General features: G+C 44.1%; 2 protein-coding genes, 1 long non-coding RNA gene and 1 pseudogene across 3 annotated transcripts; 2 read left to right on the top strand and 2 right to left on the bottom strand.

Annotated features, from left to right (window-relative positions):
* Positions 1 to 4,132: 4,132 nt before the first annotated feature.
* Positions 4,133 to 5,595, bottom strand: LOC147343866 (uncharacterized). The gene is made up of 2 exons (XR_015156235.1): positions 5,207 to 5,595; positions 4,133 to 4,589 (listed from the first exon to the last, which is right to left on the bottom strand). It is a non-coding gene; the product is annotated as an uncharacterized LOC147343866 (long non-coding RNA).
* A 54,617-nt stretch (positions 5,596 to 60,212) lies between these two features.
* On the top strand, positions 60,213 to 213,376 carry LOC147343865 (uncharacterized). The gene is made up of 7 exons (XM_086380430.1): positions 60,213 to 60,305; positions 71,577 to 71,643; positions 78,709 to 79,044; positions 80,555 to 80,613; positions 80,896 to 80,940; positions 117,389 to 118,107; positions 212,110 to 213,376. The coding sequence occupies exons 1-7, from the start codon at positions 60,213 to 60,215 to the stop codon at positions 212,150 to 212,152; spliced, it is 1,362 nt and encodes a 453-aa protein (XP_086236556.1). The 3' UTR covers positions 212,153 to 213,376.
* Positions 212,129 to 213,376, top strand: LRRC3B (leucine rich repeat containing 3B). Its single transcript, XM_086380188.1, has one exon. It carries the CDS (start codon positions 212,273 to 212,275, stop codon positions 213,050 to 213,052), a length of 780 nt encoding a protein of 259 aa, XP_086236314.1. The 5' UTR covers positions 212,129 to 212,272; the 3' UTR covers positions 213,053 to 213,376.
* A 44,282-nt stretch (positions 213,377 to 257,658) lies between these two features.
* Positions 257,659 to 258,168, bottom strand: LOC147343863 (large ribosomal subunit protein uL30 pseudogene; annotated as a pseudogene).
* Positions 258,169 to 288,358: the final 30,190 nt, after the last annotated feature.

The following is a 288,358-nucleotide window of genomic DNA, read 5'->3' as shown; positions in this document are numbered from 1 at the left end:
ATCCTTAAGTTTGTGGGAGGCATCAGGACCATTTCTGCATATGGTCACTAGAAACAACCCAAAGGCTTGGTAACAGGGTAATTAACACATTGCAGCTCATCTTTATAATGGACCGTTACTAAGGTGATGATACATACACTTCTGGGGCTTCCTAGGTGGTGCAATGGTAAAGAATCCGCCCACCAGTGGAGGAGAGTCAAGAGATGTGAGTTTGATCCCTGGGTCAGGAAGATCCCCTGGAGAAGGAACTGGCAACCCACTCCAGTATTCTTGCCTGGGAAATCTCATGGACAGAGGAGCCTGGTGGGCTACATTCCGTGGGGTTACAAATAGTCAGATGCAACAGAACACACACACATATATCCGGTTGTATAGAAGTATGTTACAGTAATTTTTAAAAAGATACTATGAAAGTGTTTCACATAAAATTTAGTTGTCATGGTCATAAGATAAAGATTTGGAAATAAACAAAGATATTAACAGTAGTTATTTGAGAACAGCAGAATTTGTATGTGTGTGACTTAATTACATTTCCTTTTGTTCAGCAGTATTGTCTAATTGGTCTACAATCAATACATATTGGTTGTGTGATAAACAAAATAATAAGAAAAAATAAATCAAATATCTATGGGGAATTCACCATAGTGTTGAGACCCAGAAAGTCTTTTCAGGAAGAACAGAAGTTTATTTACAGTGAATGAGTTAGATCAGCATCTTTCTGTTCCTGCCTTCTCTGAATTCTGGAACCGAGCAGAACCCTGCAGCTCCCCTCCACCCTCAAGTGCCAAGGCCCCTTCACATCCCCTGCCTCTTCCTTGTAGAAAAATCAAAGTCTCCTGAGCCTCCCTGAGTTACAAAAGGGCAGTCTTGAGTGGTTAATGATCAGGACAGTAGAGTCACAGACTTAGCAGCTGATGCCTGCTCCTGAGTTGTTTTACAGATACTGTAACTGTCACCGGAGGGAAAAAGCCAGAGTTTTTGAGGACCAGACTTTTTGCAGCCATGGTATCAGCTGCTCCACCTGATATACCTTCATTCAGCAACACTGACTCTAGGACCAGCACAAACCTAAGAAATGGCCTCGAGAGAAGGAGATTCACGTTACTGCTCAGAAGAATCTATGTCTTTGTGAGCATCAAAGGAATTGTAGCTTGTTCTGCCCATAAGTGGGCAACTAAAAACAAAGAGATACTACAGATGCATGTCAGCATCTTCCACTCTAAGACTATGGTGCCCTATGTCGCAGGAAGAAGTTATAGAAGATGACTCTTCGCCCCTAATCCCATAGAAATGGAATGATGTTCTGATAAGTAAGGATTTGTAAGGAGTTTGGGGGCAGAAAAGAACTCTTTTTAAGAAAGCGCTCTCTGCAGGAGGCCCCTTTTCTTGTCAATTTAGCAAAGCTTTATTGTATTAATAGATAACCTTAAATTAGGCACCCCTCATCTCTGGCCCAGATACACCTTTCAGCTCTTTTGACCACACTTTGCCCCACCTGTTGGTTCCTTCTGCAGATTAAAGAAAAAGAAATGAAGAATTAGTAGGTAACAGATGACCAGATCTCTTCCCCAGCTTCCCCTTCAGTAATCTTGTGAATAAACTGTGTGAACAAAAGGGAGTCTAAAGAAAGATCACAAACCTCTGGTGGTGATGACTCTGACCACCCCCACCCCATCTCAGCAATTAAATGAAATTACTTCCCTTTTTCCTTTAGAAACGTTCACGGCTGAACTGAATCTTCAGAGTTGGTTTTGGAGGACACTGAGTCTGCCTTCTTCCCAATGGCTGGTTTTCTACTTAAAAGCAGCATTTTCCTTTCTACCAACACTTGCCTCTTGGTGTTGATTTTTGAGTGGAGAGCAGCTAAACCTGAGTTTGGTTAACAATCCTTTCCTGGGAATCTGCCCAGGCAGGATCACGGTGGTCATGGGCTCTGTGGCTTGTCTACACTCTCACCATGATCTACCAAATAAACCAGACAACAACATCTGCTGAACTTTGAAGGTCTTGGGTAGCTTTCCGGCATCTGGTGTGAACTGGCTCTATGCTTATATGTTATTATTATTATTATTATTATTTGAGTCTTGAGGGAAAATCTTCAAGCTGGCTTTAGAAAGAGAAGCTGCTGTCATTTGTGAATGCAGTTAATTAGAATAACATTTGCTTTTAAGCATTCAATATTTGGCATGATTATCAGACCTAAAGGTTATGTTGTTCTATCAGATAAGCTGGGCTCTGAGTGTTGTCTGTTGTCTCCCCAGACTGGTGCTGGCTAAATATAGGAACCCGAGAGGCATAGGAATGACTGCCTTTGATATTAGATCTGCACATTATAGCAATGAAGCTCATCTAAGATTTTCATGGCACTATTGACAAGTGGATTTCCTCTGTGTGGACAAGTGCCTGGCTCATGGAAAGACTGTTCTTGGGAAGAGTTGGAGGGAAAGGTTGGTCCCATTGGGATCTTAACCAGTCAAGGTGGCTGCTTCAGCAGGGAAGCTGATATGGGCAAAAACTATTTGATGATTGACAGGGCTTGGCATGCGTTTCTAAGAAGCTGGCAATTAAAGTGCCCGATTAAGAGAAACATCCTCCAAAGAGAGCATAAACCCCACCCCACCCCTGATTTCAACAATCAGCTGCCACTGTCTAAGTGAAAAGTAAAAGCGAAAGTGAAAGTCGCGTAGTCATGTCCGACTCTTTGCAACCCCAAGGACTATACAGTCCATGGAACTCTCCAGGCCAGAAGACTGGAGTAGGTAGCCTTTCCCTTCTCCAGGGGATCCTCCCAACCCAGGGATCGAACCCAGGTCTCCTGCATTGCAGACGGATTCTTTACCAGCTGAGCCAGCAGGGAAGCCACTGTCTAAGGGATAAGACTACTCAAGGCATAAGACATTCCCATCCTGAGAAATAACTCCTTTTCTCTCGCCAGCGATTTGCTGATGAAAATACCTAATGGAACAGAGACCAAAGTTCTGTCCCAGGTCATGCCAGGCACCAAGTGGAAATGGGGATGTGCTGGTAGATCACTCTCTAATAGACTTACCTACTTTGCAGGGAAAAAAAGGAAGGTGTGTTTTTGGGCAGGGTGTTTTTTGCGGGGGTGGGTGGTGACAGAGGAAGCCCGCACTGCCTACTGCCTCCGGCTGTGTTTCTAAGTTATTTTTCCCCCAGAGGAACTAACACATATTGACAATTTAACTCTGAAACTGCAGTTCATTGTAAGAGATGAAAGATGCATGAATACCATTAACGATAATGCTCAGTGGGGCCCGGGCTCATGAATAGTTTAAAAAGGAAACCCTGGTTGCTTTGATGGCTTCATTCATCATATCTTGAAGGAAGACTTCTGGTGGTATGGGTACTTTTGTGCTTCAAATCTTTGGTTTAAATGCAATGTTTGCGTCTCATTAATTCAATTTCCTCTCCCCTTTCTTAAGTTTCTAGCTGGGTTAGGGCTGAGAGAAAACTTAAAAGCAGGCAAGTTACTGCCTGATAATTTGGTTTCTGTGCCTTTAAATAATGTCATACTTTTTTGAGGTCACTAGTGCCAGGTTTTGATACTCTTCAACCTGGTCAGTCACACACTTGTTAAGTTGGGCTTCTGGTCTCTTCCTATAGGTCCTTCCATCCAGTTGGAAGCTTAAACATGTTAAAATAGAAGGGAAGGAGGCAGGGCATAATCTTTAAAACAATGACATAGTTGTTGAGGATATGATAAAAACTAGTTAGAACCAATTAGGTCCAACATGTTGGAAGATTTGATTTCAAGTGGGCCTTGAGCCTCATTCTACACTCATTGTAACATAGTAGCTAAATGACACATCCTAGGCTCTGGTTGGGTTCAAGTCCCAACCCATTGGTTCAAGTCCCAATCTGAGTTGTGTGTTTCAGTTTGATATCTGTGTCTCTTCTGCAAAACTGTATTGCCCCATAAAATTTTGGTAAATGGTAGAAAGTTATCCCATGCATCTTACACGCTAGCAAAGTAATGCTCAAAATTCTCCAAGCCAGGCTTCAACAGTGCATGAACCGTGAACTTCCAGATGTTCAAGGCGGATTTAGAAAAGGCAGAGGAACCAGAGATCAAATTACCAACATCCGTTGGATCACTGAAAAAGCAAGAGAATTCCAGAAAAACATCTACCTCTGCTTTATTGAGAAAGTTATCCAAACTTTGGTCTCCCCACTTAAGAAAAGTGAAAGTGAAGTCACTCAGTCATGTCTGACTCTTTGTGACCCCATGGACTGTAGCCCACCAGGCGCCTCCATCCATGGAATTTTCTAGGCAAGAGTACTGGAGCAGGTTGCCATTTCCTTCTCCAGGGGATCTTCCCAACCCAGGGATCGAACCCAGGTCTCCCGCATTGCAGGCAGACGCTTTACCATCTGAACCACCAGGGAATCCCACTTAAGAAGTTAGTACAAAGTGATTAGAGAGTCAAAGTTTCCATTCTCACAAGGGTGGACAAACAGTGTCACTGGCCATTTCAGTGGACAAAGGATGCTGTGGCCATCAAGCTGGTGCAGGAAGCAGGAACCACAGAGCTCAGAACCTCAGGACTGGCTTCAGCTTCTGGTTAGCCCTGATGGAGAGAAGGAACGCTGCTGAGCACTGGGGTCCTTCCAAGATGTGTTTTCACCAATACGCCCTGCCACCTACAAACGGACACTTGCCATCTACCTCTACTAGGATTAAATTATGAGCCCCTGCAGTCACTGACCTCTAATACCCCTGAAAGGAGATCAAGAGAGAGAGCAGAAACGAGGCATCTGTGCTCTGGGAAGAACTGGCAGGAAAGGTCTTCAAATACATATTGTCAGAACATTTTATGAGCCTAAATTATTGCATCTTCTCATATCTGGAAAAGCACCAAGATCATTAATGGACATATCTGCTGCTTGTAACTATCAGTAACCTTCATGAGATTGGCCTCAATCTTCTCCCCAAAATATGTGCTTGATTGCATGTATTCCCCCTTCACCAAAATCACGTGTATACTGACCTTTCCCCTACATCTTTGGGAAAGCGTCTTAGAGCTCTCTGAAATGCTGTCTCCTGGGCTACAGTCCTCAATTGGCCCCCAATAAAACTGAACTCGCAACTCTCGCATTGTGCGTTTTTTTTCAGTGTGTCCATCTGTCTGCTACTGAAATCCCTTTATCTCCTCTCCTTTGTCTCTGTGGTTCGGGAAATACATACCTTCTTCTGACGTGTGGATTTTGCTGTCTGCCTTCTCTTGTCCCCATCGCAAGGGAGCCAATGGGTGGTTCTTTGGTTCTCTATGGCTGAGTATCATCCCACCTGTCAAACCGCAACTATTTCCTCTGCTCCTAATTGTTTGGGTCAGAGCAGCACACAGGCAAGCAGAGATGGCTCTCATGTCTCCCGGACAAGTGGGGCTTTTTCACCCACAAGTGGCCCTTACCCAGGACAGCTCCACACAGGGCCCTGGCGCAACCTGGCAGGGGTCGTGTGTACAGGAATCTCCCTCCCTTCCTGGCTTGCTTCCTCCTTTCTCTGCAAGCAGAATCTCTCAGGATCCCTCCCTTCCTGCAGGGTATCTGGACTTCTTCGGTGGGAGCTCAGTGCTACAAACAGAACAAAAGCAGATGCTGCTTTCACAGATGCCAAAGCCAGACATTAGTTACAATGGTAAGAATGGATTAATTCGGGAATAACTTCCAAGAGGGACGAGTCCTGCATGAATTGAATCGAACTTCACGGAAAGAAAAGGCAGGCTACCTTAAAGTCTGGGATGCTAGGAGCAAAGCACTGAGGGGTAACAAGTCTAAGTGACTGAGCCTCTGGGTTTGCAATTTGGCACTTACTCAGAAGAGAAACAGACTTCTCTTCTCATACCTTTATGACAAGAGGCAGTACTGGAACCTAACACAGTTCAGTTCAGTTCAGTGGCTCAGTCGTGTCCAACTCTGCAATTCCATGGACTGCAGCATGCCAGGCCTCCCTGTCCATCACCAACTCCCGGAGCTTGCTCAAACTCATGTCTATCGAGTTGGTGATGCCATCCAACCATCTCAGTCTCTGTCATCCCTTTCTCCTCCTGCCTTCAATCTTTCCTAGCATCAGGGTCTTTTCAAATGAGTCAGTTCTTTGCATCAGGTGGCCAAAGTATTGGAGCTTCAGCTTTAGCATCAGTCTTTCCAATGAATATTCAAGACTGATTTCCTTTAGGATTGACTGGTTTGATACTGCTGTCCAAGGGACTCTCAAGAGTCTTCTCTAAAATCACAGTTCACTGAAATTAGACCCTTATCTTACCCCAGAAACTAGCTAGAGCAACAGTTATCTCCCTGAACATTTGCATTCCAAAGAGAAGTTTCTCAAGTCCCTGGAGAAATAGTCTAGGTAGCAGATTTACATCTCAAAAGGATTTTATAATTGCAAGCTTTCTAACGTATCTGCTCTAGAGAGCATTGAGGTTTGGGGTGGTACTAACAATAAATTCTCCTGGTGGTGTTTGAGCTTCCACAGCCAGGTGTTTTAAGCAGAGGCTAGGATACGACTGAGCGACTGAACTGAACTGAACTGAGGATCATCTCAGAGACACAGCTCTTGCTGCTAAAAGCCTTGCTAGTGTTTGGGCTCATAGTGCAGGATGAAACCGAGCAGGACCTTGTGGCCTTCCTGGGCACGGAAGCCTTTCTGTGTCTCCTGTTTCTTATTTGTAGGGAATAGACTCCAGCCTCCTTGACCTTCCCTGAGTTCCAAAGGGCAGATTCAAACTGTTGCTAATCAGGGCAGGGAAGGGATAAGGAGATAAGGGAGGAGTAGCCAAGAAACAATACTGCAACCTTGGGGCAGGGTCCTGGTTCCACCTCAAGGGATACACATAACAATATCTTTGAGCTCTTCTGTAAAACTAAGACCCCCAACAAATTGATGAAGCACCCTTCATTCCAGAGAGATCAAAGTTTGATAACCTTGAGAACCACAGAAGCTCATCAGGAGACCACTGGAGACCAGATCAAAGAAATGCAGGCCCCGAACACACTCGGACCCTCATCAGCAACCTTGCCCTTGACCCATTGCTATAAAACTCCTCAGCAAATCGGCCTAAGGTTGGGACACAGTCTTGAGGGCAATAGTCCACTATGACCCCCTTTGCCTGGCAGAGCAATAAAGCTATTCTTTTCTACTTCACCTCAAAATTTGTTTCCAAGATTTAATTTGGCCCCAGAGCACAGAAGCCGAGTTTCGGCGTCACAAGGGGTTTGGAAGGAGCCGTTGTGTGCTGACAGTTTTGTAGCCCTCACTGGCAGGCATTCTTAAGTCCTAAGTCCCCAAGTCCAGAGCTTAAATTCTGCGGCAGTCCTTTGATTAAATCAAGTCAATAGGCCCAGCCTAGATTATTCAAAGGGAAGGGAGTGCCTAAGAGTGAATACTAAGAGACCTTGTTTATTGGATCCACAATTGTAATTAAGCCATGGTTGCTTTTGTCACTATGAAACATAGGCCATTTTTATGGGGCAGGATAGTCATGCTAAGGCCACCAGCCAACTCATAGGCAAATGCCACTCCAGCTCCACTCAACTGTGGCAAAGGTCATTGGAATCACCACCATTAAATATAAATCAAGCAAGAAAATCTACACTTAGGACAGTCCTCCTGGGAGCTTTTGTGATATCGGTGTTCCGACATGACAGGTTTTCAGTATTTCAGGAGACTCCTCAGTACTGACAACGAGCCTGGAAGTCAGCTCTGATTTAGACCTCTGAGAACACTTAGGTGTTGTATACTAGGTATTTAAACATAACAGACTGCTGCAAATTATTATAGTCTAAATATGGCCAGAATTTTTGCTGTGGATATAGTTACTGTTGATTTTTACTGCTTCACAAAGTCAGCAGGGAAGGACTACTACTGGAAAGACTCAGACCCTATTTTTCCAGCTTTCTTCTTACTCAGGTCAGTTTTACTGGCACATATGGCAGAAGAGATGTTTAATGCATAACCAATTAAAGTTGACACAATTTAATTTGGGTGTAACTTGAGTTCAGGTTTATATATACTCTGGAGCAATGAAGCCGAGCAGAACCCTTCCGGACTCCTGGGCACAGAAGTCTGTGTCCCCCGATTCTTGTAGGAAATAAGCTTCAGTCAGCCTCTTTGACCTTCCGTGAGTTCCAAGGGGCAGGTTCAAACAGCTGCTGATCGGGGGAGGGAGGGTGCCGGGAGCAGGAGCTCCGCCGTGGCAAAGGTCATGAGGAAGGAGGCTCGGCATACGCAAAGGCGGGATCGAGCCTCAGGAGTCCCCCTGGAAATGCTCGAGCATCTACCCCCAAAACCAGAGTCTGCCTACTTTCTGCTTTGTGCTCTCACCTACACCTCTGACTTTACGGGGGGCTGTCCCCCACTACCTCTCTCTGAAAAAAAAGAGTTAGCTTACAGTTCCAGTTAATAATTCCTGGGTGTGATAGTGTTTCAACCTACAAACTCCTTTGGAAGTCCTCTAGCCTGCCTGAATAGGTTTTTCTGGCCACACGTGATTGTTCAGAGCCTCCCAACTGTGAGAGGCATGAGATGTTCTAAACTGTCTAAATACAGATTCCTTTGAGCAGTTAAAAGATTGATTAGAAATTGTATCGGTGAAGGGATTTTCACTTGTTGGGCCAATGTTTGCTGCTAAGTCTCCATATCCCTTACCTGCTGTGTCCCTGGCAGTGTATTGATTACTATAATTGGTGTAAGTAGTAGCTTTAATGTTTGTAACCTGGGACCCTTGAGTTAATTCTTTTTCTTGTTATAGCCCACCACACCTTTGCTCTATAGGAATGCAACTTTATCTAATGCTTTTGGAGGGTGGCGCCTGACTAATCACCTTTAGAGAAAAATAAGTTTTCTGAAGAAAGGGTCTTAAAATGTTAACAGGCCTCCGGGCCAGAAGATGATGCAAATCACCTAAACTTTTGCATATGATAAGTTTGCAGGAAGAAAGCCTGGCTTACTGCATGACTCTACCCCTTCCCCCATTATCCTCTATGCATAACTTAAGGTATAAAAACTACTTTGGAAAATAAAGTGCGGGCCTTGTTCACCGAAGCTTGGTCTCCCCATGTCGTTCTTTCTCTCACCTTCTGGCTGAATTATTCAGCCTCTTTTCTCCACTGAATTTCCTCACTGAACTATCCTTATTTAACCACTCTTTATATCCTTAATTAACGTTTAATTAAGCAATTGTTTCCTGATCCTCGCTGATGCTGTCCCTGCTTCGAATTCCCTGGATCCCCCAGGGCTGGACCCTGGCAGGAGGGGATGTGGAAACGAGGGAGGAGCGGTCGAGAAGTAGCAGTGCAGCCGTGGGCCAGGCTCCCCGTTCCCCTCCGGTGTCACACGGGACAATAGCTTAGTTTTTCTGCAGAACTCAACTGCCACCCAGGCGGAGGATGGTAACTTCAGTCTGACGGCAGGATTCCAGGACTGTAACCCTGTTACCACCAACCAATCAGAAGAGAGTCACGTGCCCTGCAGCCCTCCCCCCACATTCTGTCTATAAAAACTTTTCTCCCAGAATCATTGAGGAGCTCAGGGTTTTTGAGTGTGAACCACCAGTTCTCCTTTCTTGGCCCTTGGATAAAACTTCCTCTGCTCCAAACTACAACCTCTTGGTTTGCTTGGCCTAACTATGTATTGGGCCAAAAGTAAAAATTTACCAAAAGTTTAGAGAAAAGATGTCCTACATAATCGACTTATTTGGGTTTATATCAACAGTAGCAACAAGGTAGAATGCCCTAAGAAAATTTAGACATTTTAATTTTCCTATTTATATTTTATTTGAAATATCCACAGGGTTCTAGCCTGTACTTTTCAAAATAAAGTTTTGGACAGAAAGCATACTGTATAATATATTTCACTGGTCAGATACTTTTTTGTTCTTTATTATTAATCCATGAGAAGAAAATTGTGGATATAATTGAAAAATATATCACTGACTTTCGTTCTTATCAATTGTTAATAACAGTGTGGCAGAGTGGTGGAAGAGACATAGGCAGGAATAGAGGCACAGATGTATTTTTGAGATAGTTCTAAACCTAATATAAATGTATATATATTTTGGCCATTTGTTTTCAAGGAGCCTTAAGAGTTAATAAGTTCTTCATTAAAGATGTGTTGATGGTGATCTGCAGACATTGACTCTAGAACACGTCTCTATCACCTCTATCCACCTGAGAACTCTGGGGGCAAGACCACTCTCACAAACATGACATATAGACCAGGAAATCCCACAGCAATTGCTGCCCATCTTGTCAATTTCTAGGACACTTGGAAGTATAATTATTTCTCTCTACCTGTTGTTCTGTTCTCCAGTTAACTGTTTCTTTCACCATTAAATTTTGTTCCTCTCAAATTCCCAGCAGAAAGCAGTTTAATAAACTCACTCACAGGAAGGTGCTTATAATTGAAACAAGAAGAGTAAATATCATCTATTGAGATTGAATGGTCCAAAACTTATCACAAAACATCACAGAAAAGGTAGTATTGCTTATCCTTAAGCTACAGATGAAGAGATGGAAGTTTAGAGAGACTCCACAACATCTTTAAAATTATAGTTAGGAAATGACAAAGTTAGCATTTGAACCAAGTCATGTCACTCTGAAGGCCATATTTCCGTGACTGCCATTCTAGGATTTTTCAAGAGGAAGAAAATATTTGAAGCATGAAGAGTTAAACTAATTGAGATTATCTCTAGTGATGGAATTTCAAAAAATTTTGGAAAGTGGTACTTTAGAGTATTTAAAAATGGCTGTGTCTCTAAATGTTGTTTTGGAAACACACAGTAGAAGGGAGAACCCAAGCTTCACACCTTCTGCTCTCCTTTTTCCACTTCATCCTAGCCTGTAATCATGATCCAACACAGAGGTTACATCTGGACACATCATCACATCATTTCTTTAGCTTAAATGATATTTCTCTTTTTTACAACTGAACCACTTGTCAAGATTTTCAAATATGTTCATTATGCCTTAAAAATTCTTATTTCCAGCTTCTTTAAGAAAAGAGAAAGTTGGGCTTTCGGTTCCTCACGGCAAAAAGAAGCCAGAGCTGAATGACGTCAGCTCCTGGGTGGGTCAATGTCTTCCCGGGTCCTCACAGTTCTTGCCTGACCCCCTGCCCGCAGGCACACTACCTGCCTTGGCTCTGAGTGGTGCTGGCACAGCTGCACACAGCTTCCCATCTGCTGGAGGCATCTGAGATGCCTGATCATTCCATCCCTGTTGTACATCCAGTGTGAGTTAGATCCATAACACATCAAGTCTTGGCAGGCAAGGACTGGTCTTGGATGACCATTTTCTCTTTTAGTGGTCATTGACTGAGTGGTTCTCAGACTATACTGTCCAGCAGAGTCACCTGGTGGGTGTTTTAACACAGGGGTTATTGGGACCCAGCCTCGGTGCTTGTGATTCACGAGGTCTGGAGTAGAAATCGGAAATTTGTGTTCCTAGCAAATCCCTGGGTGATGCTGAGGCTACTGATTTGGGAAACACATTCTACTGCTTTAGGAAGACATTTTTTATGCCTGTGGACTGGATCATGGTAAAACCAGTGTTCTTTCTTCTACCACTTTTTATTCTTTCTTACATAACTTCCCAATTTTTGAAAAATTGTGTGTTTTATTTGCCACTCAAATAAAACCTTTCTCTTTTATTCTCCTGGAATTTCTCTGAGGCCAAGGCTGACAGTCATTCACCTGACATGGCTTAGAGACAGGAGGCTGATATTGGTATGACACATAGCCTTCTTCTCTTGCCTTGACTTTATATTTTTTCTTTGTTTTTGGTATCTTTCCATGTTCTCTATCATGATGACAGCCAACCTGTGGCTACTGTCCAGATGCCCCCTGCACTGCCACAGTCTCAGCCAGATTTGAAAACTAGGGGCGTTTCCACCCCCAGCAGTTCACAGACCAAATCCTTATCTTCTTGCAAATCTATTTATACTACACAGATGGCTGGAATCCTCCAGCTGAGTCACACTTAAAAATTCAGAAAAGAAAAAACAATTTGGCAATGGGCAATGGTTTTTTTTCTCTTGGCTACTTTCCACTGTGTGTATTTTTCCCTAAATATTGTTTCTTATATTCTTAATGATCACATTCAAACTACTTTTTCCCAAATATGTGGTTCATTTCTCAAGCTTCCCTTTAAATACATTGCTACATGTATTCAGATCTTTCTCAACTCAGTCCAGATAAAGTCCTAAGAGATATCAGGAATGGGGGGAGGTGGCTAAGAGAAAGTGAGCCTGGTGTGCAATGGTTTCCAGCTTACACAGAGGACAGAAATCTGTGCAGCCGGAATCATTAGAGCTAAATTTCCTGTTTTCCTGCCTTGCACAGCAACTGTAAGCACTTGCTCCCCAACACTGACCTTTCAAGAAAAAGAAGACCACAGGGATGTATTTGTTCAAGGCTTCATTTAACAGGAATGCTTCATGAGAATATGTGCAATGACCAATATGAGGAAGCTGTGCCCACATTAGGGTTTTTTTTTAGGTAGCAGCTATTGTCAATTACCAGTCCCTCCAGCTGCAGCTGTGCACAAAGCCCCGCAGAGCACCCGGTCTAGAAAAGGGGGAAACAAAGTGCAGAAGCGCATGAAACCAACAGGGACATGGAAAGGAAGTGACGCTGTTTATTAAGCAGCTGTTTTGCAGCAGGTTCCTTATGAATCATAGACCATCACAATGACTTCACTTCCTATTTCATTAGAAAGGTGTTCTTGCAAGAAAACCTGTTCTGTAGCCTTTAAATTTTACGGAGCAGAGGATCTAGGTTTTAATTGTCAGTTCTGAAAAATAAGTCTGAGGCAAAGATAATCCAATAAATAGAGAGCCGGCCTAGTGCATTTAAATTTTTATTTACAGACCATCAGCTATTTAGAGGTGGGACTGGACAGACTTGAAATTAAATCATTAGGGTTTCAATTTGGAGGTGAACAATGTCTGAAATCACAGAGTAGGTTTTTGATAACTTATGATTTAGGTGACAATGGCTGATTAGTGCACAGCTTTTCAGACATACCTTATCATCAGGAAAGGACAAGTATAACTTGAATTGGAAAGAAATAAACAATTAATATTTAATGTAGCCAGAGATCAAGATGGTGGAGGAGGAGGATGCTGAGCTCACATCCCCCAGCAAACTCATCAAAAATATAGTACACGTGGAGCAGCGCTCATTGACAATAACCCAGAGTCTGGCAGAAGGGCTCTTCTACAACCAGGGCTATAGAGAAAGATCCACGTGGAGTTGGCTTCCCTGGTAGCTCATCTAGTAAAGAGTCTGCCTTCAATGTGGGAGATCTGGGTTGGATCCCTGGGTTGGGAAGATCCCCTGGAGAAGGGAAAGGCTACCCACTCCAGTATTCTTGCCTGGAGAATTCCATGGATAGAGGAGCCTGGCAGGCTACAGTCCATGGATGGGGTTGCAGAGTCAGACACGACCGAGCCACTTTCACATGGAGTTGGGTAGGAAGGGAGGAGAAGTGATCCTGCTACACCCCTAGCGGGGACCCAGGAAAGGAGAGGACCTCCCTGGGTTTCTGGAGGGGACACCACAGGCTTGGGGATCCTCCCTGGTGAGCTAGGGGTTTGAGCCACATGCTGAGCACCTCAACCCTGGGGTCTTCCAAAGAAGGCATACAGATGGCCAAGAGGCATAGGAAAAGATGCTCAACATTGTGAATTATAAGAGAAATGCTAATCGAGACCACAATGAGATATGACCTCATACCTATTAGAATGATTATCGTCAAAAAGTCTACAGATAACAAATGTTCGTGAGGATGTGAAGATCAGGAAACTGCCTGCACTACTGGTGGGATTGTAAATTGGTACAGTCACTATGGAGAATAGTATGAAGGTTCTTTTAAAACCGAAAATAGAACTGCCATATGATCCAGCAATCCCACTCCTAGAGCTGTACGTGAAGATGATGAAAACACTAATTTGAAAAGATACATGTGCCCCAGTGTTCATAGCAACACTATTTACAACAGCCAAGATATGGAAGCATCCTAAATGTCCATCAACAGACGAGTGGATAAAGAAGTGCCATGTGTATCTGGCTGTCTAAAAAGTTGGTTTGGGTTTTCCTTATGATGTTACAGAAGGACCTGTGTATGGAATACACACACATACACAATGGTATATTACCAGCCATAAAACAGAATAGAATTTTGCCATTTGGAAGAGCCATGGATGGACCTGCTTAGTAAAATAAGTCAGAGAAAGACAAATACTGTGTATTATCACTTTTATATGAAATATAAAAAAATAGAATGAATGATATAACAGAAACAGATTTGCAGATATACAGAAGGGAATGGCAACCCAGACCAGTATTCTTGCCTGGAGAATTCCATGGACAGAGGAACCTGGTGAGCTATAGTCCACAGGGTTGCAAAGAGTCAGACACGACTGAGCTACTAACACACACACATGTAACAAACTAGAGGGTAGATGGAAGGGGAAGGGGCAAGATTAGGGAGGGGGATTCAGAGACAGACTACTGTGTGTAACAGAAATAAGCGATAGGGTACTTTGTGCAGTGTAGTAGGGAGTATAGACAAAATTTAATAATAATCTAAAATGGGGTATAATCTGCAAAATTAGTGAATCCCTATGTAGTACACCTGAAACTAATATCATTTGTAAATCAACTCTATTTTATTTTATATTTACCTTTTTATTTTAGTTATTACTATTTATTTTCTGTGACGAGTCTTAGGCATGCAAATGCTTACTTGTGGCATACGGGATCTAGTTCCCTGACCAGGGATTGAAAGCAGGCCCCCAGCATCGGGAGCGTGGTGTCTTAGCCAGTGGGCCACCAGGGAAGTCCCTCAACTATGCTTTAATAGAAAAAAAAAATTTGTAAGAAGAAACTATTTAATGCAGTAATATTTTTCAGTGGGCCACAAACGAATGAAGCTTTTCTTCAAGTTTTCTCTTTATAATGTTGTTTTGCCACGTGTTAAGCGTAGGATTTACTTTCGGTCAAATGCACTTTAATCTCAGATATTCTTAGCTTAACTTTACTTATGTTAGAAAAAGGCCTGAAATGTCTGCTCCTTCTTTCTCACAGTTTGTATTTGAAAAAACAGCGAGGACACCTCAAAGTGTTAGTGTCCAGACAGGATATGTGTTCTAGTGTGAACTGAATGATCCTGGCTACATCGTAACAAGGTTCCAATAACGAGAGTTTACGACCAGGAGGAAGATGCAGGAGCAAATGGATTCTCCCCCAAAGCTTCTTTCTTCTATGGCATACAAGGAAGCAATTACTGAAGAAAATGCTAGAAGGTTTCTAAAGACCATCCAAGCCCTCAAACTTTTAAATCATCTCCTAGTGACTGTGGTTCTGCCGAGATGGAAACGTGGACATAAAAGTCTGGAAGAGAGGAAACTGACCTGGCGACCCACATCCTTCTGGCCCCGAGATAGCAGTGCTTCTTCAAAGTCACGTCTCTCCTCACTTGAAAATGTTTCATTTTCTTCTTTTTTCCCCCTCTCTTTTTTAAAATAAAACTCTGTGAAGAAATACAAAGGGCCCTTGAGAATCCAGCCTTCTTTCTGAGCTTTTGATCATGAGTACATTTGGTGCTGTGATGAACCAAACAAGGTTTTCTTATCACTCTTTCCACAAGGTAAGAAAAATGAATTTTCATCCAGGAGACCCTCTGTATGTGTGTGTGAAGCAATTTGTTAAAGGATATCCCAGAAGTCTTCATCTTCTGATAAGGGTGAGTGATTTGTTTAATTTAGGAATGTCTTATCAGGAGATATTAACTGCTACAGATCAAGAGTCCTTTGCTTTTTTGCAAAGATAGAGCAGTCAGAAGATTCTCATACCTTTTATTCTATAGTCTGAGGACTACCAACTATCCCTACATTATCAGCCCAAATCTGCCTGGATAAATGACATTTTATATTTCATTTTCTGACATTCTCCTGTGCACAAAAAAGTCGTTACTTTGAACTTGATTAACCTGCCTTTGAGGCAGCAAATAGAAGCTGTGCTTCCTTTAACGGGTGATGAACTTATACTGTCGTTATATTGAAGAGCTAATGAATGAATACATACATAGATTCAAAAAGCATTAAGAAAAAATAAAGGCTTAAAGCCTTCACAAAGATAGACCTCGAATCGATCATCTAGGGAGCTATTTTAGGCTTAAATAACTTAGAGAATGACAAATACCATGGCCCACGGGCCTGCTCCTTTGGTATTTGTGTCTTTGTCCTTTTTCACATGCTGAATATGACAGTGTGATATTTATTTGAGGCTGACGTTTTCATTGTTTCTGCAGGATTCGTCAACAGGACATAAAGCAATACTGGCTAGAGTAGAAGCGATAACAAAACTGAAGTGTACCTATCAGCGGGGTGGTGGTATTTATAGATGCAATGGGTTTCACGTACTGAATTCAGAACTCTTAGACGGAATTCAAGTGACCTGCTCTCCTTGACAGTGCACGAAAGTGTACCCTTCAACCTTCGAACTAGAGAAGGCGCCCCAGCTGTGACGCTAGGTTCGTTTAACAAGGATGGGTGAAGACTTTTTTCACAGTAAAAGCTTTCTGAGTGGTCTCTTGTAGTTATCATTACCAGAATCCAGCTGAATCACAGATGCAAATCTCATTACTGGAAATTTTACTAATTGATGACACAGACTCTGTCCTCCCCCTGCCTTTAGCCAGGCTCCTCTGAGCGCTCTTCTTGGCCAGAACTAGTTTCTAACAGCTCAAAAATCAACCCCATCTCTAACAGTTCAAAACATCAACCCCATCTCTACAGCTCAAAACATCAACCCCATCTCTAACAGTTCAAAACATCAACCCCGTCTCTAATAGCTCAAAACATCAACCCCATCTCTACAGCTCAAAACATCAACCCCATCTCTAACAGCTCAAAACATCAGTCCTATTTCTAACAGCTCAGAACACCAACTTAATTTCTAACAGCCCAAGTCTACACCCCTCTCCCCTCTAAAGTGCACGCCTAGAAAAGTCAAGTTTTCTGCCCTTAAATTTACTATTTATTTCAGCCAATCTCTGAGGATAGGGCTGGCAGTACCCAGTCAGTGGGAGGACAGAATCCTAACTTCGGTCTCTGCCAGCGGGCACAGCAGACCAGTGTCCCCTTTACACTGATTAACCCTTTGTCACTTTTCTCTTCTCTACCTCTACCGAGCCCCTCTGGGACCCCTCGTTATGCCCCATTTCCCTTTTAAAATGATGATTCTCTTCTGAACAACTGGAGAATGAGTTCCGTTCCTGCCAGACTCATTCCTGTTACCATGATTATTACTGTTGGAAATCTGTCCTTCCCACATCAGTGAGTGTGTGGTTTCATTTATCTTCAACGGGCATTTACTGCAAGTCGTGTCATCTCCCAAGACCTCCGTTCCTTTCATATCAAAATGGTTGTCAGATGAAGGCAAAGTAGCTGCTCCTTCCAATGAAAGATGTTTTTTCAGATTTTACTCCAAAAGACTGGAGCGCTTCTAGGCGCATACCAGATTTGCGTGTGTGTGTGTGTGTGTGTGTGTGTACAGGCATGTGTCTATTGCAGATTAACAAAGGAGCACCTTCAATCTCTACTATTCTCCATTTTCTCTTTTTCTCCTCTTTTACCTCGCCAAAAGAGCTTGATAGAAAGAGATGTATATGGACTGAGAGGTAGACACACAGAGACACACACACACACACACACACACGCCCACAAAGAAGGTTTCTGTTAGGAATAATAGCCAATAACTACTGAGCGTGCACGCAGGAGCAGGTGGCTGCATTGTCCTAAGTCCTTTGAACAACTTCACTTTCACTTTTCACTTTCATGCACTGGAGAAGGAAATGGCGACCCACTCCAGTGTTCTTGCCTGGAGAATCCCAGGGACGGGGGAGCCTGGTGGGCTGCTGTCTATGGGGTAGCACAGAGTTGGACACGACTGAAGTGACTTAGCAGCAGCAGCCCAGAGCTTAGTACATAAGTATTCAATAAATGTGCTGAAGAAATTTCAACCATTGGAAATTCATTAAAAAAAAAAAGTGTCCTCTTCCTTCAAACTTCCCAATGAATTGTCAGTTAGGGTTCTTTTTGTTGGCAGAAGTGCTTAAGTATACAAATATCTATTTGTGGTTAGTTTCTTTAATGTTCAGCTAAACAACTAACATAATTAATTTCAAATCTTAGTTTTTCCTTAGCCTCTAGTGTCACCTTAAAAGCCTCGATTAAAAATATCCAAGTGGTTTTATGTAAAGGTAAGAATATTTCTTGGAGAAGGCAATGGCACCCCACTCCAGTACTCCTGCCTGGAAAATCCCATGGACGGAGGAGCCTGGTAGGCTGTAGTCCATGGGGTCGCTGCGAGTCGGATACGACTGAGCAACTTCACTTTCACTTTTCACTTTCCTGCATCGGAGAAGGAAATGGCAACCCACTCTAGTGTTCTTGCCTGGAGAATCCCAGGGATGGGGGAGCCTGGTGGGCTGCCATCTATGGGGTTACACAGAGTTGGACACGACTGAAGTGACTTAGCAGTAGCAGCAAGAATATTTCTACTTACATTTTAATTAATGATCAACCTATCTACAAAATTTAAAGATACAGATTTTATAAGGCATCCTATTTAGGAACAATTAACCCTATTTATAGGTCTTCCCTGGTGGTTCAGACAGTAAAGAACCTGCCTGTAAGGCAGGAGACTTGGCTTTGATCCCTGGGTTGGGAAGATCCCCTAGAGGAGGAAATGGCAAACCACTCCAGTATTCTTGCCTGGGAAATCCCATGGACAGGGGAGCCTGGCAGGCTATAGTTAGTTCATGAGGTTGCAAAGAGTCAGACATGACTGAGCAACAAACTTCAACTAAACTTCACCCTCATTTATACATTGAATTAACAGAATCCCTTAAACATCTCAAACTACACTTACAGCCTAGTATAGCCTATTATTCTCTTAAACATTTCAAATATTAATATCCGAAAGGAAAAACATGACTTTAATGATCAAAATCTAAGCCTTTAAAAAATTAGAATAAGTTAATGCCAACTTCCTAATTTATTTATGTTAATATATACATTCTACTATACATAAAATAGAGAACAAACACGGACCTACTGTAGCACAGGGAACTCTATGCAGTACTCTGTAATAACCTATAAGGGAAGAGAATCTGAAAGAGAAAATATTTATCACTGAATTGAATCACTGCGCTGTACCCCTGAAACTAACACAACTTTGTAAGCCAACTGAAGATACATACATATACGTCTAGACCAAAAGAGCGTATACCTTTAGACTTATTTCAGTTGTTTCCTTTGACCTAGTAAATTGCCATCCACGTTCTTCTGGCCCTAATTGGAGTCACAAAATATAAGGTAACATTCACAGGATTTAGACCAGCCCCTTCGAAGTGCCTTTATTATTTCTGTTTGAGCCACTTTGCTTTCATGCTGGAGGAATGCTCTGGGAAGCGTGAAACGCTTTCATCCCTGTAATTTTGGCTCAGTGTGTCAGAGTACTGAATAAGATGCGTGAAGGTGAACACGCAGTTTTAAAATCGTGTCTCCTCTTTTTTTAAACATATAGTCTTTCTCTGCTTTCATGAGGGCAATTTTCATGCACTGGATAATAGCAGCTCATGTGAACTTTTGCTCTAGTCTGGCCGAGCATTTCTTTATTCTTTTTTTTTTTTTAGTTGTATATCCTAACTGCTCTTTTGCCTTTATTTTTCTTTTCCTTGATTGCAGTAAAATGTAAATGTCATCATTATCTTGTATTTGCTCAGTGCTTTTATGACTTTCAAGCCAGTTGGCCTGTTTTCTAATCCAGGAGTTTAGTGTGATGGTGGGTGAGATGATCTGGGGAAAGAACTAGACAATTATAATGAATAGCCCCTTTCTGCTTAAGAGTTCTGTAAAACTTTATCAGTTCTTTTTGTACCAAAACAGCAACTCTTGTGTTAACTCAGAAGTAATGTTATTATTCTTAATTTTATAAGACTTAAAAATTTGATGAAACAGTGGGAGTTTGGGGTTGCTGCTGCTGCTGCTAAGTCGCTTCAGTCGTGTCCGACTCTGTGCGACCCGATGGACGGCAGCCCACCAGGCTCCCCCGTCCCTGGGATTCTCCAGGCAAGAACACTGGAGTGGGTTGCCATTCCTTCTCCAATGCATGAAAGTGAAAAGTGAAAGTGAAGTCGCTCAGTTGTGTCCTACTCTCAGGGACCCCATGGACTGCAGCCCACCAGGCTCCTCCATCCATGGGATTTTCCAGGCAAGAATGCTGGAGTGGGGTGCCGTTGCCTTCTCCGAGTTTGGGGTTAGTAGATACAAATTATATACAGGATGGATAAACAACAAGGTCCTACTGTATAGCACAGGGAACTATATTTAATATCCTAAGATAAACCATACGGAAAAGGATATAAAAAAGTATGTGTATAACTGAGTCACGTTGGTGTACAGAAGAAATTAGCACAACATCGTAAATAAACTATGCCTCAATAAAATGTTTTAAATTTGATGAATCAAATGTGTTTGTGGTAGGAATATGAACTATATGTATTATAATAGCAGAGTGTCTATTAAGAAAAACATAAAGGGCATTTGGCTTTCCCTTTCTAAGGAAAAGCTGTCACTGGCCATTTAGGATCTAAACCTGATAGACATTAATATTACCATAGAAACTGCGGAATTCAGTTCAGGGATGGGAAACTATAAATGAGATATGAGGCACTCAAGAGTCTCTTTACAGCATCCCATGGAGACAGAGAACGAAATAGAGGGTTCCTTCTATAAGATCCACGATCTGCAATCTATGTAACTTTGTTTTAAAATATGTGTTCTCCAAATTGCTTCATGACTACTATGAACCAGGACAGAAAATAGGCGATGGGTAGATTTACACATTCTCTACAAATTAGAATTGCAAAAGTTGGCTTCAGAAGACAAGGTGTTGAAATTTAGGGAACTGGTCAAGGGGGGAAAGAAAACCTCTGCTGGTGAAGAAACAGAGAAAAACGATGCTGGCAAAACTCAGAGGGGGTTGCCATAATATATGTCTTCTTCCTGCCCTGGGCCATGGAAGGGAATTGATATAAGATGCTGAATACAGAAGAACATTCCCAAGGTTTTGTAAGGGATAGTTTACATATCATATCAAGTTATCATAAGGAATACTATCTAATGAGATATTATTGGCCCTTACTATGCTAAGGCATTTTGTTACATATCAAGGCCAGCTTGGGATTACTTTGTAGTTTACAGTCTATCATCACATACTTGATCTCACTGGAATCTTGCACTAGCCCTGAAATCAGAGGAAACGGCTGCCATGTGACAAATAAAAAAGTTGCAACCCATAGAGCTTGTGTGACTCCACTTAGTCATAGAGTAGATATGAGTCAGTGCTTTTATTAAAATCTTTGACTCTGATGCCTTATCCAGCTGGCTTTCTACCAGCGTCCCTTTCTTTTCTTTATTTCTTTTTCTTTTTTTGCCACACCAGGTTGTCATGTGAGATATTAGTTCCCTGAGCAGGGATCAAACCCTGCATTGGAAGCTCAGAGTCTTAACCATTGGACCATCAGGGAAGTCCTAGCGTCTCTTCCTTAAAGCAGTAGTACCAAGGAAAAACGTAAAACTCAAGGACGAAAACATGAAGAAACAGCCACACTTCATAATTATAAAGCTCCTAAATAAAGCCTATATTTGGCAAACAGACCCATGGACCAAATATACCCCACTACCTAGTTTTGTAAATAAAGTTTTATTAGAACACAGCTACTCTCATTTGTTTATGACTTGTCCGCGGTATTTTACCTACCATGGTAGAGATGAGTAGTTGTTGTAGAGACAATATGGCCTTGAAAAGTAGTATGTGAAGTATCTGCTATCTGGAGCAAGTATGTGAACCAACAGGGCTTCCCAGGTGGCTCAGTGGGTAGAGAATCCGCCTGCCAAAGCAGGAGATGCAAGAGACATGGGTTCAATCCCTGGGACGGGAAGATCCCCTAGAGGAGGAAATGTCAACCCACTCCAGTCCATGGACAGAGGAGCCTGGTGGGTCATGTTCTATGAGGTCACAAAAGAGTCAGACATGACTTAGTGACTGAGCATGAACGTGAAGGGTTAGTATTTGAAAGAATGACACAAGAGAGATGGACTTCTGTGGTGACCAGAAGGAAAAGCGTCCACCTCCTGTGGGAGACTGGAAGGTCTGGGCGCCTCTCCTTCCCTTTAACTGCTGCCCAAACAGTTACGCTGTGAGGCTGTAGAGGTTTGGACAGGCAGTGTGGGTGTGCTCCATCCCTCTTGGGCTCCGTTTCTTTATGAAACAAGTAATTCAGCTTTTCAGGAAGAAATATGTCAAAACACGAGAAAAGGAGAAAAGCAGATTGATTCTGAGGAAAATGAGTTTGATGCATTGCTTGACACTTCGCCATATTCTGAGACAAAAGTACATCTGTGTCGAAACAGTTCCTCAAACCACAAAGCAGATGAAGGTCAGAAGACTGGAAATGGCATCCCAGAAAGTGAAACATGCGCTCAGAAACGGGATTTTCAGAGGGCTCTAGACAAGGTCAAATGATGGCTGTATAAACAGTTATCTCCATGGGACGAGAGGAGAAACCTGCATGCCCTAAGCAGGTGCTATTGACCAGGCACTATATGCTTTTACATCCAACACTTCTTCCAATGTTGAAATGACTGTGTGAAGGCTGTATTTTTAAACCCTTTGAGAAGTAAATTGCATTTCAGAGAGGTTAAGCGACTTGTCCAAGCTCACACAGCTCGTTAAGTACAGAGCTCAGGGTTTGACCATCTGTCTGCCTCTAATTCATCCTGAGTCTCTTCTCCCCTCTGCCTCCCATGAAGAAGAAGAGCGAAGGCCTATTTCAGGGACATGTAGAGCTGAGACACGGGTTTGATCCCTGGGTGGGGAAGATCCCCTGGAGAAGGAAATGGCAACCCACTCCAGTATTCTTGTCTGGGAAGCCCCATGGACAGAGGAGCCCGGTGGGCTACAGTTCAGAGGATCACAAAGAGCTGTTCATGACCAAGCACACACACACAGCTGAGCACATCAGGGGCCACGCATCTGTGCAGGAAAGTTCAGGGTCTGTTTAGAGCTGAGGCTGCTTGTTGGTCTAAAATCTTAACTGATGATTCATTTAGATGGATGTGGGGGACCTTGGAGAATGCAAAGAGGAACGAGTCCAGGGGAGACCTCCCCAAATACACTGGAGTTGTGGGACTGGAGGAGAGAGGGTGTCAGAGGGTAAATAAGTATTTTTGTCTTGAGCCCTCTGGTGTCTAAGGAAGCTGCTTCTTTTGGGGCTCATCCCACCACTTCAGGTCATTTTCAAAGGACTCTAGGACTGAGGTGTGAGCCAGATCCTGGGATGCAAATCGCTTGGGAGCACCTTTATCACTAATGGCAGAAAGTGAAGAGGAACTAAAAAGCCTCTTGATGAAAGTGAAAGTGGAGAGTGAAAAAGTTGGCTTAAAGCTCAACATTCAGAAAATGAAGATCATGGCATCTGGTCCCATCACTTCATGGGAAATAGATGGGGGAACAGTGGAAACAGTGTCAGACTTTATTTTCTTGGGCTCCAAAATCACTACAGATGGTGACTGCAGCCATGAAATTAAAAGACGCTTACTCCTTGGAAGGAAAGTTATGACCAACCTAGATAGCATATTCAAAACCAGAGACATTACTTTGCCAACAAAGGTCCGTCTAGTCAAGGCTATGGTTTTTCCTATGGTCATGTATGGATGTGAGAGTTGGACTGTGAAGAAGGCTGAGCGCTGAAGAATTGATGCTTTTGAACTGTGGTGTTGGAGAAGACTCTTGAGAGTCCCTTGGACTGCAAGGAGACCCAACCAGTCCATTCTGAAGGAGATCAGCCCTGGGATTTCTTTGGAAGGAATGATGCTAAAGCTGAAACTCCAATACTTTGGCCACCTCATGCGAAGAGTTGACTCATTGGAAAAGACTCCGATGCTGGGAGGGATTAGGGGCAGGAGGAGAAGGGGACAACAGAGGATGAGATGGCTGGATGGCATCACTGACTCGATGGATGTGAGTCTGGGTGAACTCCGGGAGTTGGTGATGGACAGGGAGGCCTGGCGTGCTGCGATTCATGGGGTCGCAAAGAGTCAGACACGACTGAGCGACTGAACTGAACTGAACTGAACTGAACACCTTCATAAGGCTAGCTTGCATTCTCTCTCCCTCTCCTTCTTTCCGTATATATATGAGATTGTTACCATATATATTCTTCAGAAGAAGAATATATGTGATGTACATATATAAACCCATCAAGTTATGTACAGTCACATATGCATGTACAATTTTATGGATGGAATTGTACCCCTCCAAAATTTTTAGTTGAAGTTTTAAATCCCAGCACTCAGAAAATATGACCACCTTTGAAAATAAGATCATTGCAGATATAATTAGTTAAATTAAGATGAGGCAATTAGTGTGGACCCTAATCCAATATAACTAATATCCTTATAAAAAAAGAGAAATTTGGACACAAGAGATGAGCACAGAGGTAGGACTCCTTTTTGAGACAAAGGTAGACATGCTTCTGTAAGTCAAGGATGCCAAAGATTGCCAACAAACGTGTGTGTGTGTGTGTGTGTGTTTATCTATTCCCAACGCTGCTGCTGCTGCTAAGTCACTTCAGTCAAGTCTGACTCTGTGTGACCCCATAGACCGCAGCCCATCAGGCTCTGCCGTCCCTGGGATTCTCCAGGCAAGAACACTGGAGTGGATTGCCATTTCCTTCTCCAATGCATGAAAGTGAAAAATGATAGGGAAGTCACTCAGTCGTGTCCGACTCTTCTCGACCCATGGACTGCAGCCTACCAGGCTCCTCCGTCCATGGGATTTGCCAGGCAAGAGTATTGGAGTGGGGTGCCATCCCCTTCTCCGATCTATTCCCAATAAAGAGCCCAAATTGTTAGGGAAACCATCTCATCTTACACCCTGATTAATATGATGTTTTAAATTCTTGTTGGGTATTTAACCCAACAAGTCAAGTGTTTCTTAACTTTGTGCCAGCTTCCCCAGATCTCAATGAAAAGGTCAGCAAATACAATGTGAAATATAACAAATTAAGGTAAGCTGCCTGACTTCTATCTGAAGTCCACCTTTTATCTCGTGGCTGTCATCAAAGTATGTATGAGAGTTGAGTGATAAGAGTTAGAGAAGAGTGAAAGTGGGCAAGTGACAGAGAGAGAAAGAGAAAGTCGGGAAGGGGTTGTGTGTGGCCCAGGAAGAGGACACATCTGATTTCTCACTGTCTGGTCAACGCTTCACAAAGAGCACCAAGCAAGCTGTGTGTGAGAACACACTCACCACCTGCGTCTGCAGGAAGACTGGCTTTTCTCTGGTGATGGAAATAATAAATCACCTTAGACAGAGTAGACTGTTTAGTGTTATTACAATGGTGCGCCCACTGAGGGCTTGTCAGCTGTTCTGCAACAAAACGGACCAGCTGTCCATTCCGGTCTTTGGAAGTGTTTTGTTTTTTAAGAGGAAGGCATTCTATTGGCAAAGTCACGAGAGACATAGTTCATATCACTGTCTAACGTTTGGAACTAGACTGCGGGTCTCCTGGTGAATTGCGCTCATTTCCTGTTGCTTCTCGGACCCTCAGGTAAGTATAAGAAATCACATTTTGTAGAACAGAAAGGTCTAATCTCTTTAGGGACCTATAGATGGACTTCAAATGGAAGTCCGTAAGTCCACACGAAAGTGAAAGTGGCTCAGTTGTGTCTGACTCTTTGCAGCCCCATGGACAGGCCAGAACACTGGAGTGGGCAGCCTTTCCCTTCTCCAGGGGATCTTCCTAACCCAGGGATCGAACCCAGGTCCCCTGTATTGCAGGCGGATTCTTTACCATCTGAGCCACGAAGGAAGCCCGTACCTCCACGAATGATGTGCAAGATATTTCTTTATGCATATGCACATTTGAACAATGAGACCACATGGATACCCTAAAGGTTCTCTGATCACTTTTGCCCCCACAAAAATAAACATAGGCCAATATCAGTGTAACTCTCAGAGTATGTGTCCATTTGGCCTCATTTTTCTTTTCCCTAATGGTAATCGAGAGGAGGTGACTGGGGTATATTTTTGTGAACATCATGCTGAAGAGCAACAGAGACCCCAGGCATTGTGCACGCGATGTACTATCCTAGGAGAGAAAGTTGCTCTGTGTTACAGATGCACGTGCAGTCTCTGAGAGAGACTGGACCACACGGTGGGCTTCGCTCTCTCAGGGCTAAATGGCACTGCTTGCTGAATACATCAAGAATTCCAAGTCTGTTAGAAGACGCCACGCTTAAATTGCATCTTGTTCATACCTATACTCAAGAGCTTCTGTTTTTAACAGAAAGTAGACACGATTCTAAGCCATTGTCATTAGCCAGATGTCTGCAAATCAATGTCTTGTCAGAATTCTTCTTGCTTCTACATTGGAGGCTGGATTTAAAACTGCTACCATGAATCTCACATGTTGGCTAGATTCATCAATACTGCAAGTATCCTTTGAAGAAATCTGAGACAAAATACAATTTAGAGAAATCTTCTTGTCTTACTGATAACAGCTTGAATTACAGGGTCAAACACTATGATTGTTGCTATTCTTTTTTCAAGTTGTAAAGGAAAGGACCAGATATAAATCTTTCAGGGTGATGTTAGAGTTTTTCCACTTTAGGAGAAAAAGGTCAAGTTAGACTTTGGTATTATCCAGCTTAATACTTATAGGAATAACCTCATGTTAGCAATTTTTTGAGTTAGTTTGGTGTTTAAGAACTTTAAAAAGTGATATGTAAAAACACTAATAAGATTCAAAACAAATGAAAATTTGGAAAAGTAGTAGTTTTATTTATGGCAAGAAAGGTATTCATATCCTAAATATATATCAGCAATTGTTGTTGCTTAATTGCTAAGTTGTGTCCGACTCTTTTGCGATTCCATGGACTGTAATCCGCCAGGCTCCTTTGTCCATGGGGTTTTCCAGGCAAGAACACTGGAGTGTAGTGGGTTGATGTTTCCTTCTCCAGGGGATTTTGCTGACCCAGGGATCAAACCCTCATCTCCTGCAGTGGCAGGTGGATCCTTTACCACCAAGCCATCTGGTAAGCCCCAAATACAAAACCACTTCAAAATAAATATGAATCAAGTTGCCATAATTAAAAAATAACAGTAGGAAAGTCATTTGACAAAATAATACATACAATTTAATTACAAATAAATGAAAAATTTCAACTTCACTAATAAAGAAATTTAAAATACTTCATTGTTATTTTTATACTATGATATGTAAATGTTAAGAGTGATAATACTAAGTGTTGCAGAAGGTTTAAATAAATAGCTCTCAGAGTAAACAGTGTTGAGAAAAAAATAGTGTTATTCTTTTGAATGGTAACCTGGCAATAAATCACAAAAGTTTTAAAATGTGTACACCTTTTGAGCAAAAAATCATATTTATAAGCAGGTAACAGAAGGAAATGATTGGGAATTTAGTGAAAAGATATTCACCATTATTATGCATTATAATAATAATAAATAGTTGAAAGTATTCAGTCTCCAAAAAATAAGGGATTATTTAGTTTTGCTACTATCAAATAATGGAATGTTAAACAGACTTTAAGGATAAAAATGTAGGATTACATTTATAATATAGACGATTTTTCTGTGTTGCAGAGAAGGAAAAAACAGATTGTAGCATAAAATTATTTTTTCATAATCTAGCTACAAAATGGGGAAAAATCTAAAAGCGTATATACACCGGATGCTAACAGCGGTAAGTTCAACGTAGTGGAAATATGAGAAGCTTTTATGTCCAATTTTGCTTCTGTTTGTTCAGCTTTTTCTACAATGAACATCCATCATTTGTATAATGAAGTAAAAATGAATTTTAAAAATATTGTATATGTTTTCCTTCATTCTTTTAGCATTAACAAACTATTTGAAGAATCTTTAGATTCTACTATTTAGATGTATTTATGTTGAAGATACAAATACCAAGGCACTTTCTGCTCTTCAACTCCACTGAAAAGGAGAGTTTTGACCATTCATGATCAAGTAGAATAAGTAAGTAAAATTATAGGAATCTTGGTGGTGATGTAAAAATTAAATAAACCTTAATCAGAAGATGGGGAATAACAGAAGTTCCAATCTGATGAAGTCAGATTCACCAAGTATCTGTGGTTTAATTTAAGCATTACCTACCTGGCTAGTTTCACCAAATAGAAAATTGTTCTATGACAAATTGTTTCATCTTTCAGGTTATATTTCTACTGTAATTGTCATCTTATCCATTGTTAATTATGTGGACAGTTGAAATCTTTTATGAAGTAACTAAAATATTTCACTTTTTATGAAATCTTTTATGAAACTTCCCTCGTAACTCAGTCCGTAAAGAATCTGCCTGCAATACAAGAGACCCAGGTTTGATTCCTGGGCCAGGAAGATCTCCTGGAGAAGGGAATGGCAACCCACTCCAGTATTTTTGCCTGGAGAATCCCATGAACAGGGGAGCCTAGCGGGCTACAGTCCATGGGGTCAAAAAGAGTCAGACATGACTTAACCACTAAACCACCAACATGAGGTAACTAAACAAAGAGTTGCTACTGCAGCCATAAAGAAGAAAGAGTAAGTTTTACTTGACTATAGGAACAAGATAGAAAGCTCTTCTAATTTCTATGGATTCAAAACCTGCTTCAGAATTTGCTATTTTGGCATCAGCTGACCCTTAAATAGCTCTGCACAGACTTTAGCTGATTTCTGTTAGAAAAGTTTTCTTCATGGCAGCCACGTGGCTTTGAGGGGCAGGAAACTCTTTGATCAATAAGAACCCTGACAAGGATGGTTTTAAAGAATCCTGACTTCTCCAAATTGTTCAGAACAAGGTTATTTTGAGTAACTCCAATTCATGGAGCCAGAATTTTATAGTGTGCCTTAGAGTAAAGGTATTCAAGAAAGCTTCTTTTCTTGCTTTGGCCCTGGCCTGGTATCACTTAGCAAGATTCTATATGTGGATTGCCAAAGAGTTCTAATATTTCCAAACCTTAGTTTTGGAGGCAAGTTGCGGAATATATCTTTGTGAAAGACAGAAATGGGAGAATCCTTTCCAAAGGTTAAACTACCCACTTAGAAATTTTTTTGAAATACTTTTTGCTTGTCAGGTTTTTTCCTACTTATTCTGCTTGCTAGTCAATATTCAGCAAAAGTAATCGAACAAAACCATGATTATAAACAGGCTTCCCGGGCAGCTCAGTGGTAAAGCATCCTCCTCCTAATGCTGGAGACACAGAGATGAAGGTTCAATCCCTGGGTCAGGAAGATCCCCTGGAGAAGGGAACGGCAATCTGCTTCAATATTCTTGCCTGGAGAATTCCACAAAGGAGCCTGGTGGGCTGCAGTTCATGGGGCCTCAGAGAATCAGACACGACTGAGTGACTAAGCACGCATGTACAGAATTATATTCAAATCAAAAAGTCTTTTAACAGTTGACAATTATTATAGCCTTGTAACATTTTGTTTCAGAAAAATAGACAGGCAGAAAAGAGTATTAATCATCTTCCCTCCCAGAGATGATCCCTCTTAACGTGGTTATATATTCTGATCTATTTCTTCTTTATATGTATATGTATATACATATATTGGAGAAGGCGATGGCACCCCACTCCAGTACTCCTGCCTGGAAAATCCCATGGACGGAGGAGCCTTGTAGGCTGCAGTCCATGGGGTCACTAAGAGTTGGACACGACTGAGCAACTTCACTTTCACTTTTCACTTTCATGCATTGGAGAAGGAAATGGCAACCCACTCCAGTGTTCTTGCCTGGAGAATCCCAGGGACGGTGGAGCCTGATGGGCTGCTGTCTATGGGGTCACACAGAGTTGGACACAACTGAAGCAACTTAGCAGCAGCAGCAGCATATACATATACATATATATATATATATAAAACATTTTTACAAATTGGTATCAAAGTTACATCTTGTTTTATAAACAGAGATTCTGAATTTTCATCAAAAAGAATATTGAAAACTAATCCTGAAATAGTATTTGAGAGAAAAAAAATAGCTAACATAATATTTCCTCACTGGGGCTTCCATAGTGGCTCAGAAGGTAAAGAATCTGTCTGTAATTCAGAAGACCCAGGTTTGATCCCTGGGTAAGGAAGATACCCTGGAGAAGAGAATGACTACCCACTCCAGTATTCTTCCCTGGAAAATCCCATGGACAGAGGAGCTTGGCGGGCTACGGTCCATGAGGTCACAAAGAGTCAGACAGAGTTGAGTGACTAACACTCTCATGCCTTAAGTTACTCAGCTCCTATTCTACAAGTATGTGAAGGGGGAATCATCACAAGTGATCTAAGCAGTGCGATGAAGAAGGTCTCAGTCAGCCTGTGTTCTCCTACTGCGGGAGCCAGAGAAGCGTGAACCAAAGTGGATGCTTACACATGAGATGGTGTTACAAGAAGAGGGCCCGTGTCGTGTCCAGGGATGAGTGAACGCCTCTGATTTGGGGATCAGAAGGGAGTGTTATCATGGTCAGAATGATACCAGAATGCTTCTAACCACGTGATACAGAACTTGTGGTCAAGTTCAAATGAGTTAAAGCCTATGAACTACCTACAATAATGCTTGACATGTACTAGGTGTTCAGTAAGGCTCCACTAGTATTACTGCTGTTGCTGTTGTTAGCATGGTACTATAACCACACGGCAATTTCAGGGAAACATTGGCTCTGATGTCATCTCTTTGAACTTCAGCACGCCAGCCCCAAACTCAATAGGTCATGCATTTTCTATAGCAAATGGGTCCTGAGACTCAGAAGCTGTGTACACTGATGTCAAGAAGTCCAGTTGTTCGTCATGCATTAGACCCGCTCAACATTTCCCCTCCAATTTTCAATTGCCTAAAATGATCCAAGGTCCCCAAAACTTAATAAGAGTATTTAATTACTTCAATAAAATAGGCCCATGCTCCTCCACGCTGGTGTAATAACTGCATTTCCATGCATTTAGAATCACAATATGCATCCTAAACCAGGACAATTATTTGCTTTTATTATTCTTCCCACTCTGTTAATATGTGTTTATCTTAATTTCAGTCTCTGTGGCCTTGAAAGAAGTACTTACTAGTTGGAAGCCATTTAAATGCTGATACGACATACTCTAAGAAAACTAAAAGAACAGCAATCAGCCAAGCACACGTAGGTTCTTTTCCTCTTAATTAAAAGCTGGTTTGTACTTACAACTCTTCCCAGGCATATTATGCGGAAGTGTTCAAACTAGCTTCAATTAGGATGGGGTAAGTACAGGCATCACTTAGGAAGCTTTAGCTTCACAAGAACCTCGTTTTAGGGACTTTACTCAATTCTCCCTACAAGGTAGTATGCTGTGACTAGGTGTTCACGAATGGACTTCTGCAGATTTGTAGAGCGAAACCTCCACGTGTAGCAAAGCTATTCCCCTCACCTTGACTTAGAGTACAAGGATCCTAAAGACAGTCCCTGCCCCGCAGAGCATCTCCACGTCTGTGTCCTGATTGGCTTTCAGCCTTCCTATAGGCCCCATGTGTATCTTGGAGATGTCTTGTTCATGATTTAAATCGTAGTACATGAAGAAGTTAATAATTAGGGGGCAGGGGCTTCCTGAAGGGGCAGAGGACATCCCTATATGCACAGAAATGTAAGAAACAGAGCCAGATCTTGTAAATAGTCATGTGCATTTGCCTGAGTTTCTACATGCAGGATTTTTGGCAATAAAAATCTTGGTTATGAGAGGAGAAGGCGTCTAAACATTCTGTACCGTAAGACCCTCAAAGCCAAATACTTTTATTCTTGTAGGTTATTTATTTTATGGAGCAGCCCAAAAGATGTGGGGAGTATTTGGGGATACATATGTTGGGTGTTTAGCAAGGACTCTAGGAGATAGGAGATAGGCCCTATACGAGTCTAAGAAATAGCTTCTCTGAATGTGTGGTTTTGAATCCCCTCCCACCTTATACATACATACATACATACGTACACAGAGGCACACACACACACACAGCTCTCTGGGCATTTTGCTAGATTCTTTGCTGGGCTTGATAGGGACAGCGCAAAGGGACAAAGTAGGAGGTTAAATAGTTAATCCTGCTAGAGGATTTAAGTAGAGAAAAAAGCATGGGAGACCCTATAAGTTAATAATCACTCAAGCAAGCAGGTTTGCTTAACCACAAAGCCAAGCAAGCTTGCTTAGCAACAGAAGCATGGAGCATGTCCCCAAACAATGAAACGATGGCGGGACGAGACCCGCATCCTGCCAAGTGAGCTCAGCAAGTTAGTGATCCCTAGGATATGCTCTCTGCACACTAACAACAAAAATATAAGAAAAGAGTAATATTGTGCTGAAACTTGAGATGATTTACTGCCTTTTAGCACGTGAAAGTGAAAGTCACCCAGTCATGTCTGATGCTTTGTGACCCCATGGACTGTAGCCCACCAGGCTCCGCTGTCCGTGGGATCCTCCAGGCGAGAATACTGGAGTGGGTTGCCATTTCCTTCTCCAGGGGATCTTCCCAACCCAGGGAGTGAACCCAAGTCTCTGTATGTTACTGCCTTTTTGCTCATTTCCATTGCCCCATGACAGTCCTGTCTTGACCATTTAGGGACAAGAAAACTCCCCCTGACTTGGAGAAAGAGCTGGTGATGGAAGGGTGATGTCTACTTAAGAATGAGGACGAAGGTGGTCTTCTCCCCCTCCCCACTTTTCCACTGATTATAAAACTGCAGCTCACTAAGTTCTTGTGGTGGCACCATCTTGCCTGCCTGTAAACCTCACAAGCATCTGCAAGTGTCCTGTTCTAATAAATCATTTCTTAGTTATCACTTTGCCTCTCATTGGATTCTTTCTGTGCTGAGACATAAAGAACCGGAGCTCCTCGGAGCCCCCTGAGATACATTTCTAGTGGCTTCAGCTTGAAGCAGATTGCAGGGAGAGTGTGGCCAAGCCATATTTTTTCCTCCAAATTTGGAGAGTTGTGGTATGGTGGTAGCCATACCACCCTCTGAGATAGCACACCTCTCTAAACATTTCACCGGCAGAGATTTACGGTCATGAACATGAAAGCAGCAGAAAGTTGTTTTCTATGACATTCCTGAATCATAGCAACAGATAAATTCTCCTCTCTCGTCTTATCAAATCCCAGGCACCTGCTTCTGGAACTGGCAACAGAAAGATTTTCTGTGCTGCCAATGACAGGTTTCCCATCAGCTTGCCAATTTGCTTTGTCTTCACAGCCTGGCAAAATATAGCTATTGGCAGGAAAGTGAGTATTTGAAAATAATTACAGTATATGGGGATTTTGGTTCCATAATGTGTAATTAAGTAATTTAAATACTGTTTTAGCACTAGGGATAGATTTGCTTTCTGCTTTATAATAGGCAACATGTTCTGTAATTTGAGCTCTTTAGCCACCAGTCCTCAAAGAAAGAACTAGAATGAGGATCTCCATGAACACGATCCATTACAAGGGAAATTTAGCAAAAATATTCATGACCTCTGTACTTTGTAGTTCCATGACCATATCCTTTCCCGCCTGCTACTGTGGAGAAGTGGGCTCAGAAAGCAGAGAGGTGGGCTGTTATATCAGGAATGCAAACAGAAAGTTCATCTTGATCTTCTGAAAGACAGAGTTCATCTTTAGTTGGACCAAAATATGGTGCTTCAGAAAGACAATTATCTTTAAAACTAGGCTTTCATTAGAAAAACAGAATTTTCCAAACACCTTGAGCGTTTTTCCATCCAGATTTCCTATAATGTGTACACATGTGCGTACGTGTGTATGTGTGGCTGAGTCCTTTTACTGCTCACCTGAAGCTGTCACAACATTGTCAATTGGCTATACCCCAATACAAAATAAAAAGTTTAAAAAAATGGTATGTAAAGGAAATACCCTGCCTCCTTATGGCAGATGTGCTGTTTGGCTCGTTGCTGAGGGTAGGAGAATGTTACGTACAAGAGGAGATGAGTGAGAAATACAACATTGCCTGCCATATCAGTAAGCAAAGGACGCACAGTCATCCGCTGTTGTAGGCACTGCCAACAGTGGGGTGGTGAGCCCTGAGGGAACTCGGGAAGGGAAAAATACATGCCCTCTAGTAGCCATCAGGGGCTTTCCCGGTGGCTCAGTGGTAAAGAATCTGCCCACCAATGCAGGAGACAAGGTTTTGACCCCTGTGTCATGAAGATCCCATGGAGAAGGAAAGGGCAACCCTCTCCAGTATTTTTGCCTGGGAAGTCCCATGGACAGAAGAGCCTGGCGCGCTACAGTCCATGGGGTCACAAAAAGAGCCAGACATGACTTAGCAACTAAACAAAGCATCGATCAGACTGATAAAGAAGATGTGGTATAAATACAATGGAAGGTTACTCAGTCATTAAAAAAAGAAAGAAAGAAAGAATGCCATTTGCAGCAACATGAATGGTCCTAGAGATTATCATATTAAGTGAAGTAAGTGTAAGTGAGTGTGAAGTGGCTCAGTCGCATCCGACTCTTTGCGACTCCGTGGACTGTAGCCCACCAGGCTCCTCTGTCCATGGGGTTCTTCAGGCAAGAATACTGGAGTGGGTTGCCATTTCCTTCTCCAGGGGATCTTCCCGACCCAGGGATCGAACCCGGGTCTCCTGCACTGCAGGCAGACACCCTCTGAGACACCAGGGAAGCCTGGAGAAGTGAGTATTTGAAGAAAGCCAGGCAAAACAAATATCATGTGATATCACTTATGTGTGGAAACTAAAAAAAGATGACACAAATGAGCTTATTTACAAAACAGAAACAGACTCACAGACTTCAAAAGCAAACTTACGGTTCCAAAGGGGAAATGTTTGGGGGGGATAAATTAGGAACTTGGGATTAACATATACATACTGCTACATATAAAACAGATAACAAATAAGGATCTACTGTATAGCACAGGGAACTCAATATTCTGTAATAGTCTATATGGGAAGAAAATCTGAAAAAGAGAATGGACAATTGTATATGTATAACTGTTCTTTGGAAGGAATGATGTTAAAGCTGAAACTCCAGTACTTTGGCCACCTCATGCGAAGAGTTGACTCATTGGAAAAGACTCTGATGCTGGGAGGGATTGGGGGCAGGAGGAGAAGGGGACGGCAGAGGATGAGATGACTGGATGGCATCACCGACTCGATGGACGTGAGTTTGAGTGAACTCTGGAAGTTGGTGATGGACAGGGAGGCCTGGTGTGCTGCGATTCATGGGATTGCAAGGAGTGGGACACGACTGAGCGACTGAACTGAACTGAACTGAACCTCTATGCTGTACACAAGAAACGGATACCACATTGTGAGTCAGCTATCCGCGTGCATGCGTGCTTAGTCACTCAGTTGTGTCTGACTCTTTGGTGACCCTGTGGACTGTAGCCCGCCAGGCTCCTCTGTCCATGGGGATTCTCCAGGCAAGAATATTGGAGTGGGTTGCTATGCCCTCCTCCAGAGGATCTTCCTAACCCAGGGATCAAACCCAGATCTCCCACCTTGCAGGCAGATTCTTTACCAACTGAGCCAGCAGGGAAGCCTGTAAATCAACTATACTTAAATAAAATTTTTTAAAAAAGAACAGAAGAGAGGTTGAGACCACCAGGAAACACTGAGCTTTGACCCAGATGGGAGAGATCTACCGTCAACTTTAGGTGTAAATGGCACCTGAATATCCATCACACAAGCCACCAGCGAGGGGCTGTCTGCTCAGAAAGAGACCCGAGGAAGCAAAGATGCCCAGCACTTCAGGGACCACTCCCCTCTCCAGATGTTGTACCGGCGAGCCCTCTCAGCTCACGCCCCAGATACCAAATACCATCCTGGGAAAAAGGAGATGGAAGGGAGAGGAAAGATGAAAGCATAGCCATCTTATCTGAACAGTCATGGTCTCCCCCGCACCCTGCGAAACAAATAAGACCATTTTCAGGTCTCAGCGACCTGATAAAGGGTTCAACTTGGAATGACCTCAAGTTTATGCTGAGAGGAAGGTATTGAATCAGAAGACTCAGGCCCTTCATTAACGAGCAGGTCTGAGTTGTCCCCGTCCCTCAGGGGAGCAGGGCTCTTTCGGAAGCTCCTGGCAGTGTTAGATAAAAATAAACTATACGCATAAAAGCAGAATGCAGGACCTTGTAACTACGCTATGCACTTTGGCAACTTTATAGTCCAGAGCTTGCATTTTTTGCCACCCAGAAGACTCTCTGGAAAGCAAAATATTTCAGTAGAGAAATGATAGAATGAAATCATTTTAAAGGTTCTTAAAATTATGAGAACTGATCGTGACATTTTTTACAGTTCGCCCTTGACAAATTCTCCTCCTCCTCCTCTAACAGATAAAACATCAAGCCAATTTGTCAGCAGAGGCCTGACTCAGAGCCCTCGGGTGGAGAGAGTTTGGCAAGATCAGAGTGGCAGGCATATCGAAGAGTCAGGCAGGAATTCCATGTTCAGAGCTCGTTTGAGCGAAATGAATATGATGGGCCTAAAATAAAGGAATATCAAATAAGACAAAAGGCCAAAAGCAATGGATTTCTTTGTTACTAAGATTAGTTAACCTGCACTGAATGTTTCAGTTGCTTCAATGTCCAGAGCCTGAGCTCAGAGAAGCACAGCAGAGGACCTCTATTGGGAAGTTATTAAAAGCTCTCTAGAAATGTATCCAGACAGTATGTTTAAAAATTTATGAACAATTTCTATAAATGACTCCCGGTCAGTTGTAATCATTAGATGTGCTCAGACGATACGATAATCTTCCCACTGCCTGAAAATGTGCTGACTGTGTAAAACCCTGAAACAGGTTTCACTTAGTGTGCTGACCTGATACTTTTCTTCCTGGAAAGTTTACCTTTTTATTAATAGTTACTTTAAAAAAGAAAACTTTTTAATTGAGGGGTAATTTTATAGAAACCAACGCACAAGTATTTATCTATAGCTCAGTGTGGTGGTGCGTGCTCAGTCGTGTCCGACTCTTTGTGACCCCATGGACTGTAGCCCGCCAGGCTCCTCTGTCCTTGGGATTCTCCAGGCAATAACACTGGAGTGGGTTGCTGTTTCCTCCTCCAGGGGCTCTTCCCAACTCAAGGATCGAACCTGCATCTCCTGCATTTCCTGCATTGCAGGCAGATGCTTTACCACTGAGCCACCAAGTTTAAGGTAATGGCACCCCACTCCAGTACTCTTGCCTGGAAAATCCCATGGACGGAGGAGCCTGGTAGGCTGCAGTCCATGGGGTTGCTAAGAGTCAGACACGACTGAATGACTTCACTTTGACTTTTCACTTTCATGCATTGGAGAAGGAAATGGCAACCCACTCCAGTATTCTTGCCTGGAGAATCCCAGGGACGGGGGAGCCTGGTGGGCTGCTGTCTATGGGGTCACACAGAGTCGGACATGACTGAAGCGACTTAGCAACAGAAGTAGCATACCCACATGATCCCCACCCAGATCAAGATATTTCTAGAAAATAAGTTCATCAAAATATTATTTTGACTTCTATTACTGTTGATTGCTTTTTCCTGTTTTTGAACTGACGTAAATGGAGCTAAATATTAATGATGTTTCAAAGACTGGTTTCTTTCTCTCAGAATTACGGGAGATTCCTCTGCTTTGTTGCACTTGGCACTATTTTGTTCCTTTCCAGTGTTTAGTGTTCTGCTGTGTGAATATATCACTGTGTTTTTTTGATGGACTTTGTGGTTGCTTCCAGTTCTTCACTCTTACCGTGACGCAGCCATGACCACTTTTGTACTGGTCTTTGGATGAATATGTTAACATTTATTCCTATTGGGCATAAATCTAGGAGTGAAATCACTGAGTCAAAGGATATGTGTTTATTTAGCTTTAATAAGCACTGCCGGATTCCCCAAATGACCTTGCTAACTTATATTCTCACCCTGGCTTTTTAAACAAGGGAAGGTCTATTGTCTGCTTTTTGGATGGGCCAGCTTCACCCCAGCCGCCTAAGGTGCTTCCCGGATGGGCCAGCTTCACCCCAGCCGTCTAAGGATGTCTTGTGTACAGTGGTGCCGGCAGAGCACACATGCTCTAGAGAGAAAAGTTGGCATTGGGTTTATTCATTTTCAAATTCAACCACGTAAATGCTCATCAAGGATATATGACTTACCCAGAAAACAATTGTAACTGCTCTAGAACCATAGGTGTCCATTCCGTGGACAGCTTTCTCTCTGCAGTGAGCAATGCATGCAGTCATATCACCTTCTCAGCGCTTCCCTGACCCCCACATATAACACATTTCTTCTAAAGCCTTCATTCTTTTTCCATATTAAAAACATATATATATGGAAAATGGAATAGGCTTTGCATGTGTTGGAATAGGGAATACATGGGAAACCTCTGTACCTTTCCCTCAATTTTTCTGTGCACCTAAAGCTGCTCTAAAAATACAAGCTTAAAAATAGCATATATGCTCACTGTGGAAAATTCAGAAAACATAGGACGAGATACAGAAGAGGCTAAAGACCCAGCATCTGACTAAGAATATTCTGACTACATCCTTCCAGAACTTGCTTTTACATGAAAGTGTTTCAGTTATATAGAAATTGTTTCTTTACAAAGATTTTGTGACTTGTTTCCAGTTTTCTTTAGTCCTTTTGCTTCACCTCTATTCATAGACATCTTTTGATTTCAATAACTATAAATATGCATCACCATGTTTAATAGCAGCAGAGAATTTCATTGTACATAAATACTATAGCGGAGTCCTTTATTGATGGATATTTATGTTAAAATTTGGTTTCTCTTTTAAAAACAGTGACAGAAGCACAAAAGACCAAATGCTCTCCAAAGCCAAAGAAGTGCTGAGGAAAAAGAACAAAGCAGAGGCAGCACATTTCCTGAGTTTTGAGCTAACCTATGAAGCCATAGTAGTTAAAGCAGTGTGGTACTGGCGTAAAAACAAATAGATCAACGGAACAGAATCAAGAGCCCAGAAAAAATTTCAAGTATATATGATGAACTCATATTTGACAAGGAAAAGCCCAGAAAACTCAATGGAGAAAAGACAGTCTCTTCAACACACAGTGCGAGGAAAGCATGTAAAAGAATGAAGCGACCACTATCTTCCCTTACTCCCAAAAATTAGCTCCAAATGGAGTAAAGGCGTAAATGTAAGATTTGAAAACATGAAAATCCTAGAAAGCTTCTACACATGGGTCTTGGTAATTATATTTTTGGAAATCATCCCTAAAGCATAAGCAACAAAATATAAAATAAATAAGTAGGATGACATCACGCTAAAAAGCTTCTGCACAGCAAAAGAAATCGTCAACAAAGTGAAAAGACAACCTATGAATTGGGGAAAAAAAATTTCAAGCCATATATCTGAAAAGTAGTTAATACTTATAATATGTTAGGAACTCATAAAACTCAACAGCAAAAATACACTTAATTTAATTTTTTAAAAATGGGCAAAGGACCTGAATAGACATTTTTCAAGGAAGATATACAAATGACCAACAGGCACATAAAAGACGCTCAGCATTACTGATAATTAGGGAAATGGAAATTAAAACCACAAGGAAATGTCACCCCACACCTGTTAGAGTGGCCATCATCAGAAAGACACGAGGTAACAAATGCTCGAAGGACGCGGAGGAAACAGATCCTCATGCACTGTTGTGGAATTAGGGGAAACCGTATGGAGGCTTCTCAAAAAATTAAAAAATACAATTACCGTAATGCATGTGTGCTTAGTCATGTCTGATTCTTTGCGGCCCCATGGACTGCAGCCTGCCAATCTCCTGTGTCCACAGGATTTTTTCAGCAAGAATATTGGAGTGGGTTGCCATCTCCTCCTCCAGGGGATCTTCCCAACCCAGGGATCAAACCCGTGTCTCCTACATCTCCTGCATTGCAGGCAGATTCTTCACTGCTGAGCCACCGGGGAAGCAGTAGAATTACCATATGATCCAGCAATTCCACTTGTGGGGCTATAGTTAAAGGAAATGAAGTCACTGTCTTGAAGATGTCTGCGTCACAATGTTCATGGCAGCGTTATTCACAAAAGCCAAGAAATGAAAATATACTGTGTTCATCAACATATAAATGGATAAAGAAGATGTGGTTTATTTTCTTCAGGATATACTCCCAGATTTTAATTTCTAGGTTAAAGCTGACATATATATTCAGTTTTAAAGTGTGTTTAAAAAGTACCTTTCCAAAGGCTGTGCCAATATATATTCTCAGGTATATATGAAAATGCATAATCCCAAAACTCCCAAAAGATTAATTGCAGTATTATTTTTAATCATTAATAACTTCAGTTCAGTTCAGTCGCTCAGTTGTGTCCGACTCTTTGCGACCCCATGAATTACAGCACGCCAGGTCTCCCTGTCCATCAGCAACTCCCAGAGTTCACTCAAACTCATGTCCATCGAGTCGGTGATGCCATCCAGCCATCTCATCCTCTGTCGTCCCCTTCTCCTGCTGCCCTCAGTCCCTCCCAGCATCAGAGTCTTTTCCAATGAGTCAGCTCTTCACATGAGGTGGCCAAAGTATTAGAGTTTCAGCTTCAGCATCAGTCCTTCCAATGGACACCCAGGACTGATCTCCTTTAGAATGGACTGGTTGGATCTCCTTGCAGTCCAAGGGACTCTCAAGAGTCTTCTCCAACACCACAGTTCAAAAGCATCAATTCTTTGGCGCTCAGCCTTCTTCACAGTCCAACTCTCACATCCATACATGACCACTGGAAAAACTGTGGCCTTGACTAGACAGACCTTTGTTGGCAAAGTAATGTCTCTGCTTTTCAGTATGCTATCTAGGTTGGTCATAACTTTCCTTCCAAGGAGTAAGCATCTTTTAATTTCATGGTTGCATAGCTTATTGACCTGTAAAAATAATATCCATTTTATTAACATTTATTTAACTGCAAGTAAGACTAAATTTTTTTCAATAATTTTGTTGGCTATTTGCTATTATCACCTTATAAATTACTTTTTACTTGCCTCATTAGTCTCATTTCTTTTGCTGTGTGAAAATTATTACATGTAGAAAATCTATTAAAACATCTTTCCAGGCTTCCTCAGTGGTAAAGAATCCACCTACCCACACAGGAGACACTGGTTCGATCCCTGGTCCAGGAAGATCCCATATGACTCAGAGCAGCTAAGCCCTTGTGCCACAAGAGCTGAGTCTGTGCTCTAGATCCTGTGAGCCGCAACTACTGAATGCCTTGCACCCTGGAGCCGTGTTCCACAATCAGAAGCCACTGCAATGAGAAGACCGTGCTCCACGCCTAGAGAATAGCCCCTGCTCACTACAACCAGGAAAGGCCCACACAGCAGCAAAGCCCAGCACAGCCAAAACTAACACATACATAAATAAATGAAATTATTTTTAGAAATTAGAAAAATAAAATCTTTCCCACATTGGTTTTAAATATTTTACCTTTTTATTTTTAGCAAATTAGTATTTCCAGTATTCAAGTCATCGTCTATATTCTTCAGTGGAATGTTGTATTATTTTCATATGCATAGTTATTCTTCCCAAACCTTATGAAATTCAGTCCTGATGTATGTTGCACCATTGCTGGTAATTGAATTGAATTATTTTGGTGATGTTACTTTATTTATTATGATATATGCTAATGGTATGCATCAGAGAAGGCAATGGCACCCCACTCCAGTACTCTTGCCTGGAAAATCCATGGACAGAGGAGCCTGGTGCGCTGCCGTCCATGGGGTGGCAAAGAGTCAGACATGACTGAGTGACTGAACTGAACTGATATGCTAATTATTTATTAAAATAATTGGTCAAGGGACTTCCCTGGCGGTCCAGTGGTTAAGATCCACCTGCCAATGTGGGGACAAGGGTTCGATCCCTGGCTGGGGCACTAAGATCCCACTTGCTGCACCACCATGAAGCCCATGCTCCACAACAAAAGAAGCCTGTGTGCTGCAAATAGAAAAGGCCCACATGCTGCAATGAAGACCCACTGCAGCCTAAAAAGAAAACAAGCACATAAAGGTAACAAAAGAAGTGCATGACAAATTTTTAAAAAACGATTAGCTGATTTTTTTAGCTAGCTTTGTTAGCTTATTAGTTGAGTTGATTATTAATATATATATTAACCTATGGTATCAGTTTATTTCTGTGGTTAGCACTTTACCAAACACTTGTTTTTAATTTGCAAACATTTTCTATTGATTATCTTGTTTTTCCCAACTAAATAATCAAATCATAAGCAAATAATGATACTTTGCTCATTTTCAATATTTATAGTTTTCATTTTGTTTTGCCAGATCACAATGGGGGTTTCTAGAATAGTGTTAGATAATAAAAATTAAAAATACCCATCCTCATTCTAATTTATTTTAATTCACTATGTGGCTGCCCTAGTAGCTCAGCTGGTAAAGAATCTACCTGCAAGGCAGGAGACCCTGGTTTGATACCTGGGTCAGGAAGATCCCCTGGAGAAGGGATCGGCTATTAGTTTTCCTTATCTTTTGAAGAGTTTTTGCCAGATATGGATAACATTCATTATCAAAAACATTAACATGTTGAAATGATCACAGGAGGCTTAAGTCATTTGTAAGTTCATTTGTATAAATAAAGCTCCTAATACTGAACTAGTCTTTCACTGAAAATAGAAACTCTACTTTGTCATGGAACATTTTCCTTTTCATAGACCCTGGGATTGATTTGCTCATGTTTGATCAAAAACCTTAGGCTTTATATTGATAAGTAAGATAGTAAGTCAACAGTTTTCTTGCTTGCTAATCCTCTTAGCTTTTTCTATCAGAGTTATGCTAGCTTCTCTTTTTTCTGTGAAATATTTTCAATAGCAAATGCTGTTTCTAACTTCTTCTGATCACACCTGGATTAAACCTTAATATATGCCAGGTGCTGCGCTGGGGATTAGGTAAGAGACATTGTGTCTCTTTGAGGACCCAGTGCCAACCGTTCTTTGGATTTTTTTTTTTTTTTTACATTTCAAAAAACGGAAGTTTTATTAAATATTTATGGGGATTTGGGTCTAGCCCATAAAATTTTGGAAAAGAAATTTGCTTTCATCTGTAAAAGAATGTCTGAGCTAATTCAGTTAAAGTAACTGTATATACCAAACAAATTTCCAATATTCCAGGGATGCAGTCATTGAAAGTTACTTTTATTTTGACAAACTGAGACTTATTACAAGCACATTTCCATGATACTAAATGCCTTAGACCACGTTCTTTGGAATTTTGAGAGAATTGGCCGCATTCTGGAGGTGGAGGAAGAGTGGATGCAGTTTTGACAGCCTTCCTCACGTCTTCTACTTTGATGGGTGTATTTTAGTTTTCTCCTTTTGCCACTCATATTTTCTTAGAAAATTATCCCTCTCAGGGAGAGTTTGATGTTATCTTTCAATAGACAAATCTTCTTCATCTGTGGTTATTTCCCATCTCCTGATTTGTGTGTTTCAGCTGTTTCTCTTTTTCTGTGCTTTGTACTGATTGTTACAGTATTTTTTTCCTTCTCTAAAGCAAGGAAAAAATTACCCTCCTGTTACCACATCGTCTGTTTCTGTCACATTATTGAAAATATGTCAAGAAGATTTGCCAACTTTGAGAGATCCTCAGAAATACATTGAAGATGATGTTTTTTAAAGATCACTGTGCTGTTGACCTTGAGCACAGAACTAAATTGCCTGGGATTCTGTTCATAATCTACTACTCGAGAGGAATGTGAATTTCTCAAGACCGGGGGCCACGTTTTCTGAATCTGCCCCAGGATTTAGGACAGTTACTCTTACCGTGGCAGGATTTCAGTAAAGATTTGTTGAATTGGGCTTTTGCTGAAGGGCAAAGAACTGGTTAGACAATTTAGAACTTTCCTTTTTATGACTCATCCAGCAGCAGCATCACTCACTATTTAATCACTTACTCGCCACATTGTTGGAAAGACATTGAATTATTTTATTCTGAACCCAATAAGACTGATTCTTTTGCCATTTTTAAAGGGAAAATGAAATAGTTTAACCATATGATGGAAAAATGAATAATAAGTTGTTTCACACTCATGCTTAATCTCTCAATTTTCTGGTGTCAGTAATTTTTGTTAGTTGGTTTTCCCAAAGCCCAGTCTATAGTGTGTGTCAAGTGAGTAATTCACATGATTTTGAAAAAGAGATAAAGGAAAAAAAAATATCTCACACTTCAGTTCCCTATTAAGCATTAACTTGAGAGGGGATTTAACAAGTTATATGTTTTTTAAAAAAGGATATTTCTGTACTATTCTCTCCTACCAGCACGTTAATCCAAGGATATTATTGTGCTTTTTATTTGCTTTCCCTCATGGAACATTTTCTTCCACATTGAAGGTTATATTTCTGAAAGCAATGCCTAATGGCTTTATTTTAGAATTTCCATTTATTTTAGCTATCAGCAGATAAATGTCTTCTCTCAAACTCAGCTAAAGTAAATAATTGGAGATCATCAACCCTACATCTGGGGTAAGATGTGCCATATCAGACTTTCCTTCTAACTTACTGAAACTTCCTTGCAGATATAATCATATTGAAAAATTCAGTGCTGTTATAATCTTGTGAACACAATTGGTCACATTAATGTTTCTTTTTTAAAAATCGGGGTGTAGTTGCTTTATAATGTTGTATTAGTTTCTGCTGTACAAAGAAGTGAATCAGCCATATGCATGCATATGTCCCCTTCTTCTTGAGCGACCCTCCTCCCCCACGAGCCCGCCATCCCGCCCCTCCATTGAGCACCAGGCTGAGCTCCCTGTGCCGTACAGCAGCGTCCCACAGCTATCTAGTTTATAATGGGAAGGGGTACATGTCAACTCCAACCTCTGCAGTTCATCCCACCCCTCCCTTTCCGAATACCCCATGGAGTCCACAAGTCTCTTCTCGGTGTCTGCATCCCTATTCTTGCCCTGCAATAGGTTCATCTGTACCATTTTTCTAGGTTCCATATATGTGTTAATATGCAATATTTGTTTTCCTCCTTCTGACTTACTTCACTCTATATGACTTAGTAAGTAAGTAAGTGTTAGTCGCTCAGTCATGCCCGACTCTTTGCGACCCCATGGACTGCAGCCCATCAGGCTCCTCTGTCCATGAGGTTTTCCAGGCAAGGATACTGGAGGGGGTTGCCATTTCCTTCTCCAGGGGATCTTCCCAACCCGGGGATTGAATCTGTGTTTCCTCCACTGCAGGCAGATTCTTTACCAACTGAGCTACAAGGGAAGCCTAAGCCCTATGTGACTTAGAGATCGTGTTTACAAGTAAGTTAGAAAAACAAGATCATCTGACTGAGCTTATTGGAGAATCGTGTTTAATTTGTAAACCATTACTTTGACTAATTATATTAATGTTGTTGTTAGTCACTCAGTCATGTCAGACTCTTTGTGACCCCATGGACTGTAGCTTGCCAGGCTCTTCTGTCCATGGGATTCTCCAGGCCAGAATACTGGAGTGGGTTGCCATTTCCTTCTCCAAATTATATTAATAGAGGCTGTAACATTGAAAAGATTCTTACCTTGGACCCAGGCCCACTCTGCCTTTTAAGACGGCGGAGAAACCACAGAGCCACCTATTATTGTTGTCATTCAGTTGCCTCCCTCTCCAAAACTCAGTCTTCCCTTTGAAATAGAATAAATACATGTGATCCTCTATAAGTCTCATTTGACTAAACACAACAAGGACGTTCTATAGCACCTTTCCTAGAGTTCCTTCCAGCAAAACGATAAAGAAGGGCAGACACTGGCTTATCTCTGGGCAATAGTGACCACGGTGTTTTGGGAAGCAATGACTTGAGGTAAAGGACCTCTCTGAGGCACCAGTGTGGAGCTTACCTCTAATGGGACGGATCCACAACAGCATGATGGCAAAATCCACTTCAGTTCTCCATATCCCACACTGTAAAGTGAGGTGTAGGTAATTCCTGAGGTTTCTTCCAGTTTCCGATAGTTGGTGATCCATGAATTTGTTTCTATGAGCTCTCATAACTGACATTCTTAATTGGACCAATTATTGGGCCAAGAAAGATAAACTGTGACCTGAAGAGCTAGACCTGAAGTGCAGTGGGTGTATGTCCTTCCCTGAGGAACTCGACTCCTGGCTTTTGTTCAGAATTGGTGAGAAATATTTATGCGTGGTAGGAAACTGAGGGGCACAAATCAGAAGGTGCTGGTGGACTGTGAGTTTTTGATCTGCATGATGGAGAGAAGCATGAAGGGCATTTTAAAGCTGATTTCCTCCACTCACCTTCTGCGAATGACAAACGCTCGTTGATTGACGTTGGAGAGTTTACTGACTTCTGGGGCAAGCAGAAGTTTCAAGTGGAATGTTACCTGCAGAATCCCCCTCTGGAGCCCTGACACTTCCCTTCTCTTCTCAGAGTAATCCGCGCTATGATGGCACTGCAGCATGTTAGGGAGTTTTTCAATTCATTGCTTGCTAAATTGAAGCTATTTGATAAATGGGATACATATCACCCATTCATACAGCAGTGTCTGCTAAAGCTATGGAGTCTGACAGAAAGCAATTGTAAAGCTTTTGCTTTTGCATTTTATACACACACACACACACACGTAGTCCTGGTCCACGTTACCTTCAGAAGCAGCCAGGATATCAGATCGTATGCGTTCCAATAGGCTTCAAGACACATTTCAGATTGGAGGCAAGTATGCAGTGTGTTCTAGGTGGTGCAGTGGGAAAGAACCCATCTGCCAAAGCAGGAGATGCAGATCCCTGGTTGGGAAGATACCCTGGAGGAGGAAATGGCAGCCCAATCAATATTCTTGCCTGAAAAATGCCATGGACAGAGGAACCTGGTTGGCTATATAGTCCATGGGGTTGCAAAGAGTCAGACATGACTGAATACACAGATGAGGTTGTGTTTTAGTGGCAAATAAACAAGCAGATAAAACAATTATGTATTTATTCATTCACTATATGATATGAAACATCATATGCACTTTGGAGTTAAAATCATTTTATTAGAAATTAATCTTGTGTACTTTTTAGAAATAGAATGGGTTTTAAGCATAACGTGGTTACCTCTCATAAACTAATGGTGAAGTGAATGATGAGATAATTTATACTTTGCTGTTGCTTGGCTGCCATTCTTCAAAAATGTAGTTCTGAAGATCAGCAACTCAAAAAAAATTGTTGACAGTGTACAGGAGTTTTCATCTTCTATTATATTCTTTTCTTACATTTTTGGTGTTTTGTTGTGAAATTTAACCTCCTCTAGGGAGGGATTGGAGAAAGCAATGGCACCCACTCCAGTACTTTTGCCTGGAGAATTCCATGGACGGAGGAGCCTGGTAGGCTGCAGTCCATGGGGTCACTAGAGTCGGACACGACTGAGCAACTTTACTTTCACTTTTTACTTTCTTGCATTGGAGAAGGAAATGGCAACCCACTCCAGTGTTCTTGCCTGGAGAATCCCGGGGACGGGGAGGCCTGGTGGGCTGCCGTCTATGGGGTCGCACAGAGTCGGACACGACTGAAGTGACTTAGCAGCAGCAGCAGCAGCAGGGAGGGATTGGGGGCAGGAGGAAAAGGGGACGACAGAGGATGAGACGTCTGGATGTCATCACTGACTCGATGGACCTGAGTCTGAGTGAACTCCGGGAGTTGGTGATGGACAGGGAGGCCTGGCGTGCTGCGATTCATGGGGTAGTAAAGAGTCAAACACGACTGAGCGACTGAACTGAACTGAACTGAATACCTTAGTGGGGCTTCCCTAGTGGCTCAGACAATAAAGAATCTGCCTGTAATGTAGGAGACCCAGGTTCAATCCCTGATTCAGGAAGAGCCCCTGGAGAAGGGAATGGCTCCCTACTCCAGTATTCTTGCCTGGAGAATCCCATGGACAGAGGAGCCTGGTGGGCTACAGTCCATGGGGTGGCAAAGAGCTGGACACGACTGAGTGACTAACACTTTCACTTTCACTTTCAGTACCTTAGTAAGAGAAAAATGCTTAGTCACTCTTGAGACAAATTGATTAAATAAAAGACTGGTGATATCTGACTGACTTCACTTAGTACGATAATCTCTAGGTCCATTAATGTTGCTGCAAATGGCATTATTTCATTCATTTTCATGACTGAGTAATATTCCATCACGTATATGTACATCTTCTTTACATCTATAGCACACTTCTCTATATATGCACCATTCTTCTGTTAATGGACATTCAGGCTGCTTCCACGTCTTGGTTATTGTAAATAGCACTGCAGTGAACACTGAGGTGCATGCGTCTTTTCAAAGCATGGTTTCCTCCAGATATATGCCCAGGAGCAGGATTGCTGGATCAAATGGTAGGTCTGTTTTTAGTTTTTTAGAGAAAGACAAATGTCACTGGATGCTACTTACATGTGGTATCTTAAAAAAAAAAAATGTGATACAAGTGGACTTATTCACAACATAGGAACAGACTCAGAGATGAAGAAAACAAACTTATGGTTACCAAAGGGAAAAGGGTGGGGGAGAGGGATAAATTAGAAGGTTGGGATTAACATGTAGACATTACTATATGTAAAATAGAAGAACCAGCATAGCCAGGGAACTATACTCCATATTCTGTAATAACCCACATGGAAAAAGAATCTGAAAAAGAATAGCTATATGAATAACTGAATCACTAGCTGTACACCTGAAGCTACCATGGCATTGTAAATCAATTCTATGCCAAAGTAAGGTTTAAAAAGCAGTTTTAAAAAGATTGGTGATGGAAGTTCATAAATGACAGCTACTTGTCAGAATTGGTTGCGAGTCAGTTGCCGCACCCTGTCAATTAGAAGAATCCCCGTGAGCTGATCATGCCCTCTTCGAACCATCACTACCCCCTCCAGGTCAGCACATACAGCCTTGAGGGCATTGGCTCACTGTGTCCCCTTTGCCTTCAAAGCAAGGGAGCAATTCACCCAAAACTCTAGTTTCCGAGATTTAATTCAGCGTCAGGGTACAGAGGCCAGAGACAGCATGTCATGCTTCATTTAAGATTCCATTGTTTTGTTTTCTCTTCCTTTACATTTTCTTGGCAATTATTTTTCTCCTTTGGAAGGAGCTCCAAATCAAAATAAGATTATTTTCTTTGGCATACAGGACTTCAGCTAGAACAGATTTGGGGCTGGATAAAGAAGTGTAACCTTATTGTACTCTTTTGTGAGCCAAATACTTCTGTTTTCATGCTTACAGGAGACACAGAACTACTGAAAAGTTGAATTTCATCATTAACTTCGGTGCGGGCCCTTCCGATCATCGTGTATTAGCAGATAATCAAATTCCAGTGGTGAGGAAAGCTAGCGCTGTTATCAGTCAAGGACCCGTGAATCTTTACTTCTGTGTGGGCTTCCCTGGAGGTTCAGACAGAAGAGAATCTGCCTGCAATGCAGGAAACCAGGATTCAGTCCCTGGGTCAGGGATCCCTTGGAGAAGGGAACGGCAACGCAGTCCCGTGGGTTCTGGAGAATTCCATGGACGAAGGAGCTTGGTGGGCTATACAGTCCATGGGGTCCCAAAGAGTCAGACACAGCTGAGCGACTTTCACTTCCACACAGATTTTAGATGGTTTACAAGGTGATTGTGATGATTCATTAAACACCAAGCCAGGTTTTAGAACGAAGGTTTATAATTGTTAACACCATTAAGGATTAATTTTGAATTTGAATCATAATGGTTTATTTAGGCTGCTGCTGCTGCTAAGTCACTTCAGTCATGTCCGACTCTGTGCGACCCCATAGACGGCAGCCCACCAGGCTCCCCGGTCCCTGGGATTCTCCAGGCAAGAACACTGGAGTGGGTTGCCATTTCCTTCTCCAATGCATGAAAGTGAAGAGTGAAAGTGAAGTAGCTTAGTCGTGTCCGACGCTTAGCGACCCCATGGACTGCAGCCCACCAGGCTCCTCCATCCATGGGATTTTCCAGAAGGACTGGAGTGGGGTGCCATTGCCTTCTCCTTATTTAGGCTAACAGAGATTAAAAGTACATTCATTAAACACAAGTCTTTACATGGTGGTTTTGAGGGAAACTGTGATTCCAGATATAAATTACTTCCTGGACCTTCCCTATAGAACTAAAATAAAAGAGGAAATGATATTTATTATATCTTTGCCATTGTTTTGGTCCCCTTTACAGAATGGTTGCCTCCAGATCATTTTGAAAAACTGTCCTCTCTCAAAATGGATCATAGCATTTCTTGTTTCATATTTTTATTAATAATGTTTGAGTTTCATATGAAAATGTGATGTGTATAGACGGCTGACTTTCTCTGACAGAAAAGCAGTGCATGTTTGTAAAATACATAGGAAATACAGAAACTTATAAAGAGGAAAAGAAAAATCTCATCATGATGTAGAAGCTACTGTTATGTTAAAGCATTTTCAGCTTTTGATTGTTTATTTTTTTACACAGTCATGTTCACATTAATATACAACTTTATAATAAGATATTGTCACCTTGGTCTCTGACATACGTATTTCTCTAGCGACATAGAGAATGAGCGTATGGACGCCATGCTGGTGAGGGAGGGAGGAGCTGGGAGACTGGGACTGGCGTGTAGACACCGCTGGGTATGAAGTAGATGACCAGTGAGAACCTAGTGCGCAGCACGGGAGACCCTGCTCAGCGCTCTGCGGTGACCGAAATAAATGGGAAGGAAATCGAAAACAGAGGGCATACGTGCATACGTGCAACTGATTCACTCTGCTGTACAGCAGAAACTGCCACAACATCGTGAAGCAACTGTACTCAAATTTTAAAAAAAGAGATAAGCAAAAGGAAATATTGCACAGCACAGGGAACGATAGCCATTATAATAACTTTTAATGGAGTATAATCTGTAAAAATACTGAATCCCAGTGCTCTACATCTGAATCTAGTTCAATATTGTAAAGCAACTATACTTCAATAAAGAAAAGTCTGATGTAAAAAAAAACCCCAAGAAACATATATATTTCTCCATCTACTGGAAATGTCTTGAAAATATGACTTTAATTGATACATATCATTGCATACCTTTATTTCACCATTTTTTTTACTTTTTAAATATTAGACTACTTACTCCTCACTTTTTAAAAATATTGTAAGTAGTACAGCAATCAATGTCTATTAAATAAATCTTTTTTCTGAACTTTAAATTTTTTCTTTTCAGTGTATTTCTGAAAATATAGAAATGGGCATAATTCTTCTAAGGTAAATTGGATTTTCAAAGGACTATGCCCATTCCCTCTCCTGTGAGTCCTATGCAATCAACTTTTGCCGGCTGCTCAGCTAGCTTGGAGACCTGTGGCATTCATTTACTCCTTTCTAAGTTAACAGGCCCTTGATGGACTGAAAAATCTCCATGTCAGCTTTTCTTTGTTCTCAATATAGGGAAGTGAAGCCCCACATGAGGCAAATACTTCTTAACTAGTGTCCCCATTTCAATGCAAGTTTTTTTTTCTAAATTCTACTCTTCACAGAGCAACCATTAAAAGAATCAAGTCATGTTATTCATTTGCTCAAAATCTCAGAGTAAATTCCTGGGTTGTAACAGCGACTCCCAAGACCTTACCCAGTCTTGCCCAGAACAAGTTAATGAGCTGGGTGGTTTCCCACTCTGTGGGAACTTGCCTTAGACACTGAGAGAGAGTATAGCTGTGCTCACCAAATGCTGGCAGGTACAGAGAAAATTGACAAGTGTGTGATTAAAATGGTTAACATGAGAAGATAAATTGGATTGGGGGAAAGCACAGAGGGTAACGGACTGAAGTGATGTGGGAGTTTCCCAAAACGATGCTGTGAGTTGGCATGAGCTATCTCAGCTTTGATTCAACGGGGAGTCGTGGCGAATGGCGGTGATGAGGAGCTAGGTACGGTTGTGGCAGGAGGGTGCTGAGTTCCCGGAGCTGAGGTCTGTCCCGGGCATCATTAGTGCGGGTCTGGAAGCATCCCTGTGGACCACGGGCTGAATGGAGTCAGCCAACTCCAGCACCATTGGTCTGTGAGGTTGGGGAGGAGGCACAGAAAACTCAAGGCTCACACCTCATTCCCTTTAAATAAAGGCATTGGAGAGGCTGTTCTAGAAAGAGAGTGAAGAAACAGAGGATATTATTGTGGAGTAAGAATTGAAGCAAGTGAAATAAAAGGATTGTGGAGAGAAGGAAGAAATCTATTTTTAAAATTTATTTTTAATTGGAGGATAATTACTTTACAATTTTGTGTTGGTTTCTGCCATACATCAACATGAATCAGCCATAGGTATATATTCCCCCTTCCTCTTGAAGCGCCCATCCCTTCCCATCCACTGGATTTGCGTTTCAGGCTTCATACAGCAAATTCCCACTGGCCATGTTACATATGGTTCCCTCTGTGTCCAAAAGTCTGTTCTTCATGTTTGTGTCTCTGTTGCTGCCCTGCAAATAAGATCCTCATACCAGGAAGAGCTCTATGAAGTGAAAAAGCAAGTTTCAGAAAAGTGTGTATAATGCAATTTGATTTTAATTAAACATATATCAAACCTCTGATCTGTATGTAGAAGGATGTAAACACCAAGCCCTGACAATAGATTTCAGGAAGTTTAAACTGCCAGCGATGTGTTGATATTTCTGTCCTCAATTTAGTTTTCTATCATGTGTACTTCTGTGATCAGAGTAAATAAAATACAGTTTAAAAAATTACCTGAAGCAAATCGGAGTGAATGTGATCACACCTCTACAAGGATGGAGAATGTCATGGATTTGTCACAGCCTTTGAAGAGGCAAGTGATGAGAGCTTTGTACTTCAATGGGGAGGTTCATCTTTTGACTTAGAGGTTTATGGATAAAGTTATTCTGTTGGATGCAGCAGAGGCAAGTACAATGATCTTTTAAGAAATTTTATGTTCCTTTAAAGAAGGGTTAGGACAGCACTCAACTTTCTGGAATGTCAGCTTATTAGCTAAAATACAGGTTGTGTGATGTGGGGGATTTTGTGTGTGTGCTTTTTTTTTTTGTAATTAGAGTTCTATACTCAAATCTTGATTCCACCTGTGACTGGCTTTGTGACCATGGGTAAATGACTCAATTTTTCTGAACTATAGTCTTCTTATCTGTGAGATAGAGCTAGTAATACTCACCTATAGTTTGTTGTAAGAATTGAGACAAGAATATAAGACTTTTCAGTTATGATGCCTGGCTATGTAAGCCCTCAACAAATTAAGCACATTAGTAGCTATTGCCATATGAGTAAACTGAAAATATTGTCAATATGTCAGTTCTTCATTAATTGTATTATATTATCAAAAATTTGACAAAATATAAGCAGGATAAAGCTGTAACATTCAGACATCTATGCAATTTGTCAAAGAAAAACATTGATCTGTTAATACATCATTCATCACTATTACTTGGAATGAAAGAAATCTGGAATTTTGAAATTAACCCTTTTAATAGTCTTTATCACATACGAAGTGTCACGGGATTTCTTTCTAAAGAATTTAAAATAAAACCAGAGACATTTTCAAATGTCTCATTTGTGCTCAAGTGATTTTCTTCCAAACCAGAAGACACAATTTATAGTTTATCATCCAAGAGAAATTGTGAATATTTTAAAACTTTTCAGGGATACAACAGTGAAATGTTAAACTCCCAAGTCTTCAAATATTTTGAGGGCAAAAATGTGCTTTTCAGATGAGAAAAACAATTATTAAAAAAAGTCATGGCAGTTTCTCATTATATCTGGCATTTAAACAGTGTGTTTCAGTTTTCCCATGCTCTGTTTTCTTAATCCTTAAATTCTAATTTAAAGAAATTTTAAAATAGGATGCATTATATCAGAATTTGACAGCAGTGCCTTCTGGAAAAGTGTGATGTTTTAGGCTGATAGCCATTTTATCAAAACAAAGGCAACACTACCACGTATAAAATAGATAGAGGGAAGCCTCTTTAAAGCACAGGGAGCTCAGCTCAGTGCTCTGTGATGACCTAGAGGGGTGGGATGGAGGGGGAGGGAAAGTGAAGTCGCTCAGTCGTGTCTGACTCTTTGCAGCCCCATGGACTGCAGCCTACCAGGCTCCTCCGTCCATGGGATTCTCCAGGCAAGAATACTGGAGTGGGGTGCCATTTCCTTCTCCAGGGGATCTTCCCCACCCAGGGATTGAAACTGGGTCTCCCGCATTGTAGGCAGACGCTTTACTGTCTGAGCCGCCAGGGAAGTCAGGGACGCTCAGAAGGGAGGCGATATACGTATAAACATAGTTGCTTCACCTCGTTGTACAGCAGAAACTAACACAACGTTGTAAGCAACTATATCCCAATAAAACAAACCAAAACCAAGGATAGGACCGCAAAAAGTAGAAACGACAGAAATTACCTGGAGTCAGGGACTCCTCGGACAACCATCATATCCCATGGTTACCTATCATTGCATGATGAACAACCCCAAACTTAAATGCCTTGCACAGCAACCATTTTGCAAGCTCACAATTCTGTGGGGCAAAAATTGGGACCGACCACAGCAAAAGTGGTTTATCCTTGTTCTATGTGATGTCTGATGCGGCTGGAAGGTCCAACTTTGCTCCTATAGCTGCACCACCAGCCAAGGCGGCTTAAAGAGCTGGGACCTCTCCAAGGGAATGGATACATTTTATTATTATGGGTGTAGCAGTGTGTGTTGACGAAATCCAGCTTCTGTACTCAGGTGATGGATAAAATCTCGGAGACAGTTTTGGGTGAAGTCGACAGAAAGAGCTCTATTGTTTTGCCAACAAAAGGGGTCACAGCTTACCACCCTCAAGACTGTGTGTCCTGCCCTGGAGCCGGTAGTGAGTAGTCTTATCGTGTTTAAGGAGCAGGGTGTGATCAGCCTGTGGATGTTCTTCTGATTGACTGGTGGTGAGGTAATGGGGAGTCAGCATCATCAGCCTTCTGGTTCCAACCGGCCTGGGGTCCGCATGCTTGTGGGCAATGTGCAGTGCACTTCTCCACCTGGTGGGAGTTTGAATATTTGCAAAGCAGTTCAAAGGCCAGGGCTCAGAATATTATCTATAGCCCTCAAGGAAGAACTAAAGGTCCTTGACTTTTTTAATGACTAAAAGTACCTTTATTTTGTCCTGCTTGACTGTTTTCCTTTCTTTCTGTATTTCTTACTTCTCTGATTAAAGTTACTCTTTGACTAACGTTTTTCTGTGCCCAAAAGGCAGGTGGAGGGCATGGGTTGGGATCTGTTCTGTGAAGGTCCTTAGGGTCCGGCTCAGTTACAAGTGTGGGCCGGGTTACACAGGTGAAACAAATAACTCCCACATCCTACAAGCTGTCTCAGATGAGCTGAAGCTCTGCTCTAAGTTGTCATCCTTCTGGAACCCAGATGGAAGGAACAGGCACTCTTTGAGACACTGCTAGCTTTGCAGAAGAGGGAAAAGAGGAAATGACAGCAGCTCAGATGGCTCTTAAAATTTCACCTGGAAAATGCGCCTGTCACTTCTGCTCACGTTTCATGGGCCAAAGCATTTTTCTTTGGCTTCCTTCATTCCCTTGGCCAAAAAGTTAGCATATTCTGCAGCCTCTTCATTATTTTTCTTAGCACTCATTTTTGCAGAGCAATCCACTCACATTTGTGTTGCAGAACGTGGGGATTAGTAACAAGATGCTGTATCTTGGGTATTTGTGTCGTAGGTTTCTTGCCTTCTTTGTTGAGGGGCTTTCTCACTGGCACACATCATCTTTTATGAAAAATTGAAAAGTCTGAGGATTCTGCTAGATCTTTGGGGGCCCAGGTGATGAGACCCAGTAGTATCAGTGAATCCAGGAATATTGCAAACCTGCTAGCAACAAGGCAAGGATATATAATCCTCTACAGGGAAAAATACTGGATATATGGAATAATCACAGAACCCATGATATCAAGATACTGGTAACAGTACTTTACTCTTGGGTTTACTTTTTTCTGAACAAAGCAGATTGTAGAAACATTACCTTCTATAAGGATTGTTAGCGTATGATTTTCTCAGGGTATTGTTCCAGATGCTCTTTAAAAACAGTCACTGAGATGTGGCTCCTTCCTTGAAAGAAGACGCTCACACATGATCACAGCAGAACAAGTCTATTAAACTAGAGCCTTGATGGATAGTAACACATTGGCACATTGCAATTAAAGGTAATCTTTTCACTAAAGTTAATAGAAAATAGATGTTCATCCAATTCAATAACATAGTTTGCATGGGCAGCTGCTTCCTGAAATTGAGTTGTCATGAAGGGACAGGTCTGCAGCCAGGGTGGGCCAATTTGCACAAACAAGTTTGTTTAAAATTTGCTGTTCCTGCTTGTGCTCCTGTTCAGTCGTTTCAGTCGTGTCCGATGCTTTGCGACCCCAGGGACTGCAGCCCGCTAGGCTCCTCTGTCCATGGGATTTCCCAGGCAACAATACTGGAGTGGGTTGCCACTTCCTTCTCCAGGGGATCTTCCCGACACAGGCATTGACCCAGAGTCTCCTGCATTGGCAGGCAGAATTTTTATCTCAGAGCTACCTGGGAAGCTCAATTTTTCAGTTGCCTTCGTGCAGTTCTGGTTTCTATGAATTCCCCTTTAGTTCCACTGAAGGCCTGAATGTGCATGTCTGTTGGTAGCTTCCAGAAGAATGAGGACTTCTGAAAACCGTTACACGCAATTGACGGAACTCCGTGAGGCACCCTGCACTCTGTCTTTAAATACATGCAGTGGCCATAATGTTGGTATTTACCAACATAGGATATTTCTCTCCCACAGGTAAAAACTCAGACTGGCTTCAGAAAATATTTTCAAAGGATTAGCTGAAAAATGCTGCATGAGACTGGGATACATGGGAGATCATTAGTAGATTTCATCCCTTGCAAGGGCAGATCCCATTCCTTTTCACTTTCTGCCTTTGGACCAAAAGCCACAAGGCATGGAAAGTAAATGACCTCTTTTAATCATCGATGACTGTCTCATCACTTCCTTCCCTTTGTATTTTCAAAAACAAAGGGAACAACAGTTCTGCTGGCCAGAGTACCAGTTCTGCTCTGAAGCTGGTTGGCAGGTTAGTTTACAGATTAACAATTGGTAGACACATATTCATGGCTTGGAATCCCAAGTACTCACTTTATAATAGAAAGTGAGAGAGAGATGATAAGTGGCACAATCCAGCGTGGCATTCCCATGGCAACAGTGTCACAGTGAAAAGTTCCTGCTGGTGTAAAGGCAAGATGCTTTCCTCCTTGGTGCAAAAGTCTATGCTGATGGATGGGAGGTTGGTTCTGAGGAATGGCTCCAGGTCCCCAGAGCAGATAGATCTGTGTTCAAATCCCAGACTCAGCACTTGTGAGTTTGATGAATTAGGAAGATTATTTGGCCTGAGTGATTATAAGAGTATAAACCTAACTACTGTCTTGGGTTGAGATTCCCTGAGAGCAGAGTCCAAGATAAGGACCTGGGTGCGAGTGTTTTCTTCGGCAGATAATCCCAGGAAGCAACCATGAGGCAGTGAGGTGATCGAATAAGGAAGGAGGAGAAGACAGCAGCCCAGTGGTTCCATGGCCTCCTGAGAAGAGTGCAGATGCCTCCCAGAATCGCTCATCGGGAAGACGTGAGCCTGGAGCCCTTGTCCGTGGATGCTCAGTCCGCTTTGCTGAAGGTTGCCCTGGAGTGTTGTCTCCTCACTCCAGGCTGCTCCTGCAATGCTGAGTAGACGAGACTGTGACATCAGCGAGATGGGATGCAGAGTGTGCTGAGGTGGGAGGTGGCCAAAGAGGTGACTCCGAGCTGGGCAACCGTGAGTTAAATAGGAGCGAGCTCAGGGAGGGCTCCAATCTGCTATACCTATTTTCCAGATTGGGTTAAGATTGGATTCGACAACTCCAAAGCATGTCAGACTGTAGTGGAGAAGAGTAGTCTCCCATTCTTCAAGGAGACCAATGGTCACTGGCCTGAGGTTTCAATTGCTTATTCTTCTCCTGCCACTGTTCCATACTTTCCTTGTTACGGCGGAAAAATGAGCTTTGAGTCATAAATTGTACCACACTAAAAAAATTCAACATTCATCATATACCTAAACATAAAACCTAAAACTACAAAATGCTAGTAAAGAATATAGAAGAGAACCTTTGTGATCTAGGGTTAGGTATAACCAAAGTATGAATTCATTACAGAAAAAAATAGAACTTCATCAAATTTTAGAACTTTGCAGAAGTCACTACATTACAAATGAAAGGACAAAACATAGCTGGGGAGAAAATATTTGAAAATAAGATACTTATAAAGAACTTGTATCCAGAATATAAAAAGAACTCTCAAAACCCAATATAATAAGAAAAAAAAAAGGCTATAAAACAATAAGCAAAAGTTTTGAACAGACTCTTTACCAAAGAAGACATATAGAAAGCAATGAAAATACACTCAGCATTATTTGTCCTCAGGGAAAAGCAGATTAAAACTACAAAGAGATGTCACCACACACCCACTTACAGTAAAAACTCTGAGCACACCAAGTGTTGGCAATGCCATCAAGCATCTGGAATGCTCATACACTGCTGGTGAGAATGTAAAATGATACGACTTTGGAAAACAATCTGGCATTTTCTTAAGATGCATACCATGTGATCCAGCCATTTCTCTCTTACCCAAGAGAAATGAGATCATATGTTCACACAAAGTATTGAATATTAATGTTTAGAGCATCTTTACTTGCAATTGCCATAAACTGAAATTCCCATCAGTAGCTGAACCAATAACAAATTATACTGTATTGATACAATGGAAAATATTCAGCCCTAAAAATAAGAAAAATTATTGATACAAAAAAGGCAACATGAATTAATCTCAAAATAATTACAGCATGTTTTAAAAAGCCAGACGAGAGTACATACTGCATGAATCTATTTATATACATTTGTCTAAGATGCAAACTTATCTACAATGACAGAAAATGATAGATTAGTGGTTGCCTGGCAAGAAGGAGGGGTGGAAAAAGATCTACGAAAGAGTATAAGGATATTGGGGGCTGATCGATCTGTTCACTATTTTGATTATGGCGACAGTTTTCATGGGTGTCTTTATACGTTAAAATTGATCAAACTGTATAGCCTAAGCACATGAAGTTTATTGTGTATTAATTAAAGCCATTAAAATAAAATGATGAGGTTCCCCTGATTTAAGCATGGAGGAATTTCTAGTACAGCCTCTTGTACCCAGGTATGGCAGTTCTCAAAATGTAGGTTGTTAATGGCACCTGTTTTGTCTGCTCACAAGCTCATATTTAACACGGTCCCTCCAGATTTCTCATAAAAGGAATTTAGCCCCTGAATGTGTACACATGTTTATATTTTTGAATTTCCAATTACATTGGGATTAGTGCTTAAAGGTCTTATCTTTATGGTCATTAATCCCAAGTCCAGATGGCACTGTGTCCAGAGAGAGATGAAATTTCATCCTCATCTGTCTTTAGAAAAATGGAAAAATGCTTCTACTCAGAGATGCTCCATCTCACTGGAAAGAAACACACTCATCAGGAGGAAGCTCACTCTTAACGAGGAATCCTGCATTTAAAAAATAACGCAAACACTCAATTTACGGCAGCTGTTTCATATAGCCCGTGTCACAGCCACCACTGAGCTGAGTAGCCGTGGACTCACGCACTGGCCGCTGATACTGTCCCCCTGTTTTTCTGCCTCTGGGCTTTCTAGATGCAAGGACGCCCTCTTAGCTAGTGATCCAGGCCAGGATTAACAGGATTTACTGCCCTGTAGTCAACCCTCAATTAATGGAGCAAGAGAGTTGACAGAAAACGCTACCTACGCTTGGTAGTCCTTCAAACCGGAAAATCTAAGGCACACGCCACGGGAGGCTGAAACTGAGCAGGACCCTGTGGGGTTCCTGGGCATGTCCCCCATTTCTGGGGGGAAACGGACTTCTTCAGCCTCCACGGCCTTCCCTGAGCTCCAAGGAGCAGGCTCAAATCAGGGAAGGAAGGGGAGGCAGAGACAAGGAAGGAGCAGGTGAGAAGCCGAGTGGCCAGGCCCTGGTCCCCCTCAACGGATACTCAGCAATATCTTCGAGCTCTTTAGCAGAACGAAAACTGCCACCAGGAGGTGACGTTAACTGCGTGCTGCCCACAAGCAGGGAGCCCCCAGCCCGGTAGGAGCCAGAAGGTCGATGATACTGACGTCTGATCCCCTCACCACCTACCCGTCAGAAGACTGTCTGCGAGCTGACCACATCCTCTTTGAAGCCTTTCTGTACAACGCAGTGCGTCCTCCAGGGCGGGACAGTCTCGCGGGCATTAGCCTGCTGAGGCCCCCTGTGCTTGGCAAAGCAGTGAAGCTATTTCCTCCTACTTCACCCCAAAGTCTGTCTCTGAGATTGACCTCGGGGTTGGGGTACAGAGCCTGGACTTGGCTTCAATGCTTCAGAGGTACCCTGGCGAGACCGAACCCCAGGGCACAGATCTAGACAAGCACCTTACTCCGATGGCCTTTGGTAGCTTCTCTGTCTCCCTCTTCCCAGCTCCTCATTCTTCTTGCTTCCAGGAATCACCTCCCAGATGAACTTCGACCCACCTCAGTCCTCATCACAGGTTCCAGGTCTCATCTTCATCGCATCAGAGGGTGCACCTTCAAGCCATGAACAAGTTCAACACTGAGCTCATGGTTGGTCTGTAAGATAAGTTGTGCCCGGGCAGGAGGGGAGTGGAGGGCACTTTCAAAACCTAATGCCCGAGAGAAATTTTGACTTTTTTTTTTCTTTTAACTTAATCCTTAGTGACTAAAATTTTGACCTTCTAGTCACAGTAGGCTTCAGTCCATGGGGTCGCTAAGGGTCAGACATGACTGAAAAACTTCACTTTCAGTTTCATGCATTGGAGAAGGAAATGGCAACCCACTCCAGTGTTCTTGCCTGGAGAATCCCAGGGACGGTGGAGCCTGGTGGGTTGCCGTCTATGGGGTCTCACAGAGTCGGACACGACTGCAGCGACTTAGCAGCAGCAGCAGTCACAGTTAAATAAAAAACTACTTGAGCAAGGGGGATGGGGAATAAATATTTGTATTTAAAATCAGAATAAAAGAAACTCCAACCAGAGAGGGCCCTTTCGACTCATATTCATGTGACAATCAATGGCACAGATACACAGGAAAACATTATCTGCTTGGAAATTGCATGTCAGTGGTCCAGCCTGGCGTGTTGACATCAGGGTTCTCACTACAAACTACAAGTCTGTTTCTGCCTCATATACTGACTTTGTTTTGCTTAGAAGATGCTTGCTATCATTGGATACACCTGTGGATGGAATTAGCACACAGGAAGAGTAGATATTTATTACAAATATGCCCCAAAAGCTAAAGGAATTGTGATCATATTGAAAAGAGAAATAAAAATATGAAAAAAGAACCAAGTGAAGCTTCTAGAGCTGAATATTACAATTTCTGAAATGAAAGTTTCACTGTATGGGCTTAACTGCAGGCTGGATGCTGACCATAAACATCAATGGAACTTGAAGACAGAGCAGTAGAAATGATCCAAACTGAAGTTCAGAGGGAGAAATACTTGAAATAAATGAACAGGACCACATAGGTCTTTGTGACATTATCAAGTGGTTTACGTATAAGTAACTTAAGTCCCAGAAAGAAGAAAGAAACACCAAAAATATCTGAAGAGTGACCAAAGCTAACAAGTTTTCAAATGTGTTGAAAAGTAAACCCCACAGATCCATGACCTCAATAAACACCAACTAGAATAAATACACAGTAAATTATACCAAAGCACATCATAATCAAATTGCTGAAATAAAAGATAAAGAGAAAATCTTAAACACACACCTATGAGAGAAAGAGCACATTATATACAAAGGGAAAAAAAGATAAAAATAAATGCATACTTTTCATCATAAATAATGCAAGAGCCAAGATAATGAAACAACCTCTTTACTCTGTTTAAAGGAAGGGAAAAAAAGCTGTCAACCTAGGATTCTGTGTTAAGGGAAAATATACTTCAAAAATAAAGCCAAAATAAATATTTTTTTAGGTCAAAGTAAACCGAGTTAATTTATCAGTAAACCCTCACTAAAAGAAATACTAAAAGATGTTTGGCTGATGATAAAATGATAGTAGATAGAAACTCTAATCAATAAAAGGATATGATAAAATAGCAGATATGTGGTTAAATCCAAAGATGATGACCTAATTGTTACTATCTTCAAGATATTTGGTTACAAGTTATGAATGATCCTGATGATTTTTGTAGATCCTAGAAGTTTTTATCCACACAAATCTTCAATAAGTTGAAGTTCTCCTTAAAAAAAAAAAAAAAAAAATTGGTTAAATCAAAAATAGTAGCAATTAATAGCAACATGTTGTTGTTGAGTTGCTAAGTTCTTTTCCACTCTTTTTGACCCCATGAACTGTAGCCCTCCAGGCTCCTCTGTCCATGGAATTTCCCAACCAAGAATACTGGAGTAGATTGCCGTTTCCTTCTCCAGGGGATCTTCCCAATCCAGGGATTGAGCCTGCATCTCCTGCTTTGGCAGGTGGGTTCTTTACCACTGAGCAGCCACCAGGGAAGCCCAATAGCAGCATGCTGTGGGATTATAGTATGTATATGCGTAAAACTATGAGAACTATTAAACAAAGTACTGGAGGGGTGACAGGATTGGGTTCACTGAGGTATGGGTCTCATAAGTGAGATAACACACTATTATATATAGGGAGCTCTATTAGCAAAAGAAATGCATTCTACATTTTAAACTCTTAGCAACAATTAAATCATTTTTTAAAATGACATGTAGCTAATAAACCAACAGAAAGGGACTACTAAATATAAGCATTAATTCAAAAGAATGAAAGACTGGGAAGAAACAGATGGAACAAAGAGAAAATATAGTAAAATGCTGGGTGTAAACTCAACTTTTGACCCTTTAATCTACATTTTAATGTAGATAACAGTGTAGTCACCTAACAGTTCAGATAAAACCAGAGATTATCAGATTAAGCTAAGAAGCAAAACTCAGCTGTATATTTTCTATATAAAATGTATTTAAAATATACTCATTCACACAGGTAAAAATTGAGAATAGAAAGCATATATTGTACAAAACACAAATTATAAGAATGGCGATATTAGTGCCAGGGACAGTAGACTCCTCAACAAGGAAAATTATCAAAAAGTAAGAGAAACATTTTGCAATAATATCTAGTTTGGTTGATAGTACTGTGTTGAAGGTAACTTCTTATTTTTGATAAAGGCATCACAAATGTAAGATGTCAACTTTATAGGAACACCAAGTAAAATTTTGTGTAATCCTTGAAACTCTTCTGTAAATCTAAAATTACTATTTTTAAAATTTAAAGGCATCCTGATTGAAAAGGAAGATGAAAAACGGTCTTTATACACACATAAGGTGGCTTAGGTGGTAAAAATCTGCCTGCCATGCAGGAGACCCAGGTTCAATCCCTGGATTGGGAAGATCCCCTGGAGAAGGGAATGACAACCCACTCTAGTATTCTTGCCTGGAGACTTCCAAGCACAGAGGAGCCTGGTGAGTCCATGGGGAGTCGGACACGACTTAGTGACTAACACTTTCGTTTTCACTTTCAACATAATTAATTCTGAAGAAAATCTCAAAGAATATACAAAAATGTTCCTAGACCCAAGGGATAAATTTAGCAAATTGCAGGATCAAAGATCAGCATACTAAAACAAAGACCAGTATACCATATATTTAATATATACTGCTGATAAACTACCTGGAGCTGAAGTTTGATAATACAATTTGCAATGCCATCACTATATAAAATAGGGATAAGTGTGATATAAAATATGTAAGACCTGTACATAGAAAGCTACAAATATTGCTGCAAGAAAATAAAGAAGATGGATTAAGCAAATGGAGAGATGTACCTTTATTGAGGACTAGAAGACTTAATATGTGTAAGATGTCATTTCCCCTCAAATTTATCTATCCATTCAGTGTTACACCAAATAAAATCCAAATGTGTGTGCTCAGTCATTCAGTCACCCAGAAGACACTTAATAGGAATTGGCAAGCTGATTCAAATCGTTGCTTGAAAATGCAAAGGACCTAGATTAGCTAAAAACAACTTCGACAAAATATGACAAATTTAGATAGGTTGTAGTACATGATTTCAAGACAGTATGATGCTGGCATAAATTTAGACAAATAGATCAGTGGGGCGAAATATAGTGTCCTGAAGTAGACTTGCACATATAGGATATACTGATTTTTGATAAAGGTGCAAAGGCAGTACAGCGGGGAGAGGTTATGTTCTTCGATAAAAGGACCTGAAAATTTTAACATTCAAAAATGCAAACCAAAATTGATGTCCCCCCAAAAAAGCGCCTTGATTTCTATTTTAAACCATACACAAAAATAACTCAAGGAGGTGATAGACTAAAAGTTAGACTAAATGTAAAACCTAAAGCTATAGAACAAATAAAAGAAACGTTGAAAAAATTCTCTGTGACTTTAGGTTAGGCAAAGATTTCTTATATGCACCAACATCATAATCCGTAAAAGAAATGTATAAACTGGATTTCATTGAAAGTAAGGATTATCTCTCTGGATGTCATTCTTAAGAATAAAAAGATATGTTTCTACAAATCATGCATCTATTAAAGGACTTTCAAGCAGAATATATAATTGACTGTCTAAATAATAACAAAACAAGACAGTCCAAAAAATGGGTGAGAGATTTAAAGATATACAGATGGCAAAAAAGTCACACAGGATGGTTGACGATCACTAGTGATTAGCGTGTGTCAGTGCTCAGTTGCTCTGTTGTGTCTGATTCTTTGCAACCCCATGGACTGTAGCTCACCAGGCTTCTCTGTCCATGAGATTTTCCGGGCAAGAATACTGGAGTGGGTTTCCATTTCCTTCTCCAAGGAACCTTTCCTATCTAGGGATTGAATCCCTGTCTCCGGTCTTGTAGGCAGATTGTTTACCACTGAGCCACCTGGGAAGGCCCAAAGCAGGACATTTGAGCTCAGTTCTAGTACTACATTCCCTGAAGTGGGAAATAAAAGAAGTATATAAGTTGAAAAAATAAAAAAACTAGACAGATTAGGGTTTTTATGGCTTCACCACTAACACTGTTTTTGAAAAGAACAAATTCTTCTGGGAAAGAGAGCATCAGAGCTTCTGGATTCGCATATTGGACTGCACTCGTGAGTTTCCATAATATTGCAGCTGGATCCTCATCCAAATAAAAGGCACTAAGTGCCTGTTTGTGTGGAGTAGACTCTGAACAGAGAGCGTGTTGGTACTGCACACAATTACCTCCATCCACGAGGGAGTTACTGTTTCTGAAAACATGTACAAAGTCAAAACTGAACAGCCTTGTCAAAAAGGAAAAAAAAAAAAAAGTTTCCCGACACTGGATACACGGCAGTGACTTAGCTTTTCCCTGATGCCGTTAGGTCAGTGTGGGGGCATCATTTTTGAGACAGATTCACTGGTTTTTGACAGAATCATGTGTTTAAGTGTATTTGGTTAGAGAGCCTGCCTTCGTTTTAACATTTTTCATTTTTGCTCAGGCTTTTAGCTAGATGTGCAAATAGCTTTTCCAATCAGCTTTGTATTCTCCATGAATACTGAGAGCAGAAGCTGATAAACCCGAGGCAAGCCCAGGGATTTTCAGGAAATCTGTAGGCCTCAGATGAAGCCTCTAGAGAACTGGGACAATATACTCAGGTACCTGGCTCATTTCCTGGTCCACGATGAAGGAAAGAGAGGGAGGGAGGAAGGGAGAGAAGAAGGAAGGAAGGAAGAGATAAGGGAAGGTATTCATGCTTCAAAACAGTAGACTTCCCCTTGGGAGATATATATATGGAAAGGACAAATTCTTCTGGGAATTATATATATCTGTAGGTGGTTTACCACGTGTGTTAGTTATCTATTGCTCCTTAAAAACGGACCCCCTAATTTAGCAGCTTAAAACAACATTTCTTGTCTCATACAGTTTCTGTGGAACAGAACTTCCAAAGTGGCATAGCTGAGCTGTCTGGCTGTCCCGTGGTTGAAAACTAGCAGGACCCTGTGGGGCTACTGGGCAAGAAAGCCTTTCTATGTCCCCCATTCTTTCAGCAGTTATTTTATTTTATTGGCTGTGCCAGGTCTTAGTTGCAGCGTGTAGGATCTTTGCTCTTCACTGTGGCCTGTGGGGTCTTTAGTCGTGGCATGTGGTGCCTGGTTCCCTGACCAGAGATCAGACCCAGACCCCCTTCGTTGGGAGTGTGGGGTCTTAACCGCTGGACCACCAGGGAAGTCCCGCCCCATTTCTTGGTTTCATCCAGCCTCCATGCCTCCATGAGCTCCAAGGGGCAGGTTCAGACGCCTGCTAATCAGGGGAGGGCAGGAACGTAGAGACAAGGGAGGAACAGGGAAGAAAGAACGGTGCAGCCTTGGGGCAGGGCCTTGGCTCCCCCTCAAGGGACACACGCAACATTGTCTTCGAGCTGTTTTGCAGATACAGAAACCCCCATCAGGGGGAAAAGTTTTACCTGTTTGCTGCCCACAAACATGTAGACCCAAATCAGTTGGAATCAGAAGGTTGATGATGCTGACTCCCAATTACCTCATCACCAACCAATCAGATGAATATTCAGTACTGAATATTCATTGGAAGGACTGATGTTGAAGCTGAAACTCTAATACTTTGACCACGATGCAGAGAGCCGACTCATTTGAAAAGACCCTGATGCTGGGAAAGATTGAAGGCAGGAGGAGAAGGGGATGACAGAGGATGAGATGGTTGGATGACATCACCAACTTGATGGACATGAGTTTGAGAAAGCTCCTGGAGTTGGTGATGGACAGGGAGGCCTGGCGTGCTGCAGTTCTTGGGGTCGTGAAGAGTCAGACACGACTGAGCGACGGCACTGAATTGAACCAATCAGAAGAATGTGTGTGAGCTGATCGAGCCGTGCTCCTTGAACACTGTGACTCCTCACTGCACCCTCCAAGGCAGTTTTGAGGGAATTAGCCCACTGTGGCCCTCTTGGCCTGTCAAAGAGGTAAAGTATTTTCTATTTCACCCAAAACTTTGTCTCTGAGATTTACCTTGGTGTTGGGATACAGAGGCCTTATTTGGCTTCAGGGTCTCTTATCAAATATTATAGTCAAGATGTCAGCCAGAACTGCTCAGAAGAAAGCTCTGGCTGGTACTGGAAGATCCACTCCTCAAGTAGCTCCCTCCTCACCAATATGTGAATGCCTTTGGCTCTTGGTAAAGGCCACGGTTCCTTAGCAAACGGGTCACCGCTCAGCAGCTCAACTGCGTGTGTTCCTCCCATGACACCGTATCTGATCTCCTCAAGAGTGTGTTGTCTCCAAGAACAAGATGGAAGCGACAGTGATTTTTGTGACCTAATCTCATAAGCGATACCCCATCCTTTCTGCAGGATCTGCTTGGATTCACAGGTCAACTCTATTCAGCAGAACAGCCTAAGTAAGGGCGTAAAAGAGCAGAAGAGGGGGTCACTGGGGACCGTGTTGGAATCTGGCTACCACACCACGCTTTCAATTCTTTAGAGCATTTCTCATGTAGCATTACATGTGAATACTGCTTGAGCTTTGCAGAAAGCACCAAGCTCATGATCACCATCGTTTTATACCCTCAGTTTTCCTGTCTGCATCAACTACAGCTTCTTTTGGTAAGTGACTGACAAAGGAGCCTATACATGTTTATTTGAAGCGTAATGAGTCTGCATAGCTGACACTGGCTGTATTCCATCTAGACCTCCTCCAGTCCCTTTTTACCATTCATGCATTCCTTTTCCATTTTCAGGTTTTTGTTTTGGTTTTTAGGGTTTATTTTGCCTTTGGCTGCCTATGCCTGCTACTCTCTTTGAATTACTATTCTTGTGCTAGAAGCCTGTGAGAAGCCCTGTTAGCAGCCCTGAGCCAGGTTACCGAGCCTCCCCAGTCACCATGTATAGTTCAAATGAAAACAATTCTAACATGGAAGGAGGGTTGATAAAATTGTGCTATCTGCCGTGATCACAGTTTCAGTGCTTTTTCTCTTAAAATCTTTTTTAAAAAGTATTCTTACTACTCTAAGACCCCTCAGTGTTCTTGAGTGATTTAACATGGATCAATCTCATAAAGCTGAATGTGACAATCAGGATCAAAATCAATGAACGCAGTGAATAAATAGGGCAGCCGCAGAAGGCAGATGCATGGAAAGCAAGGGCGCAGTCTCCAGACTTCCCTGGTCATCCAGTGGTTAATCTGCCTTGCAATGCAGGGGACCCAGGTTCGATCCTTGATCACGGAACTAAGATTCCACATGCAGAGCAACTAAGCTTGTGCTTTGCAACTACTGAGCCTGAGCCACAACTAGAGAGTCTGTGCGCTGCAAGAAAGATCCCTCGTGCCACAGCTAAGACCCATAACAAATAATTTTTTTTTTTAAAGAATGCAGTTTCTACGCAGGCATCACTGAAGCTTTCTATAGCCAATGCCCACCCCCAGATCTTGTCGGAGGTCACTATTCCCATGCACCCCAAGAGCTTCTACAGCCAGCATCAGCAACTCTGTGCCTGAAAGCTTTCTTTGGCCAAAGAAATTTACTCAGCCTGAACCATGTCCTGTGCAGTTAATCCCCTGGGAGCAATCTTCAGCCACCTAGGAAAGTCATGAGAATAAGTACTGTCGGGGGGACAGCTCCGAGGCAACCCCACAAGGTCTTTGAGAGCCTTCCAAGGGGATTGAAGTTCAAGTGACCACAGAGGCCTCCTCCCTTCTTTGACTTACCCCTCTTCTTCCCTTCTGGTGCTCCTAAGGGTCAACTCCAAAATGAACTAATTACAGTCAGAACGTTGTCTCAGGATGCGTGGAAATCCAGCCAAAGACAGACCAAGGGAAGGCCATGGTCTGGCCATTGCAAAGCCTCCCAGGGTACATTTTCAAATGCATTGATAAACACAGACTGGGATTCAACCAAAGAGACAGAGAAACTAGACATCTTCAGCTCATTGGCAGGATCAGTGTTTGGTGTTAAACATCTTTTACCTAAGTGCCGTGATTATATTGAATCTATGCTGCTGCTGTTAAGTTGCTTCAGTCATGTCCGACTCTGTGCGACCCCATAGACGGCAGCCCACCAGGCTCCCCCGTCCCTGGGATTCTCCAGGCAAGAACACTGGAGTGGGTTGCCATTTCTTTCTCCAGTGCAGAAAAGTGAAAAGTGAAAGTGAAGTCGCTCAGTCGTGTCCGACTCTTAGCGACCCTACGCACTGCGGCCCACCAGCGTCCTCTGTCCATGGGATTTTCCAGGCAAAAGTACTGGAGTGGGGTGCCATTGCCTTCTCCATTGAATCTATATTCAATGCCAAAAATTCAGCGAATAACTATGATCCCAGTGAAAGTGAGATTCGTGTCTCGTTGCAAATTTTTACTCCTAGAGAACAACCTTCTTTCCAAATATTGAGTGGACCACTGCCCCCACCCCCACCCAACACACACACACACATATTGCCCACAAGCAATATTTTAAAATTTTAAAAATATCTCACTCTTTTCTAAAAATAACTTAAGATAACTCATAATAATGCGTAAAATGCCACAAGAGAATGTAAATCAGGAAAAGTGAGGGGAAAGGTAGGTAAACTTTAGGAAAGTACCCCAAAATGAAGCTAGGAATAATGTTAAAATCAATACAAGCAGGCCATTTTAACTCTCAGCTTTTTTAATACTGAAAAGGGATGAAAGCAACACATATAAAGCCACCAGTGGGAATTCCAGTATCCACAGTTTCTGGATCCTGACTGTGCTCTGTCTTAGACACAGGCCTTTTGCTGGCCCACAGAGGACCACTCAGGAGCCTCCATCAGATGAAACGGAGCACAGTTCAAAGAGCTTACAAGCCTTCCTGCCCCTTGGGGTCGGGGCAGCATTAGGAAAAGGCGGAGTTCTCTCTCCTCCTCCCGTCCTCTCCTGCCAGCAAGAACAGTCACAGGAGCGGCAGGAGAATAAACAGACTTAGTGCTGTCTGCAGACAGCTGCTGGAGCACTCCGTCATCTGAAAAGCAGCAAGCTGAAAATATGAATGGCTTTGCTGCCGTTCAAACTAACGCAGACGCTGCCCCCTCCTCCCTTCTCCACTCCTTTCCCCATTTATTTTCCTGGTGACAGTTTCCAGAGCTTTTCTCTTTGATTTTCTTATAATGAAATTCATGAAGGAGTGAACAGAGAGATTTTCGAGGAGAATTATAAGCTTGACAGACGATGGCTATTTAGGCTATTTTAATTAAGTCCTAAATGCTTCAAGAGAACACAGGACGTCAACGGCCACCACAAAGAAACACGGGAAGGGTGTCAGCTTTACTGCTAGTGAAACAGATAAAACGCAGTAACGCCATCCTGCCCAGCACGAATCTTTTGTCCTTTATTCCTCAGGCTGTGCTCATCTTGGGTCCATCCTGTTCCGTTGCTGTTGTTGTGTGGCTCGAGGCAGAGCTGTCTAAGAAGCAGCCTCCAATTCTGTTCTCATCCCTGGGATCTGAGGTCTTTGCAGGCCGATAGGCGTCTCTGGCTTTCCTTTGTTGGAACAGATAACTGCATTTCCGAGATGGAGGGAAATCTGACTTTGCAGGCCACACGGAAAGCTTCCTGGGCCCCTCTGATTTCCCTCACAGGGCCTGCTGACAGAGGCCTGCTCTTTGACATCAAATTTAACCATCGTTTCGCTGAAGAAGCCATTATTAAAACGATGTTCCCTTTCTGAAATTAAAAAGTAAAAGAAGGAACTGGATTTTATTCTCAGTGAACTTGCCACATCTCTACAATTATGGTACGGCCAGTACCTATCACAGAAGACTAGTATGAAAATTAAAAGAAAAAAAAAGTAAAGTGCTATGTGCCCTGTCTGAAATATAGTTAAGTACTCAGTAATGTTTAATAACAGTTTCTTCGTTTTTATTTATCTATTTTTAGGCCACTCCACGCAGCATGAAAGTGAAAGTTAGTCACTCAGTTGGGTCCCACTCTTTGTGACCCCATGGACTGTAGCCCACCAGGCTCCTCTGTCCATGGGATTCTCCAGGCAAGGATACTGGAGTAGGGAGCCACTCCCTTCTCCAGGGGATTTTGCTGACCCAGGGATTGAATTTGAATCTCCTGCATTGCAGGCAGATTGGTTACCATCTAAGCCACGCAGCATGTGGGATCTTAACTCCCCAACCAGGGATCAAAACCTTTCCCCTGTGCTTTGAAAGCACAGAGTCTTAACCACGGAACCGCCATGAAAGTCCCTAACGTTTTCTTGGTTTTTAAATGATCATATGGGCTTCTGACACGACTCAGCAACTAAGCCACATATTCTGTGTCATGCACTCTAACAGATACTTTCTTTTGGTACAATTATCGTTTACCCTCACAAGAGCCCTGAAAAATGGGCTTTATAAAACGTGTCTTTTTTCTGTTTATCGTGTCGTAGGAAAAGAGCAAATCAGCCAAGATGGCGGGGTCATGCTCTCTCCCCGCGGCCTGTCCCTTTTGCCCAGCGCTTTGTGAACGATGATTACGTAGCAGCTGAGCGCACATATAAGCACTGCGCATGCGCCTCACAAGGTACTCGCTTGGCCCCGGCTGCTTTTGCTCTGTAGGTATATACGGGCTTCACCCGGAAAACCCCGGAAGGCTGTGTGCCCTTATGTTGTGTTATGTTATGTCTGCTGCTACGTTGTGCCAGCCAGGAGAGAATAAACATGTCTGCAGTTCCTAGGGCTCCTCGCATCTTCCAGCCTCTCAGCTCCTGCCTTGCCTACCACGGGTTCAGGGAACAGTGCGCACGGTGAGACACAGCAAGACAAGAGGCGCTGTGAGCAGGCCCAGGGATACAAGTGTAATGCGAGCTCTTTGCAGAAAACTTTAAAAAAAGAAGAAATGATAGCACAATCTTTTAAGTATGATTTGTCCTGATGAGTGCCCTTGTGCATAAAATATTTGGTACTTTACAAAATTGGACTCATATTGCAGATAAACGTGGCTTCCTGTGTTCACTTAACTCTATAGCATGAGTCTTTCCTCAGGACCTTTCATATTTTTGACTAACATTGGTTATTGTATATGCCATCAGAAAGATGCATACTAATTTATACTTAATATTCTGCCAGGTAGCTATTGCTGTCCTACTTTTCAGCTAGGAAAATTGATGACAGGACAGCTGAGCCATGTGCAGACCCAGGCTAATTATTATTTTGTATAATTTCCTGTTGAATGCCATCACACATAGATCCTCTGTTAACCATTCCTGGATTGCTCCATTATTTTACAGCCTAAAATAAAAAGGAGCTCTGGAGAAAAAATATTAATTGGTTAATTAAAAATTAAATAAAATGCTTAAAATCCTTAGAACTACTAAGTGTCAAAGTCTTTCCTGTGAATTGAATGAATTAGTAATACAGTTTGAATAACAATGCATTTAACCTTCTCTGCTAAAAAAGATGAATAAAATATGAAAATTGAAAGGTCACAGTTTTCAAAGGTGTCTGTCCTTGTTATGTATACATTTTCTTTTCTGTCTGACAAAACGTCTGGTTAGAGCTAATTGGTCAACATCAGGAAAGTGTATAGATGGCATTTCATTCTGAATGGAAGATTTTGAACTGATCGCATGAAGCGGAGTTGCTCTGGGTGAAAGGCTGAGATTTCAATCTCAATAAAACCATGCAGGAAGCAGCTCACTGCTACGGCTCCCTCTGTTGAGGCTGCCCGAGAGCCTGAGGCTCTTGGCTCCGTTTTTCTTGGGTTTTCTGTCTTAGAGAATCCATCATCCCCATCACCATGCTCTTCTTTAGATGTTTTCTTAATCCAAATCTCAAGCTGTCTTTCATTCAGACTCCAATCTCTTTTCTTCAACTACCAACTGGGAGTTTTTATTTAGATAGCTTAGAATGGCTTCGAACTCAAGGCTTTAGAAGCAAACGTTGGTGTATCTTTCCAACATCGCTGTCATGTCTACACCTTCCTTGGCCTGGAAATGGTGCATCTTCTCTGACTCATTCTTCAATGTTCGCCATCCCCAAAGACTGATTTTTGTACTTTTCCCCGTCCAGCCTAGAGATTGTCATACTGAGTGAACCTAAGGCAGACAGAGAAAGACAAATATCATATGATATTGCTTATATACGAAATCTTAAGAAAATGGTAAAGATTAACTTATTTACAAAGCAGAAGCATATTAACAGATTTCTAAATCAAATTTATGGGATGTGGGGAAAAGTGATAAATTGGGAGATTGGGATTGACATATACACACTTCAGTTCAGTTCAGTTGCTCAGTCATGTCTGACTCTTTGCAACCCCATGAACCACAGCATGCCAGGCCTCCCTGTCCATCACCAACTCCTGGAGTCCACCCAAACCCATGTCCATTGAATCAGGGGTGCCATCCAACCATTTCATCCTCTATCGTCCCCTTCTCCTCCTGCCTTCAATCTTTCCCAGCATCAGGGTCTTTTCCAATGAGTCAGTTCTCCCATCAGGTGGCCAAAGTACTGGAGTTTCAGCTTCAACATCAGTCCTTCCAATGAACACCAGGATTTTTCTCCTTTAGGATGGACTGGTTGGATCTCCTTGAAGTCCAAGGGACTCTCAAGAGTCTTCTCCAACACCACACTTAAAAGGCATCAATTCTTCTGTGCTCAGCTTTCTTTATAGTCCAACTCTCACATCCATACATGACCACTGGAAAAACCATAGCCTTGACTAGACAGACCTTTGTTGGCAAAGTAATGTCTCTGTTTTTTAATATGCTGTCTAGGTTGGTCATAACTTTCCTTCCAAGGAGTAAGCGTCTTTTAATTTCCTGGCTGCAGTCACCATCTGCAGTGATTTGGGAGCCCAGAAAAATAAAGTCAGCCACTGTTTCCACTGTTTCCCCATCTATTTGCCATTAAGTGATGGGACCAGATGCCATGATCTTAGTTTTCTGAATGTTGAGCTTTAAGCCAACTTTTTACACACTACTATATATAAAATAGTTAAATAACAAGGACATGCTGTATAGCACAGGGAATTCTACTCAGTACTCTGTAATGACCTATATGGAAAAAAAATCTAGAAAAGAGTGGACATGTGTATATGTGTAGATGATTCACTTTGCTGTATGCCTGAAATGAACACAACATTTTGGATCAACTATAATAAAAAAATTTTAAGGAAATTTTCCCATCCAAAATGGGATCTCATTGCCCAAAGTCCTGTAATGATACCTGTTCCAATTATCTCTGCAGCCCTCTCAGCCCACTCAGCCTGCCTCTTGCTCCAGGTGCTATCAAGGCATCCTTCTGACCGAATTCCAACAGTGCCTCCCTCTACCAAGGGTAATTTCCTTTGTTGGATTCTCAAAACATTTCCTACTATGTCTCCATTTTGGCCCAACCCTACTCTTTTGTTTGTTCTGCTCTGTGTACTTTCTCTGTTCAGTGTCCAAGCCCCACAGGTTTCCCTGGTGGCTCAGATGGTAAAGAACCTGCCTGCAATGCAGGAGATGCAGGTTTGATCCCTGGGTTGGGAAAATCCCCTGGAGAAGGGAATGGCAACCCACTCCAATAATCCTTCCTTGGAGAATCCCCATGGACAGAGGAGCCTGGCAGGCTACAGTCCACAGAGTTGCAAAGAGTCAGACACAACTGAGCAGTTAAGCACTGTCCCCATGGTGCTATCTTGAAATGATGGTTTCCAACTCTGAATGCTCATCAAAATTCTCTGGGGATCTTTTCTAAAGAAATGCACATGCCTGAGCCCCACATGCCTGAGTAAACTCATTATCTGCGGTTGCGTGGGTGCAGACCTTAGTATCATCAAAAGCACCCCTCCACTTCCCGTGACCTTGATAAACAGCCAAGGGGTTTGAACCACGGACTTGGAAACAAAACTCACTACCATTGACACCCAGCTTCTAAGTGGTCAAATTCAAGCATCACTTGACTCAACTATAAGAGATTTAACTTGTAAAATGAGGCCTCATGCAGTATTTAAATTGCTTTCCTCTCTACCCATACAACATGAATTTTCCCTTTCTTCTATAGTCAGGAGAAGAGAGCTTGTCTAAGCAAGGATGAGGTTTAGGTTGAATGAGGAGAGGGGATTGGAGGCAAGATTGTCCTACCAGCCACTCTATGGAAAGAACAGCGAGCTTCCTGCTCTTCTTCAAGGTTTCTCCAGCCACAGTGGGATCAGGCCAGATGGGGTGTGAGCAGAGACTCGGGAGCTAGCCCCTTGGATCCTGCAGCAACCCAGGGCAGCCCACTGCTTTGTACTTGCTGGCTGCCACACCCTGGACCTAGACAACAATGTATTTTTCCCTGCGGTGTGGGCTGCAAGTGACCCTCTCAGCCTATGAGTTCTGAGGCAACGCATCAGCTATGATGCTTATAAGAACAAATGCAAGAACTCAGTGACTATAACTGGTATAAAGTGAAACTTATTCTGTGGCCTAGGATATTGGTGTGATACACCTGTTTTTTGGCATCTGTGGTGTGTACTCTTTTCTCTCAAAAATGAGGATTTAGCATTTAAACTTAATGGGTCAATGAATGATTGTGGAATTTCTACTGTGCTTCACACTGTACCAGGCACTTTAGTGAACAGAACATTGGACGTAAACCCCCTGCCTTCAGAGAACATCTGTTTTGTGCACCTGTGTAAGCTAATGAAAAAATTGTGAGTTGAAAGGGCAGTGCTCTCTGGATCTTTGAGAGTGTGTTAGTCGCTCAGTCGTATCCGACTCTTTGCGACTCAATGGACCATAGCCCGCCAGGCTCCTCTGTCCATGGAATTTTCCTGGCAAGAATACTGGAGTGAGTTGCCATTTCCTCCTCCAGGGGATCTTCCTGACCCAGGACTGAACCTGGGTCTCCTGCATTGCAGGTGGATTCTTTACCATCTGAGCCACCTGAGAAGCCCTGCCATGGGATAGATATATGTGTAAGCTCCTTTTTGTCTTAGGAGTCTATGATTTGACTGAAAAAAACAAGTTCTATGTCAAAGAAGGTAATTCTGAGCCAGAAAAACATAACTTGGTGGGGAAAAAAGTGTTCTTTAGCCCATATCATTAAATTATATTCTTCCATGTAGAGGACTATAACACAGCTATATGTTTAAGCTACTCTCCTTCCAAAAGTTAAAGGGAACAGGTCTACTCATTGACCTATTGGGTTCTGAATAGCTACAATTTTCAACATCTAATGGCCTTCCATTTCAGAACTAAGAAGTATTTTAAACCTAATTAGAAACACTCTGTGCAATATTTTCAAGTAGGAAAAGTTCAAAATTGAATCAACAAGTAGGAAATGTTCAAGCAGAAAATTTGTCAACAGGGACCGACTCAAAGGAAATTGACATATTTTAAACTGAGAGAAAGAAAAACCACTGTTTTCTCAAAATAATGAACTCCATAAGTCCCCTCTCATTCCTAAAAGGTTTGTCACTTTCTCCAGTTCCCTTCCATCTTCCAATTCAGTTAATATATTTGCATTTCCATATAAAATGTCAAATTACATCACTAGTCCACCACTAACAAAGTTACATAAAATATTTTGCTCTTTCACAAAGCTTCCATTTATTTTTGCCACTATCTGCAGTGTGCATTCAATGTAAAGCATCACCAAATGAGAAGTTTTCATTCTGATATGGATGTGATCATTCTCTGAAATAGGAGAGGGTTTTATCTCAGGACTTATTGGCCCTATGGTTGGTCTTGAAAATGCACTGCCTGTGATCCATTTGGGAGTATCTTGTATAGACCATCTCTTAGCCAATCAATGGAACTTGATGCCTTGGTTTCTGTTGATTTAGAGTAGCCTTACGGAAAGGAGGATTTCCCAGGTGGTGCTTCTGGTAAAGAACCCTCCTGCCAATACAGGAAACATAAGAGACACAGGTTCGATCCCTGAGTCTGGAAAATCCCGTGGAGGAGGGCATGGCAACCCACTTCAGTATTTTTACCTGGAAAATCCTATGGACAGAGGAACCTGGCAGGCCGAAGTCCATAGGGTCACACAGAGTCAGACACTACTGAAGTGATTTAGCACACACAAACAGAAAGGAAGGGCTTCCCCAGTGACTCGTGGTAAAGAATCCACCAGCAATGCGGTAGACTCAGAAGACATGGGTTTGATCCCTGGGCAGGAAAGATCTCCTGGGGGAAGACATGGCAACCACTCCTGTTCTTGCCTGGGAAATTTCATGGACAGAGGAGCTATAATCCATGGGGTCACAAAATTGAACACGACTGAAGCAACTGAGCACACACACACACAGAAAAGAAAAAGATGTATTTTCCATTTCAAACTAAAGTCCTGTGGATCTGAAACTCCACATAATATATTCATTTCTTTGGATTAATTTTTTTGCTTCATGTGAGACAGCTAAACCTATTCAAAGCCATTTACACCGTGGTGTGAGCTAGTTCATTAGCCACTTTCTGCTGTGGCTGCCAGCTGTGATGTTCATTTGGATCAGAGAGAGTAAGATGGATAGAGTCACTTCTGGGATAGCAAATTGCTGTGAAGACCACCAACCCCTTGGGACAAGGGCAGGGATCCCTCTGTAGCAATTAAAGACTTGGGTCTGAAGCAGCAGTGAAGTAGTACAGCCTAAGGTCAAGGAAAATGCTCCTCCCACAGCACTAAGAAATGACCTAAGGCCTTCCCTGATGGCTTTGTGGTAAAGAATCTGCATGCCAACGCAAGGGACACGGGTTTGATCCCTAGTCCAAGAAGATCCCACGTACCATGGAGCAACTAAGCCTATGGATGACAACTACTGAGCCTGCGCTCCAGAGCCTGGGAGCCTTAAGTACTGAAGCCCGTGCACCCTAGAGCCCATGCTCTGCAACAATGAGAACCCCGTGAGCCACAAGTAGAGAGTAGCGTCCGCTGGCCTCAGCTAGAGAAAGCGCGGGTGACGCAATGAAGCCCCAGCACAGCCAAAAATAAATAAATAATTTTAAAAAGAAATGATTTGAGATGGAAAGGCATGCCCTTAGCTTCTCTGTCTACACCCTTTAGCTACAAGCTAGAAAAACAGAATTGACGAGCTCCTAAAAGCCCTGCCTGGATTCCTGGGATTCTCTGGATGAATTGTGAAGGTGCTTTCCTCCCGGGTAGGTTTCCCTCTGGCCGGTTCTCAGCTGTTCAGTAGCCGTGAAGTGGGCAGAGAGCAGTCCAGTGGTGGTGTGGGACCTTCCAGGGCAGGGTGAGGGGTTTGGATCGTGAACTCTTCCCCGGCCTTGTGGGGCATCCTGAAGGTCAGAGAAACCTCAGTATCAGAGGAGGAGCCTAGGAGAGGAGGCCTAGACATGCTCAGAGGAGAGAAGTGGAAACATCACCTGGAGATTTCTGTCTCTGTGGTGCCATTGTTTTTCCTCTTACTCAAGCTGAACCTTTCTTTCTTAATGCTTTGTTTTTTGACCCTGATGTATGGCATGCAGAATCTTAGTTCCCCAACCAAGGATTGAACCCACACCGCCTGTGTTGGAAGTGTGAGTCTAACCACAGGACCACCAGGGAAATCCCCAAGTTGAACCTTTGGAAGGCATTTTAGATTCTTTTTTTGAAGTCAGTCTCAAGTATGATCTCTGTTCCCTGAATATTTCATCAGTGATGTCTCTCCTCCATGCCTCCACAGTGGGTCACAGTCAGACCTGCATCACCTGTCACCTGGGCAGTGTCACCTGTCACCTGGGCAGTGTCACCTGTTACTTCGGCTGCATCACCCATCACCTGGGCAGTGTCACCTGTCACCTGGACTGTGTTACCTGTCACCTGGGCAGTGTCACCTGTTACCTGGGCTGCATCACCCGTCACCTGGGCAGTGTCACTTGTTACCTGGGCTGCATCACCCGTCACCTGGGCAGTGTCACCTGTGACCTGGGCTGTGGCAGTTCTACCTGGTCTTCTGGCCAACAGTCCCAGTCCCATCAATTTGGCCCTCATCATATAGCCAGAAAGATGTCCTCCAAGGGTAACTTTTCTTCCCCCAAACCTTTAAAAGATCTTCCTCTCACTCCTAAAGGGTTCCCCTAATTGGGGCACCCTTACCACTGGTGGCTCTGAGGGCCCCTTTGGAGACCTGTGGTGACGGCCTCACTCACAAGATTCCGCATCACCAGGCCTGTTCCCTTTCCACCTTCACCTCCATCCTCCTAGGTGAGAAGTTTGCCAGATGTGCTCAAAGGCTTTCACACTCTTCAGAAACCTGCTGGTTTCCCTTTACAGCCCAGAGACAGTAGGCTCGGAGCCTTTGCAGACAAACGTGTATTGCCATTACGGTTCATTCATCCCTTTCCTTCACCATCGCATTTTCTTAGTTCCTGAGCCGGATTGTGTCCTCCATGTTATGAGAAAAACTGTACAAAATCTGATGGTGAGTCTGTGTCCAGGGAATCTGGAAAAGCAAGCTCTCTATTTCTTTCTGTCTCCGGTCAAAAATGGGTGAGTGATACAAATGAACTTATTTAAAAGAGAGAAACAGAGTCACAGATTTTAAAAATAAAATTAGGGTTACCAAAGGGGAAACATGGTAGGGAGAGGAATAAGTTAGGAGTTTGAGATTAACAGATACACACCTACTATATACAAGACAGATAATCAACAAGGACCTACTGTATAACACAGGGAATCCAACTCAATATTCTGTAATAAGCTATATGGGGAAAGAATCTAAAAAAGAGTGGATGTATGTTTCTGTATAACTGAATTGCTCTGCTGTATACCTGAAACTAAGACAACATTGTACACCAACTATACTCCAATAAAAATAAAGCAATATAGCTGGAAAGAGATTGAAAGTATTTAAGGGTCAAAAATACTATGCTGAGTAAAAAAAAGAGTCAGGTGGGAAAGAATATATGTTACATGACTCCATCTATTTGTATGTTGCATGTGTGTTAGTCACTCGGTCATGTCCAAATCTTTGTGACCCCATGGACTGTAGCCCACCAGGCTCCTCTGTCCATGGGGTTCTCCAGGCAAGAATACTGGAGTGGGTTGCCGTGCCCTCCTCCGGGGGATCTTCCTGACCCAGGGATCAAACCTGCGGCTCCTGCACTGCAGGTGGATTCTGAACCATCTGAGTTAGGAAAAGGCAACTCCAGCAACAGAAAGCAGATCACCCTGGGGTTGAGCACAGGAACAGCACTGACCACAAACGGGTACTTTTGGAGCTGGGGTGGGCATGGAATTTTCTAAAACTGAACTGTGGCGCCAGTGACAAAACTCCGTAAGTGTAATGAACTGCAAAAGAAACATTGAATTATGCATGTAAATGAGTGAGTTTTATGATATGTAAATTATAACTCATCAAGGATCTCAGTAAAAAAAAAAAAAGTGTGTGTGTCCTAAGAAGAGTTAGCTGCCGTCCACGTATCACATGTTACCTGAGGCACTCTGAATGATGTTAAAAGAGAGAATTTTAGATAGCACGCCTCCATTCCTGTTTCCTGGAATCACTGGGGCTGTCGGGTCCCTTTCAGGTGCTGACATCAAATGCTGGCGGGTGATGAAGTCCCACAGGCTTCCCCATGGCTCAATGGTAAAGAATCCACCTGCAATGCAGGCTACAAGGTGGGAGCCTTGGGTTTGATCTCTGGGTGGGGAAGATCCCTGGAGAAAGGAAATGGCAACCCACTCCAGTGTTTTTGCCTGGAAAATCCCATGGACAGAGGAGCCTGGTGGGCTCCTGTAGCCAGCCAGGCTCCTCTGTCCATGGGGTCGCAAAGAATCAGACACAACTCAGCCCAAGAAACAACAATGAAGTTCCACATCCGTGGCTTCCCATGAGCCCACAGCTGGCCCGTGTCCTCATGTTCCACAGGGGCTGATCTCCGAGACCAATCGCGTCTTAACAGAAGAAGTGCCTGTCAGTTCTGAGATTCACTCAGACACACCCTAGAGCTTTCGTCTTGGCCAACTTCTCCCTTGGACGGTTCACTCAGAGGAAGCCAGGTGTCACCTTGTCAGCGGCCCCGAGGGCAGGCCCACGTGGTGAGGGTGAAACTGCCACCGGCACCGGGTGAGTGGGCTGGGATCTTCTAATCCAGGGAAGGAGCGGGCGACCACAGCCCCAGGAAACCTCCTGACCGCAATGTCTAGGGAGACCCCGTCCACCAGAACCACCCAGCTGAGTCTCCCTGGCTCCTCGTCCTGAGAAGGTGAATGAGGTCATCAAGGTTTGTTATCTTAAGCTGCTGAGTTTGGGAGTAACGTTCATGCAGAAACAGTTAACTAGTATAGCTTTGCAGCTAGATCAGGGAGTCAAAAATCAGCACACTGGGGCTGGTGTGGCTCCTTTTTGGCTGTGTGACTCTGTGGGCTCTTTACCTCTCAGAGCCCCAGGTTCCTCATTTAAAATATCCACTTTCTCTCATAATTCTGACCTCACAGAGATATAATTAAGTGGGGAAAGAGGTAAGCGGCACACTTAATACTGGGCTTGCCTAGTGTCAATGACAGTTCAGTGCTCATTAATTCATAACTAACTTAAAGAAGCACCGGATATTAATCTACATATTTTTTTTTATTTTAAAAATTTAAAAACATCTCCTTAATCTACCTTTGACATGAAAATAGTTTCTAGATTGGAGAAAACAGATTGACTAGCAAGAATCCAATGAGCAGTACAGATGAGATGGACAGAAGGCTGGTAAAAATAGTGATTGTGTGGTGACCCAGAAGGGGCCCCCAGGGCCTGATTCATTTATGCATGAAATATAAATCCACATGGAGAGATTTTTAGCTTGCCAGCAGGACCTGGAAGGTTTCTGCTTGATGGCCCTGTCCTGGTGGGAGGTCTGGCTCAGGGAGATGTGAACAACGTCTTCTCCTTAAGGATGTTGTGTTGGAAATTGTTAAGGAGATTGCTCCTATTTTCCTGGCACTTCCACACCTCCTTAAGCAGGCTGTGAACACCTCTCCCAGGCGACTGGGTATGGAGGTGTTAGAAGGTGGGTCCCTGCCACGAGTTCGCCTTCTTGCCCTCCCCTGCTGTGACCTGGTGCTATTCAGATACACCAGGGACACCCACTCCTGTCCTTGTCTCCTGCTCTCCTCCCTGAGCTCCTGAACAGGCAGTTGCTCCAGGTCCTCACTCTCTCTCGGCTTCCCTTCTGTTTGGTGGAGTCGGCTCCCCAGTCCTGAGCCAGGCAGAGATGGGGGCCAGTGTAGACAGTTACAACCAGCCTCCTGGTTATACTCTGAAGTAGAAATAACAACAGCAACAGGAGTAAATCACTGGGCTTTGTCTCCTGTGGATGCTTTAAGATAACAGTAAGGGCTTCCCTGCTGGCACAGAGGTAAAGAACCCACTTGCCAATGCAGGAGACGTGAGACACAGGTTGGATCCCTGGGTCAGGAAGATCCCCTGGAGGACGGCGTGGCAACCCACTCCAGTATTCTTGCTTGGAGAATCCCAGGGACAGAGGAGCCTGGCGGGCTACAGTCCATGGAGTCACACCCAAGGAGTCAGGCACGACTTAGAGACTAAACAACATTAACAACAATGGCAAGGATGTAGAGGGGCTAACTCTGAGAGGGTAAAGCAGCACGAGGTCACATATTTCCCATCCTTGGGGGTGGGGAGACCTCCACTGCACCTGCACAGAAAGAAAGACTCCCTAGGGGTCAAAAAGGGAGCAGACTCCAGACCACAGTAAGTTTTGCCATTAATAACTTCCCAAAGGCCCTTGGGCAGAAATCTATCTTGCTAAAGGATGCATATGCACAGAGAGGAGGGCCCTGAGTCAAAGAAAAAGTAAGACGGTTGGCCAGAGGGAAACAAAGACTGCCTTGTATAAATGACTTAAACTTCCCCGAGGCACACCTGTCTGAGCTCAGCCACGCATCTGTCCACATTCTTTTCTGATAAACACCTTACTTTCCTGTGTACTTGCTGTCTCCTTGACAATTTTTTTTTTTCCAATGCAGACAAGAGCTGGGGCCAAGACTTTAGACTCTGGCCCTCGTGGTCTAGCGGTTGGGATATGGTGTTCTCACTGCTGTGACCAGGTTTGGTCCCTGGTCAAGGAACTAAGATTGTGCTTCAAGCTGCTGCTCACTGAAGTGAAGTGAAATGTACTCAGTCGTGTCCGACTCTGTGATCCCATAGACCGTAACCCACCAGGCTCCTCTGTCCATGGGGTTCTCTGGGCAAGAATACTGGAGAGGGTTGCCATGCCCTCCTCCAGGGGATCTTCTTGACCCGGGTCTCCTGCCTTGCAGGCGGATTCTTTACTGTCTGAGCCTCCAGGGAAGCTGCTCTCTGGTGCTGCCCCAAATCCGTCCTTCATCCCGTGTGGCCTCTGAGTGGTGAGCTGTGCACCCCTCTCTACGATCCGCAAGTGTAACAAATGTCTCTCTCTTTCTTACAGGTCTTGAGTTATTTTGTGTCTGCACTTAACTGATTAGGAAAAGAACCCATTTTAAGTAACATAATGATTACTTACAACACAAATGGTTTATCCTCAAGAAAAATTTTCATCAGAGATGAGGATATGAGTCCCCAGGATACAGAGAGAAACCCTGAAGCCTTCTGGCTGGAGGTTTCTGGAGAGACACGCGTGGGCGAGAAGCCTGGTCCTGCTCTCAGACTGTGAGTCTCTTATCTCATCTCTGAACCCCAAGGACGCACCCCAGAGCAGCTGAGGCCCTTCCAACCTCCTCTTCTTGCTTCAAAAGAAAGCTGAGCATAGAAATGTGTGCCCAACACTTAAAGTCAAACTCAGGCTGAAGGCTTCACCTAGGACTTCTGCTCAAGACTCTGCCGCCTTTTTTTTTTTTTAATTTACACTTTTTATTTTGTACTGGAGTATAACCGATTAACAATGTTGTGATAGTTTCAGGTGAACAGCAAAGGGACTCAGCCATACATATACACATATCCTTTCTCCCCCAAACTCCCCTCCCATACAGGCTGCCACATAACATTGCCAAGGCTCTGCTTCCTGATGTCCACGTGCAAAATGCAGGCCAGCAGAGCTCCTGCAGACGAAGGCTCTGCATCCAAGTGACCCTCCAGGGTCCCAGATGCGATCTGGACCAGCTTCACCATTTGGGGTCGCTTCTGACACCCTGATGCTCTGACATCCTGACATACTGACACGCGGCCCTCCTCGTGGCTCTGTGATGCCATGGGGGGCTGCAGGCTGGTCACAGTTCCAAAGCACTGGGGATGCTGCCCGCTTTCTCAGGTCAGGAGGAGCTTGCTGGAAAGCACACGGCTTCCCTGTGCAGACAGTACTGGGGAGATTCGCCAGCTCCACAAGCCCCTCTGCTCCATGTGGTGATCTCAGCCCTAACAGAAGTTCAAGAGTCTGCGATGGTGGCCAGTTTTGCAGAAGGGGTCTCTCGGGCTGCCAGTTTCATGCCAGATTTTTCGATCATTTTCTCAAGTTTCTCAAACGGGGGTTCCAGATATGCAAGTGGCTTATGTAAGGGAAGAGATCATTTTCCTCCCTTCTCTTAGGGTCCCTGGATGGGTGTGAAAACTAAGTTCACAAAGACAGATTAGGAGAAAAGCATACACATTTGCTTGAATGTCTACATGTACACAGGAGCCTTCACAGGCAAGGGAGACCTGGAGGAATAACTAGAGCGGGAAGACAAAGAAGTAATACATTTGTAAAGACCTGCAAGAAGGTTCGAGCTAGGAGTAGGAAGCGACAACGTAACTAGGAGGAAAAGGGTGAGTTGTACGAGGTTTGTGCAGCTGTCTCTGCCCCTGATCCCCTGTCTCAGGGGATGAGAATGCCGGCCTCCTTTCTGGTTAGGGGGGCACCTTCCACAGGGCAGATTTATCTCCTGCTTTCCCAGAAGAAGGGCGAGGGGTGGAGTCAGAGTGATATTTTGGCTTCTGCCGTTGAAAAAAAGTCCTTCAGCTGAAGATATTAATATGCTGGAGATATAATATTTGGGGGAGTGGGTCCTGGACTCCAGGCTTTCCTGGTGGCTCAGCAGTAAAAAGTCTGCCTGCGATGCAGGAGACCTGGGTCCAATCCCTGGGTTGGGAAGATCCCCTGGAGGACATGGAAACCCATTCCAGTAGTCTTGCCTGGAGAATTCCATGGACAGAGGAGCCTGGCAGGCTATATAGTCCATGGGGTCACACTGGATTGGACACCACTGAAGCGACTCAGCATGCACACACATCCTAGACCCCCGTAAGTTACAATAGCAAGTCTCAGAATCAGGGCCAGCTGAGGCCACTTTTCTTTCTGTTGACCCAGACTCTGCTTGTTGCCAAGGTGAGCTTGGCTGGTCACCAGTTAGCATTTACCAAAGTGTGTTTCTTGAAACCCCAGGCTGCCTGACCACTTTGAATTATTCCTTCAAGGTCTGAATTCTCAGCTCAAGTTTTTATCCAAATGACACCTTCTCAGGGAGGTCTTTACTAGCCACTCTATCTAAAATTGGAACTGGCCGTCCAATTCCCTTCTTTTCTTTCCCCTCAGGACTTATCACCTCTAACAAATTAAATTTTTGCTTCTTTTGTCCATACCAGGATGTGTGGTGAGGAATTGTTTTATTTACTCCCTGTCGTCAGAGCCTAGAACATTGTTTGGTACTTCATATGTACTCCCTGAATATTCGTTATATTAGTATTGGCAGAACCTTGGTCTCCCTCAGTGCAGGCAGATTCTCTGCCCTCTGGGCCACTAGGGAAACCAGAATTACAAGTAGATACATACAACATGCTTTGCAATGTTGCAATTCCCTAGCATCTTACAACATCTTTTGTAGGTCCTGCCCCGTCATGATCCCACCTTAGGCTGGCATAGCCAGCACTTTTGTGACACAACCCCATTTGGGTCTGCTCACCCACATGCAGGGAAGGCAACCTACTGACATGGGGGTGTGAAGAAGGAAAGTGTGGTGTTTACTACAGGAGTCAAGAAAGGAGTATGGGCGGCTTCTCAAGATCCCCTCTCGCCCACCCCATGCGTTTCAGGCAAGGTTTTTTAAAGGCTGGGGGAGGGAGGAAAGTCACAGGGTATGTGATCAATTCCCTGACTGGTTGACAGTGAGGTTGCAGGGCAGTGTCACAGGGGGTTAAATTATCATCAACTTCAGGCTCCAGTAGGTCTTCGGGCTGTGTGCTCATAGTCATCATGCAGTCAGCTTCTTTCATCTGGTGTGCATTTTCGTGTCTGTGAAACAACTCAGGAGTGTGTATCAGACACTGTTATCCATGTCCTTCAGGGAGGAACTAACGATTCTGTGACTGCTATATGTCTGATCTATAGTTTAAACTGTCCTCAATTCTATTGATGCCCAAGTGCTATTTTTTTATGACCAGCTGATCATTCATTAATTCTTGAGCCAGGCTTTTGTGACTCAGCAGAGGCCTAGGAGACTGCAGCTTTTCTACAAATAAGAGGCAGGCAGAGGATATGAGGGTCTATCCTGGGAAGGCCCCATAGGGTCTGCCTCCGTTTCACTATTATGACCCTCATTTTGTGAAAAGCCAGGCTCAGAGTGGTGAAGTGGTTTGCCTAAATTCACAGAGCTGAGAAGGGCCATAACACCCCGTGCCAGTGTGCTATGACTCTCAAGTGCTTTCTTCTTACAGATGTGGTCAGTGATTTAGAGGAGATACAGAGAAGGATGCTGAAGCCCTTTGATGTTCTTCAAAGAAGGCTTTGATGTTTTCTTAAAGCCCAAACCTTACTCTGTCTCCCCGCTCTTCTGAAGAACAATAAATTCATCAAACAGCATTTTTGCTGGTAGGATCAAGGATCAGAAACTTTAAAAGCAAAATCTTTCCTTTTTTTCTTGTTAAGGAATTTCACATTTTGAAAAACATCCAGATGGGAGCACAGACAGGGATGGGCTACACGGTGGCTCAGAGGTTCCTTCTGTTCTACGCTATAGGCTTGTTTCCCTCTCAGCATGGGATTGTGTGGTGGAGTGATGCTGACCACCTCTGAATGGGGCTCTAGATGACATGTCCAGCCTTGACCCTTCAGAGAACCAGGCTGAATGCATTCAGAGAGCTCCAGGGGAATTTTGTTAATTATAGCAGACAACGTGCAATAGCTGCAGACAGACGTGGGGTTCTGATCTCCGGCTTGTCACTTACCATCTGTGTGACCTTTGGCAAGTTAATTAACTTCTCTGAACCTTGATTCTTTGTATGAAAATGAGCACCGATTCTTGTGCCCAGGCCGTTTGCCTAGAATCCTGGTTCCTCTGTAACCAGGTGGCTGACCAAGGATAAGATAGTGTATGTCTTGCTTTCCTCATCTCTGATGTGATAGAGATAATAACACTCAGATCGTTATGGTAACCTGAGAACGAGGTGAGCTCACACACATAAAACCCTTGGAAGAGTAAGTGATCATGATCAGCACTCCATTACTGGACTCAGCGGTTCCCTGCTGGCATCCAGTGAGATGCATACGTGGTCCCGTGCCGGCCTCCCCCAGAAGCAGCTCCTGTGGCAAGAATTTGGATGTGGACCGTGTGTGGTCTCAGGAGGCGCTGGCAGGGGTCCAGAGGCTCCAGGGTGGGGAGGGAAGGCAGTGCCCAGGTGTGCCCTGAGGTCAGGCTACCACTGCGCGCACAGGAGACGCGGATCTGGGGGAGCCTTCGGGAAAGTGGGCCAGATGCGCCTGAAAGCTGTGTCTCTGAGGGGTGAAGGGTTCACTTGTCCACTGGCTGCCACCCATGCAGTTGGGAATTGCTTCAGGAGCATTCGGTCTGAGGAGGGCTGAAGCCGCCTCACCGCAGGGGTGAGCATTGCCATGCAGGCAGACAGGGCAAGTGGCAGGCAGAGAACCTGCCTCTTGTGAAGACACCAATAAATGTCTGAAACGCCCCCTCTGCCTCTGCTGGGACCTCCGTGGTGGTCCAGTGGTTAAGAATCTGCCTTCCAATGCAGGGGATGTGGGTTCCATCCCTGATCCGGGTACTAAGACCCCATATTCCATGGGGGCAATGAGGGATCCCAAGCGCCCTGGAGCCTGTGCTCCAGACAAGAGAAGTCTGAGCACCACAAAGGAGATGCAGCAAACCCAAAACTTAAAAAAAAAGTTTTGGGGGCCAGATTCTATCCTTCAGCTCTGTGGAGCGAGAGAGATGGAGTTCAGATGGTTTACTGGAAAGGTGATGGCTGGAAGCAAGGTTGGGGGGTTGGGGTGGAGAGGGGAGAGCCGCTCACAGAGGCTGTGTCATCATCTACCGGGGTCCTGGGCTGACTTCTGGGGCTCAGCCCCCCGCAGACTCTGGAGTACACAGCACAGAATCATCTCAGCCAGGACAGTGACGCTGGGTGGGTGTACCTACAAAGCCCCTGTCTGTCACGGGATGACAACCACATTCTGTCTCCAGCAGGAGGGGGAAATGTGGCCCAGGCCTCTCTTCCCGTCACACTTCAGGGCCTGGTTACTCATGGTCTAACTGGTTACTCATGGTCTAAGCACTGGTTTACCCTGGTTAGCAACTAGTTGTCGCTGTGTTGTTCCATGGCTTCGTCGTGTTCATGGGCTGCAGCACGCCAGGCTCCTCTGTCTTCCACCGTCTCTCAGAGTTTGCCCAAGTTCATGTCCACTGAGTCCAGTTCCTCTAGGAACCAGAGATTAGTGATTTTGCCAGCTCTCAGCCACACAGTTTCTGCTGTATTGGAAAGCAGTTGTGAGCAAGTTCTGGGCGAGGACATTGCCCCTGGACCCTGACCCCCCGTCCTTGGCCTCTGCATCCTTGCTAAGGCCACCCTGCCCTGGATCCATCCCTCCATGGTCTGGAGACAGGATAGCCTGACCCTGCCTGACCTACGTGACCCAGACAGAGCATCCCCCAAGTTCCTGGGATAAACAGCCTGTCTTGAGTTGGTCTCTCCTGAGTGCTGTTTGCAAGATACATCCGTGTGGCAGGCACATCCCAGAGACCGGAATTTCAGTTGCTGATGCCAAACACATTTTCAGAAACGTTTTGGGGTTGAGTCAGGCTGGGAGTGATTTCACTGAATGAAGCATGGTGCTGACGTTTCTGGTGGCTCAGCTGCTCCAGGCTGGGTTTCCTTTGCTTCACGATGGTGTAAGATGGGAGGACGCAGGACTGATGAGAGCCGGCTCTACCAGCTCCAGCTTGGGCTGCTCCCAGGCTGGAGGCTCACTAGGATGGGGGCAGGTGGCCCGCTAGGTCAATTTAACACCATTACCCCTGGGGATTCATTATCACAAGGCGGTCCTGGTTGCAATTGGTTTGGAAAACATGGGAACACCTCAAACCCACAAGAGACATGCTAAGAGCTACAGGACATGGATCGTACCTAGAGTTCTTCAAGGAGCTAGAAGTCTATCTGAGATGATAAACATCGACAGATGGACAGATACTCAGCAACTCTCTGCAACATGCAATGGTGCCAGAAAAGACGTAAATAATAAAAATGACCTCAGGATGCAGAGGAGAAAGAGGAGAGAGTCCATCAGCTGATGTGACCAAGGTTCATCACCATGATAAGGTGGGGTCCGAGCTGAGCCTTGAAATTTAGATCCGTGGGACTGAGGTAGGTTGAGAAGAAGCTGAGAAGGAAGATAAAACACGCCTACTCAGAAAGCCCCCACCGTCACAGGGCAAAGCCTGGACTTCTCAGTCAGTCATGTGGGGCCTCTCCTATCCGTCTGGCTAGCCTGTCCTGATCCTAGAACCTCTCAGCACGTAGTTTCCCCCCAGCATCCACAGGGGATTGGGTCCAGGCCCTCCACAGGGTCCAAAGTCCTTGGATGTCCAAGTCCCTTATACTAACCTACGCCCATCCTCCTGGCTACTTTAAATCATCTCTATGCTACTTATAGCAGCCAACAATACAGCGCTGCTGCTGCTGCTGCTAAGTCGCTTCAGTCATGTCTGACTCTGTGCGACCCCACAGATGGCAGCCCACCAGGCTCTCCCATCCCTGGGATTCTCCAGGCAAGAGCACTGGAGTGGGTTGCCATTTCTTTCTCCAATGCATGAAAGTGAAAAGTGAAAGTGAAGTTGCTCAGTCATGTCTGACTCCTAGCGACCCCATGGACTGTAGCCTACCAGGCTCCTCCATCCATGGGATTTTCCAGGCAAGAGTACTGGAGTGGGGTCCCATTGCCTTTTCTGACAATACAGCGCAAACTTCTGTAAATCATTTCCTGCATGTGGCAAATTCAAGTTATTCTTTTTTGGAACTTCCTGGAATTTTTTTTCTGAATGTTTTTAATGTGTGCTTGGTTGAATCCACGGATACAGAACTGGTGGATTTGAAGGGATGACTGTACTCTGCATGGGTGGTATCTTGGGCACCGCAGATACAACAGGCAACTGGATGGGGGGAGCTTGTGCCTGGACGGCATAGACGGTGATGGATCCGTGGACAGGTTAGCCAAGGTGACATTCGAGATTGTGGTTAAGGTGGTGTCTTTTGAATAGGTTTGTTGGGAAGAGTTTCTCTGAAAAAGAGTCATTGTGTTGAGTCTTTTTTATATATAATTTTATGTATGTCTTTATTGATTGGCATTCGGTTGTGCTGGGTTTTCCTTACTGTGTGGGCTTTTCTCTAGGTGCAGCGAGCTGGGGCTACTCTTTGCTGCCATGTGCGGGCTTCTCAGTGCACTGGCTTCTCTTGTGTGGAGCACATGCTCGAGGCACTCAGACTTCAGAAGTTGGGGCTCCCAGGCCCTAGGGCACAGGCTCAGGAGTTGTGGCGCACGGGCTTCGTTGCCCCTCGGCATGTGGGACCTTCCTGAATCAGGAATCGAACTTGTGCCTACTGAACCGACAGGTGGATTCTTTACCACTGAGCTATCTAGGAAGCGCTGTGTTGAGTTTTGAATGATGAGGAGGTAACCATACAAAGAAAGAGGGAAGAACTTCATTTGGCCAGAAGAAAAGCAAAGATAAAGCACAGAGGAAGTGACAACCTTCTCCTGTTCCAGGGACACGGTCATAGGGCCAGGACGGGAGGTGTGGTAAGGCAGGTGTGTTACAGTGAAGGCAAGATGGAGGGAAGTTGTGCAGGCCAGAGAAAAGGGTTTAAGTTTATTATAAGAGCAACGAGGGAGTCGATAGCACGATTTCTACTTTGACCAACACAGAAAAGCATGTGAGCTGGGCGCTAAGGGCAAAAGCAGAAGCAGGAAGGGTTCACAGGAAGCCTTTGCAGTGTTCCATGGGAGTGATGTGTCCTGGGCTGGATGGTGTACGTGGAGACAAATGAATGGATTATGAACTTTCTTTTAAAGTAGAATGGATAGGACTCTAGACTGCTCACCCCTCACCAACCCATCAGTAACTCAGGTCTTACCCAACTCCTCACCCACCTACACATGTTTCACTGCAACAGACAGAGCTCTCTTCCTCCAGCCACATCCAACCCCCACATGGCTCTAAAATAGACCTTATTCATCATTACTGCCTCTCAAGGCATCTCCCATTCTTCAGGGGCCAGTCAAATCTGATCTTCTCTCCAAAGACCTCCCAAATCCTCTGTTAGAATTTTCCTTTTTAAATACTCCTTTTGCACTTTATTCATAGCCATCCTGACAATCACTTTAAAGTGGAGGTACTAATATGACATTTTGTTAGCCTTGGAGGTACTACTCAGGTTTCACTGAGATTTCCCTTGATACAGCTTTGGGTGCCGTCGGCCGTCAAAGAGTGTTACGTTGCATTGAATTAAAGTGAATGACATCAAGAGTCCAAGTGCAGTGTTTCAGGGTGGGGAAACTCCCTAGCAATGCCGGTGTCCCGATGAGGGCCATGATGATGATGATGATGATGCTACTGACAACTGTAATGATGACCTTGATCAGGACAACCATGCTCTGAGCACCTGCAATATGGACACTTTGCAAGGTGGACACTTGGCAAAGCACTTTAGACATTTCCTTCTCATCACAATCCTATGACACAAGATGTATTCTCATTCTCGTTTTCTAGATGAGGAAGCTGAGGGCTAGACAGTTTAGGTAAATTACCCAAGTTCATACGCCTTCAATCTCAGAAATCCCTGCTCTAGGAAGATTGCTGTGACACAGAAGGTGAATTGTAGGGAGATGGGAACCGAGGCAGGAAAACCAGGTGGGAGACTCTCGTGAGAGTCCTGGCAAGAGGTGGTGGGCGTGCACGTGAGCTGTTCCCACAGTGAAGAGAGGGTGACTCTGAGGCCCAGTGCTGATGATTAATTCCATACAGCATGTGAGAGAGGAGTGGAGATCCTCTCAAGGCTTCTGTTGAGGCAGTTGAGTAGCTGTTGGTGGCAACAACAGACTCTATGGAGAAAGCAAGACTTTGCAAAGAAAAATAGTTGGACATTCTCTGGTGTGATGTGTTGACACTGTGACATCTGTGAGGCGTCAGTTCTGCTCTGACAGTTATTTTGAAACTTGAGTTGTTTCCAGTGCTATCAATACATTAAGAAACAGTTTGAGCATAGCAGGAATTTTGTGTCTGTGCACGTGTGATTTCATCCACAAGAAGTGTTAGGTGAATGCTGAAAACGGCGCCTGGCTGGACCAAGCCGTGCAGGAGTATCAGAACTCTCTTTCTCTCTCTCACACATGCGCACACACATGCTTCACACACGTAACAGCCGCCTCAGGTCACACGTGTTACGAGCCACCCCCATCACATTTAGTGCTGCACATTTCTTTCTTCTTTTTTTTCTGTTAAGCCTTTGACTATATGGAGGCTACTCTCCAACACTTTGAATTTTCACCAATGCAGTGATAATTATTATTAATAATCATACAATTTGGTGTAACTGCAAGTTCAGAAGTATTTCCCAAGTTATCAGTGACAAAATGATCTGATATTCATTAAAATTTCACTAGTAAATGTATTTATTGGTTTTTAAATCTTTTGAAAATGGGTATACATGAAATTAATTAATTAATTAGAATATAATTAAATACAATAAACTCATTCAGGACATGATTTTATCCAACCATATTATACAGTAAAGTGTTTGATATAAATAGAAGAAAGTACCAGGACTAATGTTTTGTATCTACAATTTGTACCTAGTTAACTGGAAATTGCAACATAATACTGTTTCATGCCCTATTAATGCAATAAATATCTGACTGTGATAGAGTCAGTTTCTCTGAATGTTCACAGGAAAATTATATCCAGCAAGTCTATTGTTTATGTATGGGTGAAACCATGAGGAGCGATAATGTTTTGCGTGCTATGTTGGTTGCTCAGTCGTGCCCGACCCTTTACGACCCCATGGATGGTAGCCCCCAGGCTCCTCTGTCCATGGGATTCTCCAGGCAGGATACTGGAGTGGGCAGCCATTCCCTTCTCTGGGGTTTGTGTTCTACACCTTTCTGAATGACCTCACAGAAACCCTCTTTCTACCACTTTACAATAACTCACAAAATATTATGATTCCAAAGCACATTTCTACAGGCAAACTTCAGGTTTTGTTCAAGGTAAAGTGCTATATTTATTGTAGTATTGTGAACTTCTTAACCATTTAGAATGTGTAAATCACTTCCCCGGTGGCTCACTGGTAAAGAATCTGCCTGCCAACACAACATGTGAGACATGGGTTTGATCCCTGGCTTGGGAAGATCCTCTGGAGAAGGAAATGGCACCCCACTCTAGTATTCTTGCCTGGGAAATCCCGTGGACAGAGGAGCCTGGTGGGCTATAGTCCGTGGTCACAAAGAGATGCAACTGAGCGACTGAGCATGCATAAGCTCTTAATTCAAGGAAGAATTGTGCCCTGAGGACTGGACTTTACAGGCAGGCCAACAAAAGGCTGTCAACTATTTGTGGCTGTTTCTCTTGGAGTATTTCTCTTCCCAAGCCACCAACTGTCTTTTCAGAAACTGACCTGACTCTCCTACTTTCCAATACCATAGACTACTTCAGTGAAAGTTCCAGCCCCATCATTTTCTGCTATTTGGGGGAAATTAGTTAACCACTCGCTGCTTCCGAATTGTCATCTATACATTGAGGATAGATGGTCAATAATCTGTATAAAGTTCTTAGAACAGTGTCTGCTGCATGTTTTAAGTGTTCAGAAACTGTTATTTTAAATGCCTATTTAACTTTCCAACATACTTTCCCCAGAGAATATTTAGTAAAAGCTGAAAGGGGAGAAGTAAGAGTGACATCTTTTCCAATTAGAAGCAACTAGTTTTTTTTCTATCTTTCTTAGATCTTTGAAGTTAAATTGTGCCTCCCGTCCTAATTGGCATTAAATGGCCCTTCAATCATTCCTTTACCCATAAGAATGCTTTCGGAAATACTTTAGTCCAGAAGAAAGACAAGAGTGGTGACCCATACGGATGGACGTGCCAGGTCAAGCCGCAGAGTTAGCCACTGGTCCTACCAGGACTCCAAAGCCCATCTGGGTTTCTTCAGCGTTATTGACAGTTCTCATCCAGGAGCAATTTTGCCGTCTAGGGGACATTCGGCCACGTGAGGGGATGGTGGTGGGGCAGGGATGCCACTAACCTCTAGTAGGCAGAGGGAAGGGATGCTGGGAAACATCCTACAATGCCCAGAACATTATCTGTCCCTCCAGTTATCCGTTCTCCAGTTTTCCATACCAAATGTAAACGGGGCTAAGGTTGAGAACCCTGGGCAAGATCGTGTTGCCTCAGAGATACTTTCATTTTGTTTAAAGAAAATAAGTGAAAAGAACATACATGCATGTGATGAGACAGACTCGGACCTGGGACCCTCTGCTTCAGTGCTAGTACCCTGGACAAACATCTCCTGGAGCAACAAAGTATTGATGCAAAGAAACTAGAAGGGATTAAAAATAACTGCATGCACGTGCAGCTGGGCCGAATTATGGACAAGAAGATACAAAAAGACTGAAGACCCAAATGCTGCTTGTCTAGAGCCGGGAGCAAAAGAAGGGGATGGAAGGCAAAAGTAGGATACTATCCATGTCCCCTGCACTCAACACCACCAAAGGGGTGAGCAGACCACCGAAGCCACCAGTCCAGCCCAACCCCTGGACATACCCTTACCCTCCTGCCATGTGAGGAACCAGCTCCCCGCCTCAGGGGAGCAAGCAAGGAAACCCGTTCCTTGTTCTCAATCCTATGTGTGTAGCAGGGGCCCCAATAAAGCTTTGCCTGAATTTCTTGTCTGGCCTCTGATCAATTTCTAGTGATCGGGCAAGGCCAAGGGCCCTTGTTGGTAGCAATAATATTTCTAAAGAACTTGCTGAAATGGTTTCAATTGATTATTATTCAAAGCTGCTGATGAAATGGGACTCTTTTAAAAAAGATCTTTAAGTTAGATGATTTAACATCTATTTTTATAACCTCTTCCACTGCTGTCTGAGACTTGTTAATATGGCTTTTCTGGAAGATGCGTGGAGCATTTCAAGGAGAGAAGGAGATGTTATTCAACATTGCAAATACCATTGGACATTGCCCTACATCAGCAGAATACCCTGAGAAGAAACTCAAGGGACCTGGCATGATTCTTAGGGCACTGTGAATAACGCTGTGGCCAGCAGGGATGCTTAGAGGAAGGGCTCTGGGGAATTCTCTTAAAAGCTCTGATTCATGTCCCTCTGGGACTCAGGCAGACAAGAAGCAAATGCTGCTGGTGCCTCATCCTAGTCCCCTCACAGGACAGAACATCCAGCTTCTGTGATCAGTGACTACTGGGGTCACGGCTGACCCCACGGAGGTCATGTTCCATCCTGCTGAGCAGAGGCCCAAGACAGACTGGTTACCAACCAGGGTCCTTGGTCTTCCCCAATGACTAGAAACTGATCAGAGGCAAGACGAGAAATGCAGACAAGGCTTTGCTGGGGTCTCTGCTGCAGCAGGAGAAAGGAGAACAAGTAACAGGGGCCCTTGCTCACTCCCTGAGAGGGAAGGTTTGGGAGGGTTCCTGTATGAGGCGTGGATAAGGGTGGGTGAGGGGTGGCTTAGGTGCCTGCCCACCCCTTTGATGTTATTGAGTACAGGGGGCGTGCCCAGTACTGTGCCTTCGCTCCTGGCTCTTCACAACTGACAGTTGTGGTTTTGTCTTTTGTATCTTATTTTTCATAATCTGGCCCAACTGCAGCACGCTGGCAGTTACTTTTAGTCCCTTAGGGTTTCTTAGAATTTTGTTGCTGGAGGCGATGTCTGTCCAGTTGCAGGCTCTGCACCAACGGGTCATGGGTCCCAGGTCCCAGCCTGGCTCCGACTGACAGAGGGATGAGAGGATGGCACCCTTGCCTAAAGGAACACCACCCAGGGTACTCCAGAGATCTTCCCCTGAGATCTGCTGGAGGCCGGACTCCAGCTCCGATTCCTGCCCCGTCTCCTGAGAGCAGCCCCCAATACACCACGTTCCTAAAAGGACCCGCTGGGGCTCTGGGTCAATAGTACCTGGCCCCAAAACACGTGGGGTCAGCAAATCCAAGGGATGAGGGGTGCGCCAGGGCGTCCTTCTTCGCAATACACTCGCCTCCCTCCCTGAGGCTCCTCGGCCCTGGCCGGAAGTAGATGCGGGGGCCAGAAGTAGATGCGGGGCCGGAAGCAGGTGTGGGGGCCGGAAACTGGTGTAGGCAGCCATCTGTAGCTCAGGCAGGTGCGGCGGGAGAAGATGCCAGGCTCTACCTGGGCAAAGCCCTGTTGGAAGGCTGTCTCTCCAAGCTCTAACTTTCCCCTGAGAGAGCCGTTTGTCTCTTTGGCCTGAAACTAGGCCCAAGGCAATCGGAGCTTTGCCAGACACCCAGGTCCTATACAAGTTAATGGGGAGGAATTTTTCTTACTTTTCCTATTCAGTTTACTCATTTAGGATTATCCACACAAAATAGTCCATGAGACTGCATCCCTTAACAATACTAGTAGTCATATCTTACGTGAATAGATCTAACTGAATGTTATTCTTTTCTTCCATGATTTCTGAAGTTCTAGAGAAATAGGATAGAGAAATTGAGAAACAGCTTTGACCTATTTATACTACTCTGTTCACAAAGACAGGTTATGGTCACCATACACAGCCATCAGGTCCAAAGGAAGTTTATGCTTTTTTTCCTCTTTATCCTTACCAACATCCTCTGGATCATTGAAAAAGTAAAATAGTTCCAGAAAAACATCTATTTCTGCTTTATTGACTATGCCAAAGCCTTTGACTGTGTGGATCACAACAAACTGTGGAAAATTCTGTAAGAGATGGGAATACCAGACCACCTGACCTGCCTCTTGAGAAACCTGTATGCAGGTCAGGAAGCAACAGTTAGAACTGGACATGGAACAACAGACTGGTTCCAAATAGGAAAAGGAGTACATCAAGGCTGTATATTGTCACCCTGCTTATTTAACTTATATATAGAGTACATCATGAGAAATGCTGGGCTGGAAGAAGCACAAGCTGGAATCAAGACTGCTGGGAGAAATATCAATAACCTCAAATATGGAGATGACACCACCCTTATGGCAGAAAGTGAAGAAGAACTAAAGAGCCTCTTGATGAAAGTGAAAGAGCAGACTGAAAAAGTTGGCCTAAAGCTCAACATTCAGAAAACGAAGATCATGGCATCTGGTCCCATCACTTCATGGGAAATAAATGGGGAAACAGTGGAAACAGTGTCAGACTTAATTTTTTTGGGTTCCAAAATCACTGCAGATGGTGATTGCAGCCACAAAATTAAAAGACACTTACTCCTTGGCAGGAAAGTTATGACCAACCTAGATAGCATATTGAAAAGCAGAGACATTACTTTGTCAATAAAGATCCATCTAGTCAAGGCTATGGTTTTTCCAGTAGTCATGTATGGATGTGAGAGTTGGTCTGTAAAGAAAGCTGAGTGCCGAGGAATTGATGCTTTTGAACTGTGGTGTTGGAGAAGACTCTTGAGAGTCCCATGGACTGCAAGAACATCCAACCAGTCCATCCTAAAAGAGGTCAGTCCTGGGTGTTCATTGGAAGGATTGATGTTGAAGCTGAAACTCCAATACTTTGGCCACCTGATGTGAAGAGCTGACTCATTGGAAAAGACCCTGATGCTGGAAAAGATTGAGGACAGGAGAAGGGGATGACAGAGGATGAGATTGTTGGATGGCGTCACGGACTCAATGGACGTGAGTTTGGGTAAGCTCTGGGAGTTGGTGACAGACAAGGAGGCCTGGCGTGCTGCAGTTCATGGGGTTGCAAAAAGTTGGACACAACTGAGTGACTGGACTGAACTGATCCTTACCATACTCACATTTCTGGATGTATTTTTTTCTAAGTAAACACATGCCACACATGTATTTATCTATTTCTCACCAGTCAGTGGGCCAGGCACTCTTCTATGTACTGAAGATACAGAGATGAGTAAAACAGACAAAACCCTGCCCTCTTGGAGCCCAGTTTCTAGTGGGGAGACAGGAGCCACAGTGCACTGATAAATATATATTTTACTATGGTATAGATGTCGATAAAGGAAAAGGAGAAACATTTAGCAAAATAGCATCTCACCTGAACAAAGGGGATGCTAATTTAGATAAGACTGTGACACTGTTTCTCATCAGACAACAAATTAGCTGAAACCTGGATGAAGTGAGAGAGGGAGGCTATGGGTTTTGGGGGAAGAGCCTTGAGGCCAGGAATGACTGGTGCCAAACCCTTGAGATGCCAATAAGATTGGCAGATCTAAGGAGGATCAGTGGTGCTGACTGCAGCACAGACAGCCAGATGGAGAATGGGGTTGACAGGGAGGCCGCTGTGTTTTACCAGGGATGATAAAGAGTACAAGCAAGTCAGTTCTTTTTAAAACTTATTTCTATTTTATTATTTTTATTGAAGTATAGTTGATTTACAATGTTGTCTTATTACTGTTGCACTGCAAAGTGATTCAGTTATACATACACATATATTCTTTTTTATATTCTTTTCCATTATAGTTTATCATAGGATATTGCACACAGTTCTCCATGTGGACCTTGTTTATCCATCCTATATCCATCCTTTATCTAACGTCTGCTGACCCCAACCTCCCACTCCAATCAATTCTTCATAATCCCTTCTAGTAGAGAACATTCGGCTTCCTCTGTTCCCCTTACTAAAGGCTAGCAGTGCCTCACTTGTCATGACTATCAAAAACATGCCCACTCATTTCCAAAGGCACACTGGGATGTGGGATTAGCCGCAGTGGAGACTCAGCTTTCCAGCAAGGAAGTGACATGATCAATTTCACACAATTAAGGTCACTGTGCATAGGACAGAGATTGAACTTCTGGAGAGTTGAAGAAGAGAAAACTTTAGGAGGTTATTGCAATGGTCCAGGTGGAAGACAGTGATGGCCAGGCTAGGAGGCGTCAGTGGAGCTGGTGAGAAGCAGCCTGTTTGGTAGCAGAAGGGGCAAGTGGAGCTAGGAGGATATGCTGATGTTGGGAGTGAAATGAGGGAGAGAGAAATGCCACGGAAAGCATCAGGGTGGGCTGTTGCTGTGACCATTCTTGTTTTGCTCATCATGTTAAAATTAATGCAGATGGCTATTTTATCCTCTTCTGAATGCTGTATGTGTGTGTCTGCAAGACTTTACACTTGAATGTCACTTCTATCCCTGGGTTCCTAACCTCAACCATACCAGGTTGGAGAGCTGTTCTGTGAACTGTAGGATGTTTGACAACATTCCCGGCCTTTACACACTAAATGCAAGAAGGCAGTATGTGCATGGAGTACCTTCCTCCTAGCTTGACAACCAAAAATGTCTTCAGACACTGTGGAATTTTTCTTAGCAAAACGGCCACCAGTAGAGCATCACTGCTCTAAGCAAGAATCTCACTGAGGCTGTGACCTGGTTCTGCCTCTAATGGGGTGACTTTGGGCAAGTCATCCAACCTCTTAGGGCTCTGTGTGTTCATCATAAGTGTGAGTTAGATGCTAGCCCAGGTTGGAAACCATATACTTTGGTGAACCAACTCTGTCTTTCTGAAAAATTAACTTCCACTGAATTTCAGATGCACAGTGCCTCAAAAATATCTTAGTAAAAACATAAAAGGTTTTCTTCTGGGAGTGAACAAAATGCCCCCACCAATTATAGCACTGATTTTCTCAATGTAGGCCAATATTTGAGCAGGCAAAATTTGCTAATAGACATTCCCAGCTTCTGAAAAATCATCTGCAATTTCCTTGTTTTGCAAAGGACAATTGAGGACTTGTAACCTCAGCTGTCCCTATGTGGTTTCTTGTGATTCTTACTGGGTAATTTGGTCCAATAAAGATTAGCTTTCAGCTGACAATATTGAATTATGGCAGGTGCTGTTGAGGGTTCTTTTGTTACATCACATCTATTTTTTTGCCCAATTAGAGCTCTAGGTAATAATTGTATATTTTCCCTTATCCACCCTGAAATTTGTGGCTGAGAGGTGTTCATCATCAAAAGGATGGTACTCTTTTGAGTAAATTGAGACTGAGATGGGCTTGTGTCTCCCTCTAAGCAGTAAGGAGTTGGAACCACAGACTGGATCTCTTCCTCCAAGGTCTGGGCCTTGCTCAGCACACCTGCAGGCTCTGCTCTTTTGCCAAATGTTGAGGAAGCAGGTCAGCACACAGATTCACCGCGGGTTCTGAAGGTGTATTTGCAAAACTGTGGCTCTAACAGGAAGTCAAATCACATTATTATATATTTGTGTATGTGTTGTAAGATGGCTGAAGGCTAGTCTCGTGTGTGTGTGTGTGTGTGTGTGTGTGTGTGTGTATTCTCTATTTGGATGACCTATATGCAGGGTTTCTACTTTATGAAATCTATGGATGCTTTTTATTAAATGAAAAAGAGAAATCAATTTTCTATATTTAATCCCTGCATTTGAGCTTCTCCCAGCTTGGCCACTGCCAGAAACTTTTAAGGAAAGCAGCGTCAGCTGAATGTGTCTGCCCTTTTTGGCTTTTCCTGAATTCTAGATGGCCAGGGATTTCCTTCCTGGCTGTAGTCGGTGGTCAAGGCTTGATGCTAAATGGTGGATTGATTTTTGGCATTGATTACTTTTAATTAAGCAGCATAGGTACAGAGTGGTCCCAAGAGGACTGAATCTGGTGACTTTGATGGGGGTAACCTTGAGATGACTTTCATTATTCCAACAACTAAGCTCTTCAGAGATGGCAGTGATGTGGTCCAACATGGGGAAGACCCAATATTATTTGAGCATCTGGAACCCTGAAGAGCTCTTTCAATCAGGGTTCTACCTGGAAAAGTGGTCGCATAAGAAAACAGAATACATTATAGCCCAAGGTAGCTCATCAGCATACCTGAGAAGCCACTAGGTCTGCTTGTTGGAAGTTCTAAAATTTTTGTTGGCTAGAGGAATTGCAAAGCAATGATTACTTCCTTTATTCTTTCATTCAACAAACACTTGAACATTCAGGGAGCGTAATACTAGGCAAAGACAAAGGTCAGTAGGACACAGGGCCTTCTGTTAAGGAGTTTGTGAAGTTGTATGGATCAGACTGTCATGGATAGTTCTAAATGGATGACATACACGTGACAAAATAAAATGCACCCTGTGACAGTGGGAGAGCACATATGTAGAATAACAGAAAAAAAGTGCAATTGATTATGATTATGAAAGCTGTATTTAGTATCTTAATTTAGATTCTTCAACCACAAGTAACAACACAGTTTGCAATTAAGAATGACTTACACTGGTGCTGGTCATCTTGTTAAGATGCAGATTCTGATTCAGCATTTCTGGGGTATTGCCCAAGATTCTCCTGTTTTAACACATTCTGGATTTTGTTGATATGGTTGGTCCACTTGCCACTCTTTGAGCTGAAAGAACTTTCAAAACAAGAGTTTCTATTATCTCATATAACAAAAGTTTAAAGGTAGTTAGGTGATGATAGGGCTGATTTAAAAGCTCAAACAACATCAGGATGGACCCAGGTGCTTTTCAACCTGTTCTCAGCCTTCTGGCTTTGTCCTCAGGCTTCTCCCTCAAGGTCTCAAAATGGCTGCTGGGATTCCAGGCATCACACACAGGCATGAAAAAGGGCATGAGAAGTAGAAGATAAATTTATCCCTCTTTTTATTCTTTTCATACAAAGAAAGGCTTTTACTAAAACAATTCTTGGCAACAAGCATCCACTTAGTTTCCATTGACTGAAATAATGTCTGATGTCATCCTTCACTGCAAAGCCTTCTGGGAAAGCAAGTATTCAGCCTCTACAGTGAGATATAGGCTCTGTTAGAAGAATGGTGGGAAGGAGAATGATCATTTTGTTGGACAGCCAACCACATTCGTCAGTGGGGTTAGAGTTCTTTTGGCTAAGGAAGTCTTGCAGGGCTAGGAACACCCTGCTGAGTTGGCGCAGGGCAGGGAAATTGTTAAGTGTCACTTAGATGATGCCAGAGCCATCTTCCTCTCTAGGTGCACACCTCACTACCTTCCATTGTCTGGACTCAGAGCCCAAACGTTTCTCACCTAGAGGATTTAATAGGGTCTTAAATGATCTCACCACCCCATCCCTCCATTTACACCTCTCATCTGCTCTGCATAGAGAGTCAGAGACTTCTAGCATGCAAATGTGACTGTGATATACCTTGTTCAAAAAATTGTAAAGGTTCCTCATATCATTCATGATAGATATTAATATTAAAATGTTAACTCCATAGTATCGTACAGTCTTCAAATCTCATTATAATTTCCTCTCTACCACTTATCCTGTCTCCCCTCCCAACACTCCCCATTAAAAATCCATGTCTTCAGGGAGTTCCCTGGTGTCCTAATGGTTAGGATTCTGGGCTTTTACTGCCATGGGCCAGGCTCAATCTCTGGTCAGGGAACTGAGATCCCAGGGGACAGAGATACCACAAGGCTGTACAGGGTGGCCAAAAAAAAAAAAAAAATTAAAACCTTTGATGTTATAGAGAATACTAATTTTGCTAGAACCAACTCTGGGTATAAAATCATCTACTTAAGAATTTCTTTCAATATCTCTGCAGATCATTAAGAGTGATTACTGGGATTCCTTTGATTTGGAACATTGGCATTTTTCTGATCTACTTTGTATGCTAGATGCCTAATTATCAAGGTCATCTTCAAATATGCCAGGAGGCTTTAAGGTCAGGACTCCAGGGCCTTTTCAGTTCCTGAGGGAGTCGAAGTCATTTGGAGTGCATGGAGTATGCAAGTGTGCTCAGGTGTGCCTTTGGACTGTAGCCCTCCAGGCTCCTCTGACCATGGGATTCTCCAGGCAAGAATACTGGAGTGGGTTGCCATTTCCTCCTCCAAGGAGGATCTTTCTGACTCAGGGATCGAACCCACATCTCCTGCATTGCAGGCAGATTCTTTACCTGCTGAGCCATCCTAAAAGTCTTGGAGCCAACGTTCTTACTTCTTTAACACTCCCCTTAATATGGTCTCCATTTCATGAGTAAGTGCTGCCCAAGACTGGAGGACTTTCCCACTTACTGACTTCTCACTAGGCATGTTTTTTCATTATTGATGTCTCTGCCCATCCTCTGATCACTCTTTTATTCCATCAGGTGTGGGTCATAGACTGCTTCCTCCCCATCCTGTCCCTCAGTGTCCTCCCCACTGCACCAAACCCAGCACGGAGCTGGTCGTGTCTTAGGTGCCTAGCAAACACCCTTTCCATTTTCTTTTTCTTTTTTTCCCAAGCTCAAAATTTAATTTAAAAACATACAATGGGAGTTTCTCTGTTTTCCTCTACATGTACATTTTACTGAATTTTGTGTGTGTGTGTGTGTGATTTTATACTGTTAAAATAAAAAACAAATACACACCATGGTCATACTTTATCAACAATGAAATAATGTACTTACTAGACAGAACAAGGGAGATCAGTCCTGAGTGTTCATTGGAAGGACTGATGTTGAAGCTGAAACTCCAATATTTTGGCCACCTGATACAAAGAGCTGACTCATTTGAAAAGATCCTGATGCTGGGAAAGATTGAAGGTGGGAGGAGAAGGGGACTACAGAGGATGAGATGGTTGGATGGCATCACCAACACAATGGACATGACTTTGGGTAAACTCTGGGAGTTGGTGATAGACCGGGAGGCCTGGCGTGCTGTAGTCCATGGGGTTGCAAAGAGTCGGACATGACTGAGGGACTGAACTGAACTGACTGAACTGAGACAGAACAAAGTTTACATAAAGAAAATAATACTGTAATTCAAGTCATAAAACTTTTGTTTAGTAAGCTAATTTCCTAATAAAAGAAGCAGAGAGCTTTTATTTACCTTTTTACTAATTCCTGCCTTGTTTGCATGGACACCTCTTATCTGTTTGATGCTAGGGACTTAAACATCTGACACACGGCTCCAGCCTTGAGATGATCACGTGTGTGCTCTCCATGACCATGCTAGTTTGTTGATCACCACCTTGAAAGAGTTTCCATGGAGCACTGACAATGGGGGAGCCAAAATAACCCTTAGGTCTTCCTGTGAGTTAGGAAAGACAATTTGGGGAGGGTGTTGGTGACAGAAACCTACAAGCAAGGAGACCCTGGCTACAGAGATGGAGATGCCCGGCAGGACCTCACTGAGGGCCACCAGTGGGTAAGGAATTTGACGGAACCCTGAGCAGCTAAGCGTGACCGAACCAGAAGAAGGGGGTGTGGCAGAGGGCGAGACTAATGACACAGGCAGGAGAAATGATAATGAACTTGGAGGCTGTACAGGGAAGTCAAGATTTTTAATCCTGAACCACTGAAGAATTCTGAGCACATATGTCTCACATTTGCAGGTTCTAGGGTCATTTCCAGCTGCTGTGCTGAGAAGAGAGGGATCAGAGAGTGAGCCTTTCAACAGAAGTCCAGGGTTCAGGTGAGAAATGACCGTGTTCCGAAATCAAGCCAGCAGTGGAGCGGGCCTGTTAGTGTGGTGGGGACTGTTAAGAGAGCCACAGGGAGGTACACGTGGTTCAATCAGGTGATTCACATGCAAGAGAAGAATATGCCTTTCAGGTTCTTTCATTTTGAAAAGATCTCCCTCGCTGGAATCGCTGCCCGGCTTCTCGTGTACAAAGGTGTGTGCCAGGCATACCCCGCAGCCCACAGCTTAACTCAGGCTTGATTGCTGGTCAAACTCCCTAGCAAATGCTTCTCCACGTTTGACTCTGAAGGAATTGAATACCATCGCTCACAGAAGCAGAACACTGGCCACGTGTGAATATTGCACTCTTCCTCCTGGGTACGATCTCTATTTTTATTGAACAACTGTCAGTAGACCATGCAGCATTGCCAACAACACGCTGAAAATAGAATGAAGGCAATTACCTCAGCAAAGATTAACGCAGAAAGTAAAATTGCACTTATGTAACGCTCATCTTCCAGGCACGGAGACCAGCCCGCCTCTGGTTTCTCCGTCTGTCTCCGCATGGGCATCGTAGTCCAACGGCACCACCCCGGACCACACCGGAAGAAACAACTGTCTCCGCCCTTCCCTCTTCCTGTGTTCGCTGAGCCTTTTCTCAGAGCGGCCCGCGGAACACGGTGGTGCTCTCGGGGATGGTCCCCTCAAGACGCCGCCAGCAGATGAGAGAGAATATTAGCCAAGAAGGCAATGGCACCCCACTCCAGTACTCTTGCCTGGAAAATCCCATGGATGGAGGAGCCTGGTAGGCTGCAGTCCATGGGGTCGCTAAGAGGCAGACACGACTGAGTGACTTCACTTTCAGCTTCTAACACCATTTCCGCACTCTTCTGCTGCTTGGCAATTACTCGTCAGTGAACTTCAGGAAAATACTTGTGTTTTGGAGAATGTCAGGTCTGAGAGGAACTTTGCGGATGACTTAAGCCAATCCTCTCAAGGTACAGAGGAAAACACTGAAGCCTGGGGGATTAAATGACTTGACTGTGACTTCCTTTGTGGCTTAAATTTAGAAGAGAGGCCTGAAACCCGAGCTGCACTCCAACAAGGGCATTTCCCCTATGCCCTTGGCTTCTTGCAAAGAAACAGGGATGGTAGGAAAAGCCTCCTTGTCAAATCCCCAACACCCCCCAGTGGGTGGAGGAGACTGGAATACAAAAGAAGAAAATCAACCCCATAATTAGATACAGCACTGACTCCAGACCAACTAGCGGAAATATTGTGTTGGCTTCCATAAAAGCTACAGAAGGAAGAAAACAAAGCCTGCATCAGCAACTTGAGACCCAAGTGTAGGTCTGACAGAATGATACCATTTTCATAAAAGCCAAATATGACAAAAATAGCTTTTATGGGATGCAAGAGAAACAAGAACAACTAATTCCTAAGGATGGCTACTTGGGTATCAATTGTCAATGTCACCCTGCTTTCCCCCCCGAATCTCTGGCATTGCAAACTGAGCTGGCTCATTGCATCTATTGAACTGCAATCATATTATAAAAATATTAACCTTGACTTCCCTGGTGGTCCAGCAGCTAAGACTCTGCGCTCTCAATGCAGGGGCCCTGGGTGTGATCTTGGATTAGGGAACTAGATCTCACACGCTGCAACTAAAAATCCTACGCGCTGCAACTCAGACCTGGCACAGACAAATAAATAAATAAAATACTAAAGAAATATTAACCTCACAGTTGGAACTCTGACCACATCTTGTCAGGCTAACTCTTATATCAGAAAATTAGCAAGCGGACATGGAGGATAATGGAAATCTTGGGAAGAGATGGGGTACCTGAGACACAATGGTGATTCTGTCCTATGCACCCAGGTCTCTATTTAATTTTGCTCAGAGAGAGGCTGTTTGCAAATACATTGATGTCATACACTCTATCTCAATTAACTCCTACAGCCACCTGATGAGATGACCATTAGAATAGTGTTGCTTCTTATAAGTAGAAAAGGCTCCCCTTGTGGCTCAGCTGGTAAAGAGTCCGCCTGCAATGAGGGAGACCTGTGTTCAATCTCTGGGTTGGGCAAGTCCCCTGGAGAAGGGAAAGGCTACCCACTCCAGTATTCTGGCCGTGGATGGGTAGTCCAGAATTCCATGGACTGGGTAGTCCATGGGGTCACAAAGAGTTGGACACGAGTGAGCGACTTTCACTTCACTTAACTTCATAAGCAGAAAAACTGAGTCAGGAGGGTTTTGAACCTTCTCAGGTTTGGACCTTCTCAAGTTCGTGTGTATGCATGCTCAGTTGCTCAGTTGTGTCCAACTCTCTGTGGCCTGATGGGCTGTTGCCTGCCAGGCTCCTCTGTTCATGGGATTCTCCAGTTAGGAATACTGGAATGGGTTGCCATTTCCTCCTCCACGGGATCTTCCCAATCCAGGGATCAAACCCACGTCTCCTGTGTCCCCTGTGTTGGCATGCAAATTTTTTACCACTGAGCCAACTGGGAAGCCCTCTTCTCAAATTTAGACCCACTTAAAAATTATTTTGCAATAGTTTCACCTTTATACAAGAGTTGCCAGTTTAGTACAGAGTATTCTCATAGACCTTTTACCAGCTTCCCCTAATCTTAGCATTTAGCATCACCAGGTAGTCCTAACTTTGACAGGTTTCTTGAGATGTGATTCATATACCATATAATTCACCTCTTTAAAGTGTACTTTCAATGGCATATTAGCACATATGGGCAACCAGGGCATCCCTGGTGGCTCAGGCAGTAAAGAATCCGCCTGCAATGCAGGAGACCTGGGTTCGATCACTGGGTTGGGAAGATCCCCCGAAGGAGGGCATGGCAACCCACTCCAGTATTCTTGCCTGGAGAATCCCCATGGACAGAGGACACTAGTGGGCTATATAGTCCATGGGGTCACAAAGAGTAGGACATGACTGAGCGACTAAGCACAGCACGAACATGTTCAACCAACACTCTAGTTAACTAGGACATTTTCAGGACCTCAAATAGAAACCTCATACTCTTTACCCATCACTTTCTCTTCCCTCCTCCATCCTAAAGAATCTGCCTGCAATTCAGGAGACCTGGGTTCAATCCCTGGGTTGGGAAGATCCCCTAGAGAAAGGAAAAGCTGCCCACTCCAGTATTCTGGCCTAGAGAATGCCATGGACTGTATAGTCCGTGGGGTCACAAAGAGTTGGACACAACTGAGCGGCTTTCACTTTTCTCCATCCTAACCTTCACCTGACCTGCCTCTTGAGAAATTTGTATGCAGGGCAGGAAGCAACAGTTAGAACTGGACATGGAACAACAGACTGGTTTCAAATAGGAAAAGGAGTACATCAAGGCTGTATATTGTCACCCTGCTTATTTAACTTATATGCAGAGTACATCATGAGAAACACTGGGCTGGAAGAAGCACAAGCTGGAATCAAGATTGCCAGGAGAAATATCAATAACCTCAGATATGCAGATGACACCACCCTTATGGCAGAAAGTGAAGAGGAACTAAAAAGCCTCTTGATGAAAGTGAAAGAGAGTGAAAAAGTTGGCTTAAAGCTCAACATTCAGAAAACGAAGATCATGGTATCTGGTCCCATCACTTCATGGCAAATAGGTGGGGAAACAGTGGAAACAGTGTCAGACTTTCTTTTTTTGGGTTCCAAAATCACTGCAGATGGTGATTGCAGCCATGAAATTAAAAGACACTTACTCTTTGGAAGGAAAGTTATGACCAACCTAGATAGCGTATTGAAAAGCAAAGACATTACTTTGCCAACAAAGGTCCGTCTAGTCAAGGCTATGGTTTTTCCAGTGGTCATGTATGGATGTGAGAGTTGGGACTGTGAAGAAAGCTGAGTGCCGAAGAATTGATGCTTTTGAACTGTGGTGTTGGAGAAGACTCTTGAGAGTCCCTTGGACTGCAAGGAGATCCAACCAGTCCATTCTGAAGGAGATCAGCCCTGGGATTTCTTTGGAAGGAATGATGCTAAAGCTGAAACTCCAATACTTTGGCCATGTCATGTGAAGAGTTGACTCACTGGAAAAGACTCTGATGGCTGGGAGGGATTGGGGGCAGGAGGAAGAGGGGATGACAGAGGATGAGATGGCTGGATGGCATCACTGACTCAATGGACGTGAGTTTGAGTGAACTCCGGGAGTTGGTGATGGACAGAAAGGCCTGGCATGCTGCGATTCATGGGGTCACAAAGAGTCAGACACGACTGAGCGACTGAACTGTTCGGTTCTGTTCAGTTCACTTCAGTCGCTCAGTCGTGTCCGACTCTTTGTGACCCCATGAATCGCAGCACGCCGTTCAGTTCAGTTCAGTTCAGTTACTCAGTTGTGTCTGACTCTTTATGACCCCATGAATCGCAGCACTCCAGGCCTCCCTGTCCATCACCATCTTCTAGAGTTCACTCAGACTCACATCCATCGAGCCAGTGATGCCATCCAGCCATCTCATCCTCTATTGTCCCCTCTTCCTCCTGCCCCCAATCCCTCCCAGCATCAGAGTCTTTTCCAATGAGTCAACTCTTCGAATGACATGGCCAAAGTACTGGAGTTTCAGCTTTAGCATCATTCCTTCCAAAGAACACCCAGGGCTGATCTCCTTCAGAACAGACTGGTTGGATCTGCTTGCAGTCCAAGGGACTCTCAAGAGTCTTCTCGAACACCACAGTCCTAACCTTAAGAAACCACTAATCTATTTTATGTCTCCATAGCTCTCCTGGACATTGCATATGAATGAGATCATTTAATATGCCATCTTCTGTGACTGGATCCTTTCACTTACCATATGTTTTTCAAGGTCCATGCATGTTGTAGCATGTACCACTGCTTCATCTCTTTTAATGGCCAAACAATATTTCATTGCATGGATACAATATATTTGCTATATTTTTCACTTGATGTATATTTGGGTTGCTTCCACCTTTTGGCTTTTATGAATCATGTGGCCCTATTCTAGACAGAATCTAAATGTCCACTATGTTGCTAGCAAAGCTGATTGGAGCACGTGATTTTAGATCCGTAAGGACCTAGAGGGTATCCTCATACACCACTCTTGAATTAAACTGATTTATCCATCCAGTTGTTAGTTAAAGACCTTCCCTTGGGGGCAAGACCTCACACATGGCAGGAGGCAGGATAAATATGCATGGCCTGTGGACTTGCCGTCACCAAAAGAGGGGCGGTAAAGGGTAGTGCCCAGTTTCTCCTTTAAATTCATCAGTCAGGTAATCTGACCCTCTCCTTTAGGGACTTACTGTCCCAGAAGCAGTCTTGACATAGAGATGAGAGTTCAGTTTCTCTGGAAAGTTTTATTAGAGGTCTGGGAAAGTGAAACAAAGAAGCCAGTAAAAGCTTCCCTTTTGAGTGAGTTAGTGTTGTCGGTAATTGGGGCACGGTGATGCTGAGGGCTTCCGGGAGACAGTGTGGAACATGCCTTAGCGTCATATCAGCAGAGGAGTCATGTAGACTTTCTACCCATCACCCGGCATGAGTCACTGGGGGAGGGGCAGTTGGTCCCCAGCGCTCCCAGGCTGCTCCCCATGGACCAGGCACGGAGTAGCAGGTGCTTGCAGTTGGGAGATGTGGGGTTGAGGATGCGGATGCCACCGGAAGGTGGTGGAGGGCCAGCAGTGACCAGGGACTGAGAATCTTCTGACAGCCCCTCATGGAAAAGCAGGGGGAGGAGGAGGGCTTCCGTCCCGATGATGATATTTCCATGGAGATGCTGATTAATGCCTATGGGAGGCAGGATCGCAGACCTGCATTAACAGGTCTGTAGAATGAGGACTCATTCTGTGCTCACTACCCCCTTGATAATTAGGGCTGAAGTCATATATGAAGCAATATTTCAATCCAATATTCCTACCCTCTTTCAGTCTACTGCAGATGTTTCTGCCTATAGATAAATAGGTTGGTACATGATTGTGGGATGGTAAAGACAGCATACATTTCAGAGACTGATGCTCCTGGGTTCAGATCTTGACCCCAACACATATCATCTGTGTGTAAACTGAGGGAACAATTTAATCTCTGAGCCTGAAAGAAGTTGTGAAGTTGCCCCCCACCCCCATGCCAAAGCCGGGTAACAAATTACATCAGACATCTGATGATACTTAGCCCCATGGCTGGTTTATAAAGTAAGTTCAATACATGGTCATTTTTCTTATTTCTTCCTGGGAGCCAGGAAGAAATACAACAAAGAAATACATTGTCACTCAACAAATATTTATTAAACCCCTACGTATGTGCAGAATTCTATTTTTATCACTGCAGAAAATGGCAAAGAATCCAAACCTCTGCCCTCATGAAGCCACCATTCTAATAAATCACAGACATTCGGATCCCGTTTGTACATGTCAGGTCCTCTCTTTATTGCCTACAAAAATAGGGTTCAATTTACGTTACTCACTGGGCTTTTAACTTCTCACAACAGCAGCTTCATATCAAAGTACCCCAACTGTTCTCTCTCCAACTTTAATCAAGTGTACTTTGGGAAGCATCTCAGATCTCTCTCTGATGCTGCATTGGTTGGAATCCTTTTTGGTCCCAAGTGACAGAAACCAAATTTGAGCTCGTTGAAGCCAAGAGGCACATTTACTGAAGAGAGGATGAACAAAAAGCTGTGGCTGGACCTCCAAACTGCTGGAACCAGGAACTCAATTGCTCTTCCTCTCAAAGCTGTCCCTGGGGGGCAGCTTTATGTCGCGTGGAAGTGTGGCTTTCTCCACGTGGCAGACAGCATTCCCGCCCGTGGCTTCTATGATTCACTAACCCTCTCCTAGCAATTTTCCTGTCCAACATTCTGATAATTCCAGCTTGGAACAGGGGTTCCCTCCTGGGTCATTGAGCTTTGAAGTCACATGACATTTCCTATGGTAATTGCATGGCTGGGGGACTACAAGGGCATATCACTCACACGTGGAATCTCATTGTAAAGTGTGATACAAATGAACTGATTTACAAAACAGAAACAGATTTACAGATGTTGAAACGTATGGTTACCTAAGGGAAAAGGGGAAAGATGGGGGCGGGAGGGATAAATCAGGAGCTTGGGATAATCAAACACACACTACTATACATAAGATACTGAATGCATAAACAGTAAGGGCCTACTGTATAGCACAGTGAACTCTGCCCAACCTTCTGGGATAATACAGATATGAGAAAAGAATCTGAAGAATAGATACATGTATAACTGAATCACTTCCTTGCACACCTGATACCCAACACTAGTTGGGTTTGTTGTAGTTGATCATAAACCACTAATTGTAGTTGATTGTAAATCAGCTACACTCCAAGACAACTTTTTTAAAAAGAGGGCACTCCTAGAACTCCATAGGTGCCCACACTACCTGTCAAGACATAGAATCCCCAGAAGGCTGGTTCTCACATCACAGTCACCTTCCTGGCAGGAAGTATGTATAAACAGCAACTCTGAAAGCTGGAGAAATGATCAAACAACAGAGCTAGAAGAAGCCACAACTTATTCAGTCCACAGAAGATGTCCATCAATAGGAGTGAACCAACAATGCATTACCACCTGTACATTTATCTAGTATGTTCAAAACAAACACATTAAAAAGGGATTACTCACTATTTATGTGTCAGGGAAGTAGTAATAATGTCTTTATTGCACATATTCGTGTTCTTGAGTGCTTCCAAAGTGTTGTGGAACTTGAAAACATTTTCCGGTTTCAGAGAATTAATTAGCTCCCCTGTGGAGCAACTCGCGAACAGTACTGCCACGCTGGAGACAAACTGATTGAGTCAGAAAGGGGAGCAATACTGGATTATTCATCTTTGCAATAAGTGTGCATCAAGCATCCACCCCATGTGTGGCTCTGGGCTGAGGGCTGTGAGCACATAAATGGATTGAAATAAAGTCCTTGCTCTCAAGGAGCTTGCAGCCCAGTTGGTGGGTGGGGCGAGTTGGGGGAGGGTAGTGAACTTGTCAACAGCTGGCTCTAATCAAAACAAACGGCCCAGGTAAGAAGGATAAACATTGAGACGCTGGAGGAGGCTATGAAATAGTGTGTAAGATAGGGCTGGGAAGAAAGTTAAAGCGCAGAGGCTGATGAAAACCGTGATTAGGAATTTGGTCTTTTACTAAATGGAGCCATTATTAATGATTATGTATATATACTTACATATATATTTGTTGTTTTTCAGTCACCGAGTCATGTCTGACTCTTTGCAACCCCATGGACTGCAGCACGCCAGGCTTCCCTATCCTTCACTATCTCCCAGAGTTTGCTCAAACTCAGGTCCATTGAGTTGATGATGCCATCCAAGCATCTCATCCTCTGTCATCCCCTTCTCCTCCTGCCTTCAATCTTTCCCAGCATCAGGGTCTTTTCCAGTGAGTCAGCTCTTTGCATCAGGTGGCCAAATTATCGGAGCTTTAGCTACAATCTCATCCTTCCAATAAAAAGTCAGGATTGATTTCCTTTAGGATTGACTGGTTTGATCTCCTTGCTGTCTAAGCGACTCTCAAGAGAGTGTGTGTGTGTGTATATTTAATTACTTTGAATTCATTTAAATGGATAATCTTAAAATTATTGTTGTTTTTTTGGTGCTAAACAATAAACTCATTTTTCCCACCCATCAACCCCTTCCTTTGGCAACTACCAATCTCTTCTCTGTATCCATGAGTCTTGTTTGGTTTGGTGGATTCCACAAACATTGAGCTCATACAGTGTTTGTCTTTCTCTGACTTATTTCACTTAGCATAATACTCTCAAGATACTCCATGTGGTCACAAGTGGCAGGATTTTTCTTTTTCATGGCTGAGTACCATTCCATTACATGTATATACTCTACATTTACTTTATCCTTCTATCTGTTGATAAACACAGGTCGTTTCCTTATCTTGGCTACTGCAAATAATGTTGCAATGAACATGGGGGTATAAATATCTTTGCAAGACAATGACTTTTGTTTCCTTCAAATAAACACCCAGAAGTGGGACTTCTGGGTCATATGGGAGTTCTCTTTTGAATTTTTTTGAGGAACCTCCATTCTGTTTTCCATAGTGGCTGCACCACTTTACATTCCTAGCTAGTTCTCCAATTCTTAATGAAAAATCTCCATACATGGAAGGAAAATCGACCCACCTGCCTAAATTATTCAAATGATTATCTTTTTAAATAGTTTGCCTGGTGAGTTTCAGATCAAAATGTATACTATTGTGTGAAGACTGGATTGTTTGTAGAATGGGCAATACTTAGTTTAGATTTTCCACATTCACAGAAGATCTGATTTCTGTTGACGTTCCTTTTTTTGTGAATCAGATTGCCATGAAATGAGGAAATCTGTGAGAAGCTGTGGAGAGAGACACATGGAGAGGTGAATGCGGAAGGACAGTGAGGACCCCACCCTCAGCTCCTGGTGACCCCTGAGAGCCTGTAGCCCGCCAGGCAGCGGGGTAAGCCATCTGGGAGGCAGAGAAGGTGTCCCTGAGTTCACACAGCACAGGCCAGAGCTCAGCCTTCCTCCCTGAGCCTCGTCCAGATTTCAGATTCAGCACAAGGAAGGATTGTTATTTTAAGCCAAGAAGTTCTAGGGTGGTTTGTTATCAAGAGCAGTTAACCGGCACACCTTCCACAAAGAATTCATGACAGTAACACCTTTTCGCCTTGATCCCATTCATTCCTTAGACGCCAGAGTTTTTGACACTCCAACTCTTCAGATTTCAGAAATTCAACTCAAGGGCTCAGAGAAATGCATTTCTCTTTCTGGTGAGAGTTTCAAAGGGAGACAATTCAAAGACTTTCCTTTACATGCAAAATTACTGGAATATATTCCTTTTAAAACAATTGATCCCTATTTTTTTTAAAAAGTTGCACTAAGGACACCAGTAAGTATTGTTGGCCTTTACATTTCTGTAACATTTGTAGTATGCTCAGACAAGTTTTACGAAAGCTTCACCTCCAACCACAGGGATTACCGCTGTACACGTGAAGGTCACAGACACTCATGGCCCTTCACTGCCGGGCTTTGTTTCCTAATTCACTAATCAAAAGTTACAAATATAACTTCTCTCTCCTCTTCTTTTATTTATGTGTTGGCTCTTAAGACAAGGCGGGAACAGCAACCAGTCAGCTCTTCATATTAAGCAGCATATTTTGCTGAGCTGGACTTGACTCCTGGTTGCTACAAAACAAATCCAAGTTTATATGGAAGGTGACAAACTCCATGCCCTGTCATTCATCCTTTTTATAGCCTGGGTGACACCAACAGTCAGCAAGTCTTGTTGATTATGTGAATCGACTACAGCACAAAGCGTCCTAGTCTAGAGATTTCCTGTGTCAATACTTAGAAATTGTTTGCTTTAATTAAGAGAAAACTAATTCCACTGCTTTTGGTTACTACATAAATTTTTAAAAAGAAACCCATAATCCCAGTATTAAGAGGGATAAACAATGCTTATCGTTTCAGCTGCATATTTATTGTCTAGAGTGCATATTACTCTACACAGGAGTCTAAATGCATATATATGCAACAAAACATGTATTCAACTCATCTTTAACAGTTAATAATGGCCAAAAGGAAAACATATTGAGATTTTACTATGCCTTAGGCATTGCACTGTTTTTCATAAATACTATTTAATTTAAAGCACAAAAACACTATGAGGTAAATAACGATCCGATCATACAACCAAGGTATTAGAGAGGAACAGCAGAGCTGGCAAGTAAAAATGTCTGACTCCAAACCGATATCTGTCAGTTTCAGATTTTAATTTTCACTATTTTCTCATCTTCTGCATCTGATTTTTTCAACTAAAATTGTATTATAACCATCATTCCCGACCATATTCACCTATCCACTTACAACAACAGTTCAATGTCTGACTAATATTGAAATATTTATTCAAACTATTTCACCATTTCTTTCTTGTGAGATATGAGTTTGGTTTTGATATTCTACTAGTAAAAGCAACACAGCAATAAACATCCTTGTAGATAAATCTTGTCGTACATCCTCAATTATTTACTGAGGATGAATTTCTAGAAATAGAGTCATGAGGACAATGACATGCGAATACTTTATGTTTTCAGTAGTAATGCCAAATTTCTCTTCAGAAAAAAACTATACCAAATTACACACCTGCCATCCATATTTACCTGTGACTTTATCTAAAAGACAAAACAAAATAAATAAAACTTCAAACTACAACCTTTCCAATCACATTATCATCTTAGAAAATATTTTAGGAGTCATTTTATTTTTTCCCCCTCAATTTCCTACACATTTGTGGACCCTTTTCATAGTGCAGCCCTGATCTGAGGTATCTGTCCTATAGTTGATAGAAAGTGAGGGCAGAAAATAAAGGATTATTTAATATATCCCTAAGCCACAGAGCACAGACTCTCTCGGCGATGAAATACTGCTCAGTTTGAAGATGCATCCAGAATAAGAGAGCCACACTGGAAATGAGGAAATCTTGGCAGGCTTCCAACAGACTTGACACGGGTCATGAAATGATAAAAATTGTCTGGTCCTTCTCACCTGGAATGGGTTTGCTCTAGGTGTTAGCGCTGGGAATGTACCTCTCACCCTATGCAGCTGTGCAACAGCTTGGTTTTCTTGGCCTTTGGAAATTCTGCAGACAGAGGTGGGGTGATCAGTGAGAGAAGATTATTTAGAAACAAGACTGAAGTACACGGTTGTACATTTCTAGCTCAGAGAGGTGTGAGTTTAACTGTCTGTGTCTTCTGTCCCATCCAAACTCTTACAGATTTCATCACTGAGTCCTTGTGATTCTACAGACACTGAGATTTAGCTGCTTGAAGGAGAAATCGACCTTCCACTGGTTAAGCTTTCCTTGAGAACCCTACCGGTTAGATACAACACATTGCTGGATGTTGCAGTGGAGAAAGAAAAATTAACAATACTCACAGGTGAATGAAGCCATAGAAATCTATAAACAAATCTATAAATATGCAGATCCTGCAAGTGACTGGCAAATGCAAAGGTGACAGCATAGAGAAGGGAAGATTAATTCTGCCTGGGGTGAGAGTGAGGATAGGCTATAAAAGAAGGTGCTGTCTGTAGACCCTGGGGAGGCCAGGTCCTCTGGCCCAATTTTTTATTTTTTCCTTTTGGTATAGACCTGATAAATAATTCACATCATGAAACAATACCGTTATGAAAATCAGTAAGTAATTCGCTTTAATCTTACACACACTTTCTTAAGGGACTTACAGACTCCATTTCGGCTGCACATACATGCACAGTCCTCCCCGGGAGAGGAAGGAAAAATTAATTTTCTAACACCTTCTGCTTTGGGAAACTGATTGGAATGGCTGGGGGGAAGGGCTCTGAGCCCAAAACTTTGGGCTTCCGGAACTGCAGGGGGCCTTTCCAGGGTCTTATCTTAGAGTCTTGAGTTGGGGGCGGGGTGGTATCCACTTAATCACCCTCCGGCAAAATAGCCGAGCGCGATACTCTGCACCAGTGGACCATCATCTGTCGAAAGGATTTCAAGCATCCTCCTTTCTTCCCATTTAGAGGTTTATCCACCCATATCCCCACGTTGTGTTGCTCCGGCCAGCTAAATTCGGTTCTGATCTCGAGAGTTAGAAAAAACAGAGGAGAAAGGATTGGGCCGTAGCAAGCTGGGAGTGGAGCTATGCCAGGAGGTGTGAGAGAGGGGGGCGAGGGCGGCGCGCCGAGCGAGCGCTCGCGCCCCAGCTCCGCGGCTCCTGCGGCGATCGCTCAGCCCCCGCCCCCTCGCTCCCTCGCGGACCCCCGCCCGGGAGGCGGGAGGGCAGCGCCCGCGCCGCCGAGGCTGGGCTCGGGCTGTCGCGCTCGTCCCCTGCTGCTCTTGCCGTCCCCAGCCGCCGCCTCCTCCTCCTACTCCCTCCTCCCCGGCCCGGCTTTGGAGGCGATTCCCCTCTAGCGACCGAGCCGATCGCTTCTGGGCGGGCGGCGCTTTGTCTGCTCCCTCCAGCGAGGCTCCGGGCCCGGCGCCGGGTCTGCAGCGACCGCCGCTGCAGCCGGAGCCCGGCGGCGCCTTCTCGCGCCCCTGGGGGCCGCGCCCTCTCCCCGCCGAGGCGCCGGGGGACGGCGGCCCAGCCACTCACCGCCCGCGTCCCGCGCACCAACGCCGCCGCCGCCGCCGCGGGAGAACCGGCCCAGCCGGCCGGCCAGGTTCGAGGCAGGCAGCCCGGCGGGCACTCGGGCGGGGACGGCGGCTGCTGCGGGTCTGGCAGCGCGCACGCCGCCCCGCAGACGCACCCAACGCCTCCTCCGTGCGCTGCGAGGATGGAGCAGCCGCCCCGGCCGCGGACTGGCGCAAGGTAAGGTGCAGCCGCCTGTTGCTTTTCGCCCAGCGCCGCGTTGGCCCCTCTGCCCGGGTACCTAGGCCGTCCCTCCCCGGAACCCGTAGAGAAGAACCATCATCACCCCATTTCTGAGCCGTGTCCAACCCCCAGGCTCCCTGGCGCAGATCCTTGGAGAGACCCCCTTCCTGGCGAGTGGCGGGAGAGGTGGGGGCGGGGGGTGTCGACCCTCTTTGCTCGCGTGCCGCTGGCTGCAGTGCCACAGTCTGCAAACTTTTGTGCCCCCTCGCTGCGCGGCGCTCAGCCAGTGCGTGCAAGTTGCACATCTAGTTCTCGCTTGCGCCCTTCCCCCCATCCCCCCCCCCCCGCCCCCCTCCCCGCCTCGCCGGAGGCATCTGTCTATTTCTCTGTGTGTTCTTGCCAGTCGACTTTTCGGTCCCTGCAGAGGGGCGAGGGTCTGGGACCCAGCGGTGCTCATCCTGCCTGTAGGGGTTGAGTAGGAGCCAAGAGGGTGAATAGAACTGGTGGGACGTGGCGGGGAGACTGCCCCCTCCCCTCGCCCCGGGGCTCCGTCCGGCGCGGCGGGAGTCGGTCGGTTCTCCCGTGTGCCACCCCCAACTCGGTCATGAAACCCTCGGAGTGGTTTGCGGCTGTGCGCCGTGGGAAGGCAAGTGCAGATCCGGGTGGGTGAAGTAAGTGGTTTGGGGGGGGGCAAAGGTGGCCGGCGGGGTGTTGTGGGGGGCGGTGGGAGGAAGCTGAAGGTGGAGACGGATCGGGTTGAGGGGAGACCCAAAAGCTCCGCTCAAGTGGGCGAGGGGCCGGCTCCCCAGCCGTCTTCTGGGAATCTGAGTGTGGAGGGCACCGACTGGGTGTGTAAATACGCCTGGGGGAGGGGGCGGGTACCCGGAGAAGCGCCGGGGGGCCGACCCCAGCCGCCGAATGCTGGGCCCGGGGTGGGGGGCGTGGGAAGGCCGGCTTCTGGATGCCTGGACTGGGGCGATCTCCGTCTCCGGGTGGAACAGACCGTGTCCGTTGGCGTCTTGGGCGGTGACTGAGTGGTCGGGGGATGCTTTCCCAGCTCCAGGAGGACCCCGCGTCCCCTCTTCCCCAGCACCCGCGGCTGCACCTTTCCCCTTCCGCAGCCTGGCGGGCCGGCCCACGCCCACCCTCCAGCCCGGCGCCCGGGAGTTCCGGGTGTTTCCGCAGCCGCGGGGTGGGAAGGGGATTCCGGGACTCAGGGGGGAGGCTTGTGTGCTGCTTGGGGAGTGTCCCCGGAGCCTGGGCTTGGAGACCCGGATCCCAGGCTGTGGAAGGACGGCGCAGGGGCCGCAGCTGCAGCGCCAGCCCCCTCCCCCGCCTCCCGCACCACCCCCCTGGGCGGAGCGAGCGACCCGGGGAGCCCCGAGCCCCCCGGGCGGCTCCGGAGCGCTGCTCCCGGAGGGGATGCGGCGAAAGGCGGGGCGCGGGGCGAGGGGGTGCGGGCCTCAGGGGAGGGGAGGCCTGGCTCCCAGACCCGGGGCCCCGGGCAGAGGGAACTCGGTCCACCTCTCTGCCCCCAGGTAGACCCTCTGGGCTGTTTCAGAGGTCTTGGCAGATGCGGGAAGGAGAGCCCCTCTCCTCCTTGGCACCCCAGCAATCTGGTGGGGAAGGCCATTGGGAGGGGGGTCCCTAGAGTGCTGTGAAGAAGAAAGGGGAGCCCCCCTCACCCCGCGGCCCCGCGGAGGCCGGCGGGGAACTCGCTAGGCTGTCAAAGGCCTGGCAGCTCCTGGTTTAACCCTTCCTCTCTGAGGAGTGCACGCCCCTCTCAAAGTGGCGCCTTTGGCTGAGACTCCGGTCCGGGTCGCTTCCTCCCGGCTGCAGAGAAGAGGGGTTTGAACGTTGCCTGGATCTAGAGCGCCTGAAACCCTCGGGTCGTCCCTGCGCAGCTCTCCACGTGCAGGCTCGGAGGGGGACCCCTGTCTCGTCCCTGCGGTTCCCCTGCAGACATCTCTGGATCCGAGCTGGGAGAAAGCAGAGCTCCGCGCAGACCCCTCTTTTGGGCCCCAGGCTTTGCAGACCCTTCTGGAAGAGACATCGACTGGCCCGGACTCAGGGAGGAGTCCTGAGTTGGGTCATTCCCCTCCATCCAGATTCCCCTGCGGCCGCGCGCTCCCTGCCTCCCGAAGGCAAGCTCCAGAGCCCCAGGCAGCTGTCGTGGGGCGGTGAGGGGGTGCCCTGGGACGAGGCTGGGGTGCAGCTTCTGAGCGCCAAGGCCACACCCCACAGTCCCGCTTTGGTCTCTTCAGAATTCCCCGGCTCTCCAGGTAGGATCCTAGAATTAAGTCCCTCGCTCAAGCTCACCATTGAGCTTTTGACTCCCAGGGCCTGCTTCTCTCTGGATGCTTATGGCCTGGTTTGGGTTCTGCTCACTTGCTTTGCTTGTAGAAAGAGACTGAACGTGTCCTTGGGCAACTCTTTTGAAATTGTTCCTTTGGTTGCTGTGGGTCTTGTGGCGGGCAGGCTTTTTCTAGGTGCAGGAGAGTGGGGCTACCCTCCCTAGGTGCCGGGTCGGTGGAGCCCTCAGACTTCAGTAGTTGCGGCGCCGGGCGCAGTTGTTCCCTGGCGTGTGGAATCCTCCCGGACCAGGGAGAGGACCTGTGTCCCCCATGTTGGCAGCCAGATTCTCAACCCCTGGACCGCCAGGAAAGTCCCCTTGGCAACTGCTGACGGAGGACTTAAAATTCGCACCAAGGTGCTTGTGCAGGTTGCTGGGGAGTTCTTCTGAGGGGCCAGGTAGCAGGGACGGTGGTTCACACTGGCCTTTACCCTGTGCCAGGCTCTGATGGTTTCCTGGGCACAACCCTGCTCACAACCCTGCAGGAGAGTTATTTTGAAAACTAAGTGGTGGAGAAAGTAATCGGTTTGCTCTTTGTCACCCAGCCAGTAAGTGGCGGGCGGGTTAGTCTTGGGTGGAGGACAGTTGGTGTGTCCCTGCTTTGAACCCCACTTGCCCCCAAAGACCCTTTGGCCACAGGACGTGGGTGAGGCCCTAGTTTTCTACTGCAACCCAGGGCTGTGTTGGCAGCTCCATGCTGGCCTGTGAGGCTCCTGGGGCTGTGACACTGATTGGTCCCTTGGGGCTCACCTCGGCAGGGTGGGATCCTGGCACTGGAAGCAGATTTAGGGAATTGGCCACCGGCACTGGACTTCTTTTCTGATTCTTTTGGAGAGTGTGCGTGGTAAGTCGCTCAGTCGTGTCTGCCTCTTCGCGACCCCATGGACTGTAGCCCGCCCGGCTCCTCTGCCCATGGCATTCTCCAGGCAGGAATACTGGAGTGGGTGGCCATGCCCTCCTCCATGGATCTTCCAGACCCAGGGATCGAACCCATGTCTCTTATGTCTCCTGCATGGACAGGCAGGTTCTTTACCACTAGCGCCACCTGGGAAGCCCCTTTGTAAAAGTGAGGAGATATGGGAGGGGGGATATGAGTGTGAGCAGGGTCTGCTCTAGAGACAGAAATTGTAGGCACTGGATTCTGCAAGAGTCTATTTCTCATGACTGAATCAGAATATCAGAGCGAGGGCCTTCTCAGATCTGTCCCTCCCAGCCCAGAGGTGGAAGGATATTCCCTGATGAAGGTCATTTTTGTGTGTTTCTAGCACTGCTAGTACTAGAACCACTGTCTTCTGACCCTTGGTTGAAATAGCCCATGTTGATGCACGCATGCATTGGGTTCACTGCGGTTGTTTCTCAGCATCTTAAAATTAATCTGTGAAAAATTGATTAGGGAAAAACTTTATTAAAAAAGTAGAGCTCTTTGCTAATTTGGCATAAATGCCTCCATCTGCACAACCAGAAAAAAGCTGCTATTGTAGAGTGGTTAAACCACCACAAACGTTATGTCTTTTGCCAAAAATTGCAGTAGACCGTTTATAAGTCTTCTGGTAAAAGACTAACTATGCAGCCTTTTCAATAATTCTAAAGAAAATTAAAGGCATTCTCAGCCATTTTAGCCAGGTCCTTCTGTCCAATGGAGTGGATCTGTCTTCCCCCACCCACAGATATTCGTGAAAATAAGAGAAAATGTCGGACTTCAGAGGGAAAGATCCTTTTGCATTCTATGATGCGATTTGGTATTATTTCTCCTGGATTTCTGATCATTGGTTTCTGATTTCTGATCCTAAACTTTAGGCTGCTGTCAACTTGAGGCAAAAACCACATCTTTCTGGCGGACATACGTGGGGCTCAGAAATAGATATACTTGGGGCTCAGAAAAGGGAAATTATTCTTTGCCACGTCTCACTCACTGAGCCCCTTTAACAAAGGGGACTTTCTTTAGCAGTTTGGGCATTCCTTATGCCCCTCAGTGTTCTTGTAGGACAGAATTCTGATTCCTAAGAACATCCCCTGTCTTCTCCCCTGCAGCTACAGTATCAAGATGCTCTTCCCCTGGAGCTGAATCAACAAAAAGTAAACAGAGAGGAAATTGGGAAAGCCTGTTTCTCAGACTCACACTGAGGCGGGGGAGGTAAGAGTTGCAGGCAGATGGTGGAGATTGGTGCCTTTTATGTCCCCTGGAACAAGCTTTTCACCCCTGTTGCTGTGACAAGCCAGGATGGAGGCCCTTAGGCAGCAAGGACACCCACGTGGGGGTGAGGCAGGGGTGGGGGAGGTGGAAAGAGGCTTGGGTGACAGAGGGCTTTGGTGGGCCCTGCCCGATGCTGTCCTTCCTGCCTCCCCTTCTGCCCACCTCCTCAGTCTGCCCTTACGGCAGGGCTGACTGATCTGAATCCCAGAGTCCGCGGTTATCTCAAGGGAAGCATTCACTTTCTAGAAAGTTCATTAGAAACGCATATTGTTTTTACTATAAGGAGGGAAAAATGTGTCCCGATGCCCCAGTCCGCAGGGAGTGCCCTGAACCTCAAATCATCCCAGAAGGGTGATCTTCTGAGGGAGGGGCCGCTGCTTTAGCTGGATTCCCGCAGCGTTGGAGCAGTGGCATTGAAATCAGGCGCGATAGCCTCCCAGAGAAGGGGTCTCTCTCAGGAACCACAGAAGGAAGACACTGCTTGCCCCTGGGCGGACATCCTGGTTTCCAGTTCCTAGCTTTTCAGGCGTGCCAGGGGAGTTCCTTGTCTCCTTGTCCCTCGTATGTGGTCCGTATCCCCTCTGCTGACTCACACACTCACTGCCCGAGGCCCACACAGCGCTTCTACGGGGACAATTCATTGGGGGTATATTTATCTTAAACCATATAAACACAAGTTTGTTGACAGAATAACTATTATTATTGAGCAACATGCTCTGGGAAGAGGTTATGAAACACATGAAACCTTTTTATTTGGAACACAATGAATAATATTGTTATACAATACATAGTAAGAATTAAAATTCTCAGTTTTGGTGAGATAGTTAAAAATAAGAGAATCAAGAACCACAGCATCTGAATTTGACCTGTTTTTATTAACAAGAGAATCCAAATAATAAGGATCTGTGGAATTTGAAGGTGATGACAGGGGGAAAATAAGGAAAAGAAAATATAGCCAAGTAGAACCTGAGAAGCTATTTCTTCATTGGCTTTATTTTAAATAAAAATATAATATCTTAATCTAGATTTAAATAATCCACAGGATTTATCTTCAGATTGTAGCTATGACGAGCTTTATTCTACAAGTGGTTGGGAACCATAATGACAGCTCTTAGATCTGACATACTGGTATATACCCATCTGTGCTTTGTAAAAACTTGGTGAATTAATGCATCACAACATGACATATGAAATGGCCATTTGAGGTAAGAATGAAGTCTGCAACCTTCTCCAGACCCGACAAGTTTGGACTATATTTTCCCAAAGTGAGTAAGTTAAGGGTAAGGACTGTATAATATTAAAAAAAATTTTTTTAAATATGAATTAAGTATTGAAAAGGGCTTTCCAGGTGTTGCCAGTGGTAAAGAACCTACCTGCCAATGCAGGAGACTTAAGAGATGCAGGTTCGATCCCTGGGTTGGGAAGATCCCCTGGAGGAGGGCATGGCAACCCACTCAGTATTCTTGCTTGGAGACTCCCATGGACAGAAGAGCCTGGTGGGCTACAGTCCATAGGGTTGCACAGAGTTGGACATGACTGAAGTGACTTAGCATGCATGCATGCATGTACAGAAAAAGAACCACTCTGATAAAGACTTTTTTCTTTTGGAGGATAAATTAACAGCTGTTATAAAATTTATGGTTTCAATTTCTCCTAAACTCTCTGAGCTGCTTTTTATGTTAATACTTGTCCAGGGACAGGTTTTGAAAAAAGGATTTGAGACAGTGTTTGAAAAAGGATTTGTGCCTTTTAGTAGAAGTAAAATGGAGACAAATATAAAAAATAAAAATATATAATATTGTGAGTCACTCTTAAGCATGGAGTGACAAAATTTAGATTGATTCCTTCTTTCTTTCTTTTTTCCTGCCTTCTTTCCCTCTTCTTCTTTTCTTTAGATCATTGATAGACTTTTCAGTCTGCATATAAGTCAGTCCCTTGCTGGGGGAGATGGCTGTTTCAGGACACAAATTTCCCCTAGTGGGAGGAGGGAGAAGGCACAGGGCCCTTGTATATTTGTCCAGAGCTAAAGCACAAAGATCTTAAGTCACACTGACTTCTCGAGTCTGCCCTCCGTCCTGATCGAGAAAAGCAGTGCTTGTATAGGCCTGCATACAGAGGGCTCACCCGGGTAGCAGTGACTAAGCAGGATCCTTTCTGTGGCTACACTGGGAATTTATGCTCTGAGAGGAATCCCGGTCCCAGCTTGCTGACCTTCCCTAGACATCTGGTCATGAGGGATTATCAAGCAGGAATGCTTGCCATCCTTTCTACAGAGTACATTTAAGCTTGGGTTGTCAGAGTAATAGCATCTCCTGCCGTGGACTGTTTCGGAGTCATTTATTTGGGTGGGCAGTCTGTTTTTTAGTTGCTTCTCAAAAGCACTTCCTATCAACAGAATGAATACCCTGCCCCAGTGAAAGATAGTATGAGACCCTTGGTGCACAAAGCACCTGCTACAAAACCTGTGGAAAAGGGAAGGCTGAGAGCCCGCCGGGTCAGGAGGCCCAGGAGACAGGTCCGGGAGGGGGTGGGGGAAAACGGGGGTGGGGGGGGCAAGCGTCAGCGGAAATGGGCCACCCAAAGGAAGAGGGCCCAGCGATCAGCAGCGGAAGATGAATAGATACTTGGTTTAAGCCAAACCCAACAGATAAAGAAAGGCATAAAAATAAGAGAAGATGAACAAAGCTAATGGGAATACTCAAGGCCTGCAGAAGAGGTGTGCAAGCTGTCGGGGTGCACCTGTGTAATTCCTCAAGGTCTGGATCAACTCAGTGGCAGGCTGAGACCTCACCTAAAGGGCAGGATTTCTTTCCCACGTCCTCTGTCCTTGGCGAAGGTGGCTTCTGCAACACCAGGCCAAAGCCTCTTAATCTTATCTATGCCATGGTGCCCTTTGGCGGTCTGACAAGTTTAGGGACCCTGGAACGATGCTTTTCAATGTACACATTGCAATGCGTAAGATTATAACACAAATCTTATTGAGACCATTTTACATTCTACATAAACCACTGTGGCCTACGAGTGTCAGTGTAACAAGATCGGACATAGACCAATAATTGGGTGAGCGTGATGCAGCCTTGGGTAACTGCAGGCCTGAACCACGATAGGAAAACATCCCATTTGTATGTTTGGGTGACAGCGTCGCTGGTACCCGTACTTCATCTAAAGTTTGTGGCCTGCATTTATAATAGAATGAAATGCTACATTGTAGCTTGTTGTTGGGAAGCACATTCATGACTGTTGTCATATTCAAGTTCATGGATTCTTGGAATTCTGTTGATAGACGCCTTGGAGAGGTCTGTGGCTAGAGTGACCACAGACGATCAGGTACTTTCAAGAATGAAAGGGAGCCTAGTTGTTGCTGTACAAAGTGGGTGTGAATTGGGATGGGCCTGGGCAAATGGTAACGGAAGGTCCCTCCTCTGCTATCCACCACTTCCCTGGTGGCTCAGATGGTAAAGCGTCTACCTGCAATGTGGGGAACCCAGGTTTGATCCCTGGGTCAGGAAGATCCCCTGGAGAAGGAAATGGCAACCTACTCCAGTATTCTTGCCTGGAAAATCACATGGACAGAGGAGCCTGGTGGGCTACAGTCCATGGGGTCACGAAGAGTTGGACACGACTGAGCGGCTTCACTTTCTTTTCTTTCTTTCAGCTGCCATCACCTCCCCGAGGTCTCTCTCCCCAGATCAGTTTTCCCTTCTCTGGCCCAAGGGATTGTCATTATCTGCCCTATTCCCAGGGGTCATGGTGGTGGCTACTGATGGGCTTTGGGAAGTGGAGAACAACTCTAGCTGAAAGAAGCCATGAGGCAGGCCGCAGCCAGGCTGGAGGAAGCCTTTGTAAGGACTGGACAATGGGCTTCCTTGGAATAGCTGCAGCCTCTGGGTCCTGGCTGGGTGAACGCTGGCCTGCATTTCGGTTCCCGATTGCTGCCTTGGCCAGATGTCCTGAAGCCTTGGCCAATTTCACCTGAAGCGAGGCTGAATTATTAGACTACGGTGCAATTCAGCAGAAGGTTTCACCTTCTCCAACAATCTTTTTTTTTTTTTTCCCAAAGCAGAGCTGGCACAATGGCTTTGCAAGGTTCACTTCCTGTCCCTGCCCATCCTACTTACCAGGAAATGGCCTCAGTGCAGGCAGGTGGAGGGAGGCCCCGTGGGAAGAGCCCAGGACCTGGAGAGTCCTTAGACTGGATCATAAGACCTCGAGTGAGGGAGGTGGACCGAGGTCACAGCGTGTTCCCTGAGCAGATGGCTCGGGTTGTCCTGTGCTGGGGGAAGTGGCAGCAGGTCCCTGCTTCTGGAGATTGCCTTGTGTCTGTCTGTTCCAGCTGGTGAAGTGGAACCAGCTAGGTAGAAAAAAAAAGACTCTTCTAAGAAAGCCTTTGACTCTGTAGGGGGTACGCAGCATCTCAGAAACATCGTCTTTATGTGCACGTAGAGTATTCGACCGGGAGCCAGGCAGCTTGGTTCTAGGTCCAGCTCTGGACCTTACCAGCTCGGGGTCTTTGGGCTGGCTAAGACAATTGCCTTCTGCTCTCCTTCCTTGGTGAGAGGGTGTTTGGAAGCCAGCTGGTTTCTAAAGCCCCTTCCAGCACTGTGGTCTGCAGTGGCATTGTTTCGTTTATACTCTCCAGACCAGGCTCCCTCTGTAAGATGGTTCAGGCTCACTGCTTTGCGCTGCCTTCCTTAGATAGCACAGATCCAGCAGTGACAGCTGGAGACTCCCCACCACCCCGAGGGGCTGCGACTCGAGTGAGGGGACGGAGGAGAGGAAGCCGGCAGGCACAGGGATGGAGTCGGGAAGGAGCGGGATGGTTGATAGCTTTCCTAGCAAGAGTCATCGCTCAGGAGAGACAGAGGAGGAGCTCCTGAAGTGTAGACGGTGTGCTCATCTGCGTCTGACCCTTCATAACGGTGGAGTCATGTCCCTCCCCGCTGAAAACGATTCAGGCGCTCCTGGTTGCCTCTAGAAGAAGTGGGTCCTTATGATGCTTTAGTGGGTCCTTCCTCACCTGCCTTGTCTTCAGCGGGCATTTTCCACTTCTGCACCCTGAGGCATTCAAGCTGGTGTGCTCGTACTATTTAGTACTAGCTAGTAAGTGTGTTAGGCTTCACACCTCTTCTCTCAAGCTCTGCACTGGGTGGGCTCATACGGCAGCTTGCCGTCAGCTGTGGTCAGCCGTCTACACCCCAGAAATTGACTGACGTTCTGAAGCAGGGCAGTCTGCCCAGAGAGTCTACTGTTAAAAATGACGCTCACACCACAGCCCCTGCCCCCACCCGAAGACTGCAGTTCCTGCCACGAAAACGCCTCCATCTGCTCTTACCAACTCCTGACAGCTCATCTGTCTTTCCTTCTCTCTTGCTTTCCCTTCTTCTTTCCCTCCCTTCCTCCTGCCTAAGGGTCCATTCAATCCACCTTCTCATCCAGACGTCGCCAGACTCCATTCTCTTGCCTCTTCTGCCACTTAACGGTTGGGCCAGAGAATCTGGGAGGCTGTCCTAACTTTTAACACACCTCAGTTTTCTCTACATCAAATGGGTATACCTGGCTGTCGTGGGGCTAAAGTGAGTTAGTGTGTATAAGGCGCTTTGAGTAGTCTCTGATGCGTGGTAAGTCTTCTGTTTTAGTATTGATCACCACACTGGGGATTGCTGACTCTGTACCCAGAACTGAACAGTGCATGTACGGTCCAGTAAAACAAGCACGAGGAAACGTCGAAGAGACTTAAACAAAGCCTGATTCGCTCTCCCAGGCATATCAGAATGATTAGCTCTCCCAGGCATATCAGAATGGTTAGCTCTTCCAGGCATATCAGAATGGCCTTTACGGAGCCAGGGGCATTTGCAGCGAATCCAAAAAAGACATGATAAAAGCCCGTGGAACTGGCAAGACAGCTGGTGGCCTCTCAGGAGAAGGAGGGTCCCGTGACCAGAGGCGCCGAAGAGAAGAGCAGCACAGTGTGTGAGGCTTTGTGCGGCTGAGCGTGAGCCAGTGGGAGGAGTGGGGCTTTGGTCACACCTGGCTTATGGGTGGAGTGCCCCGCGGCCTCCTCTTAGCCCTGCCGTCCTCCTGCCCACAGCAGCACAGGTCTAAGCTTTGGATTTTCCCCCAAAAGTCAGACATCTGGATTCACATGCAAAAGCTCCTGATGTTTAATGGTAGAACTAATTCAATTTAAAAAAATAAGCAAAATAAACAAAGCAAAGCATATCCAGAGGCTGTATCCAATCTCCTGTAAGAGACGGGGACTCCAGATCCCCAAACTGTGTCCCCATAAGGTTGCAGTCGAACACGGGACCCCATTTTGAATGTGGTTCTGACAGTCGCATCCCTGGTGGCTCAGCTGGTAAAGACTCTGCCATCAGTGCAGCTGGTAAAGTCTCTGCCATCAGTGCAGCTGGTAAAGACTCTGCCATCAGCACAGGAGACCTAGGTGCAATTCCTGGGTCAGGAAGATCCCCTGGAAAGGGAATGACGATTCGCTCCAGTATTCATGCCTGGAAAGTTCCACGACAGAGGAGCCTGGGGGGCTCCAGTCCATGGGGTTGCAAGGAGTCCGACACGACTGAGGGGCTAACACCGACAGTCGCTATGAGGCCACAGGTGAGAGACCCTCAAGGTCTCGTAGCTCTGGTTTTCTGCCACGTGGCTCTGCTGTTTCTTGTCCTACCGGCCTTGGGGTGAGGAACCTTTTGGACTACGGAGATAAAAGCCCTTGCAAAGTGCCAGACATGGGTTAGAATTGGGCCTGGGGCCCTGTGTGCTGTGGGCAGAGCCCCGCCCTCAGTGCCTCCCAAGCCTGATCCCATCTCATTCATCCAGAGCTTCCTGGGTATCCTCACCTGCCTTTTTAATTTTAACGATCGATGGGGGAAGAGAAATGGAGGGGTGTTTTTTCTCCTTCATTCTGTTAAAAACTTCGCAAGGAGCTTGACATGCCATTTGGAAAGGCTGGATGTCACAGATCCAGCTGAGAGCTATTCATTGCTTCTGCTTGGATTCAGGATTGTGGGGAAGAGGGGGCACGCAGCCTCCACGCCGTGTGTGGTGCCTGTCCCTTCGAGGTGCAGTCAGCCCTGTGAGGTGTTAGTTGGGGTCATGTCAGGATCTGCACTTCCATTTCTGCAGTTTCCTCTCTTTGGAGTCCTTTCCATTCCAGGTTGGCTTTGACCACGCAGGCTTTTACAGAAATGATCATACCTTAAGAGGAGAGTAGAATTATTTCTAGCTGAGGGAGCTTGGTGGATGCTGGCTTCTGTACAGTAGAGGGGTGGACAGGCCCCCAGCCTACCTCATCAGGCCTGGTGAAAAGCACTCTGTCACTTCAGCTTTGTGAAAACTGGCTTTCCTGGTGGTCCCAGATGGTAAAGGGTCTGCCTGCAATGCAGAAGCCCCAGGTTCTATCCCTGGGTCAGGAAGATCGCCTGGAGGAGGGCACAGCAGCCCACTCCAGTATTCTTGCCTGGAGAATTCCATGGACAGAGGAACCTGGTGGGCTACACTCCATGGAGTCACAAAGAGTCAGACATGACTGAGCAACTAACACTTTCTTTTCAGGCTGATTACAATGCCTTGAATCCTGTTGTTACTCTGATTTTGTGTTATCTATATTCATTTCGTGGCATTTCCTAATTGAACTTGATCAGGAGACACTTCAGAGTTACAGGCGGGCCTTGAAGTCAGGACAGCTGTCTCTGAAAATTGCATCAGAGCTAGATTCTGGCCCCACTGCAGAACACTGCCACCTCCGCTCCAGGATCTGACCTGAGCCTTGGTTTGCCTCAGTCTCCTCCAAGCGCTGAGCCACCTGGGCCCTCAGGACTGAGGTGTCTGATGTTACTGTGGCCCCCGCCCCCTATCGGTGCTTCTTCCTCACCAACCTCTGCAGGAGCCAAACTGCAGAGAAGCCAAGGGCTTACTCTTCTGAGGTGGATACGAAACACTTGCATGTGTGCGTGCATGCTAAGTTGCTTCAGTGTGTCTGACTCTTTGCGACCCCATGGACTGTAACCTGCCAGGCTCCTCTGTCCATGGGATTTTCCAGGTAGGAATATTGGAGTGGGTTGCCATTTCTTCCTCCAGGGGATCTTCCCCACCCAGGGGTCGAACCCGCATCTCTTACATCTCCTGCATTGGCAAGCAGGTTCTTTACCACTAGCGCCACCTGGGAAGCCCTATGAAACACTTCAGTTCAGTTCAGTCGCTCAGTCGTGTCCGACCCCATGAATCGCAGCACACCAGGCCTCCCTGTCCATCACCAACTCCCAGAGTTCACTCAGACTCACGTCCATCGAGTCGGTGATGCCATCCAGCCATCTCATCCTCTGTTGTCCCCTTCTCCACCCGCCCCCAATCCCTCCCAGCATCAGAGTCTTTTCCAACGAGTCAACTCTTTGCATGAGGTGGCCAAAGTACTGGAGTTTCAGCTTTCGCATCATTCCTTCCAAAGAAATCCCAGGGCTGATCTCCTTCACAATGGACTGGTTGGATCTCCTTGCAGTCCAAGGGACTCTCAAGAGTCTTCTCCAACACCACAGTTCAAAAGCATCAATTCTTCAGTGCTCAGCCTTCTTCACAGTCCAACTCCCACATCCATACATGACCACTGGAAAAACCATAGCCTTGACTAGACGGACCTGTGTTGGCAATGAAACACTTAGGTCTATAGAAATTAACATTATGGGTCAAATAGCATATTTACTGTGAAGGAGGTGTTGGAGCCGCAACCCCTAATGTGATGTTGTTTGGAGATGGGACCTCTGGGCAGTGATTAGGGTTGCAAGAGGTCAGGATGATGGGGCCAGACAGTGAGAGTTCCCTTCCTCTCTTTCCACGGACATACACCCAGGAAGGGCCACGCGAGCATACAGGAAGAACAGGGTCTTCTGTGACCCAAGGAGAGGGCCCTCACCAGACACTGCCCATGCTGGCACCTGATCTTGGACTTCCAGTCGCTAAAACTGAGAGAAACAAAATTCCCGTTGCACCTAGTCTATGGTATTCTGTTATGGCAGCCTGAGATGACTAATACAGGAGGTTGCTATAGATTAGCCTGGTACCTAGCCACCTTGTGAAACATCTCTGGGAAAAGATGTGCCTTTTTCATGGCATGATATCTCATGCTCACTGCCAGCTTGGCACTTAGTAGGCACTCAGTAACTTCTTGTCAAATGAAAGAATGAATGAACACTAATGAACGGAGTGGGAAACGTTCAGTTGATAAACGAACATTTGGAAAACAGTTCATTTGAGTGTTGGAAATTTCCTGCAATCGTGGTTTTGGAGATGAAGGAAAAATAATTCTTGTAGAGAAGAAGCTGTGAGTAGTCTGAGTTTTTTCCTCGTTCACCCCACATAAGGTCTCCTGGACCGATTCTCCATAAGAAAATGCTGAGTTAAGCTGCTGACCTAGAGTACATCATGAGAAACGCTGGACTGGAAGAAACACAAGCTGGAATCAAGATTGCTGGGAGAAATATCACTAACCTCAGATATGCAGATGACACCACCCTTATGGCAGAAAGTGAAGAGGAACTCAAAAGCCTCTTGATGAAAGTGAAAGTAGAGAGTGAAAAAGTTGGCTCAACATTCAGAAAATGAAGATCATGGCATCTGGTCCCACCACTTCATGGGAAATAGATGGGGAAACAGTGTCAGACTTTATTTTTCTGGGCTCCAAAATCACTACAGATGGTGACTGCAGCCATGAAATTAAAAGACGCTTACTCCTTGGAAGGAAAGTTATAACCAACCTAGATAGCATATTCAAAAGCTGAGACATTACTTTGCCAACAGAGGTTCGTCTAGTCAAGGCTACGGTTTTTCCAGTGGTCATGTATGGATGTGAGAGTTGGACTGTGAAGAAGGCTGAGCACTGAAGAATTGATGCTTTTGAACTGTGGTGTTGGAGAAGACTCTTGAGAGTCCCTTGGACTGCAAGGAGATCCAACCAGTCCATTTTGAAGGAGATCAGCCCTGGGATTTCTTTGGAAGGAATGATGCTGAAGCTGAAACTCCAGCTGAAGCTGAAACTCCAGTACTTTGGCCACCTCACTTGAAGAGTTGACTCGTTGGAAAAGACTCTGATGCTGGGAGGGACTGGGGGCAGGAGGAGAAGGGGACGACAGAGGATGAGATGGCTGGATGGCATCACTGACTCGATGGACGTGAGTCTGAGTGAACTCTGGGAGTTGGTGATGGACAGGGAGGCCTGGCGTGCTGCAATTCATGGGGTCACAAAGAGTCGGACACGACTGAGCGACTGATCTGATCTGATCTGATCTGAAGCTGCTGACCTACCAACACATTATTACCTTTAGTTTAGTCAAGTAACAAAGAAAAATCATTTCTTTATAAGAAAATCTTAGGATCTCAAAATTGGAAAGGACTTCCAAGGTCCTTTTTCACTTTAAATACCCAGTGGGCAGGTTGTCATGGAAGGATGTGATTTTTTTCTGAGAACACGGTGGCTCTTGGGGTCTTTCTTGTTCCTCCAAGAGATTCCCTCAGGCGCTAGGAGGACTTTGCTCCACGGCTTTTGCCATTTGAGCATGGAGATGCTATTTCCTCAAGATGCTCTTCATCTTTATTCATATCTGGGTGCAGATGAGTTCACGATGTGTGGGTGTGGGATTTGAAGAGTCTGACGTGCTTAGGTAATAGTTGGTGTGTCATTGTGTAATGAAGAGTGTGTATTGACAATGTTAAATTGTGGGCTGAATCTTGTTTTTGGTGCTTAAAAAAAAAAGAAGAATAAAATTTCTAAAAGCAACAATGTTGTTTTTAAGCCAGGGGTGTTTCTGAATGTTGGGACAACAGCGCTGAGAAATGTGGGCTTCCAGCAGGCATCACTTTCTTCTGCCCAGCCTGGTTTTACTGTGGAAGCCTCACTCCACTTTCTTTTTAATTGGAAGGTGCTGTACTGCTTCTAAATATACATTCATGTTGTACTCAACCCATGAAGGGAAGTAGCTTCAGAAATAACAGGTAAAATTTTAATGCGCTTTTCATATTGAGGGTGGAAGAGCCAGCTGGTTTCTAAGAACAATTAATGGTGTTTTACTGAATTACTAGGAGGTTACTGTTTGCTCCACAGGCTCCAAAATCTCTCAGTCATCGTCAGCTTCCAGGGCTTTCTCAGGTGAAGCTGTGCACCATGGCTTCTGTAAACAGCCACGTGCCTTTCTCTACCTTTGCTGTGTGCTGGCAAGAATAGAGACTGAAACACAAAGAGACTTTCTGCTACTCATTTGTGGGCCGAGAAGGCAGTGTGAGGGTGATCCTGATGGGCGCTGGGTAACCCTGTGGATTCTACCAGAAGCAGGTGCCCTGAGTTAAAAACACGTGGGTATTTGGAGTCCTGTAAGGCTTGGGTGAACTCTGGGAGATGGTGATGGACAGGGAGGCCTGGTGTACTGCGATTCATGGGGTCGCAAAGAGTCGGACACGACTGAGAGACTGAACTGAACTGAAGGCTTGGGTAAGGGGATTTTAACTTTTTTTCCTGCTATGTATTCTTTTGGCAGTCTAGTGAAATCTATGTACACTTCCTATTTTTTTTTTACATTTTATTTTGTTTAAATAAAATTTAAAATATTAATGTTAAAATTAATACTTTTATTTGTTTAAATAAAATATAAAAAAGTCAAAACATAAAAGGTATGTAGAATTACTAAGAACAAAAAAAATACAGAAACACACTGATTTTCACAGAACTTACAACCTTATGCATGGTGCTCAATCTGTCACCATATTTTAAAAATGACTTTAAATAACACACTTTAGTTAGCTTAACCATCAGATGTGTTTGAATGTGCCTGGTAAAGACTTGTAGCTGACTCACCTATCATATTTCAAAAAACAATGCTAACTTACAAAGAGTTACAAATTCTCATTTTTGCAAAACTCTGACAAATAATTTAAATAGCTGATTTCTTCCCATGTGTCCATGAAGGACAAGCAAGTGTAGACAGGTAAGACCATAAAGCATGTTCCATGTCTGGATCACCAGGTGGAGAAAGCACCTCATCCACAATGACCAGATTAGAGATGGACCAGGAGATGCCTCTGTGTTATGAGGTGCTGCTGTGCATGTGTGCGTGCTGAGTTGCTTCAGTCGTGTCCGACTCTTTGTAGCCTTGTGGAGTGTTGCCTGCTAGGCTCCTCTGTCCATGGCATTCTCCAGGCGAGAAAACTGGAATGTGTCTAGCGGTTGGGGGCCCGGGGCGGTCCAGGAGGCGGGTGATGCATGGCCCGGCCCAGCAAAAAAAAAAAAAACTAGAATGTGTCATCATGCTCTTCTCCAGGGGATCTTTCCGACCCAGGGATCTAACCCGCATCTCGTAAGTCTCCTGCACTGGCAAGAGGGTTCTTTACCACTAGCGCCACCCGGGAAGCCCATGAGGTGCTATAGTCAGGAAGAATTAACTACCATAAAGTTATGACGTGCATAAATCATATTTCAGGATTTCTGAAATAATTGTGTTGTTATGAGAAAAAAAAAAGCTGTGATTTTTATTGCTGATATCATAGGTCCTGATAATAGTAATGTAGTTTGTTGCTTGCCTTGAAATTTGAAGTGAGGTGAAGTGAAAGTCACTCAGTCGTGTCCGACTTTTTATGACCCATGGACTGTACACTCTATGGAATTCTCCAGGCCAGAATACTGGAGTGGGTAGCTGTTCCCTTCTCCAGGGGATCTTCCCAACCTAGGGATCGAACCCAGGTCTCCCACACTGCAGGCAGATTCTTTACCAGGTGAGCTATTAGGGAAGCCCTGAAATTTGAAGGACATGCTAAATTTCAGCTGCTAATCAGTGGAGGAAAAAAAAAATCAGAAAAGACCTTCCACCATTGTGGATCCCTTTTATTCTAGCCACGGCTGTAATGTTGAGGAGTGGTGGATGGACCCTGAGTGAGAACCCTCTGCTCAAGGTGTGAGTAAGCACCTGGTAACAAACAAAGCAGTTTTCGGGGGGATGAGACCTGTTAGAAGGAATTTTTAAAAGAATGTCATTTTCTGTTGGTAGTTTATTTAGCAAACATGCCAGGATTTAACCTGAGGAGCGGTTGGTTTTGTACCTGGCCCCTTGGGAGAGAGACGCCATTGATTTTATTTAAAATACTGTTGGGTCTTCTTTGACAGCTAGCAGTATAATATTTGGAAAATTCTTATCAATGCTAGTTCTTGAACTATTTGGGCTGGTTTGAAATAAGCCAAAGTCGCTTGAAAGGAATGCTGCTGGAGGCAGAGGGTGCTCGCGGTGTGTGGACTCCAGACTGGGGGTTGAAAATCCCAAGGCTTCTTTTCAGAAGGGACTTGTCAGCTACCCTGGAGGCTGCTCCGTCATGGGTGGAGGTGGGGTAGAGGCGAGATCCAGAAAAGATTGAGTTTCCAAAATGGTAGCATCTTTGGATTCAGTCTGTGGTCCTCTGGAATGACAACTTTATACACGCATTTCTGTCTATAGAGTAACGTTCCAAGATGGTTTAAAAATATTCAGTGACAACATTCGGGGTCAAGGTTTACATAATCTTGACTGCACTGAACTGTCCAATATGAACATAATGCTAGCTACTTACTTAATTTCAGCTTCCCAGTAGCTACACTCCACATCTAAAAAGAAAACGGTGAAATTAGTTTTAATAACTTATTTTACTTAAACCCAATATCTCCAAAATTACCATTTAAACATAAAACCAAATTAAAACGTATTAAATATTTTTCACACCGAGTCTTTGAAATTTCATGTGTATTTTATACCCCGCAGCCCATTGCATTTTGGACACTGAATTTTCATCAGACTTATTTGACCTACATTTACATTTCATAAAATGTACTGTTGAAAATCGGATTTGCGTATCCAAGTTGTTTCAAATATACCTAAACATCTTCCAATAACTGAATGAGTGTTAGTTTTTGCGTTTTGAATAAATCACAATTAAAATTCAGCCTTTGGCTTCTTGGTCTTGCCATTTTGAGCGCTGGAAGCTGGTTACCATATTAAATGGTGCAGGTCCAGATTATATGGAGCGCCGTTGGAGAGGGGTCCCTAGACACAGAGCCCACAGGGAAAACTCGGTGGGAAAATTACAGAGAGAGCTTTGTCCTTCCGATTCTTTGTTCTTTCTGTGAATCCGTTCTATTTGTCTTTTTCTTAATCCAGTATTTTTCCAAAAGCTCCTGATCATTTTTCTAGGATCTCTCTTGTAACCAAAAGAGACTACTGGTCACCTACATCTGGGGACAACCCACACCTGTACCCTCGGCTTCCTAGGAGGAATGTTCGGGGTGGGGCAGGTGCCAGGAAGCTCACACCTCTGCCTCAGGGTCTCAAGACTGAGAGTCTAGTTCCTGACTCTCCACCCCGATGCCTATGTCTGTCAAGGTACCTCTGATTCTGATTCTGAGAAATTGGGCAGAGCCCAGGAAACTGCATTTTTATCAAGTCTTCCTCGTTCTCCCTACCTTCGCCCACCAAGTGATTCAGAACAGCTTTGTCTGAGAACTGCTGACCTTAGCATCCTTCCCACTACTGTGTTCTTTTTGCTGGTGGTTTGGAGCTGTGCTCTGAGGACCCTCTTCCTCAGGAGCCCTTGTGTCTCCTTAAACTGGAGAGTTGTAGGCCCTGCTCCAAACCAGCTAAATCAGAATATTTGAAAGTGTGGCACTAGGAGTCTGCATTCTGAACAAGCTCCCCAAGTCATCCTTATGCCTACAAAAGCTTGTACAGACCCTCCTGCCTAGAAATATGGAATTCTTCAATTCCAGCTCTTCTCACTCAGCCTTTCCCCTCATGTCTGACCTTTAGAAACACATATCCCATTTTTATTCCACCTCCCCTGTCTTAGGGTTATTTCACAAATATGCGTTTGTTCCAGGCACTGAGGAAAGAAAAATACAAACCATGAGATCCTGTCTTTGACAGTAGAGAGCCTGCAGAACATGGAGGGGAGAGACAGATCTGTGGAAAACTGAGGTCACAGAGGAAGGTAGGTGGAATGCTGTATAAATGTGCTGGACTCCAGGGAGAAGAGTCATGCGTGTGCACCTGGGCTTTGAGTTGATGAGGATGGCTTCAAAAGGGCTTCAGGACCTGTTACCAACCAGGGTTCTTGGCCTCCTCGATCAATAAAAATTGATCAGAAGCCAGACAAGAAAATCAGGCAAGGCTTTATGGGGATCCCCGCTGCATAGAGGGGATGAAAACAAGTAACAGGATTCGTTTGCTCACTCCCTGACGAGGATGAGCAGTTCCTTCTACAGGGTGAGAGCAGGGGTGGATCCAAGGATCGGGCTGGAGGGGTGACTTAGGTGGTTTGACCATCCTTGGGTGGTATTGAGTACAGGGGGCAATGCACAGCACCCTGCTTTCGTTCCTGTCCCCAGCTCTTCACAAGTGGCACTTGGGTTCTTGGTCTCTGTGTATCTTGTTGTCCATAATTTGCCCCAACTGCTCATGCAAGCAATTGTTTTTAATCCCTGATAGTTCCTTTGTATTTTGTTGCTGGAGGAGACGTTTGTCCAGGTGCGAGCACTGCAGCAAAGGGTCCCAGGTCCCGGGTCCCAGCCTGCCTCAGACTCAGAGTTAATTGAGGAAAGCTACCATTGGGGGGTTTTCCATCAGATGGAGGAGGGGGGCACCCTGATGACTTAGTATGAATTAGAAAGTGGGAAGGGGAGCCGGGCCATCGCAAATGACACAGCCTAATGCATTCATCTCAGAAATCAGGCCTCATGGAGTCCTGGGAGAAGCTCAGCATGCAGATGTCCACAAGGGCACAGGAGGGAGCAGAGGAAAGCCACTGCACAGGGCCCAGGGAGGGAGCCAGTGAGACCTCCAGAAAGCACAGCGTCTCCTGGTGATGGGCCCGAAGTTGCTCTAGGTCAGCAGGGCTCGGAGGGGGAATTGGGAGGTGAGGGAAGCAAGGGCCATCGGAGCCTGGGAGGATGAACTGGAGCCCCTGCCCATGCGAGAAGCTGGAGGAGCTGAACACGCACACTCAGAACCATGGGCCACCTCCACGCTCAGCACTGGGGGAGCCACTGCCTGGGAGCGGCCATGGGGCCATCCAGTCTGATGCCATGGCTTCACTTCTGCTGCCAGGGTTCACATGGATTTCTGCCGAGGCCAGTCTTCACTTGCACCCCCAGGCTAGGGAACTCCGGAGAACACGGGCAAACGAAGCAAAGTCAACACAACACAAAACCAGTGCAGCTGGCTTAGGACACCTGTGTGGGGTGGCTCCATGGAGGAAGGGGTGGGTGGTGAGTGGGATGTCCAGCCTCAGTCAATCAGTTCAGTTGCTCAGTCGTGTCTGACTCTTTGCGACCCCGTGGACTGCAACACGCCAGGCCTCCCTGTCCATCACCAACTCCCAGAGCTTACTCAAACTCATGTCCATTGAGTCGGTGATGCCATCCAACCATCTCATCCTCTGTCGTCCCCTTCTCCTCCTGCCTTCAATCTTTCCCAGCATCAGAGTCTTTTCAAATGAGTTAGTTCTTTGCATCAGGTGGCCAAAGTATTGGAGTTTCAGCTTCAGCATCAGTCCTTCCAATGAATATTCAGGACTGATTTCATTTAGGATGGATTGCTTCAATCTCCTTGCAGTCCAGGGGACTCTCAAGAGTCTTCTCCAACACCACAGTTCAAAAGCACCAGCTTTGTTTATAGTCCAGCTCTCACATCCATACATACTGGAAAAACCATAGCTTTGACTAGATGGACCTTTGTTGGCAAAGTAATGTCTCTGCTTTTTAATATACTGTTTAGGTTGGTCATAACTTTTCTTCCAAGAAGCAAATGTCTTTTCATGGCTGCAGTCACCATCTGCAGTGATTTTGGAGCCCCCCAAAAATAAAGTCTCTCACTGTTTCCATTGTTTCCCCATCTATTTGCCATGAAGCAATGGGACTGGATACCATGATCTTAGTTTTCAAGGCCCTGCTAAATTCATGAGGACTTTACCTCTGGGTAGCAACGGCTCATACATTGCAGGAGTAGCATGATAAATGAATGTTCTTTAAGAAAATAACTCAGGCAGTGGTTCTCAAACTTTCTGGCATCAGAAACCTTTTGGACTCTCAACTCTGATGGAGGATCTCAAAGAAGTTTTGTTTACATGGATTATGTTGCCCATATTTACTGAATACTGTAAATTAGAAATTAAAACCAAGAAATTTTAGAAATGGTTACTAATGCATTAAAACTAACAACAATAAGCACATTATATATTAGTGTTAAAAACAATTTTTTATGAAAAAGAATTTATTTTCTAAAACAAAAATTCAGTGAGGAGAGTGGTTTCATTTTAGGTTTCTGCACACCATGTGAATATCTGGTTCTTCCACTTGCTCCCGGTTCACTGCTATGAGAGCCCATGGCAGAGAGCCTTGGGAAAACCCCACAATCCACTTGTGACAGATGAAGAGCAGAAAAGATGGATCATGTCTGTAGTGTCCTGTCTATAGTATTATGGAAACAGTCTCTGTCATATCTACAGTCAGGTCACGTCTACAGTAGTATGGAGAGTCTCAGCCCCCTTCATCCCTGGGAAGGGTCCTGAGGGGGCCCATGGACCACACACCCACTGGTGAGCAGGCAGTGTGACCAGGATACTCCGAAAGAGACCTTGTAACAGTGTGTAGGGAGGTGAGGGCCTGCCTCAAGGGGTATCAGTGGGGATGAGAAGAGGGGTACTGGGGAGAGAGGCTAAGGAGACAGATGCCACAGAATGAACCAGCTTATGTGGGGATGAAGGAGGGGAGAGGCCCTGAGGGTGTCCTGGATCAGTGGAGATCCACTAGCTGCTGGTACCTAGCCCTGAGCCAGCCAGGGCTAGTTCACAGGGTCATAGAAGACAGGAGAAAGGAAGTGGCTGACCCAGCCCTGTTGTCTGCAGGTCTAAAGCTGCCTTCTGTAGTCTGATCAAGACTTCCCTGGGGCTTAGTGGTAAAGAATCCACCTACCTATGAGGAGATGTGGTTTCAACCCCTGGGGCAGGAAGATCCCCTGGAGAAGGGAATGGCAACCCACTCCAGTATTCTTCCCTGGGAAATCCCATGGACAGAGGAGCCTGGCGGGCTACGGTCTATGGGGTCACAAGAGTCGGACATGACTTAACGAGTAAACAGCAACAAATATTAATAGTATAATTATACACTAAGGGGAACTCCCCGGGTCTGTAGGTGCCTAAGAGGAACTAAAAAGCCTCTTGATGAAAGTGAAAGAGGAGAGTGAAAAAGTTGGCTTAAAGCTCAACATTCAGAAAACTAAGATCATGGCATCCGGTCCCATCACTTCATGGTAAATAGATGGGAAAAGAGTGGAAACAGTGTCAGACTTTATTTTTGGGGGCTCCAAAATCACTACCAACAAAGGTTCGTCTAGTCAAGGCTATAGTTTTTCCAGTGGTCATGTATGGATGTGAGAGTTGGACTGTGAAGAAAGCTGAGTGCTGAAGAATTGATGCTTTTGAACTGTGGTGTTGGAGAAGACTCTTGAGAGTGCCTTGGACTGCATGGAGATCCAACCAGTCCATCCTAAAGGAGATCAGTCCTGGGTGTTCATTGGAAGGACTGATGTTGAAGCTGAAACTCCAATACTTTGGCCACCTCATGTGAAGAGTTGACTCATTGGAAAAGACTCTGATGCTGGGAGGGATTGGGGGCAGGAGGAGAAGGGGACGACAGAGGATGAGATGGCTGGATGGCATCACCGACTCGATGGACATGAGTTTGAGTGAACTCCAGGAGTTGGGGATGGACAGGGAGGCCTGGCATGCTGCGATTCATGGGGTCGCAGAGTCGGACATGACTGAGCGACTGAACTGAACTGAACTGAATTATACACTGGGAAGGATATTAGATGGGCAGAGATCCTGAAAGTGTTCCAGGTTGGTTGTGTGGTTCATGGAAACAGGGTTACAGGGAGAGATGGTTGTTTGGTGAATAACAAACACACTGGGGAGGAGGGGAGGTTTGGCGAATGCCCTTCTCTCTGGGGCACGGTGGTGGTGAAAGGTGTTCAGGAGGCATGCAGGAAGCAGGGACATGATTTTACATAACATAAGTATGCATGTGTATACGTGTGTTGTATACATATATATAAATATGGTTTTATGTGTGTATATGGTGTGTGTGTAGGTGGTTTTACATGTAAATAGCTATGTAGACTTGGCATGGGGATTTCCAGAAGGGTAGAAGGAACTGGCCTGGGCATCTGAATTTGTGGATGAAGGTCCTGATTCACCAGCAACTCCCAGTGTGGCGCTGGACAGCCCACAAGCATGTGTGGATCTCAGTCTCCTTGTCTGGGAAAAGCAGAGTGAAACAGCGGAAGGTCGTGTGATCCAGTCCACTGTTTTACACAGAAGAGTCATCTTCCGGAGGACACAGTGGTTCTGTCAGTGTCAGCGTTTGTGCGAGCAGCATTGTCCCAGCCCCGGTTTCAGCCTTTCCTGCTGAGGGGTTGGGAAATGAATGGAGAGGCCATCCATCCGGTATCGAGGGACAGCATCTGTCTCTCAGGAGCGGCAGGTCTTGTCGTGTTTGAATGTGGCCCCCGGCTTGGCCTGGCAACCTTGGCATCTTCTTATTTCCTTGGTACTTGAAAGAGCTTTTTGTGCTGTGTCCACACCTGCCCACGAGTGCTCACACATGCCCACGAGTGCACACAGAGCTGTTTGACCCCACTCTGGTCAGTATTCCCCAGTGTACAATGGAAGTTGTAGATGTGCTTTAGATGTGCACAATTTTTTTTTTTTTTGTATTTATCTATGCTTCGATAGTATAGAAAAATAGAGCAAGAATGGCAAAACTATTTATATTGGTATCATTTCTTAGGATAAGAAAGAGTTTAAATAAACTGAATTTTTAAAAAGATAGCATAAATGCTGGTACAGGTAAAACTGGGTGTGTTAGTTGCAAAACTCTTGATGGTACAATGTGAGTGACTGGTGTGTGGGGAACACTAAATCGCCTTAATGAGCCTTTTAACAAACTCAGACAAGGAGACAGTCTTATCAGGGGATCCTTGACTCTGATACTTAAGTTGGAAGTGTTATTCATCACAGGTCTGGTATTTCAGCCTAAAAATTCCTTTTGGGGAACCTTTTTTTTTTTTTTGGCCATCCTACGAATCTTGTGGGATCTTAGCTTCCTGACTGGGGGTTGAACCCAGGCACTCGGTAGTAAAAGCATGGCGTCCTAACCACTGAACAGCCAGGGAATTCCTCTGGGGACCTGAGTTTTTATATCTACTTTATACTTGTCATGTTAGGTACTTAAAACATTAGACTTTAACCTGGATTTAACTAGAGGAGAAAAATCAAGCAACTTAAAATGAAGGGAAACTTTATAAAACAACTGGCCCTGTAGTATACAAAAATGTCTTGTCATAAAACACCAGCACCCCCCGCCCTCCCAAAAAACACACACACCCCCAAAAAAGCATAGCTGGTAGCCATTCTAGAGTAAGGAGACTAGAGAGGAATGACAACTAAACACAACGTGTGATTCTTGGTTGGACCCTGAATCAGAAATGAGACGTTATAAAGAACGTTAGGACACTTGGGGAAATTTGGAAACCAATTGCTTATTAGATAAGAATAGAGTTATCAATTTTAAATCTCCTGAATGTGATAATCATCATATAGGGGACTATGCTTGGTTTTAGGAGATTCATGCCAAAGTATTGAGGGATGAAGCACATTAATAATTAACTCCCAAATAGCTCAAGCCAAAATATGTGTACATTCACATATACTCATTTGCGCACATAATGGCCATACACACACACACACACATGCACAGATACATACACACACAAAACACACAGGGGCACACGTAGATATAGACACACACACACACATGCCCATATATACACACAGATGCAGAAACACAAAAACACACATGCACACACATGCACATAGACATGTACACATGCATGCCCAGATGCACACAGATACACATGCATATAGACACTGACATGTACACATGCTTGCCCATACATAAGCACACGTGTATACCTTCATACATACACACTCACATACAAGGAGAGGGAAAGCAAACGTGACAGAAAATTGCCAGTTCATCCAGAAGGCCCAGGGTAGCAATTCTTGTACTCTTTGGTAGATTTAGACTTAAATATTTTTCGAAATACAAAGTTGGAGAAAATATTAGACTTTGTGAAGTAGGGAAATCTCAGTGATAAGCTCAGTCTTTCACGAAGCAGATCAAACAGTAAGTGTTGAGAATTTGGATAACATTTTCCCAGTCTTATTAATGTTACCAAACCAGACTTGCATGCACTCTCCACATAGTAAAGCTGGTCCACTGACACTGGGTTGTGGGGAAGGAAAGTGCAGCTTTTACTACAGGGCACTCGCAAGGAGGATGGGCAGCTCACACTCAGAAGCCCTGAACTCCCTGATGACTTTCAGGGAAGGGGTTTTAAAGGCAGCGTGGGAGAGGGTCTGCAGGGTGGGCCGTCAGCTCAAGCATGGTTCTCAGACTAGTTGGCTTTAAGGTGAAGTTTCAAGCATCATCAACCTTCTGGTTTCAACTGAGTCTAGGGTCTATGTTCTTGTGGTCAGCAGTTTTTGTCTGGAGGGAGTCTGCTTCCTGTAAAAATAACTTAGGGACCTGTGTCAGACTTTTTTCTGTATCTTTCAGGGAACTGGGAGTGGTGAATCCCCCATCTGCCATGTGGCAGATTTATAGTCCAAATTGTAGCCAGTTCCCTAGCCCAACTGGTATTCTTGGTTTCTACCTATTTGCATTTCCCAATCATTAACTCTTGAGTCAGCTTTTTACTTGAAAAGACAGGGACACAGTGGCTTATACACAGTTTCAGTAAGGAGTAGTCTTACATTGTGCAGAAATTTTTTGCAGCTGCTCCCCAGCTAAGATTCCTTCCTCCAAGTAATGTTGGTCATAGTCCGTCTCTGGTCAGCAGAGCCAAGGATGGTTCATGGGGACAGCCTAGGTTCTTGTTTGCACAGGCTTTGCTACGACAGCTGATCAAACAATGGTGTTAATACAGAATAGCCTCTGGTATAATAAGAATTTTGTGGATTCAAAAGTCCTTCAGTAAACATTCATTGAGGGCGTACAGGCTCTGGGCATCATTCCTAGGGGCTCATGGAAGACTGTGGAATCCTGTTCCTCGTGGAGATTGTGCTTCTTGGTGGGGAAACAGAAGTATCTAGGTAAGGAATGAGATGAACTGAGTAATTTTAAAAAATCGCTAAGTCTTAGGAGGAAAAAGAAAATCACGAGGGAACATGACAGAGAGAGATAAGGCACGTGAGAGGATGGTGGTGACCTGAAGGCTTCTCTGAGGAGGTGACCCACTGTGAAGATCACTGGGAAGAATATTCCATTTTACACGTCTCCGTGATGGATTCCTCGATTCCTCATTCTCCCAGCCTTCAAGTCTGCCCCTGATGTCAAGGTCAAGGATCTTCTGAAACCTGCGTGTCTGCTGGGCTGCGTGGGGTCTGTCCCCCGGTTCATCCACACCCAGTGACTGCAGGGTGGGGCCGACCCTGGGTGTGCCCATGTCCTCATTCTTGGGTGGATGAAGGCAGATGTTCTCTGTGCACTTTTCATCTTTATGATGGACTTTTAAGAAAGTTAGATCTAAAAACCACAGAAAGCCCATCATTTGCTCACCCTGACACTCGGTGATCAAAGTGAGTTATTGTCCCCGAATAACGCTGCAGGAAGCCTTCCAACCAGCAATGCTCAGTAACGCCACACTGGCACCCCTCTGAATTACTATCTCCTTTTGCTAATTCACTGTGACAGGTTTCTAAAGCAATTTGAGTTCATGTAAAAGCGGTGACAGGGAGATTATTCAAACTTGCGTAAAGGAGGGTGGGGGACAGAATTGATATCATCTTCCTTGTAGCACTGAGCAGGATCCATTTGGTTTCATTTCCTGGAGGCATTAAATCTGTTTTCTTTATTTTTTTCTTTTTCAGTCATCTTTTCAGTTTCATCTGATAATTATATTCTATCTGCAGTGCTTGAATTTATCCCAGAGCATAGAACCAGTCAGCTGATTCTCCAGCCCAGAGGCCGCCAAAGACAGGAAGTGAAGACGATATTCCTTAGCATTAAAGAAATTCCGATGTTTAAAATCCAGGCCCAAATGATGTCCTTCATGTGAAATCACTCCGGGGATAGGTCAGCAGGTAGAAGGGATTCAAAATGTCCATGTTCCTTAATGTGCCCTGTTTCCACCTGGGTGAACTGAAGCTGGTGCCCCAGATGGCAGAGTGTGGGCTGGGCAGGATGGCATGGTCTGGAGCCCTGGGCCGAGGCACAGCCTCCCTACTCACAACCCTGAACTTGGCTCAAGGCCTGGCTCAGAGTGAACACCCAGCAGACACGAGCCGGTCTCACCCCGTCTCGCTTCCTTAAGCCTGGCAGCTCACACTCCAGCCCACCTCTCACCATCCTCTCGCTCAGCCCCGCCAGTCTGCTGGCTTTCGTTCTGTTTGCAGAAGATGCCGTCCGGTGTGTTCCTGCTTGGAAGCCGCCGAGCCTGCACTTGCTGCAGCCCCATGTCCCTCCCTCGGGTCCCCAGTGGCTCCTCCTCACGCTCAGTTCTGAGCTCAAGCATCACCACTCAGAGTAGCTCCCATCCTTGGTCGCTGCAACATGGTACCCTGATGTGTTTTCTTCACATCTTCTCTCCCTCTCCTAAGTCACCTTGATGCTTTCTTTGCTGGTTTTGATGCTCTGTCCTGTGCACCCTTGAACTTGGTGGGAACGGCGGCCTTGACTACTTTGATTGACCAGTGCATGGTTATGTACAGTTCAGTTCAGTTGCTCAGTCCTGTCCAACTCTTTGCGACCCCATGGACTGCAGCACACCAGGCTTCCCTGTCCCTCACCAATTCCTGGAGTTTACTCAAACTCATGTCCATTGAGTCGGTCATGCCATCCAACCATCTCATCCTCTGTCATCCCCTTCTCCTCCCGCCTTCAATCTCAACAAGTGGCTCGCTAAATATTAATTGCACAGGAGTTACGGGGGACTCCGCTAGAGATGGAAGAGCCTTGCGGAGCTGGTCTGCAGGTCAGATGGTATGAGGTTTCCTTTTTTGACATTTTTATTTATTGATTCGTTTTTGGCTGTACTGTGTCTGATTCTCTGCGGGTTTTTCCCTAGTTGCAGCAAATGGGGGCTACTCTCTACTTGTGGTACTCAGGCTTCTCCACGCTGTGGCTTCTCTTGTTGCAGAGAATGGGCTCCAGAGCACGGGCTTCAGTAGTTGGGGTTCCCGGGCTCTAGAGCGCAACCTCAGTGGTTGTGACTCACGTTGGCTTAGTTGCTCCGTGGCACATGGGATCTCTCCGGACCAGGGATCAAACCTGTGTCTCCTGCATTAGCAGGCAGATTCTTAACCACTGAGCCACCTGGGAAGCCTGGGTGAAAGATTTCTGAGAAGACTTTAGAAGTTGTAAAACTCCATGCAACTAACGCGTCGGTCAGTCTCCCCTCCCGTGGGAGCACCCCTTCCCCGGTGGGGAGCACCCAGACCCAGGCACCGTCTTCGCATTCTTGCAGAACTTTCTGTAAAGATCCCGGCAGTTCTGACATCAGCCTTAACCCCTGATACATTTCATTAGCACCAGTTTCCAATGAAACTCGGAAGAATTTGAAGCAAGAGGAAAAAAATCCTCCGGCTTGGAAATTGGTCGTCAGCAGGCCAGCAGGTGTAGCCGGAGTGCAGAGGACCACGCAGAGCCTGCGCCGTTTCGATTGTGGCCAGCACAGCTTCCTGTGCCATGGTTCGCTTCAAAAACCGTCCTGTCCCTGGTCTGGGACGTGGAGACAAACACAGAGGGGTCAGCTCGGAGGCGAGCGCAGCCCTCGTTCCCTGCATTTCTTCAGGACGGCAGTGCGGTGGTCCTCAAGGGCAGTGCTGATCAGGAACCTCTGGGTACCTCCCCCTCGGTTCAGTGTAAACATTTTTTCTTTTTTTCCCCCATCTACCTACCATTGTGGAAAACTTTCAGCCTTTACTATTGATAACCTTTTCAGGCTTCCATTAAGATGTAGTATGCTGACTTTGAAAGAGCTTGGTTTAAATTGCAGAGGGAGAAGAGGGGCTTTCAGGAATCTCAATCCATGATTCCTGGCTAGAAAGATGTGTTTTTTTATTTTTGGAAGTGTGGCGATCATCCCCAGAGAGGCTGATTGGCCAGATTTCAGACGGCCAGAGCCCTGCGTGGTGGCCCCCTGGCTGTAGACACAGCATGTAGACACAGGAAAGGGTCCTGTGCCCTTTCCCCTCCCCAGGCTCAGTTTTCGCAGGAAATGAACAAGGGCTCAGGTTTCCGAGGAAATTGAAATATCCAGTTTAGGAAAATGAAAACAAATCTTGAATTTGGGGGAAAAAAATTACTTTATCTGTGGCTCTCAAAATGGATGGTTTCCCTCTGTATTGAAATGTGATTTTGGTAAACTGAGTCAGAAAAGGAAATTGCACATTGCATCTGTTTCTCTCCCCTCTCCAGAAAACTGGGTCCTGCCCTCTTCCTGGAATGTACGGTTTCTTTGTCAAACTCGAAAGAGAAACCCTTATATAAAGGCACCTGCCTACCAATAAAAGAAGTATATAGCACAAGGATTTTGAAGCTTGATGCAAAACTATTATCATTATATTCTTTTTAATTTTTAATTTGAATGACTTGAAGAATGAACAGTTGCAACACCCAGGTTTTTTTAAGCAAAAATTTCCCCAGCTTTTTTTAGAGATATAAAGCTGTAACTGACATATAACACTGTGTAAGTTTAAGGTATACAATGTAATGATTCAGTATATGTACATATTGTGAAATGATTATCTCAGTAAGATTAGTTAACCCATTTACACACAGTTAAAAATTTTTTTTGAGAACTTTTAAGACCTGCTCTCTTAATGACTTTTAAATAGACAATACAGTATTAACCATCATCACCAGCTGTACATTGCCTCCCCAAAATATTTTCCTCTTACAACTGGACGTGTGTACCCTTTGAATACATTCACTGATTTCCCCATACAATGAGTAGACTTGAAGAACTCACCGTATCTGTTCTTATAAAGTTCTTATGATTGAACTTTGCTTCAGCTACAGCATCCTGATTCTAAGCTATCCTACTAAATAACTGAGCACAGGAGAAGTGATTACATTTATTATCAGTATCCTATTAGGTGGAGACTTAGATATTACAGCTTACAGATTTTCTCTTATGAACATTATACCATTAGACTGTTGGTGTTCATAAGAAGCCAAGAGAATCCAGGGGTATTGCAGGTCATGCCAGTGGAAACACCAAATTTCTAACATGGACTCTGACTTAAATCAGCAAACTATCCATAACAAATATATTGACTCTACAGACTCTTAAGGGCTTTGCTGGTGGCTCAGTGGTAAAGAATCTGCTGCAATGGAGGAGACCAGGGTTTGATCCTTGGATCAGGAAGATTCCCTGGAGAAGGGATAGGCTACCCACTCCAGTATTCTTGCATGGGAAATCCTGTTGGGCTATAGTCCGTGGAGTCACAAAAGAGTCAGACACGACTTAGCTATTAAGCAACAACAAAATTCTCTTAAACTTTCATTCCTCCCTTAAGCCAACTCATAAAGAAGAACAGGGCACTTTCCTCTTCTGGAGAGTTTTAAGGGTTCCTGAAGGGAGCTTTAAAGAGGAGAGGTGATTCATTCCCCATTATTTCCACCAAAAGAAAAGAAAGAGGAGAGGTGAATTAATTAGCATGGGAGAAATCACAAATTAATCACAGCTCTGAAATACCACTCATTCAGACCAAGGATTAAAGCATACCTCTTTTTTCGATTGAAGTTACTTATGTTTTCAGGGACGCTTCCCAGGAGGTGCAGTGGTAAAGAATCTGCCTGCCAGAGCAGGAGATGCAAGAGACGAGACTTCGATCCCTGGGTGGGGAAGATCCCCTGAAGGAGGAAATGGCCACCGGCTCCAGTATTCCTGCCTGGAAAATTCCATGGAGAGAGGAGCCTGGCAGACTACAGTCCATGGGGTCCCAAAGAGTTGGACAGGACCGAGGGACTGAGCACACACACATTTTTCAAGGAAAGAAATAGAAATAGAAGGTAGATGCTAAACTCCTAAAGGGCCCAGCATTTCCTATGACATCATCTGAGCCAAGGAGGGTTGTCTCAGGTGGGGCCAACCACCAGACAAAATATTCTTGAACACCATGCGAGTGATTCTTCTGGGGGTTTTCTTCTTTTGGAGGATGGAAAGCTTTTAGGGGCTTTTGTGGAAAAACTGAACATTTGAGCTGTAACTTTCAAAGGGAATCCTTTGTTCCTCTGGCCTGTCTGGGCTGCTTCTTTAGGAACATTCACGTCAGAAACATTTCATCTTCAGTTCAGAATCCAACATCCATGAACTGAAGAGAAATTTCCTAGATGACGCTTGCGAGACTGTTTTCCCCACACCCTTGTCTTCATATTCTCCAAATTAAAAATAAGTGCAAACCCTCTGAGTTTTAATTTTGTGGTGTTTGATCCCTGCTCTAATATCACATGTGTGTGCATGTGTGTGAGTCACTACAGTTGTGTCCGACTCTTTGTGACCCCATGGACCAAAACCCACCAGGCTCCTCTGTCCATGGGATTCTCCAGGCAAGAATACTGGAGTGGGTAGCCATGTCCCACTCCAGGGAATCTTCTGGATCCAGGATGGAACCCTTGTCTCAAGCATCTCCTGCATTGGCAGGTTCCTCCACCACTAACGCCACCTGGGAAGCCCCTAAAGTCATACATTTCCATTCACTTTGGAGGAGACTCACCTCAGTTCAGGCCTTGATCGCTTTTCACCTTAGGCATCCAAATTTGCACCTACTTCAGCCTCTTCCTCCAGCTCAATTCTTACTTTATAATTCCACCAGATTCATGTCTCAAAAACACCACTTTGAGTTGGACTTATTTGCTTAAAACAGTTGACGACCCTTGGTTGTCTAACTCAGGGATCAGGGAGATCCCCCGGAGGAGGGCATGGCAACCCACTCCAGTATTCTTGGGCTTCCCTGGTGGCTCAGCTGGTAAAGAATCCACCTGCAATGTGGGAGACCTGGGTTTGATCCCTAGATTGGGAAGATCCCCTGGAGAAGGGAATGGCAACCCACTGCAATAGTCTTGCCACGGGGTTGCAGAGAGTCAGACACGACTGAGCGACTAAGCACAGCACAGCACAGCACAGTTGTCTATAAAGTCAGATTCCTGAACCTGGTGTGCGAGGCCCCCCATGGCCCCACCTGCTACCCCGGATGTATTTCGGGGTGCATCTCAGATTTCATGCTGGACCATTATCCACACTGCTTGACTCTGACCCGCTCTGCATTTTCTGTCTCCTCTTCCTCTTTTCTTACGCCCATCAGTGCCGTGTCTGCAGGGTGGGGGGTGCAGGCAGTGGGAGTAGCAGGCAGGGAGAGTTTAAAACTGTTGTGAATGGGCTTAGAGTGGTTCTATTTCTCATCATGACCAACACTAGCATTTCTAAATAATGTCAGTGATAAAATACTTTTTCCTCCCCAAAATACGCGTTGCTGTGGCTACCGTTCAACTTTAATAATACATGTGAGCTCCAGATTAGCAGACTCTTTTTTTAAAAAAAACTATTTATTTTGGGCTGTGCTGGGTCTTCGTTGTTACCTGCGGGCCACCCTCTAGTTGCGGTGTGTGGGCTTCTCGTGGTGGTGGCTTCTCTCATTGTGGAGCACGGGCTCGGGAGCACGTGGGCTTCAGTAATTGTAGCTCCTGGGCGCTAAGGTACAGGCTCTGTGGTTGTACAGGCTTAGGTGCTCCCCTGAATGTGAAATCTTCCCAGGGTTGGGATCAAGTGTCCCTGTGTCCCCTGCATTGGCAGGCAGATTCTTTACCACTGGATCGCCAGGGAAGTCTCAGCACATTCTTCTTATTATGTAATAAAGGCTGTATTCTACATGAAAGTTGATTCCAAGGGAGAAGTCCCAGTTATGCAGACTGCTCACATGATTTCAGCCATCCAGTCAACAAGGGCACAGTTGTTCTGGGATCCTTTTCCTGCTTCACACACAGCTCGGGTCTCCAGCACCTCTGATATTCTTGCACTTATTTATTAAATTTTTTGGCCACCTCACGGCATGCAGGGATCTGAGTTCTCTGACCAGGGACTGAGCCCACGCCCCCTGTAGTGGGAGCATGGAGTCAATCACCGGACCACCAGGGAAGTCCCTGTTCTCGCACTGAAGCTGTAGCTTTGGAATAAACCACAACAACACAGCGACTGTAAGAAGGAACAGACTTCGAGTTGCGTGAATTCTGTCATTCCCTGAGACCATTTGTGGCTTTTATTTGTGTTTAACATTTGGCTCCTTCAAGTGCATGATTTCATCTGGTGAGGGCACACTTCATGATTATCACTGAAAATCACTTTTTCAGATAGAGGAGGGGTATGTTAAAAACGAATTACTCTGCGAGTCATGTAGACTAAGAATTTCTGTGCATCAGTTGGGTCCATCTTACTGAAGAATGGTTTCCAAGGAGGTGTCCAGAGAAGACTCCACACAGATGTCAGAGGGTCTTGTTCTGCCCATCCCCTATGAGACGTGATCACTCCGTACCCTCTCACACCCCGCTCTAGTATCCTTACCCCGTGAGTTTTCTCCATACACTCATCACCTGCTGATACATCATACGTGGGCATGTGTGTGTGTTGCCTTACTAGTCAGTATTTGTCATTTTTTCTAGTCTTGAGTTCCGTGGGGTCTATAAATATGTTTTATCAAACTGTATCCCAGGCACCTATCAGATAGTCCAGCCTATGGTTGATGCTCAGTAAGTATTTGCTGAGTGAATGAATCAATGAATGAATGGGAGAATTGTCAGAACAAATCCCACACAGACCTTTTGTTCATTTTCTTCTCTCTGGAGCCCCTCTGAAGTGGGGAGAATGAACAGGCCTTCAAATGAGTTACAAAAGTACCTTTTGCCCATCTTAAAGAATATAGTTTGTTTGTTTGTTTTCTATAAGTGAAAGTGAAAGTTTCTCAGTTCTGTCAGACTCTCTATGACTATACAGTCCATGCAATTCTCCAGGCCAGAATACTGGAGTGGGTAGCCTTTCCCTTCTCCAAGGGATCTTCCCGACCCAGGGGTCAAACCCAGGTCTCCCACACTGCAGGAAGATCCTTTACCAGATGAAACACCAGGGAAGCCCAAGAATACTGGAGTGGGTAGCCTATCCCTTCTCCAACGGATCTTCCTGACCCAGGAATCCAACTGGGATCTCCTGTGTGGCAGGCGGATTCTTTACCAACTGAGCTATCAGGGAAGCCCTTTCTATAAATACTTCAAACAAACTTTAAAATTAATTTTTATAGTTGCTTTACAATGTTAAGAACGTGGTTGTCCTGAAGTAGATGGAAAATTACTCCAGCTTGCCCTCCTCATCCATGGAACCTGTGCATCTAACTCAGAAGGTGCTGGTGTAACAAAAATGACCACATACTGAGAATTTACTCTAGTTAGGCCCTTGACTTTGTCTCCTCTCCTCAACGGGTTCTCAGAAAGCCATGGTATAGGTGAGAACAGGACACCACCCTTGTGATCCCCTGGACTGGCTGGGTCCCTGGGCCCGGGCGGGAAGAGCGGCCAGCCTGCAGGGCAGAGCCGACCCTTGGTGGCCCCAGCGTCCCTCTCGGTCTCGTCTGCTCGCCCAGCATTGTCGCCACCACATGTTAGGTGTCACCACACAGCTGGCCGGTGGGGCCGAAGAGGGAACCTAAGGGAAGAGCATGGTGGAGCCCGGGAGACTAACACAAGGCTGCAGAGAAGCTGAGCCGGGTCAGCTCCAGGTCCACAAGAAAATGAGCACCGCCTCGGGGAAGGATGCGCGGGAAGCCTTCAGTCCAGAGAGTGTGCTGTGCTCCGGGAGGACTGGCCGTTTCAAACACCCACGCACTAAGCCCTCCTCTGCCAAGGTGCTCATTACTGTCTGCCTCACTCTTTGAATTACTCACTCTGTGAGCCCACTTTTTAAAAGGCAATCCGCAGGTATTTTAGAGATAAGTCACTTTTTTCATGGGCTCCAAAATCAATGCAGAAGGTGAAATGAAAAGATCCTTCTCCTTGGACGGAAAGCTATGACAAACCTAGACCGCATATTAAAAGCAGAGACATCACTCTGCCAGCAAAGGGCCATCCATATAGTCACAGCTATGGTTTTTCCAGTCGTCTTGCACTGATGTGAGAGCTGGACCATACGGAAGGCTGAGCGCCAAAGAACTGACGCTTTTGAATTGTGTTGGAGAAGACTCTTGAGCGTCCCTTGGACTGCAAGGAGGTCCAACCAGTCCACCCTAAAGGAAATCAGTTCTGAATAGTCATTGGAAGGACAGTCGCTGAAGCTGAAGCTCCAATACTTTGGCTACCTGATGCAAAAAGCCAACTCATTGGAAAAGCCCCTGATGCCAGGAAAGATTGAAGGCAAGAGGAGAAGGGGACAAGATGGTTAGCATCACTGACTCAATGGACATGAATCTGAGCAAACTCCGGGAGATAGTGGAGGACAGAGGAGCCGGGCGTGCTGCAGTCCATGGGGTCACAAAGAGTCAGACATGAGTTAGTGACTAAACAACAACACTTTTTAAAAAATCATGCTTTTTTATTCAAAAGTTTAAAATTCGATTAACAAAGGAATAACAACACTAGCGAAAGTAAAACAAAGCATCTCCCTAAATTTCATGACCCTACAAAATATTTTCAATTTTTTCTGCATTCTCCCCTTTTCAGTCCTGGTCCTTATGCGTGCCCATTTTTATTACGGTGTACACCTGTATCTTTAATGTGCTTCCAGATGGAGTTGTTTCCACTACCACCAGTGCGGGCAGGGCACTGCCAGGGCCAGGAGGAGGTGAGGGGGTGACTGCATCCCCAGTAGGCTCACATTTAGGGAGGAGTCACCCCAAAACCAAAGGCTGAGCTTGTGAGATAAGAGAATGGAGGAGATAGCAGAGAAAATCCCGAGAAAGAGAGAACAAAAAGTGCCTAAAACACTAGATAAAAAGCATACACCATAGTGAGGGGCAGAGAATAATGAGGGGAAGAGAAAACATTAGTGGGGCTTAATGAAAGGAAAATGAGGTGCATCTCCCTGACATGTAGCTCAGCTGCCAGCCCCTGTCTGGACAGCTTCTCCAGGAAATCTGGAATGCCTGTCATTTTTCTACAGGCAGACTAACAAGATGGCAAAAGGACTGATGGAAAATATCCTCTGAGATGGGCTTGGATACACATGTGGGTTCAGATGTGGCGGACACTGCTCTGCCATTAATCATGTTTTAGGAGAAGCTGACATGTCATTTCTCACTGATTTCAGAGCCTGGGGGGCTGAGAGGGATGGTGAGTAACACAAAACATGTCAGAAAAACTCAGAGAGTAGAAAGCTCACAGTGTCTTTTAAACAACGGTAAGATAACCTGGAGATGGACAGAGGAGCCTGGTGGGCTACAGTCCAAGGGGTCAAAAAGAGTCAGACACGACTTAGTCACCGAACAGCAAGATACCCTAAAACCTAGCAGGGATTCTGAGAGCTCTTGTTTGTGGTGAGTGTTCTAGGCTCTTGAATCATACCTCCAATTACAGCTCATGGCCAAGTGTTAAATTTTGCTTTCTGCCTGCAATGTGGGAGACCTGGATTCGATCCCTGAGTCAGAAAGATCCTCTGGAGAAGGGAATGGCAACCCACTCCAGTATTCCTGCCTGGAGAATTCCATGGACAGAGGAGCCTGGCGGGCTGCAGTCCATGGGGTTGCAGGGACTCGGCCGTGAGTAAGCGACTAATGCTTTCACTTTTTTCTTTCATAATGATAACATGCGTGCTCAGTTGCTTAGTTGTGTTTGTGACCCCATGGACTGTAGCCGGCCAGGCTCCTCTGTCCATGGGGTTCTCCAGCAAGAATACTGGAGTAGGTTGCCATTTCCTCCTCTAGGGGATCTTCCTGACTCGGATCGAACCCATGTCTCCTGCATTGCAGGTGGATCTTTATACTTGAGCCACCCGGGAAGTAATGGCAGGCGTTTAAACTCACTCGGAACTGTGTCTTTTGGAGCACAGCCTCTCCCACGTGTGTGCCATAGTGTCTCCAGGCACAGCCATGCTGAAAGACACCAGATTGAAAACAACGGCTCCTCTAATCGATAGGATTTAGTTTACAGAGTTGAATTATATCACGTGGACATTGGAGGAAAAGTTTTTCGTGTCCTTACTCAGTGGCACCAGATAGATATTTCTTTCCAAGTTTAGTTAGCATCCTAAAGTGGCCTGCGTGATACTTTTCCTAGATGTGGAAGCAGTCCAGTGCCTGGCTGAATCATTATCATGCCTTCCTGTTCCTGGTGGTCTATTTCTAATAACCTGTGCAATTATGTAATAGAGTCATGACTGAAAAGCCATCAGAGATTTGGGTGTCTTAGCCAGCCTAGGCCTAGATGGATTCAGACACTGAAATGGATGCTTGAGGCTTTCTAGGCCATTCCATCTATGCCAAGATGAGCAGACGTAGAGACTGATCTTTCAGTAGCAGGGGCCTGGAGGAGATCCCAAGGCTCTACAGCAGTGGTTCTCAGACTTTGCTGCAGACTGGAGTCTGCTGCACAGCTTCAATGATTCTCTGAGACCTGGGTTGTCTCCTTCGCACAGCAAACCAGGATTTCTAAGGCTGGGGCTAAGGCATTGGTCTTCCCAGGTGGCGGAGTGGTAAAGAATCTGTGCCAATGCAGAAGACTCAAGAGACACGAGTTCGAACCCTGGGTCTGGAATATCCTCTGGGGTAGGATATGCAACCCACTCCAGTGTTCTTGCCTGGAAAATCCCATGGACAAAGGAGCCTAGCAGGCTGTAGTCCATCGGGTGACAAAATGAGCTGGACACAACTGAGCATGCCCGCACGTATGCAAGGCGTCAGTAATTTGAAAAATCTCCCAGGTGGCTCTGATACATGGCTGTAACATAAGGTAAGGTAGAATCATGCTCATGAGACGTGCAGATTGCTCTCGGAGTCCTTCACAGAAAAGAGAAATAGCAAAGACTTCTTTGGCAGGGAGTATGGAGGGTGCTAGGCGGACGGAACTACTTAGACAAAAAAGCAGAAATAAGAAAGCGGGTAGTGGCCCAGTGTGGAGTTCTTTTTGGCTAGAATGAATGTGGCAGCATAAAGGAAAAGCAGAAGAGAAAGCCAGGGAGTGTTAGAATGTGCTAGAAAGAAGGGGCTCAGTTGCCAGGCTTAGTGGAAAACTGGTATCAATTTTCATAAATAGAAGTTTAACCTTAGGAACTAGTGCCATAAAAATAACACAGAGTGTTTCCTGTTAGATGCCCTCCCCTGCTGGTGATTTTTCTTTAACACCTTTAACTCTTTGCACAAGCGAAGATTTGCAAGGGGTGTTACAGACAGAGTAGCGCTGAGCGCCGAGTGGAGGGGAGCGGCAAAGATGGAGGGGAGGGATGGGGTGAGGCAGCTCGGGGACAGACACACGCAGCCTGGCCAGTGGCCCTTGTGGCCTCTGCATAGGATGAAGGGGATTTTGTCAGCGGCGTCCCAGAGGATGCGGTCAGAGTCTGCCGTGTGTCAGCTTGGATGCTACAATACCTACACGGGGTTGGCTGAGAAACACAGTTCAGATCATGCCAGCAAATCTCTGAAAGCGCTTCTAGATCTGATCCTCCCTCATATTCTGCCTACAGAAAAGGCAGCTCCTGGTGGTTTGATAATCCTAGGAAGAATCTGTTTGTTCTCACTGTCAATGAACTGAACTGGTAACATATAATTTCACTAAACATACCTGGATTTGGAGAATGTCATTTTTAAAATGAAATATTGAATAACAGGAGAATTTGAAATGTCATGGAATTTGAAAATAATGTACCGCATGGCTAGAGTTTATAGGGTGCCTTTTATGTTGGTGATCATTGAATGAGGTTTGAAGCAATGCAAAAACTGTGCTGTCCCTGTGTGTGTGAGTTTCCCTTGTAGCTCAGTTGGTTAAGAATCTGCCTGCAATACAGGAGACCCCAGTTTGATTCCTGGATTGGGAAGATCCGCTGGAGAAGGGAAAGGCTACCCACCCCAGTGTTCTTGGACTTCCCTTGTGGCTCAGTTCGTAAAGAATCCGCCTGCAATGTGGGAGACCTGGGTTCAATCCATGGATTGGGAAGATCCCCTGGAGAAAGGAAAGGCTACCCACTCCAGTATTCTGGCCTATAGAATTCCATGGACTATATAGTCCATGGGGTCACAAAGAGTCGGACACAACTGAGTGACTTTCACTTCATGTGTGTGTGTGTGTGTGTGTGTGTGTGTGTGATGTTCACGAAGCACTAGGGTAAATGGGAACTTTCCAAAGTAAAGTTCTGAAATTACTAGGCAAGGAAAGCAATGAAAGAAGTAAGCCCGAAGTTATAGAACAAATATTATGACCCTATCTTTAAAGTCTGTGGCCAACGGATAAAGAAATGTAATTTTCTCTAACACTCTGATGTTCTCTTAAGGACTATGAGAGGCGTAATAATGTCTGTATTTGGGTTACATGCTGCTTTGATTATGTAGCCTATTAGTGAAATCCAATCCACAGCCTCCTACGAGATCGAGTGACTAAGGCATTTTGCTGATGAGTAGATCTTACTTGACAGGTTGACCTAGGATTATTAGTGAAGCCAGAAGTACTGCAGAGAAATACACTTCTGCTCTAGTCACTGACTCATCAGCCCATAAACAGCGCTTAAACCTTTATCTTTTCAATTGTCTTAACTGCCTTTCCCAGCAGTGTCCGCTTTCGAATAACAGATGGAGAGCTGCAGTCGCTGCTTCTCCATTACTAAGCACCCATATCGCCCTCAACTACAGCAGAGTTCGTTGTGGTGACAAAGCTCAGCAGGGCATCACCTGAAGATGGAATATGCCTGCTGGAGACCAAATATCCTTCACCCCCTGGTCTGTGCCAAGCATGTCACCTAAGTGGTGATATAGCTTAAAATTGACCGTAACATTATTGCTGTTTATTATCACCATGATCATGCATGTATTATGCAGAGTACATCATGAGAAATGCACAAGCTGGAATCAAGATTGCCGGGAGAAATATCAATAACCTCATATATGCAGATGACACCACCCTTATGGCAGAAAGCGAAGAAGAACTAAAGAGCCTCTTGATGAAAGTGAAAGAGGAGAGTGAAAAAGTTGGCTTAAAGCTCAACATTCAGAAAACTAACAGCATGGCATCTGGTCCCATCACTTCATCACAAATAGATGGGGAAACAGTGTCAGACTTTATTTTTTGGGCTCCAAAATCACTGCAGATGGTGATTGCAGCCATGAAATTAAAAGACACTGGCTCCTTGGAAGGAAAGTTATGACCAACCTAGAGAGAATATTAAAAAGCTGAGACATTACTTTGCCAACAAAGATCCGTCTAGTTAAGGCTATGGTTTTTCCTGTGGTCATGTATGGATGTGACAGTTGGACTCTAAAGAAAGCTGAGCACCAAAGAATTGATGCTTTTGAACTGTGGTGTTGGAAAAGACTCTTGAGAGTCCTTTGGACTGTAAGGAGATCCAACCAGTCCATCCTAAAGGAAATCAGCCCTGAATATTCATTGGAGGGACTGATCCTGAAGCTGAAGCTCCAATACTTTGGCCACCTGATGCGAAGAGCTGACTCATTGGAAAAGACCCTGATGTTGGGAGGGACTGGGGGCAGGAGGAGAAGGGGATGACAGAGGATGAGATGGTTGGATGGCATCACAGACTCAATGGACATGAGTTTGAGTGAACTCTGGGAGTTGGTGATGGACAGGGAGGCCTGGCGTGCTGCACTCCATGGGGTTGCAAAGAGTCAGACACGACTGAGGGACTGAGCTGAACTGATCACCATTTTACACATGGGGAAACCAAGACTCAGAGATGCTCAGCGACCAGCCAGAGTTTGCATAGCTCATAAATGATAGAGCGGGATTTCAGACTGAGGCGTGTTCACACAGCCTGGTCGCATCTGCCTCTCTGCCCTGCCTCCAATGGCTCCGTCTGCAGGCCTGGCTCCCCTAGTGCCCTGGGAACCACTGCAGAGATGGATTTGATAGTCTGTATGAAGTAGAGCCAGAGACAGGGTGCTGCCCCAGACAAGCTGGCCTGCAGGACAGCTTGTTTATCACAGCCAAGAAAAATCCACCAACTGACCCACCCAAATGTGACATGACTCAGTATAACAAAAGTTTACTCCTTAACCACGTGATTGTCCAGTCTGAGGGCGGTTGAGGTCAGTGGTGGTGAGGTGGGAAGCAGACTTTGCTCCACACAGTCATTCAGGGACCCAGGCTCACTGTGGCTCTGTTATCATCAATACGTAGTTTCCAAGTTTGTCACTGTCATCTCCACTGCAGCCCAGCCAGGAGCAGAGCAGGCTTAGAGGTGTGTGCCTGGGAGACTTTGTGGTCCAAGTCTTAGAAGAGGCACGCACGTCTTGCATTCCCGTTTCATTGGCTAGAATTCATAGTGTGACTATGGCTAATTGCAAGGAACGCTGTGGAAGGTAGTCAAGCTGGGTGTCCAAGAAGAAGAGGGGATAGATGTTAGAGAGTATTCATACAGGAAAACAGGGGAAAGGTCCCTAGGCTTAAAATCCAAAGATTGAGGTTTGGGTCTGATGACCCATTGTAGGGCCACTTGACAAGTTTTTTGTTTGAAAATCAGAATCACCACCACCTGCTGATTTCTGCTCTGTGTGTGCATGCATGTACACTCAGTCGTGTCCAGCTTTTTGTGACCCCATGGACTGTAGCCCACCAGGATCCTCTGCCCGTGGAATTTTCCAGGCAAGAATACTGGAATGAGCTGCAATTTCCTACTCCAGGGAATCTTCCCAACCCAGGGATTGAACCGTGTCTCTTATGGTTCCTGCACTGACAGGTGGGTTCTTTACCGCTGTGGCACCTGGGAAGCCCTTTCTACTCCATAGGATAATTGAAGATCAAAATTAGGATTAAATAAGATATCTGGGCATGCAATTTAGGACTAGCATGGGAGAGTAGGAAAAGCTCTATATTAAGACATGGAGTTCAAATTCTTTACTCTAGTTCTTTGTGGCTGTGCAAACATGTCTCCCTCATGCTTTCTGAGCTGGGAAGCTTTTCTGTTAATTTAGGAGGAAAAGCACTTGCCTTGTCTTCTTTATAGGGATCCAGAGCGTGTACAAATCAGTAACCTAAGTAAAAGTATCTGAAAGCCATGAATGTCAAATTTCTGTTTTGGGTATCACTGGAAACTATTTTACCCGGAGACTTCTTTCTTTTAAACAATTAATTAATTAATTGCTATGTATTGTTATTATCATTTGGCCCTGCCAGGTCTTTGTTGCTGTGAGGGATTTTCTCCAGCTGTGGCTCCCAGGCTCCAGAGCTTGGGCTCAATGGTTGTGGTGCATAGGCTTAGCTGCTTCCTGGCATGTGGGATTTTCCAGGACCGGAGATCAAACCTGTGTTGCCTGCATTGAAAGGCAGGTTCTTTACCACTGAGCCACCAGGGAAGTTTTAGAGATTCCTTTCTGAGCCCAAACTCCCTGCTTTGTCCTTTCATCCTGGCTAAATGAAGTAGAGTATTTATGTACAAAATAATATTTTTTTCAAAAAATTGAGATAGATGTCTCAGCACACATCATGAGTGACTATAAACTCCTGAGGGAACAGCCTGAGTCATCTCCATGTTTGAAATTCATACTCACTGAATTACGTTCAAGTTTCTTTCTGTTTTCTTTTTTTTTTTTTAATGTAAACAAGTCAAATGGAAATAGTGGGTTTTTTTTTTTGGAATATAGTTGATTTGTAATGTTGTGTAAGTTTCAGATGTACGGCAAAATGATTCCTTTATATATACATGCATATCTGTTCTCTTTCAAATTCTTTTCCCATTTAGGTTATTACAGAATATTGAGTAGAATTCCCTGTGCTATACAGTAGCTCCTTATTGGTTGTCCATTTTATACATAGCAGTGAGAATCTAAATAACAAAATACTGAGTTGGCCAAAAAGGTTCACTTGGGTTTTTTCCATCTTATGGGATATGAATGAATTTTTTGGCTAGCCCAATCTTAAAAATGATACAAACGAACTTATTTACAAAACAGACCCACAGACTTAGAAAACAAACCTATGCTTACCAAAGGGGAGAGTTGGGGGGAGAAGAGTGGATAGACAGGGAGTTATCAATATATCAATTGATTTATTTATCAATTGATTTATTTATCAGTTTATCAATTTGGGATTGATGAATTGAGTTTTCAAAGAGACTGTCTGGCTAAAGACAAGGGAACCATGTGGCTGGCACAGCAGTGGTTAGTGGCTCCAGCCCACAGCGTGGAGCTCTCCTCACTATTTGTTCTGTCTTTGAACCAAGGGTTTATCCTAACTGATCACATTCCCACTTTCTGATTTGCAAAGTCACTTCTCTGAATTGTTGGTGTTAGTCACTCAAGCAGACTCACCGTTTCTTTCTTCATTCAGTTCCACAATTAGAGTGATTCATTAGGCTGTCTTCCTTTCTCTCCTATTTTTCCTGTTATCTCCTGAAACTTCTTAATTCCAGCCAAGACGCTGATTACCTTCCAGGTTGCCTTTGGGGCCGAGTTGTGCAGAAGGGGATCGTCTGTCTGACCTGGCTCTTCATTGTTTCTGGGCTCAGTCAGCTATGAAGTGCCGGGCTTGCTCTGCTAATCGCGGTGTGCGATGAGTCACTCTTCTGTTTTTCTGGCTCGTTGCAGGTGAGGTTGCATCTGCTTTTTCAAACTTTAATAAGTAACAAGAGACAGTAGAGAAAATCCGGGAGGGGCTGGCTTGCTTTTCCTTCTAGAATGGTTGCCAGAGTGTAGCACCAGCTATCCAATTTAGGCTAATCTCCACTTTATCCACCCACTCAACAGCTAGCAGCATGTCCTTCTTTAAACGGCCCCTCCAGGAAAAGAGACACTGTAAGTGACGCCCTTGCAGAGCGGCCCCTCTGCTTCTCAAACCTTCACCTGCCCAGGGACCACCTGGGATCTTCTTGTCACAAAGATTCTGACACATTCGATCGGAAGTGAGACCCAGGATTTGGCATTTCAAAGAAGTTCCCCAGGGACGCTGCTGATCCAGCAACCAAACTTGAGGAAGTGGAGTTGTTGAGGTGGGCCCGTTCTTACTGAGGTCTCATTCTTCACATACATTTTCAGATGATGGGCTTTCTGGAATAAGGAGAAATAGCTGGGATGCACTTGTCAAAATAGATAAGAAATTGTAACCAGGAGGAAAGTGGGATCCCTGATGTCTTTTCAGTTGTGAATTTCCATAAGTTGAACAGCTCCAATTCTATTTGCATTTACATTGACAATAAGCAGGAGGGCGGCAGATCCCATTCCATTTGAGGGATGGCATGGGTGTCACTACCACCAATTAATTACCCTTGCTCTATTAATTAAGAGCAAGGGTGTATCAGGGTCACAGGAAACTGAGGATCTGGGCTGTAATCAGAGGCTAACTTGCTAATGATTTTGTACAGAACATTGGGAGTTTGGGGATATCCAAATATAAATATTGGGAACATGACTTGACAAATATATTTGTATGTTTTAAAGGGGAGGTAGAATCAGCTAGCTGTACTTATGTTAATAACAGACACATGTATGGTGCCTACTAGGTGCTGAGCACTTTACAAATATCAACTCATTTTATCCTGACAGCAACCTTAGGAAGTAGGTATTATTATTGTCTCTACTTTTATAGATTAATTGAGTTACAGAAAGGTGACGTTCTCCAAAGCAGCAGTGTTCAGGTTTTGAATCTGGGTAGGCTGGCCATTGGGCTTCTCTGGTGGCTTAGCTGTAAAGATTCATCTGCCAACTCAGAAGACCCAGGGTTTGATCCCTGGGTTGGGAAACTCCCCTGGAGGAGGGCAACCCACTCCAGTATTCTTGCCTGGAGAATCCCCATGGACAGAGGGGCTTGGTGGGCTCCAGTCCATGGGGTCACAAAAGATTCAGACATGACTTAGTGATTGAGCACATGCATGAGGCTGGCTATTACTGGGGCTTTCCTGGACTCGTGTATAGCAAGAACATACTAGTTCAAGGTCAGATTCTGCCATTTGCACTTGCCCTTGATTAAATCTTCTGGTCTCTGTCCTCATGATGCCCTGGGAACCTCTCAAAATTGTTGGGAAATTGAAATAAGATAATGCACATGAAACTTAATAAATTATATGCCACTGTACAGACAGATTCAAAGATTAGATGGATACATTTGATTGCTATTGTTGTATTTTGAATAGTACTGTGTAAAGAGCCAAATTCTGTTTCTTTCGTGTCTATGTTTATATTTCTGCTGCTTCCTCAGGAAGAACTCGTTTTGCCCGAAATCTTGAAATGAAAAACAAGAACATCTTTTTGGATTTGTTTTCTTAGGTTTTCTGAAAATAGGATATTTTGTAGAGGCTAAACACCAGTAGATGGCCAATCTGCTGATTTCATCCGTTCTTATTTTGTGATATCGTGCCCTGGAGGTTCTTCTCAGCAGTGTTACCCCATCTGAATTGAAATGATTTTCCAATGCCTCTTGCATTTTGCTATTCATTTGGTAAAGTGTCTTATGATGAAATCAATTTTGTCTTAGAACTTTGTGCTTGGATGTAAACCATGATTTTTCTTGTTACCTTGCCTCATCGTGGCATAGTTATCTTTCTTTAAAAGCCCTCACTTTTCTTAGAGTTTTAATATTGCAGCTGCACACATTTTCCCTCCTCTGAATTTTAGCAGGAGTTAATGTAAGATTCCCCCACCCCCATCATTACATTACTACATTCTTCCTCAGGGGACTCGAGATTATGGAATTATGATAAAGGAGGATTATAGGGGTTCAGCTTGTGTTGCTGGGGCCAGGACATCTATGTCTCTGGTTCCTGGATGCAGGTGATGAAAGTGCCTCCTAATTATTTAATTATGAAAATTATGATTAGAGATTAATTTCCTTTTCTTTTTGTCAGAAATCCATGGAAGTAAAGCAAGGAAACTTTATTTATTTAAAATTTTCATTTTATGCTGGAGTAGAGTTGATTTCCAGCGTTGTGTTGGTTTCGGGTATACAGCAAAGTCATTCATCTTCAAATTCTTTTCCCATGTATTTTATTACAGAATACCGAGCAGAGTTCCCTGTGCCATATAGTACATCCTCGTTGGTTATCTATCTTATATATAGTAGCGTGTGTATGTCAGTCCCAAACTCCCAGTTAATCCCTCCTCTGGAAAGCAAGTCAGTTTTAAACCAGAACTTAATTCTTTTTCATTTAATTTAGCCAGATCAGAATCTGTTTCCTTTTCAGCAATAGAGCATGGTAAGTCTTTCAGAGTAAATGTTAGAGCTGGATACAGTTATTAGCTTTCTCCTAAGTCAAGTAGCAAACTCAAACCAGACCAAAGATGCAGTGAACTTTATGTTTGTAAACAGGTGACATTTTTAAGCTGATTTAATCAAAGGCAAACCACAGATAATGGCATCACCATTTTCTTTTAACTGGCTTCTAAGACAGGGTTCATTTAGGTTTCTGGAGTGGCGGGTATAAGCAACTTTATAGTTGCTACGTGTGTGTCTTCCAGAACATTGCTTGCCTTCTCTAGTATTGTTCTAGAGCAAATGTGGATAAGAGAAGGATGGTCAGTGAGGACCAATTAATTCCAAGATATCTGGGTGTGTATTTCTGGTGTCAAAATAGGCAGATAATACAGAGTAGCAGTCTCAGAGGCAGACCTGAGGTCAGAGAATCTGCAGCTCCATGTCTTAGCTGTGTGACCCGGAGTGAGTCACTGTCTTGCCTAAGCACTTCTTTCTTCATCTGTACAACTGGAATGGTACTAGTGCTGACCTTAGGCCTTTGTGCTGTGTGGCATATCACACACAGGCGTCTCTTGAAAGTACATATAATTCTTAAGAAGAGTTAATCTTGGAAAAAATCTAAATAAGAATGAGTGATATATGAATACGTATAACTGTGTTTGAGCAAACTCCGGGAGATGGTGAAGGACAGGGAAGCCTGGCGTGCTGCAGTTCATGGGATTGCAAAGAGTCTGACACGACTAAGTGACTTAACAACAAATATATATCTGAACCACTGTGCTGTACACCTGAAAGCAATGCAACGTTGTAAATCAACTAAAATCAAATTTTAAGAAATGCTTCCTACCCCAGGGAGCCTGTTCTCCCACACAAAAAAGTTAATTTTGATATAATTTTATCCTTGACCTACTATTAATCCAAGTGAAATCCTAACAGCTCCAATAAATCTTTGTAGACCTTTGAACAATTTCAAAAGCACCCTGAAAGGATGATTGAGTATCTTATGGTGGTGGTGGTGGTAGTCATTTACTTGCCAAGTCATGTCCAACTCTTGTGACCCCATAGACTGTAGCCCACCAGGCTCCTCTGTCCATAGGATTTTCCAGGCAAGAGTATGGAGTGGGTTGCCATTTCCTTCTCCAGAGGATCTTCCTGACCCAGCGATTGAACCTGCAGGCAGGTTCTTTACCGACTGAGCTACCAGGGAAGCCCAAGTGTCTTATGAGTGTCTTTCAAATTATCCCATAGAAATGCTGACCCCAGAGCTTCGTGCATCTTTTAACTGAAATCCCCTGACTACTACAACACACACACACACAGAGACAGACACACACACACACACACACACATGCGTTCATTGGCCTTTGCTTGTGGGAATGTCTTGTGCAAAGAACATGGAAAGATGTAAAGTGTCATAGCTTTGAATGTGGAGCCAAAAGGGTAATTCCTCTCTGAAGACCACACTTACTAACCACAGAACAAGTGGAAGTGCCTACACTTCATCCAAAGCAGACTCCTGCTTTCAATTCATTATTGCATGGTTATTTAAAGTAAACTGAGAAAATACTAATAGATAAAAGGAGGAAGAAAGGACCCTCAAAATCCCAATCCTCACCCCTAAATGCTGTTGTTATAACATTTTGGTGATTTTTGTGACTTCAGGTGGTTTTTGTTGTTAGTTGTGATCATACTATACCAGCAATTTTATCTCCTGCCTTTGACATATATACATATGTATATATGTTTTTATGGCTATGTGATATCACACCAAAAGGATGTATTGTTGACTATCTGCTCACATTTGTAGAGTAAACATTGATGCTTTCCTTATTCCTGGCTGTCACACACACTGCAGCCTTGAACCTCTGCTCGTACGATGCTGATGCTGCAGCATTTACGGCAGCGACCTGCCCCTGCCCCGGAGCCCTGCATGCGCCAGACCTGTGAAAGTCAGTAGAGTTGGAACTCATGAAGCCGAACCCAGTTCAGTTCAGTTCAGTTGCTCAGTCGTGTCCGACTCTTTGCGACCCCATGGACTGCAGCACACCAGGCTTCCCTGTCCATCACCAACTCCTGGAGCTTACTCAAACTCATGTCCATTGAGTCTGTGATGCCATCCAACCATCTCATCCTCTGTCGTCCCCTTCTCCCACCCTCAATCTTTCCCAGCATCAGGGTCTTTTCTAATGAGTCAGTTCTTCGAATCAGGTGGCCAAAGTATTGGAGCTTCAGCTCCAGCATCAGTCCTTCCAATGAGTATTCAGGACTGATTTCCTTTAGGATGGACTGGTTGGATCTCCTTGCAGTCCAAGGGACTCTCAAGAGTCTTCTCCAACACCACAGTTCAAAAGCATCAATTCTTCGGTGCTCAGCTTTCTTTATAGTCCAACTCTCACATCCATACATGACTACTGGAAAAACCATAGCCTTGACTAGATGGACCTTTGTCGGCAAAGTAATGTCTCTGCACCCCAACACTGAATTAAATCTGAGACAGAGTTTTGGATGGAGAATTGGTTTACCAGGCAAAGAAGGCCACACCAGATTCATGCCCTCAAACCTGTGTCCCCAGGATGGGAGGATTTGATGAGATGTTTCATAGTAGTGGTTCAAAGAGGGTGTGATAAGCTCATGGACATTCTTCTGATTGGTTGATGGTGCCTTATTCGGGAGTCAGCATCATCAACCTTCTTGTTCCAACTAGTTTAGAGTCTACATGCTTGTGGGCAGCAAACAGTTAACTTCTCATACCTGGTAGAGATTTCAGTTTGTGCAAAACAGCTCAAAGATGTAGCTGTGTGTATCCTTGATGGGGAGGCAGGATCCTGCCCCAGGGCTGCACTATTGCTTCTTGCTGTGCTCATTTGCTCAGTCGTGTCCGACTCTTTGCTACACTACCTACTGTAACCCGCCAGGCTCCTCTGTCCATGGGATTCTGGAGTGGGTTGCCATTTCTTCCTGACCCAGGGATTGAATCCGTGTCTCTTGTGTCTCCTGCATTGGTAGACAGATTCTTTACCACTGTGTCATCTTGGAAGACTGCTTATCTCTCTATGCACTCCCTTTCTCGAGCAGGAACTGTGTGAACCTGCCCTTTGGAGCTCAGGGAGGGTTGTGGAGGCTGAATGAAGCCCGTTTCCCATAAGCGAGACATGGGAGGCTCAGAGAGGCTTTTGTGCCCCGGAGCCCACGGGTCCTGCTCCACATCCCTTGGTTGATGAGCCGCCATCGGGCTCACAGTCACACTGCGTTTCCTGAGGTTCTTAGATTCCTCAGGCTTAAGATCAAAGTCCAGAGTTGCTCTCTGACATTTTGCTGGTTCTGAAAGGCTGGAAGGCCAGGAAAGTGCAGAAAGGTTGAGAATGGAGAGGGGATCCCCATCCTGCTGATCACTGTGATCCTGGATGGGGTTACACGTTGCATCTCTGGGACCCCACAGGAACTTCTAGTAATTATCCGAGGATCTGGAGTCTCCTTTGAGAAATGCTATTGTCCTTAACATATCTCCTGAGAATCCTTATCTGTCCCAGAAAACCAGTCACATTCACCTTGCCGTGAAAGAAAGAAACATCTCAGGATTTTGTGAAATCCTTCCTTTATCCATCTCTTGAGTTAGATAATTAAGTCCTTTCTTCTAGTTATTAAAGCTAGCCTGTTCTAACTTTTTGGAAACATCATTATTGTCAGTTTAATTCATTACTCTTAGACTCTCTACCATGCCCTACTCATGCTTGATATTCTGTGATTTGTGGAGTGTAACACGAGAAAAATATTCTTGTTTTCTAGGACTGATAGCCGTCTGATAGGTGTGGCACCAGCTATATCATATATGGAACTCCATTAGTACTTATTAATAGTTTCTGCCCCTGAGTCCCTTTGAAGGGCCCGCATTGACCCTTTAACTTCTCCCTGGTAGTCCAGCCTGTGCTCTGAAGTTTTCTACCGTCCAGTTCTTCAACTCTGTGGTCGCTATGGCATTGTCAGGCTGATTGGCTTCTGTTTGTGTCTAAAGATAAGCAGGCGTGTGTGTGTTTGTTAACACCACACTTTGCTTTATTCTAATTGTAGTTAGAGTCTATAACTGCAAAGTTATTGGAGAGAATGTACCTACTTTGGTGGTAGTGCCATCGCTTGATTCCTACCACTGCCCGATGCTCTTAATGGATCTGTTAGTGGAAGCCTTAGGTTGATGATAGGATAATGAAGCCAGTTGGCATCTCCATTACTTTTAGGAAAGCCTGAAACTGGTCGTTTCTGTTGCCATTTCCTTCATTTTGGATCCTAAGTAGTTGAAGTCAGATAAAGCAGAAAGGAGGAAAGGTGTGCATCCTCGTTACTCAATGAGTCTTTCTAAGAATAGAGAGATGGAACCCTTGGGCAGAGGGGAACTGAGTTCTCATGCTGAGTCTGCCCGTCTGTCCCCTTTGTGCCCAGTGCATGAGGTACAAGAGGAGGGGGCTGGATTGGATTGGACCGTAGGCCCCCCAGACACAGCGACACCAGTGAACGACCTCTTCCAAGCCATTTCCCCAAGCTTCTCCCTTTTGGCAGGCAGCTTCTGGCTTGATCAGGTTCTGTCTTTGGCAAAGGGGCATGTTTAATGGTTAGTCTTTATGAACTACAGGTTGGGTTAGGGTTGGGGCTGTGCTTTGCTTCTGTCCAAATAGTAATCTGTGGGTCTCATTTTGCAGTTTGCCTGTTGACAGATTATACTGATTATGTTTTTGCTCCCTGAACACCACTGTTCATTTTACCATTTCTTCTCCTAGTAAACGTCTGCATGTCTCTCCGTCTACTTTTATCAAAACTTTGAATTTTATTAATTACTTAAATACTGGAGCCTTTCACAAACTTTCCATTTAAAGTAATCATGCCTAAATTGTGTTGAATGAAAGGACTTGCATATTAATTGTGCCTGGTGTTTCTGTTGATTAGGCAATTCTGTACCAGCGCCAATCAGAGCTGCCTGTGTCTTTCAGCACTGATGAAGTTTTAAATTGACTGCGTTAATTTAAAATGTTAGTCATATTTAACTTTCCCAAGGTTGGGAGCAGGCTTCCCTGGTGGCTCAGATGGTAAAGAATGTGCCTGCAATACAGAAGACCCAGGGTCAGTCATTGGGTCAGGAAGATGCCCTGGAGAAGGGAAGGGCAACCCACTCCAGTATTCTTGCCTGGAGAATCCCATGGACAGAGGCGCCTGGGGGACTACAGTCCCTGGGGTCACAAAGAGTTGGACACGACTGCGAGAGTAACACACACACACAAGGTTAGGCGCAGCTCTCAGCATGATTCTTTTCATCCTGACTCTGGAGTGGCAAGATGGAAATGACTATGGCTCTATGGCTTTGTCCTCGCCACACCCTCCCTCCCACTCACAACTGCATCTGTTCAGTGGAAGTCTTACCAATTTCACCTGCTAAATCCTTCCTGGGTTCCACATTATCCTCAAGTTCAGGCCTTTATTATATCTTGCGCAGACTGTCACTGTAGTCATTGACTCGGTCCCCTTGCTGATAGAATTGCCTACGTAATTCAGCCAGGAGAATCCTCATGCTGAAAATCCATCATCCCGCGCCCATCACCCACAGAATGAAGGCCACACTACTTAGCGGGACTGAGAAGTCTTGCTGTGCTTTAGAACGTCTCCATTTTTTCAACTTCATCCCTTACCCCTCTTCAGTCTGAATTTAATGCCAGAGAGATGCCAAGTGATGCAGCATTTTCTGTGTTCCTCACCTCCATATTTTGGTCCATGACTTTGGCTGGAATATTTTGTTTGCTTTCCATATCCTGGCACACCAAACCCCAACCACACTTCAGCAGTTAGCTTGGCCAATTGCCTCATATGTGAATTTTAGGGGAAATGTTTTCCCAGCACTGTTGAGAATTTCAGCTTTGTTATATCGTCGAGATCCACTCACAGGTCTGCTCCCCATCACGACTCCACTAGCCCCCAGTACCCGAGGTCACAGGGAGTCCTGACCTTGTTATCCTCAGACTCTAGTTAGTACCTGTTTCTAGAATTAGACTCTAGAAACAATTGACAATGTGACGCCAGGCTGCCGGCCTATCACCAGTGAAGCTGAAGTTTTCACAGAAGGAGATAGTTTGGGTTTGGTTCTCTAGGAGCAGACTCTGAGCAGAGGATTCGGTGAGACTGATTAATCAGGAAGTGGTCCTAGGAAAAACTGGAGGGGAGGGTGGGAAGGTGAGACAGGGAGGTGAAAGGAACGAGGCTGAGTTAGGCTGTGTTTTCAGGAGAGTCCCGCAGAGGGCAAGTGTCGCTGAATTCTATAGGGGGTTCTGAAAACAGTGAGGGTCCCACCTGCAGTGAGGCAGGGGGTGTTGAAACACCCACTGCATCAGCATTGGCTCAGGGTTGCCTCTTCCCAAAATACAAACTCCAAGTCATTCAACTGTCTACATGGAGAGGTGAGTGGGTCAGCATTGAGCGTGTGTCAGAACAGCCTAAGGGGCCTATTAAAATATGGATGGCAGAACCCTGCTCCTAGAGTTTCTGATTCAGCAGGTTAGGGTGGGACCCAAGTTTGCATTTCTAACAAGTTCCCATGAGGTGTTGCTGCCACTGTCTTAACCCTAACTGTCTGTGGCTACTGGTCTGTGGCTCACACCTTGAGGAGCACTGATTTAAGCAAAAGCATTTACAGCAGCCCAGGGGTCATCCTACGATAAAGGCACGGCCCTGACTAGTGTCCAAGAAGACTGGAGCCCCACTGCCGGCCCCATTTCTAATCCAAGGCAGGTTGCAGTTTGCAGGACTGACTCAGCTGAGTATCCAACTTCAAACCAAGCTTCACTTTGCTGTGATTGAAAACCATACTGAACTATTTCCTCTTTTTTTTTTCTTTTTATATAAATTTATTTATTTTAATTGCAGGTTAATTACTTTACAATTTTGTATTGGTTTTGCCATACATCAACATGAATCCACCATAGGCATACACATGTTCCCCATCCTGAACCCCCCCTTCCACCTCCCTCCCCATACCATCCCTCTGTGTCGTCCCAGTGCACCAGCCCCAAGCATCCTGTATCCTGCATCGAAGCTGGACTGGTGATTCATTTCATATATGATATTATACAAACTATTTCCTCTTAACATCTTTGGCTGTCTTCTGCTCTTCCTCATTCAGTTAGGCTCAAAGTATTTCCTGGAAGCACCACTGCTTTGTCTTGTTGGCATGTTTCTCTTCCCAGCTGATCCTTTGTGATTTCTGTTATTAGAATCAACCAAAATTTCAAGAAGTTGTTATTAGTCAAGGGTAGAAGTCAGTCCCAATAGTTTAGAAAAGAGAGCTGAGGCAGTAAATCATAAAAGTATGTACAGTGAAAGAGATAAATAACCAGATACCAAAATGGCTAGATGAGCAAGAAAGAACCTAGAGGGGGGGAAAAATGTTGATTTGCCAGACATTCTTTGGAAATAGGGAGAATGTTTTGGCAGCTGTGGGACTTATAGGCAAACCTTAAGGTATGGTTTTATTTTGCTAAGACTTTCCTTCCTTGGTTGATTGAAGGAGTTCACACAACTCCCAGAGGCACGTAATGTTCACAAGAGGAACTTGTGTACTGGAAAGCCTGTCTAACCGGGTGCTTTGAAATACATATGAAAGAGCTAAAAGCTTAGTGTCATAATGAAACCTGGCATCAGGCTGGAAGGCTTGCGAAGTTAATAAATTATTCAGAAATCAGAAATGGGCCTTTCACTGTACACGGTGTCCGGTAATTTACATCATGCTCACAGACAACTGCTGAGGAGCTCCTCTGTGTGAAAACGATTCGGTCATTCCTGGAATGCGGCCACAACCTCATGGTCCAGAAGGAGGGAGACCCGAGACGAGTGGGACGGAGCCCCGTGGAGAAAAGGGGCGCTGTGTCCCGAGGGTTCCTGTGGGATGCACCTCTTATGACATGGCTCCTAAATCTAGTCGTAGCTGTGGATGTTTGAAAGTCTACAGAGAGAAGCCTTCAAGAAAGTGTGTGAGGAAAAGCTGACGACACATACCTTAGTCACGGTGGAGAAGGAAAGGGCAGGAAAATATACCGCCATCTTCATTCACGAAAGTTTATGACAAGAGGGTAAGTTACTCAGCCAAGACAGAAGTGCGTGTCAAAGAATACCTTTTGATTCCACCTATAGGAGGTAACGTGGAGAAGGGAATGGCAACGCACTCCAGTATGCTTGCCTGGAGAATCCCATGGACAGAGGAGCCTTGCGGGCCACAGTCCACAGGGTCGCAAAATGTCAGGCATGACTGAAGCGAGTTAGCACACAGCACGCATACAAGATACCTGGAATAGTCAAATTCATCAGGTCAGAAAGTACATTGGTAGATGCTGGGGCCAAGCATCAGGGGGTGGGGAATGGAGTGGGGAGTTAGTATTTAATAGGGACAGAGTTTCCATTGAGGAAGATGAAAAATTCAGGAGATAGATGATAGAGATATGCAACCATGTGAGTGTCCTTAGCGCCCCTGAACTGTAGAGCTCAGTGTGATGAAAATAGTATGTTTTATATTATGTGACTTTTACCACAATAAAAAACATTAAAAAAATTTTTTTAAAACAAGTACAAGTGAAAGAACCTGTCTGATCAGTTCAGCTCAGTAATGAAATAAGTTGTTCATCTTGCATCAGTTAGATTCACTTACTTTACAACTGACCCAATATTCTCCCCCTGAGGGAAGCAAATGAAGTTCCCTCTGTGGGATCGGAGGGCGGGGGCTGTGAGGACCGACTGGCTTTGTCTCAGGGAGGTTGTTGGGTGATTGTCCCTGGGCTGGGAGGAAGTTAGCCAGTTCTGAGTCTTACCACGAGCCAGGAGTGGAGCTAAGAAAAATGTTCAAGTAAGTACGCATGTATGCATAATGTCATGTACTGCTGGACAGATAATGGACTATTAATCCCATTTAGTCACTCCTGTGTGTGTGTGTGTGTGTGTGTATGTGGGCTCAGTTGTGTCTGACTTTTTTCGACCCCGTAGACTATAGCCCCCCAGGCTCCTCTGTCCATGCAATTTCCCGGGCAAGACTACTGGAGTGGGTTGCCGTTTCCTCCTCCAGGGGATCTTCCCGACCCAGGGACTAAACCCTTGTCTCCTGCACCGGTAGGTGGATTCTTTACCACTGAGCCTCCTGGGAATCCTCATTTCATCATAGTAAACCGTATTCTTGAATGGCACATGAGGAAGATAACTACTTCCTTTTTGGAAATAACATCTCAAACTAACTTATTGTAACACAAAAAGTTTGGTTTGAGGGAGCACAAGTCTATCTTGGGGGAGCATATGCTCTTTTACTAAAACACACCCAGTTTAAAAAAAAAAAATACCTGAAAAGGACTTATAACAAAAGCAATGGTGGGATTTTAAGGGTTTACTTGAGAAGAAGCACATGAGCACTTACGGGACTCCTTCTGCAAGCTTTTACACCAATTATCTCAACCGACCCTTCTGACTCCTTAGCAATACATAATGACATTTTTTAATCACACAAAGTTGTAAAGGCAGAATGCAGAGTTTCTGCGTAGCATCGCCCAGCTTCCCCGCTTGCTCACATCTGACGTCACTTTCTTTGTCGCAGTTACAACTACAGGTGCGTTGCTGTCACCATATTCCAGACTTCATCTGGGTGCTGCCTGGTTCCCACTCCCGTGCTTTTCTTTTTCAGAGTCCAGTCCGGGGTCCAGCTTACCTTTCGCCATCCTGCCTTCTCTTCTCCAACCTGGGGCAATATCTCAGTTCTTCCTTGCTTTTCATGACCTTGACAGTTTTGAGGATTACAATGAGCTATATCATCGGGTGAAAATTATACAGAGTGAAGTCAGTCAGAGAGAGAACAGTATCAAATATTAGTGCGTATATGTGGAATCTAGAAAAATAATACAGATGAACCTATTTGCAGGGCAGGAATAAAGACACAGACATAGAGAACTGACTTGTGGGCACGTGGGGGGACCTGGAAGGGAGACGAATTGAGAGAGTAGCACTGATATATATACACTGCCGTGTGTGGAACAGCTAGTGGGCACGTGCTGTGGAGCACGGAGCTCTGCTCGGTGCTCCGTGATGGCCTAGAGGGGTGGGATGGGCCGTGGGAGGCTCTAGAGACAGGGGATATATGTGCATTCGTGGCTGATTCACCTTGTTGTACAGCAGAAGCCAATACAACATTGTAAAGCAATTACCGCCAATTAAAAAAAATTTTTAAATACAAGTACTGTAACATTTTCATCAAAGATAGGAATTTCAGCTGAAAAGAGGCATCATTATGGTGGAGAGGAAATGACAAGGTAGTTGTTCCTGCCTGAAACTGTTTTTGTGGAATATGTTGTCATGGGAGAATGAATGTTTAGTTTTCCGTAATTTCCTATGACACTTTGCGGGAATGGGTCCCCAGGACAGACTGGGAGCGGATATTAGGGACATTTTCCAAGAATCTGAGGTTGTTTTTCTTTTAATTGGAGTACAGTTGACTTACAATGTTGTGTTAGTTTCAGGTGTGCAGCAGAGTGAATCAGTTATACATGACGCGAAAGTTGCCCAGTCATGTCTGACTCTTTGCAACCCCATGGACTGTAGCCCGGCAGGCTCCTCTGTCCATGGAATTCTCCAGGCCAGAATACTAGAGTGGGTAGCCTTTCCCTTCTCCAGGGGATCTTCCCAACCCAGGCATCGAACCCAGGTCTCCCGCATTGTGGGTGGATTCTTTCCCGTCTGAGCCACCAGTTATACATATTCATGCATTAGTATCTATTCTTTTTTACAGCCTTTCCCTCGCACATCATTGCAGAGCACTCGCTGGAGTTCCCTGTGCTGCGCAGTAGGTCCTTACTGTTATCTGCTTTGCGCACAGCAGTGTGTGCCTCTCAATCCCAGTCTCCCAGTTGTCCTCTCCCCACTTTCCCCTTGGTTAACCATAACTTTGTTTTCTGCATCTGTGTCTCTATCTCTGTTTTAAGTTTGCAGACAAATGCTGGGGCCTTCCTGATGAAGTGGCATGGAGACCTTTTGTTAGGTTTTTTTTGTTAGTTTGTTTTTACTACAACAGGGATGAATAATTTTTGCTGAGAATTTGAAAAATACAGAAAAGCAAACAAACCTCCCCAAGCTCTTCTAGTCGGCAGTGAATACTGTTCATTTCAGTGTGTGATACGCTGCTTCTTTATCAATGCATATAGGCTGCAAACTTTTGCAGGATAACATGCTGAAATGCCTTCCAAAGTCTAATTTTAGACCATGGAGTCTTTAGCAGAAGAGAAAGGGTTCAGTAGTTCCCATCTGGCAGCTGAAGAATCCCAGGGAGCCACGGATTACTTATAAGGGTCTTCAAATCCACATGTTTATCAAACGTTGTCTGTAGACGGAACAACTTGCTATGTCACACACACACACATTCAACCTTTGGGTAAACATACAAGTATGCTCTTCATTGAGATTAATACATGCAAATGCATTCAAAAGCCCTACCGAATTTAGAGGAGCTTGCTGCCATTAGTTACTTTTTTCAGTCAATGAATATTAAATAAGTTCAGCTCTTTAATGGAAGGTCCACAGATGTGCTGATATTCCAGAGGGCTCTCGTGCTTGTAAAGGTGAAAACAAAAATGTGATGAGGAGATGAGTGACTGGCAGAATGTTTGCTGTTTCTACCACATCACGATTCAGCCCACGTCGGTCACACGTGTCCAGAACACCTCTTTTGCTTTTGGTTTTACAGTTTAGCTCCTTTCAGAAAAAGTGAGCATATCACATTGTTGGGTGGTCCTTCTTCCAACTCTGGGTTAACAACCTTCAACTGGTGTAGCTAAATCCAGAAAATGAAAGACTTGATTATCAAAGCAAAAATATTACATCAATATGCTAGTATTTGTGAAGTATGGAGAAGGTGAATTTTACCTTTTTACCCCATGGTGACCCCAAGAGTCCTATTGCTGAACCCCAACCTTTTCTACTTGCTTGAAACTTTTTCTTTAAAATTTAGTCTCTTAGTAAAATCTGTCCTATTGGAAGAGAACAAACCAGTAACTTGGAAAATATTTTTAAAAGGTTTCTTATTTGCCATTCTAAAGAAAAAAACTATTTCACACTTTATTACTTTTCTTGCCCCAAAGTTGAATCTTACTTAAAGTCATATGGTTGCTGATGAAAGATGATTTCTTGGCTTTTCCATAAGCAGGATGTGTTCAAAGATACCCCTTTCCAGCCAGTTATTTTAGCTTGTTTTAGTTTGCTTTGGTTCAGTCTGTTACTTTGGGGTGGAAACTGGCTCCCAAGTGAAAGATCAAACCCTTCTCTTCCATGCCAGGAAATTCCAATTTAAAGCCCATTTTTTGAGCTTGGTAAAATTCTTCTCTTTCCCTCCTACACACCCTGATTAGCTTTCTCTTTGTAAGTGACTTGACTTACTATTCCCATCCCTCCCTGTGCCTGATGGAGCTTGCTAAGAGTTTAGTACCTCATTCTGATCATTTCTCTCCATCCCATCTACTTTTATCTGTGTGCTGTTCACTATTTTCATCACAGGAGCAGTGAGGCTGGTTTAGGGAAGGATGGACGTTTCCTATTAGGATGCCCAACTCCGAGGAGAAGACATTCCATCACTTGCCCTTTCAGTGATGAGACTCAGGGAGGCAGTCTCCCAGAATGTGGAGAAACAGGAGTGTTTCCCAAAATAACTAACAAGACTTAGTTTTGATGTCCATCCCCTCCTTCCTGTTTGCTAGAAGCACATGGTGGGCCGTAGAAGGCAATGTTCTTTGAGTGATGATTCTGAAGGTGTGAATTCTTGTTCACTCTGCCACTAGATCCTTGGGCCAATTGTTTTTAGTTTCTCAACTTCTTAACCTATAAGATGGAGCTGAGGCTATTCCTAGGTTGTTAGGGTCATGGAGCATCACATATGCTATGAAAATATCAGGAATTATTACTGCATCAAAGACTTTATGAACAAGCTGAAGGCAAAAGCCATTTATTTCTTTTATTTTTGGAGTGGTTTTTGAATTTTTTATTTTACATTGGACTATAGTTGATTAACAATGCTGTGCTAGTTTCAGGCATGCCACAGAATGGTTCAGTTATACACAAACATGTATAACTGAATTTTCAAATTCTTTTGAAAATTCTAATTTTCAAGTTCTTTTCCCACTTAGGTTATTATACACTATTGAACAGAGTTCTCTGTGTTATACAGTAGGTCCTGGTGGTTATCTACAGTAGTGCGTATATGTCCATCCCAAACTTCCAGTTTATCCCTCACCTCCATGTTTCCCCTTTGGTAACCATAAGACTGTTTTCTAAAGCTGTGAGTCTGTTTCTGTTTGGTAAATAAGGTCATTCATATTTTTTTTTAGATTCACATATAAGCGTATCATATGCTTATCATGTGATGTAAGCGTCACATCACATGATATTGTCTTTCTCTGTCCACTTAGCGTGATCATCTCCAGGTCCATCCATGTGCTGCACATGGTATTATCTCATCCCTTTTTATGGGTGAGTAACACTCCAGTGTTCTTGCCTGGAGAATCTCAGGGATGGGGGAGCCTGGTGGGCTGCCGTCTATGGGGTCGCACAGAGTGGGACACTGAAGCGACTTAGCAGCAGCAGCAATACTCCGTTGTATACGTGAACCACATCTTCTTTACCCAGTTCATCGTGGACATTTAGGTTGCTGCCATGTCTTGGCTATTGTAAAGAGTGCTGCAGTGAACACTGAGGTGCGTGTAGCCTTTCGCACTGTAGTTTTCTCTGGATATACCCCTAGGAATGGGATTGATGAATCGTTTGGTAGCCCTGTTCTTAGTTTTTTATTTGCTTCTTTATTGTAGAAGGAGATCATGAGTCCAGGTATGGATTCCCAGTCCTGCTGGCTAACTCTGCTACCTCGGTCAAGTTACCTCTTTGCATCTCAGTTTCTCCAAGCATAAAACAGAGATTATCCTAGTAACTGTTTCATTAGGGGAGTGGAGAGCAACAGTCTCCATAAAGAGTTCAGTGTGGTGTTGGGAGAGCAGCGAGCTGCCCATGAGGTGAAGTGAGGTGAGGGTGCTCAGTGGGAGGTGGGCTGGCGTCACTCGCTGCTCGGAAGTTCCGCTCGCCCCGGGTCACAGCACTTGGGAGCCCACTTCTAGCCTCAGCATCTGTCGATGTTTCCATGTGAAATAAACCTTAGCGACCACTCCTGAATGGTCCAGACAAAGGTCTGTTGTAGTGCTGAGCCATCTTTTTGTACAAATGTCATGTCAAAAAAAAAAAAAAAATCAGTGTTCGTAGGTTGCCTTCATTTCTTCCTAGAAATCATAACTTAAAAAAAAAAAACCAGAACACGAAGTGTCTGAAGCCGAGCCTATCCCTTCTTTCGTTTCTCGTAGGCTGAGGGTTTCATTTCAAGCAGTGCCTGCAGCGCTGTGTCTTTAGATGTGCCCTGTGTGAGACGAAAGACCACCTACGTGGAAGCGGGTATTGGTGGAATTTGTAGGTGGGGAGAGAAACTTGGCCCTGGAGTTGAGCCACAAGGCAATGAAAATGCCCTTCTGTTAAGGTTTGCTCAGCTTCCAGGGGTGGTTTTGAGGGGCAGGCTTAGGAAACAGGGCAACCCCATGAGGTGGGGTGGATGCCCAGACCTACTTGTGAGTGTGTGCCTGTTTTGTACCCACTGCCGGGCTGGATGTAACTCAGCAGAGAAGAACTCGGGGGTCCCAGCGCCCTGGTGATGGGGGAGATGCCGGAAGCAGTGCCCTCTCTCTCCTTCCTGGCTTGCGTCGCTCTGGCTGCTTTCCCTTCTGTGGGGTCGCAGGCCCTGTGAGGTCCCGATCGCCGTCTCCCTAAGAATGTCCCCGTCCCTGCTTCAGTCCTGGGACAACGTCCTTCTCAACCTTCCCAGTGAAGAGTCACCGGCCTGGTCCTACCCATGATCCCTCCTGACTATTTGTTAGAGAGGATACACGCCAGTACAATCCAAGATGGGTTCAGAGTAGTTCATATTGGCTCCAGTGTTGATGTCCCATGACCTGCCTTGAGATCCTTGGAAACACCCTGGGATTTCCCAGCGGAAAGAACAAGAATCCTCCTCTCATCATTCTCTAGATTGGGTGTGTGTTTTCTGTGTCCTGCGTGGGATGCCTTCCTTACGGACTGCTTACCCACCTGATTTCAGACGTGGAGTCCGGATGAGATCTGCTAGCTCTAAGTGCGTTTTCTAAATGCAGCCGCTTGACTTGGTGAGTGACACTTACCCCTCTCCACTTTGCTGTTTTGAATTCCTTGTTTGTGGGTGGTACACTGCATTAGAAAGCTAGACAGGCTGCAGGAGACACCGTCTCATCTCCTGGCCTAGTGTAGATGGGGTGTGTGTGTGTGTGTGTGTGTGTGTGTGTGTATGCACGCTCAGTCACTTCAGTCGTACCCAACTCTTTGTGACCCTATGGATGTAGCCCGCTTAGGCTCCTCTGTCCATAACAAGTAATAATAAATAACAAACCAAAAGATCTGCTGATGAGAAGGTTTTGAACTAAGTTTATTTACTCCGTGATTTGAGAGAGAGTCATTTAATCCACTTGAATTTTTTAGAGCAAGCATACTCTGCATTTTACAGGAGAAGCTATGTTGAGTTAGACTTTGGATTAATGGTGCAACATCATCAGAAATGTGGCTGCGAGGTTTACCATCTCCCAAGGTTAATAGGGATTTCTCTGAGCCTGTGGGAAAACTATCTCCAATTCAGCAGGTTAATTACTCACATTTGGTCAATATATTTTGTCATGCTGTCATAGGACAAGCGCAAACAAACCAACAGATGAATGAAAACTATTAAGATGAAATTAAACGGACTAAAATAAAATGTAAGCTCTTGACTAATGTAGCCAGATGAACAGAAGAAAAGTAAAATATGGGATTATGCAAATCCCAGCACTTGGCTTCTATTTCTGTTTTCTCATAAGAAAGAATGAAGGATGCTCTTTAAAATTTCCAAATGAATCATATATTTTAAAACAAGCTTTCTCAGAGAATAAAAGCACTCTATCAGTTACCTCAGAAATTATTGCTGTGAAAGTCCAGGTTCACTGTGGAAGCAATGCCATTTTCTTTCTTACCCATAACACCTCCCACAGAGTTTGACATTCAGATGATGTATGTAAATAAATATTTTTAGATAAGTAAGTGGATTTATAAATACATACCAGACCTCACAACCTGCAAGTCCCACGAGTACTTCAAACTGAGCATTTATAAAAATGAGCTCAAATCTGCCCCTTTCTTATCTGCTCCTTGCATATTTTCTTTCTCACCGAAGAGTCATCAGGTTTGACCTGAGTGTCAGCATGGACTAAGGCCTCTTCATTGGCCCTCCTGACTGCTTCTCCAATCAGATCAGATCAGATCAGTCGCTCAGTTGTGTCTGACTCTTTGCGACCCCATGAATCGCAGCACTCCAGGCCTCCCTGTCCATCACCAACTCCCAGAGTTCACTCAGACTCACGTCCATCGAGTTAGTGATGCCATCCAGCCACCTCATCCTCTGTCGTCCCCTTCTTCTCCTGCCCCCAATCCCTCCCAGCATCAGGGTCTTTTCCAATGAATCAACTCTTCCCATGAGGTGGCCAAAGTACTGGAGTTTCAGCTTTCGCATCATTCCTTCCAAAGAAATCCTAGGGCTGATCTCCTTCAGAATGGACTGGTTGGATCTCCTTGCAGTCCAAGGGACTCTCAAGAGCCTTCTCCAACACCACAGTTCAAAAGCATCAATTCTTCGGCGCTCAGCCTTCTTCACAGTCCAACTCTCACACTCATACATGACCACAGGGAAAACCATAGCCTTGACTAGACAGACCTTTGTTGGCAAAGTAATGTCTCTGCTTTTGAATATGCTATCTAGGTTGGTCATAACTTTCCTCCCAAGAAGTAAGCATCTTTTAATTTCATGGCTGCAGTCACCTCTAGCATGTGCTTAAATATAATATTGAATGTATTCAAAGTAGTTTATATCAACTGTTTTGTTGATGTTCCATGACTTGACTAGAAATAGCTGGAAATACCCTCAGGTACCTACCATAAGCAGAAAGGACAGGAATTGTTCTCTTTACTGGCGTTTCATGGGTATTTTCCAGGCACTGTAGGAGAATGTCTTCTCTCCAGGGCTCTTCTCTGACTTTTATTGCAGATAAGTAGATGTCTGTATATGTTGGTAGTTATTGTTTGGGTAATTTTTTTTTAATAAATGAAGACTTGCAGATATAGTGTGGGGACAAAGCCAACGATGCTCACTGCAGTGTGATGCTGTGCTCCAGAACTTGCAGCTGAACTACCCACCACCTCCCCAGCACTCCAGAGAGAGATGGCTAGGGGCATGGAAGCAATTAATCCTCCACTTTTTTGCTTGCCCAGAATACTCCGAGCCAGGTGAAGAAGTGAGTGTTGCTTCCATATTTGCCAAGCAGAAATAAAACTGGAGGTTTTATTATTTATTATTATTATTATTATTTATTAACAATGTGGATAAAAGTGAGGTTAATTGGAATGACTGTGTTTTTCTTACATTGTTGAATGAATATGTATATGTGTTTGTGTGTATATATATATATATTTGTACACAAACACGTGTACCAGGATTGACAAACTTGTGTCAATGAATAAAAATGTACAAAGCATGCAGAAAAGTTATTTTCATTTTTCTGCATGTAAATTCAAAATATAATTTAAAAGAGTGATGTAAAATGTTTTCACGGTTGTTTCCTAGAGAAGACTTAACTCTTAATCACAGATGTTTCCCACCCTATTTGTATGGTGAACATGTCACTTCTGTTACGATACAGCAGTGGTGGCTGGCGGAAGCAGACGTGACAACCCTGTGTCAGTTCTCTGTCTGTTTCATTTTGAAATTGTGCACGGCCGTGAACATGGGGCTGGCAGCCCAGTTTTGGAGGGTGGGGTTCTAGACTTCATGGCAGGCACTGCCCTCGATAGACATGGTTGCCGTTCAGAATCACAGAATAAAGTCAGAGCCCTGTGAGGTGTTAGAGCTAGACTAGGAACGCCACCGGTTTGGGAGTCAGAGAACAGGGCTGCTCACCTCATTCCACCACTGATTAGTCATAGAGCTGAGTCGTCAGTCTCCCTGCCTGCAACATGGAGACACGGACCACGTCCCCTTTGCTCACAGGGAGGTTGAACAATCCAAGTAACGTGCGGGAAGCACTTTGAAAGCCGCATGGAGCTGTACAAAAATAAAGCATTAATCATACAAGGAGGCCATGTTTTCCTCCAGGGAAGTGGGAACGTGTGTGGTTGTTACGGAAAATATTTACCCACCCGGGCCATGTGCTGCAGAGACTGCGTTCCCTTGTCGTCCATGTGGGGGTGAAGCTGAGGGAGGCCCTGCCAGGCCAGGGGGCACCTGGCTGTCTTGGAGGTCGCCCTGCCCGGGGCAAGTTCCTCCACCTCCTCTGGAGGGACTGGTAGTCTTGTGTGTGCAGAGGGGTAGCTTGTGTGAGTCAAAGTAGATTGGCCAGTTGGTCGAGGGGCCCTGGGAGAACGCTTGGGCCAATGCCATGGATCTTTGATGGCTATTCAGGGTGCTATCAAGACCATAATTCTATAAATTCAGAGAAACACACTGTACACATGAAATACATTCTCGTTGTTAGCCAACACTGAGCTGCCAATTAGTGTTTTAAAATTGGTTTAGGTATATATGAAAGCTCCAGAGAGGCCTTCCTGATGAAACTCAGACCATCCGGAGAAGCAGTGGGGTTGCTGGCTGGTGCTGGCAGCTGAGGATTCAGACTTTGCCCCTGGGATCCTGGGGACCCTCGTGCTAATGACAAGCGTGACGACACTGGTTCCTGACTCTTCCTTTGGAAGAAGGGCTCGGAAAGCACCACAGTTGGAGGACATAAAATTATAGATTCCTAGAACCAAAGATCAAAGGGACTAGGAGGTCATCTCATACCCAGATTACGTTCTGCTGAAGCTCGGCATGAAAGCCTCTGAGAGTTAAGAGGAAAGAAGAACTTTCTGGGAGGAAGGATGTTTAATTTCTTAAATTCTAACTATGAGAAGAAAAAATGTATATTTTTCTGATCTCCCATTAGAAACTAAGTAAAAACTAGAATTCCTCTTCCATAAATATTTGGGTGGACCCTCTGTTGACAACATGCCTGCTGGCTTATAACAAGTCCAGGTAGATTCGATGAGAAAGGACTGTAGCGAGTATGGAATAGCATAGGATTCTTTGCCTTGGGCAGCCAGAGCATGGACAACCAGAACCTTTCACTGACATATTCATTCAGTTATTCATTCAGGCGTCAAAGATTTGAACACGAAGCCACAAAGCCCTCAAGGGTGGACATTCTGTGATATTGTAGGTGTTTGTAGGAGAGCGGACAGCAGGTGATGGCCTTCTTGCAATCACAACAGCCAGAGTGATTTTTCTAGTGTATAAACCAGATCATCTCGCTTCTCTGCTTACAATCCTCCAGTGGCTTACATGCTTAAATAAACTCCAGCCCCCACCATGTTCTTTGAGGACCTCCCTAAACATTTCTCCACCATTCCACCCTGCCCATGTGTCTTCAGCCACACTGGGCTTCTCACTGTTCCTCAAAGAAGCTGAGGGTGTCTCAGGGTTTTGGCACATGCTGTTCCTTCTGCCTGGAACATTGTTCCCCCCACTAGCTTTATAAATCATTTCTCTGCTCAAAACATGCCTCCTTGGGTAGGCTTCTGCCAACTAAGCACCATCACACCCCAGGACACTTCTTTTATTCTGCTTTATCATATTATGGAAGAAAGGTCAAATATGCTTAAATAGCCCATTTTTTTTTTCATGGAAAGGGATTTTATTTCAAATATAGCAGTGTGTATGTGTCAGTCACAAACTCTTAATCCCTCCTTTTCCACACTCTTCACCACTGGTAACCATGACTTTGTTCTCTAAGTCTGTGTGTCTGTTTCTGTTTTGTAAGCAAGTTCATTTGTATCATTTTAAAAGATTCTTCCTGTAAGTGATATCGTATGATGTTTATTTTTCTCTGTCTGACTAAGAGACAGAGGTGCTTATTCACTTAGAATAAGCATCATCTCCAGGCCCATCCTTGTTGCTGTAAATGGCAGTATCTCATTCTTTTTAATGACTGAATCGTATTCCGCCGTATGCGTGTCCCACATCTCCCGTACCCACTCCTCTGTCGATGAGCGCTTATGTTTCTTCCTTGTCTTGGCTATTGTAAACAGTGCTGCAGTGAGCACTGGGGTCCATGTATTCTTTCAGACCATGTTTTTCTCTGAATTTACACCCAGGAGTGGGATTGCTGGATCATATGGTAGTTCTACTTTTAGCTTTTCATGAAACCTCCGTACTGTCCCCCATAGTGGCTGCAGCAGTTTAGATTCCCACCAGCAGTGGAGGAGGGTTCCCTTTTCTCCACACCCTCCACAGCATTTACTGTTTGTAGATTTTTTTATGATAGCCATTCTGACTGATGTAAAGTGATAACTCATTGTAGCTTTTATTTTAAATGGTCCATTTCTTTTTAATTAAGAAAGGAATGCACAGAGCTTTAGTGTTAACTGAAATTTGTGGGAGAATTTCAGGACATTTCCATAAGAATGTGAATCTCCTGGTTCTTGCCATGTCAAGTTTTTTTCTTCTTATACATATCCAAAGGTATCAATAAATTGTGATTATTGTCCCAGAGTTTCAAGAGTGTTCTCAGTAAAGATATTCACAGAGGGAGAAAAAAATGGCATGCACACACGCTCTTTTTATTAAAGTTTCTGTCTTTAGGAGTCCTACTGAATTGCGTTTTGACATATGTGTCTCCTTAATCTATTTAGGGATTGACTATTTATTTATTTTACAAATGAAGTTCTGATGGTATTTCTTCTGGACGATGTCTAATGCCAGTGGCAGAGACTGTAAATTTCCCAATGATCTTGAGATCTAGGACTCTACATTTTATCCATTTGCTGGAAGGTTATCCCAGAAATGTCACACATAGGGTACTTCTGTAGTTTCCCGAAGCTTCTCTGTCACCCCAACTCACAAACGTGCAGTTTCTACTCTGCAAGCCGGAGTTGTTGAAGCAATTGAAGTTTTACACCTTCAAAAAGAATCCCACCGAAAGCCCGTGGGCAATATGCAAACATTGTTTGGACTCTGCATCTGGCAGAGGAAACAACAGCCGGCTTCTCCCTCTTGGTCTCGAAGACTTTTCATTTCATTGTGATCAAAAGAATCAAACGATCCTCCAGCCCACAGAGAGAACCTGTTTTGGCATCTCTTAAAACACAGATTTCCAAATATTTCAGACAGTATCCTAATCCAGAAAGAGGACTTTATCTTTCCTATTTCATTATTAATCATAGAGTTTTCTTTTGGAAACTAAAACCCAAAGGTAACGTTAGACAGAGAAGAAAGAGCCTGTTGTTTTGTTCTCTCCAAAATGTGTTTTTGTGACTTACATGCTACACCAGATAATTTAAATACTGTGGTCTGGATCAGTCATGTCTGACTCTGCGACCCCATGGACAGCAGCATGCCACGCCTCCCTGTCCATCACCATCTCCCGGAGCTTGCTCAAACTCATGTCCATCGAGTCAGTGATGCCATCCAACCATCTTATCCTCTGTTGTCCCTTCCCTTCCTGCTTAAAAAAAACATAGCTTTTAAGGGAGTGAGCAAGAAGTAGGCAACGATTGGAGAGTGAGATATTATTATAAAGTTTCTGTTCTCATTGGCATTTACTTGTTCTTTTGTGTTTATGGAAGTTCTTTTTCACAGGTAACCTGAGATGACGGCAAATTGTGTAAATGAACATAATTATAGGTGTTGATTTTATGGTTAAAAAAAGTAATATTAAATATGTAGTTGTAACAGGGAAAGCGTTTTGAAAACAAAGGCTGAATTAAACATATTTCGGGAACACACAGGGCTTCCCAGGTGGGCTAGTGGTAAAGAATCCACCTGCCAATGTGGGAGATGCAAGAGACTCTGGTTTGATCCCTGCGTTGGGAAGATCCCCTGGAGGAGGGCATGGCAACCAACTCCAGTGTTCTTGCCTGGAGAATCCCATGGACAGAGGAGCCTGGTGGGCTACAGTCCATGGGGTTGCAAAGAGTCTGACACGACTGAAGTGACTCAGCATGCACTCACACACGATAGGAGCATCGGGGTAGCACGTGAAACCTCCCTTCCTCACTGTCTAATAGGCGAGAATAAAGCTAAGCCCCATTAGTTCTACCCAGCAAGAGATGGTATTCCGTAATGTTGATGGACCCAAGATTGTGAATTGGCAGACTCAGGTCAGTCTGTGGCACGGACTGAAGTGAGTTTTTCTGAGTACTCGGACTTTCATCTGTGAAAGGGAAGACCGTGGTTTGCACCTCTCTGGGTAGCTCTGAGGGTGGGATAGGATGATGCGATGTATACAGAGCATCTGGTCCAAAGGAAGGGCCGTATAGCTCTCAGCCACCACAATTACAGTCATCCTTCTCATCGCCTGACTATCATGAATGTCAATCACTGCCTGGTGCGAGAGTAACAACCAGATGGCTGATGAACCTGCTATAAGCAAAAGCATTTCTGAAGTGGCCGAGGCTCTTGAATTGAAAATGTAAACAAAATGATTCATTTAATAACCCAGCCGATGCAAGGTGCTTACCAGACTGAGCAGGGTTTAACCAGACCCACTTCACGCCATGGCCAAGTTACACCATTAACCTGCGGTGACCCTGCAGTGACCAAGTCTCACTCGGGACTTGGCAAGAGCTGGGTTTTGTTTTTTGTTATTTTGCCCTGCTGGGTCTTCACTGCTGCGCATGTGCTTTTTCCGTCGTTGCAGACAGCGGGAGCTACGCCTTGTTGCATTGCCCAGGCTTCCCATTGCGGTGGCTCCTCTGTGGAGCACCAGCTCAGGGCGGAGGCTTCAGTGGTTGCAACACACAGGCTCCCACGCGGGATCTTAGTTCTCCGACCGGGGACTGAACCCGAGTCCCCTGCACTGGCAGGCGGATTCCCAGCCCCTGGACTACCAGGGAAGCCCATTGGCAAGAGTTTTGTAGTCATTCCTCCTCCTTTATCCAACACATATATCTCATGCTCCTTTTGTTTCTCACGTGCTGCCAGAATTCAGACCCCTCTGGACACTCACTGTGTCTGGTCATCGCCCCCTTTCCCTCGCAGACTCTCCTTCTCCTTCGCTTTCCCCTCCCCAGGTACACGCGTGTCACCTGCAGGAGAGGACGTCTTTGGTTGCTGTCTCATCACCCGGTTTACTGCGTGACTACATTGCGTTTTGCTTCTGTTCCTGGTGGAAAGAGCTATTTACTTTCCCCCAGGAAGTCCTGTCGTTGAAATGGGAAAATACGCTGCTTGGCCGAGTGCTTCCAGAAAGACCGTCCCCAGCCTGGAGAAAAGCCAGACGCTGCTTCGGTGGGGCGTTGTCTGCTCCCTGGGCCCCTGCCACACCCCCGCTCAGGGTGCTCATCCAGGAGCGTCACTGTCCCCCTTGGGCAGGTCCATTCCTTTCCGTTGCAGTTGCACGTGGCGTCTACCCACAAACATCAGCGTCAAAAGATTACTATTTTTCCTCCTTCTATATCGGTTATTTCCTGTTTCCTCTTCCTTTGTGTTTATCCCAAACGATGCAAGATCTCAGGTTACCTAATTGGTACTCTGTGTTTCCCTACACGAGCATTCTGCCGCATGCATTAAAAATGGCAGACCAAAACAATTCCGGCCACATATATATATATATATATATTTATATATATCAGGTAAGCCTGGGCAGGCAATTCTGAGATCTTTTATATTCTAGTCGTGCTGAGTTCCAAGGCGTGCTGAGGAGTCAGCTGCCCCTTTGGAGAATAGGAGGAGGTTCAGAAAGATCAAGATCTGGGAGAGGGAAATTCATGAGGTTATGAGGCTTCCCTTGACCCATCCACGAAAGGGACAGCAGGTCAGTTCACACCTATAACAGAGGCGTGGCAAACACTGGCTTTTCACATCAGGTGGCCAAAGTTTTGGAGCTTCAGCATCAGGCCCTCCAATGAATATTCAGGATTGATTTCCTTTAGAATTGACTGGTTAGATCTCCTCTCAGTCCAAGGGACTCATTGGAAAGATTCCTGGTCGCTTTACCACCCTGTCCAGCCCAGTGGCCATCAGTTCTTCTGGGCCAAGAGAGGAATCACTCAGGATTCCTTTGGTGCTTCTGCTGCTGTTTAGCCACTAAGTCGTGTCCGACTCTTTTGCGACCCCATGGACTGTAGCCCAGACTACAGTCTGTCCATGGGACAGATCAGGCTCCTCTGTCCATGGGATTTCCCAGGCAAGAATACTGGAGTGGGTTGCCATTTCCTTCTCCAGGGGATCTTCCCGACCCAGGGATGGAACCCACATCTCCTGTTTGGCAGGCAGTTTCTTTTCTACTTTTTTTGCTTATTTTACAGAGCTGGGATGCTCACTTTTCCTGAAATACATGCCAACAGAATTCCTGAGGAATAAACCTCTGTTCTTACCTTCAGGACAGCTTGCCAGACGTGTCTCGGCACTGGCTCTTTGGGCTCTCAGTCATGGTGAAGTCTGACGGAGCCTGACCCTCCGGCTACACGGCTTCCACCTCTTGTTTTCTCAGGCTCCTTCTAGCTGGAGCATCTCATCCCATTTCTGCTGGTGAATCAGCCAGTGTAGACAGTTTGCCTAAGTTATTCAGTAGGATCATGGATGAACAATTCCTTTGGAAGCCTCCCTCTTCCCACCCTTTAAAAAATAAAGTTTTGATACATGTATACCTATGGCTGATTCATGAGGTTTAACAGAAAACAACAAATTTCTGTAAAGCAATTATCCTTCAGTTAAAAAATAAAAAATAAAGTTCCAGCCCTCTCTGTGAAGCTTTGCATTTTGTGATAGTGGCCAAGGAGCCAAAGGTGAAAGCAGATTGCGTGGAACTGGTCAGTAGAGCTGGTTGCCATGGCATCAAGTCAGAGAGTCAATCTACACGGCATTTAAAGGACCAGCCAAGGTCAGAAATTGGGCCTTGGTGGTGGAAAATCTTGCTGCTGCCTTGGCCTTGAGCATGACATGAGCTGTGTCTCTGTTTACACTTCTGTGTCTCTTTTCTGACAATTTCCAGTCCTTTGCTCCAGCTTTCTTACTGACCTTCTGTAAACATATTTAATAGTTCAGAGTCAACTTGATATTCCTGTGGAATTCAGAACCCAGATTTTGCCCTGTCGGCATCAATCCATTCCCCCCTACACACTGGAATATTTGCAGTGGCTCCAATGTTCTCTCCGGCCTTCTTGACTTTGCTGGGGTTCGTGTGTGTGTGTGTGTGTGCGCGCGCGCGCGTGTGTGTGTGTGCCTCCTAAAACGATCTCTCTCCTCAATCTCTGCTTGTCAAAGGGTTTCCCATCTTACTACTGTGTGTCCATGGACAAATGGTTAAACCTGTCTGAACCTTAGTTTCTTTATCTGTAGAAGGAGGATAAGCACTTCAGAATGGTGAAGATGGGCTTGGTAATAATGCCGCAGTAATAAATGATCCCCAGATCTCAGTGGCTTCAAAGTACAAACGTTGGGGAGTTGCCTAACAGTCCAGTTAGTTAGGACTCCAAGCTTGCACTGCCGAGAGTGTGGGTTCAACCCCTGGTTAATTCTTATTCCTGCTGTGTGTCCAGTGTGTTAGTGACGGGATCTGCCTTTTATGAGTTACTTACAGACCCAGGAAGACAGAGGAGGAGATTCAAAGGGTCCTTAAAACTCACCTAAGTTCTGCTGAGAATGCATCAGCCAAAGTGATCACACAGAGACAGCTAACTTCAAAGAGGGTGGGGAAGTACAGCCCTCCACCTCCACCAAGGAGCCCTGAAGATGTTCTGAAGCACCGTAGTGACAACCACACCTCTGTCAAGGCACCTGGTAATCCGAGGGTCTCATACAGACGTAGGTGCTGTCACTATACTTCCTCTTTGCAGGGCCAGCTGCAGTGTGGTGGTGAGGGAGACAGAGCACACGCACACACGCGTGCACACACACCCACATATTAAGAGAGAGGGAAGGAGGGAGAGAAAGAAGTGACCTGCAGGGATTCTACACCAGTTCAAATCCTGCCTTAGCTAGTTACTAACTCTGTGACCTTGGGCAGATTATTTAACATCTCTGGGTCTTGATTTCTTCACCTGGAAAATGGGGGTACAATTGGCAACTGTAAATTCCTCCAGAGGTGTTTATGCATTTTAAACATGAGTGATTATAAGATTATCAGATGTAGTAAATGATGCCACAGATGTATTTGCTTATTGCATTAATTAGACAACTGCCTTTTTTCTTCTAATATTAAGATGTGGTAGACTTTATATATCTGTGTGTGTGTGTATGTGTGTGTGTGTATTGTTTGTTTGTTTGTGAAAGTCACTCAGTCGTGTCGACTCTTTGTGACCCCATGGACTGTATAGTCCATGGAATTCTCCAGGCCGGAATACTGGAATGGGTAGCATTTCCCTTCTCCAGGGGATCTTCCCAACCCAGGGATCTAACCCAAGTCTTCTGCATTGCAGGCGGATTCTTTACCAGCTGAGTCACAAGGGAAGCCCATGTGTATATATATATATTTCTGTGTGTATATTGGTGCTTTTTTTGTGTGTATATTCTTCTTGTTTTTTAAAACAGCTACATACTATCCTATTTTTTGCCATATCTTAATTGAAGTTCAATTGTTATAGTAGAATTCAAGGAGACCTTGGTTTCATGAATCCCCATTCACTGAGCTGTTTCCTGCTTTATTCCCCTCAAACATAGGGTCTAAAGGCTGTGTCTGGTGCCATTCAGTGGCAATGATAATTTAGTCCAGTCTCTATGTTAGGACACTTTTATCTGGTGGCAAACATTCTCTTCAGATTGTATTGCCAAAAGTTCCCCCAAGTAGAAAGCATCCTGCTCTTAGATTTAGCCCCAGTGGTCACTTGCCCACTAGTGGACTCAGCTGTGGTGTAGGAGTCATCGGAGCTCCACCCCTTATCTCACCAGCTGAGCACCACTCTGGACCCCTTCGCTGCCCTCCTCCCATAAGCTTGGACCTGATCTGGGTGCCGTAATGTTTGCTGAGTGATGGACCTGATCTGGGTGCTGTAACATTTGCTGAGTGATGTGCCTGTGACTTCTTGGTGTTCCCTATTCCTTAGGGTCCCTTCCACTGTTTTTTTTAAAGTTCAATTTGAAGCCCAGTCTGGTTATCCTAGTCCCACTCGGCTCACGCACAGCCTTTCTGTCTCTTGCATCTCCCACGTCCTCAGCTTACATGTCTTCTTGGGTGTGTTCCATAGCTTCTCTCGTACATACCAATATCATAACCAAGAGTGAATCTTTAGCTCAGAAAGAAAAAAAAATGATCAACTGTACATCCCAGGCAGGATGATCACTTGTCAAGCTTTCAGGGGAGAAGACTGGGAATGGGACTCTGCAAACAAGAAGTTTATTAAGAAGTAGTGCACTTGGGATCAGCATTTGTGGATGGGATGGGATGGACTGGCGAGAGGAAGAAGTTACCCTGTGATGCAGAGCCTTGAGATGACCTCAGCCCACCCCGAGGCAGCTCAGAGCTGTCCCAGAATGGTCCAGTGTGGCCAGGACTTTCTCCCTTTCCCTGGTCAGTCATTGCGTGTGGGTTCTTCCTGGGAGGCAAAGTGATTCTGCTTTAGAGACGGTCCCTGAAAAAGGTTTTCCCCGTCAGCTTCCCAGTATCTGGAACAAGCCCTTCCTATTACATAAGCTCTTCCTTGCAGGGCCATGTGGGTGGCACTTTGCAGGGTCGGCTCCAGAGCAGGACAGGACACTGGGAACCAGGGTCCAGTCCCTTCCCATCACATGAGCTCAGAGTGAAGAGGACACGCCCGGCCATTCCAGCTTCCTTCCCTCTCCTGCAGCCTACCTGTGTGAATGACGGTGGGTTAAAGATACTCCTGTGTTTTGTTTTCCTTTCATTCTTCTTTCGGGTTTTCATACAGTTCTTCCTTGCGTCTGTTGTTGCTGTCCTCGGCATACTCTTTGCAGAATACTTTCTTTTTGTTGCTATGAAAGTGGGTGCATCTTCTGCATTATAACTGCTCTCAGTGTGGTCTTCGCATCCCTTTCCCTCTACTTCTAAGGGAATAAGATGAGTCCAAACGTAACCTTGTTTTATAAAACTTGGGCTACTCTGTGTGACATCCTTTCCCTTTCCTTTGAAGAAGTTGCTGCCGGAGTGAGCTTCCCCACCGCCTCTCTGCTTCTATCCCAACAGCTCATTTGCATCCAGCCCCCTCAATATTGCCTGGCAGCAAGGGGCACAGGAATAGCTCAGAGACTCGGAACCCACAGAAGAGCAGCCGCCACCTCGCCCCTGTACGCTCGCAAGCTGAGCTGCAAACAAGTGGCAGGATTGATTCATTTGAATTTCATCTCCCTTCATTTCCTCCACTTTCCTTCTGGTGCTGGCGATAATGAGTGGTGAAAATGACCCAGGACCCAGGAGGCGGATGAAAGAGAGAGAGAGAGCCCCAGGGGTTGGAAGAATCCAGAGTCTGACTCATCAGACATTAGCCCGAGGCTTCTCCACCTCCTGCAGCAGCAGCAGCAGCAGCAGCAGCAGCAGCATTGCCTGTGGCCATGGGGCAAAGCCTCCAAACAAGGAGATGTCCCCACGGTGGCCTCTGGGAACACTGTCTGCGAGCACTTCCTTTATTGACATTATAAACACGCCTCTCTGAAGCTTCCACCTTGGTCATCTCAGAAAAAGGCTCAGGAACCTCACATGTATCTGGGAAGACTTACATGGAAGTTTTATGATAAATTAAGAGAAAAGAGACCTTTATAAATATGTCCATAGCCAGACACCCAGGCAACTACCCTTCTCAGGTCAGCAGATAACAGATGTGCTGCCCTGTGGAGGATAACAGACATACATTTAATGTATTTTTTTGAAGCATAGTAGATTTACAATGTGTTAACTTCTGCCATACAGCAAAGTGATTCAGTCATTCTTTTCCATTATGGTTTATCGTAAGATATTGCACATAGTTCTCTGTGCTGTATGGTAGGACCGTGTTGTTTATCCATTCTCTACATATAACAGCTAACATGTGCTAACCCCAACCTCCCACACCATGCCTCCTCCAGCTCCCTTCCCCCTTGGCAACCACCAGTCTGTTCTGTGTCCATAATTCTGTTTCTGGGCCACAGATAGGTTCCTTTGTGTCCTATTTTAGAGTCTACCTGTAAGTGATATGATATGATATTGTCTTTCTCTGACTTATTTCACTTAATGTGATCATCTCTAGGTTCGTCCATGCTGCTACAAATGGCATTCTTTCATTCTTTTCTTTTTATTTTGTTCTTTTTGATGGCTGATTAGTATTCCACTGTGTACACACCACATATCCTATATCCGTTCTTCTGCCGATGGACATTTAGGTCATTTCCACAGACATATCTTGCAAATAAAGGGCCACAGAGGTAAGAGAGCTTGCTGTTTCTTTGTTGAAATGGAAAGTCCAGCCTCATCAGGGCATATTTGCCTGTACCAAAAGACAATAATGACCTTTTCCAAACCACCCCCATCATCCCTGCTTAGAGCAGACTTTCAACCACTCTGTCCTAGTTCTGCCTACAGAAAGGCAAGCACGGTCCCAATCTTAGATAGTTGTTAATCAATTGGAACAGACCTCCCTGGATGCCCAAAGAGATAAGAGTCTACTACCTGGATAATAGAAGAGTCAGCTCTTCATGTGGTCAAGGCCTCGGCTTCCCCATCATGAGATGAGTGCCATCTGTTTCCTCCACTGAAGAGAACTCGGTGTTGGAGTCCTTCCAGGACAGCCTCACCTCCGGAGAGCTCCCTGCAGCTAAGCACCAGGAGGCCTTATAGACTCATAGACGCTCCCTCTCCCTAAGGGTCGATGGTGAGCTGAGACAGAGGACAGGCAAAGAGAGAAATGCTGCACAACTAAAGTCAAAAGTCCACTTGGTACAGATTCAGTCTGTCTCTGCCACTTATAGCGTTGTTTAGTCCCTAAGTCGTGTCTGACTCTTCTGGGACCTCTTGGACTGTAGCCTGCCAGGCTCCTCTGCCTGTGGGATTTTTGAGGCGAGAATATACTGGAGTGGGTTGCGCTTTCCTTCTCCAAGGGATCTGCCTGACCCAGGGGTCAAACCCAAATCTCCTGCATTGGCAGATGGATTCTTTACCACCAAGCCACCAGAGAGGCCCCCTCTGCCTCTAAAAGTGAAGTGAAGTTTCTCAGTCATGTCCGACTCTTTTCAACCTCATGGACTGTAGCCTGCCAGGCTCCATCCATGGAATTTTCCAGGCAAGGATACTGGAGTGGGTTCCCCATAAATATTTTACCTTCATGTTTTGACTATGTGTTTCTGAAACTCACAGGCCAGGCTAATGTCACTGGCTTGATGAGACAGCATCTGAGAGGCCGAGACCCATCTCGGCATGTTAAACACGGTGAGCCCACCTGGCATGCCGGGGCATCAGCCTACTGATTCTGCTGGATGCTGGTGTTCTTGAGCGGGACGCTGCCTTCTTCACTTTCTCAATGTGGAAGGCTACCCGCGTCGATTTGGGTCCTGACTGCGTGAGAAGCAGGTCGCCATTAGTGGTGCTCTCTCTTCCTTGGTTTCTCGGCTACCATCTAGATGAAAGACAGGGGGCACGTCTGCACCCTGTCAGGCTCTTTGGTTCTTGAGAAACGTCTGCTTTGTTTTCAGCCATTCAGCCCTTCATTGAGCAAGCAGGTCCTGAGCACCTCCTGGGTCCCTGACCCTGAGTCAGCCCTGAGGCTGCTCACGACCACCCTGTCCACCCTGCCTACCTGTCACTTTAGGAACTGCTGAGGTGCAAAGAAGTGTGTGGGATGCAGGGTCCTGGGGTAGGGGCAGCGGGGAGAATGATGTCCTCATGCTTAAGTTCAGTGTCACTACGTCAGGGAGTCGGGAGGCCAGCCCAGACCCAACATTTCCCCTGTTCTCACATCCTGAGACAAAGCAAAATGCCAAGGTGGCGTAAAAACCACCCACCTTCTCCTGACCAGTCGTTACTGGAGCTGACTGTGTGCGGACTTGCTTTAATACATAGGCAACTTGGTCACAGGTGCAAGGGTCAGCAGAGGATGAGATGGTTAGATAGCATCATCGACTCAACGGACATGAGTTTGAGCAAACTCTGGGAGATGGTGAAGGACAGAGGGGTCTGGTGTGCTGCAGTCCATGGAGTCACAAAGAGTAGCACACAACTGAGTGACTGAACAAGAACAATTTGGTCACAGCTTCTGAAACTGTCCAATGGGCAATCAAGCTGGTGACTGCTTCTTAATATTCTGATGATTTACATTTTAAAAACTGTGCAAGCCTTCAGAGGAGACAGAAATGGGAATTTGTTATCTTTTTCTGGGAGTGGCTCTCTCCTCTGCCTGACTTTCTTATCTTCACCTGGACCGATTCTTACCTTTCTTACTTATCTTACCTGGCTGGTTTCTTCCCCAAGATAGAGTACATGCTGGGATGGAGAACACACATTCGGTTTTATTTCAATTGGCCTTTTACCTCTGAGTGAGGTGTTGAGGAAGTCTTACTGCATCCTGCAGACAATTAAGTGAGTTTGGAAAGTTTTATTTGGTTGGTTGTTGACAAAAGCTAAGTCCCTGGATAGCTGTTAATTTTTCCGGGTGATTCCCAGAGGCAAGTCAAACCAACACAGGGCCCCACAGTTCCCCATGGACGTGCCATGAACTACGTAGTATGGAAACTCAGTTCTGGTTTCCTTTTTTTGTTTTGTTGAGTTTTCTTACGTAAAAGGAAGTTTGGGGGGAAGAAGCCTATGTTTCACTGAGAAGATAAAGGACTCGGGTGGAGAACAGGAAGAGGTGAGAACAGCTCTAGGCTAGACCCAAGCCATTAATCTGAAAGCACGGCCTCGTTCACCCAAGGGCATAATTTCATGAACAGGAGACTGCCTGTCTGAGGATCCTTTGGCTTGAATTAAATTGTCATCAGTAGTATCCAAGCAAGCCTTCTGTGTGACTCTATAATTCTGCAGATACTGTTTTTCCACCTTATCTTCTTCTCTAAGGAAGACTTAAGTCTGGTTTGTTTTTTTTTAATGTATATTAATATATTTGTTTATTAGCATACTTAATTAGTGCATATTAGCATGCTAGCATATTTATTTATTTTTTTAAAAAATGGGAGTGTAGTGTCACTTACAATGCTGTGTCAGTTTCTGATGCACAGCAAAGTGATTCAGCTATTCATACACATGTATTCATTCTTTTTCAGGTACCTTTCCCATATAGGTTATTACAGCGTATTGAGCAGTGTTCCCTGTGCTATACAGTAGAGGACATAGCTTTTTGAAAAGCATGTATCACAGGATAAAATCAGTGAGGAAAAGTTTGATCTTACCTGATCCCCCATGAGGTCACCAAGAAGATGGAATTTGACAGTGTACCTTAGGATCCTTAGTGGAATGAAGACTCAGCCTGAAATTGAAGGCAAATCACATGAGGGTTCAGGATAATTTATCTACTGCTTGTTTTCTCCTAGCATGTTGGAGGGGTGGCAATTCTACTTGGTTTTTCACACAGGCATTCTGGGAAGGAAAAATTGTCAGGTTCTAGAAGGAAGGATAATTTGAATGCAAGGGAAATCAGGGTCCAGATGTCAGCCTCAGGTTATCAGCCTGGATTACTCGGTGACACTTTCTGTGAAGTCACAGGTCTGGGCAGGCGTGCTGGTGGGTGAGTGGCCAAAATGAAATTGGAGAAAGACTTCCCTGGGGGGTCTACCTTTAGGTGTCTGCAATGGAGAGCAGGTTTCATTTGATGGACACCTTTTGCAGACAAAACAACAGGTGAGCACCTCAGAGTAACTGCATGCTGGCCATAGCGCCTGAATTAACAAAATATTGTTTATTTCCGTTCTGTTTCATCACAGTTGCTAAGGCATGACCTTGAAATTCTTCATGGAGATTGGGATTGACATATATACACTCCTGTGTATAAAATAGATAACCAATGAGAACCTGCTGCATGGCACTGGAGGAAAAAAGAAGGCACAGTCTGTTTGCAGGACGTAGATTACGTTAACTTAGAAATGCATTCCAGTGTACATTAGATGCAGACAAATACTGTGTGATTCCACTTATACGAGGTGACTAGAACACCCACATTCAGAATCAGAAAGTACGTTGGTCGATTCCAGGGACTGGGTGGGGCGCTGCTGTTTAACGAGGACAGTTTCAGTTTAGGAAGGTGAGAAATTCAGGAGACGGATAATGATGAGAATTGCAATGTGAACGTACCTACTGCCACTGAATGGTACGGTTAAATACAGTTAAATTAGTATGTTTTATATTGTGTGACTTTTACCACAATAAAAATATTTTAAAAAATAAACATGATAGATTAAAAGGTTATGTGATAACATGGGAAACTATTGATAAAGTGAAAAATTCAGCCAATGGTATGCATACAGTATGAGTTTCATATCAGTATGTGACACTCTTTATATATATTTTTTAAGTTTTTCAAAACTTATTTGGAAATAATTTCAAATTTTTAAAAAGTTACAAAAATAAAAGTAGTACAAGGAAGACTCAAAAAAACATTCTCCACTGAATCTCTAGAAACTTGGTTTTCCCTGTAGTTGTCCCTCTGATATTTGTCTCTGTTTGCGTGATGGCTTCTGAAGCCCTGTCTCCAAGAGTATGTGTCAAGCAGAAATCGCTCAACAAATAGGAATAACTAACATTTACTGACTTAGTGCCACATCTTGTTTCAAGTGCACCTAAATGATCTCCTTTAATCCTCACTACAAATAGAAGAGGGTTTCCCAGGTGGCCTGGTCGTAAAAAAAAAAAAAAAAAATCTGCCTGCCAACGCAGGACACCCAGGTTTGACCCCTGGGTTGGGAAGATCCCCTGGAGAAGGGCCTGATAACCCACTCCAGTATTCTTGCCTGCAGAATCCTATGGACAGAGGATCCTGGTGGACTACAGTCCTTGGGGTCATAAAGAGTCAGATATGACGGAAGTGACTTAGCACACACCCACAAATAGAAGAAGTATAGCTACTGCTGTGATCATTGTTTATACAGGAGGAGACTGAGGCAAGGCAAGGTCATGGATGGAGCTGGGACTCAGTGTCAGACACAGTCTGACCCCCGAGGCCCTGGTCCTAGCTACACAGATGGAGCTCTGACCCCACTCTGGGCGCTGAGCCATAGGCACCAGGGGTATGGGAGCAACCAGTATTTAAAACGTATTATCCAGATTTGATCTTGGTCTTGAATGAATGTCTTTCATCTATGTATTGGCTTTCCTGAGCTGCTTGGGGGATGCCGTAGCAGTTTGGAACATTATTGACGCTCATGGTCAGTAGACAGAGTTCTACTGATAATGTAACTGCTAATGCCCTTCAGCATTGAGCCATTACACCCTTCTTGAATGAGTTTTCTATTAAACTTTAAGAAGCATTTTTTTCTAATAGCTGTTGGTATGAATCTGTTAAATGTCAATCGGGCCTTGTGATAATTAACATAAATATGTTAACTTTTTAAACCGTTAAATGTCCATGTGTATCAGCTAGCTTTTTTGAGATAACAGTGTGCCCAAACCTGGTGGCATTTGCGTACAAGTTCATGAGTACCTGAATGGTCCTCTGGTCTAAGGTGGGCTCACTCATGAGTCCATGAGTCCATGATTCCAAAACCCGCAGATCCGATAGTTGACTCATGCTCTGGTTTGGGTTTCCCACATGTCAGTGTGTGGCTGGGTCTAGGCTGGGACAGTGGTGAGATTCATGGGATCACGCACTGCCCAGCGTGCTGGCCGTGGTGGCTGGGCAGATGCCAAGAGCAAAGGCAAGGGCACGTGCTCTTGAAAAGGCCGAGGCTTAGAACAGGCAAAATACAACTTCTGCTCCATCTGCGATCAAAGCAAATCCTAAGGCCACTTCTTTTTTTTTCTAGGAGTTCAGATTTATTCATTTTAAATAATAAAAATACAACTTTCCAAGAATTTGATGCAATTATAAGAAATTACTCTGAAAATTCAGTTTCCCTAATTTAAAAAGTTCCAATTTAATTACAGCTTACAGTGGAAATATGCATAAAGTTGTCAGTTTGTGTCAGTAAGTTGCATGAGAAAGAGGATATAATTTTGAGAAGGCAAATGTAATGTACCATTTATAACAACTTTTCTGAAAACCATAGTCTAAATATTCTATTTCTCATATTCACATTTCTTAAAATCTAATCCTGTTCAGATATGAGTTAATAAGAGTTGTAACTGTATATGTTTAATAACTATTTGCCACTCCAGTATCCTTACCTGGAGAATCCCATGGACAGAGGAGCCTGGCAGGCTACAGCCAATAGGGTCACACAGAGTCAGACACGACTAAAGTGACTTACCACACACACAAGTGATTGAATGTCAAAGTTAGAGGCTTCAGTTCAGTTCAGTCGCTCAGTCATGTCCGACTCTTTGCGACCCCATGAATCGCAGCATGCCAGGCCTCCCTGTCCATCACCAACTCCCAGAGTTCACTCAGACTCACATCCATCGAGTCAGTGATGCCATCCAGCCATCTCATCTTCTGTCATCCCCTTCTCCTCCTGCCCCCAATCCCTCCCAGCATCAGAGTCTTTTCCAATGAGTCAACTCTTCACATGAGGTGGCCAAAGTATTGGAGTTTCAGCTTTAGCATCATTCCTTCCAAAGAAATCCCAGGGCTGATCTCCTTCAGAATGGACTGGTTGGATCTCCTTGCAGTCCAAGAGTCCAAGACTCTCAAGAGTCTTCTCCAACACCACAGTTCAAAAGCATCAGTTCTTTGGCGCTCAGCTTTCTTCACAGTCCAACTCTCACATCCATACATGACCACAGGAAAAACCATAGCCTTGACTAGACAGACCTTTGTTGTTAGAGGCTTAGATATGGCTAACTCCAAAGCCTTCTCTTTGAGTTACCACTCTCTAAGGTTTTCAGGGGGCTTCCCAGCTGACAGTAGTGGTATATAACCTGCTTGCCGACGCGGGAGATGCAGGTTCCATCCTTGTGTTGGGAAGCTCTCCTGGAGAAGGAAATGTCAACCCACTCCAGTATTCTTACCTCTTAAATCTCATGGACAGAGGAGCCAGACAGGCTATGGTCCATGAGGTCAGAGTCGGACACAGCTGAGCACACATGTGCAAGGTTTCAAAGCCCTTAAGGATCATGTTATTAATGATTTTCCAAAAATAAAAGTGGTGCCTGAGGCAGGATGAGGAAATCGAAGAGCCTGAAATTGAAACACAGTTTCAATCCCATTTGTTGCAATTTATTTATGGACATGTAAGTTTTAATCGAGATATTTCTTTCATTAAACAAAATGATCCTTTGTGCTAGCTATAGATTAGTCATTTTCATCTCTACCTGCAATGAATCTTATTAATAGTTGGTGGTGATTATTTCTGTATGGTAATATTATTTGGCCTGAGAAGGATCAAGTGGCAAATTGAATTCTCATTTGCAAAACATGTCACCTCGTATTCCTTCAGAATATTTGGATGAAGTAAGAGGAGAAATAGTAGCGATAATATTAAATGTTCTTTAGTTAGATCTGAATTTACCAGTTATCATATTCCGTGGATGGTTATGCTATAAAAATTACAGGACACCAGAGGCCTTTGGCAGGGGGACCAAGTATGTTTGGATAATTCTGAGTTAATAGGTTCCTTTGCTGTAACTTCTCAGAACCTTAAATAGGCTGATGACCATTGTAACTCTCAAAAAGTGTGTTTCTCAGACTTACAAGACTGCAACTCACAGATGGTATTCCACAGAACCCTTGGGAAATCTGAACTTGACTGTGATGCCTTTGAAAGCGTGTTCAGAGTCTGTAATATTTTGTCAGGCATCTGCTATGAGAGTGGCACAGTTACAACCATACATGAAACCTGTGAAATCAGTGTTATTCTTATTTATAGCTGAGAAACCCTGGACTCCAAACAGTCGCTTTGTTTTCCCAAGCTCCCCCAGCTGGTACCCAAACTGAGGGTTGACCCTGGTTTTATCTAACCTCAGGCTTATGGTGTGCTGTACTCTTATCTAAGACTCAGACAGTTTAAACGACTTTTTAGGGTGACTCAGCTGGTCAGAAGAGACATTATGTCTTGCCTACTTTTGTACTTTCTGTAACTCCTAACAGAAAATAGCTTATCAGTCGGTAGCTTCAGACCAACCCCTTTTTTCCTTACCTAGTTAATACTATGACTGTGCTCATGGCAAAGATTGAAATAGTAGAGAAGATTATAAGATAAAAAGTCAAAATTCTCTACACCATCTGCTCTAGAACCATACTCTGAATATAAGACTATTATCTATTTTTTTATATAAGGTTTTTATATAGGCATTTTATATAAACATTCTTCCATAATGTTTTAATTATACGTGTGTGTGTGTGTGTGTGTGTGTGTGTGTGTGTGTAGATTGATCTCTTTTGTTTTACATCAGTTCAGTTCAGTCGCTCAGTCGTGTCCGACTCTTTGCAGCCCCATGAACCGCAGCACGCCAGGCCTCCCTGTCCATCACCAACTCCCGGAGTCAACCCAAACCCATGTCCATTGTGTCAGTGACGCCACCCAACCATCTCATCCACTGTCATCCCCTTCTCCTCCTGCCCTCAATCTTTCCCAGCATCAGGGTCTTTTCAAATGAGTCAGCTCTCTGCATCAGGTGGCCAAAGTATTGGAGTCTCAGCCTCAACATCAGTCCCTTCAATGAATACCCAGGATGGACTGGTTGGATCTCCTTGCAGTCCAAGGGACTCTCAAGAGTCTTCTCCAACACCACAGTTCAAAAGCATCAATTCTTCTGTGCTCAGCTTTCTTTATAGTCCAACTCTCACATCCATACATGACTACTGGAAAAACCATAGCCTTGACTAGATGGACCTTTGTTGGCAAAGTAATGTCTCTGCTTTTTAATATGCTATCTAGGTTGGTCATAACTTTCCTTCCAAGGAGCAAGTGTCTTTTAATTTAATTGCTGCAATCACCATCTGCAGTGATTTTGGAGCCCAGAAAAATAAAGACAGCCCCTGTTTCCCCATCTACTTGCCATGAAGTGATGGGACCGGATGCCATGATCTTAGTTTTCTGAATGTTGAGCTTTAAGTCAATTTTTTCACTCTCCTCTTTCACTTTCATCAAGAGGTTCTTTAGTTCTTCTTCACTTTGTGCCATAAAGGTGGTGTTATCTGCATATCTGAGGTTATTGATATTTCTGCCAGCAATCTTGATTCCAGCTTGTGCTTCTTCCAGCCCAGCGTTTCTCATGATGTACTCTGCATAGAAGTTAAATAAGCAGGGTGACAATATACAGCCTTGACGAACTCCTTTTCCTATTTGGAACCAGTCTGTTGTTCCATGTCCAGTTCTAACTGTTGCTTCCTGACCTGCATACAGATTTCTCAAGAGGCAGATCAGGTGGTCTGGTATTCCCATCTCTTTCAGAATTTTCCACAGTTTATTGTGATCCACACAGTCAAAGGCTTTGGCATAGTCAATAAAGCAGAAATAGATGTTTTTCTGGAACTCTCTTGCTTTTTCCACGGGCCAGCAGATGTTGGCAATTTGATCTCTGATTCCTCTGCCTTTTCTAAAACCAGCTTGAACATCTGAAAGTTCATGGTTCACGTACTGCTGAAGCCTGGCTTGGAGAATTTTGAGCATTACTTTACTAGAGTGCGAGATGAGTGCAATTGTGTCGTAGCTTGAGCATTCTTTGGCATTTCTTTGAGATTGGACTGAAAACTGGCCTTTTCCAGTCCTGTGGCCACTGCTGAGTTTCCCAAATTTGCTGGCATATTGAGTGCAGCACTTTCATAGCATCATCTTTCAGGATTTGAAATAGCTCAACTGGAATTCCGTCACCTCCACTAGCTTTGTTCATAGTCATGCTTCCTAAGGCCCACCTCACTTCACATTCCAGGATGTCTGGCTCTAGTTGAGTGTGAGTGATCACACCCTCATGATTATCCACATTGTGAAGATCTTTTTTGTACAATTCTTCTGTGTATTCTTGCCACCCCTTCTTAATATCTTCTGCTTCTGTTAGATCCATACCATTTCTGTCCTTTATTGAGCCAATCTTTGCATGAAATGTTCCCTGGGTATCTCTAATTTTCTTGAAGAGATCTCTAGTCTTTCACATTCTATTGTTTTCCTCTATTTCATTGCATTGATCCCTGGGGGGATCATATATGTACATCTTCACTTAATATTTACTTGACATCTCTTATTAAGAGTAATTATATATAATGGTGTATTAGTTTCAAGTATACAACATTGATTCAGTATTTGTATATATTGCAAAAAATTTTACTACAATAAGTCTAGTTAACTTCCATCATCACTCATAGTTACATTTAGTTGATTTGCAGTATTATGTTAGTTTCAGGTATACATTATAATACTGCTATACTTTTATAGATTATATTCCATTTAAAGTTATAAAACATTGGCTGTATTCCTTGTGCTGAACATCTCATCCTTGTATCTTGTTTTTTAATACTTAGTCGTTTGTTACCTCTTAATCCTCTTTCCCTATTTTCCTCTTTTCCCGCCCCTCTCCTCACTGTTAACCAGCAGTTGGTCTTCTGTATCTTGACACTGTTTCTGTTTTATTTGCTTGTTTCTACATATTTTGAATTCCACATATAGTGAAAATATACAGTATTTGTCTTTCTCTGACTTACTTCACTAAGGATAATATCTTCCAGGTACATCTATGTTGTTGGAAAAGGCAAGATTTCATTTTTTTTTAATGGCCGATAGTATTTCATTGTCTATGCATATGGCACATTTTCTTTATCCATTCTTTATCCAAGTGTTAATGGACGTTTAGGCTGTTTCCATATCTTGGCTATTGTGAATAACGTGGCTGTGAACATTGAGGTACGTGTGTCTATTTAAATTAGTGTTTTCATTTCCTTGATTTTAGATCTGAATCCTGTACTTTCCCCACCAAGTCATTGATTATGATAAGTTGGTTTTTTGTGGGGGTTTTTTTTGTGTGTGTGTGGTAAGAGTCATCCATCCCAGTCAGAAATGCAGCTGAATTCAGCAAGGATAATGCTTTCTAAAAGCAGTGTTCAAGTTGCCTCTGCACCTTGGAGCATCTTTGGGAGCCTACACTTAAACGTAGATTGTGTGTTAAGAGTTTGCAAAGCTCTCACTCTTGCGAATACCTTAGGCACTTGGTGGGAAGTAATAATAACAGAGAAGCTGAAAGAAACTGAGACAGATGGGTTCCCACTCGGCCTTCCTATAACCTTGCAGCATGATGAATAATAAATACAGATGTCAGGGAAGACATAATCTTATCTTTATTCTTTATTTAGTACCCAGTGAGAGAGAGATAGAGAGTTCAAAAAAAAAAGTGTTGTTTATTTGTTAGTGCTGACTCAAAAAAAAAAAAAAAAATCTGAAAGTTTCCCGATAAGTTTTGTTCTAGGACCTTAGTGAGGACTATAGCCTGAGAGAGACAACCTCTTATTAGCTCCAAGGAAGTACTCTGGAGAGGAAACGGAGGGGCCAGGATATACAGTAAGTCCCTTGCAAATGAACGAATTCCTTTCCAAGAGTATGTTCATAAGTCCATCAAAGTTAGCCTAGATACCCAGCTAACGCAATCAACTGTATAGTACTATTCTGTAATGGTCTTATAATCCTTTTTGCACAAATAATACACTAAAAAATACAAAAAAATAAAGAAACATTTCCAATCTTACAGGACAGGACCTTGTAAAGTGCACAAGTACCAGCTGCATCAGCCTGCTTTTTCACTTGCTTCCTCACATTATAGGCTTGAAATAAAAATACTACACTAATGTACTCTATACAGTAAAGTACACAAAAGCCCAACCACTTACAGAGGATCCACATATATAATAATGTACACCAGACTTGTGATTGGATGTTAGACTGAGCAACAACTTAGTTGACAGAAAACTTGAGCAAATAAAGAAATCAGTATGTAATTTCCTAACCACTGGCCCACCAGAGAATTCCCCTATTATGCCAGCTTTTTAGACAAAGAATTTAAATGCACAGAAAGGTTTGACCAAGGTCACAAATAAGTGACAGCCTGTATTTAAACTTAGATAATTAAGTTACACCAAAGCAGAGCTATATATTTTTCTAAGTTGGGGCGCTTCAGAGAGTTAAAAGCAAAAGTAAACTGCTAATGTCTAGGTTATACAGTCCCCTGGTTTTTTTTTTAGATTTTTATTTTATATTGGGGTTTAGCCGATTAACAATATTGTGGTGGCTCCAGATGAACAGTGAAGGGACTCAGCCATACATATCCATGTATCCATTCTCCCCCAAACTCCCCTGGCATCCAGGCTGCCACATGACATTGAGCAGAGTTCCCTGTGCTATACAGTAGGTCCTTGTTGGTTATCCATCTTAAACACAGCAGTGTGTATTTTCCATCCCAAACTCCGTAATTATCCCTTTTCCCAGGAACCGTTTGTTCTCTGTGAGTCTGTTTCTGTTTGGTAAATAAGTTCATTTGTATCATTTTTTTTCAGATTCCACACATAAGGGATGTCTCCTTCTCTGCCTGACTTAACTTCACTCAGTATGTCAATCTTTAAGTCCATCATATGCTGCAAGAGGCCGTATTTCATTCTTTTCAATGGCTGGGTAATATTCCATTATAGGGGCTTCCCTGGTAGCTCAGTCAGTGAAGAATCCACCTGCAATGCAGAAGCCCCAGGTTCAATCCCTGGGTCGGGAAGATCCCCTGGAGAAGGAAATGGTAAACCACTCCAGTATCCTTGCCTGGAAAATCCCATGGACAGAGGAGCCTGGTGGGCTGCAGTCCACGGGTTCAAAGAGCTGGACATGACTGAGCAGCTAACATTCCATTTTATGTATGTACCACATCTTTATCTATTCCTCTGTCGATGGACATTTAGGTTGCTTCCATGCAAGAGAGAGTTTAATGAGCCATGGAAAGAACTGCCTTCTCACTTAGTAGGCTGCTAAGTACATTTTTTTTTTCTTTCTGGAAACAGTATTTGAGGATTGCCACCCGATCCCAGCATTAATTACTGAAGCTCAGAAACTTGTGTGACAGGGGACCTCCCTGACTGTCCAGTGGTTCAGGCTGCACTTCCACTGCGGGGGGCACAAGTTCGATCCCTGGTCAGGGGAGTTCTGCATGCCGAGGGGTGCGACCAAAGGGGGAAAAAGGAAACTTGTGTGACAGGGACACGGGAGCAAGGCTCGGGTCTGGGGGTCAAACGGTCCTCTGTGGGGGCGCAGCTCAGCCCTGACAGCACAGCCAGAAACCCTGCAGCTTCCTCGTGGCCCCGGACTTATTGGAAGGGAATGAGGGCGTGAGGATGGGGCAGAAGTAATGAGTTGAGGGATGCGAAGGGGAATTTAGGAGGCAGAAGAGGTGCTGTTTCATTTGGGCTGTCCCCTTGCTGGGTCATCTTCCTCCTCAAGAGGGCAGGCGGAGAGCTGCTGTGCCTGTCACCTCACCAAGGTGACCCCAGGGCTCCTTTATGTCCCACTCACTCATTCTGAAGTTAGCAAGGGGGCTTCCCCACACCCCAGCCCCCCGCCCCGCAGAAGGATGGCTTGTTTGTTACTCTGGGTTTGTGGTTAGACCTGACGGGGTCAGAACAAGAGGGCATTTAGGCGCCTCCTTAGCTCTGCCCTCTGCCGGAGAAGCACTGGTGTCTGCAGAATGCCTGGTTTTCACTCTGAGAGTCACATCTCCCCACAGCTTCCCTTCCTGGGAATAGCTGTTCATCTAACCAGTACTTGCAGGCAATGCCAAGCTGATAATCCCTTTGGAAAACAGTCAATCAGCGCGACAGAGCAGAGAGACAGTTCTTCTGTCCTCCCTGCTGGAGGTAACCTTGATGCGATGTCTTTGGACGTCTCCACATGCTGCGTCTTTCTGTCACTTCAAAGTCCTGGGTGAGGATGAAGGCTCTGGAGGCTGTTGCAGCAATAGCGATGTAGCAAACCCCAGAAGATTCCATTCCCTTTTTGTGAATCACAGAGAGAAAATGAAATAGTTTTGAGTCCAGCCTCTTTGAGTGCAAGGAATATGCAGGATTTATACTCCCAACAGGCATTTCATCCTGTGTATGGGTGGACCATATAGGGCATGAAGGATTTCATCTCAAGACAGATTGCACTCTGATGTTGAGAAGATACGTCCTAACCATCTCTTGTCTGTGACCATGAGCATTGGACTGACCATTCTGGAGAAACAAAGCCTAGAGATGTGTGCTGAGAAAAAGTTCTATTCTTCAAGTGGGAATCTACACTTGTGATTTTGCCGGAGGCTACTACTGTTTTGACATGTAAAACCAACAGATGTTTGATGAGCCGACGTTTATGTGCCAAAATAATGAAAATAATTACCGTAGGGAAGAAAAAGCACAGCTAGATTGCTGAATATTTCATTGATTCATTCATACGATGATAGATATTCATGTAGCACTACGCTACGAGTTGGAAATGGTTCTGGAATAATAATAATAACTATAGCTAACAAGTGTTGACCACTTGGTACCTACTATGCATTGTACTAAATGCTTGGAATGGATTATCTGATACAATTTTCATGTCAACATTGTCATCAGATGCTTTTATAATCTCTATATGAGGAGGAGCAGAGTGAGGTGTAGAGAGGTTAATAACTTGCCCACGGGCACAATGATCATAAGGATGAAAGCTGAAAAACAAACTCAGTGCACTGTTTACCTTGTAATTATTTGCTATTATTTCTACACGAGGCAGAAACCAGTCCCTGCCCTCACAGGGCTTAGAGTCGAAACTGTTGTTGTTATTTAGTCACCAAAGTCATGTCTGACTCTTTTGCAGCCACATGGACTGTAGCCCAGGCAAGAATATTGGAGCAGGTTGCGTTTCCTTCTCCAGGAGATCTTCCCAACCTGGAGATCAAACCTGAGTCTCCTGCCTTGATGGGTGGGTTCTTTACCACTGAGCCACCTGGGAAGCTCATAGTCTAAATTAGAGGATACTTTTCTCCAGATGGATTCGGTCTCTGGAGAGATGTGAGTGTGCTCCAGAGGAGGGTTTGCACCGATTCACAGGATTTAGGAGGGTGGAGGTGGCACATACTCAATTGGTGGAAGTTGCTTGATGACAGGAAACTCTAGTTTCTCTATTCACATTCATTTGTCCATCTCCTGTCCTCCACCCAGGAACCTGTGCCTGTCCTCTGCCACCCTCCTTCTTCTCTGAAGTAGCCTCCAGTACCTTCCTTTTATGTCTTTTCTCCCCCATCTAGGCAATGACTACAGTCCCCAAATGCCCTGCAATGAAGGTTTGCAGGAGGGAAAACACGGGAGGGAGGTGAGCCTACACTGCAGATGAAACGAGCTGTTGACGGATGGCTTAGTCAGCCTCGGGGTTCAGCTGCAGCCTCTCTGGCATTTGAGGGACTCGAGATTCCAAAAGCACGTTCATTTCATTCTGCTGTTGCTAATCTGATTTTTTTCCGTGATGAACAACCCAGTTCGTTATGTTTTCAGCTCACATTAATCTTCTTTTCTGTGAGTTTGGTAACATTTGGAGTCATTTCCCTCTCTATTTATCCATCTGGGATCTTTAGAAAAGACAAGTTTGCAAAGTCTTTTGTTGCTCACGGCTGTAAGAGGGATGAACCTTTTCCTAGTTCCTTAGATCCTGAGAGAGAATCCTCTGAAGTCAGGCACAGGTTCCCAGGGCAGGGAGCCCCCTCCCTGGGGCTCATGGGATCCTCCATGTGGCACTGAGTCGCAGCATAACAGCATCGGAAGCCACAGCAGTCGCTGGACTTTGTTTGTCCCCATGGAGCAGATGGAATCGAGAAAGAGCTGTAGGGGTAGCGAGAAGAATTGAGATTCACCAGTCAGAACAAAGGCTTTGGCTTGATTGCCATCTGTACCACTTATGAGCTCTGTGATCGTGGACAAGGCCCAGAGTCTGTCTGAGAGCCACTTCCCCAGTCTGCGAGAATGCCTGTCCTCTTTACACAAGCGAGCGGTTTCAAGTGTAAACTTATATTCACATCTCTATTTTGGGGCAAGTTCATAATCTTGCTCATATCACTAAAGCTTTGCAATTTCTTAGGCCTTTTCCCAACAACAGCTCAACAGGAAATATATATATATATAGATGGATATATGTAAAAGATATATGTATATATATATAAAGATATATACATATATTTTACATAAGTATATATAAAAGATATATATATATATATATATGTGAAAGGTGAAAGGCACTCAGTCGTGTCTGACTCTTTGCAACCCCATTATTCCCTAGGCCAGAATTCTGGAGTGAGTAGCCTTTCCCTTCTCCAGGGGATATGTACATATATTATGTACATAATATATATTATATATATAATGCTTCCCCGGTAGCTCAGCAGTGAAGAATCTGTCTGCTAGTGCAGGAGACACAGGAGACATGGGTTCAATCCCTGGGTCAGGAAGATCCCCTGGAGAAGGAAATGGCAACCCATTCCAGTATTCTTGCCAGAAAAATCCCACAGACAGAGCAGCCTGGTTAGCTATATAGTCCATAGGGTCGCAAAGAGTCGGACATGACTGAGGGACAAAGCAAATAAATATGATTTTATATATATAAATGATTTATATATATATATATATATATATATATATACACACACACACACACACATAATGGAAAGAAAAGAATAGGGTATTGAGGAAGACTTAGAGGCTAGTATTTCCTTTTTGGGGGAATGTTACATTTTTATTTTAGAACATTTCCCTAGAATAGATTACTTGAAAGAAAGTTACAATGTCAAAAGATATATGTATATATATACATATATATATGTAAAATTTAATGTTCTCAGTAGATATTGCCAAATTTCTTTCCAAAACATATTCTCAAAATATGTGTTTATGAGGATGCCATATTATTCTGTTCTTATAAGCATACAGATGGTATTTTTAAAAATTATATTGATAGAAGAAAAACATTCATAGCTCATTTTACAGTTGCATTTCTTTGGCTGCTGATTATGTCATTCCCCACCCCCCACCCCCAGCTTCACTGACATAACTTCATACAGCACTCTATAAGCTTAATGATTTGGCTTACATATAAGAGGCTAGTATTTCTTAAAACTCTTTTTATACTAAAAAAAAAAAAAGAGCTGTGTGTCATATTCGAAGATCTATTGGAGAGGGACTACACTGTTTAGCAAACAAAGAGAATCCTTTGGAAATTCAGGTAAGGACATCTTTCCGGGTGTGGTGTAGTCCCCAGAGGCCCCAAGGGAGGCAGCTCCTTTGGAGAATCCAGGCTGGAGGTCCCTGGAAACACTGTGCTGGGAAGGTTGGGATGTACCCATTCGTCTCATTCATAATTCAAGTAAGGGGTTTCTTTAGGGAAAATACTCCAAATTGGACAGCCGTTCAAAAGCCATGAAAGTCGTTGTTATCTACAGTCATCAACTGTAAAATATCAGGGTGATTTCTCATTGCCACTCATGTGAAAGGCTCATTCGCATTGATGCCTCTTGCAAGAGGAGGGAGAGGGGTGACTCCGTCTGGTTGCCGTCAACTTTAGGAAGGGCACAGGATGTGGCGCAGGCCAGTGGAGAGGAGAGGAATCTGGACTGTTTGCTCAGATTCCGCACCAGGAACAACAAGGCGACGTCACTTGGAAATGTCGTCGTTTGTTGACCTTCCGCTCCCCCAGCACCTGGGATTTGAGCAGAGACGCCATTACACAGATAACGCCCAATGGTGCTGATGGAAATTACCTGCATAAACAGCTCGCCTGCCCACATAAAATGCCAGATGCCTGTTTCGTTGCAATGCACCCCCCCTCCCCATCTGCAAAAGAGCTCATTACGTCTGCTTTCTTCCCTTTAGGTGCCCACGCAAGGACCAGCACGATGATGAGATGCGTGCGTGAGTAGCAGCCCTTTGGACCACGCCGGAAGGAGACCAACCGTGTGGACAGGGCTGGACCGTGAGCACACGTGCTTGCCGGAGTAGATGAGGCTTGGGCCTGTGATTATGCTGACATTCCAGCATGAATCTGGTGGACCTGTGGCTAACTCGCTCCCTCTCCATGTGTCTCCTCCTCCAAAGTTTCGTTCTCATGATACTGTGCTTTCATTCCGCCAGTATGTGTCCCAAGGGCTGTCTCTGTTCTTCCTCTGGGGGTTTAAATGTCACCTGTAGCAATGCGAATCTCAAGGAAATACCTAGAGATCTTCCGCCTGAAACGGTCCTCTTGTACCTGGACTCCAATCAGATCACATCCATCCCCAATGAGATTTTTAAGGACCTCCATCAACTAAGAGTTCTCAACCTGTCCAAAAACGGCATTGAGTTTATCGATGAGCACGCCTTCAAGGGAGTCGCCGAGACTCTGCAGACTCTGGACTTGTCTGACAACCGGATTCAGAGCGTGCACAAAAATGCCTTCAATAACCTGAAGGCCAGAGCCAGAATTGCCAACAACCCCTGGCACTGTGACTGTACGCTCCAGCAAGTCCTGCGGAGCATGGTGTCCAATCACGAGACAGCCCACAATGTGATCTGCAAGACCTCCGTGCTGGATGAACATGCTGGGAGGCCGTTCCTCAACGCTGCCAATGACGCCGACCTTTGTAACCTCCCTAAAAAAACGACTGACTATGCCATGCTGGTCACCATGTTTGGCTGGTTCACCATGGTGATCTCTTACGTGGTGTACTACGTGAGGCAGAATCAGGAGGACGCGCGGAGACACCTCGAATACTTGAAGTCCCTGCCGAGCAGGCAAAAGAAAGCTGACGAGCCCGACGACATTAGCACCGTGGTGTAGCGTCCGAGCTGCCTGGCGTCGAAAAAGAAATCCGTTTGGGATTGCGGTAGAATAAGCTGGTTTACTTCTCTCATCCATTGTAAACATTTGAAACTTTGTATCGCAGTTTCCTTTGAATTATGCCACTGTCGAACTTTGAACAAACGTGACAACCTAACAACTCATTTTCGTTTAGGCAATCCACCCCTGAATTGTACCCCTGGCGGTATATTCCCGAGTCAGCTACTTCTCTGAACCTCAGTTAGATCCATCTCACTATTTAATAATGAAATTTATTTTTTTAATTTGAAACCAAATAAAAGCCTAACTTTGAATCATGAAAAACAGAGTGACTTATTGGTCCAGAAAACTCTACAGTCATTCCATTGCTTTAGAGAGAAAAATAGACAACCCATGTGAACCCAAAGAGCGATCCCAATGAGAGATGTGTTATTAAGTTCTCCTGTACACTGGGGAGCCATAGCTGAGTTTTCAGCCAAGTAAAGTGTCTGTCGGACTTCAAAAGAGTAAGGCTTAGCAAACCCGGGTGATAAGATGTTGCGTGACATCCTGCAGAGCCTTAAGTTCTGATGCTTCTAAATGTTTGGTACCTAAAAGTCAGTGTGTTTAGCTAAACACACCATGTCTACTCTCTGCTAGACACATGGGGAAAAAAAAGGCCACACATATTTTGTCCTCAAGATTACCTTGCGGTAAACAGAGGCCTCTGACCAACACAGAAATGCCTATGCCAAAAACGAAGGTCCTGGTAATCATGCAAACATCAGCTTGCAAGCCCGGTACAAGGCCTTTGCCTACTATTACTATGGCTCTAGGGCTTCCCTGGTGGCTTAGTGGTAAAGAATCTGCCTGTAATATAAGAGATGCGGGATCGATCCCTGGGTAGAGAAGATCCCCTGGAGGAGGGCATGACGACCCACTCCAGTATGCTTACCTGGAGAATCCCATGGACAGAGGAGCCTGGCGGGCTACAGTCCATGGGGTTGCAAAGAGTTGGACACGACTGAAGCAGATGAGCAGGTATGAACACTCTACCTCTAAACCCTCACTCCTAGAGGAGAAAGTGACAGCCACCCCATCTACAGAGGAGGAAGCTGAGTGTGAAAGAGGCCCAGTGTCCTGCCAAGGAGAAAGTTTCAGAACTTGAACCAAGTCTCCCTGTCCCCAGAGACTGAGGTCTTCTCATCAGGTTCTGACTGGGTTGGTTGATAGAGGTACAACTTAACGTGGTAAAAAAAAAAAAAATGCACCCATGTTAAGCGTCCAGTTCCATACATTTGACAGACACATACACCTCTGCATCAAGACACTGTGTCCCTGATACTGTTCAGAGGTAGGAGAAACCTCGTCTGGTTCTTGGAGGAGGAAATTGTGTCTCTTCGGTTTCAACTGTAGTTAAACATCAGAGACCTGGGTGAGACCTCATCAGATGGTGAGGCTGGTGAGGAAGCAGAGGGAACATGGGGATAAGCGTGTAGGGGGGGTGGGTGGGATGAAGGGGTCTTCATAGCTGGAGGAGAAAGACCAGCTGAGGCCACATCATGAGGACTGGACCCAGACTCTGGAATAAAAGCAACTAATTGTGTTTATGGGACACTTCCTGCACACCAGACACTTCCTCTGGGTTGTCTTGGTTAATCCTCCCATAGTCCTATGATGTAGTCTCTTGTGAATGAGGAATCAGAGATGTCGGAGCTTCAGTAATTAGTTCAGGATCCTAGAGCTTCTCAGTATTGCAGATGTTGACACCTGGTCACCTGTGGACCTCACAGCCGTCCTGCTGTATGCTTCGCAGTCATGGACTTGACTACTTCAAGTTGCTGGCTCCTGAGGCCTAGAGGTTTGCAGACTCCCAGGTGATGGTTTAATTAAGAAAGAACAGCAAAAATAGCCCTTTGCGGGTTTAATTAGGAAGGAGGGATCCTTTGCCGTTTTGACTTACATGGCCTCTTCCAACTCATATGAGAGTATTTAGGGGCCTTCAAGACTCACATCTTTGCCCATGGAAAGCCCTATCGGGCCTGTCCTGTCCATACAGTTCCTGAGATGTGAAATTCAGGGTATGGGCCCTAGAATGCCTGCATCCCAGAGAGAAGGAAGCCTGATTGTCTGCCTGTCTGTGCTAACTGGCTTCAAATGCCTTTCAGCAACACTGTAGCATTGCTGAAGACTTAACACCCCCTGGAGGACAACCTTATAATATATCTGTAAGTATTACCATAGAAAGATGCCTAACTGGATACACTTTCTTCCCCTGAAGAATAAGATCATTGCTAAGGTCACCTTTTAAAATATTCAATTAATTTGTTGTATTTATTTGTGTGTGTGAGTTACATTCGTTTTAGAGAAGCTTTCACAAGTCATGTAATCCATTTCAGGTTGCTCCAGATAATATTTTGTTCCTGTTGATGATGTTCAGTCGCTAAGCTGTGTCCGACTCTTTGCAACCCCACAGAATGCAGCATGCCAGGTTCCTCTGTCCTCTATTGTCCCTCAGGGTTTACTCAAATTCATGCCTATTGAGTTAGTGATGCTATCTAACAATCTCATCTTCTGTCGCCCCCTTCTCCTTTTGCCTTCAATCTTTCCAGCACCAGGGTCTTTTCCAATGAGTTGGCTCTGTGCCTCAAGTAGCCAAAGTATTGGAGCTTCAGCATCAGTTCTTCCAATGAATATTCAAGGTTGATTTCCTTTAGGATGGACTGGTTTGATCTCCTTGAAGTCCAAGGGACTCTCAAGAGTCTCCTCCAGCACCACAGTTTGAAAGCATCAATTATAAAAGAATATAAAGAACTAACATAAGTAGTGTAAAGAATTTATATAATTTAATCATTAGGTTCTTACAAATAGGAGCCTGTTTTCCTTCTGATCAATTACATTAGTCTAGTAAAAGCACCTGTCCAGACAAAATGTCTTCAGATTCTTGACGTGTAGTCCTTGTCTCGTCCAGATGTGGCCAAGTTTGATCCCCACATTTTAGTGTGTAATTCTCCACGTACATGCAATTAAGAGAGCATCCTAGGTTAATCCTGTTCATTTCCAGTGAACATTGTAAGTGCAAGTCCTTAAAAAAAAAAAAAGTCACCTTTTAAAATTGTCATGGATTGGAGAATATAAGCCATTGGAGGAGAAAATTAATTCTCTTTTTTCAAATAATAACAGGCTACTGGGCTCCTCTGGGGCCAGAATGGAAAAGAAATTATAGGGATGTTTGACCCACCAGCCCGACAGGGCTTGATGCCAGGGAGTGGAAAGCGCTGCCCGAAGCTCACAGCTGGCTCCTCAGGGTTGAGCCCAGCAAGCTCCGTACTTTCTGAACCCTCACACACATTTACATGTATGGAGAGCAACCTATTTTAGGGCTGTACGGTTTGGGAAATGAACTATTATCTGAGGCACATACCACCTTCCCTTCTGAATGTTCTATCTAAAGAGCTTCTTTGCTCAGCATCAGTCTTCTAACCTCCACGTTTATTTATTTAATTTTTAAATTCTTATTTCATACTGGAGTACAGCTGATTGACTGTGCTGTGTTAGTTTCAGGTGTACAGCAGAGTGACGCAGTTATACATATATAAGCATCCATTATGTTTCAAATTCTGTACCCATGTGGGTCATTCAAGAATACTGAGTAGAGTTCCCTACACAGTAGGTTCTCGTTAGTTATCTGTTTTATACCTAGTAGTGTTATATAGGTCAACCCCAGTCTCCTAATTTACCCCTCCCTAACCACAACCTTTTCAATGAGAAAAACACCTGAGAACTTTCATCGTTTGCAAAGTGCTTATCTCTGAAGCAAGGCAAATCATAAAACATGCCAATGCGACTGGAGCATTTTCAAGAAAGGGATAGAAAGTTATGTAATGGGAGATTTAACTTCCGGGCACACGTCGGCAAATTGTAAGGCTCTGATACTGATATACACAGTGTGCTATGCACACTTTGTTCCTTTTTATGTCCTTCTCTGATTGCCCACAGTAATTCTTGCTCTGACATCCTCTAGCGGAAGGCAGTCTGGGGTAGATTTTCTTATTGACTCACACAGTGAGTCCTCTCATTTGTCTGGCACAGCTGGCAAGTGGAAAATTCTGCTTAATTAAATGTTCGGGTTACTAGAGATACATGAACTCATAGAATGGCAGAAATGAAAATGTCCCAGAGCTGAGCTCACCCATTGATTCTCAGGTGTTGAAATCTTTGCAGGCTTGGGGACTCACACTCGCCCTTCCTCATAACCATCTGTGTCCCTAATAGAACACCAATGAACTGTCCTCATAAACTGGCCCCCGTTTTCAAAGAAACAGAGCAACATAAACATTACCCGCTGTGAGAGCATCCATGGCTCTCGGTAAGTTTATCTCGGGATTCAGAAGGCGCTTTCCTGCATTGCCACAGAGTTGTCATCAAGAATACCTATGGTTCAAAAAAGCTTCTTGTCCGCTCAACTTGTGACAGGGGGGCTCATTTCCCTTTCACGAATGGGCTCTGTGCCGCGTGTGACCTGGCTTCCCGGTGGAGAGATGGAGACACTGATGTCAATGCACCTTCCTGGGTCGGGAGAGGTGATCGATGCTTGTTCCTTTGAGGGGCAGCATAAAAACAGCGTGGTCAAGGACCACCCTGTAGGCAAGAGGTGGGTGAGCACCTTTAGAGGATCTTCTGCTCTGGGAACCCACTTCAGTGTTCTTGCCTTCAGAGTTCCATGGACAGAGGAGACTGGCCGGCTCTAGTCCACAGGGTTGCAAAGAGTTGGACACGACTAAGCAGCTAACACACAGCCACAAGAGCTCTGTTTTCAGAGTTCTTGTCAGCCTGGCATCCCAAAGTGGCACCACTGACGGATCAAGCTGGCTAGGCCAGACCCAAAGTGACCTAGAGGCAAACTCGTTTACTGCACGTTTGCAAAGGCCTTCCCCGACCCTTTGCTGAATTCAAGCAAATGAATCAGAGTTTAGGGAAAAGGGAGACTTGAGTTCTATATCTCACATTGGCCCAAATTCATTATATAGATGGTCCCAAATGCACCAAATGAATTATGGGTCACAGAGGCCCAGAAGGGGGCACTCCTCAAGGTCCAAGACCTTCTCCTTGCAACCCAGGGCAGTTATGGTCTTGAGGACAGTAGACCTCACAGGGTCCTCATGAAGCCACATAGAGCCCTGTGTTTCATAGGTTTCATGGGTGAGTGACAGTGAAAGGAAGTCTATCTTCACGACTCTAACTTCTCCAGCTTGAGAAGGACCAGAAGCTAGTGTGACTCACTTAAGAAGTGTGTGTGTGTCTACATGCACACTGGGGTAACGTGGGGACCGGGGTCCCAAAAGCACCAGGAGACAAGATCATGGGAATAATGAAAACAAAACCTGTCAGTCATCTGGTCTAGAGAGAGCGCAGCTTTGGGTTTTCCAGGGAAATGATTAGACGTATTTTCAAGGCTGTCCCCAAGTTCACTGAAAAACATTTACACTTGTCACCAATGGCAACTGAGTCGATCAAGTTTGTGAACTGTGCTCTTTCTTTGGCTGACAGATCTGCACTTTGCTCACTATTTTCAAAAAAGAATCGGCTCGTTTGCTTTATTTGCCTGTGGCCATATGAGCTTTCAACTGATGAGAAGTTTCCAGATATAACCTTGAAAACTAAGCCTGAAATGAATACATCGTGGGTTTCTCTGGGGTTGAGACCAAAAATCTATTTCTTTTTACATTTCATTTATTGTTTTTCTCTCAGAGGAGTGTATGCAAAATGAAAAGCAATCTAAAGTCTGGTTGTTGGTCTAAAGAAGAACAAGCCAGTTATTGAGCTAATGACAGCCTGTTGAATAGATGTTAAAATAAAGTGGCTCATGCTTCGTCGCTCAGTCATGTCCAACTCTTTTCAGCCCTATGGACTGTAACCTGCCAGGCTCCTCTGTCCATGGGATTTTTTTCAGGCAAGAATACTGGAGTGGGTTGCCATTTCCTCCTCCATGGAAAATGGCTCATAGATAACCAACAAGGACTTACTGCATAGCACAGGGAACTCTACTCAGAGGTCTGTGATACCCATGTGGGAAGGAATCTGAAAATTAATGGTGGATGCGTACGTGTAACTGATCCACTTTGCTGCACCTGAAACTAACACAACACTGTAAACCAGCCATGGTGCTGCTTAGTCCCTAAGTCGTGCCTGACCCTTATGTGACCCCATGGACTGTGTCCCACCAGACTCCTCTGTCCATGGGATCTCCCAGGCAAGAATACTGGAATGGGTTGGCATTTCCTTCTCCAGGGGATCTGCCCAACCCAGGAATCGAATCTTCATGTCCTGCAAGTCTCCAGCATTGCAAGTGGATCCTTTAACACTGAGCCACCAGGGAAGCCCAACTATACTAGACCAACTATAACCAAGTATGAGATCAGATCAGTCACTCAGTCATGTCCAACTCTTTGTGACCCCATGAATCTCAGCACGCCAGGCCTCCCTGTCCATCACCAACTCCCAGAGTTCACTCAGACTCACGTCCATCGAGTCAGTGATGTCATCCAGCCATCTCATCCTCTGTCATCCCCTTCTCCTCCTGCCCCCAATCCCTCCCAGCATCAGAGTCTTTTCCAATGAGTCAACTCTTTGCATGAGATGGCCAAAGTACTGGAGTTTCAGCTTTAGCATCATTCCTTCCAAAGAAATCCCAGGGCTGATCTCCTTCACAATGGACTGGTTGGATCTCCTTGCAGTCCAAGGGACTCTCAAGAGTCTTATCCAACACCACAGTTCAAAAGCATCAATTCTTTGGCACTCAGCCTTCTTCACAGTCCAACTCTCACATCCATACATGACCACAGGAAAAACCATAGCCTTGACTAGATGGACCTTTGTTGGCAAAGTAATGTCTCTGTTTTTGAATATGCTATCTAGGTTGGTCATAACTTTCCTTCCAAGGAGAAAGCGTCTTTTAATTTCATGGCTGCAGTCACCATCTGTAGTGATTTTGGAGCTCAGAAAAATAAAGTCTGACTCTGTTTCCACTGTTTCCCCATCTATTTCCCATGAAGTGGTGGGACCGGATGCCATGATCTTCGTTTTCTGAATTTTGAGCTTTAAGCCAACTTTTTCACTCTCCACTTTCACTTTCATCAAGAGGCTTTTGAGTTCCTCTTCACTTTCTGCCATAAGGGTGGTGTCATCTACATATCTGAGGTTATTGGTATTTCTCCCTGCAATCTTGATTCCAGTTTGTGTTTCTTCCAGTCCAGCGTTTCTCATGATGTACTCTGCATATAAGTTAGGGACAACCCTAAGGAAGCTGGATTTGTATAAATTAGCGCCATTCTCCTCCCTATGAGCTACGTTATTTTTTTTTATTTTACATGAGCATAGTTGATTTATAGTATAGATAAGTAAAATAAAAAAAATAAAGTAGCTCATAGGGAGGAGAATGGCGCTAATTTATGCAAATCCAGTTTCCTTAGGGTTGTCCCCATTTCTTTTGGAGGAAAGATACAGGAAAGACGTTAGTCTGCTTTCAGAGTCTTTCATCCTCACTGACAGTCATCCTGATTCTCTGACTCTCTGGGGAGCAAGCTGCAGTGACAAGAAGAGAATGACACACGAAGAAAATTTCGGGAAAGTGCTGCCTGGAAGTGAAGCTTTGGGGGGACAAACAGGACTGACTGAAACGGACGTTGACAAGGACTTTCATCTTCATGTTAAAACATAGGCCGAGGAATCCCTGTGCACAAGTCACAGATAAAAAACACATAAAATAGAAGACCCTTCCATCAATTAATTTCACCTTTCCCTCACTACAGTTATCACGTACTTGGCATAGGAAGCAGTTCTGTTTACACGTTTCTTCTCATGACAGCCCTGCCGAGAAGATATCATCATTGTTCCTCTGATACCGATGAGGAGACTGAGGTTCAGCGTGACCCAGGCTCACTCAGCTGATGTACCACAGCAGAGCCCAGGTCTAACCACTTGCAAAGCCACATGCTTATTTATCCTGTACGCTTTCATTCTGTGAAGCTGCACCTTAAGGTTCATGAGAATAAACGGAGTAGAATAGGGCAAGATATTTTTTCTTAGGTGCAAGGGGGAAATGAAGTTCAAAAGGAAAGAAGAAAGTTTTTTCATTCAGCCAGTTAGCGGAGCCTGTGCTTGGGCACTGCATCAGGTCAACCCCTTTGCACACCCATCTCTCTGTGCCCAGCCCTGACATCCCGTGGACACAGAAAGTAAACCCTGCTCCTGGCAGGACAGATGTGTGTGTAGATCTCAGTCCTGGGAATGATGACAATGCTTGGTTCCTCAGTTCCTGCTGGGGTGATGCTGAGGGTGGGGCTCAAGACGCTGCACTGTGGAGTCATGTCCCCATGAGTCCGGCCAGCGCCATCCACACCAGGCGGATTCCCCTGGAAGCTCCTACAGACGTTCACCAGTGGGTTTTCTCTGGCTTCCACAGCACACTTGGCAATTACACAGAAGGTTGGGGGTGCCAGGGGGATGCCACCTGCGAGTCACCTGTAAGCAAGGACTCCTGGGAACTTGGTGGGGACACACGAGACCCCTCACTCACTGGCAAGGGGGACCCACCTTGGGTCCTCAGAGTTTGTGCTTAGCAAGACTTTGCTGCCACAAAGAGGGAACCGCTCTCCCCTCCTGCAGAGTGAGTGTCAGATCAGCCTAAAATAAAGTTCTTTGGCCTCCTATGCCAGGAAATTAGGAGAAAAATATCCCTGCTTCTAGTTTAGTGACTATATACGATCTTATAATCTGTCTAGCTGCAGTTTAATTTACCTTACTTTTGACCTGCTGTTACATGTAGGTTGTCGGTTATTCTGACTGGTTTCATTTACTATTTGCACATTTTTATTTTAAGGATCTCCTTAAGACCCCTCCAACCCTCGATGTAAGTAAACAGGGAAGTCATTTATGTTTATGTGCTACCTGTCACATTCCCTTAGATGAAGTGTATAGATTGTTGTAGACCCATTCCTTTTTTAAAAATTGAAGCGCAGTCGATTTATAATGTTGTGTCAGTCACTGCTGTACTGCAAAAGGATTCAGAGATACACACACACACACACACACACACACACATTCTTTTTTAAAATTTTCTTTTCCATTATGGCTTATCATGGGATATTGAGTATAGTTCTCTGTGCTCCATAGCGTTGTTTAGCCATTCTCTATATAATAGCTTGCATCCGCCAACCCCAAATTCCCATTCCATCCATCCCCCACCTTTGCAAGAAGAACAATGATCTGTTTCAAGAGAACACTTGGCTTTTTGGAGTTTTTGAAAAGAAGTCCGTGTTCACTTCTGCTCAAAGTTGACGGATCATATTTTAGGACAAGTAATATTTTAGTACTTTACTGCTTTTTCCCTCTGCTCTTTCCAGCTGATACCATGTGTTATCAGTTGAGTGGTATCACCTTCTAACGTTATATGTTTAAGTCCTAACCGCCAGCATGGTGACTGTGGTTTCTCAGATAAAGCTACGTTTTGGGGGTTTTTTTGTTTGTTTTTTGGTTCTTTTGGCTGTGCTCCTTGGCCTGCAGGATCTTAGTTCTCTGCTCAGGGATTGAACTGGGGCCCTGGCAAAGAGAGCAGTGGAGTCCTAACCACTGGACTGCCAGGAGATCCCCTGAATGCAACTGCATTTGGAGATAAACCTTTAAAGAGATAATTAAGTTGAAGCGAGGTCTTTATGATGGGCCCTCATCCAGTCTGAGGGTTGTCCTTATAAGAAGGGATCAGGACACACAGAAAGCCAGGACACTCGTGCAGAGAGAAAGAGAAAGACCAGTGAAGGTGCAGAGAGAAGGCGCCGTCTGCAGCCAAACCTCAGGAGAAGCCGATCCGCCAACACCTTCATCTTGGACATGCAGAACTGTGAGAAAAGACGTTTCGGTTAAGTCATCCAGTCTGTGGTATGTTGTTATGGCAGCCCTAACAAACTGATACATCACGTTAACCCTTACTTTCCAGGGCTGACAATTTTGGAAGATTTTCTAGAGAATCAGTTATGAGAAATTTCAGGAAATGCAATCAATCACTGAATGCCATTGCATATCTGGATCTTCCTGTTTTGCTCCTAGTTTGCAGGGAGAATTTTGTTTGTGAAATAAATCTATTTCTGTCCTCTTGAAATGCCTCAGGGCTGGAAAGTAAGTATAATAGCTCTAAGAAATGAGGACTTCCCTGTAAAATTACAAGAGCAAGAGACAGAGTGACTATGTGATCAGCTTGTACTGGCTTCCTTTCCAGAAAGCAAAGACAATTTTTAAAGGAGAAAATGGCCATAGGTAATAAAATAGTTTAATTGGAAAAATTAGACAATGATCTGTGTGCCCCATATCTAATCACATCTGAATTCCTACTACACCTCCTGTCTCAGCTTCAGTTTCCCCAGAGCTAAAAATCCCAGCTGTTAAAATATTTGTCCTTAAGAGCAGTGGTTCAAAAGTGGGAAGTTCTTTGGATAAACAACAAGATCCTACTATATACATAGCACAGGGAACTATATTCAATATCCTATGATAAACCATAATGAAAAGAACAATAAAAAGAGTGTACATGCATGCATCATTTTGCCTTTTTATACTAAGTTTATGGGGTTCTCATGGTAAGTATACTGGAGTGGTTTGCCATTCGCTCCTCCAGTGGATCATGTCTGGTCAAAACTCTCCACCATGACCCGTCGGTCTTGGGTGGCTCTGCAGAGCATGGCTCACGGCTTCATTGAGTTACTCAAGCCACTTCACCACGGCAAGGCAGCGATCATGAAGGGGTAGCCTGGCGTGCTACAGTCCACGGGGTCGCAAAGAGTCGGACATGATGTGGTGACTGAACAACAACAAATATACACATATAACTGAATCGCTTTCCCATCCAGCAGTAATTAACACAACATTGTAAGTCAGCTGTACTTCAATTTTTAAAATTTATTAACATTTTAAAAAATCATGAAAAATTTAAAGTTTTTTATCAATTCCTTTACAGCAATTTTCACACAGTTCCCAACAATTGGCTTCAATGATCACTTCGTCCAGCAGTTTACACAATGCCCCCCGCCTCTCACAGAGCAACACAGACACTGTCACCCCAATTGACTTACGTTTGGTTGATGGCGCACACAGCTGGCTCCAGTTACCTCAAAGACTTTTCTACGGGCAAGACACTCAAAAGCCAGAGACGGCGGGAAGCCCATTAGAAAACAGTTAATTGTGCCGCAAATGCAGGTACTATGGAGGCATCAAGTGCAGAGAGGCCCAATTAACCGCGTGTTTTAATTTGCCTTGTGGTGTGGCAAAAAGAGCACAGGATTTATTTTGCTTACAAAGTAAAAATAACTTGTGTTTAAACATCTGAGAAGACAGAATCATGCAGAAAATGAGAGTATATAAGGAACATGAAGAAAAAAGTATAAAGTAGTCCAAGTCCCACCACTCAGAACTACGGTTGATATTTTCATCTTTCTTCTGGACTTTTGGTCTCTCTTTTCCCCTCAACAATGCCAAGATGCTGACATGGTTCTCTTCCCCACCCCACCCCCAATAATGCCAAGACGGTGACACGGCCCTTCCTGACCAACTCTGTCCAGATTTCCAGAACGATCTCTTGCTTCTATCCCCCAAACCCAGTAGGCTTCTGCTTCTCTCATTCTGAAGTGCCTGGAAACTCCTGCTGCCTCTCACGGGATCTTTAGAGAGACCCAAGCCCAGATGAGTATGTGATCAGCTTGGCGTTTCTGAAAGATAACTGGCAGAAGCAGTCAGGAGTGGGGAATGATTGGGGATGTGGAACTCGGGTGTTTATTGCACTAAAGTCAGGTAGAAAAGGCTGGGCAGAGATGTGGCCATGGAGATGGAGCTTCAGTGACTTGCAGAGATTTTCGGGAGATGCGATCAGATACGCGGTCTGTGCTCCTATCACATCCTTGCCACCATCGTCGTGGTCGCCACTGTCATCATAGCTGTTGCTGCTGTGACTGTGCTCCAAGATAAGTCAAATAGGAGATTATACACAAAATCAAAGCAAAATTTGATTATACATGAAAAGAATGGAATTGATGAAGAGGCTCCATAAAACCAGCCTAATTATTCTAGCCAGGCTACATGATTTCACTGTCAAGTTCAACCTGATGTAGCCAAAAATAGGTTTGATTTCAACCGCATCACCAATTACATGGTCTTACATTTTCCCTTCTGGTTGTCATAAAAGGATGAAGTTCATTTCATCTGAAGACCTCTTTTAATGAAGGTTTTAAATCAAAAGCTGCAACTGCTTCTCACTGTGCAGGCTGGTGCCATTTATTAAATTCCTTGTGTGACACTTGACCTGAGAGCTGAAACCAGCTGGAATCTGTCTTTATAGCTCCTCCCACATCTCCACACACGTGGGGATCTGCTTCTTGGGAGACCTGGGCAACCTCTGTATTTTCATTCAGGAGATTAGGGTGTGAGATTCCTAGGCCTTGAGCTCACAAAAGGAGGTGTTCCCTTGCCCCTCGAATGCCATCTCATGGGGTCTAAAAGCCCAATCCAAAATACTCTATTATAAAAGTAATAATAGTTGCCAAAAATTAGGTGCAATGTTTTTAAGATTCAATATAATAAAATGCCCTCTGGGGCCCTTTTGTGTTGCAGAAATTTAGCATCTACCATAAAATGATGAAGATAATCACTGTCAGCTGATAACATTTATTAAGCAGTGACTATGTGCTAGGTCGGAGAAGGCAATGGCAACCCACTCCAGTGTTCTTGCCTGGAGAATCCCAGGGATGGGGGAGCCTGGTGGGCTGCCGTCTGTGGGGTCGCACAGAGTCGGACACGACTGAAGCGACTTAGCAGCATGTGCTAGGTATCATGCTGTGCACTTTCTGGCCCTCCTCGGTTACTCTTCAGGACAACCATCAGAAGGAGATCCTATTACAGTTCACATTTCCAGATGCGGGAACTGCGGCTTGAAGAGGTCACACCTTCTCCAAGTACAGCAGGGGCTTCAGTTCCCTGAGCTGACTCCAGCAGCAGCCTAAGGATGCTGCTCCGTGTCAGGAGAACACATGTCCCCACATTTGTCATCATCATACTAACACTTTGGTTAATTCATTTACGCTTGAGAACCTTGTGTGTCATTATTATCCTCCTTCTCTACCTAAGGGTCTATACCCCCAAACCTCTAGTGGCTTACCAGGTCTCCCAAGTTAGGTAGGAAAAATGGGGGCCTCAGCCTCAGTCTTCTGATACATGGAGGGAGGTGCCTATGTTGGCTCCTCTTGTGTCAATCTATGTCATTCCAAGCCAACCTGTCAAGGGGATGCCTAACTGGACATTTTGTAAATTCAGGGACATCGGATTTTGTCCAGGTTAACAATTTGCATGTCTTAACTGAGCTGCCATGATTTAATAACTCTTGCTCATCATAAGGAGTGGACCATACAATTTAATAACTTCAGGAATATTTGATTTTCACCATGTTACACTATGGGTTCCCCGGTGGCTCAAACAGTAAAGAATCTGTCTGTGATGCAGGAGACCCATGTTCGATCCCTGGGTTGGGAAGATCCCCTGGAGAAGGGAATGGCAACCCACTCCAGTATTCTTGCCTGGAGAATTCCATGGACAGAGGGGCCTGGTGAGCTACACTCTATGGGGTTGCAAGAGTCGGACACGACTGAGTGACTAACATTCACTCACATGTTACAGTATATTGCCGTTACTGAGAAAGTACCAACCATTTTGAGTTGACAGCTATAGTTAAGGTAAGAGGTCTTAAGACAATAAATTAATAATGTAATACATGTAGTACATTATAAGTGCATGCTGAATCCCAATTTATTAATGTTCCCATTGCTATTCTCCATGACAAGTTGGGTGCTATTAGCCATAACACACACTCTTTTCTTAGGGAATGTATGCAGCAAACTCCGTTTCTGATTTTTTGTGAACAAGAGAGAGATCATCAAAACATAACTTTGTGATTCATGTAGACAAAAATCAAAAGTAAGAAAAATAAGCAGTTTGGGAGATGAAGTACTCCTTGTGTGATTTCAGTCTTCCTTTTTCTAGAGTTTTATTCTTTTTAAAAAAATTTTATTGGAGTATAGTTGATTTACAATGTTTTGTTATATCAGGTGTACAGCAAGTGAATCAGTTACACGTATACATCGATCCACTCTTTTGTTCTTTAAATCCTTTTCCCATATAGGCCACTACAGAGTACTGAGTAGTATTCCTTGTGCTGTACAGCACGTTCTTAGTAGTTATCCATTTTGTCTATCAGTTCAGTTCAGTCACGCAGTCGGAGCAGACTCTTTGCGACCCCATGGACTGCAGCACACCAGGCTTCCCTGTCTATCACCAACTCCCAGAGCTTGCCCATACTCATGTGCATTGAGTCAGTGATGCCACCCAACTGTTTCATCCTCTGTCGCCCCCTTCTCCTCCTGCCTTCAATCTTTCCCAGCATCAGGGTCTTTTCCAATGAGTCAGTTCTTAGCATCAGGTGGACAAAATATTGGAGCTTCAGCTTCAGCATCAGTCCTTCCAATGAATATTCAGGACTGATTTCCTTCAGGATTGACTGGTTGGATCTCCTTGCAGTCCAAGGGACTCTCAAGAGTCTTCTCCAACACCACAGTTCAAAAGCATCAGTTCTTCAGCACTCAGCTTTCTTTATGGTCCAACTCTCACATCTGTACATGACTACTGGAAAGACCATAGCTTTAACTATATGGACTTTTGTCAGTAAAGTAATGTCTCTGCTTTTTAATATGCTGTCTAGGTTGGTCATAGCTTTTCTTCCAAGGAGCAAGCGTCTTTTAATTTCATGGCTGCAGTCACCATCTGTGGTGACTGTAGCAGCAGCAGCAGCATATGTCCATCCTAATCTCCCAATTTATCCCTCTCCCCACCTTATCCCCTAGTAATCATAAGCTTGCTTTCTACATTCATGAGTCTACTTCTGTTTTGTAAATAAGTACATCTGTATCATGTTTTAGATTCCACATGGAAGTGATACCATTTGGTGTTTGTGTTTCTGTCTGACTTCACTCAGTATGACAAGCCCTACGTCTACCCATGTTGCTGCAAACACAGTTATTTTGTTCTTTTTTTTATGGCTGAGTGACATTCCATTGTATATATGAACCACATCTACAGTTTTAGCCTTGCCTAAACCAAATGCCATTTTGAAATGGTCTTTCATATATATATTACTGGATGCTAAGTTGCTTCAGTCACGTCCGACTCTTTGTGATCCTGTGCACTGCAGCCCTCCAGGCTCCTCTGTCCGTGGGGATTCTCCAGGCAGGAAGACTGGAGTGGGTTGTCAAGCCCTCCTCCAGGGGCTCTTCCCAACCCAGGGATCGAACCTATGTCTCTTATGTCTCCTGCACTGGCAGGCAGGTTCTTTACCAATAGCGCCACCTGGGAAGTCCCATGAAGGCAGAATTTTAAAAAGTCAATCAGGGGAAAATAAATACTCCTGTGGTACATCAGACCATGTCTTACCCCGGGCCATGTGACCAGCGCTGCCTCTTTCTGGAAAGAAGGCACAACATGCCAATTTAGGGTCTAGGCCTGAAAAGGCATCAGGTGTTTGCACTCACGCTGCTGTGCTCCTGCTACTCATCATGAGAACACAGACCTCAGGTAGCCACTGGTCCGAGGAAGATGCGAGACCATGAAGCGGACATCCTCAACTCCCTGAAACAGATCAGCCGCTAGCTGGAGGCAGAGTCTGCTGACTGTCGGAACTGGGAGCAAGAGAAATAAATGTTTCCTCCTTGTCTGACTCGGTCCAGGCTCCTATAACAGAGCGCCATGCATAGGTTGCCTGAAACAACAAACAGAGTTTGTTGTTTCTACTGTTCTGGAGTCTGGGAAGTCCAAGATCAAGGTGCTGGCGGAGTCAGTGTTTGGTGGGAGCCCATGTCTTGGTCCATAGATGAGCATCCTCTAGTGGTCAGAGAGCAGAGGGCAGCAGTCTTTCGGGATTCTCACAACAGTGCTGTGCTGGTTCATAGGGCTGGGCCCTGGTGACCTCATCTGATCTTAATTATGTCCCCAAACCCTTCCTCCTAATGCCATCACACTGGGGGTTAGGGTTTCTACATATGGATTTTAAGGATACACAGTTCAGTCCCTAACACTCCTCTATGGCACTGAGATTGTCAGGTTGTCTGTTATGTGGTATTATGGCTCAACAGCTGACTACTACAATCCATGAGAACTGGATCATTGAATCCATAATACTAAAAGTGTACCAGTGGGGATGAGCAAAGAGGCACCCTCAAGGACTCTGCCTATTGCCATTAGTGAGTGGTTCCCCAAGATTAATGGGGAGAACTAGATCATTGTTGCTGCATTCCCAGCCTGAAGGGCACACTTCATTTCAAGGGGAAATAATGTATGTGTGTGTTGTGCGTAGAGACAAATCACACCTCTACTTGGTAAAATTCTGTGAGCAAACCTTTCATCAATACCAAAATGCCACTCCACTGTGTTCAACCTGATTCTCACAGAAAGGCGAAAAACTATAGGTGCGGATAAGATGGCAGTAAATGTTTAGCTCGTTTCCAAAACTGTCCATAGATGAGGTTGATCAGAACCCTGCCAAGCCATGTGTTTGCATTTTAATCTGAAGCATCTTCCTAAGATTGGCCTGAAAACTTCTTAAAACTCAAAGGACACAGAACCCAGGGGAATGGAAGGAAGGTTTATACAAGATAGTTAGCACCTTGTACTGTGACTGTTTTGCACTGAACTTTGCATATCTCTGGGAAGAGATGAATTTGTCAGAGGAAAAAATATTCCGTAGTCCACAGGAAAAATAGTTGTCTGTGGTACTGGTGTAGTATCACTTTAGCATGTGATCATGGCTAAAGGGTTATCTTGGTTAAATATATAGTGGTTAGACGTGTAAGTGCATTAGCACGCATTAAATGACTTTATGCATAGTTTCCAGGGGTGGGTTAAGAGTGGCTTGTGAAGCAACTGGAAGCAAATGGTGGCCCAGAGCCTCTCCAGGGAAGACTCATAAAGAGAGTGAGGGAGACTGTGTGACAGTTATTGTTACAGATTCACTGCATGGAAAAATATTTTCCAGAATTATGAATTAATTAACAGCCTAGAATTCTATTTTTCATGCTTATGAAGGACTATATAATGAAGGACTACAATGCATTTTGCATAGCTTTCATTTCTTTAAAATTGCTACTTTCTAAAATTCTCTTGGTCTCACATTTTGTTGGGGGACCCAACTTACTGATCAGTAGAGTTTCACCCAAGAAATAGCAATAGTTGGACATTTCTGAATTTTTCCATATTGCTTTTTTCTTGTTATATTTATGCTTGATTTTGAAGGATTGCTTGTCTGTGTCACTGCAAGCAATCAGTCCCCAGTCATTGTGTAATACCTAATGATACTCATTATACAACAAAGCCTGAGTTTTTACCAACTGGAAACCCCTAGAGTTAAGTGTCTCTCTCCTAATCCATCCATCTGTACCATGGCCTTTTCTCTTCGTACTCAGCAGATTCATAAGGTTATTTGCCTTTAGTGATTTCACTTTCTTACAGTATGAAATGATGAAGGCTGATGAAAGGAGAGATTACATTCTTTAAAAAAAAATAAAGAACCGGAAAGCAAAGCTAAAAGAAACAGCAGCTCTGATTTATTTCTCTGTGAGAGTCTCAGGGCTCCTTAAGTGTTTTCCTGTTTCGGCTCTTCAAATCCAGCCTAAGCTAAAATGAAGAGGTATGGTAGATGCTGTTATACACACGCACAGATCCCAAAGACCCCAGTAGGGTAAAGACCAAAAGGAAGCAAAACTAAAAGAAGATGAAACAGGAGAGCTGGGTTCCATCCCTGGTTTGGGAAGATCCCCTGGAGAAGGGAATGACAACCCACTCCAGTATTCTTCCCTGGGGAATCCCAGGGACAGAGGAGCCTGGTGGGGTGCAGTCCATGGGGTTGCAAAGAGTCAGACACAAAGAGTGAAAGTGAGCAGCTTTCACTCACTCACACTCTCTTCGGGACCAAGGTATGCACTGTACCCAAAGGCTTCCCATCACCGGGGCCACAGTTCCCACTGTAGGTGGCAGAAGTGTCAGGCATCTCCCTTTCACCGTCTCACTCACATCGTGGTGTCAAAGTGCATTGTTTGTAAGTTGGAGGCATGGCCTGGAATTATTTGCAGAGAATCTCTCAAAGCTGTGTCACTGCATAGATCACAGCTGTGGTATGATATCCAGCTTTGAATCTTGGATTTTTCCATTTTTCCTAAGAAGTGACCCAAGATGACTGTGAACTTCAGTTCTTTACTGTGAATTAGCAAATAATGACTGCATGGGCTATTATGAATGTTAAATAAGACACTGTGTGTCAAGTACATGCTATAATGCTTAGATATAAGACCTAAGTGCAAGTCAGGCTCAATGCTATGTTGCCACTTCGACGGCTCGTGAAATTGGGAAGGGCATGAGTGGCTTACCTACTTTTCCCCTCTCTATCCCTCTGCTCCCAAGGACAAGTTCCCTGGACCAAACAACCTTCCTTATCACGGGAGCCAGTCACAGCCCTTGCTTACCCCCAGATAGCAGGCTTCAGTTTCCTGCCAGTCCACAGAATTACTCTAATAAGCCCATCATTTTCTCCCATGGGAAGCGGGGGTACCACACCTTCTTGGTGTTCCCAACCAGGATATTTGGCCTTCCCCAATCAATAGAAATTGATCAGAGGCCAGACAAGAGATTCAGTCAAGGCTTTATTGGGGCTTCTACTGCCACAGAGGGGAGCAAGAACAAGGAGCAGTTTCCCTTGCTCATCTGCTCCCCAGGGTGGGGGCGAGCTGGTTCCTTACATAAAGTGAGGGTCTGGGCAGGTCCAGGGGCTGGACTGGAGGGGTGCCCACCCCTTTGGTGGTGGTGAATGCCAGGGGCATGCACAGCGCCCTGCTATTGCTCCTGACCGCCTAGTCTCGCTCCTGGCTCTTCAGAAGTGGCGGCTGGCTTTTCGGTCTCTGTGTATCTTATTGTCCAGAATTTGCCCCAACTGCACATTCACACAGTTATTTTTAGTCCCTTATAGATTCTTTGTATTTTGTTGCTGGAGGAGACGTTTGTCCAGGTGCAAGCCCTGCAGCAGAGGGTCCCAGGTCCCAACCTGTCTCACTGGTACTGCAAAGCCTGCCCCCACTGCTGGTTCACTCTGCTCTTCAGCACCATCCCTGTGTAACTCTGCAGGAGCCTCCGCTCCTGGGCTGTGAGTACACGTGACTAATAGTAATGTCCATCCACCGGATCTGCTGGCTGTCGGGTGTCTTCTGCTTGGCCATCCATTCAAGGTAGGAATGTCCCTGCACAATGTGGTAAAGAGGAGACAGCGAAAGCAAATACCTGGCACACTGCAAATCATCAGTGGTAAATGATGTCATAATTTTCAAGAAAAAGAAACCCCCAATTGCTCTCAGCCTCTTAGAAACCCTTTTAATAAAGTTGTCTCTCCCTAAGGCATGGAGAGGCTCGTCCCCCATCTTTCATTACTCAGAGCTGACATTTGAATACTGGGACCAAGGGTGGGGAGCGAGGACACAGCTGGGGAGAAACCGAGGGGCCTGTGCAATTGATTCCTCCCTGCATGTGACCCAGAGTGTGAAGGGAGTCGGCGTGAAAGTCAGATTCCATAGCCACTGCAACTATCTCAATATTCCCAGGGTGTCCTACCCACTGAGATCTGATCCGGCTGCCCCAGGCACATGCCACACTGTGTCTGCATCCCAGGCATTTCCTGGTCCGTGAGCCTGGACTTACACGCCCAGCGAAGCTTGGGTGTGAAGAGTTCTTAGCAGGACAGAAGCAGAGACTGTGCATCCGCTGTCACTGACCGCTGCTGCTCCCTAAGGGGCACTTCTTCCTGGAGCTTCAGCCATGCTACTAAGTAAGGTACAGTGACCGTGCCATCTCCTGTTGCCTTCACTGTACGTGGAGGAATGCCTCATATTCAGAGGACTCTCCACAGACACGTGTTGAATGAGTTATTGATTGAATGATCAGTCATTTAATTCAAAAGTCAGCTGAACTTACCACACACCTAACACACTGTAAGTGTGTAAGAATCATGAGACAAGATTCCTAAACTTCAGGAGACTGCAGTCTGTTTTGAAGAGACAGAAACTGGGAAGGAAGAGTTGGTGATGACTCCTTAAAGAGGGTGGAGGATTTGACTGGGTCTGAAAGGAGAAGAGGAGGAAAGCGAGGAGTCAGCCGGAAGTGGGCAGGGTGAGCCGATGCCTGTGCTGTGATTGGAGGCTGACCTCCATGCTTCTTGCCTCCTATTTCCAGAAGAAGGAAGCAAAAATGAGGCTGAATGGGCCTATGCTGTTGGGTAGGAAATGCTGGTGCACCTTTAAAACAAATCATCACTCTCCACATATGCAAATTAAATCAAAGAGTTTCTTGTGACAAGGAGACATCAATTTTGTCCCATTTTGCTTTCTTTTGAACAGCAACATTATCAATTTTGATTGTTCTCATCTATGAAATTTACTGTATTCGGTGTACTACTAAAGTATTATTCACATGATGTAAATGAATTCCAACCGCATGATAAACCCATGGAAAATGTCAGTTTTCCTTTGATTTTTTTTTTTTCATTGTGTACAGAATAAAATGGGAGCTACGGTGTAACAAGACTTGGCAAAACAATGTTGTTGTGACAAATATCTGAGACAAATATATGTGGCATAAAATATGACCACTCAAGGGAAATAACGGAACCTTTCAAATTCCACCCCCCAAAATGCCATTATAGAAATAGGAAGCCAGGAGCTATGCTTTTAGGAAAAGATGTGAAGCCAATTTCTTTCTCTCCTTCTGTAGAGGTTGTGGTTGTACGTCAAAATATTAGAATTAGAAATTGAGATACAGTCTTAAAAGCCTGGATTAATGGACAAAAATCATATTACCAACCTGAAAAGAGCTACTAAACTTCAAAAGAAAATAGTTACATTTTGCAATATTATCCCAAATCCATTGTAAATAGGAAAGATACAGGCCATTTACTGATATTTTTAGAATGTTTTTTGGCTGATGTAAGTAGCTTCTGAGTATCAACGTGTACATATGTACACACAGAGAGTTCCTCAGTTATTATTTTGGAAGAGATCTCATTTTTAAGCCAAAGAGACCATGTTTTCTGTTCACGTCTGATGCATTTATGACTCGATATCTCACAATTTCCAAATAATCTAATTCCTTCCTTTAGTTAGAAACTCTGGAGGACTAACATTTTGAGGTGTTGACTGAGCATTTTCCAGGGCTTAGGCGTTTGTGATTTGGGTTTGGAGAGTTTCATTGTCATGGTAATGTGGGGTGCTTTTCAATAGAACGCAGGGAAATCAGTGAATGGTTTCTTAGACATACAAGGCTAAGCTATTAGTTCATAAGAAAGAAAGTCAAATTAATATGAGGAACAGGGCTTTCTTTTTCAAGTTGTTCACATTTGAGAGTTCAGGAAGGGCATTAAACGTTGCAGTAGTGTGATGAGCTTGAATTTAGATATTCCTAGAGAAAGCCACCCATTTTCTAGAGCAGAACATCCTTCTCCTCTTTCCCTCCCCACCTCGCTATCCTGAATGCACGGGAGCCAAGATCAATCTCTTTGCTCTGTGAGTCTTGGACACAAGACCAGATCTGTGACTAGCAGAGGAGGAAAAAGGCTGCCAACCAGCGTCCAAGATCACACAACTTCTAGGCTGTTAAAAGAGAGATGTAGGGGGGTGGGGGGAAGGGATAAATTAGGAGCTTGGGATTAACATATACCCACTACTATATATAAAATAGATCATGAACAAGGACCTACTGAATAGCACAGGGAACTCCACTCAATATTCTGCAGTAACCTATACAGGAGAGGAATCTGAAAAAGAATGAGTGCGTGCATAAGGATTCACTTTGTTTATACCTGAAACTGCACAACACTGTTGTTCAACTGTACTCCAATAAAATTCCTTAAAAGTGAAGAGAGAGTTGGAGACTAAGATCTGCTTGTGTTCTTGGTAAATCTTGTGGTTCCCCAAAGAAAAGCTAGATAACGGGGACACAAATGAAAAAGTGTGGACATTTTTATGAAGCGGGAACTAAAAAGCAAAGAAGTAAAAGGGAGGTCATGGCTGACCCTCTGTTCAGAGGCTTGCAGAGCATGAACTGTTTCATGTGCCCTTCCCGAAAGCGGGTGCAGGATGGGCGGCCGTCCCCTCCACCCCCTCCCTTGGGGTAATCCCCCAGACTCCTCCTGTAAGGGACTTCTAAGCCCTCTTTGGGATCTCCTGGGTGCAGAAGACACTCCTTTCCTCCCTGGTCACTGTTGGGCAGATGTAGCTCCCCAGACACAACACAGGAAAGGAAGGAGCTTCTATCTGAGACCAAGTACCTGGTGAAAAACCCTGGAAGGTTGAGTCCCTACAACCCACCAACTTCTCCCAGAAAGACAACTGAGAGCAGAAAAACAGGAGCAGGGAGGGGCTTCTTCTTGGGTTAATATTTCAGTCACTTTCTGTAGTTACAGAACTATGTACACAGGAGAGAGTAAATAAAGAAAAGGCAATCTGGGCACGATGGGTGGGATGACGGCTAAGTCAAATAGCCAGGGGGCACCACACCTGGCAGCCAGGGTCTGACGTCGGCCCCATGTACTGAGTGCCGGCTCACTCCAGATGGAGACACGGCCTCTGGAGCAGTTTCCTCATTCACATCTGTCATGGCAGCTCCTGTGAAAATTTAGCAGGGGATAGAGACAGGGGCTTTCCCAACGGCTCAGCGGGTAAAGTATCCACCTACAATGCAGAAGACACAGGAGATGCAGGTTCGATCCCTGGGTCAAGAAGAGCCCCTGAAGGAGGAAATGGCAACCCACTCCAATATTCATGCCTGAAAAACCCCTTGGATAGAGGAGCCTGAGGCGCTACACTCCAAGAGGTTATGCAGCGTGGGACATGACTGAGCATCTAAGGACACGCACACAGAGGCGGGTAAGAGGGAGGCAGGGAAGAGTGCCTAGGGCAAATGACGTGAACTCTGTGGCCTCTAGGGAGTCACAGTCTTTGCTGCACCTTTGAATCACTTGGGAGGATGTTAAAAGTCCTGGCGTTCATGTCTGGACCAAGTATGTCAATGTCTTCACGGGTGAGACCCAGGCATCAGGATGTTTTAAGATCCTTGGGGGATTCCAATGTGCAGCCAAGATCATGAATCACGGCACTGGTACATTTTCATGGCAGGGAGCACAGATTCAATCCCTTAGCAGCTTAGGAGTTTTGAGAACCCCTGTGGTAACGTCGACAGGGGCAGCTGGGAAGGGTCGTGGCTGTGGGTAGAAGCCCAAGATGACAGACTTGGGAGAACTTCTGAATCTGAACACTCGTGACTGCATTAAAGGCTACATGGTCACTGTATTGTCTACGATCAAAAGAACAACTTTAAGATGCCTCCAAATTTCTCAGACCCTCTTTTAGTTATAAAGCCAGACATCTAAAAGGAGGCAGGGGTGGGGGTGGGATGAATTGGGAAATTGGGATTGACATACACACACTAATCATGCATCAGATAGATAACTAATGTGAACCAACTGTATAGCACAGGGAACTCTACTCCATGTTCTGTGGTGACCTAAATGGGAAGGAAATCCAAAAAAGAGAGGATGTATGTATCTGAAGAGCTGATTCACTTTGCTATACAGCAGAAACTAAGAGAACATTGTAAGGCAACTCCAACAAAACTTAATTAAAAATAAATCAATAAAAGGAGGCAGGGCTCCTAAGGCGTCCAACTAGAGACTGGGGTGTGATTGACAGGAGCACTCAGAGCCCTGGAGGCAAAATGTCCCAAAGGGACATTCAAAAGGGGAAAAGATTGCAGTCAGGACCGGGGAATGAAAAGCAACGCTGCAGAAAGAAGCGGGTGCTGAAAAATAAAGTGCAAGAGGCAAAAATACAGCCTTGGAAACCTGATCAGCAGCCCCTCCCTGGGTCAGTAGACTGGAAGAGGCAGATGTGTAGAAGATGGATTCGGGTAAATGACTTTGGAGCCTACTGGGCCTCTTTCCTTGCAGCCAGCCATGTGACTAAAGATGCTCCCTGGCTCTGGAAAACCAAACCACTGCCCTAGCCCGGACCCTGGGACCACCAGCTGGGCCTTGTGTCCATGAGGAGGTGACCAAGGCGAACCGGTTTCCCTGTGCTTCTTCCAGGCCATGGGCTATGACTGGTGGCAGCGATTCCCTCCTTTAGCTACTCACAGACTTGGTGAATATCAACCAGAGATCCAGGGCTGATAACTAGAGCACTCAGCCCCCCGCTGTGCTCCAGAGTGGACAGTAGTTGGCGCTGGCCTGGTTGGGAAAGAAGAATCAAGTTTTCTCACTTCTAAAAAATAGCATCTTTGAACGGATTCTACACTTTCACATCCTTTGTGTTATTTTCACATCTCACGCATTCTGTACAGGTGAAGCTCAGGCTGAATTTCCTAACAATATCCTGTTCCACTTTGTGCTGATGTGCTCAGCCATGGCCACCTCTTTGCAACCCCATGGACTGTAGCCCGCCAGGCTCCTCCATCCATGGGATTTTCCAGGCAAGAATACTGGAGTGGGGTGCCATTTCCTTCTCCAGGGGATCTTCCTGGCCCAGGGATTGAACCTGAGTCTCCTGTGTCTCCTGCACTGCAGGCAGATTCTTTACCACTGTGCCACCCAGGAAGCCAGAAGTGAAAGTGAAAGTCGCTCAGTCGTGTCCAACTCTTTGTGACCCCATGGACTATACAGTCCATGGGATTCTCCAGGCCTTTCCCTTCTCCAGGGCATCTTCCCAACCCAGGGATCGAACCCAGGTCTCCTGCTTTGCAGGCAGATTCTTTGCCGCTGTGCCACCTGGGAAGCCAAGGAGAGATGTAGATCGCCCTCCCTTGGGCTGCTCACCAACTGCTGTCACCGTGTGGTCCACAGATGGAGAGGGGGCCAGCTGGCGAGTCAGAGCAGAGCAGGCAGCTCCAGTGTCTACAGGAAATTCAGTTACCTGCCACACCAAGGGTGAGTTGGGACTCCTCTGGGGTAATGGGAAGGATCAGGTGGCATCTGCAGCCAGGCAGGCCCTCGGGCCCCATCAGGCGCTGCGCGGGCTCTCTCATCTGACTTACTCACAAGGAACTGGGGCTGGTCGGGGTTGCCCCTGGGGTGTCGCCCAGAAGGGTGCCCAGGACATTCCACTTCAGTTCTCACTATTATTACATGTGGGTCTCTGGCAATGCTATGGACAATCTGCAAAAAGTCCTTGAAATTACTGTAAAGCTAATAGTACTATTCTCACTAGAATTAATAACGAACCCCCTCACCCAACTCATCAAGCCTTTAAAAATGTTTTCTTTTTCTTTTTTATATATGTGTATATATACATATGTGTATCTTTTTTCTAAATCGGAGGATAAGTGCTTTACAATGTTGTGTTGGTTTCTGCAATACAACAGTGAGAATCAGCCGTAAGTATGCAAATGCCCCCTCCCTCTTGAGCTTCCCTCCCTTCTACCCCGCGCCCCCATCCCACCCCTCTAGGTATCATAGAGCCCTGAGCTGAGCTCCCGGCACTCTAAGCAGCTTCCCATTAGCTATCGTTTTTACGCATGGAAGTATACATAAGTCAATGCTACTCTTTCACGAAGAGGAATTGAGAGTAGCAGTCTTTTTAAAAATTCTTACTGGAGCCCAGTTTTGAGTCCCACTCATTGAATCCTTCTCTTTAAATCACTAGTCAACAAACTTTATTTGAACATTCTAGGCTTAACAACAACAACAACAAAACAATCAGGATGAAATAAGAAGCCATTCTTTGGCTCAGCGAGTTGATCTGGATAATCCGATTGCAAATCCTTCTGTTAGGAGCAGATTTGCAAAACCTCAATCAACACAAAGGGGACCTTTCATAAAAGCTTTTCTCTGCCACAATGTTTCACCACCTTATTCTCAAAAAAAAGGATACCTTCTGTGAAGATGCTTAACACACTACATGATTTAAAGCATTTTTTAACCTATTTAAGACATTGCTTCATTAAAAAATAAGGTCAAGGAATAGTAGGTGTTATGGTAATAACAGGTACTTTTAATACAATTTGAAAAACTGTCTTATCCCTTTAATTATCAATTCACCCCATTACTTCCCTTCTTTATGCTCATCATTATCTTTTTAGTTTTTTAGTTCTTATTCTTTGCTCTCTGTCTCATCAGCCTGTCCTTTCTTCACCGCTTTTGCTTCCCAGGGCAGAGCCACACTAGTATATATTCTGTGTGAAACTTCTAGAGAAATAGATTTTTCATGAATTTTCAAAGAAACAGATTCTTTCCCCACAATCATACCTCATTTGCAATGGGATGTGCATTGGGGTTATAGAACACCACTAGACTTCTCAGCCTCTTTGGAACTGGAGATGAAGAGGGAGAAAAGTTCTCTATTTTTATCTGTGAAACTTCCACTTGACAGCTCTGCTTGTGGATGACTTTTTTTTTTATCACTTTAAAAGTTTAAGGAGGACAAAGACTGATCCATCTCTTTTCTAAAGAAAAAAAATCTCCAACAATCGTGATAATCTTGTTGAAATAATGATCTCTCAAGGACAAACTGATTTTATTTGAAAGATTTCTGGAATTCTACAGGATTTTCTGGAAAAATGAGCAGATGGCCATAGGATGGAGATTGTTATAACTTGACGAGAGTTCATCCACCAGGAAAGATAAGTGATCAGCTCTAGAAAGATCCGTCATGTTGCAACTTGGCATTTGTCCTCAGTTTAGCCAAGGGCTGTGGCTCAATTCAGAGTCAAGATACAGCCAGTATGAGTGAATTCCTTCTAATTTTACAAACTTTACTTTTATTCTAATTTCTCCAGTGCTGAACTTAGAGCCTGGCTCAGTCTAGACTCTGAATAAATATTTGTTGGAAAAAAAATAACAAATACTTTTTTGAGGGAAGGCTTACTGGGACTCTTTTTATTCTGAAGGAATAAAGGGAAAACCATTCGTATAAATCCAAACTTGAGTGGTTCCCCATGGTGGTGACACCAGTGATGATGGTCTTAGGTCCATCTTAAAAGCACCTCTCTGAAGACACCCAAAGCCTTGTAAAGTGGGAGCCCCAGGACCCTGTAAACCCTGCCACTGACACAGATTTCCACGGCCACCTTCAGTGACTGAGCAGTCACTTTCTGATGGCTCCTTCTTCTTTTTTTTTTTTTTTTGGAATATAATTGCTTTACAATGTTGTGTTGGTTTCTGCTGTAAAATAAAGTGAATTCACTATATGCATACGCACACCCCCTCCCACCCCCATCCCACCCGTCTCAGTCAACGCAGGGCTCCGGGCTAGGCTCGCTGCTAGTCAGCACCTTCCTGTCGGCTTTACACGCGGTAGTGCACACGCCTCTGCTACGCTCTCAGCTCACCTCTCTCCCTTCCCCGTGTCTGCACGTCTGCACCTCTATTTCTGCCCTGCAAATAAGTTCATCGGCACTATTTTTTCTAGATTCTCTCTGTCTGTGTGTGTGTTTCACTTTGATTTCCTTTATTCATTCTTGGCTGCGCTGGTCCTCGTTTCTGGAGGCGTTTCCCTCGTTGCAGTGGGCTGCTCTTCGTCGTGGTGCGCTGCTTCTCACTGCGGCGGCTTCTCCAGCTGCGGAGCACGGTCCTGGGAAGCGTGGGCTTCAGTAGCTGCGCCGCACGGACCAATGCCCCTCAGTTGCTCTGTGGCAGGTGGGATCTTCCCGGACCAGGGATTAGACCTGTGTCCCCTGTACTAAGCCACCAGGGAAGCCCTATATGTGTTTTAAAGTAGAAAGTTATTTCAAATTTGAATTGTATAAAGCACCTGAAGGGTTTTAAATACCAAAGAAAAAACCTTTTTGTGTATGTGTATCCAGAAGTGGGGATAAAGTGCCAATACTGAAAGGGTTAAAGCTCTCAAACCACATAGAGATAAAAATTACAATGACCCCAGATAGACAAAAATATTAATTAGGATACGTGTTGAGATTGACTTCTCTATATTGAGCATACTTATGGTTCATGGCATGGTGCTTTTGGAAGTAGGGAAGAAAAAGACGGTAGAAAAAAACAAATATATGTGACCAACCAAGATGGTGAAACAGAAGGGTGCTGAGCTCACCTCTGCCCATGAACTCATCAAAAATACTGTACACGTGGAACAATCCTCTTTGAAAACAGTTTGGAGACTGGCAGAAAGTCTCGTGTGCAACTAAGACTGTAAAGAAAGATCCACATGGAGTCAGAGGGGAGGGAAGAACGTGATCCGGTCAGAACGTATGTAGAAGAGGTGATCCTCCCTGGAGGGTGACGGGTTTAAATGGAGTATAATTTATAAAAATAATGAACCATCACTATGTTGGACACTTGAAACCAATGTAATATTTAAAGCATCTCTACTTCAACACAAATAAACAAACAAAATTCCTGAAACAAAACTGACCTCACTTTTAAAAGATTTCTTAAATAATACATTGAATATTTAATTACAAATCCATGTGGTAGATACAGGTGGAAGGATGAAGTGGTAATTTTTCTGGCTTTATGTCATTCATTCATCCTTTTATTCATTTACAACATCTGTCATTTCCTAAATAATTTTAAAGGAAGCTTGAAAACATCTAAACAACACCAAAGGTAATGTTTTATTATATAATAATATATGTAACACTATGTTATATATAATAATATGTTATCTAATGTTTACTAATTTACTCTCAGGGTAGATGACTGGGCAGAAATAACTGAGAGAGGTTACTAACTGTCATCAAATGGGGGTCTTTCCTGAAAAGAGGTAGGGGAAACAGTGTAAATGCTGTGCATCAAATAAAATGAATGTGCCTCCTTTACTGAACAGGAAATTTCTCTGACTTCCTTTCCTCCTCTCTGTGGGTTCCCTTGTCTCCTAGGAAGGGCAGCTCATTGGAAACAAGATGGTAGATGGCATGAGAGGAGGTGGCATGGGCCACGCGATCAGAAGAGGAGGTCACGAGACGGTGAGTATGGAATGGGTCCTCTTCCTCCTGTGGTCCTGCAAAACTCGAACAAATGTAAGCTGGCATTCTTGAGAAGCTGTCGGGATGGGCAGAAGGTAGAGTTCAGCAGCAAAGCTAGAAATAAGTAGGGTCTAAATTTAACATCGAAAATGCAGGGTCAGCATGGAGGGTGTTTGACTTCAGAGATCTCAGGAGAGTCACATTTTTCAAAATCTCTGATGAAGTAAGAGCACAGATGACAGTTTCCATGTGGCTGCAGGGGCAACAGCAAGCCACCCTCTGCTTGCCTTCCCTCCACTTCATCATGGCCCCATTCATTCTATCATCCTTGCATCTTTGGGCCACTGATAGGTCTTCTGAAAGATTACCATGTGATCTTTTCCCTCTGGACTTCATTCAGGGTCTTCCTACACTGGATTCACTGAAGCTAAGACCTACTTAAGGCCCAATGGATATATCAGAATTCTGCTACTGCTTTAAAAGGTAATTGACTCTTCTCCTCCAAGGGAGGAAAATTTTAACTGTGTTACATTGTGTTAACTAGGTGCTTGTGTCTCATGGCTGTTTCTCAATTTTGCCCAGAAGGTCTCAGGTTGGGATTTCACTAAGTTCTTTTTTTAATTCATTCTTTTTGAAGGAGATGCACCTCTAGATGGGGTGAGCCATGGGGCCAGAGCCCTGGGTGCGATGGAAGAATCTAACACTCTACAGGCACAGAAATCTCCCTTCAAACTTGCTTCCAGAACTGCCTTGGGAATTACCTGGCGGTCCAGTGGTTAGGACTCTGCAGTTCCACTGCAGGGGGTATGGGTTCGACCCCTGGTCAGGGAGCTGTGAGGTGTGGCAAAACACACACACACACACAGGAATAACATGTGCATTTTTAAAAGGTGCCAGGTGTGGAAGCTGTTATGCATCATAGACTATAATTGTTACTAAGTTTTGGGAAAATCATGATAAATCATTTTTAGAAGTTTAACAAAATGCACAGTGGCCAGATAAAAGTCAGTCTGCTTAAAGTCTTGTCATGAAGTCACTTAGTCATGTCCGACTCTTTGCGACCCTATGTATTATAGCCAGTCAGGCTCCTCTGCCCAGGGGATATTCCAGGCAAGAGTACTGGAGTGGGTTGCCATTTCCTTCTCCAGGGGATCTTCCTGACCCAGGGGTCGAAGCCCGGTCTCCTGCAGGCAGACTCTCTACCACCTGGGCCAGCAGGGAAGCCCTTATTTTGCAAATGCTGCTGTGTATTTTAGATATTCAGTTTAGACTCTGCTTACTTCTAACTTTGTTGCTGAACTCTATACCCTCTGCCCATCCTGACCACTTTTCAAGAAAGCCCACTTATGCTTATCAGAGTTTCATAGGATCAAGGAGAAAAAGAGAGCCCATTTCACTCTCCCCAACTCATGACCTCTTCTGAGAATAAATAAAATGAAAAAGAACCACTCTTTCACTAAAAACACAGCACCTCTTTTCTAAGGAGGGTCCTCCTCTAGTACAGAGCAGTGTGTTGATATTCACGATGAACGGCACCACTGAACTGGCCGTATCCAGCCGGGTCACCTGCTGCCAAGGCCAGCCCACTGCCCCTCAGACAGTCCTTGGAGGCAGGGGGACAGGCGAGTTTCCGGTGGCTCCATGTGTGGCCACAGTCCCTTCCAGACTCACTCACGTGTCAGTTCATATGCTGGCCGTAGTCCTTGCTTGTTTTGATAGAACACAGAAAGCCAATAAAGTAAACAGACCCTAGCAGTGAGGAGCCAAGGTCCGGCTTTGTCTAGGACACATCGCCCCTCATTGTAGTTCTAGCTCCAGCCCATCAGGCCTTTGGGAAGCAATGTGAAGGGTCCAGGACAAGGAAGCCCGGGAACCAGACGCCCTGGGTCCTTCTCACTAGCTGGGTGGCTTCAGACAAACAATTGGCTTGTCTGCCAAGTGGCCCCTCCATGAAACAAAGACTCGGGCAAAGTCATTCTGGGGTCTCCTCCCTTAGCAGAGGCCGTGGAGACTTCATTCACAAGTCCCATCTTTTTTCTGCGGCTTATGAGACAGAGTTCAGATGTATCAGCTTGGCTTTATATGCCGTGCAGCCACCTGGCCCCAACTTGCACTCAGGCTCCTTCCTCCGTGCACACCCAGTGCACAACCCATTCTAAAGAGGCTGAGAACTGTGGCTGTCTCTGCATATATGCCCGTGACTGGGACTGCTGGAGCATATGGTGGTTCTATTGTTAATTTTTTAAACAAACCTCCACACTGTTCTTGCTAGTGGCTGTACCAGTTTACATTCCCACCAACAATATGAGGTGGGGGTGTTCCCTTTTCTCTACACCCTCTCCAGCATTTATTGTTTGTACATTTTGAGATGATATATTCCAAAACAGCTTTTTTGTTTTTTTTTTTTTTTTTGAAGAAAGGGGAGAGATGTGTATGGTTATCCTTTTTGAAGATCATCACAGGTTCACAAATCCTGTGACATCTGCTGACCCCACCCCAAGTCCCTCGTGAGACGTCAGCCTTTTTTCCCCTTCACTGGGTACCCAAGCTAGCCCAGAGCTTGGCACTTTCTAAGTGCTCAATAAATACTTGTAAAATGAGAGAATTCAATATGTTGCTTTTCCCAAGGTCATTTATCAAGTGGAGATGCACAAAGGCTAAAATTGCTGTAAAATTTCCAAATACCAGTAACTAGCAGGCGGCAACCCACTCCAGTACTCTTGCCTGGAAAACCCCATGGACAGAGGAGCCTGGTGGGCTGCAGTCCACGGGGTCACTAAGAGTCGGACACGACTGAGCAACTTCACTTTCACTTTTCACTTTCATGCCTTGGAGGAGGAAATGGCAACCCACTCGTGTTCTTGCCTGGAGAATCCCAGGGATGGTGGGGCCTGGTGGGCTGCCATCTCTGGGGTCGCACAGAGTCGGACACGACTGAAGCGACTTAGCAGCAGTAGCAGGCACTTTTCTGAAAAATAGGGAAGTCTACTGATACGCTTGAAGGCTCATATCCTGGGTGCCTGTATACCCTACGTATAAAGATTCTTCCTTTATTCTCAGTTCTTTTTATTTTTCATGCATTTTCTGGGTCTGTTTCTCTCTGTCTCTCTTTTTCTCAAGCCCTGTACCATCCCTGAAAGCTTCTCAATCTCCAGGCCTGTATTCATCTTGCCTCTCCTAAAGTCATATACTGATTGCTACCATCCAGGGTTTATTTATTAATATTTAAACACTTCATAGGGAAAAGTACAGAGATCAGGAGACTCAGATTCCTGTCCTAAGCCAGTACTATCCAGCTCTGAAATTATGAATAAGTGTCTTTACTTCACTGACTCTAACGAGGGGATTAGATGAACCTTGCCCCCAAAGAAGTTTCAACCTTTGTGCTTAGTGATTGATCAGATCCATCTGGAGCAGGGTTCTGTACAGATTTTTAATACAGTCCTTGGGATTAGTGGGAAAGACTTGAGTTTGCAACATCCACTGTGGCCAGAGTAGGAATCGCATCTGAGCGCTAGACCCAGGACTAAACTTCGGGAGTATCTGGGCATGGATCATCTTTCCTGTGAGCGCTGACATTTTCTTTGCCTTGTTTTTCTCTGAAAGGGCTCTTCTCTGATAAGGGTTCTTCTCTGACAAGGGCTCTCCTGAAGGCCTTTGCTCTGTATCACACACGTAGGAGCTACTCTGTGAAGATATTTTGAATGAATAAAGGTGTCACTGATCTGCACAGTTAAACGTAGATAAAACAGTATGTTCTGTATTGTATGACTTATAAACATTTTAAAAAGACTTAAATTTTGAAAAGTTCTGAAGACAGTCATTTAAATGAAATCAACATACATTGAAAGAAATACACAACTTTATTTTTCCACAGTGAATTTTTTCAAGAGTTTATTTTTACTTCAGTCTCTAAGACTTAAATGTGAGTTTCTCCAGAAAGAATTCTGTATATCCAAGGTGATGATGAAAAGCTCTTAAATGCTACCAGAAGGTTATACCCACATGCTTGATGAATTCTGTATGATTAAGTGACTGAGACTGGATGTTTTTGCATGCGGCATTTATTTTTAATCTTTTAAATAACAGCTTTATTGAGATATAATCACATACCATAAAGTTTATCCTTTTAGAAGGTAGAATGCAGCGGCTTTTAATATACTCACAGAATTGTATATTTACCATCACTCTCTAACTCTGGAGCATTGCTATCACCCCCCAAATCAGCTCCACATCCACCTGCAGTTAGTCTGCCTTGCGTCTCTCCCTGACCTCAGCAGCTCCTTAACTGCCTTCTGTCTCTGGGTTTGCATGCTTTGGAATGTTTCATGGTAATAGCATCGCACACAACGTGACCTTTTGTGTCTGGCTTCTTTCACGTGTTTTTAGGCTCCATCCGTCTGTACCATGGATCGGCACTGCATTGCTTTTTCCGACTGAATGATTTTCCGTTATGTGGATGGACATTTTGTTTGTTTGTCCATCAGCTGATGGGTGTTTCAGTTGTTTCCACTTTTCGGCTATTTTGAATAATAGCCAAATTGCTGCTGTGAACATCTTTAGGTTTTGTGTAGTTGGGGGGGAATTGGGTCAGATGATTAATTTTTAACTTAGTGAGCGACTCCCCAAAACTGAGATACTGGGGGACTATTAGCTATATTTTAATGATGCTGCTCCCAAATGATAAGTCTTGGCTTCTCCCTCCACTCTTACAACCAAGCAGCTTAGTGACACACTTGATCGGTACAGGACCCTGAGGGGAGCCCTGGGTCTGAGCTGTGAGAAGAATGATGTAGAATGATGGGGAAACCTCACCATGACTGGTCCCCACTCACCTTGAGATAATGATGCCAGCGGGGCAGGAAACTTCAGCAGAGGCAGGAGTCACCAATGAGTCCTCTTCGAGGGACTGAGTCTGCACTACATCACATTCCCACTTCCCCACCCCTAGTCCACCTCCACATTCTCCAGAATTTATCACCTGAACAATGCGGTTCTGAACCTGTGTCCTTACCCATAATAACACCTCCCTCAGGGAACGGTTAGGAAGAAATGTTGGGTAACAAATGAAAGTGTGTGAAACAGGGTCCATCGCACAGAACAGAAACAGTATTTCAGATTCTAACCGTTGTCTTCAATATAATGCAAATATGAGTGGTCCGAAGAGTGGTGCGCTTGTAACTAGAAGATATGGATTTGAGTTTTAGGTTAGCTTTTTGTTAGTTTTGTGAAGTGGAACAACTCAGTTTAAGCTGAACTTCCTCTGCCTTTAAAATGAAGATAATCATGCCTCCTGCCTTGCACTTACTTGACTTCCAAGACTTTTAAGACTGTATGAAGAAGTGCTTTGTGAAGGTATGAGTGTTCAATGAATATGGATGAGGACAATTTTTGACCTCCGTTCCTCCTGGCAGGTTTCATGCTTGATTCATGTCCTCATTGGCCACAAGAGATCAGAGGGCACTGCCAGGGGCCTCTGTAATCAATCGCCACATGACACACGAGCATGTGCTAAGTCGCTCTAGTCGGGTCTGACTCTGCTGACCCTATGGACTGCAGCCCACCAGGCTCCTCTGCCCACAGGTGTCTCCAGGCCAGAATACTGGAGTGGGTGGCCATGCCCTCCTGCAGGGGATCTTCCTGACCCAGGGATCAAACCCACGTCTTTTATGTCTCCTGCATTGGCAGGCAGGTTCTTTGCCACTAGTGCCACCTGGGAAGCCCATCCTGACACATAGATTCTGTAACATTTGGGGTCAAAACCCCTCTTCTGATTTCTGAAGCTCAGGCCTGAGACAAGCATAATACTGCACTGAATTGAAAGTAGAATCACCCAGCCTGGAGCAGCAGTAAGTCTCTAAGTTTCACAGTCTAGGATCACTGAGTCTGGCAGAGGTCAAGAGTACCCAGGGTCTGTGTAATTTTTAATACTGACCTTCTGTCTTAGCAAAAGTGCACAGTGCTGCGTGTTGCATACATGCCCCTACATTTCTATGTCGGGGGAAAAAACTCCAAAGAAGAAAGTCTAATGCTTATGGAAAATACTATAGCTGCTTGACTCAACAGATCCTAGCTTGCCTTCCAGAGCTATAGATACTATCACACTAGAAATTATAATTTGAAATTATTGAGGAATTCCCTGGTGGTCCAGTGGTTAGGTCTCTGCACTTTCACTGGGGTCCTGCATTTGCTCCCTAGTCAGGGGACTAAGATCCTGCACATCTCGTGGTGCTGCCAAAAACAAACCAGAACTCTTACAAAGGTAGAAATCTACAAGGAAACGGAATTGCACACACAGACACATTCTCGCATGTCTTAGTGGGGAAGGGAAAACACTGAAGCAGAGCCCAACATCGAGAAGATCCAGCTTTTGGCAACCATGGGTACGGTTATTCTGGACCACAGGGAATGTTCTAAGGTCTAGGCATATGGCATATACAAAAGGGTAGCTCTGCTCTGGCATCTGGTAGGCAGGGTCAGCAGTGATGATTCTAGTGGAGAGCTTCATTCCATCTGGCTGCATTGTTCTTCGCTGAGCAGCATCTAGGACTGAATCCCCATGAACTTCTTGTACCAAATCACATCTTTGTCTGATTAATAGCTATAGTGGATTCTGTTGTCAGTGACTAACAACCTCAACCAAGACTACTCCATCATAACACCCTAATGAGAATGAAAAAGAACCATGGAATTCAGATTTGAGAAAACATTTTTGGAAAAGGTGAAAAGAGGTTTTACTTTTTAAAATTAGTTTTATGTAATATCTCTAATATTATGAAGTTGAGTGAGAACTAGAGTTCTTTTGTCTGTGATTGTAATCAATTCTGTGCAATGTATGTGACATTTTGACACTCATAAAGTCTCTTGTTGTTTTTGATAAAGTCCATTTTTGTTTAATACTTCCAAGCTTTTCTTCTAAATGTGCTTTCTTCAAGTTAAGAATAGCACTTTCAAGCCAAAAGTTAATAAAAATATTTTAATTAATGTTTGGAAAGTTTCCTAATCTGCAAACACAAATATTTTAAAATTATGATTTATGAAATTAGCACAGTATTAACAATATTTTACCCTTCTGGGGACCTTCTGCTGGAGGACTTTTAGCTTTTCAGTCTAGGATCTTGAGGCTCCAGATATAAATCATTGAGTCTTAGAAGAAATTTTAGAGGCAGAGACATCTTATTTTAGACAAGAGAGTCAGGCAAAGGTTATTCTAGCAACTGGCTACTGCCTTATTCTTGCAAAAAAAAAATGAAGAAGGAATAAAAGATAGAAAGAAAATTTCATATTACCTTCTACTTTTAGGAGCTGGGCATTTGTCCCATTTCTTCTAAATTGGAACCCTATTTTATTTTTGTTTGAATTCTCCAGACTGTTGAATTGTCCAGATTAAAGTTGTTTAAACCTTTAATCACTTTGCTGGGGAGCTGTACTCTGTCAAATACTCTGCTGAAGAAAGTCAAAGATGGGCTCCGTTTCTCCCCGTGTAACGTATGTCCTCTGCTTATAGTTAATTCATTCATTCATCTTCCATATATTCACCACAAACTATTTCCCCTTTGTGATTGAAAGAATAAGCCCCCCAAAGACACCCAAGATGTCTGTATCCTAATTCCTAGAACGTGTGAATATGTGAGTTCAGTTCAGTTCAGTCGCTCAGTCGTGTCCGACTCTTTGCGACCCTATGAATCACAGCACACCAGGCCTCCCGGTCCATCACCAACTCCTGGACTTCACTCAAACTCACGTCCATCGAGTCGGTGATGCCATCTCATCCTCTGTCGTCCCCTTCTCCTCCTGCCCCCAATCCCTCCCAGCATCAGAGTCTTTTCCAATGAGTCAACTCTTCGCATGAGGTGGCCAAAGTATTGGAGTTTCAGCTTTAGCACCAGTCCTTCCAGTGAACACCCAGGACCGATATCCTTTAGGATTGAATGGTTGGATCACCTTGCAGTCCAAGGGACTCTCAAGAGTCTTCTTCAACATGACAGTTCAAAAGCATCAATTCTTCGGCTCTCAGCCTTCTTCACGGTCCAACTCTCACATCCATACATGACCACTGGAAAAACCATAGCCCTGACTAGACGGACCTTTGTTGGCAAAGTAATGTCTCTGCTTTTGAATATGCTATCCAGGTTGGTCATAACTTTCCTTCCAAGGAATAAGTGTCTGCTAATTTCATGGCTGCAATCACCATCTGCAGTGATTTTGGAACCTCCAAAAATAAAGTCTGACACTGTTTCCACTGTTTCTGCATCTATCTCCCATGAAGTGATGGGACCAGGTGCCATGATCTTCGTTTTCTGAATGTTGAGCTTTAAGTCAACTTTTTCACTCTCCTCTTTCACTTCCATCAAGAGGCTTTCTAGTTCCTCTTCACTTTCTGCCATAAGGGTGGTGTCATCTGCATATCTGAGGTTATTGAGATTTCTCCCGGCAATCTTGATTCCTGCTTGTGCTTCTTCCAGCCCAGCGTTTCTCATGATGGACTCTGCATAGAAGTTAAATAAGCAGGGTGACAATATACAGCTTTGATGTACTCCTTTTCCTATTTGAAACCAGTCTGTTGTTCCATGTCCAGTTCTAACTGTTGCTTCCTGACCTGCATATAGGTTTCTCAAGAGGCAGGTCAGGTGGTCTGGTATTCCCATCTCTTTCAGAATTTTCCACAGTTTATTGTGATCCACACAGTCAAAGGCTTTGATATAGTGAATAAAGCAGAAATAGATGTTTTTCTGGAACTCTCTTGCTTTCTCGATGATCCAGCAGATGTTGGCAATTTGGTCTCTGGTTCCTCTGCCATTTCTAAAACCAGCTTGAACATCTGGAAGTTCACGTTTCATGTATTGCTGAAGCCTGGCTTGGAGAATTTTGAGCATTACTTGACTAGCGTGTGAGATGAGTGCAATTGTGCGGTAGTTTGAGCATTCTTTGGCATTGCTTTTCTTTGGGATTGGAATGAAAACGGACCTTTTCCAGTCCTGTGGCCACTGCTGAGTTTTCCAAATTGGCTGGCATATTGAGTGCAGCCCTTTCACAGCATCATCTTTCAGGATTTGAAATAGCTCCACTGGAATTCCATCACCTCCACTAGCTTTGTTCGTAGTGATGCTTTCTAAGGCCCACTTGACTTCACATTCCAGGATGTCTGGCTCTAGGTGAGTGATCACACCATTGTGATTATCTTGATCATGAAGATATGTGAGCTTGCATAGAAAAAGAAAGGAAATCTCCAGGTGGGATTATCTTGAGAAAGGAAGATTATCTCACATTATTTGTACCAGCAAATGTAATCACAAAGGTCCGTATGTGATAAAAGCAGTAGGTTCAGAGTAAGAGAAGGTGGTGTGATGCCAGGAGCTGAGATCAGAGGGAGCGACAGAGGTTGGAGATGCTATGCTGCCGACTTTGAGAATGGAGGAAGCAAAGCCTGCAGTTCCAGCTCCCACCCCCGCCTTCACCCTGTCTCCCTTCTCCCTTGGAATTTTAAACATAGGGAAGCTTCTACACTGAAAAATAAAAACCCATGCAGGTGTGAGCAGCTCCCTAGCCTTCTGCCTTCCCCTCCAGGCCCCCCACAGCAGTGTTGGAGGGCACATGGCTTCCCTTGGGATTGCCCTGGAGGAGAAGCCAAATACTGCTTTTGAGTGACTACACTGGGTGATTAACTCAGCTCTTACCTTTGACCCAAAGGAAACTGGATGCAATTCTGTGATGCTCAGGGTTGAACTGCAGAGAAGGGGGTGCATTTTCTTCCCCAGAATGGCTCCCCACTGGGAAGCCTTCAGCAGAGACCACTGTACCTACTGCTTGTCTCTGACAACTCTCTTTGTGTCTGCCAGATCCTCAGCCCCACTGGGCAGGCAGAACCAGGCTGCCTAGGAGTGATTTATGTTTGGGCTCGATGTATACAGTAGCTCCTGGTACATAAAGGTAATGGTATTTCCCGCTTCCCCCCCTCTAACTACCGTCTATACTAACTAGACTGTGTGGTCAGTGCAGTGAGAAGAGCAAGAAAAAATGTCCAGTTTAAAAGCTGATAAAGAGAAAGGGGCCAAGGCAGAAGAGCAAAAGGAGAAAGCCTGTCCTGTTTAGAAAAGCTGTGTGAAAAGGGGAGCCAAAGTTTTCCAAGTGATTTACCAAAAGGGTTTCCCTCTGTGGGAAAGAAGGGTTGTTTTGAGGCTCAATAAATTTATTTTTTTTCTGGAAATGTTCCAAACATTAACCAAAGGATTAAGCTGAGAAATAGAAACCCAGAAAAGTAATTATATTATTATTCTTACCAATATATGTGAGGTCCTGTAATACATTTTTAATGCTTTTAACTATATACATTTCTATTGCCTTCTCATATGACAAAGATCTTGTAATTTATCTCTAGAGAAATTAGAAAGTTATTTCAAAATTTCCTCTGGCATGAATACATGAAATTTGCTTTTCAACTATTGAACAAAAAGTTCTATCCAAGCCTCTAATGCTACTGATAGACAGGACACCCTTACTCAGACAATCAAGGATACTCACTCTGATTCTGTCCATAAATATGAGCTTTTCTTTAAAATTATTCAATCTCAGTCAGAACAATGAGCTACATTTCAATAGAAAGTTGTAACTTTCCTATTGTTAACCTTTCCTGAGTTATGGGATGGATTTATATGGCTAATACCAGGGTGTGGTTAAGTTTAAAGACCCCGCTATGTTGGGAACAATTAAATTGCACTATCCCAGGTAGAGCTAGTGGTAAAGAATTGGCCTACCAATGCAGGAGATACAAGAGACACAGGTTCAATCCCTAGGTCAGGAAGATCCCTTGGAGGATGAAATGGCAACCCACTCCAGTATTCTTGCCTGGAGAATCCCATGGAAAGAGGAACCTGGCGGGCTATAGCACATGGGGTTGCAAAGAGTCAGACATGACTGAGAACAGCACCCAGAAAAAAATAATGAGTCTAATAACACTAGAAAACTGGCCTGAGTACCCTACGAAAAATGCCAAAATCTTATTTCCCTTAAAGATAGTGATTGGTATGGAACAAATTGGGTCAGGCAACAGAAATATACAGGATCACACCTAATGAAACTCAATAGCTCTGAAGCACCTATCTACAGCCCTGGCTTCCACCAGGATGGATAGGAATGTGTACTTTAGGATTCCCTTGTTCTCAAGGCCACTTGAGTACTAATTTAGATGTGAATCTAGTAAATTTGCCATTAGCACAAGCCTGGTGGACTCAGAGATCTGTGTTCCACTGGTATGACCATTTAGCAGCTATTTTTGTGCCTTCAAGTAGAATTAGAAGATGTAATTGCCGACACTGAAGCCTTAACAGAAACAAACCCTTAAATGATAGTAACCAGGCGATTAGCCTACTGAATTCTGAAGTCTCTTTGATGAAGTTGCGTTACAAAGTCACATTGCCCTCCATAATCTTACAGCATCTCAAGGAGGCACTTGAATTTGAATTAAAATTCAGACTGAATGCATTTTCACACCAGAAGAATCCTCTAATATTACACATTTAATGACACATGAAAAATTAGATGTCTGCCTTAAGTGTTTCACTTTCTAGTCTTGGTGATCATTATGGGAGTTAATTTGGTTCCAGAAGCTCATGGCTTAAATCCCACTGAAAGCTTTATTAATGTTACTAGCTGTATTACCTACATGTTATTTCATGAGATAGCTGTCTCTTACATTACTTGATGGGTAACCAGGCCTCCGATAAAATTAGTGATGGTTAAACGTCTTGAGGCAGTTGATCATATATATATATATATATATATATATATATATATATATATATATAGTGAAGTGAAAGTCGCTCAGTCATGTCCAACTCTTTGCAACCCCACAGTCCATGGAATTCTCCAGGCCAGAATACTGGAGTGGGTAGCCTTTCTCTTCTCTAGGGGATCTTCCCAACCCAGGGATCAACCTCAGGTCTCCCATATTGCAGGCAGATTCTTTACCAGCAGAGCCACAAGAGAAGCCCATATCACATATATCTCATATGAAACTCTAATACTTCGGCTACCTGATGGGAAGAACTGACTCTTTAGAAAAGACCCTGATGCTGGGCAAGATTGAAGGCAGGAGAAGGGGACAACAGAGGATGGTTGGATGGCATCACCGATTCAATGGACATGAGCTTGAGCAAACTCTGGGAGATAGCAAAGGACAGGGAAGCTTGGCATGCTGCAACCCATGGGGTTGCCAAGAGTCAGACACAACTAAGCAACTGAACTGAACTGAACTGATTTATACACACATATATTCTACATATTCTACATATATACATATATATATATGTAGATAATTGTATAGCACAACTCTGTTTATGGGAAAAGCAGCAAGGGGAACCTTTCCTGGGTCATAGTGCACTAGTAAAACAGGCAATCCATGTTCAGCACTGGATTTATACTCAAAATCCAGAGAACTTTAGATTGTCAACAAAGCCTACTAAAAAAATTAGTGCATTGAGTGGCCTATCAACAGAATCCTTATCTGATGAGCCATTTTTTTTCCCCTCAGCTGACATACATCATAATCCAGCAGGAGAACAGTGAGAATAATGTGATCTGGAGCTCAGAAAAGAGCCCTGGCCACGTGATTGATGAGGAAAGGAGTGGATTATCCTCACTTACTCTGTCTTCTCTAAGACTTGACTTAGTTCATTTTGTTCTAAGTCTTCGCCTTCCAGCTATTTCCGTCGCACCCTTTGTACTCACATGTGTATTGTCAGATTTGACTCCCTACTTCCTAAACTGAATTTAAAATCTCATGCCACCTAGCCATTTCACTGAAATGTGTGAATATTTACTGCCAGCAATTAATTGCCCAAGACATTAAAATAACCATCAAAATGCCAAGCTTGGCAGACACAGCCTATTGTCTGCAAATGACATTTTCACCAGTTACTTTAAAGGGCTGAGCAGCTATCATCCCCTGGGCGAGAACTGGCATATTGTTTTGCAAAATATCAACTTCTCTCAAAATAGAAACACATTCTGTGACTATTAGTGCTTCTGTTTGAAAAAGTAATTATAGTACTTTACTCTTAGATGGTTCTTCATACCTTACAAACCATTCTATTATCACATCTTTTTTTTTTTAAAGCAATCACTGTTTATTAACTGATCAGATTGCAAAAATAACCTTGGTAGATACCTCAGTTCATCCTTCAGATAAGCCTGTTGATCTGCTCTTCCCTGTTTCCAGCATCTCCACCTTCTACAAAATGGGTGGTCTTTTTCTTCATTCCACTTCATGGAGAAGACATGAAGGGGCCACAGGAAGCTGCTGGCTGCTTTGAACTGCTTTCCAGTTACATAGATCTCATTAATTAGATCCTCCATGCAGATAATGCCATATTTCCCATGAGACTGAACAATCAACACATTATCTGTCAGGGAAATTGACTTATTTTAGCTTTGCCATAACCATGCTTGTAGAACAATTCATTTACAGACTTCAGATTTGGATACCCTTAATGGCAGAAAGAATGCTAAAGAATGCTCAAACTACCGCACAATTGCACTCATCTCACATGCTAGTAAAGTAATGCTCAAAATTCTCCAAGCCAGGCTTCAGCAATACGTGAACTGTAAACTTCCAGATTTTCAAGCTGGTTTTCGAAAAGGCAGAGGAACCAGAGATCAAATTGCCAACATCCGCTGGATCATCGAAAAAGCAAGAGAGTTCCAGAAAAACATCTATTTCTGCTTTATTGACTATGCCAAAGCCTTTGACTGTGTGGATCACAATAAACTGTGGAAAATTCTGAAAGAGATGGGAATACCAGACCACCTGACTTGCCTCTTGAGAAATCTGTATGCAGGTCAGGAAGCAACAGTTAGAACGGACATGGAACAACAGACTGGTTCCAAATAGGAAAAGGAGTACGTCACGGCTGTATATTATTACTCTGCTTATTTAACTTCTATACAGAGTCCATCATGAGAAACGCTGGGCTGGAAGAAGCACAAGCAGGAATCAAGATTGCCGGGAGAAATATCAATAACCACAGATATGCAGATGATACCACCCTTACGGCAGAAAGTGAAGAGAAGCTAAAAAGCCTCTTGATGAAAGTGAAAGAGGAGAGTGAAAAAGTTGGCTTAAAGCTCAACATTCAGAAAATGAAGATCATGGCATCTGGTCCCATCACTTCATGGGAAATAGATGGGGAAACAGTGGAAACAGTGTCAGAACTTTATTTTGGGGGGCTCCAAAATCACTGCAGATGGTGATTGCAGCCATGAAATTAAAAGACGCTTACTCCTTGGAAGGAAAGTTATGACCAACCTAGATAGCATGTTCAAAAGCAGAGACATTACTTTGCCAACAAAGGTCCATCTAGTCAAGGCTATGGTTTTTCCTGTGGTCATGTATGGTGAGAGGTGGACTGTGAAGAAGGCTGAGCACCGAAGAAGTGATGCTTTTGAACTGTGGTGTTGGAGAAGACTCTTGAGAGTCCCTTGGACTGCAAGGAGATCCAACCAGTCCATTCTGAAGGAGATCAGCCCTGGGATTTCTTTGGAAGGAATGATGCTGAAGCTGAAACTCCAGTACTTTGGCCACCTCATGTGAAGAGTTGACTCATTGGAAAAGACCCTGATGCTGGGAGGGATTGGGGGCAAGAGGAGAAGGTGACGACAGAGGATGAGATGGCTGGATGGCATCACTGACTCAATGGACGTGAGTCTCAGTGAACTCCGGGAGTTGGTGATGGACAGGGAGGCCTGGCGTGCTGCGATTCATGGGGTCGCAAAGAATCAGACACGACTGAGAGACTGAACTGAACTGAACTGAATGGCAGAAAGCAAAGAGGAACTAAAGCATCAAGAGAGTGAAAAAGCTGATTTGGAGCTCAACATTCAAAAAACTAAGATTATGGCATCCAGTACCATCACTTTGTGCAGATAGATGGGGGAAATTGGAAATAGTGACAGACTTCATTTTCTTGGGCTCCAAAATCACTGCAGGTTGTGAGTGCAGCCATGAAATTAAAAGACGCTTACTCCTTGGAAGAAAAGCTACGACAAACCTAGACAGCATATTAAAAAGCAGAGATGCTACTTTTCCGACAAAGGTCAGTATAGTGAAAGCTATAGTCTTTCCAGTAGTCATGTACAGATGTGACAGTTGGACCATCATGAGGGCTGAGCATCAAAGAATTGTTTGATGCCACACCCCAACTGTGGTGTTGGGGAAGACTCTTGAGAGTCCCTTGGACAGCAAGGAGATCAAACCAGTCAATCCTAAAGGAAATCAACCCTGAATACTCATTGGAAGGACTGATTCTGAAGCTGAAGCTCCAATACTTTGGCCACCCGATGTGAAGTGCTGACTCATTAGAAAAGCCCCTGATGCTGGGAAAGATTGAGGGCAGGAGGAGACGTGGATGACAGAGGATGAGATGGTTGGATGGCATCATCGACTCAATGGACATGAGTTTGAGCAAACTCTGGGAGATAGCAAAGGACAGGCAAGCTTATCATGCTGCAACCCATGGGGTTGCCAAGAGTCAGACACAACTGAGTGACTAAATACCAACAACAACTGCAATGTATGGTTCCACAATTCTCAGTGTATTAATTGAAGCCTTGTTGAGCTTCACAAAGGTGCCTTGTTGGCAATTCACAAAGGTGCCATTGAAGATCTGACATAGGCAGAGAAGTTGAAACACATTTCAAGCCTTTGGGCTCACACAGCTGATACCTATGATCCTGATGACAAAGGCCAGTTTGGGTTCTGCAGGTATGTAGAAGTTGCTGGCTTTTTGTGTCATCCCAGTCTTTTGAATTTCAGTTCTGTTCATCTGCCTGTATTGCTTATGAAAATGCTTAGCTTTTTCACAGATAAACTTTCTCTTTGCCTTTTGAAGCATCTTTTGGACAAACTTCTTTCTCAGGTGCTAGAGCTTAAGCTTTATGAAATTCTTTTTCTTAATGGTTTCTGGCATAGCAAGGACCTTCTTTTTCTTCTCTTCGGTGCTCTCTATGGTTCTAGCTGGGAAGGAGCTACATTTCTTAAAATTAATGCGTATTCCCATTTTATGTAAAAGGAAATCATGATAGTCAAATATTTAAATCCCCCTTGTATGTTGCCCATCTCTATAGATGTTGGGGTTGGTCATGTGACTTACTTTGGCCAATGGAATGCTCAGTGTCTGTGATGCAACCAGAGGCATGGGCCTGGTTTGTGATGTTGCACATGTCTTCTTGTGCCTATTCCAATGTGAAGAGCTTCCCCAAGACGGCTGAGTGCCTTCATTCTAGACCCCAGAAGTGACCCATGTAGAGAAATTCTGAGTTAAACCCACAATGAGGAGGCGATCCCAGCTCACCAACCACTTGAAACAGAGCCTCTCCAAATCAGCCAACCTGCAGTGGACCTACAAACTATGAACACAAGAATAAATGCCTGTTGTTGTAACTGAGTTTTGTTACAAGGCTTTATTGTAGATGCAGAACCTGAAACTTACAGAGGTTAAAAAAATTTTTCCCAGGATGACACAAGTGGTAAGTGCTTACAGTGAAATTCACACCCTGGTCTGTTACACTCTCTGTAGATTGCTTTCCCTACTGTACAGCTCAGTGGGGTGTGAACAAGAGAAAGTCCTGTTTATGCACTTACTCTTTCACTGCCCTTTACAGGCACCCATAGCCCAACCAGGTGAACGGTCCATAGCCCAACCAGTTGAATGGTTTTGTGGAGGCAGCACAAAGAAACATATTTTTCTCTTATGGTTCTATATGCTAGAGGAGATTCTAAATGAGACAGGGTGCATTTCCCTCCTATCTTGTTAATATCTTTCAAGTTAATGGAAGACTTGAAATAGAAACTTCAGAGGGCTAGAGATTAAGCAAGGGATCTATCATTGTGATCAAGAGCGCCAACTTTGGAATCAGACAGACTTAGGCTTCAATACATACTCAACACTGTGTGTGTGTGTGTGCATGTGTGTGTGTGTTAGTTGCTCAGTCGTGTCCAACTCTTTGCAACCCCATGGACTATAGCCTGCCAGGCTCCTCTGTCCATGGAATTCTCCAGGCAAGACTACTGGAGTGGGTTGCCTTTCCCTTAGGCTCTGTACATATGTGTCTATATATAGATGTGTGTGTATATATATACACACACACACACACACATTGGATACATTAATTTTCCTAAGCTTTTGTTTCCTCACATGAGTACAGTAATATGAACCTTACAGAATTATCCTGAAGATAAATGGGATGATATAAAAATAGGGTGCTTATTAAGAATATGGATTCTAGAATTAAGCTAATTAGTCTTTTGAACCTTCATTTAATATGTGGACTTAGGTAAACTCATAAATTCTCTGTTCACTAGGTTCTTTTCACATAGAATGGGGACATGATTGTATTTATAGGATTATTTCATAGATTAAATATGATAATAAAAGATCTGACATGCAGTATGTACTCAATACATATTAGTATTATTTTTCTTCCGTAAAAGTACAGAGTAAAGAGTAGCTTCATAAAAAATTCATTATGATTATTCTATACTCTGATGCTATAGGGGATTGGAAAATCCTCATAAATTCTAAACCTCTTTGCAGGGAGACATTTTGAGTATAAATCTAGTGCTAAACATGAAAATAAAATTTCCAAAGAACAGTTTGATAAAAGCGTAGACTTTTAAAACTGGAGCCTTGTTCAAAATGTTATGTGAACATTCTTGTTTTATAGAATGTTATAGTGCAACCAAAGACCACATAGACCCAGTCCTCTTCTCAGAATTGCCAGGGGGGAGAGGGGGGGGAAGGGTGGTGTGTGTGTGTGTGTGTGAGAGAGAGAGAGAGAGAGACAGAGAGAGAGAGAGAGAGAGAGAGAGAGACAAGGCTTTCAAAGACCAGGCAAGCACCATAAATGCATATGGAATAAGAAAACAGTGAGTTGTGGGCACAGGTGAAAATGTAAAAATTAAGCCCTGCTTTAAAAATCTGGTTTCCAAATTCTGAACACATTATGTCGACAAAGCAAGGCACATGTACGAGCCGCACTCCGCGGTGGGTCAGCAGCTGATGCCTCTCTTCGGGAGGCAGGGGAGGGCATTTGTGTCACAGCCCTTATTAGCGGTGGGGGGTGGGGACATCTCTGTGTCTGCTGATGCACTGAGGATGGCAGACGACCTGGAGCATCTCTTTGCATGGACTGGTTTCCACTCAGAAGAGGCCACTCTAAGGAGTGTGTGTGCCTGTACCAGGGGGCAGGCCCCAGAAAGAAGAGGGCAGCTTGCTGTCCATCGGGCCTGGGCAGGAGCATCCAGCAGAGGTGGGAGGTTGACGTGTCAGTGGCACCCCTAGGACTGCATTGACTCGCACGTCTGTGTAATGGCCTTGCAGCACTGGGGACCACGGATCTATGCCAGAGCCTTGTGTAGGGTTGGCTGTTTTCTGAGAAGCTCTGTAGTCCAAGCAGCACTATATGAGGCTCTGTCTAGCAGCATGTGATCAGTTCAGTCAGCTCAGTCCCTCAGTCGTGTCTGACTCTCTGTGACCCCACGGACAGCAGCACGCTAGGCTTCCCTGTCCATCACCAACTCCCAGAGTTTACTCAAACTCATGTCCATCACGTCAGTGATGCCATCCAATCATCTCATCCTCTGTCATCCCCTTCTCCTCCCGCCTTCAATCTTCCCCAGCATCAGGGTCTTTTCCAGTGAGTCAGTATACCAAAGAACAAACACATCTTCCCCTCCTGCTGCAGAACAGACAGGCTGATTGCTTGGTTGTTGTTTTGTTTTTAGTTTATTTTTTATTTTATATTGCACTCATCTCACACGCTGGTAAAGTAATGCTCAAAATTCTCCAAGCCAGGCTTCAGCAATATGTGAACTGTGAACTTCCAGATGTCCAAGCTGGTTTTCGAAAAGGCAGAGGAACCAGAGATCAAATTGCCAACATCCACTGGATCATGGAAAAAGCAAGAGAGTTCCAGAAAAGCATCTATTTCTGCTTTATTGACTATGCCAAAGCCTTTGACTGTGTGGATCACAATAAACTGTGGAAAATTCTGAAAGAGATAGGAATACCAGACCACCTGACCTGCCTCTTGAGAAACCTATATGCAGGTCAGGAAGCAACAGTTAGAACTGGACATGGAACATCAGACTGGTTCCAAATAGGAAAAGGAGTTCGTCAAGGCTGTATATTGTCACCCTGCTTATTTAACTTCTATGCAGAGTACATCATGAGAAACACTGGGCTGGATGAAGCACAAGCAGAAATCAAGATTGCCGGGAGAAATCTCAATAACCTCAGATATGCAGATGACACCACCCTTATGGCAGAAAGAGAAGGGGAACTAAAAAGCCTCTTGATGAAAGTGAAAGAGGAGAATGAAAAAGTTGGCTTAAATCTCAACATTCAGAAAACTAAGATCATGGCATCCGGTCCCATCACCTCATGGGAAATAGATGGGGAAACAGTGGAAACAGTGTCAGACTTTATTTTTGGGGGCTCCAAAATCACTGCAGATGGTGATTGGAGCCATGAAATTAAGAGACGGTTACTCCTTGGAAGGAAAGTTATGACCAACCTAGATAGCATATTCAAAAGCAGAGACATTACTTTGCCAACAAAAGTCTGTCTAGTCAAGGCTGTGGTTTTTCCAGTGGCCATATGTGTACGTGAGACTTGGACTGTGAAGAAGGCTGAGCACCGAAGAATTGATGCTTTTGAACTGTGGTGTTGGAGAAGACTCTTGAGAGTCCCTTGGACTGCAAGGAGATCCAACCAGTCCATTCTGAAGGAGATCGATCCTGGGTGTGCTTTGAAAGGACTGATGCTGAGGCTGAAACTCCAGTACTTTGGCCACCTCATTCGAAGAGTTGGCTCATTGGAAAAGACCCTGATGCTGGGAGGGATTGGGAGCAGGAGGAGAAGGGGCCGACAGAGGATGAGATGGCTGGATGGCATCACCGACTCGATGGACCTGAGTTTGAGTTAACTCCGGAAGATGGTGATGGACAGGAAGGCCTGGTGTGCTGCGATTCATGGGGTCACAAAGAGTCGGACACGACTGAGAGACTGAACTGAACTGATAGTTTATTTGTTTCCCTCATGGCCCAGTGGTAAAGAATTTGTCTGCAGTGCAGAAGACTCGGGTTCAATCCCTGGGTATGGAAGATCCCCTGTAGGAGGAAATGGCAACCCTCTCCAGTATTCTTGCCCGGGAAATTCCATGGACAGAGGAGCCTAGTGGGCTATAGTTCATGGGGTCACAAAGAGTTGGAAAGGACTTCGAGACTAAATCAGCACTCCAGTAGTTGATTTACAGGATTGTGTTAGTTTCAGGTGTACAGCCAAGTGAATCAGTCACACACACACATTCGTCCATTCTTTTTCAAATTCTTTTCCAATATAGGTTATTACAGGAAATTGAGTAGCATTCCCTGGGCTGCACAGTAGGTCCTTATTGTTTGTTATTTTGTGTACAACGGTGTGTATATGTTAATCCCAAAGTTCTAATTTACCCCCTGCCCCACCTCTTCCCTTTCGTAATCAAAATTAGTTTTTGAAGGCTGTCTCTGTTTTGTGAATAAGATCATTCGTATCATCTTTTTAGATTCCACATGTAAGTGAATCACCCCCTGACAGAGGCGGTGATTCTAACCGGAGGCAATGTCACCCCTCCAGGGAGCATAGCAGATGAGAAAAGAAGTATCATTTTGTAAAACTATATTCCAAAATGATTTGACTGGTTATTTTTCACTGATTTAAGTGACTTGGATGGGAAGCACGGTATTATTTTTATCCACGCATTAGAGAAAGCTTGAGCCCTGTCATGTCCTGTCAGCCATGTCATGCCAAGCACTCCTGAGCCCGGTGTACATGGCAGATGCCCCAGAAAGCCCTGGGGCTGCAGGCTTCTTCCGACCTTCCCGAGGGCTCTGAGAAATCTGCACTCCTCAGGGCCTCAGAAAAAGCGGCAGGAGCTCAGGGAATTCGAATTTGGATATCACGGCTACTTTCTGCTTCTGCACCCACAGGCTGGAAAGCTCTGAGAATATAAGGAGATGAGACCCAGGTTTTGAACAAAATGCTGGTGAATGTTGTACAGTTTTAATATAAGCTGCATTCGTGCTGAGTCACTTCAGTCATGTCTGACTCTTTGAGACCCCATGGACTGTAGCCCACCAGGCTCCTCTGTCCATGGGATTCTCCAGGCAAGAATACTGGAGTGGGTTGCTATTTCCTCCTACAGGGGATCTGCCCCACCCAGGGACCAAACCCACATTTCCTATGTCTCCTGCACTGGCAAGCGAATTCTTTACCACCAAGCCACCTGGGAAGCCCAATTTTTACTGCTTATCCATGTGGATTATCAGTAATCTCCTCAGCCTTCTGGTTCATGATCTGTGAGCACAGCATTTCTGAAAGAGCCCATTAAATCTGGCATTGAATATGCTTCACCAAGTCCCATGGTCTGTGGAGAACTGAGTCATCACTGGCCCAGTGAAGTGGTGCTTGGGGCTATGGGATCATCCACCCACCTCTTCATCTACATCTTCTTCATTTACATCTCCATGTGAGATGATTGTAAGTAGGAAGAAAACCAATCCCCTGACTTCTCATGTAAGAAACAGATTCATGTATGTACGGATTTATCTTTGCAAGGAGCGTTTTACCCTTCATACCTCAGAGGGAGAGAAACATGCTGCATCTTTTTAACTGAAGAGAGGACTCTGTTTCCTTTTAACTGTGGGTTGGTGTTTCGCCTCATGCTTTTTAGATTTTTTAAAAATAATTTTATTCAGGTAAATTGATGTCTGGGCTTCCCTAGTGGCACAGACAGTAAAGAATCTGCTCCACATATTTAGTGCATACCATCTGATGTTAATGTATATTGATATTATCATACACAGTTTGGACATAAACACACACGCAGTTGTGGGAGCATGACTGCAATCAAGGTAATAAACATAACTATTCCCTGCAAAGTTTCCTTGTGTCCCTTTATTTTTTGCTTGTGTGTGTAGGGGGAGATAAAACTTGACACAAGGTGTACCCTCTCACAATATAGTATTAAATGCAGGCGCTATTTGTACAGCAGATCTCCAGAACTTATTCATCTCCATAACTAAAGCTTCATCCCCATTGAAACAAGGACTTCTCCATATGTTGGCCTTTGCAGACGATCCCATTTGGCACAGAATAATAACTTAGGGAGTCTGTTATGATGCTAAGGGCGTGTTTGTTGAGAAAGAAATTCCGCAGGCACATTTTCTAGTCCCCATGCATCCTTGATTCCCAGAAAAAGATGGAAAACATATGTAGAATTATCATAAGAGTCTAACATTTAAAAGTACATTACCAAGAGCTTACTGTATGTAAAGGGAAAAAGAAAGTTTGCCTTTAAAAGTTTCCCAGAAGGAAAAGATTATGCAAGGAAAAGAGAGAGCGGGAGGATATGATTGATTTTGTTGCAGTGCATCATTAAAAGAGCAGAGAGCAAGGGGGAGAGGTGTAAACTGATTGCTCTGGTGCCTTCCAGTTCTGATCCACTTGTCAGTACAGCGCAGAGGCTCGTGTTTCAGGAGCAAGGGCCCTGAGTGATGGTTTCAGTGTCCCAGAGAGTAGATTAATGAGAAATATCCCACCGCATGACAGATGTGTGTCTAAGCACAGGAGTCTTTTTTTTTTTTTTAAGAAGGGATTACTTTTTAAAAATTATTTATTTGTTTTGCATTCCTCCACTCAGCAGCAGAAAATCCTGGAGTGGAGCCCTTAGCTACAATTGCCTTGAATGCCAATTTCCAGTGTTTTAAAATGAACCATTGGATGAATACTAATGTTCTCAAAAGAGAGCTGCCAGAGGTCAGAAAAACTCTGTTGGTGACTTCAGGATGATAAAATGAGGAAAGCACTAAACTGCCAGTGTATATACCTAATTTCGAATCCCATTTCTGCTTTGCACCAACTCTGTGACTAGACAACTCACTTTCCTCTCTCTCTCATTGGCTTTCTCCCCTATAAAGTAATTAGACTTCTAAGTCATCCAATATGCCAGGCCATAAGGTGGTGCTAGTGGTAAAGAACCCACCCACCAATGCAGGAGACATAAAGGACGTGGGTTTGATCCCTGGGTTGGGAAGATCCTCTGGAGGAGGGCGTGGCAACCCACTCCAGTATTCTTTCCTGGAGAATCCCATGGACAGAGGGGCCTGGTGGCCTACAGTCCGTGGGGCTGCAAAGAATTGGACACAGCTGAAGCAATTTAACACAACACAACACACAAAGCATGTGTAGATCAAATTAAAATTCCCTTCCTCAGCAACACTAGTCAACTTTAAAGTGGCACATGCGGTTAGTGGCTACGGTATTGACAGCACAGATTGTAAAGCATTTTCATCCTTACAGAAAGTTCTTTCGAATAGTTCTAGTAGAGATGATGTGTCTGTTCTATTCTGACTCAGAACTTTGGAATCCATTCCCACATGCCATCTGTGGAAATCAGGATGATAAAGCATGGACTCCTGGCCCTGGAACAGTAGCCCTTGTCTGCTAAACATGATAATCAGGATGGCATTTGTAACAGGGTTGGAAAGGATTGGCTGGGATCACTGTTCACCCACCAAGCAGATGCAACATGAAACATGATGGAAAACCCACCAAAGGGGAACGGAAGAGAGAGAGGCTGGCAGACAGCACGCCAGGATTCCCATCCCCAAAGCTCCATTATGATCAAACCTCCAAAAGGGACAGAAATATTAGACCCATCCCTCAGAGAACAAGGGTTTTCTTGTATGCCTGTGTGCATGCTAAGTCACTTCAGTTGTGTCCAACTCTTTGCAACTCTGTGGACTGTAGCCCACCAGGCTCCTCTGTCCATGGGAGTCTCCAGGCAAGAATACTAAAGTGGGTTGCCATGCCCTCCTCCAGGGGATCTTCCCAATGCAGGGATCAAACCCATGTCTCTTACGTCTCTTGGGTTGGCAGCAGGTTCTTTGCCACTAGGGCCGCCTGGGAAGCCCCTTTTCCTTGTATACCTACCCTTAACTAGCTGATGCTGGGTAATTCACAATTTAGAACCTGGTTCATGCTATCAGAACTAAAGTCCAAAGGAGCCTGAGTGCACAGAAGCTAGTATCACAGACTCAACTTCGCAGCAAACTAGGAAGAAAATGCAGCCTAGTGCTCTGTCTCTGCGTCGCCAAACATGGCACTCAGAGAACCAAGTCATGGTATTCTGGCCACTCAGCTCCTGTCCTTTGGCCACTTGGCTCCTATTCTTCCCTTGAGCACAGCTGACTTTTGGTTGCTCCAGGGGTTTGTTGGGGTTTTACTTTTTTGAGTCAGGAGAGCTCCGAGCAGAGAAAAAGGGCACCATTAGAAGGATGTGGGGATTCAGGCCAAATGCAAATAATCCTTGCACATTTTTCATCCTGATGGAGTGCAGCTGAAGCCACAGCCCACTCTCATTTAGTCACAGCCTCAGGGTCTAGAGAGGGGGCCAATGGAAAATCCACTGCCTCGCCCTTTTAGCCCAAAGTTTACATTCTCGACTCAACTCATTTCAGCCCTTGCGCTAATAAAATAAGAATGATCACAAACATTTGTCTAGCACAAGCTATGCCACTGGAATGCTTCCAAAGGCTCTAAATAGATTCACTCATTTAATCATCACAGTCAACTTAAGAGGTGGGTATTATGAGATGTTCCCATTTGACAGTGTGAAACGAAGGTGCAGAGTTGAGATCCTATAGTTTCAGAATGTCTAATCATGATGCTATATAGCTTTTCTGAACAAAACAGATTTCAGCTGAAAACCAGCTTGTGAATAGCAGAACTTTTATAGTTCTGAGGTAGTTTCAAGGTTGACATATTAGAAAAGCAGACAGAGTAGATTGACCAGACAGGTGCAGGGGAGAGCCTAGTTGACCCTGTTTAAACCAAATCAGTGGCCACACCAGTCATGCAAATTAAAACCCCAAAGACATTCTGAGAACAGAGACTCTTAGCTAATACAGCGCTAATGCATTAGACTTTCACCTTCGTCACCTCACTGGGAAAGTGCTGCGAACGGTGAAGTAGTCAGAAGGAAAGACATTACAAGGTTGATACAGTCATAAAAAGAGACATGAAAAAGAAAGAAGTTGAGAGTACAGATTTGAAATGTAAGGGAGGAGCCCACTTGGGACTGGGCTCAGATTGATGGTGTCTGTTGTATTTTAAGAGCATTTACTCTACCAAGTAGTATAGCAAAAGGCAAGGTCCTTTCCTGCAATCCAGGCAGGTGCTACCCCACGATTAGAGAATTTCCTGTGATCGTGGTCAGTGTTCGGCTGTTTGCAGACGATCTGAGAACAGTCTAAGAGGTTAATGCACAGTCATATACCGAATATAGTTTGTCAATAGAATAACCCTCTCCTTTGAAGCAATAATACGAAACAGTTTAATGCTTTCCCTAAGACATTGAGGATTATGAGCAGCAACTTTAAAAAATTAGTTTATCTCAGTGCTGTCTACCTCTTTCATACTCACTTCGCGTTGATCTTTGGTGGTAAACATTCTTAAATTCCTTTCAGAGACAGAGGCCTGCTTTCAGAGACAGAGGCCTGCCTTTAAAGAAGCTTTTTTCATTTTGCCCAGTCCTCCCACCTCCAACATCCTCATTTCAGCACACATGTGCTCACACACACACACACACACTTCAGTCTGAATCTCAGCCTCAAGTTCTATAAGCACTTAGCATTCCATTTCCCTGGCTCTGTTATTTCTATTTTTCTTTTTTATTTTATTTATTGTGGGAGTATAATTGCTTTACAATACTGTGTTAGTTTCTGCTGTATGATTCAACAAAGTGATTCAGCCATAAGCATATATATTTTCCCTCCCTCTTGGGCCTCCCCTCCCACCCACCCCTCTAGGTCATCACAGAGTGCTGGGCTGGGCTCCCTGTCTCTGCGGCAGCTTCCTGCTAGTCCGCCAGCTATTGCACATGGTAAAGAGCACACATCAATGGGCTCTGGGTTCATCCCACCCTTCCCTTCCCCCGCTGTACCCACAAGGCTGTTCTCGGCATCTGTGTCTCTGTTCCTGCCCTGCTAAAAGGTTCATCTATACCATTATTTCTATTCATCTCCTTTTGCTCCTTCACTCCCATTCCCTAAATGAGATGAACTCTTGCTCTGGAGGCAAAGTCTGTACATTTTAGATTCAGCCATTACTAAGTTTGTAATTGGTTTTGGCCACTTACTAACTGTGCCCATGTGGAAAATGGAGATTTTTTTTATACCCCCCAAGCCTTATTTTCCTCATTTGTAAAGTACAACTGATGCTTTCGACTTCACAGAGTTGTTGGGTACAGACCAGATGTGTAAAGGATCAGTCTCTTTCACCAATTTCTTTCTTAGCTCTAGAGGGTGGACAATGGTAGATATTCACGAGATAACTGAATGTTTGTATGAATGAAAGAGGATGGATTTTCAGTGTATAGCAATGATTCTGAGCTTGACACAGTAAAGACATCTCCTGAGCACACTAGTTAACTAGATTTGATCCCTTACTTTCCTAATATTTTTCCTCTGTCTTTTTATTGAATGTACATCTGATTCCCTTTTGTTCATGCCAATATAATGGCATGCCTGACTCTATAGACATGTGGACTGACTATGAGCTGTGTGGATCTAATAGCTAGGAAGATGAAAATAATTCAGAATAAAACTAAGCAGTTGAATCCAACCAAGGTTAAGATAGCATGGACTGCAAATTTCCTTGAATAGACAAAAGAATAAGATATCAATAGGACTCCCACTCAAGATGGTAGGCACTCTGCCTTGTTAAACTTTTAAAGTCTCTGTCACAGAGATCATAAAAAGTCTGCAAATACATTTTAACCCCAGACAGTATCTCTAGTTACTTAGTAACCTTAGTACCTTTCACTATTTCACTAGTTACTTCATTAGTAACCTTCACTAGTTGATAAGATAACTCTTGTTATCAAATAAGAATCTGTTAGCATTGAGAAAATTTGGAAATAAATGTAGACATACGTAAGAGAATGCTGGCATTAGCATTTTGTATTAACTGTGTGCGTGATATTTAAGGATTTGGAATATTTAAAATAAGTTTACCTTTGAGAGTGACAGATCAGCTTTATGATTCTAGTGTGAAATGTGTAATGGCAATTGATTTGAATGTGTGATCTGAGTTTGAAATCTCACTATGTATATACACAATGTGAGACTTGTGTTGCACTAGCCACTCAGTCGTGTCCAGCTCTTTGGGACCCCATGGACTGTGTGCAGCCCGCCAGGCTCCTCTGTCCATGGGATTCTCCAAGCAAGAATATTGGAGTGGGTAGCCATTTCCTTCTCCAAGGGATCTTCCCGACCCAGGGATTGAACCTGCATCTCCTTCATTGCGGGTAGATTCTTTACTGTCTGAGCAGTCAAATTTAAAATTTCTGTTTTTATAAGTTTAATTTCTAGATTTGAAAGTGACTTAGGTGCTTGAGAAGACTTTTTCATGTCATTTAAAGTTCTTAAAAAGAAATTTAACGTGTTAAATTTATAAATTGAGTTTAAAAGATTCAAAAGAGTTAAAAATTTCAAGTTTTAAAGGACAGAATATGAGTTGAAGTCCCTTTAAAACTGAGTGTTAAATTTTGCTAAATTTGCAAGTAAAATAAAAAGATTTGTAAGTAGAATTTAAAACAAGAAAAAAATGGAATATTTAATTAATTTTAATAAATTATATATTACTATTAAATGATATCTAGATAATCTTTTCTGTAAATGTCTTCCTGCTTATGCATACATGCTCAGTCGCTCAGTTGTATCTGACTATTTGTGACCCCTGGACCTGCTGGGATCCTCTGTCCATGAGGTTTTCCAGGCAAGAATGTCTTCCTAGGAAATCCCAAGTCTTACCCTAGCAGTTTATTAAGAGTAGTTTTTTCATTCTTTTTTTTTTGGTGACTATCCCAGCAATGAAGTGGGAGTTGAATGTCAGTCCCCAGAGGGGTCGTGTTATGGAGTTCTAAACCAGTCTGAAGTTAATCAGGAAAATGACTTTAGGTAGCTTAGGTTTCCACACACAATGTTGTCTATAATGGGCAAAGAGTAAATATAGTCTCCTCTCCCAGAAATGCCCACCGTCTTAAGGGAAAACAGTTCCTCTAAAACTGTTTCCAGTTGGAAAACTAGAGTCTGAGGTTGGGCACCTTCAAGCAGAAAGCAAAGCATAAAGGAAGGTGTCATTCCAGCATGATGAGGAGTGATGGATCCTAATAGCTAAAGGTCAAGCCATTTCATACGCGTTACAAAAAAGAAAAGTGGAGTGAAGACAGGAACTGCAGAAAAATGGCAAGCATTTAACCTGCATGAAAGTATTTCAGAAGGTATTTTGCTGCTTTCTGCATGTAAGTTACATCTGTCTATAGTGAATAAAAATGACCATCTGTAATGTTTACAAATGCCAGAATATGCTGACATCAAAGTTAATTTCAAATAAAGCATAGCCTTGTATTATATTACATATAATAAAAGTCTTATTCTGAATATATGGAACGAGGTATACAATTGTATTTACAGGCACTTAGCTCCTCACTAATAAGCGTTCAACAAAAATACAGAAATGTCAACTTGAATGGTGTGCTGAGTGTGGCCTGTTGGGGCCCACATGTCTCAGTCTGGTCCTCTTACTTATCCCGGGGTTAAATCCAAGAAGTCATGCTATAGGAAAATGCGCGTGTGCTAAGCCGCTTCAGTCATGTCTGACTCTTTGTGACTCTAGGACTGTAGCCCGCCAGGCTCCTCTGCCCATGGGATTCTCCAGGCAAGAATACTGGAGTTGGTTGCCACGTCCCCCTCCAGGGGATCTTCCCAACCCAGGGATTGAACCCTGGTCTCCTGTGTCCCCTGCATTGACAGGAGGGTTCTTTACCACCAGCGCCACCTGGGAGCCTGCTACAGGGAAGTATCCTACAGAAAAGTATGACGCTATGTACATATACTAGAGGCTGTGTTTCCCCAAATAAAATGAAGGTTCTGTTTAGTTTGACGTCACTCTGATACCAGTTGTTCATTCTGACATTCTGATTGCTTGAAGTGGTGTCAAGAACCTGTGGCGGATTCATTTTGATATTTGGCAAAACTAATACAATTATGTAAAGTTTAAAAAAAAAAAAAAAGAAATCACGCAGTAGATTCCTTCTTTGGGGTTAAGATATCGTCTCTGGCAAATCATTGCCAAGATTTTATGAGACACTATCACATTCTTTTTTTAAAAAAAAAAATATAATCATTTAGCCATATTTCTCCTCCAACTACAGTTTCCTGGTCACACATACTGAATAATAGCTTCAGTTGATATTTGCTTGACTAATTATCATAAATCCTCTTACCTAGGCCATGTCTCAACACAAAGGAAGCTTTCAGGAAATGTCAATGCTGTTGAATTTTTGCTGAGAAAATTAAACCAGACAGAGATGCTTCCTCTTGGTAACTAGAAGAAAAACCCTATTGTCTCTTCAGGCCTGAGATATTACTGATTTAAGCTGATAAACTATCAAATCTGTCATTTTGTTAAATTTATAAAAACATACGTATCAACTAAATGAACACTGCAAATGCCACATTCAATATTTGAAAGCTCTATTCATTATCCTGCTTCCCTGGTGGTTCAGCACTAAAGAATCCTCCTGCCAATGCAGGAGATGAGGGTTCAGTTCCTGGGTTGGGAAGATCCCCTGTAGAAGGAAATGGGAACCCACTCCAGTGTTCTTGAGAAATCCCATGGACAGAGGAGCCTGGAATACAGTCCATGAGGGTGCAAAAGAATTGAACATAACTTAGCAAGGGAACAACAACAACAAATTCACTATTCTATTGTTAAGTGTTGTAAGACACATATAAAAAATGTTTAAGGCCCTTCTGAGGACTATAAAAATGACAATGACCATCTAATACTCAAATCCAAGATACTAGGCTTAGTCCAGTTTCCTGAACTTGCAGAGAATTTAATGAAAATTTCCTGAATAATGAATTGTTGCTACAATCTACTCATTGAGAGGAAAAATAAATAGGTCAACTAGCTAATAAATGTGTCACCTAGCTAAAATGACAAATTAGCAACATTTTATTTTACCTCTGGCCGGCCAGGAAAAGGACTCTGCCTACAGGACTCAGAACCTACACACATTTCTGAATGGCTGGCTGGTGAATCAAGAGTCCTTATGACCTAATAATGGAGAAAAAGAGGAAGAAGAGTATGTTCTCAGCCACTGAGTTTCCTATTAGTTCATGTAGAAACAGGAAAGCATTCAGAATTTATTTTTCTTAAGAGCAATTAAGCTTTGTAAGAAAGCAGGCCACAATAAAAAAAAAAGGCACTTAATATTCTAGTATGCGTGTAGAATGATGATCTTGCAAGGAAGAGAAAAGATTACAATGCCTGCTGTCAGAGCGTCTCGCTTTTGTGTCCTGTACCTCAAATCCTTACAGAAAGAGGTGAAACAGGGCTCGTGAGCCCAGCCTTCTCATCCACCCCTACTCACCTTTGTTTGGGCATCCTGTGCTGCTTAAATATCAGCTAGACACAGACCACCCCAAAATATAATCTCCAGCCCAAATTACTTGACTGAACTCTGTTTTTGGGTCCCCAATTGCTTACGGACAAGGTCCACCGGAAGGCCGTGTAGACGTCTCAGATTTAGCGCGCCCCAAACTGTCTCTTTTTTTAACCAGCCTACCCTCCTCCACAGTGAAGAGCACTACCATCCACACAGTCCCCAAACCCAGAAACTCAAACCTCACAGTGGCCGCCTCGCTCCCTCCCCTCTCACCTGAGATCTGTTCATGATCTGAACTCGGACGATCCACGTATCAGCACACATGGATACTGGGTACACGGATACTGCACATCCCACATGTGCAATATACCCTAAACCACATAGTCTTCTCCCTCCCCTGGACGATCCATGTATCAGTACACATGGATACTGGAGACACGAACACTGCACATCCCACATGTGCAGTATACCCTAATCCACAGTCTTCTCCCTCCCCTGTGCTACTGCTAATTGGAAAGTTGCTTTACAATTTAAAAAATTGATTCAGTTAAATTAATTTTAATTAAAAACTTTCTTACTTTAAAATTAGAATTTGGGGGATGCAAATAAAATTCTTATAGGGTCTCATTACAAAGAAAAGCAAAAGGACATAGCAGTATACATAATAAATTCCCTTACTTTTTCCCACCTCACTCTCATCTTCAGAAGTAACAATTATTAACATATTAATTAGTGTCTTCCCAGATCTTTTTGTATGCATTTAAGGAAACATGCACTTATACCCATAATCATAGATATTCAAAGATAAATGGAATTATAGTGTCTTGATTTATGATATTGTGTTAACCATGAAAGTGAAAGTAAAAGTCACTCAGTTGTGTCCGACTCTTTGCAACCCCATGAACTATACAGTCCATGGAATTCTCTATGTCAGAATACTGGGGTAGATAGCCTTTCCCTTCTCCAGGGGATCTTCCCAACCCAAGGATCAAACCAAGGTCTCCCACATTGCAAGTGGAGTCTTTACCAGCTGAGCCACAAGCAAAGCCCGAGAATACTGGAGTGGGTAGCCTATCTCTTCTCCAGTAGATCTTCCCAACCCAGGAACTGAACCAGGGTCTTCTGCATTGCAGATGGATTCTTTACCAACTAAGCTATCAGGGAAGCCCATATCTTGGGGATTACTTTATATTAGTACATATAATAATATCTAACATTTAGTAATTATTATCTGCTAAAAATGATTCTAAGTGTTTGATATGTACTATCTCACCTAATTGTCACATTATGTGTGATTAGTATTATAGATAGTATCCCTAATTCACACATCAGAAAACAGGTACATATAGAAGTCAACTAATTACAGATAAAATAGAGAAAACAACTTAGCTAGATCGTAGAATATAAATTTAAATTTTTGTATACCAGCTACAAACTGAAAGCACCAATATTAAAATATACAATAGCAGAAGAAATCAAGTAACTAAGAATAAGTAGAACATGTTGCAAACTAAAAGTTATTGGGTGTAAGTGTGTGAACTTCAAAATTACCTAAATAAACAGTGAGATGGTGTTCATGGAAGATTCTCCACAAATTGGTCTATAAAAGCAATATAATTAAAACCCCACAGAGGTATGTGTGTATAAACTGACAAGCTGATTCTAAAGTTTACATGCAAATGGAAAGGGACAAGAAGAGCCAAAATATTACTGAAGAAGGACAATGAGGGGAAACAATTAGGGCCAAGCACCAAATTTACCTTAAGGGAATAAGAATTAAGATGGTACAGACAGGGACTTCCCAGGGGGTCCAGTGGCCAGGACTCTGTGCTTCCAATGCAGGAGGCCTTGGTTCAAATCCTAGTTGGGGAACTTGATCCCACAAGTGACATGTGGGACATGGGTTTTAGTTGTCACATGTGGGATCAAGCTCCCTGACTAGGGTTTGAACCAAGGCCTATCTATCTATCTATCTATATCTATATATATTTGAGGAAGGGAATGGCAAACCACTTCAGCATTCTTGCCTTGAGAACCCCATGAACAGTATGAAAAGGCAAAAAGATATGACACTGAAATATGAGCTCCCCAGGTTGGTAGGGGCCCAATATGTTATTGGAGAAGAGTAGAGAAATAACTCCAGAAAGAATGAAGAGACAGAGCCAAAGCAAAAACAACACCCAGCTGTGGATGTGACTGGTGATGGAAGTAAAGTCTGATGCTGTAAAGAGAAATATTTCATAGGAACCTGGAATGTTAGGTCCATGAATCAAGGTAAATTGGAAGGAGTCAAAGAGGAGATGGCAAGAGTGAACATCAACATTTTAGGAATCAGTGAACTGAAATGGACTGGAAAGAGCAGATTGAACTCAGATGACCGTTATATCTACTACTGTGGGCAAGAATCCCTTAGAAGAAATGAAATACCCTCATAGTCAACAGAAGAGTCCAAAATGCAGTACTTGGGAGCAATCTCACAAATGACAGAATGATCTCTGTTCGTTTGCAAGGCAAACCATTCAATATCGTAGTAAACCAAGTCTATGTTCGTTTCCAAGGCAAACCATTCAATATCGTAGTAAACCAAGTCTATGTTCGTTTCCAAGGCAAACCATTCAATATCGTAGTAAACCAAGTCTATGTTCGTTTCCAAGGCAAACCATTCAATATCGTAGTAAACCAAGTCTATGTTCCAACCAGTAACGCTGAAGAAGCTGAAACTGAATGGTTCTATGAAGACCTACAAGACCTTCTAGAACTAACACCCAAAAAAGATGTCCTTTTCATTATAAGGGACTGTAATGCTAAAGTAAAAAGAGAAGACATACCTGAAGGAACAGGCAAATTTAGCCTTGCAGTACAAACTGAAGCAGGGCAAAGGCTAACAGAGTTTTGCCAAGAGAACACACTGGTCATAGCAAACACCCTCTTCCAACAACCCAAGAGAGGACTCTCACGTGGACATCACTAGATGTTCAATGCTGAAATCAGATTGTTTATATTCTTTGTAGCCAATGGAGAAGCTCTATATAGTTAGCAAAAACAAGACTGGGAGCTGACTGTGCTTCAGATCATGAACTCCTTATTGCAAAATTTAGATTTAAATTGAAGAAAGTAGGGAAAACCACTAGATCACTCAGGTATGTCCTAAATCAAATCCCCTACGCTTATACAGATAAAGAGAAATAGATTCAAGGGATTAGATCTGATAGACAGAGTGCTTGAAGAACTGTGGACAGAGGTTCATGACCCTGTACAGGAGACAGAGATCAAAACCATCCCCAAGAAAAAGAAATGCAAAGAGCAAAATGGTTGTCTGAGGAGGCCTTACAAATAGTTGAGAGAAGAAGAGAAGCTAAAGGCAAAAGAGAAAAAGGAAACCTATATCCATTTGAATGCAGAGTTCCAAAGAATAGCAAGAAGAGATAAGAAAGCCTTCTGCAGTGATCAATGCAAAGAAACAGAGGAAAACAATGCGAGAGACTAGAGATCTCTTCAACAAAATTAGAGATACCAAGGGAACATTTCATGCAAACATGGGCACAATAAAGGACAGAAAAGGTATTGACCTAACAGAAGCAGAAGATATTAAGAAGAGGTGGCAAGACTACATGGAAGAACTGTACAAAACAGATCTTCACGATAACCATGAAGGTGTGATCACTCACCTAGAGCCAGACATCCTGGAATGTGAAGTCAAGTAGGCCTTAGGAAGCATCACTACAAACAAAGCTAGTGGAGGCAATGGAAATCCCGCTGAGCTATTTCAAATCCTAAAAGATGATGCTGTGAAAGTGCTGCACTCAATATGCCAGCAAATTTGGAGAACTCAGTAATGGCCACAGGACTAGAAAAGGCCAGCTTTCATTCCAATCCCAAAGAAAGGCAATGCCAAGGAATGTTCAAACTACTGCACAATTGCACTCACCTCACATGCTAGCAAAGTTACGCTCAAAATTCTCCAAGGCAGTCTTCAACAGTATGTGAACCATGAACTTCCAGATGTTCAAGATGGATTTAGAAAAGGCAGAGGAACCAGAGATCAAATTGCCAACATCCATTGGATCATTGAAAAAACAAGAAAGTTACAGAAAAACATCTACTTCTGCTTTATTGACTAAGCCAAATCCTTTTACTGTATGGATCATAACAGACTGTGGAAAGTTTTTAAAGAGATGGGAATACCAGACCACCTGACCTGCCTCCTGAGAAATCTGTTTGCAGGTCAAGAAGCAACAGTTAGAACTGGACATAGAACAACAGATTGGTTCCAAATCAGGAAAGGAGTATGTCAAGGCTGTGTATTGTCACCCTGCTTATTTAACTTACAGGCAGAGCACATCATGTGAAATGCCAGGCTGGATGAAGCACAAGCTGGATTCAAGATTGCAGGGAGAAATATCAGTAATCTCAGATATGCAGATGACACCACCCTTATGGCACAAAGTGAAGAAGAACTAAAGAGCCTCTTTTTTGTTTTGTTTTGTTTTGTTTTGTTTATTTATTTATTTATTTTATTTTTAAACTTTACAATATTGTATTAGTTTTGCCAAATATCTAAATGAATCCGCCACAGGTATACCTGTGTTCCCCATCCTGAACCCTCCTCCCTCCTCCCTCCCCATACCCTCCCTCTGGGTTCTCCCAGTGCACCAGCCCCAAGCATCCAGTATCATGCATCGAACCTGGACTGGCGACTCGTTTCATACATGATATTATACATGTTTCAATGCTATTCTCCCAAATCTCCCCACCCTATCCCTCTCCCACAGAGTCCATAAGACTGATCTATACATCAGTGTCTCTTTTGCTGTCTCGTACACAGGGTTATTGTTACCATCTTTCTAAATTCCATATACATGTGTTAGTATACTGTATTGGTGTTTTTCTTTCTGGTTTACTTCACTCTGTATAATAGGCTCCAGTTTCATCCACTTCATTAGAACTGATTCAAATGTATTCTTTTTAATGGCTGAGTAATACTCCATTGTGTATATGTACCACAGCTTTCTTATCCATTCATCTGCTGATGGACATCTAGGTTGCTTCCATGTCCTGGCTATTATAAACAATGCTGCGATGAACATTGGGGTACATGTGTCTCTTTCCCTTCTGGTTTCCTCAGTGTGTATGCCCAGCAGTGGGATTGCTGGATCATAAGGCAGTTCTATTTCCAGTTTTTTAAGGAATCTCCACACTGTTCTCCATAGTGGCTGTACTAGTTTGCATTCCCACCAACAGTGTAAGAGAGTTCCCTTTTCTCCACACCCTCTCCAGCATTTATTGCTTGTAGACTTATGGATCGCAGCCATTCTGACTGGCATCAGAATTTTGGGGGGCTCCAAAAACACTGCAGATGGTGACTGCAGTCATGAAATTAAAAGATGCTTTATCCTTGGAAGGAAAGTTATGACCAACCTAGACAGCATATTAAAAAGCAGAGACATTACTTTGCCAACAAAGGTCCATCTAGTCAAAGCTATGGTTTTTCCAGTAGTCATGTATGGATATGAGAGTTGGACTATAAAGAAAGCTGAGTCCTGAAGAATTGATGTTTTTGAACTGTGGTGTTGCAGAAGACTCTTCAGAGTCCCTTGGATTGCAAGGAGATCCAACCAGTCCATCCTAAAGGAAATCGGTCCTGAATATTCATTGGAACGACTGATGCTGAAGCTGAAACTCCAATCCTTTGGCCGCCTGATACAAAGAACTGACTCATTTGAAAAGACCCTGATGCTAGGAAAAATTGAAGGCAGGAGGAGACGGGGATGACAGAGAATGAGACAGTTGGATGGCATCACCGACTCAATGGACATGAGTTTGAATAAGATCTGGGAGTTGGTGATGGACAGGGAGGCCTGGCATGCTGCAGTCCATGGGGTCACAAAGAGACGGGCACGACTGAGTAACTGAACTGAATATATATTTTTAAGATGGTGCACACAGTAAAACATATGTTGCAGAAGATGAGTTCAGTAACAGACCCATCCTTATACAGGTACTTGATTTATGAAAGGGGCACCATTGCAAAGAAAGTGGGGGATGACTGTCTTTTCAATAAATGGTGCCAGAACAATGGAATAGCCCATAAGAAAATGAAAATGAAATCTTGACAATATTTTATCACACGCACAATTCTGCATGAATTACATAGATAAGAAAAGTAAAACATTAATTTTCTAGAAGAAAACATACAAGAATGTCTTTGAAACCCTTTGTAAGGTAAAGACATTTTAAGCAAATCACAAGCATAGCAAAAACCATAAAGGAAAAAATACGATGATAAATTGACCTAAATTAAGACAAAGAAGAAATTCTATTCCTCCAAAGTGAAAGGCAAGACCTTGAGTGGACAAAGATATTTGTCCTGTATACATGGAATGAAAGATTTGCATCTAGAATATACATGTTTTAGAATTGAATATGAAGAAAAGTGTGTGAACTAAAGGAAACATATTACAAAAGACATCCAGATGACCCATACATACATAAATGTAAAGGGCTCAATATCATTATTCATAAATAAATGAAAACACAGTGAAGAACTATTATATACCACCAGACTGGCTATAATGAGAAAGACTAAGAATATCAAATGTTGGCAAGAACATATCACAACTGTGCTGATGAGAGTTTAAATGGTACCCCACTTTAGAAAAGCATTTAAACACGCTCATACACTGTGATCCAGAAATTCCATTCCAAAAGGCCTGTATAAGAACAGCTGGAGCAGTTTATAGAAAATAGAAATTCTGGGTTCATAAAAGTCTGGTGGAACTCGCTCCTCAAATTATCTGAACCTAATTCCTATTTAGGGGTATTCAACTCCATTTCAATTTTACTTAAATAGACAAAACTGGAAACCACTCATGTATCCCTCAAAAACAGCACGAATAAATACATTTGTGGAGTATTGACACAACAGCAAAATGACCTACACCATCTACTGATTGTTACAGGTCTTTAACAATAAGTGCACACTGATGTGTGAATGTAAAGTCCAAAAATGAGAAGTACTAGGAATTATTGGAAGAACTCTAAACTGAAACTGCAATTCAGATTAATCAGGTTTTCCATGCCTAGGTCATAACAGATATTTAGACAACAGATATGTCTAAATGTTAAATTCTTATGGTCAATTATTACCTCATTAGTTGGCACAATGTAGGCTTTCGGTGTATGTGTGTTAAATTGAAATTCTGGCTTGGAAACTGAGGATAAGAGAGCATTTCAGAGGAGCCAAGATGGCGGAGGAGTAGGACGGGGAGAACACTTTCTCCCCCACAAATTCATCAAAAGAGCATTTAAACGTCGAGTAAATTCCACAAAACAACTTCTGAATGCCGGCAGAGGACATCAGGCACCCAGAAAAGCAACCCAACTCTTCGAAAGGAGGTAGGAAAAAATATTAAAAACAAAAAAAAAGAGACAAAAGAGGGAGGGACGGAGTTCCGTCCCGGGAAGGGAATCTTAAAAAGAGAGAAGTTTCCAAACATCAGGAAACCTTCTCACTGCCGAATCTGTGCCGAGCTTTGGAAGCACAGAGGGCAACATAACAGGGAGAAAAAATAAATAAACAATTTAAAACTCGCAGATTGCGAGCCCTACAGTAACTCCCCCAGCAGAGAAGCAGCGCAGACGCCTGCATCCGCCATTAGCAAACCGGGGCTGGGCAGGGAGGCGCGGCGTGGGCTGCATCGCTGAGAGTAAGAATTTGGCCTGAATACCCTGAGCGCTATCTGAGCGAAATAATTTGGGCTAGCAAACCAGACTGTGGGATACCTACCACGCGAAAAGCCAGCCCTAACCTAAGACTGCCAGGCCCGCGCACGAAACAAAGGACTGAACAGAGATAGCCGGCTGCAGACCTTCCCCCTCCGGTGACAGGCAGCCAGAGCCGGAAGGGGGCAATCGCAGCCCCAGAGAGACATTATCTATAAAACTGTAAGCAGGCTTCTTTGCTAACTAAAACTTCTTGGGGGTCTGGGCGGTCAACATCTGCCTGAGAAGGTGCGCCGGTTTTACATCCAGATAACCGAGTGGCGGGGAGGCGATAAGTCGCAGCATTGGCGCTCGCCTGGGAAGAGCAAATTGGCGCTCGGACCTGGGAAGAGCACAAAACGCAGGCCCAACTGAGTCTGCGCCTCTGAGGACTACCCGAGTGCCTGAACCTGAGCGGCTTGGACCTGGGAGGTGCATGCAGCCCAGGGCCAGCCTCGGATTGTTCCCGGCGGAACAACCTAGAGTCCGAGCAGTGTGGACAGGGAGGCTACACGCGCCGTGAGCGGGGGCAGACCCAGGGTGGCTGAGGCACTGCGAGCCCACGCCAGTGTTATTTGTTTGCAGCATCCCTCCCTCCCTCCCCACAGCGCGACTGAACAAGTAAGCCTAAAAAAAAAAAAAAAAAAAAAAAGTGTCCTCCACCGTGCCCTTTGAGTCAGGGCGGAAACCAGATACTGAAGAGACTAGCAAACAGAAGAAGATATAACAGAGGGAAACGCCTTGGAAGCTACAGGCAATAGATCAAAACCCTGTGGTTACTATGGACTACATAGGAAGGGGCCTATAGATCTTGAGAAATATAAATCTGACCAAGGAACTAGCCAAAAATGAACTGAACCCACAACACCCACAAAAAAAAAAAAAAAAAAAGTCCTAGATATATTTTTATTATTTTTACGATCATTCTTTCTTTTTTTTTTTAATTAAAAAAAAAAATTTTAAGTCCTCTATTGTTCCTTTAATTTTCACTTTTATAACCTATTACTTTGCAAAAAAAAAAAAAGGAAAAAAAAAAAAAAGACCCTATTTTTTTCTTCTTCAGCAAACTTCATATATATATATTTTATAATTTTTTGACCTTGGTTTTTTTTTGTTGTTGTTTTTGTTTTTTTCTTCTTTTCTTTAACATTGTATTTTTGAAATTCCAAACTCTACTCTAGATTTTTAATTTTCGCTTTTTGGTATATGTTATCAATTTTGTACCTATAGTTTTTTTTTATATAATTTCTGTGACTTTTTTTTTTTCTTTTTTTTTCTTCTTCTCTGTTTCTTTCTCTTCTTCTTTTATATAACATTGTACATATGAAATTCCAAACTTTACTCTAGATTTTTAATTTATGCTTTTTGGTATTTGATATCAATTTTGTACCTGTATTTTCTTTATAATTTTTGTGACATTGTTCGTATTTGTTTGTTTGTTTCCTCTCTTTATTTTTCTTCTTTTCTTTTTTTTTTTTAACATTGTATTTTTGAAATTCCAAACTCTACTCTAGATTTTTAATTTTTGCTTTCTGGTATTAGTTATCAATTTTGTACCTGTACTTTCTTTATAATTTTCGCGACCTTGTTTGTTTTTGTTTGTTCGTTTTTTCTCTCTTTCTTTTCCTTCTTCTTTTCTTTAACATTGTATTTTTGAAATTCCAAACTCTACTCTAGATTTTTAATTTTCGCTTTCTGGTATTAGTTATCAATTTTGTACCTGTACTTTCTTTATAATTTTCGCGACCTTGTTTGTTTTTGTATGTTCGTTCTTTCTCTCTTTCTTTTCCTTCTTCTTTTCTTTAACGTCGTATTTTTGAAATTCCAAACTCTACTCTAGATTTTTAATTTTTGCTTTTATGTATTTGTTACCAATTTTGTAACTTTAAGGACCCAATCTTCAGGACCCATTTTTCACTAGGGAGTGAGATTACTGGCTTGACTGCTCTCTCTCCCTTTGGACCCTCCTTTTTCTCCACCAGGTCGCCTGTGTCTCCTCCCTAACCCCTCTCTACTCTACCCAACTCTGTGAATTTCTGTGTGTTCCAGACGGTGGAGAACACTTAGGGAACTGATTACTGGCTGGATCTGTCTCCCTCCTTTTCATTCCCCCCTTTTATCCTTCTGGCCACCTCTGTTACCTTCCTCCTTCTTCTCTTCTCTGTATAACCCCGTGAACATCTCTGAGTGGTCCAGTTGTGGAGTGCACATAAGGAAGTGACAACTGGCTAGCCCACTCTCTCCACTATTGATTCACCTCATCTCATCTGGGTCACCTCTAACTCCCTCCTCCCTCTTCTCTTCTCCATGTAATGCTGTGAACCTCTCTGAGTGACCCTCACTGTAGAGAAACTTATCATCTTTAATGTAGATGTTTTATCAATGGTGTTGTATAGAAGGAGAAGTTTTGAAACTACTGTAAAAATAAGACCGATAATCGGAAACAGGAGACTTAAGTCCAAACCCTGACTCCAGGGAACTCCTGACTCCAAGGAACATTCATTGACAGGAGCTCATCAAATGCCTCCATACCGACACTGAAACCAAGCACCACACAAGGGCCAATAAGTTCCAGGGCAAGACATACCAAGCAAATTCTCCAGCAACAAAGGAACACAGCCCTGAGCTTCAAGATACAGGCTGCCCAAAGTCACCCCAAAACTATAGACATCTCATAACTCATTACTGGACATTTCATTGCACTCCAGAGAGAAGAAATACAGCTCCACCCACCAGAACACCGACACAAGCTTCCCTAACCAGGAAACCTTGACAAGCCACCTGTACAAACCCACACACAGTGAGGAAACGCCACAATAAAGAGAACTCCACAAACGGCCAGAATACAGAAAGGACACCCCAAACTCAGCAATTTAAACAAGATGAAGAGACAGAGGAATACTCAGCAGATAAAGGAACAGGATAAATGCCCACCAAACCAAACAAAAGAGGAAGAGATAGGGAATCTACCTGATAAAGAATTCCAAATAATGATAGTGAAATTGATCCAAAATCTTGAAACTAAAATGGAATCACAGATAAATAGCCTGGAGACAAGGATTGAGAAGATGCAAGAAAGGTTTAACAAGGACCTAGAAGAAATAAAAAAGAGTCAATATATAATGAATAATGCAATAAGTGAAATTAAAAACACTCTGGAGGCAACAAATAGTAGAATAACAGAGGCAGAAGACAGGATTAGTGAATTAGAAGATAGAATGGTAGAAATAAATGAATCAGAGAGGATAAAAGAAAAACGAATTAAAAGAAATGAGGACAATCTCAGAGACCTCCAGGACAATATTAAACGCTACAACATTCGAATCATAGGGGTTCCAGAAGAAGAAGACAAAAAGAAAGACCATGAGAAAATACTTGAGGAGATAATAGTGGAAAACTTCCCTAAAATGGGGAAGGAAATAATCACCCAAGTCCAAGAAACCCAGAGAGTACCAAACAGGATAAACCCAAGGAGAAACACCCCAAGACACATATTAATCAAATTAACAAAGATCAAACACAAAGAACAAATATTAAAAGCAGCAAGGGAAAAACAACAAATAACACACAAGGGAATTCCCATAAGGATAACAGCTGATCTTTCAATAGAAACTCTTCAAGCCAGGAGGGAATGGCAAGACATACTTAAAATGATGAAAGAAAATAACCTACAGCCCAGATTATTGTACCCAGCAAGGATCTCATTCAAGTATGAAGGAGAAATCAAAAGCTTTTCAGACAAGCAAAAGCTGAGAGAATTCTGCACCACCAAACCAGCTCTCCAACAAATACTAAAGGATATTCTCTAGACAGGAAACACAAAAACGGTGTATAAACTCGAACCCAAAACAATAAAGTAAATGGCAACGGGAACATACTTATCAGTAATTACCTTAAATGTAAATGGGTTGAATGCCCCAACCAAAAGACAAAGACTGGCTGAATGGATACAAAAACAAGACCCCTACATATGTTGTCTACAAGAGACCCACCTCAAAACAGGGGACACATACAGACTGAAAGTGAAGGGCTGGAAAAAGATTTTCCATGCAAATAGGGACCAAAAGAAAGCAGGAGTAGCCATACTCATATCAGATAAAATAGACTTTAAAACAAAGGCTGTGAAAAGAGACAAAGAAGGTCACTACATAATGATCAAAGGATCAATCCAAGAAGAAGATATAACAATTATAAATATATATGCACCCAACACGGGAGCACCACAGTACGTAAGACAAATGCTAACAAGTATGAAAGGAGAAATAAACAATAACACAATAATAGTGGGAGACTTTAATACCCCACTCACACCTATGGATAGATCAACTAAACAGAAAATTAACAAGGAAACACAAACTTTAAACGATACAATAGACCAGTTAGACCTAATTGATATCTATAGGTCATTTCATCCCAAAACAATGAATTTCACCTTTTTCTCAAGCGCACATGGAACCTTCTCCAGGATAGATCACATGCTGGGCCATAAAGCTAGCCTTGGTAAATTCAAAAAAATAGAAATCATTCCAAGCATTTTTTCTGACCACAATGCAGTAAGATTAGATCTCAATTACAGGAGAAAAACTATTAAAAATTCCAACATATGGAGGCTGAACAACACGCTGCTGAATAACCAACAAATCACAGAAGAAATCAAAAAAGAAATCAAAATTTGCATAGAAACGAATGAAAATGAAAACACAACAACCCAAAACCTGTGGGACACGGTAAAAGCAGTCCTAAGGGGAAAGTTCATAGCAATACAGGCACACCTCAAGAAACAAGAAAAAAGTCAAATAAATAACCTAACTCTACACCTAAAGCAACTAGAAAAGGAAGAAATGAAGAACCCCAGGGTTAGTAGAAGGAAAGAAATCTTAAAAATTAGAGCAGAAATAAATGCAAAAGAAACAAAAGAGACCATAGCAAAAATCAACAAAACCAAAAGCTGGTTCTTTGAAAGGATAAATAAAATTGACAAACCATTAGCCAGACTCATCAAGAAACAAAGGGAGAAAAATCAAATCAACAAAATTAGAAACGAAAATGGAGAGATCACAACAGACAACACAGAAATACAAAGGATCATAAGAGACTACTATCAACAATTATATGCCAATAAAATGGACAACGTGGAAGAAATGGACAAATTCTTAGAAAAGTACAACTTTCCAAAACTGGACCAGGAAGAAATAGAAAATCTTAACAGACCCATCACAAGCATGGAAATTGAAACTGTAATCAAAAATCTTCCAGCAAACAAAAGCCCCGGTCCAGACGGCTTCACAGCTGAATTCTACCAAAAATTTAGAGAAGAGCTGACACCTATCCTGCTCAAACTCTTCCAGAAAATTGCAGAGGAAGGTAAACTTCCAAACTCATTCTATGAGGCCACCATCACCCTAATACCAAAACCTGACAAAGATCCCACAAAAAAAGAAAACTACAGGCCAATATCACTGATGAACATAGATGCAAAAATCCTTAACAAAATTCTAGCAATCAGAATCCAACAACACATTAAAAAGATCATACACCATGATCAAGTGGGCTTTATCCCAGGGATGCAAGGATTCTTCAATATCCGCAAATCAATCAATGTAATACACCACATTAACAAATTGAAAAATAAAAACCATATGATTATCTCAATAGATGCAGAGAAAGCCTTTGACAAAATTCAACATCCATTTATGATAAAAACTCTCCAGAAAGCAGGAATAGAAGGAACATACCTCAACATAATAAAAGCTATATATGACAAACCCACAGCAAACATTATCCTCAATGGTGAAAAATTGAAAGCATTTCCTCTAAAGTCAGGAACAAGACAAGGGTGCCCACTTTCACCATTACTATTCAACATAGTTTTGGAAGTTTTGGCTACAGCAATCAGAGCAGAAAAAGAAATAAAAGGAATCCAAATTGGAAAAGAAGAAGTAAAACTCTCACTATTTGCAGATGACATGATCCTCTACATAGAAAACCCTAAAGAATCCACCAGAAAATTACTAGAAATAATCAATGACTACAGTAAAGTTGCAGGATATAAAATCAACACACAGAAATCCCTTGCATTCCTATACACTAATAATGAGAAAACAGAAAGAGAAATTAAGGAAACAATTCCATTCACCATTGCAACGGAAAGAATAAAATACTTAGGAATATATCTACCTAAAGAAACTGAAGACCTATATATAGAAAACTATAAAACACTGGTGAAAGAAATCAAAGAGGACACTAATAGATGGAGAAATATACCATGTTCATGGATTGGAAGAATCAATATAGTGAAAATGAGTATACTACCCAAAGCAATTTATAGATTCAACGCAATCCCTATCAAGCTACCAACAGTATTCTTCACAGAGCTAGAACAAATAATTTCACAATTTGTATGGAAATACAAAAAACCTCGAATAGCCAAAGCGATCTTGAGAAAGAAGAATGGAACTGGAGGAATCAACCTACCTGACTTCAGGCTCTACTACAAAGCCACAGTTATCAAGACAGTATGGTACTGGCACAAAGACAGAAATATTGATCAATGAAATAAAATAGAAAGCCCAGAGATAAATCCACGCACATATGGACACCTTATCTTCGACAAAGGAGGCAAGAATATACAATGGATTAAAGACAATCTCTTTAACAAGTGGTGCTGGGAAATCTGGTCAACCACTTGTAAAAGAATGAAACTGGACCACTTTCTAACACCATACACAAAAATAAACTCAAAATGGATTAAAGATCTAAACGTAAGACCAGAAACTATAAAACTCCTAGAGGAGAACATAGGCAAAACACTCTCCGACATACATCACAGCAGGATCCTCTATGACCCACCTCCCAGAATATTGGAAATAAAAGCAAAAATAAACAAATGGGACCTAATTAACCTTAAAAGCTTCTGCACATCAAAGGAAACTATTAGCAAGGTGAAAAGACAGCCTTCAGAATGGGAGAAAATAATAGCAAATGAAGCAACCGACAAACAACTAATCTCAAAAATATACAAGCAACTCCTACAGCTCAACTCCAGAAAAATAAACGACCCAATCAAAAAATGGGCCAAAGAACTAAATAGACATTTCTCCAAAAAAGACATACAGATGGCTAACAAACACATGAAAAGATGCTCAACATCACTCATTATCAGAGAAATGCAAATCAAAACCACTATGAGGTACCATTTCACACCAGTCAGAATGGCTGCGATCCAAAAGTCTACAAATAATAAATGCTGGAGAGGGTGTGGAGAAAAGGGAACCCTTTTACACTGTTGGTGGGAATGCAAACTAGTACAGCCACTATGGAGAACAGTGTGGAGATTCCTTAAAAAACTGGAAATAGAACTGCCTTATGATCCAGCAACCCCACTGCTGGGCATACACACTGAGGAAACCAGAAGGGAAAGAGACACGTGTACCCCAATGTTCATCGCAGCACTGTTTATAATAGCCAAGACATGGAAGCAACCTAGATGTCCATCAGCAGATGAATGGATAAGAAAGCTGTGGTACATATACACAATGGAGTATTACTCAGCCATTAAAAAGAATACATTTGAATCAGTTCTAATGAGGTGGATGAAACTGGAGCCTATTATACAGAGTGAAGTAAGCCAGAAGGAAAAACATAAATACAGTATACTAACGCATATATATGGAATTTAGAAAGATGGTAACAATAACCCGGTGTACGAGATAGCAAAAGAGACACTGATGTATAGAACAGTCTTATGGACTCTGTTGCAGAGGGAGAGGGTGGGAAGATTTGGGAGAATGGCAATGAAACATGTAAAATATCATGTAGGAAACGAGTTGCCAGTCCAGGTTCGATGCATGATGCTGGATGCTTGGGGCTGGTGCACTGGGACGGCCCAGAGGGATGGTATGGGGAGGGAGGAGGGAGGAGGGTTCGGGATGG

This window comes from Bos grunniens, chromosome 27, assembly GCF_055505025.1.
Source record: "Bos grunniens cultivar Pamir isolate PY7600 chromosome 27, Bosgru_T2T1.0, whole genome shotgun sequence".
NCBI classification, from domain to species: domain Eukaryota; kingdom Metazoa; phylum Chordata; class Mammalia; order Artiodactyla; family Bovidae; genus Bos; species Bos grunniens.
This window is presented reverse-complemented; position numbering and strand designations above follow the sequence as displayed.

What these genes read in the sequence shown, in the direction of transcription:
- LOC147343865 (XM_086380430.1), top strand. Translation starts at nt 60,213, where the DNA reads ATGATACTGACGTCTGATCCCCTCACCACCTACCCGTCAGAAGACTGT. An exon ending in AAGCCTTTCTGTACAACGCA is followed by an intron (nt 60,306 to 71,576) that starts GTGCGTCCTCCA and finishes CCTTTTGCCCAG; the next exon opens with CGCTTTGTGAACGATGATTA. An exon ending in CGGCCGCGGACTGGCGCAAG is followed by an intron (nt 118,108 to 212,109) that starts GTAAGGTGCAGC and finishes TCTTCCCTTTAG; the next exon opens with GTGCCCACGCAAGGACCAGC.
- LRRC3B (XM_086380188.1), top strand. Translation starts at nt 212,273, where the DNA reads ATGAATCTGGTGGACCTGTGGCTAACTCGCTCCCTCTCCATGTGTCTC.